The sequence below is a fragment of the Stegodyphus dumicola genome, chromosome 4 (assembly GCF_044657685.1).
Source record: "Stegodyphus dumicola isolate Sdum_Otavi_A_Nest chromosome 4, ASM4465768v1".
NCBI classification, from domain to species: Eukaryota; Metazoa; Arthropoda; class Arachnida; order Araneae; family Eresidae; genus Stegodyphus; species Stegodyphus dumicola.
The window spans coordinates 94,444,866-94,733,223 of NC_140771.1; the positions used below are offsets into that span (position 1 = coordinate 94,444,866).

A 288,358-nucleotide genomic window follows, 5' to 3' on the forward strand; every position below is an offset into this window, starting at 1 on the left:
GATGCTCTGCTCTCTGTTTTTACAATAATTCGGCGAATGATGCACTTGTCGGATACAACGATTCAACGCATTCGAAACGCAAGCTGATGAAAGAGTTATGGGCTGAGATTGATATGCCATGACGTAAGATTTTTGTTAATTACTATAAAAATAGCAAATAAGAAAAACATTCTCACGAAACAGCATGGCAACAGATCATTCAGTATTTTAGAAAGACCAACATAATTTTGAAACTTCGTTACTGCACATTTGTCAAATTAACTCTGTATAACAGTCATTGCTGTTGAATAAACAGTAAACGCTGTGATTGCAGTTAATGGATACTGTTATCAAATTACCGAAATCCTACCATTTTGTACACGGAAACATTGAAAATATTTCGCTTATTATGATCAACGGTTCATGTGATCAAAATAGTAAAGAATACATTTTTTAAACTGAAGTAAAGCCGCTGAATAAGGTAAAAATAAATTATGAAAATTAGCGACTAACAGATAAATGTTTCCAAATATGGAATTATGTCACAGCAGCTTGGTTTCTATTTCAATCAGCCATTGAAACTTAATTAAAAAAAGATTCTGAATAATTCTATTGATTTTGAGAGCGATCAGACACACATCCCTCTTTTTCAAGAAAAAAGACACATTTACTGCAGAATTCTTATCCCCCTAAACTTTTCCTTACTTCTAAAAAAAAAATCTATGAAAACGTCTACTAAGGTTGCTTTATTTTGACTAACTTCTAGTTTTACATTGGCATGTTGTCTTTCAACGAGGGATACTCCTCAAGTATTAAGCTCAGGAGTTCCGCATAGCTCAAATAATTTCCAGAAACCTTCCGAACAGTACATAAACAAATTTTTATTATTTCCTAGCTAAAAGGCTACGAAAGTATCTATTTATACACTACCCGACTTTGAAAATGCAACACCAGAAGGAGTGGCTAGTAAGTGATGAAACTCGCCAAACAGAGAGAGACTGCAGAGAAAAATAAATTATGCATAATACAGAGCGAGAACAGTGTCGGCTCAATGGGTTATAGGACCACCTTGAACGGCGATACACGAAAATCACGTTTCGGTACAGAGTCAGAGATACTACGGATGGTGCCTTAAGAAATGGCTCTCCATTCCCTGTCAACCATTTGCCACTGTTAGTCTTTTGAACGCGGCAATGGCAGCGTCTGCAAATGGAGTCCAATCACATCCCAAATGTGTTCGATAGGTGAGAAAGTAGGAGAGAACAGTGGCCAGGGAAGCATCTGTACATATTGCAGACCACGTTAACTAATGCGAAAAGTGTGTGGTCGGGCGTTATCCTGCTGATTCAGGACAGAGGGCACTCCCTGAAGGTAGGGAAATGTCACCAGCCGCAGCACATCATCCAAGTATCTTCGAGCCGTCATGGTGCCCTGAATGCGAACTAGAGGTGACCTGGAATCGTACGCAATTGCGCCCCAAATCATGATGCCTTGTTGTCGCGTCGCGCTGTGGGGCATTTCACAACTGCTGCGGAATTGGACCTGTCTCCACATCGACACCACACTCCTAGACGGCAAATATCACTAGAGAAACAGAAGTGTGACTCGTTTGAGAACACGATCCTGTGCCTGACTTCATCGTCCATATCGCTCGAGCCCGGCACTCGACACGTGTTGGTGACAATCTGGCTGCACCAGCACCCCTCTAACTTGCCACATTGCCATGTTCGAACCATCATCACCAACTAGTACACTGAGGACGCGTCCAGGTGTGTGTCAGTTGAGATTTGCCGTATGGTCCAACCAGCCTTACTCAGTCTGATCACCCTGCCTCTCATAAAAAATCTTGTCTTCTCGAACTGATTCCGTTGAAAACGGCCTGGCATTCTCTGCTATTACACACGTCCTCTGAGACAAGAATAAATTTTCTACAATGATTTCCCTAGCATAAATAACGGCACGAAAATTGAACATTCTGCAGGGTTCTTCCCTTATAGCTCTTCAACGTGCGCTGGAGAGCTGCGCATTTCGCAACATTCGCATAACTCGGTGACTTGCATCTACCCTAAAACTTGCATAGATTTCGGGTCACTTTTTCTTGATGTTGAATGCTCAATGTCGGGTAGTGTATGTTTCTAGTTATATTTATATTAAATTAGTTAAATTCCACTGCTGTTTTGAAGGATATGTTTTTCACTGTTTAATGTTATCATTCGGTTAACTTTATCTTAACAGCTGTTGACAAACGTGATTGCATTAAGCGGCGCCTACTGTAACTACAAATGATTTTGAAGCATACAGCCTCAAAGAACGTTTTATATAAAATACTTAAATAATTGTAAACAAGAAGTTGGTACTAATTGTTACTATAAAATTTCAAAGTCATATAATGAGGGAATTAAGAAGACAAACAATTGCCTTCACTAATCTAGTCAATAGAGTTCTCATGAGCCTAGTAATAAATTTAGATTCAAGACATTATATGTGTATATATATAGACATTCAGCAAGTCATGCTCATTAAGAAGAGTTTATTCGCTTTTCTTCTTTGTTATTAGAAACGTCAAGCTTATTTATAACACATTGTAAATTTTTTCTCTCTCCATAAAGCTTGCCTTCGTGGTTTAACTGGAAAGTTCGTCCTGCTAGCATCGAAAATTCTGAAATTCGAGTCCTGGTGGCATATTTCACAAGAGCACATCTGTGTAGCCAACGAGAGAGTGGCTTCTAGGTTGGACCAATGGACATCCATTTATATTTCTGTCATGTCAACATAACCTTTTGCGTGCTTAAAGATTTAAGCAAGATGGTTGAAAATATTTTGCCACGCAATTTTCTGTACAAAATATTTAAAGCATCGCCCATTTTTCATGAAAATTTTCATTGCGAAATTAGATCAAATATAAGCAATTGTGAGGATTTCACTACCTGGTTGAAAGAATTTGAAATCAGTACAAACACATGTTGGATACTCCTAAAAATTATCCATGTGATATATTACTTAATAAGTTGTAAATAAAATGAAATATGTGAAGAAAGAAATATGTGATAAACATCTGAGCCCAAATGTTATCTTTAGATAAAACTATGCATATGAGAAAAATATTTACACCAATTATATACGTAAATAGAGGTCAGCACATTTTATTCAAATCTCTGTATGAAAACGATGTTCTATAATAATAGCCAATGCAGAATTTTATTCAAAGTGACCAATACTAATTTGCATTCGTATATATTTATTGTGATAAATTTCATATTTAATAGTTGTTACTCTTAAATGCACTGTCTAAACAAGAAATACTTATCAAATAGAATGAATTTATCTTATCCACAACGAATATATTCAATTTATTCACATATAACTTCTAGTGTTAATAATGGATATAATCAGATCATACACAATTTGTATTCTGAATCTTATAATTTAAAATTCAAAAGAATGCAAGCCCTGAAATAAGAAAACACTATATTCATTGTAACACTTCCAGTCCTTCTCAGCTCAATTAATACTCAGCTCAATAATACATTTGAATTCTCTTAATCCACAGGTGTTAGTAAATCTGTAATACTCGAGACTAATTGCAGCTTGAAACATTTTCTCGATGTAAAGAGCGATGATATGCCGTGAAATTCAATCCAAATATTAATGCGTGATAAAAATAGCGAAAGTGAAATGTCAGCGATTTATTAAACTCAGAAAATGAAAGCACTACGAGATTTTCTACTATATATTTGTAACTGCGAAACAAATGTAAATTAAAATATACGTTCACATGCACGAAAATTTAGTGTCCCAAATTAGCTCAATAGAATCTCATTGATCCATTTTCCAAACCCCTCCCTCAGTAGCTACACTGATGTACACTTGTGAAATATGCGTCCCGGCGAGGGCATAGCTAGTTCTGTTTTTCCACAGCTTCAGAAAATTCTGAATAGCTGTACAAGTGGCATCCGAACTAACGGTGGACAATAATTCGTCACCACCAAGGTTGGCGATTTGGCTCGGCTTCTCAAATCTCCCTTTAAATGGAAGAGAATTTAAGGATTTTCTCCCATCTTACCGCCTGCCGCCGAGATGTAAATTGGAAAGCATGTCCAGCTAGCAATCAGGAGGTTCGAGGTTCGAGTCTTGGCGAGAGCATTACACATTTCTGACATCTTTTGCTTTGAAATAATATTAATAGACTCTACAACACAAAGTATTCATGCGACCCGCCATTCACACACAGAACACCAAACTTAGTTACGCAAAGAGTGTGAATAAAAAAAACAGATACATTTAGATGGGAAATATTTGTATATCAGTATCTTTTAAGGTAAACAAGAAGGAAATTTGATGACTAAAGTTGAAATGAAGTTGTAAATGGCTACAGTTTTAACTTCACTTTCATTGCATTATTAGCTATTTTTATAGCAGTACATTGAGCTTTGCCAATGTTTTCCTCTCGTTTAACTTTGTGTGACGTTAGAAAACCGAGTGAGTAAATTAGGAACTGTGAAAATGCTGTCATGACAGGTAATAATACAATGAAAGTGGGCATTAAAATTCCTGCCATTAAATGTATCTTTTCCTTTGTGTGCGTGTACCCATGTACGTATAACTAAGTTTGGTGTTCTCTGTGTGAATGGGTGGGTCTCATAAATACTTTATCTTGTTACTAACTATCATTATAATAATATGTAAAAATACACCCCCCCTCTCCCATTTTTGATATTGTTCATTCACTCGGCTCTCAAACTTCAAGTGTCCAGAGTGAGAATGTTAAACGAAATGAAAACGTAGCACTTTGGGCGACAAGCTTCTTCAAAACATCCTATTCTTTTGAAGAAAAATATGAAGAAAAATTCATTTTACTCAATTGTAACATTTTTTCAGTTCAATAATTAATTACGATACATATTTTTTAAGAAAACTAACTAATTCTTATTTTCCTTTTAGAGACCAACATTCAGATGATAAGGCTATTGTTATTTTGCATAACCAATTATTTTATGATTTAGATTTTTACTGTCACTTCTCTCCGTTTCCTCACCAGAATTCGAATTATATTGAGCATTAAGCCGAGGTGATTAGATTGTAAAACAGAGCGTGTTTCTGACGGTATGCACGTACCTTACATTTCTCCCAGCTATGATAGCCTGAATTACTCGACTTTACATTGTTGCTGACGCATATTTGAATACGAGTTAGATTTGTGAGCCAATTTCGAGTTAAACTCAATTGTGTAGACTTTGACTAATTAAATTTTACTTTGTAGAAAACAAATTTTACTTTGTTTTAATTTGTGTAGACTTTGACTAATTAAATTAAATTGTACTTAAATTTTAAATTAATTGTTACTTTAAGTTATCTCGCTATAAGTGCTGGCCGAGTTTCTCAAGTATGAGACGAGCTCTTCTGTTAAAATAGGCTCTCTTGTTAGCCTGCAGACCATAGTGATAATTTGCTTAATGTCTATTAGAAGTTTGCTACTACTTTACGCTTAAGATAATCAAGGTCTATAAGATAAAAAGATGATGCCCTTCAGGTACGAAAGGTTATTTTTAGTTCAGAACTTAGACATAAATCTTCAAACTATGCAAGGAAACTGCAGGATGAAATTTTCTATAAGAAATTTTTCGTCTAACAGAAATTTGTACAGCAATCTTTACATATTATTATGTGTTTTATATTTATTTAGCTATTTTTAGTAGAATTTATAATTAAAATTGTTTTATATTCCCGTGTAATGCAGCACGAGACTATTTAAAGAGAAAGCTACGCTGAAAAAATTAAAATACAGGAGCACGTGCATTTAACATTTTAATAGATATCTCGTAATTGTACTCTTTTGCTATCCAGAAAAATCGAGAATATAGAAAATACCAGAATGCTCTCGTGCATGATTAAAAAGCTTATAAAAGCTGGAGGAAAACATTTCAGTTCAGTTGTTTGCTTAGTTCTTGTTGATTGTAGCGAATTCGCGGTGATAGCTTTTTCTGTTTTGAATTGAGTTCTATTTAACGTTTTAGTAGTTTAAAATATAAGTACTGTGAGATATTGGAATATTGTACGAACACCTCTAAGGAAATTTCAGCATTTTGTTTTATTTCTTGGGATAAGAATAAATGTTATTAATTTTTTATCAACTTGTGCATTCAATTTATTACGAATCCGTACTCACGCAACAATATTTAAAGTTATTGGCACTGTATTTGGTGTCTATGCTGTTGCATTCAGTGGGAACTGAAATTAAGATCACTGCTGCTACAGAGAATTTAGGTTTACGGCTATGATAAAGCATATGAGAACTATCTGCCAAAGGAAATAAATGTCTTCGTGATATCTAAGGGAAACTAAACTGCAATAACGTTGCACGTGTGGAAAACTAAGAAACCGAAGCATGCTCGTTCGCTTGGGTTTGAACCTGGATCGAACTAGCAATGTTTATCAGTTTTGATCGCACAGCCACTGGAAGCTACTTTTACAAATGCATAAATAAAGAGCTGACAACATGTGCCCGAAAACTACCACTACTAATATGATCTTAAACTTCCTTGCCGATTCTCTCAATCATATACACTGGTCAAATAAATTAAGAGAATTTGCATATTTTATCGAATTGCATGAAAAGAACTGAACTGAAGGAAAAACCACCGCTTCTAGATAAAAATGCAAATCTTGTACGGCAAATACGTAAGCGTACACGTATGCGTAGACGGAGCCAGCAGGAAAACAGGCTTTATAAGCGCGTGAAGGGTAAGACGAATTGCATTCGGTAGCACACACCGGTGAATTTCTTGGTGTCTTCCGCAGTGGGACGGTGCTTCTGGACACCTGGGTACTAGGCTAAAATCCTTACCCCGTGTACAACTTTAATTATCTTTTCGAACATTAAAATAACCGGTCAAAGGTATAGAGAAGTTTCTTTAATTATTATTATTATGTTTATATATATATATTTCTATTATTAAATATTTTCATAACTTTTTCTTTTTTTTATGTAAGGTTAATTGTAAGTAATGGCATCTCGAATCCATGCTAACAAACATAAGAGATTAAAGGAAATATTACACAATTGTTATACAAGCAAAGTTACAAAAACAATAAAAAGTTTCGGCAGAAGTACAGAGGCATAGGTTGCAGTATAAAATAAATTATAACATAAGCACAAAAAATAATCAGTAGCAAAGCACAAACAAAAGCAGATATTAGTAACAGAGTTACATGATCCAGGGGTTGAGGATGGCCAAAGGACGGTTAATGTTAGCAAGAACATTGGGATTGTAGTTGGCAATTTTAATAACAGAGTTGTTAATGGTTTTCTGTTTGGCATGAAATTTATTGGCAATTTTATAGTAATGGGATCTAAGTTGGCAGATCCTTAGCTCTTCGTGAATGCGTTGATTTCTAATGTACCATTGTGCATTTGTAATTTGTCTCATTGTGCTATTTTGAGCAGTTTGCAATCTTTTTCTAATTACTAATTTAATTACTAATTTAATTATTAGTAATTACTAATTTCTAATTACTAATAATTTATTATTAAACTATTAGAGTATGCCCATACAGGGCAAGTATAACAAAGTAATGGTCGCAATATGGATTTATAAATGATTCTTGGTGTCTTCTTGCCGCAATCGGTTATATTCACATCAGAACAGTAAAAATGAGTAACCACCAACGTTTATATGATGAAATTAAGTGACGAATTGTGGGGAGGCTAGAGGCAGGCCAGTCGCAAGTCTAGATATGCAGAGAGTTTACTTTAACGCCCAGTGTCGTGTGTAACCTATGGAAACAGTTCCAGGATACTGGAACCATCGAGAAAAAGCCTGGATAAGGTCGTCCAAGACCACGAGGGCCAGAGAAGATCGCTATTTGTCCATTTTAGCGAGGAGTAACAGAGGAGCTACAGCTTCTCAGCTCTTTTGGGACTTGTATGCAGCCACAGGAACCCGTGTAACAAGGGTGACTGTTTCCGAAAGACTGAATGAGAGAGGATTGTTTGCCAGAAGACCGGTTGTTTGCATCCCGCTCACGTCTACGGTCAGGAGAGTCCGATTAGCATGGTGCAGGTAGCATAATGATTGGAGTACGGAGCAATGGGCGACCGTTCGGTTCACCGATGAGTCAGCAGCTCAGCACCAGTGGCAATGGACTCTACCGAACAAAGCAGGAAGACCTATGAATATTACCATAAAGTTTCGCTCGATCGTCTCGAGTCATCCCCACAAATAACGAGATTTGTGACGGGGCACGGGCCTTTCCCCTCCTATTACTATGAGAGAGAAATTGCAAATACCGAAAGTTGTGTCTGTGGAGGCATTGGTAAACCAGACCATTACTTGACGCAATGCCCTCTAACCGCACAGTGGCATGTGCAGCTTCCGGAACAGGCAAACAGCCAGCATTTCGCATCAAAATATGCAAGACAATGCAGAAACTGGAGGAATTGGGAACAGATTTGTGCAGTGTGAAATATTCCCTGTCAATCTCTCTTCTCTCTCTTTTTTTTTTCTGTATATATTATGAAACATGTATGTATTACGGCCCAATGTATATATTATGAACATGTATGTATTATGGCCAATGAAAATTATTATGAACTATGTATGTATTATGTAACAGGCTCAATATATTATGAACTATGTAAGCAAGTATGAACTATGTAAGCAACTATGAACTATGTAAGCATGTATATGTATGAACTATGTAAGCAAGTATTATGAAAGATCTATGTATTATAAACTACTTGTATATAAGCATGTACTATGAACTATGTAACTATGCAAGCATATATTATGAACTATGTAACTATAAGCATATGTTATGAACTATGTAAGCATGTATACAGGACCAATGTATGCTCTTATAGGCCCCATGAGGTGTTGCCCCGGATAGTTGCGGAACCTGGACTAGACCCGAATAGTCTTAGTAAGCCGCATGGGTGTCCAGATTCTGCTCTCAACTCAACTCAACTCACGGATGAGTCCCGTTTTAGCCTAAACACCGATTCTCGCCGTACTTTCATATAGAGAGAGCCAGAGGCCCCCTACCTACCATTCAATGTCCGCGAAATCAACAATTATGGCGATGGCGGTGTAATGGTCTGGACTAACATCATGTTGGATGGCCGCATACCTCTCAACGTCTTTGACAGAGCCTCTGTAACTGGTGTGAGATATAGGGATGAGGTCTTGGAGCCCTATGTTCGCCTTTTCCGAGCCCCGAGTTCATCTTACAGGACAATAACGCCACATAGAGCTCTTCTGGTCGACGAATTTCTTGAGAGTGAGGATATTCGCCGGGTGGATTGGCCAGCCAGGTCTCCAAACCTCAACCCTGTAGAGCATGTCTGGGACACTCTGGGGAGGGCAATTGCAATTCGCAACACCCCTCCGAGAACCATCTAGGAACTGAAAACAGCGTTTCTGAATGAGTGGGATCAATTACCAGGCACTGATAAACTGCCTTATTTCCAGTATGGCATCACATGCGAGGCCTATATGGCTGTAAGAGGGCACCACACCCTCTATTAACCCATCTCTTTTGTGTCTTCTGAAACCGCTGTTTCAGACTCCCATGAGTGTGACACACAAACATTTGTGTCTATTACAACTATTGAATGCTTATTTTGTTTGTTATAAATCAACCTATGTTCATAAATTTTATTAAAATCTGTCCAGTAGTTCTGGAGATCGTAGATCAAATATGCAAATTCTCTTAATTTATTTCGCCAGTGCAGTATGCAATTTTAGAAAATGATTGTAAAATGTGGTCGAATTCAAATTTTCTCATGTTGAATATGTTCTACTATAAAATATATAATTATCTTCCACAAATTATGGTAGAAAGTAATTATAAATTTTATAATAGGAATTAATTTACAGCCATATACTTTGCCCTATGATCTTTCTACGTCTTTTCATTAAACAGTTTTGAAAAAATAAAGCCAGTGTAGCTTTTTTGACACTACACTTTATTTATTCGTATGTATGCGGGTAAAATTTGCAGTAAAATTACCTTTATAATTCTAATTAGGTCATATACAGGAACATTTAAGTAGGATGTTCGCAAAGTGCAGCTTCAGACTTGGGTTTATATTTCAAATATTTCAAACGCAAGGTTTCTTAAAATAAGGCACAGAATTTATTGAAAACATTCTCAAAGCATTTGTTACTGAGGTTTTCGGAAAAATTTAACTTTTGTGTGGTCTCCATACAGTAAAAATGGTAATTAGTAAAATATTCATAATGGCTTTAAATTAGCTAAAAGGTATGGAAAATTCGCACTAAAGTAACCTCTTATAAACAGTTTCAGGACAAACCAAAAAACATCTAATAATGAACCAGTAGCCGAGTGCTTAAATCCCCTGAATACTGGGAATTTGACTTGTATTCATTCCCAAACGAAATATTTCGCTGAAAAGTTGGTTTTCGTGGTTTGCTCATGGTTAACGTGAACCTATGGCTAACATGAACCCATGGATAATGCGCCAGTTTTTGTACCACGAAGGTATCCCTATCCTAAGCAGATAACCCTCGTGCGGTTTGCTTTATTTATATAACTATAGGCATTTAATAATGAAGCTGTTTTATCCCATATTGAAACATTAATTTCCAAAACGATAATTTTTTTATAGCTGCTCTCTCAGTTGCTTTTCAAAATGTCTTGAATTCGATCGGTGACTGGTAAAGAAAGGGATTTATATCAATGTATTTGCTTTTAAATATCTTAATGAATTTAATACGGTGTAAAAGAATTGTTGAATTCAAAACAAGCTGCACTATAAAAGACAAGTAATCTTTGAATTAAAAAAAAGTAATTTTAATGAATATTTTACGAATTGGAATTGTTATTTTATGAAGACAATATAAAAAATTATATTATTGAATCTTCAATATTCCGAATGTTCAGACTTAAGGAAATAAGAGTAAATATTAAATTTCTATCATAGAATCAGATGAAGTTTTGGAAGGAAATCTTAAAATATTAATCTTTGGAAACGATACACAAAAGGTTTGCCTGCTACATGTTTACAGTAACTTCCATATTCAAGGTATGAAATTTGATTTCAATTTAAGTTTTCGATATCAGCCTTACAGTTCTAATAACAATAAAAGTATTAATGATCGCAAAAATACTGTAGCACCTTGTTTTTTTTTTTTTTTTTTTTTTTTTTTTTTAACTTCATTCACAGCTCATTTAAAGAAATATTTTGCTCCCTTAAATTAGTAACAAATCAGTTTGCAGCCAGTTTTGGTCAACGATATGTTTTGAAATATTTTGTTGTCAAAAGTTGTGTTTTACAGAATATTCTATGCACAATCAAATGTAGGTATTCTTAAGTAAAGCTGTTTTTTTTAATATGAGTAACAGAAGATGTTGTTTCAACAATTAATTCTTATCGCGTATGAAGTTTCACTAGGCGCTTTTTGAACTTCACAGCATGTCATTGATACTCTGTATCAAATGACATCACAGAAATTCCTCCATCTTATCTTTCGGAGAAAATATTGAAGTCTTTTAGAAATATATTGCTCAAATTTAAATTTCTTTATTAGCCGGGAATATTGATGCAATTAATAAATTAATATGATAATTTGTAACTTTCAAGCTATATATATATATAATATAAAGCTTCTTATATGTTTCAAAATATTTGAGGTATCTAGAGTGAAATTTGAGGCATCTAGACTTAAATCTTATTTACAGGAAGTTTATTTTTAAAACGATTGTGTAATTCTGAAGCTATAGATAGTGTTTATGCACTTTTAGAATATTCGGGGTCGTTTAATTAATGTTTAAAATTTAAAGAATATTTTTTTATGTTCTTTTGTTAAATGCCCTTTTTCTCAACTATAAATCTGCATCGTTATTTCCATGATAAAAATTTCGTAAAATTTCCAGGGGTAATGATTTTCTTTCCTCTTCTACTACTTTCCACAGCCCATCAATTGTGGTGGATCTGTGCTTAGAAAGAGTTCTTTTCAAGAGATCAAACGCTCAATAGTCAATAGGTGAAACGTTTCCACAGGAATACTTTGGAAAGTTATCTATGCAATACCTGTATCAGTTTTCATTTTTCAAAGAATGCAGTGGTACTTTTTAAAGTGTGACTTATTGCTTTGTCTTGATGAAGTTTCAATGAATGTCATTTTGATAAAGAAATAGAATTATTTTCTGTAAATATCAGAAATAAAGCTTTCTCTTGGTAGTACGTAGAGTAGATTTTGACTTTTCCCCTCTCTCTTCTTATTATTGCCAATTAAATCATGCTTAATCCTTTCTGGAATTTTTTCGAGGAAATAAGTGTTTAAGATTTACTTCGTAATTTTTAATATAGATATTTTGAGATTTTATGCATTTTTGGCTTCTTGCGAAGTGAGAACTGAATTAATTGAATGAGAAATACTCAATTGTCTGTGAAAAACTGTTTATTTTTTGTTTTGTTTGCTTAATTTCTTTTATACATCATTCTAGCTTTATTATAGTATTTGAATAGAACATGTGGGAACGATAGATAATTCTATTCTTTAATGATATAAATTTTGTGCATTATGAGTTATAATATGAACGAAATGTAATACTGTTAAGTGAAGCTAGCGCCAGAGTGTCGCTATGGTAAACAAATACTAGAGTGAATTTTAAAGAATGCATTTATTCTATTGTGGTTTATGGGCTGTCGGCGAAGTAGATTTAGTTCAATCCAATAAGTTTAAATGAAATGCAAGAAAAAATGCGTATAATTTAATTTTCCGTACAAGGAATTCATGCGGCGTACACATCAGATTTTGTTTAATTTAAGAGAATGCTTCGGCTGTCATAAACTCCTTATTGAACTTTCATTGCGTTGACGGAACAAGTTTGTACACGTTTTTCTTTTTATTTTTGATAATAAATTCTTTTAATGATTCTTTTATTGCAGTCACTTAGGTAGACCCATGATTCATCAAGGGTCAAAATGTCCATTTATTCTCCTGCCAAATAGTTTTCATATAGGGTTCTACAAATTGTTCTGCTCCATTCCACATGCCTCTACGAAATTACATTATGCTCTTTAGCAAGTTTAAAATCTGGGTCTATTATTTTATTTATTGTTGCTACAGATGTGTTTAAAGACTTTGCAATTGATTTCTGCATCGGCGGTTTTTTTTTTTTTTTTTTTTTTTTTTTTGTTTTGTTTTGTTTGTCACCATCGATATAGCTTTAGAAACGTTAGAGAGTTCACATATCTTTTTTCGGTATTCGTTTGAAGTTTTCATTCCATGTACAAGTAATGATTGACGGTTTTTGTCTTTGGAATTAATAATGTTGCTTTTTTCCCCTTAGAAATTTTAATATCATGTATTTCACAACGGTTTTTGATGGATTCATATATGTAGTGCTTGTTTACGTCTTACTAACTTACTTATAATCGCAACCTGTCGGCGGAGGTCATGCCGAACCTTCCCTTCTAAACTGTGTAACTTTATGCTTGCCTAATACACGAACCAAACAATCATACCCAAGCAAACACGAATTGGCATTCATTTCATGATTTAGCTGAGTCAACTGCACATTCACTTTTTCTAATTATTTATTTATGACTTCAGGCCTGTGAATTAGCAACAAAAACTATAAGAACACGTGAGATAAAAGTTGCAAGGTTTAGAAAGTCCTCCACTAAGGCATCCTTTCTTTTATACAGATAACCCTCGCGTGCTTTGCTGTAATTACATAAACGAAACCAATCAAGTTACAGAAAAGTAGAAGTGAAGATATTCTCTTAGATATTCTTATTAGAATGAAAGTTTCTCTTATAGAAATAATATTGTGACAGTAGTATTGTGTGTAGTTTATCAAGGACTGATTTTAGTTTTTTATATTATTACTGGAATTACCTTCGGCAATTAAATTATTTGCGTATTTTTTCCTTCTCGATTTTCGGACGATAAATTAACATAAAAGGGGAAGAATATACTAGAAAATAGGGTAATATACTCTATACGAAGCGTAGAGTTTAAATTTAAATATTTTGTGATACTGCTGTTGAATTGGACTTTATATGTTTTAAGTGCGAAGAACATGATATTTAATAAATGAAGGTAAGACATAAAACGTTAAGAAACGCCCTTTTGGGCGTAATGTATAATCTGAAAGCTTTCTTCCTCTTTTTAATAAAATGATATTCTGCTTCCCATTTTACTTTGATCACTTGGAATAAAATATTTGGAATATGAACCTGAAATTTTTAAGATCACTCAGATCATGTTAAAATGAATTCATGTTCACCAAAATAATACCTAACGTTTCGATGCAAAACATTAAATATTGATCCAGATGAAAATCAACTAAGTTATCAAAAACTGCGTCTGATCTCAAAATTCCGAAAGAGATGTTTATGCATTACACTTGACTGCAGAATTCTTGTTTCAAGAGTGTATAAAAACATGAAACAAATGTACGAAAGTTTCACTCAAACGTTTATTTCGCCACATAATTATCTTGTTATCATTCAAAAATTTGCTTAACGAATGGATTGCGAGGCGTAATCACTCGATTTTTCAAGAGTGAAGAAAGAAAAATATAAACAAGTTGTCTCATTATGAATGAGATGCGTTTCTTTAAGAGATATTTAAATCTGATTTCCATGCAGTACAGATATCTGAAGGACAAATGCAATAATAACATGGGAATAATAACATTAATAATACCTCTGCTTTTTAATAAGAAAAACAGAAAAAAATAAATCTGAAGGGATTTATATTTTGACGTCGCACTAGAGGGTTTGTTAAGGCCTTTTATATTTTCACTGAACTCGTGGTTTACTAACCTGCTCTTGGACTCACTCCCGCTAACACAATTTTTTTTTATCTTCTAAAATTTAAACCTCGCTTTCTTTGCACTTAGCCACATAATATTTAACAATAAAACTACAAAATTTCTAAATCCAGTGTATTTTTAAAATTTTCGATAGAGGGTTAAGTGTTCGCATACATTTTCTAATTTTTTTCAGTCTTTCTCTTCATCCTAGCAATTCAATTCCTTTAGTAAGATGACCTAAACAAAAAAAATTTTTTAATATAATTAACTTTTTATTTTTTTTAAATTTATTCATTAAATATCGCTTTCTTCCCACGTCATATAAAATATATTAAAACTATAGAATCTCCTATAGACTGTTCAGTGTTGCCATATATTTTTCATATTAACTGTATTATTTCGTTAAAAATATTATATGGCAGTAATATTTGGTGGCCACATCCTTTTATCTGTGTTGCCTTACATTTTTTTTTACATTCCCCATACTATTGCTTTAAAAATAATACATAGTGATAATATTTGGTGACAACATCCATTTATTTGAAAAGTGATACGGACAGAAAAATGAGCATCGAGACTAAATATACCTCTGGTACTAATAACTTACCGATGCCACAACCTGTTCCTTTAATTCAAACAAATAGAACATTTAAAAGACTTAGAAAAGTTGTAGAGACATTAGGTATTTTTTGGAAGCAGGCAAGATGAACAATTAGCAACGCTTTCGCCGGGAATCGAACCACGGACCTCTGGAATACCGTCCCAGCGTGCAGAACCACTGCACCACAAAAGCACGCTAGGAAGGTGGAAGAAATACCTTATATACTCCCCCTTTTAAAGGGCGACTGGAGATTTTAGGGGACCCAATCGCCAAATCCTGGATGAGGAGAATCATCATCCAATACCCTTATAGTTCGGGCGCCACTGTAGAGACATTAGGTTTTTTTTTTTTTTTTTTTTTAAAGCAGGCAAGATGAAAAATTAGCAACGCCTTCGCCGGGAATCGAACCACGGATTTTTGGAATACCGGCCCAGTGCGCAGAACCACTACACCACGAAGGCATGCTAGGAAGACGGGAGAAATACCTTATAAAATAGCACTATAAATATAGAAAAATTATTTTTTGGGGTTAAATAGTGCAAAAGATTATAATCATATATCATATCAACTTGTAGAAAAAAATTAGGCTTTTCCGAGTAAGAAATGTGAAAAAAATGTGTTCTGTCACTAAGATCACATCATGTGATGATAGTATTATGACTACAGAAAGTGAGATATAGCTGTTAGGAAGTCAGTACTTCACACCAGGATGATCACTATTAGTACACTCATAGTAGATCTGGAATGTTTCATAAATTTTTAGTGTTCTAATATACTCATCATCAGATTTAGTACTACCTCCTTTTCAAACATGTTAAAACAACATTAGAGAATATGAATTTAACACCTCGCCTTGAGTGCAGTGAATGGCATTTGACAAATCAAACTGGTTTTTAACTGTACTATAAACTTTCTTCAGTAGGACATAATTTTTCTTCCTAACGCTAGCCTTACCAGATTGAAGTTAATTTTAATTAGATTACTACTTTTGACTAAGCATGTCTTTGTCTTCTAATTTCCATAGCTGGAAATATAATCAAGATTACAATAAAATATTTTATGAAATCTTTAGGTATTACAAACAACACCAACTGAAAAGATGAATCCAGGCGACAGTGAGCAGTGTTTAGGTATATAAAGTATATATCTAGGAACAAAAGTCTGTAATTTTTTTCTGACATATGTTAGAGAAATTAATGTTTCTTAAACGAGAGTGAATTTTCAGGAGGAGAAATTAAACAACACTCTAATATGGAACATTTGTCTATTTGTGCTGTGTTGAATTCTTAATAATGGATCTTCACAAATAGATTTCAAAAATTCTCTAGCTACTTTAAAATTCCTGTAGCAAAACTGTTTGGAATAAATTCTAAAATGCGCAAATTACACTGTTTGAAGAAAATAGCGATAAACATTTTACAGAGAATGTCATCTGTTGATGATTGCATAACTAAAATTGTGTTATTTGCATGTTTTGTCAGTTCAGTCATATTCTTCCATCAGACAAGAGCTTAAATGATTCCGTGATCACATGTAAGGATTTTTTAACTGTAATATTTAATTCACTGATACCAGTTGGTAGTGCATTATAACATGAAAATCATTTCATTCCAAAACCTAAAATTCCGCAATGCTGCATTTTCGTTATTATTACAATTCAAACATTTTTCATGTGCATCCCTAAGATAATTTATTTTTTTTTTAAGTTACGTAACCATGATGTTAAATAATTCAAGTATACAAAAGCAGAAAAGAAAGGTTATCTCTTGAATCGGGCACGGATAATCTTGAGAGATTTGGGGGTCTAATTGCATGTAAAACGTCTCACTGACAAGCTTTTTATCGGAAGTCGTAATTCAAAATAAAAACTTGAATAATGTACCAATAATTTCAAAATAATTTGTGATCTTGTGGCTGGCTCGAATCGTAAAGCGGTTGTTTCCAGTGAATCCAAAGATGATGTAACGGAATTCGGAAACATCATAGCTTCAGCGTTCTTTGAAAGTCTCCGAAATGTGCGAATATTCGAATTTTCTTATGTTCAAGTACCATGAGTATAGCATAAGTGGAGACAAATCGTGATAGTGATAACAGTGTATTATACCACCTTCCAAGTCAAGGTTAAGATGATAGAGAACTCAGTGATACCTAAGTGACATTGCACAGATTAAATTTAGTATCAGAAATATTGATTTTCTGAAGCAAATGCAGTCCCACTACAATTTCTAAGACCACGTCGCAAGGTTTTGTATTTAACATGAGTTCATGATTATCGAATTCGTATGCTAACTGATTAGAATTAAGTAGTCCAAAACAGATGAGTCGAAATTCTAGCTGTATTGATAACAGGAAGAACCCGCGGCTAGAAGAAACTCCAACAGCCGTGTTGATTACCTTAAAACAGTTATTCGCTAATATGCTCAGAAAAATTATGATGGTTTAGATACTGCAAGAGTTATTTTAGCTGAAAAATGATGTTTTTTACGGTTTATCACATCTTTAATTAGTATCTGTAAGTGATGCCTTTTACGAAAAACACTTTCGTTCTTTTACGCATAAGAAAATAAGTAATTCCAAAAGACATTCAGCATAAATATTATCCTTATGTATCCAGCATAAATCTGCAGCGTCCAGATATGGCTAAATGAGCTGATTTTAAGAGCTATAAAAATCGGCCTCATTGAAAGAACATCAAATCTATCGAACATTTTTAGAAGACTAGCGAAATCTATTATCCACTGGATGATCCATTACTAATCAAATCCGTGCAGTTATAGAAGGGAATTCAACAGCAATGTACCCGTTAGATATCGCAAAAAAAAATTTCTAGAATTTAAAGGGTCAAAGACCGGGCCTACAGATGCAATAATTTTTTCAGGAATTTTGGTTTTGAATGTCAACAAGGTGATGGTCTGCACAGATTAATGTGGATATAAAACAAAGCGCGATATTGTTACTACCCTTAGTTCCAAAATTTTCATAATACGTACTGAAAAATACTTAGAGGGAAGACAAGAAATTTTAAAATATTTGTAAATAAAAAAAACCAATGGCATAGGAGTACCTAAGCAGAAAATTTCAAAGCGAAATTAAATATGAAAAAAATGAAGGAACCACTTTATCCCATTTAATAATTCGTCTGATGCAGTTAGTTTCCTTAAGTTCTTGAGAAACATGGCAACAGTTATCTGATTCACGAGTCAACGATTGCTGACTAAGATTTCCAAGCAAGAATCGATTGCAATAATCAGAGGTGGTGATAAGAAAATCTTGATAATCTTGACATCACTTTAGAATTAGGGCCACCTAGATGACACCTATTAATCCATCTCCTCCTTAATTTCTTATCAGAATATCATAAACACGTGACCTTCATGATTTTAATGCTTGAAAAATATCCTGATATAAGTTTTTATGAAAACCCAATCTCTAAATTCTTAACACATATCTGTTTTCGCAACTAGCTTTTCTTAAAAATGCAGGGTAAACATTTTATTTAAGCTATTGTAAATATTGCACATGCTCATTCTTTATTTCTTAGTTAATAATGTTGAAGATCATTTTCAAAATGCGAAATGAATTTAAATTCTTAGCCGTAACCACAATACCTCTCTGTTGCTGAACATGTTTTCGAATACAGTCACAAATACCGTCAGATTGAATTTTTAGTTCGTTTTAACACATCCGTTAAGAAAAATGGTTAAATTCACAAAAATTTATTATTTTATGTTATTAAAAATTATTAGTATTGCGCACCTATGGAAAGACGTGAATAATAATTCTAATTTAAAAAGCAAATTCATATTACAGTTCCATTATAATTACACATGCGCACTTATTAAACATATCTTCTTCCTTTCCAATTTTATTCTACGTTAACAGTTATAGACGATACAGTACTTAATTTGAATACGATGATTTAAACTTTCCTTCTAAATACACTTCTCAGCAAATACATATTTTAATTATGATTGATTATTTTATATAAATTGATAAAACCATATAAATTGACCAAAAAGGAATCACAATAAAATATGGTATTTGGTTGTTATCCCGTTAACTGTGAAAGTTGGCTGCTGGCTGAGATGGAGTTGCGTCAGTCGTTCTTGCGATATTCGTAAGGAACTAATGCCCACCGGCGGCAAAATGGTAAAGACGCTAAACACTGGTAGTCTGAACACTGAGAATCCCAGCGAACAGGCTGGGTGCATGGCAGGATTACGTGGATTTTCCGCATGTTTAATGTTTCCTTTAATATGTTCTCTACGAAGACATCCCATAGCAGATAGTCCTCGAGTTGCTTTGTCTTGATCAATTAACCTAACCTACCCTAACCTGAAGGAAATGTTGCCTCTTTATTTAACAAACAATCAGTATTCGATCATCTTCGTTTTTGAGCTTCGTAAAAATGATTTTCGTACTATTTAGTCAGGCTCTCTGATTTTAGCGGAAGATGTGTTTAAAGCGATATGAGTATAAACTTCTCATTAGTAATTGTTCCAATCTACTGCTGTTTTGTCGGCTATATTCAGTGACTATATGGGATAATAGGGGCTTTGTTTCATAGTAGGATCCCATAACACTAAAAATAACCCACTGTTTACTGTTCTGTAGAAAGCAGATCGCAAATTTTGATCCTTTTTTTTTTTTTCAAAATGCAAGAACAAAATATAGTAATAACAGTTAATACAGAACCTTCTTCATAAAAACACAGGTTGGCTTACCGAGAACCAGTCGGACGTATAAATCAAACGAAACGCGCAGTTGTTATAAGTTTATTGGTACGTCCCCGTTTATCAATAACAGGCGCTGAATCACGCTATTTGGCGACAGTTTTATTGTCGACGGTTTAGTACTTAAGTATCCAAAATATTAATCAATTTGCTTTCAGTTTTTACTCAGTTCTATATTCTTATGTTGTGCGATGCATACTGTGTGAAAAGCATGCCATATTTTCACCCAAAAAGTAAAACCTGCTCACCCTAGATTCTCACGTTTACATAGATAAAAACTTACTAATGATACGCACCGCTGCTTTAGCATCTGTAGATACGGAGAATTCTGTTATATGCGCTGCCTTTATTCAATTTCTTCATCAGATAAAAATTCTTCAGTGATGATGAGTCATTTTTAATTTTTACCTAAACATCTCTGTTATTTGGATCATTGCATGCAACAACATCATCCTCATATCGGTAGAGAAACTCCATGTCATAATTCCGAAAATGTTCAAATCTCGTTTTCCTAACAGTCATTTCGCGATAAGTAAATATATGTTACTTCCATCACTTTTTTTAATGTCTTTTACTAGCTGAAAATTACCATCAGACCGAAAGCAGTTTCGAATGGTGGTTTCTATAACAATTAGCAAAGACTTTGCTTGCATCAAAAAACGACATTTCATAACCCAAATCTTCATTATGTCCCTTCAAAATAAGCTGCTTTCTGTACCTGATTACTTCAAATACCTAATTACTGTTTAGTCCATGTACCTCATGAAAGCAATTGTGTTCGGAAGCAAGAAAACAACTAATTTTAAATTTTCGACATCTATGTATATAATGTAGTTATTAATCAGAAGTATGTAATGCTCCAATTTTCGGCTGAAATTTCTTCCACTATCTCCTTTAAATAATTCTGGTAATATATACGCCTTACAGTCGATTTTATAGGAAACAAAGTTTTTCATATTTTTTTTAAGATCTTGCCTTTTATAGTTCTACAGTCATGAGATGACTATAGTCCATTAGTTATGGTAGATGCAAGAGCTGTCATTTGCATTTTTCATAGATTTCTTCAGTACGCATTTTGCTTTTAATATTTGGTTCGGTGTCAACTTTTTAAACAGAACATATCGGCTTTGGAAATGGTTTTTTTCTTTAAATTTGACAAAAAATCATCCTAAACATTTTTTACCACATCGTAACACAAGGTGTTGAAATATTCCTTACTTCTCCAAGAAGTTTTCCTAGAAAAATTTTGTTTCTCGTGTTAGAACTGCCCAACCATCCACTCGTGAGAACGAAAGGGCAGTCTTTCCAAATACGTTCTATAGCGAAAAAAAAAAAATCGACGCACCAAGAAGGACACATCCGATTGCTTTGAAATTTCGTATGCATAAATTTTTTGACCAAATATGCAAATGATTTGGTGTCCAATGAATTTATGAATGTTAAATTTGGTGTCCAATAAATGAATGGTGCAATCTCCAGCGCATCGGAGCCGGACATCCAGCAGATGTGTGTATGGAGCTTTTCTTGAACTGCTGTAACTCTAAAATAAATCATTAAATTGTTCTTAAATTTTAATCATTTTCCATTACGTACATAATATTCCCTATACACCAATTTTTGTCTCTATCGGATAACTCCTTCTTGGTGTGTCGAATTTTTTTATAGAGTGTATATGGAAAATTCACCGTACTCAAAGAGTTATCCAGAACAGAGGCTTCCGTGAATGATAAACCAATTCTGAAATACATTTTAACATCCTGCTCTTCAACCCTGGTCAACATTTTCTCCAGCCCGTATTTTTTTTCGCAAGCAGAAATTATCAAGACGAAATTTTTTCCACATGGTAACTTCTGCAGATTTGAATAAATTACATTCCCGACAAATATAAGCTTGGTAAATTTTCTATTGCATTGCGATTTAGGATACCTGACTGAAAAAATGCATTCCCGCAGGATTCGAGCTCATTACGAGCAACAGCCAGAGTTTGAAAGAGGTCGTATCATTGGATTGAAAGAGGCGGGTGGGTCAAATTGAAGAATTGCTCGTCATATGAGTCGAAGCAATGCGGCGATAGAAGATGCTGGCAAGAATGGGTGGACTATGGCAGATTTCAGCGTCATGATGATAGCAGTCGACCTAGGGCTATAGCAGATCGGAAGAACAGAGTGATTGATAGATCAGCTGTCACAGCGTCTGATTCACCGCTATCAACCGTCAGACGTGCGACTTGCACATAAGTGTCCACCATGACCACTCACAGACGGTTGATAGAGTAAAATCTACACTCGTACTGAGCGTTACGCCACCTGCCACTCACGCCTGCACACTGTCGAGAGTGGTGCTTGACTCGATCAGGTTCGAATGATGCTGACTGAGGACGTATAGTCTTTAGCGACGAATCCCGCTTCCAAATGTGTCGTGAAGATCATCGAAGACGTGTCTGGAGACCAGAGCAGCGTGCTGATCCTGCTTTCACTATTACACGCCATACAGGCTCTCAACCAGGAGTTATTGTCTGGGATGCCATTTTTCTAGATAGCCGGATCCGTTTGGTCGTCATTAGAGGCACACGTACAACACAGTGGTACGTCGATGACATTCTGAGACCTGTTTTGCAACCGTTCCTTTTGCAGTACTCTGGCGCTTTATCTTTCAGCAAGATAATTACAGACCACGTACGGTAAGTGTTGCTATGAACTGCCTTACAGCTTTTCAAACACTTCCTTGGCCAGCCAGATCTCTCTCCCATCGAGCATGTCTGGGATATGATTGGAAGGGGACTGCATCTACAAGAGAATGTTGATGACTTAGCCCGACAATTGGAGCAAATTTGGCAAGAAACACCGTAGGAGACTATCCGGGAGCTTTATAAGTCTATGCCACGCCGTGTGGCAGTTTGCATCCAGGCTAGAGGTGGATCAACACTTGATTGAGCTTGTTATTTTGTAACTATGTAACTCTAAAATAAATCATTAAATTGTTCTTAAATTTTAATCATTTTCCATTACGTACATAATATTCCCTATCCACCAATTTTTTCTCTATCGGATAACTCCTTCTTGGTGTGTCGAAATTTTTTATAGAGTGTATATGGAAAATTCACCGTACTCAAAGACTTATCCAGAACAGAGGCTTCCGTGAATGATAAACCAATTCTGAAATACTTTTTAACATCCTGCTGTTCAACCCTGGTCAACATTTTCTCCAGCCCGTATTTTTTTTCGCAAGCAGAAATTATCAAGACGTAATTTTTTCCACATGGTAACTTCTGCAGATTTGAATAAATTACATTCCCGACAAATATAAGCTTGGTAAATTTTGGCTACATCAAATCTGTGTTTTTCTCCTAATGCTTACTCTCTCTTCAGTATAGAATGTTTTACATTTACAGTTCAATATATGATTGAAATTTTTGGCATAATAACTTTTTCACTCTGTAAAATTGTGATTAAAAAACACACTATCTGTCTGCAAAGTATGTAAAGTAAGACTTATACGTCACTGACTTTTCTGGTCAGTTGTGAAAGAATTTTTCCTTGAGGTCTAAACCTTATGGAGATGCAATCAATAAAATTCAAAAAATATACATTCGACTTGGCTGTTATATATTCTACATTTGTCATTCACCGGTAAACAACACAAAATGCAAGGAAGAGCTATCAATCTCATTGAAACTAGAATGATTATCTTTGGTTTCCGTTCCAAAATTCAGTTGTTTATATGGATATCGAAAAGAATTCCGTTATTTTAAACACTTGATGCCCGTTATTGAAAACGAATGTATTTCCTTGTATGCCTTCAGGAATGTTTTTTCGAATATGTATTGTTATATTCAAGCCACATGCAAAATTTAAAAGAATTTAATGTTTGCTTTCAAGACATTGAAAATATGATTATGCCAGTATGGCTTATGGAGTAGCTGAACTGAGATATACCTCATCTTCATCATATTATCATCCAAAAGAGAGTTGCATTGACCGAGAATGTTCAAACGTAAGTATTATTCAAAACACATGGGTACGCTAAGTTTCGGAATTTAAAAGTATGCGCAGTATAATCTTCTTTAAATGAAGTTTTTTTTTTTTTTTTTTTTTTTGATGCAACAGGTTATATCTTATCTTTACAAGCCTACTCTCTAATGTGTTTTATCGTCTTGTAAAGATCCCATTTTTAATAACCGGTGATTATTCAGCGAGAAATAACGCTTTCCTAAACGTAGAGAGAATAAGTGCTAATTTCTGTGTGCTGTTTAAAGTCATATTTGAAAATGCCTGCAAAATCCACTTACTCAGAAATCTTTTCCGTAAATTTTAAATTCCGATGAAAAAATGAATGGGTTAACTGGACCTGCTTTGATTAACATAGTTTATTATTAAGAAATAGATTAAAGAGATCAGTACGCATAAGAAAAAAACACATTATATATGCGATAAAATGATGTTGTTATTACTGGATAAATGGCAAATAAGAATGAATACGGCATCATTTGGGGAATCCTTTTTACCCCGAGAAAACTGATTACCATTATTATACCTAGTTCTATTCTTCCAAAACAATTTTTATAAGCTCAAATATTTTTTTAAGAATGATAGTGATAAAAGAAGCATGATATCAAAGTTTACGCTTCTTCTAAAATCTTGCTTGCAAATTTAAATGCACTTATAAATTTTAAAAATGTGTTATAAATGCAAACATTTTAATGCTTTTATTTTCTACATTTTTAATAAAGTTCTTCCTTGCGTTATATCTTATCAATATTTTTCAGATAATCATTTCACTTGTCATTTTCCACGGTCACATCTTTGAAAAATTCAAACAAGACAACAAAAATAAGGTTCTCAAATTCGACGTTAGCTTTAATTTTTTATGGCTGTAAGAAGCATTAGCAAAGCTTTAAATTATTTAGCTTGTGACATCATTTTGGGAAGCGGGAAGGAAAAAAAGCATCCGCGCACTACATAGAAATTAACGCATGGTCGCGCAAGTGAAACATTACTGTCACCTTCTTTTTTATAGTTTATAACTTGAATTTACATAAAAATGTGTATACTAAAAAGGAATAAACCCACTCTTCAACTGCATCAATTAAGAAAGAAAAACTGGAAACAGAAAACTGGTTCGATGAGTATTTTTTAGATCGGTTTAATTTACTAGTTAAAGTAAATGTTTTCAGCGATTAAAGTGTTACTCTATAATCATTATTATTTAAAAAATAGAAATAAATGAAAAGTCAAATATGAATGAATGATATATCAAATTGAATTTTTCCAGTTTGAAAATTTGCTGTTTAAAAGAAAACAGTATTCGAAAAATTCCAAAAATCATTGTTTCTCTTCCTCACCTTCGCAGACCCTGTTGCTATTTTTATGGCCCGATTTCGCTAGATTCACATTGTCGGTCTGTACTTAAACTAGCAAACAATACTTCATATTGTAGAATCGATATTTACTGTCTAGGAATATGATGTCTGTAAACTTACTTCTTAGGTGGCTGTCTAAGGGCTAATAAACTAGTCCGATTTATGGAAAACTCGATAATTTAATGAAACATGAATAGTTGCTACAAACTACAAAATGATTACATGCGTAGAAGGATGAATTTACATAGATGATATTTACAGATGAAGAGTATCTACCGTCTTTTACATGTAAACATCTTTCAGTCGCATCATCGTCTTAATGGCGGAATCGTCTGACTTCTATCATCGGAAAAGTAAAAGATTTATTTTCACAGCTTGTCGCGTCATCCGATTATAATGAATGATGCCATCCCACAATATTGAAACTTCATACTGAATGGCCGCTGAGACCAATCAGTTAAGTCTTGTCGAGCATAAACGAAGCATGCTTAAAAAAAGTTTAATTTCTTCATCTGACTTTTCCCCGGAACTTCTACGACTTAAGAAAGTATCTGCTTCATAAACAGGTACCTTAAACTGCCTTGTCTTGAACCGATGCTGCCGAGCATGTGTTTCTAGCCAAGATCATCACATTCTGTATTGACAGAGAATACAGCGTAAAATAAATAGCCTTTTTGCCATAAAAATGTTCTGGTTTCTGTTTTCGCCTATTATTTAATTTGTAGAGTCTTTGAGAATTTTCAGTGTCAGGAAACTTAAGAAATCCGCAATGCCCTCGTCCGGACTTCTCGAATACGCGTCGAGCGTGCCTCCAGTTACTCCACGAATACAAACGAAAAGGAGGGAGAAAATACCTTGTATACTTACCCTTTCAAAGGGCGACTGAAAATTAGTTGATCCATTTGTCAAATCCTGGTAGTGACGAATTATCGACGTGCTGGTGACGAATAAAACGTTTGACGGCTTATCGTCCCCCACCTGTTAGTTCGAGCGCTACTAGCAGAGTTTGTAGAAATGTTTCAGTATCAGGAAACTGAAGAAATCCGCAAATGCCCTCGCCAGGATTCAAACTTCGGACCTCCCAAATACACGTCGAAAACGTGCTTCCAGTTACACCTGGAAGGCATGCGGAAAGGAGGGAGAAGACACCTTATTAATTATTTATTGATATTTTTCTTTTAAAATCTCCAAGTTTGTGTCTTTTATTGTAGTCCATAATCTATGAAAGCGTAGATAAATTTGAATAGATACTTTCTTTTACATTTCATTTTTACACTTTGTTGTTTCACTTTTAGATATAAGTATTTGCGTATTTGTAAAGAGAAAAAATAAGCAATATGTAAATACTCGGGTAACTGATCAGTATCCCCTACCACATACTTTTACTATGAAAATATCGCATCTGTCACACAAAATTTCAGCTTACAAAAATTAATATACCTTAAGATGAAAAATAACACATATCTCGTTCCAAAATTAACATACTCATATTAATTTGTAAGTTTACTATTTTTGACATTCAATAGCTCACTAATTAAGCTGGTAAAACAGATCTTTAAACCTTCATTTACAGACTTTAAATTAATTGGTCATTATTCAAAATACTCTAATCATTTAGTAGTTTACATATATAAAATAAATAATTTTCATTTAAGTAATTTGAAGAGATAGAGAGGTAGACAAATTTGAAAATCACTCACAGATTTTCCGGAATATATAATCTTGAGTGAAGTGTCCAATTTTCCTAGTTACGGAGGAAATCTATTTCCTTGAGCCAACACTTTGATTACAGTTTAACTAACACTCTCGAGCTCAAGTCCATTCTGTACAAGAATATCTGGAAATGGGATGAAGTCCTTTTTGTAAACTAACTGCCAGATCAGGGAAAAGTTCGTTCTTCAGGAACATATTTCTGTGGGGAACGTCTATATGTCAGGAAACACAGGTGCCGGATAGTAATAACAAGTGCTTCTACCTGGGAATGTTTATGTGTCTGGAACCTCAGGTGCCAGATACTAATGACAATACTTATGTTTGAAACTTCCAAGTGTCAGACATATTCACTTCAGGAATGTCAGATTTTCAGTTTTCGGTGAAGTTATCTGGAGATTCGGGTGAAGAGGGAAAATCTGTAGTAAATTGTTCTTTACATTTATTACAAAATTTTTAATCATCTCGCAGAAAAAATGCCTCTCCTGAAGAAAAGAAAGCGCAGCTCAAACCCTCTTGCTCAAGCAGCCCGCAGCACGGCAAATCGGTCATAGGGCAAACGCCGCTCGAACCTCACATCGCGGCTGCTCAAATTCACTCTATATCAGACTCCAAGGAAAAAACCACAACCGGAGCCCGCTGGAGCAAGACTCGCAAGGGGTCAAGCCCCCACTCTTTTCTCCTCTTACTCTTAGCTTGAAAATCAGAATCAGCATGAAACCTAGCCTGGTGCAAGCACCCAGGAAATCTCGGTTTACCTCACCAAGAAACGCCTCAAAATCACTATTGGCTCAAACAACACTAAAATTAAAAATTTAACCAATCTTAAGGAAACTTGGACTCCCTCTAGCCAACTAGAAAAAAGGTAACAAATAGCCTCTAAAATTCTCAGAAATTCAGAACTTTCTACAATATAACAGACCCTTTCTTTCCTACGCAACAGAAAAATGCTTCCAACCTATAACTCTGTTAAAAAAATCGCCGCCCCTTAGAACTATTCGCCTCTGAACGAGCAAAACACGTGTTTTCAACCCCCGAGAAAAGAGGAAAATGCAGCTGGGCAGTCTGACCCCTAACCTCCAAAAGAAGCCCACTCGTGAGAAACGGAAATACACCCGCGCCCTTTTAACTGTAACACATATTCTGCCAAACTTAAAAGAGCTTTGCCGTAAAGTTTTGAAGCTTAAAAAATACTAAATACTAAACATTAATTTTTAAATAACCACAATACAAATTCATTAAACACAGTAAAATAATACGTAAAAATTATACGCAACAAAAAATACATAAGAATTTTCCATAACATACTTCACGTAAAGGGGCGGCGGCAAGCCGATGCAATCAGTGCTGTTGCATAGCACGGCAAAGTTTTTAGAATTTAGAGAAGTTATCAGCAGCAAAGTTTAAGAACGGCAAAGTTTTTAGAATTTGGTGCAGGCACTATAGGCAACAGAAATTAGGAGCAGTTTTAGAATGGGGGATGCAAGGCAGCAAAATTTAGGACCCTAAGAGGTTTCATCAGGCGGCAAAAGTGCTTAGCGTCGGCTCTGTTCATGCACTAGTGTGACTAGCACTACGTTAATAAAGACTACAGTCACTAGCATCATGCTCAATAATTTGATAAAGAAAATCCTGCTAAATTCTGGGAATTCTCTCAGCAAATAATTGCAACTAGCCCATTTAGATAATTTATTCTGCTAATATCTGAAGCAATGTTTACTAGCACTAGAATCAACAATTTACATAAATATTTTACTTATCAGACACAATCCCCGAGCTGCAGTGGACACTAATTTCCAGCATCTTTTTTCCCATCAATGTATAATAAAGCATGATAGCTGTCCAACTCATACTGTTTCTATCTTTTAATAGTTTAAACGAATTATGAGGTACGAACTTCCTGAAAATCTTCTACTTGATACGTGGAGAACATTTGATTTTACAGTATATCAAGCATTCAGGTATTCTGTTTGATATATCAAGTAACAAACTTGATAGTATTTGATACATGGAGAATGTTTGATAACATAATTAACAAATGAGTTAATATGATATTTCAATACAATAAAGCCTTTCCACATTGCAGTCGGGCAGTGATGTAGTATGCAGACTACTTACTGGAGGGATTCTCAAAGGGTGAGCTACAAAGTTGTGTAACTTGCCACAAGAAAAATAAAAATACTTTTAATATTAGAGGAATATACAAAAAAAATTGGCATATTTAACAATATGGTTTATTAACATTAGAGGAGCACTTGTGTTGCAAATAATGCGTAGAAAGATCCTTAAATTTTTCATTCTTTTACGCCACTTTTATATTTTAACCGTTTAATAAGATTGTTTACTTTTGTACAACTACAAAAAAGCTACCGCAATTTTTGGTGAAGTTTCTCTCGTCTATTTTTAACGTGAGTCAACACAAAAATTATCCCTAATCGTAGAATAAGCTATCAATTATCTGCTTATAACAATGGTTGTTCCCTTCAAGTTCCTTCCTAACCTTCCGTAAAACGTTGTTAAATGCTTTCGGCAAATTGCACTAGGTCTTCCGATTTTACCGGAAGCTCTGTTTCGAAAACTATAACTATAAACTTCTCGTAGGTTAGTTGCTTCAATCTATCACTGTTTTGTCGGCCCCATCCAGCTGTTCTTTCCCTATCCAACAGATGTTAGTTATCTCGATCAGCTGTAAATGAACCAGAGTGTGCACTCACAAATGTGATTTTACAGCTCTTGAATTCATTTTTTTTTAAGCGAGGGGGGAAAATATAGCAGTAGCAAGTAATTTATATCCTTGTGATAAAAAAAAATAACTTACCGAGAATCAATCGAGCCAACAAAAGCATAGTTGTTATGAGTGTGTTGTGGCATAGCGTTTATTCGTAATTGAGCTAAAATTTCGCTGCCTGGCTACAGTTTCATGTGTACGTACCGAAATTAATATCAATTTTTATGTATAACAGTTGTTGTTGTTATTGTCTTGTCTATGAATTTCATGTAAGAATGGTTGCCAGAGGCTCAAGGACTTCTAGTTCCACCCCAATTTTGAGGCAGAACACCCCGGGGGATGGTCCGAGGGTCTCCTACTTCTCTCCCCTGCCATCAAACCACACGAGAGGACTTACATCTCGTCATAGATTTAGAGTGTCCCCATGCCACAGAAATACTAAACCCAGGCACTTCGGTACCGCAGTAGACTTCCCTAACCACTATACCGTCTGGGCGGCATTTATTACAGTCTTTAATACAATAAGAATAAGGAATATGAAATATGTACATGATATATATGTATATAAAGTGAAACGAAATAAACGTTCCGTCAACAATTTATTTAAATTATAAACATAATTCATTAGAACTTATTTAATAGATACATTATCATATTTTATATAAATGTGCAAGCAGTTTATTTAAAATAGCAGCATTTAAACATACCAGAAAATTATATTGATTATTGTATTTAATACATTTTTTTAAGAATTTATTTTTAAAAAATCTGATGCGGGCACCACATGACTTCCTGGTACGGAATATTAGATTCGTATGGACTATTAATATTCTACGAACTATTCTTTCAAAGCAACTAATCAATCTGAAATCAAAGTAAGAAACTGAACAAGTTTGGTTCAGAAAACTAGTAAGATTTTTTTCAAATCGTGGTGAGCAGCAAAGACAGAAAACCGACCTCCTTTAACATGCTGTGGGTGCGGAAAGTCTAGGTGTCCAGACTGTAACCCCCAAAGACTTCAAATTCAGTTAATTTTGGCACTAAAATTTCAATCCTGTTTATCTTACACGGACTGCTGTATTCCGAATTAGTATTGGAGTTGTTCCCAGTACTACCATCACCGACAGTGGTACTAGTCATTTAATCCCAAATGAATCTATCATATTCTGCAGCAACAAGGTGTACTATTTAAGAAGACGACCCTACAGGTGTCTCGCTGAAGGTTTGGTATCTGATAGTGAGATACTTCGCGCCAAACAAAGTATTCTTCTTGAAGGCAAAATTCCGCTGCTCTTTTTTGCCCGAAGTCAAAAATAACTTCACTCTACTAGGAATCGATTTTCTTCAAAAAGCTAAAATTGCGTTAAATCTTGATGAAAATAAGAGGAACTTTCCTGATGAACCTCGAAGAAAATATAGCTTTATTAAACCCTATTAGCCCAAAGGACTGGAAGAAACCATAGTTGCTGTAAACAATTGCTAACTACAAGGAAATATATGACAACAGTTTAACAACATCCCTAACAGCTTGAAATTGATGTATTGCTTAACAAATATCAGATTAATTTAGAAGTCAAACAACAAAAATCAGCGTTATATTTTCAAATTTTCACAGGACTAGTTTCGATGGTTTTACCGAACCCTCATCCTCAGCTGCAAAAGCGCAAATGAAATGTTCGGTAAAACCATCGAAACTAGTCCTGTGAAAATTTGAAAATATAACGCTGATTTTTGTTGTATGACTTCTAAATTAATATTTGTTCGGCGTGTTATTGTATATTAATTAAATATCAGATTATCTTCAAAGTAGGAGGCGTAGCTCAGTCGATAGAGCAGAAGACTCTTAAACTCGGGGTCATGAGCACTATTTTGGAACCGCTCATCTATAAAAACACACTTCGGCTAGCTTTTAAAGTATTTATTAACAGAACGCAAGTACAGTTACTAAGAAAATATACATCAAAACAGAACATACATCAAAACGGAATACCTAACATTGAGCATTAAATTTTCAGTCAAGGGTTATTAATATTGGTGAACCTATCTTCACTGCAGCTGGAGGTCGTGATTGTAAGTTGTCTAAATGGCATTGGATGAATAGTTCTGCTACTTCCAAATAGTTTTGTTACACTAACACTAAAACATAAACTTACATCAACCTAAACATTTGAATATGATGAATCGATAACAGAACTCGCCGAATAATATGCAATTGCAGGGGCAAACTGTTCATGATATTATTAAGCAAGAAAATTGTTGTGGACACCACATGACTTCCTTGTACGGCCTATTAAGTTATAAACATTTTTTTTACTGCGCTTCCTTTAAACTTATTTCCTCGTATTATTCTAACACAGTTAGTTGATCCTTCAAGGTAAGTTGAAAATTAAAATCTGCAAACTTTAAAGTTAAATGTCCCGGTCAATTTTTGTCGAGGTCAAACTTCTTGCATTTTTATTTTATTTTTTTTTCCATAACGAATATAAAAACTTTCCTATATACACGTATAAAAACCCGCAGACTGCATTAAAAGTTATATCTCATTATTTGCCCAAAAATGTTTTTTAGTTTAACATTGCCAAAACATGAATATTTTCATCATTTAAAACACTTCTGTAACTGGAAATATATGATTGCTACAAACGACTGCAAAAATAAAGGTTGGGTAAGGATTTTCAAGCTTGAAAAAGAGATTAGGAGTGCCTATATATATATGTAAATTTTGGTATTGCCGATTACAATAAAAAAGGGAGGTGCGCAACTAGCAGTCCATATACAAAATTTCAACTTTCTGCGGCTAATTATTTTTGAGTTATGCTAGATATGTACGTACAGACGTAACGAAAAATTCCATTTTGAATCCATTTTACAAATCGAATCCATTTCCATTTTGAATCCATTTCTCTTTTTAATTTTTATGCGTTTTGGAAAACGAAGCCCTTTATTTTGGCCGATACGTACAAATGTCATGCCAAAAATTCGTCCAAATGTATTCAGGAACGATAAAAATAAATATATTTTTGTTGAAATATGACATCCATAATTTTTACGATTACAATACGCCCTTTACTTAGCACAAGAAGGTAAAAATACTGAGTGAAAATGCTTTGACATGGGAAAAGATAATGTTGAAAGCAGAGGCGGGTTAAGCGGCTCGCAAACCTGGCGGCCGCCAGGGACCCCCGAGCTTCGAAGTGCCCCGTGAGGACACGGTCATCTGGAAATAAAGCTTTTCTAATTAAAAAACAAATATCACTTAAAATTTTTTACTATAATTAGCTCAATAAAATAATGTATTCATTAGTCCATTTTACTTAAGAAAAAACAAATCATAAAAGAACTGACACTTTAAATTTTGTCACGTTCTAGTTTTTTATTTTTCCTGTTCTTAGAAATTGTATATTGAAACATACCGAAAACGACTACACCTGTAGTTCCCAGCAATTTTGCGCTGTCGTACAGAGGATTGCCTCATAGAAAATGATCACCATTGATGTTCTTATTTGTTCATTTTCCAAGAAGTGCTGGTTAGTTTCAGATACTTTCAGGCAGTGGAAGCTGTGAAAAGTTTCTAAGTTTGACAGACGATCTGTTGCTGACAACTGTGGATGAGTCATTAAGCTTCAAAGGACTTCTTGATTTTCTAACTAAATTTACCGGTATTATGCACAAAAGTCGTCAACGCTTGTTATAAAATCAAACCTCTGCCATACGCCTCTAACATTTTAAGCAATGCTTGCTCTCTTTAGTATTCAGGTTGACTTCTTCAATGGAGTTTCAGTTTGCTTTGTTAATGTTTATACGAGAAAAAATCACTCCTATTCTTCATTTGTTAAACTTGTAAGTATAAGAATTTATAATGATATTTGAATAATATAATGTTACTTATAATGTAATAATATAATATCATATATGTTTTGTTTTACAATAATGTTCGCGATTTAGATGGCATTTCAGTTTTATTACAATTTAAAAATTTACCATATTATGAAGGTTTATTAGAATTTTAAAATTACAATATTTTGATTGAAAGTAAATGTTCTCAAATTTAAACATTCTTTTAATTTAGTTTCATTTAATAATACTAGAAATTTTTTTCTGGTACTTATATTTTAATTTTGGATAAAATCCGATGTGGAATAAAACAATGAAACTTCCGGGGGAAGAAAAGTAACTGTAGTGGGGGCCACATCTTTATTTAAAAAAACGTGCAGATATGAGAGAATACCATAATAATTTGGAACACAGCTCTACAGAAAATCAATGTATGCTACCAACAAATCCCTACAATCAACTCAATGCAACCTAGTTAAAAGAGTTGATTTGTTAAAATCTTTGCAAAATTTTATTGCAGGATTCCATCATAAACTTTTGGACGTAGAAAAATAAGCAACTTCTATAACATCTTTGACATTTGAAGAGCGGAATCTCAGGCCACAAAAGGGAAAAAGAAATTATGAGAGTATTGAAGAATCTAAATCACTTTCAGAGCGCGATTTTGTTTTTAATTCTTTTAATGTTATTTGTGACTATATAATAACGGAACTTGCTCAAAGAAATGAAGTATTTTAAAATAAAATAGAAAATTTTAAAACATTCTTTAATTTAAATTTGTCGAATTTAGAACAAAATGTTCGTATAGAAAAATTAAAAGAGATTTATAAAAATGATATAAGTGTTATAGTAGAATTTGATGATGAAGTACAAAGAAAGCTTATTTTCAAAAGAAGATGAAGACAAATTTATTTCTGACACAGAAGTATATCATGCTGCCCGAGAAATGTCATCAACTTTTCCTAATGTAGATATTACTTTGAAAATTTTTTTGACCATTCCAGTTTCCAGCATCATGAGAAAGATCTTCCTCTATTTTAAAAAGCGTAAAAAACTATTTGAGAAGTAGGATGTCAGAAGAAAGTTTAAACAGTACGGCTATATTATATATGGAACAAGAAGTGTTAAACAATATGGCTACCTCGAAAATAATTAATGAATTTACTAGAACGAAATCAAAGGAAAAATTGACTAAACTTTCTGCTTAATAGTTATTTAATTTAATAAATAAATATTTTATAATTTTAAAATACTTCAGAAAATGTTGTAGCTATTTTATGTTTTACTTTTCTTTCCCATGGAATATTTAATTTTTTGATATAATTCTAATTTTTATGTATTTTAGTCTTTGTATGCAGTATTTTAGTCTTGAATAAATATACTAATATTTAGACTTGAAAATATTACCCATAATTTTATTAAGATATTAATAATATTAAGAAATAATGTGTATTTAATTATTTATTATACCTCAGCACTAATTGCGAACTTATATTTCAATCATATACGTAAGCAAATACTTTTTAGGGGACCCAAAAACATTTTGCCGCCAGGGGCCCCCATCTGGTTTAACCAGCTCCTGGCTGAAAGTATTTTTATCTGGTTCACTTAATACTTAGCGTTGTAACCCCGTTTTACTAACATTTTTAACCCCCCCCCCTCCGTGTGCACAATCATTACTCAAATTTTTGCAATATACCACACATACAGAAATAGGATAATTTTCATATATTGTCAAATGAATCCATAACTTGAAAAAGAGTCTAGGTATCTGGTTACAGCGATATTATTACCGCTGTAAATAGTAATGAATTCCAATGACCAGTAATTAATGTAACTAGTAATGAATTACAATGACCAGTAATTAATGCAGCCAGTAATGAATTACAATGACCAGTAATTAATGTAACCAGTAATGAATTACAATGAACAGATGTTTCGAACTAACACTTCATAAACATTACTCATATTATCATACTGTTCATCTTCACGCTAGCTACTTAATTTTTGACATTTAACTGAAACTTTTTGCACAGAAAGAGATAAATGCACAGCATTCAAAATTTGCGAAGCAATAAATAATGAAACACAATAAGGAATAAACGAACTATTTGTCAACCACTTCATTATTTCAAATTTACAAGGAGAGACCCCTAGCAGCAGAAGGCCGTTTCTTGTTCAACTTTTGTAGTATACGCGTAAAGCTTTATAGTGTTTATTTCATCTGTGTCCAGTAGGAGTTGCTTAATGTGATCACGGTTAACATTATCACTACTTTCTATCCTGACCTTTCGTAGGACTAACTTGAGTAGTATTATTTAACGTTAGGCACTCTTATGGTATGTATTTGCGAGAGCCGTACATCGGGTAAAATACCCATTAATCACGGCATACAGAAGGAAAGTTGAAGGTTTCTAAACCTTCTTACATAGTGCTGCCATCTAGTGCACGGTTAAACCACTAAAGTACATAGCAGAAGATACAGTGACAAGTGAAATAAGTCTGCGAAACACTGAAAAAGATAGGTATACTCTAATATTATGGATAGTTTCAAATTATGCAACAAATTCACCACAATTCAATTAAGCATAACAATCCCCCCACACGCAAAAAATAATGTACTGACTAGTCTTTCATCTAGTCTTCCTATCTACTAAATTCTTCGTTCCAAAGTACCTCCACTGTCATTTTATGGGCATCAGACATATATTTAAGAATAAACGTGCTTATGACTATTATGTCTATGACAATTCAGTGATGATGTAACAAGAATGAATAATGATTTGGGTCCTTCTAAAATGGGCGGGGGGGATTTTTCCCAACGGAGAATTGCATAGTTTCAGGTGAGAGGAATGCGGTTAGTTTTGTTTTGTTTTTTTATTTATTTACCTGTTCATTTATGAATATAAAATTAGTTTATGAATATAAAATTCCACTTTTTTAATAAAGTTTCGGTATTTATCAACATTTTCTATACTTCTTCTTGCTTTATTTATGAAACACATTAAGAAATAGTCTAAATTTAAATACAGATATATATATATGTGTGTGTGTGTGTGTGTGTGTGTAAAATGTAAAAAATACGATGACTCTACGCGAACAGGCAACCTCTAATTAACTTTCCGGAATTTCAGGATCTTCTCCCTAGATCAGTACTTTCGAGAACATTCTGGCATGTTATGTAATCGCTACTATACGTAGAGTTTGCGTCATTTTTCTTCAGACTGCTGCCTGCCAATCGCTGCTATAAGACCTTGCGCTGCTCTGTACTTCTTCTTCTCTTTGTTAAAATAGTTATGACGTCGAAAGCTTAAATTTAACCTTATTTTAATTTAAATCATTATTGGATATGTAATTTTAGAGAATAGAAAAGAACAGGGATCTGCCATTTTAAGTGAATAAAAATATGGAGTTTTCAAAAGTAAAATTCTGCTGTGTCTTCAATTCAGCTGCTTTCCACTTTGCAACAACAATACCCGGACTCTCATATAACCAGATTGCTAACCATCATCATTTCCAATGCACATCTACAGCAAATATCACAGCTAATTAATATATATATCATATATATATATATAAGCATAAAAAAAAAGTGCAACAACGCACTTCAAAATTACTCCTAAGAGATGGACTCACAGAAATCTAACTAGCGTGATACTAAACTGATAAGGCCAAAAGGCTTACTAGAGTGACCACGAAATAACAACGAAACGTGCGCTAGGCTAGAGAAACACGCTCTGAATAAATTGAGATAATCACACTTTTAAATAGCACTTCACTTAAACATCCTGGCGAGGGCATGTGAGGGGAGGTTTGAGAAGTTGAGAACAGGAAAACTTAAAATAAATTTGTAATGCAAATTAAGAAAAACCCTACAACATGTTTAAGTTTACAAGAAACTAACACTAAAGAACCAATGATATCTAAAGAAATAGTAGATTGAAAGTATTGGGAACAGATTTCTTTAAATCCAAGGAAGAGATTATCTAATAGTTATAGATTATTTTAGCCCCTCACATTTTCTCGCAGGATGTAAATTTAAAGTTAAATGAAGTGCGCTTAAACGGGCGAATCTCTGAGTTTTCGCTAGCCAGCGCACATTTCGTTGCTATTTCGCTGTTACGCTAATAAGCTTCTTGGCCATTCCGGATTATCATCACGCCTGTTAGGTTTTGTGAGTCAACCTGTTAGGCATATTTTAACGTGCTAATCCAGCACTACTTTATTTTAGATTTTGATTTGAATTATTCTACGTTTTAGTTTCAACACAAGTTGACGGTACTATTGTAAAGCACGAAGACCGTGCTTTTCTGTTAATTATTTGAATTAAGTAAAGGGTTAATTTTCCCCCTTCTTTTGTGCTGGTAATTTATTCACGCTTACGCGAAAGTTCGCCAGGTTCATTGTAGGATCTTATTTAGTTTATATGGATTAACAGAGACAGATCTTACAGTCCACAATATAGTTGCAAAAAATTTAAAGAATTTGCAAGGAGATGGAATTTTGAAACCAGAACATCAAGTCCAAATTACACACAATCTAATGGAATGGTTGAAAGATATATTAAAACTGTCAAGCGAATGTTAGAAAAAGCTGTAGTTGACAACAAAGATCCATATTTAATATTACTTGAATATCGTAACTCGCCTATTTCAGATGAAAGTAAGTCACCTTCATAATTAATGTTTGGAAGAAAAGTAAATGGATTGACGCCTATAAAAGAGAATTTCATCCAAACTAAACGATATGAAGACCATAAAAAACATTTACTGAAAAGACAAATCTTACAAAAAAAGCTATTATGATAGGAATGCAAAACCATTAAAACCACTGAAAATAAGAGATCATGTGTTATATAAAAGAGAAAGGGAAAAAACTAAATGAAAATGGGAAAATTATAGAAGAAGCAGAAAGACAACGTTCATACAGGATTATAAAAACAGATGGAAGAATTGTAGAAAGAAACCGAAGAGACATTCTTAAAGGAATTAATCAGAAAGAGTTTGCAATGAAAAACAACAGTGAAAATGAAAGTCATGAAGATGTCGATGAACCCGAAATACCTGTGATTAGTAGGAGCACTTCAAATTTAGATGTGACTGTAAGTTCTTCAAAACCTAACAGAAGTGTTGTGCCAACGTATTTGCCGTACGTGGAGACCCGTGTCGCTGGAAAGGAGGGACCTGATAGTTGAGGGGCGAGGTACTGTCCCCAACACTCTGCTTTGGCCTCTGCTTCAGCTAAACGGGAGGCACCTTAGTCGTCCACACGGGTGTCAATTGGTTGGTCACTAGTCCTTGTGTCAGTGGCTTGGGGAATAAGCTTTCGGAAAAGCCGACTGTGGGACCTCAGTTTACGTATACGTCTGGCTAGCCCTAACACAGGAATCTGTGTTCCCTTGTTGCTCTCCGTGGTGGACGGGCCGTCGGAACCGAATCTTTTCTCTTTCAATCTTAAAAATCTTTTCATCTTAAAAAAAAACTGACTCAAATGAAACCAACCAAGATATAGAAATTATTGAGAAATCTATTAGCAAGAAAATCCGTACCGATACAAATGCCAAAGAAACTACTGATTGTTGTGTTTCTAATGCCTCTGGAGAATCGCAAAAGATGTCTCCTTTCCTGGAAAGCAAACACCTGGTAAGTATTCATTCATGCATGGGTGAGCCAAGGAAAATAAAGCGTCTCCGTTCTGGAGACCTACTTATTGATACCGTTTCGGCCACCCAGTCTGCTCCACTTTTGCATCAAACCAAACTTGGACAAGTACCTATAACTGTTTCAACGCACAAAACAATTGAGCCATAGTCCAGTCTAGAGCGAACAAGCGCTCTGTAAATGAGAAGCATTGAGCAACGCTCTGCACCCCAGGAGGTGTTCGCCAACACTTATAAAATATTTAGTGTTTTTAAACACTTCTTTCTCAGGTTTAAAATATGAGAAAGGAAAGTCAATTTTCGGTCGAACGTCACTTCTAAAAATTTTACTTCAGGCGCAACTAAATAATTGTACCATTCAGATATATCTCAGGCTCAGGATGGAGACGTCGCTTCCTGCACGCACAAAGTTTTCTGTTTCGAAAATGTAAATCCTTGTTTGTCTGGCCATTCTTGGATCTTATTCAGAGCCATCTGCAATTGCCTCTCACCGTATCTCATGTCTGGCCCTCGACAGCTAATCTGTAAATCACCAACATAAAGAGATCCCAAGATGGTGGGAGGAAGTTCTTTTAATACAGAGTTTATTTTTAAACTGAACAGGGTTTCACTAAGCACACAGCCTTGAGGCACACCCTCTTCCTGTTGAAAAACATCCGACAAAACAGAGCCAATCCTTACTTGAAATGTTCTAGCGTTCAAGAAATTCTGAATGAAAATTGGTAAGTTGCCGCTCAAGCCACTTTCGCGAAGATCCCGAAGTATACCGTATCTCCATGCCTTATCATAAGCTTTCTCAATGTCAAAGAATACCGAGACAAGGTGACTTCTTACAAAAGCTTTTAAAATGGATGTTTCTAAGAGGAGCATGTTATCTACGGTTGTTCTCCACTTTCGAAAACCGCTTTGATAAGGCGAAATAATATTATTCTTTTCCAAGAAGTAGACTAGGCGGCTGTTTACCATTTTTTTTTTCAAACAGTTTGCATACGCAACTCGTAAGGACAATTGGCCAGTAGTTGGAAGAATTCCTTGGATCTTTCCCTGGATTAGCAATAGGAATTATAACAGCTCTCCTCCATGCACAGGGAAAAGTACGCTCCTTCCACACTCTATTATAAAGAGTGAGAAGGGCATTCAGTGACTTGGAGGACAGATGCTTTAGCATTTCGTAATTCACGCCATCAAGACCCGGAGAAGACCTATGCGTCTGCAACAAAACTTTCCTTAATTCAAGCATAGTAAAGTCTCTATTGTAAGGCTCAGATTTGGAAGAGTTGAATGCGATGGGATTTATTTCAGAATGCTGCTTGATAGAGAGAAATGCAGGTGAATAGTTTCTGCTGGAAGAAACGGCAACAAATGTCTCACCAATAGTATTCGCAATTTCTTCTATGGAGCTAATCACTCGGCCATCTTTTTCCAAAAAGGAAAGAGAGTGGTCTTTATATATTCTGCATGCTTTTCGAACTCTTTCCCAAACCCGCTTACTAGGCGTAGAGAATGTTATTGACGACACATATGAAATCTAAGAATTCCTTTAGCTCTGCATTCTTAGTTTTCGTGCATTTGCTTTGACTCTTTTAAATGTATAAGGTTTCGCATAATAGGATATCTACGAAAAATTCCCCATGCTTTTTTCTGTTTTTTCAGTACTTCATGGCAGACGCGATTCCACCATGGTTTCGAATATTTTAGTACTTTTCCTGATGTTCTAGGAATGGAAAGTATAGCTGCCTGAATGATAGAATTAGTAACAGCTTCAACAGTGTCATTGATATGCACATCTACCATTTTATCTGTGAGCTATGCAACGGAAGAGAAGAGTTCCCAGTCTGCCCTATCGCGTATGAACCGAGAGGATCTCGACATGTGGTTTGCTCCTCTTCGTGCTAGAGATACTAAAATGGGATATTCATCGCTGTTGTAAAGATCATTTCCCACACTAAAAGTGCAAAATGACAACAGAGATGGTGAACAGATGGCAAGGTCGATAGCGTGGAATGTCCTTGAAGGCTCATGGAAGTAAGTATCCTGCCCATTATTCAGAGACAAAGGCAACAAAAATCTTCAATCATTCGCTCAATTTTACTTACCAAGAGCGGACTATGGCCGTTAAAATCCCCTATTATGATAAAGGGCTCAGGCAGCTGCTGTATGAGGTCACTTAAATGCTGTTGATCAACGTGCTCATTTAGAGGCAAGTAAAGAGAAACGACTGAAACCACAATATGAAAATTTACCCGCATAGCGACAACTTGGAGGGATGTTGTCAAAGGAAGTATATCTGATGGATAGTCAAGTGAGGTGAGGAGACCTACACCTCCACTGGCACGTTCACATGCAAGATTGTCTTTCCTGACAAACGAAAACCTCAGAAGTTTTGCTTCTTGTTCCGGTTTCAAGTTTGTTTCCTGTATCGCCAAGCACACAGGGGGATGAGCATTGACTACACTTTTGATGTCAGCAAAATTTCAGTGGAATCAGCGACAGTTCCATGAGACCAGGGTGGCTATTATGATTTATGTTTGTTTTTCCTGTGCTGCTTTTTTGTTTTTCGTGGAAGTAGATGCTTGGGAACATCTACCCCCTCTTCTACTTCCATACTATCTGAATGTAAAGATTCAGATAGCATATCTTCAAATGAACTATCACTATTGCTTCTATTTTTGGTTACTATTTTTTGGAGGCAAATTTTGGGGTTTGCTCTGGATTGCTATTTCTCTTATTTTGTACGACATGAGTTCGAGTTTCCTTTTTCTGGCTTGCAATCTGCTGGGTTTTATTTGGTGGAGTCTGTGCATTTATCAAAGTTTGAGTGGCAATGGTACGGGGTGCTTTAACAGTACTAGCATATGATATATTTGGTTGAAGTTGTGAGCATTGAAACAGCATTCTGGCTTCTTCATAGAAGATGTTTCTGGTGACTTTTGCCGTCTGTACTTCCTTTTCTGTTTTCCATTTTGGACAGGAACGAGAAAATGCTGGATGATCGCCCTTGCAATTTACACACAATGCCGCTGCGGTGCAATTATCATCAGTATCGTGACCAACTGATGAGCATCGAACACAAGTCAGGCTGCCACGACAGGATGTTTTAGAGTGACCAAACCGCTAGCATTGGAAGCATCGCATTGGGTTGGGAATATATGGTTTTACGGGACAGTTCAGATACCCAGCATTTATATTCTTTGGCAGGTCAAGCGATTTGAAGGTCAGGATCACGTGTTTTGTGTCAATCAACTGACCTTCCTTACGAATCTTGATCCGCTTAGCAGCACAAAGCTTTTGGTCAGCTAACTCTGAAACGAACTCTTCTTCTGAAACGAACATAACGTCGATTTCCGAGATCACGCCTCTACAGAAGGTTTAGTATTTTTCCTGTTTTAGTATGTTTCTAAGAGGAGCATGTTATCTACGTTTGTTCTCCACTTTCGAAAACCGCTTTGATAAGGCGAAATAATATTATTCTTTTTCAAGAAGTAGACTAGGCGGCTGTTGCTTCTAAATAGGAATAATTAGTATTTTTCCTGTTTAGTATGTTTCTAAGAGGAGCATGTTATCTACGGTTGTTCTCCACTTTCGAAAACCGCTTTGATAAGGCGAAATAATATTATTCTTTTCCAAGAAGTAGACTAGGCGGCTGTTGCGAAATAATATTATTCTTTTCCAAGAAGTAGACTATCACTATTGCTTCTATTTTTGGAGGCAAATTTTGGGGTTTGCTCTGGATTGCTATTTCTTTTATTTTGTACGACATGAGTTCGAGTTTCCTTTTTCTGGCTTGCAATCTGCTGGGTTTTATTTGGTGGAGTCTGTGCATTTATCAAAGTTTGAGTGGCAATGGTACGGGGTGCTTTAACAGTACTAGCATATGATATATTTGGTTGAAGTTGTGAGCATTGAACCGGCATTCTGGCTTCTTCATAGAAGATGTTTCTGGTGACTTTTGCCGTCTGTACTTCCTTTTCTGTTTTCCATTTTGGACAGGAACGAAGAACTTCCTCCCACCATCTTGGGATCTCTTTATGTTGGTGATTTACAGATTAGCTGTCGAGGGCCAGACATGAGATACGTAGAGAGGCAATTGCAGATGGCTCTGAATAAGATCCAAGAATGGCCAAACAAACAAGGATTTACATTTTCGAAACAGAAAACTTTGTGCGTGCAGGAAGCGACGTCTCCATCCTGAGCCTGAGATATATCTGAATGTTACAATTATTCTAGTTGCGCCTGAAGTAAAATTTTTAGGAGTGACGTTCGACCGAAAATTGACTTTCCTTTCTCATATTTTAAACCTGAGAAAGAAGTGTTTAAAAAGACTAAATATTTTATAAGTGTTGGCGAACACCTCCTGGGGTGCAGAGCGTTGCTCAATGCTTTTCATTTACAGAACACTTGTTCGCTCTAGACTGAACTATGGCTCAATTGTTTACGGATCCGCTCGATCATCAGTATTTTGAAAACTAGATCCTGTTCACCATTAAGCTCTGCGGATTTGTTCAGGAGCTTTCAAGAATTTTCCTGTCCAGAGCCTGTATGTTGACTCTAACGAACCATCACTTTATCTGAGGCGTGAGCAATTGTCCCTTTTGCAATATTTTAATATTCTATCGCAACCTGAACATCCTAATAAGCTGTGCTTACTCGATAATGTGTGTAACACTTAATTTGAAACACGTCCATCCTGTGTTCCTACCTTTCCTTTAAGAGTTCGCCCTGTCATTGAGGAACTTTCTCTCTGATATACGCCCCCAAGCAGAACAGAACTTTAAAATCCCACCTTGGGAAGATGCACGAATTCAGTTTCTTGATGTTTTCAAGCATCACCTGAAGGCAAGCACCAACGAGATCATTTACAGACAACTCTTCACTGAGCACAGGCAAAAATATAACAGTTACCCGATATATACAGATGGATCCAAGTCAAGTGATCATGTCGGGATGGCATTTGTATCTGAAGATTACATAGAGGGCAGCTGCTTGCACCATGCTTTCTCAGTCCTAATATCTAAACTAACTGCAATATATTATGGTCTTTTGTACATCTCAAAGCTCTGCCACAAAAAGTTCATAGTTTAACCAGACTCATATAGTGCTCTTAAATCGTTGGAAGCTTTTCCCAACACTCAGAATTCTGTGGTAGTGGATGTTATCAAGATTCATATAAACTTAACGATTCGAGGATATGAAGTCCTGTACTGCTGGCTTCCTAGGCATGCGGGAATAAAGGGAAATGAGCTTGCAGATATCGCAGCAAAATCTGCTGTTGAACTGTCCAGTCGCCTTATCCCTTTTAGAGACATCTGGTGTGTCATCAAATGGAAGATCCGAAAAAAATGGCAGCAAATTTGGGACGTTCAGCTTCACAAGTTAAAAAATGTAAAGCCTAGAATTGAGCATTGGGATTTTGCTGGAAATCGTGAGGAGGAAGTTCTTTTGACTCACCTCAGAATTGGTCATACTAGAGTGACGCATAACTATCTTCTGGAAGGTGAAAATGAGCCTATTTGTTTGAATTGTAATGTTTGTGTATCTGTCCGTCATATTTTAATTGAGTTTCTATGTTTCAATAGTCTTCGTCAGAAATATTTTAATAGCTGTGACTTACCTCTCGACCGTTTAATTGGAAGAGAGGTCAATTATAATTTATTTTATTATTTAAAAGAGGCTGGCTTTTATTACCTAATGTAATTTGTTTTGACAATTGTGTCTTGGATTTTAATGTGTGCTTTCACCTTGTTTTTATGTAACTTCATCCTCTGGATTGGGTACATTTGTCCACTTGTTTTTATTTATTGTATTTTAATTTCATCAATTGTAATTATACCATCTCGTGTTTGGCGCGTTATAATCATCTTTGGTTTTGCGCCAATAACCTCTCACTCACTCACTATTCATTTGGATAAAAGGGTTATTTTCGATAATAACAATAGCAATGTCAAATGGCTGAAAAGAAATTTGCTATTATATACTGAAAAAATAAAAAGGCACCCTCAGTTAAAATAAAATATTCTAAATTGTAATGCTAAAAACCAAGTTAAGATGTTAGGAACTTTTGCAGAATGCCCATCTAGAATCCTCATGAATGGCTAGATCAAATTCTTTTTCTTACATTGCTAATTCTAGCAGGGTTGCTTTAATGCCTTCATTATTTGAGGATCAAACTCCAGATTTATGGCTAATTGGAATGAAGGTCTCTATTGTATCATAATCTTGTACTGATTTCTAACGTTTGTCAGTTGTAAGGGTTAGGATATTATTTCATCATAAATGACTGCAACATGAAGACTTATGTGCTCATTTAATAAAGAAAATATTTTAAATGCAACTGTGCATTTATTTTACTGGATTGCTTAAGAAGCTTACAAGAGACATTTTCTTCAAGTGGTTATACTTTTTATTTTGCCAGGAGACCAAATCCAACTTACTGAAAACACCAAGTATCTCAGAAGTTTCTTCTGAGGTGTTTAAAAAAGTTGTATATATTTTTGAATAAATACAGCTGAGATGTGAATAATAAGGAAGACAACAAAACATCAAAAAGTGGTAAAAAGATTTAATACAATTTCATCTCACACAAATTCTGTATTGTTTGCTCCTGCATATATAACTTCAGACTCCAATCATCAGCCCACCATATCAAATGTGATACAGGAGTGAAGTGTCACTAGCATCTACCATAGAATATTTCATACACTAAAAATGGAACATCATAATTTAGATTTCAGAAATACATAAATGATGCTAGAAAGATGTGAAACATAACTGAAGGAAATGTCTTATGGTCTAACTTTGTTGTTATACTATTTAGTATTTTTCTATGAATGTAAAATGTGCAATGCTAATTAGTGTACTGTTTCAGAGTTAAAAACAGTTTTACACTGTGGCTTTAAGTGTGGCAACAGAGTAAAATTTGTATGTCTCTTATGAATATTTTAGTTTTCTGCTTAGAAATAACTTAAATGTACTTAATATAATCATTGTTACTAATATTGCACTTTGTCTTAATTTTTATTTTAATTTGTAAATATCAGGATTTTCAATTTATATATAAATTTTAATAATATATACATACACACATTATTTGTATGTGTGAGATGTTGCAGTTTTGGTGGAAGTTGAAACCAAATGAGTAGCAGTTGTGATAGGGATGGAAATAGCAGATAGCTTGAAACTGTTATCTACATGGAATAATGGAATTGCAGACAAACATGCTAAGTTCAACACATAATTTATTAATTTATTAGGACATATCTTTGATTAATACAACACTGGGGTTGCTATAAAAGCCCCACCATTTCTATATATGCAGCTTACATTTCGAACAGTTGAAACACACAGCTAAGGAAGAGACATGGCTTTCCTAGGCATAAGCAAACAGCTAAAGAGAATAAGAACCAGCAAGTTCTTTGGCACAAGGCAGCTGAACTCCTCTACTTGAAAATTCTCGGTCTGAGTTCTAAATGACGACCTGATAAAAGCTAACAGCAATGCGAAGAAAAGAAATGTAGCATCAATGCAGATGTGAAGAGGGTTGTATTTATACTTAGATCAGAAAGTTAAAGATCTTTTGCCAATTAAGTGTTTTTCCTGTTTTATATTTTACATAATCCCCTTCAAGGGAAAAAAAGAGCCTAGTAACAAAGAACACTTTTTAAAGATAAAGTGTAATAGCAGCAACGAATTCTTAAGAGTCCCATTAAATTCAGTATTTCAATTCAAAATTCTTTTTTTAAGAGTCCACATAATCCTAATTCTTCAGGAGAAGATTTTTGTTCTTACAGAGTATCACAAATAAAAGCTTTTCACACAAAGCAGTTGAAATATTTATACTCGGGAATTCTTCGAGTTCTAAATGATGATTGGATTAAAGCTCACAGCAATTCCGATCTCTGCATGGAAAGAAATGCTGTGTTAAAGCAGCTGTGAACGGGGTTGTATTTATATTTAGATCAGAAATCGAAAGATCTATATTCAATTAAGTGTCTTTCATGTTTTACATTTTACATATAATAAAAATACACACAAATGTTGTTAAATAGAATTCATTGCTAACATATCAGCTTTAAAATTAATAGAATCTTTCTTATATTTTATATCAAAATAATACAGAGATAATTTTAAAGGCCATCGAAATAAATCAATCTGTAGGGCCTTTTATAAAGACAAACTAAAACAGCATGACCAGTATATACAGTAAAATGATTTCCATGCAAATAGTAACAAATCTTTTGTAGAGCACCTTCAACTGCTAGATATTCCAATTCAGTAATTGCATTTAAGCATTTTTTTTCTTTTTGAAAAACTATAATGTTATGCAAATATTAACTACTGCTAATAAACCACCTCCAATCCATTACAGCTATCTGTCTAATCTATTACAACTCAAATTGTGTCGTCCAGTAATAAAATTAACTGAATTTATGGCTATGTGTGTCTGCAAAACCATCATCTAGCCCCTATGCTGCCCTGTAATTATACTTTATAAAAGAGATGGGGAAAAAATGCTAAAATTTGATCACATATTGATTATAGTAAACTTAAACGAACTCATTAAAATGGATTCGAAATCTATACCTGGAATAGATGTAGTACTAGACCAATTAACACATGCAAAAGCATTTTCTACATTAGATCTAGCATCTGGATATTGGCACATAAAATTACATGTAAAAATTAACGAAAAATAAGAATTTACAACCAGTTTTGATCTTTATGAATTCAACAGACTGCCTTTTGGGGGAAAAATTTCCCAGCTGTTTTAAAAAGTTCTGATCACAAATTTTAAATAAATATCAAATTCAGCTTGTTTTAAATTATTTTGATAACATCATAATATTTTCCAAGAATTTTGTGAATATTAATTTTACGAATTTACACATAAAATGACTCAACAACCACATACACATACAAAAATGTGTTTGTAAACTTATGTGGAATCCATTAAAATGGGGAATGACATTTTTAAAATCATTTTACAAGTCACAATCAAAACCAAGCAGAGAGCTCTGAATTGTGTTGAAACTTGGACAAAGAGAATTCACTTCCGAAACAAAATTATTGTAAAATAAACGACATTATTTCACTGAAAATTTAGGCTCACTGAGTTGGAAAATATATGGCTAATTTTATTATTAAATCAAGAATGTTCTAATAGCTCAGTTTTTACGTTTTCAACAATCGTGAATTTGGTGCTCTACTTATTTGTTTTCAGAGAAACTTCAACCATCCCACCAAATATTATATCCCACATTTCAAATTTAACATGTTTTCCCATTGTGATAACACCAAACATGATATAATTAAAACTGTGCAGTTAACAAGCACTGCAACAAATAAGAGTTTTTACCATATATTCTTAATTTTCTAGACCAGGAGTAAAGTTTTTTGGAGATTCTGACTCCAATGCTCAATAAAAATATACTAAGGGCCTTGCTCTGTAACAAAAATAAATCAAAGACAGCACAGAGAATTTAATTAAGAAATTTTCATTTTCCCTTGCATCTGCACGGTGCTGAAGAAGTGAAAAGTCAGACACTATTTAATCTCAAGCTATAGAAGCTGTGTGTCATTATGATGCGTCTATCTGTGAGGTTATCGATGTGATTGTATCCATTGTTTCCTCCAGCATAGTGTGGCAATGTGCTACATGGAATCCAAATATGGAATGTAGCTGTCAAATACAGGAACAGGAGTCCTTTAGAGTCCTAGACAGTATCAACTATGAAGTAATGCATTGACTAGTAGTCAAGTGCTTGAATACTTAATTTAATCCAAAGTAGACATGAAGTAATACAACAATTATCACTGTAAGTTTACACTAAATCAAGTTATCACCCTGTTATCTATCTTAAGTTTTTTTCTCACATGTCATAGGCTGACATGCGCTGTTCATCCCATCTATTAAAGTAAGTTTGAGGTTTGGTTTGATTTATTCGATTACAGCTAAAGGCCAGTTTACATCTGTCAAAGCAGCTCGTAGCGAGCCGCTCGTCCGGGCGTTTCGAACCGAGTGAACGGACCTGTACTCTGATAGATTGTTTACACCAATCAGAGTGGACTGACAACTCGCCTCCGTTTGTTTACGAAATGGATACCAACGTCGCAGCTGCAGGAAAGAACATGCATTGAACATACATACATAGATGTTCTTTGGCTGCAGTGCTTGAAGTCTGCGAAGCAGTTTCAAACGAATTAATTTCTCTCTTGGGAGGGAAAAAAAAAAGAAAAGGAAATTGGTACGTGACTGGGTAGCTTGCCGCGATGAATTAGGAGTATCAAATGAACTATTAAATGAATTTCGGACGAGAATGTCCAAAGTTACAAAAATGTTATTGCATATCAGATACAAGAATTTAAAAGAAACTCAGTTTGAGAGAAGTTATTTAGTCAACTGTAGTTACTGAAATTCAAATTAACAAAGTTTTTATACAACTGTTTATTTACACCTAATTAATCATTTACAAAATAATGTAAAAGTAATAATGTGTTTTATTATTTATTAATAGAAAGAATATATTTAATAATGGTTAAATATAGTGATTATACTTTACTTTTAAAATGCTAAAACGGATAGTTTAAGAAGATTAGAATTCATCTAGCATAATTTGTATAAACCTTAATACACCTTCAGTACTTGCACTCACACATTCAAGCTGAACATGTTTCACATCCAAGCTGAATTGTAACGAATTATAGCGCAGAATGTTTTTATACAAAGCAAGAAATTTAAATATCCCCAATAAAACAGATCTACATATCTTTTTCATAATCCCATTTTTATTTTTATAGTTTATAATATCATATTTATTGCATCCTCATGTAGGGATGCTTGTAGAAAAATGAATATAAGCTCACATAATTATAGAAGTAAAACACTTTAAAATGCATATGCATTAAAAAATGCCATGGTTTAGCAATCGCTTAATCTCGGCATTATAGAACTCACTGTCACAACGTCCCTGCGAACGCTGCTTGGAGTAACTGCCTGGAGAGATTTTTCAACAGGTTCAAAGTAGAAACGGAAGCGCTGACTCATCTCCCCTACGTTTCTACTCTATCGAAGTGAGCGTTTACATTGTCAAAGTAATCATAAGGAGCGACTCGCTCCAAGCCACTCTGACAGGTGTAAACTGATCTTAAGTACTCAAGGGCTATCTGCCTAAGGGGAGGGATGCCTTCGTGTGCAAGGGAAACTGGCTTGAGTATATGCTACTCATGGGCAAAAACTCAAAAATGCTCATGCAGCCCTTTCGCAGGATTCAAACCTTGGACAAAATCAGTGAATTTACCGGTTCGCCCAAGTAAGTTCAATGAAAGCACCCATTAAAAATTATGTTTCAATTACATCCCCTATGCTCCTTTGGTTGGCTATTACATTTTAACTCTCAACACTCCAAAAACAATAATTCATTACTGACAAAAGTATAAGCTAAATTACCATTGCATTTAATGAAAACTGCATTTTGCGTTTATGTTTTAAACCAAAATATATTAAGAAAAGATGAAGTTAAATATTTTAATGTAGGAATCAAGCATTTTTTTTAAATACACCTGTATTTAGTTTGATAGATATCAACAGTTCCAAAAAGTATATTCATGATGTTTGTCTGACAGTTTTTTTTTTTTTTTTTCTTCTTCTTCTTTTTTCTTTTGTTGATAACACTTCTTGAAAGGGGGAAAAAAAGACTCAGAAAAATACCAGCTTCCAAAAGTGTTGCCATGAATGTAGAATATTCATGAAGCACTAGAAAATTTTCTTAAAAAGGTACACTTATAAAATTTAATTAAAACAAATTTTTTTTCTACTGAATATTCAGCTTCTGTGCATTCTATTTGCAATTGCATTTGGATGTTTATTCAAGTGACAATGGAGTGGCAAATACCGCTTCTTGAAATCGAATATCCAGTTATGAATAAAATCTAAATTAATGCTGCATACTTTTTGCTCATCACATGAAATGCCCAGAGTAAATTCCATTTTCCCGTTAATGCAAGACTCCCATTTTCAATTTAAGTTCAAATGTTGTCATTCTTTGAAACATCATTTAGTAATTGCTAGGGCCTTAAAACTATGTGTTCAATTGATTTAAGCAAGTGCCCATAATTATTAAAATCATCCAATTAAAATTTTCAAAATTCAAGATCATTTTCCTCATTTCTCAGTTATACTTGAAATTTGTTGTATCACCACGTTCTCAGGACCAGATGCCCATATTACAACCCCTTACCCCATATTACAAAATTGCATGCTTTTTTCCGTTCTATAACTAAAAATCTTTAGAAAGAAATGTTTCACATTTGACAACAAAATTCATACAGATACAATGACAACACTTTGCATGCTTTTCCAAAATGACTTCCGCCATGTGTTTCTAATCATTCTTTCTGTAAAGATGGCATTTAAAGTTACTTTTCCATAGCCCAAAAATTAAATAATATCCCTCTGAAGAAAACTGCACATGCTTACATATTTAAAAACAGTAATAAATGATAGATAATGAATCAGAAATAAGCCTTCAAAGAGATTATGATGTTCTCAAAAATGTTCAAGTTTTTGCAGCAATATTAACAGTATTATGAACATGTATTTTACGTAAAATTCAATATGGTATAATTATAACACTCGGGTGGAAAAAATTAAGGGAACAACTATAAAAACTCATGTACACTGAATGATTTTGAAAATAAAAACTTGGCAGTTGTACATTTTTACCATGACTTATTTTTAAATGCAGAACTGCCTATTTCTAAAAAAAAAAAAAAAAAAGGAAATGTAGTGCACAGTGAAACACAAAAGAGTTGATACTACAACTTATTAGAAATACATAGAAAAAATTAATAAGGTTTGTAGTCATCCATGGCCGAAATACCAGCTTTACAGTAATTTTCCATGCTGTATATTAGATTCAAAAGAAGTTCCTGACATAACAAAGTGTATTCATGATGAATAAACAGTGCCTTAAAGCTGCTGGAGGTTACTAGACAGGAGCTGCAGTGATGCAAATCAGTTTTTCTTACTGTGTTTCACACATGTTCTATGGGATTCAAATCTAGGAAATATGTAGGTTTCTCCATCCACCAAATTCCTTCCCCCCCCAAGTCAATTGGTCACTAGAGCAGCATAGTGGGGATAAGTATTATTGTAAATTCGGAAAAAGTAGCTAACAACTGCACTAAAAAACATAGCATACATACGAAAAACCTCATCTCTGAATATTTCAGATTTCATGATAGCACTGTTAAAAATGCGTATCTTAACGAGATCAATCAAAAGTATGTCTGCTCATACCATGATTCTAGGACCTTTTACACAAGTTCTTTCATGGATTTTTTCAGGCTTATATAGCATGTTTTGCTACATCTAGACTGTAACAATTTTGGAATCAAGCACTAAACAAAAGCAAGAATCATCAGCAAAGAGAACTCAGCTCAAGTCTGTGGACTCCAATCATGATGATCTCGGCAACTGGGTTCATTTTGCAGCCATCGTTAGTGGGACATAAATACCAGGTTTATTTGTGTACAGTCTTCTTTTATGCAGCCTGACACTTGCAATATATTTGGATAGTGAAGTTCCTGCAGCAGCAGTGAACTCCCTAGCAATCTGGGTTGGCTTAAGTTCTCTAATTCTTTTAGCAAATGTTGCCAAATATAGTCCTGAAAATCAACTGTGGCACATTTCCGACCTTGATCTGACTATCTGTATGCATCAAAAGCATCTTTACACCATTTTCAGATTCTTGACATGATGTTTCTGGCTTAATTTAGGGCTTTACCGAACTGTATCAGTGTCTGTCATGTTTCATTCTCCCAATCACATACTATGTCTCGCAATCCGTCAAATACCTTCTCAACCCCACACTCCACCTTTCACAGACGAAAATGTTATCCAGCTACGCATGCAATCCTTGAAATTAGAATCTGAAGCATCCCTTTGCAGTCCCTTCCACATGTGTCAAAAGAGCACGTAAAAATGTTTTACAAAAATAAATACTTGATAACACTGAGCTACCAACCATTTTTCATTGGACTTCAAATTAATATAAAGAGCCTTTTTATAGCTGTTCGTTAAATGTTTTCCATTTATGTATTTAAATTCTCATAATGCACACCACATATTATTAAAAAATATAAAAATTCATTTGAAAGAAATTTTAATATCATAAAATTGTATAAAAGGCAAAAATTTAATACATCTAGAGTTTCAACATTTGTTCTTTTCTCAAAAGGAAAACAATATGCATTAAAAGACATGACAAATTTAAATTTCAAAGCATTCATTTGGATACAATTTTCAGAAAGAATACTTTCATTGCAAATACAACAGACAAATTATAATCAACTAACACAAATTTCACAGAATTGGAAAGAACAATAAGCACCAGGTCAAAATGCATTTTGACATCAAATTATTCTACAAAGAAACATACACTAACATAAATATCATTATATGATTATTGATGAATTCAGTTTTTGGACCTAATAATATTTCAAACAAATTCAGCTTGATAAACCACTTTGATGATGATGGAACAGTCAAAATCAATATTTAATTATTTGCAGTTCAAGGAATCAAAACTGTAAAAAGAACAAAAGTTAATAAAAAATTTACATGTATTTAAAACAAACAAAATATATTTAATATATTAAAAACAAAATTTCATCAAAAAATATTTAAAATATAAAAAATTAATAAAAAGCTATCATCATCTTTAATATTAAAAATAATTAATATTTTACTTTCAGAACAGTAAAAAGTAATTTTTTTTAATTCACATTCCCAGGCTCTTTTTCCTCACAAGAGATTGTCATATTTTTGTAGAAGTATTTATGGCCAATTGTAGGAATATTTATGGCCCATCTACATGAGGAGATGTATCTCTGTTACAGATTTAAGTCTCCCTCGAAGACATGTCTTCTGACAGCATTCTATCCATACAGGGAAATCTTGTACTGCCATTATTGTTTTAGGCATGTCATTTCCATATGCAATTTTATGGCTATCACCAAATATGGGTTTAGTGACAATGTATCTTATCATGCACAATGATCACAACTCTAGTGCAGGTGTTACAGACATACATATATCTGATGCACCAGATGTTTTTACTGCTTTTACTTTTGCTGTCTGTGTATACACACAGACAGGCAGCAAAATTAAATGTAAAAGTGTATGATAATTTTTTCATCCCCAATGACTATTATGTGAAAAAAAAATTTTATTTTCTGGACTTAGCTCTCTACATTCATATAAAGTGTTGATTAGATTTGCGGTAAAATTGGATGAATGAGGTATTTTACAGGAAGCCAATACTAGTCTTTAAATGATATTTGGAAGTGATATTTTACTTGAACGCAATAATAGTTTTTAATGAAAACTATATATTTTTAATAAAAACTATATTGAAATATAACAAAAATTTTCTTTTTTAGTATTCAATATTTTTATATCAATGGGAATGACATATTAGACTTGGCTAAAATAGACAAGCTAAAAATGAGACTTTACTTGAAGCTCTGAAAAGAAGTTCGTAAAAAAAATATACATTATCAGATGATCCAAAACTCAAATTTGATATTTAAAATAGGTATGTGATTGAAAACAACATTTATAAGCATTAAATACATAGCTGGCCATTAAAATTGGAATGTAATGAAGGAAAGCAAATACAAAAAAGAAAATTATTGCATATAAACAGTATGGCTTGAAGACAAAATGATTAAATTTGTAAGCATTTTAGAGGTTTACAAGGGTGTGAAATTAGCAGAAACAGCTGCTATCCCTGGCAGCTAAAACGGTCCCTTACCCCATTAGGCATCAAACTGAATTTGGATGACAGAAATGGGTAATTCATTCCATAATGCTTCAAGTCTTATGTCACACTTCCTCAACTGTATTAGCTGGAGAGGGGTGATGGGCCATTCTCTCGGCAACCCATGGCCAGATGTTTTCAATGAGTGACAGATCTGGAGACCGTGCAGGCCAGGGCAGCAATCGAATAACCTGTGTATCGCGGGAGGTATTATCTTGTTGGAACATGGAGTTTGGAGACCTCGAAGATAGGGCACAAGCACTGGATATAAGATATCAGAAATGTGCCCCTCTGCATTCAAATTACAGTCGATCCAAACTAGAGATGTGTGTGTTGTACACCCAATGGCTGCTCAAACCATCACACCAGGTGCAGGACCCCTATGTCGATATCAAATTCAAGCAGGTGACATGCATCTCCTCGGACACTTCAGACACGTATACAGCCATTACGTAGAACTGGGACTCATTTGAAAAGGTGGTATTATGCAACTCCTGCACCCAGCTTTGTCGTTTGACACAGTAGAGTCCCCGTCTCTCTTTATGCTACATTGTCATGGGAAGGCGAAGCAATGGTCACCCTGCTGATAGTCCACGCTGCTGCAAACATCGATAGACCTTACGAGTTGATAATGGGCGTGGTGCAAACACGCCCATTTCCTCACTAATGGTCTGACTAATGGTTTCCTGACTCTGGTCATACAGTTTTGCAGGGCTGATTTCACAATATGTCTGTCCTCTCTGGTGTTAGTCATGCGAGGGTGTTGAGATCCTACATGCCATTCAGTATGACCCTCAACAATCCATTGATTCCATATTCGCATGACAGTGGTTGTACGTCGAACAGTGCGACCAGCGATATCATAGAACGATAATCTACAGTTTCGATAGGCAATGATCCTACCTCTATTGAATTTTGAAACTTGCTGTTAAGTATTTTCTCTTCTTAATTCGAGGCATAACATGAGCAAACTCCAACCTTACAAAGCACTTTCCGAATGAGAAATCCTACCCCAGAACAGATAGTTTTTTTTAAAAAAATTTTGTTGCGATAGAACAAAAAGCAGCAAAATGTGTCTTAGGGAGAATGGAGGTGGAAGCAGAGTGTGCAATTGTTCAATATGGCAGCTTATTAAAAGACAGTTTCGATTCTTAAAAGTTTTTTAGCTAAATTCCAAATCAGCTATGCCATTAGTATTATGTGCCATATGTATGGATTGATCTAGAAATGAATAGAACGGAGATATACTCAAACTAAAATTAAGCACTAATGGGCTATTGTTAATTTAAATTATAATATATATTTACATATTTTTAATCTTCTCTTACATATTCCTTCCCTTGAGAAGAAGAAAAAGAGAAAAAGTGTAAAAACAGAAGCAAATTAGAAAAAAATACAAATCATAATATTTTGACTTGCATAACTATTTAAACAGGGTTCATAGCCACATTTCAGTTAAAAAAATAAGCACCTATAAGCACTTTTCAAGCACATTTTAAGAAAAAAAATAAGCACCTGTCTAATTACATTATACACAACTGCATAACTTTAAAAATTAGATTCGTAATTTAAAATATGAGAAATGCAGTATTTATTAAGAGAGAATAAGCATTACCTCAACCATGGAAAATAATTACTTTTTTTTTTAATTTTAAATAACAGTTCAATTTGCAGAACTAGTTTACAATGAGAGAAAAAAAAACTATGCAGAACTAAACTATACTACAAGATTTAATGATGAAATTTCAGTTCAAAATAGAGGAAATAAATAATAAGGCATATTTATTCTATTCGCTTGGAACTTAATAATAAATACAATTTATTTTTCCACTCATATTGATATTTAACTAATTTAAATCTGAATTCTGAACATTTCCTAAATTTTCATTGTATATCAGTTTTCCCTTAACAGATATTGCAAGCAAAGTAATTTAAGTAAAAAAGAGGAACATTTCTGAAATCGGAAGACAGAAATTTGCTTCATGCAGTCATCCTTTAACAGTAAAAGCTTAACTACCTGCATACTTGAAAATTGGCGAATATTCGGACAGTCGAGTGTAATTTGTAAAAGAGGAGCGGAGGGATAGACTGCAGCCGTTCTTCGTATTTTTCCGCTAAATAAATGCTTTTTACATTTCGATATGTGCATCAAATAAAAACAAACCAACGGAACAGAAAAATATTCTGCTTAGCAAGCACAGTAAAACTATTTTAAGTGTTCATAAACAAATTTCAGACCGAACATCAAAATTATTTATCTCTGCACAATATCGCAAACGTTATTGCGCAATATGTGCACCGTAATTCTTCCCTACATGATATTATGCAATCGGATTCAACAGCTGTTGGTATTGGGAGAATAAAGAACTAAATAAAGGAAAAGAAAGACTTACCAATCTGGGGTGTTTTTCATTCTAATTTTCAACAGACTGCGTTAAATTTCCGGAATAGAATCATTCTTCGCTTGGGTTGGTAGACCGCAGAACTTTTAGTCCTATCCTATTGGAAAGTGATGAAAAAAAAAAAAAAAAGAGGTCCGTTGTTTGTTTTGCAGCGAACTGTAACAGTTTCAATTTTCGAGATTTTGCAGAGAAAGGGGAGAACCTCCCAACCTTCGTACTGTATAATGTGTTGGCCAAAAAAATTAAATTATTTTCACTATTCGATTACTTTCCTTTTATTTAAGCCATTCCAAATATTATTAATTAGAAAGCTGAGTTAAAACACAACAATTTTTGGAAGCTTACTATATTTCAGCAGTTACTGCAACTATGTTATTATAAACATTCATACATATGCTCATAATATAAGCATAACGATCATAATAAACACGAATATGAACTGACCAAGCGGAACGAGAATGCAAATTATTAAGATCTTGATAGAAATTCAAATGTGTGTAATATTTGGGTGGGAGTGAAAGAATACCGAATGTATTGGAATTTTCTACTGCTTTCGCAATTCTTTGACCAACAGAAGACGGGCACCTGTCTGTACTCTCCGCGCACACCAAAGGTTATGTTAATACAGAGAAAGGGGGAAAAGCTATTTCCAGGAGAATGATTCACCATCTGACGTTCCATATTAGGAAGAAAAGTTGTTTATTTAGTTTCGGCTTTGGTACGGGAAAAAATTGCGCGTTCATTAAAAAAAAAAGCACTAAAAGCAAAAAGTAAGCACTAAAAACAAAGGCTTTAAAGAAAAAGTAAAAACCTATAAGGGCCTTTATATTTTATTTTCAAATATAAGGACTTATAAGGACCGCTACGAACCCTGTTAAAGAACTGCAAAATATAAACTTTGATAATGTTTTAGAATCGTACTAAATTTTCCAGTTAAAAAGTCTGTTTTTTAAAGTCCATATAATCCAAATTCAGAGCAATTTTAACCATTTGACTGCTACGCGGCGCAAAAGCACTGCGTTCATTTGTCTCGAAAACCGCGACGCAGCGCCTCAGTGTGTCTTTGTTGCTCCGTGGGTGTGAATGTATGTAGTCTGACCTCACACATACTTTGTAACATGAGTGCATTCTAAAATAACTAACTGTGTCGCGGTTTTTGAGACAAAGGAACGCAGCGCTTTTCCGCTGTGTAGCAGTCTAAAACTTTCAAACTGAACTCGAAATTTAATTTACTAAGTATATCATATTTTGTTCTAATATTTCTAAATTACATTTTTATGTGTTTTTATACATTGAGATATGAGAAAGTTCATGAACCAAACAAGAAGGGCATAATGAAAACCTAAAAGCTATGTTCTTGAAGCCATTCATTTGCTTTCTTATACATACTCTACAAAATTTCTCTTCTTTTGCTAATGGCCTAATGCTCTTTCTCAAACAGTTTTTCTATTGCCAAGCCTTTTTCTCCTTGAAGGGGGGAATATGTAAGATATAAAATATAAGACACAAGTACAACAAATTTACTAACTTTAGCAATAGTCCTTTTAATTTCTATTAAGTACATCCCTTTTAAAAATTCGTACTGCACCATTTATGTCATCATTTTATCTGCAATGCTGTGAGCTTATATCCAATCAACACACAATGCTGAAACAAAGGAACTGAGCTTATAAATACTTCAGCTGCTTTATATGCACTTCCTTTTCCCATTACTGTTGTTTTGCCACATAATTAATCACTAGGCAGTTTAATCTATCATCTAAAAATGTAATTTGTTTTATATAATATTGTAGATGCAGATTGCACGCATTGCATTATGCTAATCAAGAGGCTATTTCTTAACAGATTAGTCGCCAAATAATAAAGAAATGTTGTTATCCAGCTACCTGTAGTTTTCTTCTAAATTGCATCTAGTTGAGATGCCATCAACATGTTCGACACTTTTATCACCACTCTAACCATGACTAGAGTTTATTGGGGTCTTTTCTCATCATATACCATCAAAAATATCATACATATATATATTATTTCAAATTTAATTCGTTTAAATTTATACATATATATATATATATATATATATGTTACTATTCTGCTCAGAAAATAGTATTCAGAATACAATAATTCATTACAACTATGAATTTTACATTATCAGTATCATTTAATTTGGTTATATTAAGTCATAAATATATTTTTTCCCTCTTTGTCTGATAAAGTATTCAATACATTAAAATAGACATCAAGCAATTATTGTGCAAAAGAATGATCATTTTGTTTCTGTAATCTGATTGTGGCCATACTATATAACCACAGTTGATTGTGCCCTGTTCTGTCAGTTTATTATTAAATCTATTAAAAAAGATCAAAGCAATTAATAAACACTCTCAAATAAATTACCTAAATTATTAATTAATTTTAGAGTACGTTAAAAATATTTTGTTTCCACCACTTTTGCACAGACGCCTATCCAATCTCAATTTGGATTATTACTGCTCTTGATGTAGTAATGGAAGAAACACTGGAACTAGTATGGTAAGAATTTTACTACCATATAGATGTAGCTCATGGGGAACAGACTGAATGATAGAATTGTAAGAAGTAAATTACATCCAACAGGGAGGGAAATCCAAGACTAGTATTTATATTGCAAGGAAAATTGCAAAATTTCATGCAACCATAGATATATTAATGCTAACAGATGAAGAACATTAATATCTCCAAGAAAATATTTTTGATTCCAAAAACAGACATGAGAATGGCAAGAAGTTCTTTGATATGTGCTTAATTTGAAGTTTATACTGCAGTTGGGAATCATTATTTCGAATTATTTATTGCACATAAAACAATGAAATCTGGTTTTATTTTTCATTTTGATAGTTTCCTTCAAGCTGAAATTTTGCATCACTTACAGTCATACCCACCATTTTTAAAAAGAACACAGAATAACTTCTGATAAGTATTTATCACAAGCAAGAGTTTCAGTAATGATAGTTTGAGAATTTACAATAAGTATTAATGATATTTTACACCTTTTCTCCCCATTCCGAGCCAAATATTTAAAGTAAATATTATGCTGGCTCTCTTAAAATTGGAAATTGATGTGCACGTAAGCAGTAATAGAGTTAGTTTTCTTCTTTCCTCCAAGGTATTCATGAGATAACAGCCAACCCTACATGCAGGTACAATACATGTCCTTCAGTACATGTATATGGTATGCACACAGATTTGTGTACTTTCTGTTAACTACACAATATCTACTGGTGCCGCCTAGCAGGTATAGTGGTTAGCGTCACTGACTGCTTTGCGAAGGGCCTGGGTTTAAACCCTGGACAAGGCATCAATGTTTGTAAATGTATAGTGTCAGTATGGCATAGCTGCACTCTAAATATGTAGTGAGCCGAAAGGGTAAAAGTATATTTAAGGGTACCCCTTGGCAAAACTTGGCGGTACATGAATACCAAGTTTGTGCAATTTTTTGACTTTTTATTTTGGTTTGTGTAGCGGCGATTTTTGGACTTTATCCATGTACAAATCGACCTATTTTCACTTAAAAAACATCAGAGAACTGCACAAACTAGGCTATGTGCACTACCTTTGTCCATGTACACATCGAACTATATTCACTTAAAAAGTCAAAGGAGCAGCCAACAAAAAAATATATATATATATATAATCTCAATAAACTAAATTTCAAATCAAACAATGAAATAACGTAAAAGAAATGAAATTCATCTTTTCACTACACAAAGGAACTAATCACTTAACTCATTTACAAAATAACACGTCTTCAGTCAAACAAAGTTCCTTAACAGCATCCAAAAACTTCCTAAAATTATCTGAACTAGAATCTGTACACTGGCATCGCCACATAAATTCACAAAATAAGAGTAAAAAATATCCTCCGTAATGACATTCGACAGTACGCATCTCTGACATTCGACCATACGCATTTCCTTCCTACAAACAGGACACCTAATAATGACTACTAAGTAAACCTTCACACACCAGTCAAGTAATGTTCTTTTCCCCTTTCTTTCCAAATCGTACAGAAACTTCAAATTAATCTTACAACATTCAGCCATTTTACTGTCTAAACCAGAAAATAAACAATATACAGTCAAAAGTCGTTAATTCGGACACCCATAATCCGGACCTCAAAGCTAAAAACTTTCTGCGCATGCGCCGCGTTGGCACACGCGCACAGGCGTTTTACGCGTGCGCGTAAGACCTTGACTACTGCGCATATGCGTGTGCGCAAGTGCAGAATACGTTTTGCCTGCGCGTTTAATGTATAACGGACGGCGTAAGCTAAAATTATCTAATTATCTATTTCAGTTAAGGTTAATGATTGCGTTGTTCCTTAATCTTCGATTTGGATCCCGCTTATTATTTTTTGAAGACTGTAAGAGCAATTTTATAAAAGTAAACTTGAACTTTCGATTATGTCAAATAGAATTTCCGATGCTGGAACTTCCAAAGGATCTACAAAACGAAAGTATGTTTTGATGTCCAACAAACAAAAAGTGGAATTACTGCAAAAAATGGATAAAGACATGAAGAATGCGACAGAGAGGTTAGTGAAAACGAAAAAATTTCGATTGACAAGTTAATCGGTATTCTCTGCACAGCAATTAACGAGACTTGAACAGCGGAACTTTGTAACTGAACAAGAAATTATGTCTTTTTATAGAATTAAAGAGAAAGTATTATCACATAAAATGAAGCAACTTAAACAACTTACATTGAGAGAAATGTTTAATAAAGTAAACAAATAAATATTAAGCTTTTTTTCTTTTTGTAAATTTTGATATCCTTTAGATCATAATTGTTCTTTATTTCATAAATTACGGTTTCATATTTTTAATTTTAGAATTTCTGCATGCCATCTTACGAGATTTAAACTGATGATCTATAATCCGGAATCGCCGAAGTCCCGACAAGTCCGGATTAATGACTTTTGACTGTACTTCCTAACCAACACACACACCACAAGCCCTTACGAATTTACCGCAATCATGCAACCAATTACATCGTTATAGGGTTTCCATAACATTCAAATACTCAGGCTACCATAAATGAAACAACAACTTTGTGATAATACAAGGGGTACCCTTCTCTCTACTCTAACTGCTGAATGTCCTCTTAAGTCGTTTGGTGGAAGAGGAAAGGGGTGGGAGACCCTTGGACCCATCCCCCCGGAGTGCTCTTCAGCAAAATTGAGGATGGAACTGAGCCAAACTGCACTGTCACCTGTTAAGTGCTCAAGGCTGTTGCCAACGGCAAACATAATCTAGCGCTCCTTGCCACAAGAAATTTCATGGGCTTGGATTCTATGCATTCAAATATTTTGAATTGCCAATTTTAATTTGGGGCACTAAATTAAAATAAAAAAATAACAAATGATGTTGTTATGCAAACAATCTGCTTAATTAAAAATAAATTATATAAATAATAAAATAATTCATAATTTTTCTGGAGGAGGGACCACAATTTTTTTTTTTTTTTTTTCAATAGTATTCTTCAGTCTTTTAGTAAAATGCTTTAAATATATTTCACATACTTCAATTCATTCAGGAAATCAAAATATTCTTCTAATTTAGGCTAAAATAATTAATACAATGCTTTAAGATTGCTTAATGAGAATCTTATAACCTCACTCAGAAAAGATTATTTTTACACAATCTTTAACCATATTGAGTAAAAATAATCTTTTCATACAGATTACAATTCATATAGATTAAGCATCAATTTATGAATCAACACAAATACTAGTTCAGAAAAGAAAAATTTTTAAAAAGTGTACATACTCGTTTCAAAAATTCCTCAGCACAAATCCTAGCTCTGGCATTTAACGCTAACTTCATTTCACTTATTTCTTTGTCTATTTCTTCCATGAAATGTATTACAAAATCAACTAATTTATGTTTATACATCTGTTCTGTGTGGAAATTTGTTATGAGAAAAGATATATCATAACCCTGAAAGAAAAGATCAATATAATTTCATTGAAATCTTGAACAAAGGATGAAGTTTATATGCAAAAAAGTATCAATACATACATCCACAGGTTTTCGCCGCAAAACAATGAAATTTTCAGCTCTCATCATCATAAACCTCATAAACTTATGACAAAGTATTTTTTCAATTTCATCAGCTTGTTTGACAGCTATACTAATCCTTAATGAATTTATAGAACCTTCAATTAAAACTTTCTCTTTTTCGTTTCGACTGATGACAACAGGTGTAAGTAATAATTCCTTACCACTCCTAAAATATATATATAAAAATATTAGCATTACATTATTAAAAAAACTAATACAGAAAAGATTCATTTGTAATGAATAACTAAATTAAATATAATTAAGGTAAAATAACATGCCATGAATAACATTTAGAAGTCCAACAAAAATCGGCGTTATATTTGCAAATTCTCGCAGGACTAGTTTCAATTGTTTTACTGAACCATCATTCTCAACTGCCAAAGTGTGAATGAGCGAGATAAAATAAGAATGGTAGTACAGTAGTTAAGCTACTCGCGCCATCTATTGATGAAACAAAAAAACTAAAACAATCTCCTTAACCCTTTATGACACACCTAAATATTTCCTTCTGTATGCACAGAAATATTGAATGAAAAACGATTTATAGGTTACTCTGAACCTTCTTTATTTATAGTAGATTGCAGCCCAAGACAAATTAGTTCATATATTTTAGCCATGTTTAGTTTTTAAAGACCCTCATTTTTCAAAGAAATCTTCCAGATTTTTTTTAAGGTATAAAAGGAATTGTTTGAAAAGAAATTTCTATGTTATTTTCTTGTCTGTATCCTAATCTCCTTATTCTATACTAGTTTTAAATTTTTACCTCAAAATCTTGACCAAAATCAACAGCGAACATCAGGTGTGCCCAGAGTAAGCTCACTGAGAGACTAGGACAAGAACAAAAAATGTATCTTTGTTTCTCTGCAGCTCATCGGTCAGGTCATTTATAACAGAAAAGGTGGGTCCACATCTGTATTTCATTTCCTGTTTTTGTCTTTCTTCTTTTCATTTTCGGAGGAGAAGTTTGTTTATCAACTAAGAAATTGTTGGGTGATTTCTGAAGGTCAGGAGTAATTTTATGAGTTAGCTGTTTGGTTTTTTACTAGAGCAGTTCTGTTTTTCTCTTTCGCTTTCGTTCAAAGAAGTTTTGTTAGTGTTATGTTTCATAGTTTTGAGTTGTAGACATTTGTTTATAATTTCAAATTGGAGATATAATATTAGTTTATTTTTCAGATTTTTAATTATTTTCCAAATGGATTGGAGAGGGCTGACTATCTCTGAAGCATTCAGTGCTACATGAATTGCTAAACTGCTTTTAGGTAGTGAATCCGATATGGATCCCGGTACATGTGCGAAACATGCAATATTAGGTTAAACTTTTTCAAAGGTAGTGTCACTTTCTACAAAAAGGTCCTATTATGAAAACAAAAAAAAAAAAAAAAAAAAAAAAAAAAAAAAAAAAAAAAAAAAGACGAAAGTGTAAACATGAAATGTAAATATCAAATAAAAGTCACTTTTTTTCCATTCATATGCATGTAATCATCATATAACCAAAGAAGAGCTTTTCTAAGGACGCGTAGAGCAGCAGGCCACTCCATGGCACACCCTGGGTAATGCTAAATCTGCTACGGTATTTAGTGGTTTATTTTTTTTTTTATCATAGGCAAAATCTCTTACTCTTTTATGCACTTCCCAGCAATGCCTGCTTCAGCACACTTTTCGAAGCTCTATTCATTTAGTCTGCCCATTTCGGACACTACCACAGAATTAAAACGATAAGTGCTACCTTCACAAAATTTTACCCTGTGTACTCCTCTAGGCCTAATTAGACTGCCTACCTTTTTTTTTTTTTTTTTGGTCAAAATTCCAACTTTAAAAGGTTGTACTGGAAAGGGTTAAAGGCTGAAGGTAAAGTTGAATTGGAATTAGGATCGTTTACTTGAACAGAAAGATGTTTTTTAATATGAAATGCCTCTAGAAAATCTAATTCACCAATGGAAGTTGCTTTTTTGAATAATTTTGACTGCATAAAAATAGAAAGTGTGATTTTTGGACCAACAATACTGGGCAACAGAACACTTCTGTGTTTCCTTTTTCCTAACATATGCCTCATGTTTTTTAACATGAAATTTTAAGGCTCACTTAGTTTGACCAATGTAAACTAAACCACACTGGCAAAGAATCCTGTAAATACCCAAGGAATTCATATCCGGAATGGAGTCGTTATGTGTAGAACTTGGAATTTTATTGATAAGAGAATAAATGACCTGGAAGTTAAATTTTTGTAAAATACATGCAGTTTTATAGCTAATTGATGGAAAGAAAGGAATAACATAATTCTTATAATTTCCTAAAATAAGAGTGTACCTTTTGGTGCGACGAGATGAGAATTTTTTAACTGCTTGTGTAATAATGTTGGGTGAAAAAGACCCTGTCAACAGATACTGCTTTTAAATAATTTAGTTCTTGATCAAGAGCCAATTCGGAGGAGCAAACTTGAACTACACGGAAAACAAAGCTAACTTTTGTTTAGTCGGATGACATGATTTCAAGTGTGAAGAACGGCAAATCAATGAAGGTTTACAGTAAACTGTAGAACTGCAGTTGGATGTATTATTTGTGAACAAAATGTCAAGGAATAGAAGGGAATTGCATTTCTGAAGTTCAAAAGTGAACTGAATAGCAGTCTGTTCAGAATCTTTCTGTTCTAGTTAATGACCCTAATCCAATCCATCTTTACCTTCAGCATTTAAGAAAATTATGTTTTAGTTTTCTTGTTTCATCAACAGATGATGCCAGTAGCTTCACTCCTGTCCTGCAATTCTTATCTTACCTTTTCACTATATCTTATCTCATTCATTTGCACAGCTGCCAAATGGAAGATGAATGCCAAATGGCAGCTGAGGATAAACCAGTCATGTGAAAATTTGCAAATAAAACACTAATTTTTGTTGGACTTCTAAGTTAAATTAAATATATCAGTACAAAATTTGAAACCATTCCTGCAGATTTCAATTTTGTTATTTAAAAACATCTTCAATTTTCTATACATTATCTGGTACTTTTCCATTATGCACATGTCATGCATTTTGGCATGACATATATATCATATATTGCATATATATATATTGTATATTATATTGCATATATATATTGTATATTATATTGCATATTATATCATTATCAGACAGTTATCTTTTTTCTCCCACTCCTTTTCTGTGTATACATGGAACATGGCAACCTGTTTTAAGTTTAAAAAAAAAAAAAAAATCAGAATATTGCATAAACTTGGAAAAAGTGATTATCACAATTACCTAAGAACAGCTGGTAAACTTCTTTCTTGCTACTCTCCCATGTGCACATTGAACTGTTTTAATTTAAAATAATATCAGAGACTTGCACTAATTCAGAAAAATCTATTATCACAATCATCTAAGAACAGCAGATAAAAAACAAGTGGAATTCTGCCCTAGTGTAATGCATACATTTGTAATCATTTGCCGTTTGTCATAAGAATACTTTCTTGTAAAATTCTGGGCTGCCTACTTTGATGACATAACATGTTGCCCAGCAATTCTCTTAAGGGTTGGACAGAAAAGTATCATCTGATGTTCAGTGTGCAAAATGCCAAAGCTGTGCAATCTTCTGACAATTTTCAAGCAAAAACGGCTATGCACATAAGATGGCTATGCACATACAAAACAACAGTAATGTATCAAATATTATGTATAATGTTTCATGTAATATTCCAAAATTTTAAATTTACATTCTATTGATGGTAAATTGTATTTTTGATAACCATATTTGTATTTTACACTATGTTTTCTATTTTTATTTTTTTAAACATTGATAATGTTTTTTTCTGTTATCAGGACCAAATTCAGAAATGTATGTATGTATTTATGTTTGTATATATATATGACGTAGACACATATATTTCTGAATACGGTCCCAATAACAGTAAAGTACCTAAATATCACAGTTTTACAACCTTTTTTGAAAAACATTGAACTTGCCTTTTATAAGTAACTTTAAACCAATTTTAAGAAATATAACAATCATACCTAAGGTGCATTATTTTAATATGTCTGAGAACCATGCTGTTAACTAACTAAACTGCTAACATCATACACACAGTGAGAGATAATTGTTTTTGATGTGTTTGATATCAGATGCCTTATAAAATTATATTTCTCTTAAAGGGCAACTATTCTAAGAATGACCTTGTTAACATCTGAAGAATGAATACCAAATTCTTGTAGTGTCCTTTGACACTCTTAGTTCTTGTTATTTTGTAATAAATTAAAGGTATTCTTCTATTCTCCTTTGACACTTTTGATTCTTGTTATTCTGCAATAGATTAATTCTCTGACTGGCAAGTCAAAAATACAACCACGTATAACAGGACAAACGCTATCTCAAATAATACAAATATGAATTCCATACCACATCTAATATTAGCAGGAAGTTTCCTCCATCATTTCTTAAGCATTAACACTAAATAATATTTTTAAAAGGTTTACTTGATTATGAAAAATAAATTAAAAACACTACCTCACTTCTACTTCTGGCTTATTATGTCTTTCCACAACCTGAGAAGAAAAATTTTCCAAACACATAGCAGCATTGAGTGTATGTCTCACCGCAGTGAGATATGGTCTTAAAGTTGCAGACTATAAATGGAAAAGAAAAGGTATAGGTTATACATACATATTACCTATATTAAAATATAATTTACAACTTACTATGTCAAAAGTACATTCATATATGTGTGCATTTTGAATGAAATATGAGAAAATACGTATTCATATACAATATGCGCATAACCAACGAACCCTTGTTGCAATTAAAATATGGTTATATTCAGCATTTTTCACCAAAATTATATTAATTCATTTACAAATTCCGAAATCTTACCATCGCAACACCTCTTATACTTCCGCTCCTAAAGTTTACTATTTCATTATGTTGCCAAATATTTAATAAAACTTTTCCCATTTGAAAATTCCCTAAATCAACTTTTTTAGGGAAAAGCCCAATCATTTTCGCATTTTAAAAAAGAAAAACATTCCGGTGATATAATATTTTGCTGAAAACGTAGGTGAAAAGATGAAGCTCCTAATTAATGAACAGTTAAAATGAGTGAAAGCAAAATTCTGCCATTTTAGAAAATGAGATTTTATTTTTGTTCAATAAAAATTCAGATTTCTCATATATCATGACGGAGATAATCATATTTTATTCATTCAACAAATGAAGCCTGACTCAATTTTGATTTTCTGTTGATAGATAGTTCTTTCAATTTGGGTTATAGTATCACAAGATTTTGGATATTTTGACCGTGAATTTATTTTGCCCCTTTGCCCATTTTCTTCAGTCAAGAGGAGTAAAATGAAATTTCTTTAATTAATTAATTTCTTTAATCTCTTTAATTAAGATGACATATCTGAAGGCGGAAGCCCTCTCTGCACAAAAATGGTGCGTTTATTTATTTAACAAGAAGGTTTCTATTCCTCATTATTGAAGATAATCATGTTTGGCAAATTGTTATTCAGAAGCCAACAACAACCTGACTTCATATTTAGTATACATGCATGACTTTATATATAAGCAGACTATCCATGCCTACCAGACTAGCACAAAACGCTGGTAAATGTCCCATTTACATTAGAGTGTTACGCACACACGCATCTTTCGAATCTGATATTCAATAAAAAAGGAGAAGAAAATTGCAGCTTCAGAAGAGATAATATGGTCAGCGAGTACGAAGTCTACTATATACACAAAGCAAAAATACAAAAAGCTTATAATCAAAATTTACATTTCAAATTAACCCGGCAGCTTCCAGTCGCATTTTCTACAATCTTTAATCAGCGAGCGGCAACTAATCCCGTAGCTTAAAAATTTCTGCTGGCATCTCCATATTCAGATATTGTTCGGAGAACAGCCAAAAAACAAATAAATAAAAATCGTGTTGCCACACATCTTGCAAAATACAAATGGGAAATATAATCATAAATTAAAAGTTATTTGCAACATACCCCACGCGTTATGCACAGGATCCGACTTATGCCCAGGGGCCTGTTCTCAGGTGCGGCACCTGAGCCCTTAGCTCTAAAACGACAGTCAGAGACTTAAACGGCAGCTACCCAGCTAACGGAAAAATTTCCGACCCTTCGATCTCTGTAATGATCGAGACGATGACACCAGACTCGCTCTTTGTCGAGTAGATCACAAAAAACGACCCTTACTTCCATCTTGACGGTGTCCAGATTTGGACCCTAAGGCTAACGCTCCTACATACCTAGAGGAGCCTTACCTAAGGCTGGATGAATAGCCATGGAAAGTAAACTCTGTGCATACTTTTTCTCCCTTCAGTTTGACGTAGCCACTCTTGCTTTGGGGAAATTTGCCTTAGACTGTCCTAAGACTTAATATAAATTAATGTTTATAACTGGTGGACATACGTTCTGAGTATCAAGAGATGTATAAGGTGTATATATCATACTATGAAATCATTTCAAAATAAATTTAAAATAGATTTTAATTGCTTCACATTTTGCGGAAGTAAAGCGTGAAAAATATGCGTATTGATCAATACGTGAGCAACTTGAGCGATTCCTTTCTAACAGTTGGCTACAGTTTAATGGACGGAAGTAAGGTCACGTGATTTAAATTTCGTTAGCGAAGTCTTTAATGGCGCCAACGTTATGATCCGAACGTTCTAAAATGTGTATCCCTATCATGTGTTATTAAGCATCAGTGTTAAAAAGATCATCTAAATTGATAATAATAATCACTTAAACTGTCTTCATACTTTTCGCTTCGATAATGATGTGATCGGGATGTTAATCCTGTATCTTGTTCAAACAAATATGGAGGCGCCCTCTTTACAGAAGATCCAGGAAAGCGTTGCAGAGTTTGTACGTTTCATCCGACATATTTACTATAATTATTATTTCGGGTTTCACATTTCCTATACAGTTAACAGTAAATGATGTTCTTAATTTATAAAATTTCTCATATCTGTGGTTATTAAACATTAATATTGGTAAATGAAACAAGGAAACACTGACCTCTCATTATTTCTGTACGTGAACTTTACTCGTATAACATCAGTTGCTAAATAACGATTTGTTCATCATACTGAATGAATATGTCATCTGCTACTACATAGTTTCTGTGTGATTGTACTTATAAACAGTAGTATTATTTAATAAACAGTATGTTTTCTTTTTCTAGTTAAGCACATCTATCAGTCATAATTTACTGCTTTTTGAAACGATAATTTTTTTTCTTTTAATAGATATTCATATTAAGATTCCTGAAGTGTCTATAAATACAGATCACAATGAAGAGACCTCCACCAAGCTCCGATTTTGAAGGAGGTAATCATTTGAATATTTTCTTATTTCTCTTAGCCCATTTTATTTTCTCACGAAGTCGGATTGTTTCTCATATTTTAATGCAATTAACTGAAAGAAAAGATTATAATGCTCTGTAAAACTTACTTATTCATTGCATAATACAAAACTTCCTGTCAAAAATTTTTACCTTTTTTTTATATTCTCTTTATATTAACTGATGTGTATTATAGTTGTCAATAAAGACATTACAATATAAATGAGGAGTTAACAATATATATGCTTATCAGTAATATGTAAGCTATAAGCTGAAGAAAGTTATACATAAGATTTAAACATATCAAGAGTAGTAGTATTTATTCATACTGCTGATTGCTGTAAGAGAACATTATTCATATGATACTGTTGTTTAGAAATAACATTCTTTTAATTTGAATGGCTGTGATATGTAGAAAATTGCATTGGATTACTCCATATTGATGAATGCACTGCACTATTATCTATTAATTGTATTCTTAAGTATTAAGAAGCAAGATCAAGACTAATGGCTTAGTGGCCAAAATGTGACATTTGTTTAAATAAAACATAGGATTACTCCTGGTATGGTTTAGTGTTAGTAGAAATTTCTGCATATAGTTCAAGAAGTATACTAAAGCAATTGGGGGGTGATGAGTTTTAGAAGTTTACCGTCACTTTTTTTTCTATGAAGCATTTCAAAAAACTTTGTATGGCTTAGTGGCCAAATATGTGACATTTGTTTAAATAAAACATAGGATTACTCCTGGTATGGTTTAGTGTTAGTAGAAATTTCTGCATATAGTTCAAGAAGTATACTAAAGCAATTGGGGGTGATCAGTTTTAGAAGTTTACCGTCACTTTTTTTTTTTCTATGAAGCATTTCAAAAAAATTTGTATTATGAATTAATTTTAGGTCCTCCATATCTGTTTCAAATTTCTTTCAGAATCTGAAAACTGAAACTCCACTTTTTTCTCTAAATATTTGTACATTATATTTAAAATAATTATTATTGTCATTTAGTTAGATGTCAAAATATACTGAATGCAGATCATATTGGCTCCTTGTCCCTTTCGCTAATTTTAGGTTTCTAATAACTAAAACTAAGGCAGCTTTTAAAAGTGTATTACAATTGATTAAATAATAAATGTCCACTAAAATTAACAGTAAAACTGGATATTACGGGTCAGTTTGAAAACTCGCGAATTTGCCAAATGAATTATTTTTGCGCATTTTAGAAAATTCCTAACTCATTAAATTGCCATATTAGATGGTTGCAATTTTGAGTGAATCCTGCGCTGATCTTTAGAATATGGTAACTGGTAGTTTGGCGACATTTTGGAGGCAATAAAAGTTACTACCTGGGACTTTGGTAATAATGTGAGCAGTACTCAGTTCCGATTACGCATTATTTTGTGTGAGGGAAATGAGAGATCATGGGATATGTCATGTGATATTAATGGACGAATTACGGTTCTTTAATCGGAAAAGGGGGGAATTTGGAAAAATATCTGTGGCTGTATATTATTTTGTATTAAGCTTCATTGTGTGTTGTGTGAAGTAGGGTTGAATAATTTGGGGATTGTATGGCGCTGTCTAAAGTGAATTCTAGATTTTTAAGATTCTAGATTACACCATGTAAGCAAGATTCTGAAGAAGATTAGGTAAGTTAGTATTTTTAATTATTTGAGGATATTATGGTTGATCTTTACAATATGGTAACTGGTAGTTTGGCGACATTTTGGAGGCGATAAAGGTTACTACCTGGGACTTTGGTAATAATGTGAGCAGTACTCAGTTCCGATTACGTATTATTTTGTGTGAGGGAAATGAGAGATCATGGAATATGTCATGTAATATTAATGGACGAATTACGGTTCTTTAATCGGAAAAGGGGGGGAAATCGGGAAAAAATCTGGAAATTTTGTATTTGGCTTTATTCTGTGTTGTGTGAAACAGTGTTCGTGAATTTTTGGATCCCATGGCCGTAACTAAAGTGAATTCGAAATGGGTATTTATGTATGTATTAATTTAATGTATGTGCTCATTTATATTTTAAGTAGTGTTTTTGAATTTAATTATATTTTAATTAAATGATAGTTATTTTGTGAATTTTATGTTTGTAGGAATTTGGTATACGTTTAAGTTGAAGTAAACGTGCATGGAAATAATTTAAATATTTGATACTAAGTATTTGTAATGCTTGCGGTATGAATTCGTTGGTGACGTGTATAATGTAATAGATGATTTAGAGGTAAAAGTTTTTGAATATTTTATTTATTTTATATGTGGAAATGTTCATATTTGGAAAGGGTAAATACTTTTTCGCGATCAGGTAATTTCATATATGTTCTTTTTACCGGGTTTAAAGATTGAGAAAATTGTCATGTATTTTCGTGAAATTTTTCTAATTTATGAGAAAAAAAGCAGTGTACATGGATATAGTGAAGAGTGTGCGCAATGCCATTTTTGTGCAATTCTGGGATGTTTTTTTAAGTAAAAATAAGTCGGCATGTACATGGTTTATGTGTATGTGTTATTTTGAAAAACGCGTAAGGAGTATGGTATTGTGCACTTTTTCCCAATTTTGCAGTGAATATTTGTCATGATTAAGCAGTTTTGTTAGATAAAATTTCTAACATAAGTGTAATTCGGCTAGTAGATTGTTGGAAGAAGTGTTCAGTAGATAAAAAGAAAAGAAACATGTCTTTACTTCGTGAAGACAAAATGGCGGCAAGAAAAAAATAGACGGTTGCTGTAGGAGAGTTGGTCGCCAAATTTTCGCCAAAAAAACGCCAAGTTACCATAATGTAAAGATCAACCGATATTATTTTTATACATTGTTCTAAATGTAAGGTGGAAGTAAAGTAATTTGGTATTATTGGGAAAATTGTTATTAGCAATGATTTAGTTTAAAGTAATTAGGATTGTAAGCTAATTTTTATTAATTTAATGTGTGTGCTTATTTATATTTTAAGTAGTGTTTTTGAATTTAATTATATTTTAATTAAATGATAGTTATTTTGTGAATTTTATGTTTGTAGGAATTTTGTATACGTTTTAGTTGAAGTAAACGTGCATGGAAATAATTTAAATATTTGACACTAAGTATTTGTAATGTTTGCGGTATGAATTCGTTGGTGACGTTTATAATATAATAGATAATTTAGAGGTAAAGTTTTTGGATATTTTATTTATTTTATACGTGGAAATGTTCATATTTGGAAAGGGTATATACTTTTTCGTTATTAGGTAATTTCATATATGTTCTTTTTAACGGGTTTAAAGATTCAGAAAATTGTCATGCATTTTCGTGAAATTTTTCTAATTTATGAGAAAAAAGCAGTGTACATGGATATGGTGAAGAGTGTGCGCAATGCCATTTTTGTGCAATTCTGGGATTTTTTTTTAAGTAAAAATAAGTTGACGTGTACATGGTTTAGTGATATTTTAATTAAATGATAGTTATTTTGTGAATTTTATGTTTGTAGGAATTTGGTGTACGTTTTAGTTGAAGTAAACGTGCATGGAAATAATTTAAATATTTGACACTAAGTATTTGTAATGCTTGCGGTATGAATTCGTTGGTGACGTTTATAATATAATAGATGATTTAGAGGTAAAAGTTTTTGGATATTTTATTTATTTTATATGTGGAAATGTTCATATTTGGAAAGGGTATATACTTTTTCGCGATCAGGTAATTTCATATATGTTCTTTTTACTGGGTTTAAAAATTCAGAAAATTGTCATGTATTTTCGTGAAATTTTTCTAATTTATGAGAAAAAAGCAGTGTACATGGATATCGTGAAGAGTGTGCGCAATGCCATTTTTGTGTAATTCTGGGATTTTTTTTAAGTAAAAATAAGTCAACGTGTACATGGTTTATGTGTATGTGTTATTTTGAAAAACGCGTAAGGAGTATGGTATTGTGCACTTTTTCCCAATTTTGCAATTAATATTTGTCACGATTAAGCAGTTTTGTTAGATAAAATTTATAGTATAAGTGTAATTCGGCTAGTAGATTGTTGGAAGAAGTGTTGAGTAGATAAAAAGAAGAGAAACATGTCTTTACTTCGTGAAGACAAAATGGCGACGGGAAAAAAAAATAGAGGGTTGCTGTAGGAGAGTTGGTCGCCAAATTTTCGCCAAAAAATCGCCAAGTTACCATAATCTAAAGATCAACCGAATCCTGTAAACATGCAAAGAATTCATATCTAAAACAGAAGTTCGAAAGAAACATTGAAAAGTATTTGAAAGTTAATAACTGTGTATTTTATGAGATCAACAATACAGTACAAAGTCCGAGATCCAGACATCCAATATGATCTAAAATCCGGATCTCAAAGCCACCAACAACCTTTTTTTTTTTTTTTTTTTTTTTTTTTTTTTTTTTTTGTATGCTTTAAGCATGCATGCACATTTTATTTTTCTCCCAATTATGGGGAGTTCCGATTCTTAAATTCACTTCGGCACTAAATAAAATACCTCATTATTCAAGAAACAATCATTTTAGCATAAATTTGTATGATCAGTAATTTAACTCCATAGTTGGGTATCTGCTTGGCATACATCTCAAATTGAAACATTATCATTGATTTTACACTATTACTATTTTATATTCCTACCACCAATCTGGTGAATCATTATTATATTTTGCTTTCATCACAGCATGTTTATCAACACATGATAACTTGAGTAATGACTCATGCAGAAATGCCTAACTAATTTTTTATATAGCAAATATTACTGAATAAAAAAAATAGCAAAAGGTATGGTAACCTTTTGTGTTAACATTATGCTTAGCGATGATTACAGATTTTAGTTAATTTCACTAAGACATGCTTTCCATATGGTAAAAACATTTTGTTAATGATACTCGTAGATAAAATGATTTTATTCACATACACTCAAAACTGGCATCAGAGCTCATATGGCCGCACTGGGTGGGGGATTCTAGAAAAGACAAAATTTTTGGAATTTACAGAAGCACCTGGTAACAAAATTAAGGGATGACAAACGTTTTAAAATTTAGGGAAAGCACTGGGACCCAAAATTTAGGGGCGGCAAAAATTTAGAACTTGGGGAGACACTTGTTAGCAACATTTAGGACAATCAGAGACTGCATCAGGTGGTAAAATATCTAGTGCCAGCCATCTATAAGACTTAAGTATATGTGGGAATTTATAGATTCAGGACTCAGATAAGCCTTAATCCTGTGCAAGAAATAGACATAAGTGTAATAAATAACTAAAATATTACTATTCGGGCTTAATTGTCTTAATGTGCAATGTGAGCAAGACAAAATTTAGTGAAACAACTTGTTTTTCGTTGCCAGTCTCATGATAGCTGATACTCTCAGTTGGTATTGAAGCTGCTGCACTATATGCAGATAAATTTATTGAAGTCACTAACAGTGAAAAGTTATCTCAACAAATTTACAACGCTGATAAAACTGGTCTTTTCTGGCAATATGTACGATGAAATACTTTGGCAAACTCTACAGGAAAAAGGGCTCCAACTAATGTCAAAGATTCTGAAGCAAAATTAACAATTTTAGCATGCGCAAATGCTGCAGGAATGCACAAGTATAAATTTTTCGTAAACAGAAAAAATGCACAACATTGAGCATTTAAAGAGGTAAAAATTTTCCCCATTATGTATTGCACAAATAAAAGAGCAGGGATGACAAAATTGTTAATGAATGATTGATTTGAAAATCAATTCATATATGAGGCTCGACGACATTTGAATTTGGTTGGTTTATCTGATGACGCAAAAATTATTATGATTGTAGAAAACTGTACGGCTCGTACTTCACTTCAAGTTTTAATGAAAGATAATGTATCCATCCATCCACATTATTCTTTCCTCCAAATTTTATGTCCTTCATTCAGCCTATAGATATTGGAATAGAGCGGGAGCTGAAATTCAAATATAAAGTAGTATTTTTAAAATCCATATTAAATTTTTAGAATAATGGCAATTCAAGATTTTTTCAAATATTTTTACATAAAATCTGCTGTGAGGAGCATCGCAAGATCGTTGGAGGTTGTGTCCCCATGTACTTTAAAAAAAGCATTGCATAAATTATGACCATTGACCATATTTCATAGTGAGACTGATGAAGATGATAAATGCGAGTTTGAAGGTTTTTGAATATCACATACCAAAGACGAAATTTTCCAATTAATGGATTTTGTAAAGAAATGTGGAGAAGCAGTAATAAATAAAGATGATATAACAGAAGTTTATCATTGCAATAACAATGCCCCAGTCATCAATGTATTAATGGATGACAAAATCTGTAGTATGGTTCTAGCTCTGGAAAATACCTCTACCAACAGTGAAGAAAGTGACAGAGGTTATTGAAAATGAAACAAATTTGATTGTTTATTTAGTCGAAATTCTCGATGCAGCTATTACAGGACTTGAACAATGAGACTGTAACTGAACAAGAAATCATTGAACAATGAGACTTCATAACTGAACAAGAAATCATGTCTGTTTCTAGAATTAAACAGAAAGTATTAGTACAAAAATTAAAGCAACTTATGTCGAACATTTTTTTAATAAAGTAAACAAATATATATTGAGCCTTTTTTTGTAAATTTGACCCCTTTAGATTATAAATGTCTCATTATTTCAAAAATCAAGATTTCATTTTTTAAATTTCTACATTCCGTCATACTAGATTTAAACTGATGGTCTAATATCCGGAAAAATCCCAAATCCAGAATCGCCAAATTTCCGGACTTTTGTACCAGATATATGGGTCATTCTAAAAAAGAGGTTATTTTTAGATGTCAGTTTTTAAATTTAAAAATAATTAAATATTTTTTAAATAATTCCTATATAGTTCTTAATACATTCCAACCTATGGCTGAGATCGCTGACAAATATTTTTCAAAGAAAAAATTATTTATGTTTTCATTGCCCACGGAATTGACACACAATGGAATGTTGTTGAAATTTAGGATTCAAATATTAAACTAAGCATCTTTTAACATCACTTTCAGTGTAACCAAACATAATTCACATTGTAGAGTTTTAAGAAATAAATATTACAGTAGAGTTTAAATACAGAATAGATATTTAAATGGAAAATGGACACTGAAAAAAAAAAAAAAAAAAAAAATCTTTTTAAAACAGTTACTCCAATTTATTAAAAACTTTAAAATCCAAGTCTTTCAAAGAATTACGTATGTCAGCGGGTAAGCACAGGGTCATTTAACACTTGTTTGATATCTCTAGAGTAAACCCAAGATAAGTCTCTCTGAGAAGATGGAAATGAAAAGGTTTTGTTTGCATTTTTAGACATAAAGTCACCATGATACATTTTGGGCTAATCTTTGGAATATGGTAACACGTAGCTTGGCGACATTTTGGTAAGGTTATAAAGGTTACTAGCTAGGACTTTAGCAGTGTACATGGATAAAGTCAAGAGTGTGCGCCATTTTTGTGCAATTCTGGGATGTTTTTTTAAGTAAAAATAGGTCGACATGTACATGGATGATATCGTGTATGTGCAATTCTTAAAATCGCGGCAAGCAGTGGGCGATTCTGCACTTTGTCCCAATTTCGCACCTAATCTTCATCACGATTAAGCACTTTTGTTCCATAAAAGTTCTAGCATAAGCATAATTTGGCTAGCAGATTGTTGGAAAAAAAAATGCTGATTAAAAAAAAATGCCTTTACTTTAGAAAAACAAAATGGCGTCCAAACAAAAACTAGCAGGTTGCTGTAGCAGGGTTGGTCTCCAAAAGATCGCCCTTATTAACCACATTTTGATTCCACCCTGTTGACAGTCATCTGCTTCCAAAAACATCCTTTTCCTTCCTGTGAATTCTGCAACCACATGTGTATTTATTAATTTTTTTATAATTTAATTTAAAATCAGTTTATAGAAAATTTTTAATTTGGAAATCTGGGAATTTTTTGACAATATTTCTTTAAAAATATACATTGATCAAATTCATTAAAATAATGCTAATATATTTAAATTGTATTCAAGAAATAATATTAAAATGAAACATTTTTATTTTTTGCTATCATATTATAGACTTTACTTTCCATTTTGGTGACTTCTTATTACCGTATTTTGAATCTGAAAAATAAACAAGGTAAAATATGCATACAGTGGCTCCCTAAAGTGTTCATACACTTATTTTCATTGAAATAGGGCACTATCCATTAATTAAAAGTAAACTTTCTGAATGAAATTTTAATAATAAGATCTATAATCTATTCGTAACAAAATTACGTGAAATAATTTTAAAATATAGCAAAACTTTATTTTTAAGAAATTAATAATAAAAAAAGACAAACATTTTATCTCACAAAAGTCTTCGTACACTGAAATAATTTTGGATAAAATCAAAATTATAATTATCATTTGCTGCTTTTTTTAATTTTTTTATTGTGGTGGCATTTAAAATATCATTTGCTTTAATTTTCTATTGTTTACTTCATAATCTATTTATTATTGAAAACTGGGTCGCAGTCGTAAAGAAATTACAAACAGCATTTAAAAATTGATAATTTTTCACCATAGTAGTGGTAAATCAATTCGAAAATTGCTAAATTAATTAATTTATCCCATTCTAGTGCAGATGTGATAAAATGCTTTAAAGAAGAAAATTGGAATGAAAACGAGGTAAGAAAAGATCAACTGAGAAAGTTAACTAAACGTGATAAGAGATTTATTATTAGAAAATTTGTGAAAAAAACACATTTGAGTGCTGTAAAAGTTTCTGCAGAATTTAATGCAAAGTTTTCTACTTCAATTTCACCTGAAATTGTTCGACAAGTTCTCAGAGAAGCTGGATTCCATGGGCGTTCTGCCCGTAAAAATTTTTTTGTTAGTGAGAAAAACAGAATGCTTAGGCTTTCATTTGCAAAATCAATAATAAATACACCCAAAATGTACTGGAATAATGTCTTGTTTGTTGTTGAATGTTTTGCTGACGAAAGCAAATTAAAAATTTTTGGTTCCGGTGGTCGAATAACTGTATGGAGAAGAAAAAATGAGGAACTTCATTCTAAGAACTTAGTTGGAACAGTTAAGCATGGCAGCATCAGGACTAGGTAATTTGGTATTTATTGATGGCATAATGAATCATTCTCTTTATTTAAATATTTTAAGAGACAATTTAAAATTATCAGCCCATAATTTGGGTATTGGAAACAGTTAATTTTTAATCATGATAACTATCCTAATCATACGGCTTTCAACGTTCACCTGTGGTGTTTCTATAGTTGTCCACAGGTTTTGAAAACACCACCTCATTCGTCAGATTTAAACCCCATAGAACACATTTGGAAAGAGCTGGAGGTTAGAGTACGAAAACACGACATCAAAACGAAAAGCAAACTCAAAACGGTCATGATGGAAGAATGGATGAGCATTGATATAGAAATTACAAAAAAAAAAAAAAAAAAAAAAAAAAAAAAAAAAAAAAACTAGTTAAATCTATTTCTAGATGTTTAAAAGCTGTTGTGGATGCTAAAGGATATCCTACTAAATGTTAATTTGATGAAAAATGAAAGTATTTACTAATATGTCAAAATTTTTTTTGAAGTATACGAAGACTTTTGTGAGATAAAATTTTTGTCATTTTTTTATATTAATTTCTTAAAAATAAAGTTTCACTATGTTAAAAAAATATTCCATGTAATTTTTTTACGAATAGATTATATATTTTATTATTAAAATCTCATTCAGATAGTTTACATTTAATTAATGGATAGAGCCCTATTTCAACGAAAATCATAAGTTTACGAACACTTTTGGGAGCCACTGTATATTGCACTTTACAACAATTTACAAAACAACTCTTAGCAAAAGCAAAATAGCTATGTAATTAATTAAAAATGCCTTCGTTTTAATTTTTCCATGGTAAGCGTTTTTTTTCCATGTGACTATCTCAATGTGCATCAGTTTTCTCAATAAAATTAATTGTAGTCTTTTTTCCTCTAAATTTTTCTTTTCTCCAACATGGCTTTTTGCTGTTACTGAATTGGTAGGGGTAATTTTTTTTAGGATTTTAGACATTGCAACTTGGAAAGATTAGAAGGAATTGAAGGCAAGATTTATAGACCATGAATCTAGAAGATTCCAGGAAAATATCTTCATGTTATTAACACATAATGGATGTATTTTACAGAAAGTTTATGGTGAACTTTTACTTTTTGGAGAATTTTTGGAAGAACAATGAAAACATAATATTTGAATGTTTTACTTCTGATACTAGAAGTCTTTTTCTTAACATGTTTATCTTCCCTTTGTTTTCTATACTTTTCTCTAGACACAAGCGTGGAAAATAACAAAAATGCTTCTTATCGTATTACAGTCAAAAGTCTTTAATCCGGACTCGTCGGGACTTCGGCGATTCCGGATTATCGGTTTTTCCGGATTATAGATCATCAATTTAAATCTGGTGAGATGGCATGCAGAAATTATAAAATTAAAAATATGAAACCATAATTTATGAAATAAAGAGCAATTAAATTTACAAAAAAAAAGCTTAATATTTATTTGTTTACTTTATTAAACATTTCTTTCAACGCGCGCATGCGTAAAGCATACATTACGCATAGTCGAAATTAGAAAATTGCAACCAGAAAACTATTTGATGTGTATTCGTGATATTTATAATGACGAGGAATTTGATTTAAATCATATCAAAGACGGAGCACATCGAGATGAAATACTACATGTAGTAAAGAATTATAAGCCAAATAGATAAAAAACATCTGCCCTGAAGATAAGGATAGTGCTGACAGATCAAGTTCCAGTCTCCCCCGCAGAGCAGCGTGAAATTGATAAACAGATTTCGGAATGGTTAGAAAAAAAAGGATATGCCTTTATCCATTTTTTGCAGCAATTCCACTTTGTGTTTGATGGACTTCAAAACATGCTTTCGCTTTCTAGATCCTTTGGCAGCTCCAGAATCGAAAATTCTTTTTGACATAATTGAATGTTCAAGCTTACTTTTATAAAATTGCTCTAACAGTCTGCAAAAAATAATAAGCCGGATCCAATTCAAAGATTAAGGAACAATGCAATCAGCAACTTTAACTGAAATATATAATTAGATAATTTTAGCTTAGCTTATACCGTTCGTTATACATTAAACGCACATGCGTAAACACATATGCACATGCATAAAGGTATTATGTGCATGTGTAAATGCATATGCACATGCGTAAATGCATGCACAGAAAGTTTGTAGCTTTGAGGTCCAGATTAAAGACTTTTGACTGTACATGGATAGGTATTTTATAGAAAGGAATTTTTCTGTTAAAGAAATAAAATGCTGGCAATTTAAAAGATTCATCTTGTATGTCTCAATGCATCATCAGTGGTGTAGATAAAGGGCCAAATTGTTATTACAAAATTTTAGAATGAAATGTTTTTCATTTTTGGCATACAGGAGGGGGTGCAAAATCTTCAGTTCTCCACTTGTGCTGAAAACCTTATCTATGGCTCTGCACATCATGCACAGGGCTGGTGCTACGCATTTTCTGACCTGATGCAATCTCTGTATATCCTAAATTCTGCTACAACGTATGTGTAACTGGCCCTTATCCTATATCATTCTGAATGTTCATATTACTAAAGAAATAAAATTAGCATCTTTTTGTATACATTCTAAATGCATATGATTTTTTAGAATAACAGAAATCTGTAATTAAATCCAAAAATTCTAAAATGAAGAGAAAACATATTAAAGAAAGAAACCGAATACATAAAGAGAAAGAAAATTATTCTTAAAAGATATGTATAGTTATTATTATGTAAATTAATCAGTTGGGTATAATTTCAGTTTTTGCTATAACTTTCCCTTTTCTTTTCCTCACCAGAAGGATTGTAAAGCAGTGTGTGTTTCTGGCTTTGTCTCGCATGCTCCATTAGTTCCTGCCAGCTCTGATAATTTGCAGTTATTCATCTTTGCATTATCGCTGCTAATATTTGAATTACGCGGTAACTATGTTACTACGAGTTTGTTACCACATGTTACTGAGCCAGCTTAGGTTAAAATTAAATTGTTCAGTCTTTGACTACTAGTCCACATTTTTAGTTTGAACTTGATTATTCCTGTTTAATTGGATTACCATAAGCTGTAGTTAATTTTGCCAGCACAAGACATGACTTTATATTCTAAGGTCTTTTGAGATAAGAGGTTTATTTAAACATTTATCTGACTTAGTAGTTACTTTCAGACATAGTGATAATTTGCTTCACTTCTGTCAGAGGTTTTGGACTATTTAACTTTTATTAGATCAAGTAAAACCTCAGGTACATAGTCGAGAGATTGACAAGTTAGGAGATAAATCACGCAGAAACTAGTCGGAATATTGGTTTGCTTATTGAAAGAAATTTCTAATTGTTAGAAAAGATGCTTAAAGAGAAGGAAATGAATGTAAATTAGCCAGAATATCTGGAAAGCTTTCGAATTAAAAAGATGCATATATATTTTGTTGAGTATTGTTGTCACAAAATGTAAATGTTTTGTAGCTTTTAATGTATGTGATGTAATCTTAACATCCTTTAAGAATCAGTGTTATAAATTACATGTAATTTATAATGAATATAAATATTTTTAAAAGATAAATGTAATTGTGGCCATGTAAATCTATAATGACTAAGAGTATCTAACTAGCTAATTTAATTATTTGTAACGAACTGGTCAGACTTGAAAAGTTATCTCTGCATATTAAAGTGATTTATTCTCTTTCATTAATCTTTACCATGATTACAAGATACAGCACAAAAATGTAAAACTTACTTCTTTGCATCTAGTGAGACTAAAAATAATACAAAACAACTTATCGCCTCTGATGCTTTAATGGCTTATTGAAACCATAAAATATATTAATTGGGTTACAACCCAGGAACTCTGCACGAAGTTTTGACACTAACTGCATTAGACAGGCAGAGCACAAACTTAACTTTCAAAACTTGCTGACTGTCCCTATATTAGGCTTTCTGGTTAGCAGGCCTCTCTCTAGGCAAGCAGCAGTGGTGGCAATAGCAGCAGCAGTAATGAATCATGCTGATTATGATTTTACTTCACATTTTAACCTATGTCGTTTGACATACAATCTACCTGCTATACACTGAACCTCTAAACTGAGCAAGTACGGGACAAAATGAGACGTAAAAGAAAAATCAACATAAAACTTAACTGTTAGTAAAACGTAAATAAAATATCACTAGTTTTCTTTCAAATATGTTCAACTATTTTAAGGGTAAAATATTTAATGCTACCTGATAAATTATATAAAGTTGATTTTATTCTCAAATTTGTTTTATAATTATGTTTAATAATAATGCTTTCTACTTGTGGATCTATTTTATTCTTAGGATGGTATCACAGAAGTGAAGTTCAGGCATAACTAATATCTTTAATTAAATTTATTCAGTTTTCATTTGTTGATGGGTCCTTAAAAATACTTAATTTCCATATGCAGAAATTTGTATGAACCCTGGACCCCTCCAAAAAAAATATTATTAGAAGTTTTAAAGTTGTTCCAATGACACAATTATTGATCGCTCCGAGATAAATGTTATTCCTTAAATTAAGATAAAGCAGAATGATGAAAGACTATATTCCTTGATTAAACATTAGAATATTAAATTATAGTATTCAGATGCCAGAGAGATCATAATGGATTATGAAGATGCAAATACAGTTACTATTTAAAAAATAAAAACTTTCTTTCAAACTGCGGCGCGCAATGAATTGGAAGTTGATCTGTCAGCACTATCCTTATCTTCAGGGCAGATGTTTTTATTTTATTTGGCTTATAATTAATTCCTTACTAAATGTAGTATTTCATCTCAATGTACTCCGTCTTTGACATGATTTAAATCAAATTCCTCGTCATTATAATTTGTTTCCGATAGTGAAGAAAGTGACGCTGAGGTTATTGAAAACGAAAAAATTTCAATTGACAAATTAGTCGGTATTCTTGACAGAGCAATTATAGGACTTGAACAGCGGAACTTTGTAACTGAAGAAGAAATTATGTTTGTTTATAGAATTAAAGAGAAAGTATTATCAGATAAAACGAAGTAACTTAAACAACTTACATTGAAAGAAATGTTTAATAAAGTAAACAAATAAATATTAAGCTTTTTTTTTTTTGTAAATTTTGATACTCTTTAGATCATAATTGTTCTTTATTTCATAAAAATTATGGTTTCATATTTTTCTTTTTATAATTTCTGCATGCCATCTTACCAGATTTAAACTGATGATCCAAAACCGGAAAAATCGATAATCCGAAGTCCCGACGAGTCCGGATTAATGACTTTTGACTGTAATTATCAATACTGATATTTATGTACATTCTTGGAAATGTTGGTCACTTTTACAGGTGGTTGCATGAGAAGTTTCACTGCATTTTCTTGCTTGTTTTTCGTGTTTAAGTGAATTTTTATATTGAAATATGTCCAGAAATTGGGCCATTCTTATTTTGGCCAGTTTTCTGCTTAAATTATGTACAGTATATTTACTAATTGGAAAATTCATTTCATTCAAAATCATGAGGTTGTTGTAAAAATGCAGGTGCTTTTTGCAAATGACACATGCCAGTATTTTCATTCCTTTCGCAAATAAAATCGCCTTACTATCCAACTTTCCACTTTTTCTATGAATTACTATTACATAATTAAGAATAAATTACATTATGACTATTGATTTAGAAGTATTTTCTAATGAAAAATGGCCTGTATTTATTTCAATACGAAGAAAACCACAAAAAATTATGCAGCCAGTTCAATCACCAGGAACAGGAAAAACACCATTTTAATCCGAAACTATACCACTCCATGTATCAAATTTTTTCATAACATTTATACACTTGTTAATGTAACTTTATTTCTCATCTGACAAACTATGACATTTTCTGAAATTTCTTAAATATGAAAGTTATTTTTTTCTTCATTAATTTTTGCAAATGAAGTAAATGTTCTAGTATTTAAAAAGGCGATAATTAAGTTTCTTGAAATGAACAACACACCAGTCATCGAGGGGATAGCAACACTGGTAATGTTGAACAATGGTAAGTCTTGTTTTTAATCTGGCACAAGATTACATAAAATTCATTTGAATTTCTGTTTGACTTAGAATGTCATCTTATAAAGCTTAATAAAATGGTGCTTTAGTGTTTGCTTAAGCTAAATAAAATGTTGATTTAAAATTCCATATTCTAGCAAATGCATAATAGCTAAAATTACTGAAATATTTTTATTAGGTTTATGTTGTAATTATTTATCTTTGTATTATTGCTTTTAATTTTACAAGTCTAGACAAGTTATTATACATAAAATCACAGATCCTAATTGCCTAAAAGCTGAGTTTTAATTAATGTGATGGCTGTGCTGTTATAAAATGTTGATTTAAAATTCCATATTGCAGCAAATGCACAATAGCTAAAATTACTGAAATATTTTTATTAGGTTTATGTTGTAATTATTTATCTTTGTATTATTGCTTTTAATTTTACAAGTCTAGACAAGTTATTATACATAAAATCACAGATCCTAATTGCCTAAAAGCTCAGTTTTAATTAATGTGATGGCTGTGCTTCATGTATTGACACATTTTTTTAAAAATATTTCGCATAAAACTGCTTCCACATTCATAAATTTTCAGCATGTTTCCTGTTTTTCATTGTAAGCTATTGACTTGACCAAAGCCTGCTTCTATTCAATAAGAAGAGAGAAATGTCAGTTATGTTGCTTTAGCAACAATTTTAATTTCGGATATTTCTCTTAGGATATTCTCTTCTAATTTGGGATTTTCTGTCTTGTAAATTCCAAAACTTAGCATACCAATGTGATTTGAATTAGATGGCTTATTTGTATTAAGCTTTCTATCAATAAAAATCATTTATCAGTTTTAATAATTTATTTTTGTAATCAGTGATTGTCAGTGCGAATTCGGTTATCAACCGCTTGATCATCAAAGACCCATTTAAAATTTCATAGACCCTGTTCAAACCTCCTGATTTAATCTGGTTATCTAAAATTCAGTATAGCCAAAGTGCCGACTATTCCAGAAATTGATTATGGGAAATTTGTGATGAATTTTTGATTTTTTTAGAAACTTTTTATAAGAACAGTGAAAACAAAGTTATTTGAATTTTCTGCTTTTTATCCGAGAAGTCTCTCTCTTAACATGTTTATCTTCCCTGTATTTTCTAATCTTGTCACATGGACAGGCATCTTAGAAAGGAATTTTTTTATTAATAAAGAAAAGATTAATCTTGTACTGTACACAGGGCATTTTGCCACCTGGTGCAGTTTCTATGGGTCCCAAATTGTGTTTTCCAGTGTCTGTCCTAAATTCTAAAATTTTACAAGTCTAGACAAGTTATTATACATAAAATCACAGATCCTAATTGCCTAAAAGCTCAGTTTTAATTAATGTGATGGCTGTGCTTCATGTATTGACACATTTTTTTAAAAATATTTCGCATAAAACTGCTTCCACATTCATAAATTTTCAGCATGTTTCCTGTTTTTCATTGTAAGCTATTGACTTGACCAAAGCCTGCTTCTATTCAATAAGAAGAGAGAAATGTCAGTTATGTTGCTTTAGCAACAATTTTAATTTCGGATATTTCTCTTAGGATATTCTCTTCTAATTTGGGATTTTCTGTCTTGTAAATTCCAAAACTTAGCATACCAATGTGATTTGAATTAGATGGCTTATTTGTATTAAGCTTTCTATCAATAAAAATGATTTATCAGTTTTAATAATTTATTTTTGTAATCAGTGATTGTCAGTGCGAATTCGGTTATCAACCGCTTGATCATCAAAGACCCATTTAAAATTTCATAGACCCTGTTCAAACCTCCTGATTTAATCTGGTTATCTAAAATTCAGTATAGCCAAAGTGCCGACTATTCCAGAAATTGATTATGGGAAATTTGTGATGAATTTTTGATTTTTTTAGAAACTTTTTATAAGAACAGTGAAAACAAAGTTATTTGAATTTTCTGCTTTTTATCCGAGAAGTCTCTCTCTTAACATGTTTATCTTCCCTGTATTTTCTAATCTTGTCACATGGACAGGCATCTTAGAAAGGAATTTTTTTATTAATAAAGAAAAGATTAATCTTGTACTGTACACAGGGCATTTTGCCACCTGGTGCAGTTTCTATGGGTCCCAAATTGTGTTTTCCAGTGTCTGTCCTAAATTCTAAAATTTTACAAGTCTAGACAAGTTATTATACATAAAATCACAGATCCTAATTGCCTAAAAGCTCAGTTTTAATTAATGTGATGGCTGTGCTTCATGTATTGACACATTTTTTTAAAAATATTTCGCATAAAACTGCTTCCACATTCATAAATTTTCAGCATGTTTCCTGTTTTTCATTGTAAGCTATTGACTTGACCAAAGCCTGCTTCTATTCAATAAGAAGAGAGAAATGTCAGTTATGTTGCTTTAGCAACAATTTTAATTTCGGATATTTCTCTTAGGATATTCTCTTCTAATTTGGGATTTTCTGTCTTGTAAATTCCAAAACTTAGCATACCAATGTGATTTGAATTAGATGGCTTTGCCATCCTTAAATTTAAATTTATTTAATTATTTAAAATTATTATTTATTTAAAAATATTTTTAAAATGAATTTTGCCATCCTTAAATTTTGTTGCTTATTTCTTCACCAACTTTTAAAATTCTGCCACATTGGCTCTGGCCATGATCTGGTATTGCTTCATATATATTCTCGTTCATATTATTAAAAAAATAAATTAACATCTGTACATTCTAAATGCAGTTCTCTAAAAATTTCCTGCCATTTAGCTTTGCGATTTTTAACTGCTAATTTATTATGTTACATATTTTTCATTTTGAGAGTCATCTTAAATTAGTAGGTTATAGTTATTGCTTAGCTTAAAATTGCATCACATGTTCAGCTGAAATCTGCACTTTAGAATCAGATTGCAACTTTTATGTATTAAAAACATTTTTAATTTTTGCAGTTATTTGCATTCTGTATTGTTGGGCAAAATGACAAATTTTTGCAGAAATGTAATGGTTTCTTCTTTCATGAACTGGTAAATTCCATACTCTTAGCAGGATTCGTTTTGAAAACAAAAATATACTCAATGTGAAAAGAAATGCTAATCAGGAAAATGACATTTGAATTTCAAATTGGAAATAAACGGATGTCTGCTACACACTTGCCTGCATTGCCATGCAAATATTTTTGATGACATCTTGAATTGTTATATAATTATTTAAACTATATACTGTGTTAAATTAGAAGTGAAACAACAAAAATCAGCATAATATTTGCAAATTTTCACAGCACTAGTTTCAATGGGTTTACCGAACCATCATCCTTCACTTCTAATTTAATGCTTGTTTGGCATGTTATTTTATCTTAATTATATACTGTATTGCTTTGTAAGTACTTTTTCGCGACTTTTCAGTGATGGTGTGGATAATCAGAAAGTACTTTTTTTATACACCCTGTATAATACTGATAAATAAGTATTAATACTAGGTTGCATAAAAAAATCCACCCTGTCTTCACATATTATTTTTTAAACATGTACTACAGCAGGTTTTCTTAAACTTTCTTCATTCGCGATCCCTTTTTATCACTGAGATTTTTTTGTGACTCCAGGACCCCATAAAAGTAACAGATGAAATGACAGCATCATGTGAAAAGCAAGGAAAATGAACGTTTATATTATAAAAAGAATACGTCGAAACTTTTTTTTTCTTTTTCTGTATTGTCTTATCTTCATCTATTTTCAGATGCATTGTGTAAAAATATTTGGTAATTGTAAAAGTATTATAATAAGTTAAAGAAATATCAAGACTGCTAAAATTTTCGGCTACTCCTCCTGCTTCAGGTCCCGCGACCCCCAGTTTAAGAAACTCTGTACTACAATAATATATATTTGAAAAGTGTACCTGTAAGCAATCCAAATTGAGTTTAATTAAAGATTAGATTGAACTTCAGTTTTAAAAGAGGAAGTCAGTTGATTTTTTATGCAAAACCAGTAGCATTCTAAGTTTGAAATTTGCCCAATTTTAAATCATGGGGAAACATGCTTCATGTCGTAAAAAGCAATTATAAATCACCTCTGTTCATTTTCTAATTTCTGTATTATTAAATTAGCTGTGACAATTTTTAATTAATATTGTATCATTTTGATTTAAAATATAAAATTTGAGGTACTATTCGGTTTCGAGGGCCGTAAAAAATCGTCAAACTATTGTTGATGCCAAAGCTGCCAAAAATAATTGCGGTAAGAAAGGAAGTATAATAGTAAATAACTATCTAAGATTGATGTTTTAATTTAGAATGAAAGGTTAATTTTATATAATACTTTTTTATTATTATAATTTATATAAAAAAGGCTAAACATGACTGAATGGAAGCAAAAGAGTAAATAACTATTTCAGATCATTATTATAATTTATTTATAATTTATATAAAAATTGCTAAACATAACTGAATGAATGTCTGCATCGCTATTTCGCTACCGACTTATCGCCAAAGCATAATTTCATCTCGTTGGTTGTTCAAACGTAATTCTCTATGATGAATGATGCCTTTTCTTTGAAAATATTCTCGTTAAAGTACAGAATCGCCCACTTATTTGTTTGCCGCTTTTTACAAGGCTAAAAACAATTGGATTTTTGTCAATTTTCTTTGACATTTCAAGTGAAAATAGGTCGATGTGTACATGGATAAAGTCAAGGGAATGCACAATGCCATTTTTGTGCAATTCTGGGATGTTTTTTATAAGTGAAAATAGGTTGATGTGTACATGGATACCGAGTATGTGCAATTCTTAAAAACGCGTCAAACAGTGGATGATTCTGCACTTTGCCCAAAATTCTGTTGCCGACTTTTCGTCATGGGCAATTCCCAAATTGTTAAATCCATAGGATATTAAAAAGGATTTAAAATCAAAAAAAGGATTTAAAAATTAAACTAGTATTTCAATGGCGTCTTAAGAAATATAGAACTATATAAACTCATGCAATCTGAAATCAGCGGGTATGCTAGATTTGGCGCGCTGTTAAATGGGCGCGTTTGCTAGATTTGGCGCTTTTGCGCATATATTTTCGCTGCAATTTTTTACGGTCCTCAAAACAGAATAGTACCAAATTTGATTATTAATATTACATTATCTTTAGTTACGTATCAAAAATACTCTTTTTTATGTATGTTTAATTTTCTAGCTTCATCTGGTTCAAAAAGAAGACGGCGCTTTAGTACTAGTGATGACGATGATGCATTGAGTAAGTACTTTTTTAAGAGAACTGTTTTAGAAAAATATATTTCTAACATTTGTATAGATACAGTCAAAAGTCTTTAATCCAGACCTCAAAGCTACAAACTTTACGTTTACTCATGCGCATTTAATGTATAACGGACGGTATAAGCTAAGCTAAAATTATCTAATTATCTATTTCAGTTAATGTTGCAGATTGCTTTGTTCCTAAATCTTCGAATTAGATCCGGCTTATTACTTTTTGAAGACTGTTAGAGCAATTTTATAAAAGTAAGCTTGAACTTTCAATTATGTCAAAAAGAATTTTCGATTCTGGAGCTGCCAAAGGATCTAGAAAGCGAAAGCATGTTTTGAAGTCCATCAAACACAAAGTGGAATTGCTGCAAAAAATGGATAAAGGCATATCCTTTTTTTCTCTAATCATTCCAAAATCTGTTTATCAATTTCACGCTGCTCTGCGGTGGGTTGGGTGTGGAAACGCAATGAATTGGAAGTTGATCTGTCAGCACTATCCTTATCTTCAGGGCAGATGTTTTATTTTATTCGGTTTATAAGTCCTTACTAAATGTAGTATTTCATCTCGATGTACTCTTTGATATGATTTAAATCAAATTCCTCGTCATTATAAATATCACGAATACACATCAAATAGTTGTCCGGTTGCAATTTTCTAATTTTGACTATGCGTAATGTATGCTTAAATGATGTTTAATAAAGTAAACAAATAAATATTAAGCTTTTTTTTTTTGTAAATTTTGATACCCTTTAAATCATAATTGCTCTTGATTTCATAAATTACGGTTTCATGTTTTTAATTTTATAATTTCTGCATGCCATCTTACCAGATTTAAACTGATGATCTATAATCCGGAAAAACTGATAATCTGGAATCGCCGAAGTTCCGACATGTCTGTATTAAAGACTTTTGACAGTACTTTCTTTCTAATTATCTGCACCCCCCTCTCTGAAAAGTTGCAAACTCATTACTGATTAATTTTTTGCTAATCTGATAGGTTAAAGACACAGCCATTTTGAAAATAACACACACTAAGAATTCTATAAAAGAGCAATAAATCAATAAAATTTAAATATCCTTAATAAACACTTATTCTAGAAATGAATTTAGAAGTTTATTTCTCATTAGTATGTGGTCGTATGTCATTATGATGCAAAATACTTAGTTACTAAGTTTTAAAATGCTAAATGCTTCATTGAATTGAGTTCCTTTGGAAATTAGAACTTAGAAATCTATTAAAAATGACTGGATTGTATAAAGTCATGTCTTAAAAGCTCTATTAATCCTTTGATACATGGCACTATCTACTACTAGTTAACAGATTTTGTAAAGTCCTTTTTTTTTATGAACAATTTATGAACTATGTTGATTAATATGATTTAGAAGATCAGTATTAGAGGCTTCATTAATTATCTATAATCTTATTATATTTATCTGAAAATCATTTTGATAAATAATGAGGCAAAATAGGAATAAAACATGAATGATAATGATAAAAAATGTTGCTTATGTAACTATAATTTTGATATGTTGAGAGAAAGTGTTTACAAGTGTTATATATAGAATTTGATTAAAAAAAAGTGCCAACAATCTTATCTTTTTAATAGTCTTTAAGTTGATGTTTTAGTGATTGTTTGTTTTAATTTAAATTCAAATAGTTTTTGGATGGATGAATTATACGTTCACTCTTATTTTTTGAGTGAGGATATAAAAAAGAACCCTTGCAAGGATAAGTTTTTTAGCTATTTTGTTTATGTGTATCAAATAAAAAAATTTGTATTACAGGATCACCATCAAACCCTGGTTTTTCTGATGCTCCTCCTCTTCACAAAATCTATAATAGTTCATGTCGTAAAGAAAGGCCAGATGAAGTAAGATTTTATAAAATAATCTATCCTTTGTATACTTTATTTAGTGACTTTAATTTTGTGTGTGTGTGCATATATATATATATATGTACTATAAGAATAAATTGAATTTAATTTAAAAAATTAAATTTAAATACATATTTAATTAAATATTCTTTGCACCATTACTGCAAGGAATGGAATTTAAATTTAAACAAATTTAAATTTAATTTTTAACAAATACATATAAAAGTAAATTTAAATTCTAAAAAAAGGAAAAAAGCCAAAATAATTTTAAAAAAAATGTGCAAACATGTAAAAGATTTAATTCTCGAACTAATCTACAATATCATTTAAATTCAGAAGCATAAGCAAATCAAGTGCAAATTCAATCCATGAAAATAAATTTACTAATTTAATAAATTAAAATTAAATTAAACATTTTTTTTTAAAAAAATGCATATGTGAATGACCGTTGAGTAGGCAGGAGACAGACAAGTAATATTCATGTAAAAATTCATAATTTGATTAATAAACCATTTTTGGTCTGTATTTGCATTTTCAACTGTAGTGTTTAAATTTGGTGTTAGAAATGTAGAATTGATTCCTTCTTTATTTAAAATTAAGATCATTAATTTTTCTCGAAATCTTGACAATTTTTTTTTTTTCCATCTCCTTCAATTCTTTTCATTGAATTGTGAAACAGTGGTGCTTTTGTTTGGAGAATTGAAGCCAAAGTTGGGCTTATTCATTTAAAAAGAAGCAATTGAAAAATGTATAATTTTAATGGATTAAACAATTATTAAAACTATCTGACACTTATCACATAAAAAGTATGCGCAATTTTAACTCTCTGAGCACCATGACCGGCTTCATCCGGTCATGAGATTTTTTGTCACTTGTTATATATTAGCTTATAATTTAAGATATTTTGCTTTCTTACTTTCATTAATAATATAAATGCCATCTTGATGAATGTAAGTTTATGAAAATAAAGACTAAAATAGGTAAATATACATATTTAGGTAATAAAGGCTTTTCAAATACTGGTCTTCATGACATCTAAAAACCCAGGCCACTCAGAGGGTTAAAGAATTAAACAACTGTAACACTTTTCCAACTGTGGGTGGTAACACTAGCCATTTTGTTTTGAATATCCCTAATAGTCATTTATATTTTGCTCCTGAGTCAGCACAATTTTTCTAATTTCCTTCACATTTTCTAATCGAACCATGTAAATATAAATTGAGTGTAAATTTTGCCCGTTATTCCTTCAGTATCTATAGGAAGCAAATCTGATACAGTTTGAACTTCATTATGGATTATGAATGCTGCACAGCCTGCTTCAATTATCAGGTGATTCAATTGATTATTCAATTTGGAAAATGCATTATTAATTCTTTCTTTGTTAACATCTCCAAAATTTGAATTAATTTGGTCTGTATCATATTCCACCAACATATTTGTGAAGTTGTTTGAATCCAACATACCAATAATGGACTTGGTGATTATTTCCGATGTTTTTCCTGGAAGAGTGATTAAGTCTGGAATTTAAATTTGATCACCTTCTTTGTGATCAAAACAGTTAATAAAGATGGGAAAGAACTTTAAATCTGGGAGGTTTGAAGTATCTATGTAAATGGTTATAAAGTGAGCGTTTCCTAATTTGATTTTCAGAGTGGAGATCTCAAAGAGTTCTTTCCCCATTTAAACTATTTTTTAACCTCAGTTTTTTAATGTGCACAGCAAATTGTTTTTTCAAAAACTATTTTGATTAATTTTGATGTACAACTTCTAAATTTAAGTGATTGATTGTGCATGAACTGTGTGAAATGAAAATATTGCTTTGGGCAGTGCAAGCTGCTGTTCTCCTCATCAAATAAGTTTTTGTAGAAATATTGATAACAGTATCAAAAGATGTTGCTTGATTTGCCTTCTTATGTTTTGGGAACCGATTGTGTGGTGTATTGTCATATCACCTTAAGTAATTGGAAATGTTGAATTGCACGAAATGCAATAATTATAAGAATCTATTTTTTTCACTGTATAAAAGGAAATTCTTTTGCCATGTCATTATTAAATTTACAATTTCTTTTATTGCCTGCCATAGGGAAGTATTCTGAAAAGAATTAAATTTAGAAAATTTTAATAATTGTACTGAAAAAATTAAACTATTTATACTTTAACAGTAGAAAATATGTTTTGTTTTTCTAACCCATAAAAAATTAGCAGTAGTACTCAACTTAGTTGATGATATATTGGAAATTTTGAATTGCACGAAATGCAATAAATATCTAAATCAGTTTTTGTCCACTTTATAAAAGGAAATTCTTTTGCCATGTCATTATTAAATTTACAATTTCTTTTATTGCCTGCCATAGGAAAGTATTCTGAAAAGAATTAAATTTAGAAAATTTTAATAATTTTACTGAAAAATTAAACTATTTATACTTTAACAGTAGAAAATATGTTTTGTTTTTCTAACCCATAAAAAAATTAGCAGTAGTACTGACTTAGTTGATGATATATATATATACCATATTTGACGGCATATAAGACGCACCCTTATTTAGACGGCCACACACAAGGAAAAAAAGATTCAATAGCGTGGTTTCTTTTAGTTCTCACGTTTCGTAAAGGCCAAATAAAGAATTATTGAATGAAATTACCTTTACGTATAAGACACAGGTAAATTTTTTGAGACCAAATTTAGGAAAAAAATGTGCGTCTTATATGCTGTCAAATACGGTATTTGGAAGTCGTATCAGTTGAAGAATCGATTTGCTTTTATTGGGAGTCTGGCTATGTGATTGGTCTTTGATGTCGGGTGGCATGGAAGGCAGATGTCAGGTAAATGGATGTATGCAGTCCGAAAGCTCATGAGAGAATGAAGGTTTATCACATCTACAAGCACTGTCAACTGCACGTTGGGGGGGGGATTCTCAGAAGTTTTGTTTTCTGGATATCTGATTGGTTAACTTCAGCAAAAACCAGTTCTTCAGAGAAATCGTACGAGGGACAAAGCCTCAAGCGAAATATTTTCAATTCACTTTCAAAAAGTTCTGCATAGCTAGCCAGGACACAGGTTTCAACAAAACAATTCTGGCTAGGAACTTTTCGTTGGAAGGCTAGGAACAATTCGTTGTACAAGAAGGAGCCCATTTCTCAGGAAATTTTCTTTTAGCCTTATGTGTCATAAGCAGTGATAATCCCGTTAGCCTCCCATGCCGTTCATCAGGTTCTTTAGACTGCAATTTCTGACCATGTCGATACAGACATACAGTGGTGGCCAAAATTGTGGACACTTTTGGAAATTATGTTTTTGAACTTTGTATGCTTATAGAAAATGTTACGTTTCACAAAATGCAAACTTGTATATATCATTTTAAAGAGAATTTATTACTGAATTCAATACAAAACACAAAATTCAATTATTTGCAATACAAAAAAAGTTAAACGATAATAGTTATCGATAGACATTCGATAGTGATGATTGCAGTGAGTTATCAGTACTTAGTAGGGTACCCGTTATTTTTTATTACACCTTCACATCGACGTTTCATTGAGCTGACAAGAGTTTTAAGCTCTTCTTTCGTTGTTACATGATGCCAGGAAACAATTATAGCCTCAATTAGTTTTCTTTTATTTGATGGGCACCTCCTTCCGACAAGAGTTTTCAAACGGTGCCACAAATTTTCGATAGGATTGAGGTCAGGACTGTTTCCTGGCCATGACAACAATTTAATGCTCTTTGTACGAAACCACTCTTTCGATATTTTTGCCGTGTGGCAAGGAGCAGAATCCTGCTGAAAAATAAATGAAGCATTGTTGGGAAAGAGATTTCTGATGGAAGGTAGAAGTTTTGGTTCTAGAATAGTGTCAATGTATTTTCTGGCATTCAGTGTCCCATCGATGACATGAAGGCGACCAATACCATCTGCTGACATGCATGACCAAATCATAACACTAATTGGGTTTGTCACAGTTGCTTGAATGCAGTCAGGATGTAGCTCTTCTCCTATTCTACGTCTTGCATATTTTCACCCATCACTACCGAATAACGATATCTTAGTTTCATCACTCCATATAACTTGTGACCATTGATCATCTGTCCAATTAATGTGTTCCTTTGCCCACTGTAGTCTTTTTTCGTTGCTGAAAATTAAGATAAGGCTTTTTTGTGGAATTCTACCTCTCAGTCCAACATCTGTTACACCAGCATCATTCAGATCACTTCTGATGGCCGTTGATGACATTTTTCTATCTTGGAGACATACTCTTTTTATTCTTCTGTCATCAATAGATGTGGTGCACCATTTTTGGCCTTTTCCTTCTTTGTTTTTTATTGAATTTGTCTCCTGATATCGTAAACAAAACTTTCGGACTCCAAATGTAGTCACTGAACCACCCACCTGTCTTGCAATTTCAGCATAGGAAAGACCACTTTCTCGTAACACAATAATATTACATCTCTTTCTAGGTGTCTAATCTACTCTTTTATTTGATGTCATTGCTTCTTGACTAAATATTAAAAATTTTTACAAAAATTCATACTTGTAATTGCAGTGTATAAGAAACAGGTCTTCCTTCTACAGAACAAAGCAAAATAATGAATTGTTTCAAGTGTAAACATGATGTCAGCTTCTACTGGCAGTTACTAACATTTGATTGGTTCTGAGAACAAGAACAGTGATTGGCCAGAAAGCTAGACATTACAAACCACTTCATAACTGTTTTTTTTATTTATATTAAAGTACATATAACTTTTTTTTTGCATTGCAAATAATTGAATTTTGTGTTTTGTATTGAATTCAGTAATAAATTCTCTTTAAAATGATATATACAAGTTTGCATTTTGTGAAACGTAACATTTTCTATAAGCATACAAAGTTCAAAAACATAAAAATTTCCAAAAGTGTCCACAATTTTGGCCACCACTGTATATCATGTTGCCAGTGCAGATGTAGGACTATATATAATAGGGGGACCGGAAAGTAATGTCATTTCTGCGCATGTCGACAACAACATGCTAAGGGCAGAAGTGGAAGCAAATCCATGTCAAACACTCTTAAGCAACCTTGTTGACTATCCAAGAACATTTAAAGCAGAATGGAAAAATAAGCAAAGCAGGTGTTGAGACCCCCTATAATCTGTCCGAAAAGAATAAAGCCAACCTATCCATCACATGTAACGTATTACTTCAACGGCACCATACAGAACTGTTTTTTGATCGTTTGATTAGTGGAGACAAAAAAACAAGTCCTATATGATAATCCAAAACTTAAAAGGCAATTTTATTAGGGGTTACAAAGGGTTTACAACCCGAAAAGGCTCTTCTGGGTGTTTGATAGAGTATTCGCGGAATTGTTCATTTTGAATTGCTGAAACCTCGACAAACTGTTAATGCAGACCTTTATTGTGAACAATTGGATGGAGTGAACCTATCTTTAATTGAAAAATATCAATTGTCAACAGAAAAGGCGTCATTCTGCGACACGACAGTGCAAGACCGCACTGTGCAAGATGAACACTGGAAAAAATTAATGAATTTGGGGTGGGAGGTACTGCCATACTCGGCCGATATCGCAGCACTGGATTTCCATTTCTTCGGATCCCTACAACATTTTCTTAGTGGCAGAAAATTTGAAAATTTAGATGATGTCCAAAATGTCTTCTCGAGATATTTTACTCAAAAACCAATTGATTTTTATCGGTCCGAGGATGAAAATCTGCAGAATAGAGATAGTAAAGAGATGTTGATAACGAGGGTGGTTATATTATTGATTAAAATTAAAAACTTGTTAAAAAAGTATTCATTTGAATTTAATGTAAGAAAGCGACATTACTTTACAGTCTCCCTATTAATAAGAGATATACTAGCTAAGCTCAATGTGTTATCATTGGCACACGGGTGATGCTCAGCAGCAGTGGGGGTTGGTAGAAAAGTTCCATGCTGTCCTCGCACCGAGGGCACATTGACATAGTGATAACATCATTGGTGGTATCCTCTTACATAAAAACATGCTTCACATGGAAAGCCTAATGCTTTGAAAGTAATACAATCCATATGTGGAATCCCCATGTGCACCTGTAGAAACTAAATTAATTTTGACAAATCTTGAATTTTTACAAAGTAAATTCTGGGCACATATCCGTGTGTAGCACAGAGCTGGATCTGGCAGTGCAATCGAAAATCTTGGGCAAATTAACACCCGTTTATGCCTTAAAAATGTGTTTTTAATATCTTCTATTTAACCATAAAGTGAACATATTTGAAACGCTGAAGAGTAAGAGATTAAGTAAATAACCCCTGTCGGTCGATGCTCGGAATATATTAATGAAACTGTAAAACTATTTTGACGCCTCTTGTGCTTATGATTTAGTTCTAATACAGCATTAGTGACTTGCCATCAACTCTAATTATTTCGTGTGACTGCTGTCATTCTTGCTTGAAGCTGCATATGGGAAGTCTTGTATGTATCTAGAACATTTGTTAGTTTTCAACAAGGAAGCATTTGGTTTTGACAAAAAAAAAGAAAATGTTTTAATGAGTGTATACAGGGATTGCATATAACTCCAGTGCCTTTTAAATTTGGTGCTTGTTTTATTATCGGAATGTTTCTTAAAACAACATTTTCATAATGTTTGAATAGTTTATATGTAATATTTTGAATAGGTAATAGAAGAAACATACATGGATAAATTTAGCATTTTCTTTATATTCTCAAGGCCCTCGAGTCCTTTTCTATAATCAGACAAACCGGACCTTTAGCGTGTTGACAAAAGCAAAGTGTCATGTATTCCAAGTACAAACTTTTGCAGTTTACTCATTGGTTATTAAAAGGTTTGATATTGGGTATCTCAGTTTCAGTTTGCTAATTATCTGAAAACTGCAACTGTTATGTCAAGAATGGAAAGGGAAAATGTGTTAAGAGATTTAAGAGACTATTGCAAATTAAACTTAGTATTTTGATTTACCTATCCCCCCTCCTCTCAAAAAGAAAACGTCTTAGCAATAGAAAACACTGTTTAAAGAAAAAGCATTAAAGCACTAGCAAATTAGGACTTTAAAAAATATAAATCATGAAATTTTGAATTTATATATTTGTATGAATTTATTTGTTTATATGAATATTTTAACATAAATTTTTTAGCATAATATGTTTGAAAATAAGGGCTATTTTTAGAGTTTTATTGAAATTGAGTCCAATTTAGAAAAAGTTCTTATTTTTGCAAAGTCATGATGGTTCTTTAGGAAAGGGCTTTTCTAAATTTTCATGCAAAATACTATAAGTGTGTACTTGCTCATTACTTATATTGATACATTATATAAAATATAACACAATTTATAGCACTCACTTTCATATTTCTAAAGCATTACCAGTGTGATAAAGTTCTAAATCTGATTGAAGTATTTATCAGTAAAGGGACATTCAAAGTATTGTTAAGTAGTTGGCAGGGAATATAAACATTAATATCAATATTTAACAAATTAGCTTTTAGCCATTTATAGCATCTAGATGGAAAAACTACTTACCTTCAAAGCAAATGCTTTGAAATCATAAGCAGTTATGCTGAAGGACAAACACATTGTATTTTGCAAATTTCTGTAAATTTGTTTGCTTTGTTTCAAAACAATCCCTGTCGGTAATTTCTGCCATCTTTTAAAATGACTGAATCAAGCTACATCTCAGTGGTTTTCTTTCATAGTGATCTTTCATGATTGTATTTTGGATTTGTTTTTCAGTTAAGTTTCATCTCTTTAAATATTGGTTTTCAAGTAATTAACTACTAACCAGTTATCATATTTCTGAAATATAAGCTACTGGCCTCTAAATATCTAGACTACTGAGACCAGACGCAGCCCATTTAGATGATCAAAAAATCTGAATAATTTTTTTCCCTTTCTCTGTAGGTAAGATACATATATTTGCAATGCGAACAAGAAACCATATAACCATAAGTAATAACATCGTATCATAATAACACTTAAGAAACCATAAGTGTTATTGTAATTATAACAAAAAATATGGCTGAGAAATAATAAAATTATTTTTAAAATGAAATTTAAAACATATTTTCCATTAAAATAGTCAAACAAATCAGAAAGACTTTTCTGAATACAAATACATTGCAGGAAATACAACTGTTAATCTGAAAAGTTTTTTGAGATTTAAAAAATACTTTGGAAGCACACTCAAGAGACATACATCGCTAACTGCATTGTGCGCTCTTGAACATAACAGTCAGCCGACATTGTACCTTAGTGGCATAGGAGAGTGAACTTTCAGCACAATGATAATGAAATTAAAATAATTTGAAATTTAATTTTAACAAAAGGTGAGGTCATAAAAAGTCTCTAGAAGAAAGTTTCCACAATATTTTTGATAATTTAAACAGTTTTGTTGAACCTTTAGAGTTCAAATTGACAATTAAGAATTCACTATATTTTTAGTTTGCTCTAAACATTTATTTTTTGACTAAACCAAAGTAATGAACTACATGATTTGTTGGTCTTATAACTAAGCTCAAAGTTTTAATTTTACTGGAATAAAAATAAGTACTTTTTTCCGTCACTGTTCATGTTCCATTAATATATTTGCCAAACTTTTTAATTTGTTCTTATTTGTTATATATATTAATCTGAATTAATTTAATAGATCCTCAGAGATATGTAGTGTACTATTTCATCTTTTTATTCTATTTAAATTATGCTTGCCAAAATAAATAAATTAATATCAAGCTTGATTTTATTTGATCTAGAAAGAACAATAAATATGTGTGCGGTTAAACTTTAAATGTCTGAAATGTTTGCTTTTTATTGCTTAGACTGTCCTCCTTTTTATAAAGAACTTTTGGAACAAATAAATAAATAAATAAAATAAAAATAAGTAAATATTTAAAAAAAAAAAAAAAAAAAATCTGAACGGTTTCAGATTTTAAATTACGCCCAAAAGGCTGCTTTTTTTTTTTTTGTGTGTGTGTGTGTTACTTTTATTTATTAAATATCATGTTCTTCGCACTTAAACTACAAAATTCAGCTCAAGAGCAGCATTGCAAAATAATTTTAAAATGAGCATATCTTTAGAATTTCGGATACATAGTCTCATGGGCTGGAGATAGAAATGTTTTTTTGCCTTCCATATAGTTAGTGTTGTCATTGCTCAGTTTGAAATCATTTAATTTGTTAATAAAAAATTCGTTAATGTTTAAGAAAATCTGAAATGGATAACAAAACAAATTCCAAACTTCAAATTTCGGCTTCCAGATGCCCATATTTGCAGGAGGATTACGTTATTCAAAATTTGATGGCCCTAAGATACCATTGTTATGCAAGAAACATACATACATTTACGCAGATTCTTCATTATTTAATTTCTTTAAATAGAATACAGCATGATAATATTTGGTCGCAACAATTTGAAAAGTGAAACAATGCTTTTAGTGAATCGACACAAAATGCCAAAACAAAATTAATAGCCTTTTTGGGCAAATTGCCCCCTTGGTCTAAAAATTAATATCACTACTGTCTTCCTTGTGCTGTAATTGTTTTAGTTCTAAAATTTGAAATATTATATTTAGTAAGTATTAATAGTAGAAGTACTTAAATAGAATTCAGTATCACATATCAAAATAATTGAATTGGAATGTAGGATGTAATTTAGCATCTTGTAGCCTTAACTAATGACATTTCTAAAACAAATAAAAAAATTAAAGTTTTTTTGAGTTAAACATTTGGAATATTCAAGATTCGAGTTCATTAGAATTCCTGATTAATTAATTAATTTGATTAACCATCACTATGTTAGAATAGGTTGTAATATTTATTTGATGAAGTAGTTATTGAAAAATATATGCTAGGTATTGTATGTACTATGTATCTTTACTCTAATGTCTTTTGTCATGTGTGTTTAAAGTTATTTTTCATCACTTTTAGTTATTTCGAAAGGATTTAATAAGCGCTATGAAACTACCAGACAATGAACAGTTAGATGAATCAGAATTTTGGGATGTTAGTGATTCTTGGAAACAGGAGTGGGAAAGAGGAGTGCAAGTTCCTGTGAATTCAAAAAATGTACCTAATCCAGAAGTCAGGTAAATTATTCTTTCCAGTCTTCTGATTTTGAAATTTTAATTTACTTTTTAAGTGAAATCTTTTAAAATTTTGTACTTCTACAGGGAACAGTCTGATTTTTCTTTGTATGCTTCCAAATTTATTTTTTAAATAGTAAAAATCAAAAAGCAAAATGTAAACCCTTTTGTGACCATGAGCTAATTAAAATTACTTATTTCAAGTTAGTTAAATTTAAATACCTGCTTACAGTGTTGTTTATGAGGCTAGGTATAACTTGTTTCTAATTAGTATCATATCCATGTTTTAACAGAAATCAGAAACTAATGAGCGTAAACTGAGCGAAATTTTAAAATCAACCAGCAGACGATAAACATGCACTATTTAAAAAAATGTTCTATTTATTTAGTTTTTAAAAAACTGTATATATATATTATATAGGACTCGTGTAATAGTAGTGTCACCTACTGTCATAATGATTGTTAACATAAATATAACTATACATTTAGGGTTTAAATATTGCCAAAGACTTGTGTTAATTAATTATTTGTATATGCCAATTTGCTATTTCTTCTTGAACAATAAAAGAAAGCCCATTAGATAAGTGCCCTGGCAAAATTAAGAGTTCTGAGTACTAAAGTTTTAAAAAGGATTATACAGTACAAAGTCTGAGATCAGAACTCGATGATTCTGGATTAGGGATTTTTCTGGACATTACATCATTAGTTTAATTGACATGTAGAAGTCAACAGATTTCACCGTCCGTAGTTGACTGTGGCTTTATCATTGCAATAAAAATCTTCTGTTATATCATCAGTTATTACCATTTCTCTGCATTTCTTCACAAATTCTAGTAATTAGAAAATTTTGCATTTTGTTTGCGATATTTCAAAACCTTCCAATTCATATAGCATAACAATCATCCATTATACGGGGGGATGTGTCACAAGATTGGTGACTAAAGACATAAACTACTAAATTTTGTTTTGCTTCTATAACACACTGATGAAGTTAAGAATCAATTCTTAAATTCTGTTGCACCAGCAGTGGTGCTGGACCAGGGCTAATCTTAGTAACAAATCAGTTATTCTCAGTTGAAACAACTGTAAATGTAATCTTTTCGCCTGGGAGTATCATTTACAGAATCTACCTTTTGCACTTAGAAAAGAATATCTTTTAAATTTCTCCTCGTCAGCATGCAACATTTCGCAGCACAATTAGCGAAATTTAAAATCATCAGTGCTGTAAGCTAAATTTGTAACTGAAATGTCAGCATAAAAGGTTATCATAATCTTTGGTATTCAGTAATTAATATTTTTAAAAAATTGTTTAGACATTGCTGTGCGAGTCATTTCTCAGGATGCTGTAGTTTGATAGTTATGGGGTGATGAAAGCAGAATATATTCTGGGGAAAAAAAAAAAAAAAAAAGCCTTGTGATCCAGATTTTAGATCTATGCAGATAATGGACGTAATATTATGATGATCATACTATGTGCTATTAAGTTTCTCCTTTAAAGTTTTTGAAATTATATGTTTTAGACTGAAAATTAGCCTGATTAATTTAAAACAGTTTTTCAAGTAATTCAGTGCTTGTATATGCATTTTCTTTGGCATTTTGTCTAACAGGCATAACATTGTTTAGTCATGGTTTTTTCTCTCTTGTAGTTTCTGTATTTTTTAAAGTAATTTTAAAATCTTTAGTATTACACATTTTTTTCCCTTTTATGCTTTTTTTGTTTGAATGTAATTTATCCATGATACTAAACTCTAGATTCATAAATATATGATATGTATTATGCAATACAGAGTCTGAGATTTAGAATCCTTGGGACTTAATGGATTTCGGAAAGTTCTGAATTTTAATATATTTCAATTTGATATCAGTTAAAGTTTTGTATAATGACATGCATAAATTATAAAGTAAAGAAACGAAGTAGTATTTATGAAATAATGAAGTATTTGTGACCTTAAGGGAATCAAAATTTACAAAAAAGTTCAGTATTTATTTATTTCATAAATATTTGTTAGTGTAAATTGTTTAAGCTGTTTTATTTATTTTTGTTAATACTTTCTCTTTAATTTTATAGATCAACGTAATTTCTTATTTAGTTACAAAGCTTCATTTTTTAAGGTTTGTAATAACCATGTCAGGAATTCTTACTAAACTTTTAATTAAATCCTTTCATTTTCAACAACTTCTTTATGACTTCTGTGTTGGTAGTGATATTTTCTGGATTTAAAACCATGCTGCAGATTTCATCATTTCTTAGTTGATTGATTATGGGAGCTTTATCATCAAATGGAAAAATTTCTGTTACATTGCTTCTCCATATTCTTCACAAATTCCGTTAATTGGAAATTTTTGCCTTATGCTGCTTATGTCCTCAAACCTCCAGATTTACAGCTATCATCATTAATTAAAATACCCAGTTAATTTCATAACTTTCTCTAGAGATAACAAGTTCATATCCATTAATACACAACCTTACAAATACTAGAGAAGAAATATTCATGCATATCAATCGTTCTCTTCCCCTTATAATGAATTCCATTAGTTTAAATTATTTTCTTGGCACCTTCAAATAAGCAAAACATTTATCAATAATCATCCATAATAAGTAGCTAGTACATATATTACATGTGTTGTATTTTTATTTCCTAAAATGATTAATAGTACCCTATGTAAATAAATTTCCTTGCTTCTAAGAGCTATACAGTTCAAACAAACGGAGTGACTGGACACACCACTGAATAAATAACAAAAATAATACGTATAATATTTATTATTAAATATATTTATTACTTTTTGTATTATCATAACTGCCTAGGCTACCTTTAGCTAGGCTACAAAGGGGTGCATCGGAAGGGAAAACACATGCAAGACAAGCTGGCCCCAGATCCTTTTTGATCTTGATAATTTACTGACCAAACTGATTTTTGTCTCTCTCACAAGCTTCAAAGAAATATTGTTTTCTCTATTCTTTGAAATTCTACAGGCTGCAATATAAAACATAAAATTATGCTTGATCAACTGGATTAATTTTCTCATTTTTCTATTTTAAGTCTCCCCAAATAAATAAAAACACAACAAGTGCTGCAAAGACTGTCATCTTGACACCTACAAAGTGAGTCACCCCAAATGTATGTATGGAAATTTGACACCTGCTGACTTTTGAAAGCAACACAGAGATAAGGTCACACCTACCCTTTTAATTGCAGTCTGAAAGAATTCACTCCCCTCCATTAAAAAAAAAAAAAAAAAAAAAAATCCATTTATCCATCAACTGTGAATTTCCAGATTGAAAGTGAAGCACAGCCACCAATTATTTCTTTTTTTCATGTACAGTAAATGGAGCTTCCTGTGGCAATGGAAACTTTAAACTGCTCTTTCCCATTGTAAACCCTATTCACAACCCACCAAGAGAATCTGTTTGGGGAACACTGTTAACTTAGCCTCTACTTCCATCCAAATGTTCCAAAAAACACTTATTGCTTCTTCATGAGAAAATCTAAATATCAAAAGTAAATTCAACTAAAGCTTTTAACTCCCAAAAATAAATTTCCATTACACTGATCACAAACAAGTTCAGTTAAATAAAAATCTTAACAGGAGGTAATTAAATATGTAAGCACAATAAAAATTTTGCTGTATAACAGTTAGGTGGTGTATAAATTTTGTGAGGAATAAAAACAGGTATAATATTGTTATTTCATTTGCAATTATTACTTTTAATGTTATTCTTTTTACTTACACAGTGTATTTTGCTGTCTGTTGGTACTATCATAGATTGAAGTTTCCAAATGATATACCAGAAAACTAAGGGGGGGGGAATATGTGAATAAATATGGTAATTCTTATACTTTTATTTTAACTTCTGTCAGAGCTTTACTTTAAAATAATATTTATCCATCCTAATGTTACCTGAAAATAATTAGCTTGAAACTCAATTTTATGATTAGAATTCACAGCAAACCTTATTTATACTTATTGGAATAAATTTTAAGTGTTGAATATTTGTAGCTCTTATCTAAATTACTTTTAAATAATTTTTGTATTCTTGAATAAATAGGACTTGGATTTATTCATATTTTACAGCAGCTTCTTTTATATTATTCTGTACATGATACAGTAATTATATTTTGTCCTGATGTAATCTGATATTATGTAAATGAAATGAAATCACATTTTCATTGAAAATTAATGTTTTTTTTTTTTTTTTTTTTTTTTTTTCAATCTTAACAGAATATTGAGAGATAAAAAGTCTGCTGGTTTTAAATTGTAAGTATAAACATAAAAAGTATGTGAAATATTTTTTTTCCCCTACTATTTGTAAGAAAGGTGGTGTAATATATAAAAGAATGTTTCTTTTCTGCTAATAATAACCTTATGCGTGGAATCCATTTTGTTATTTATAGTTTTTTTTTTTTTTAATTTAAGGAATTTCATTTAGGTATGTAGAATTATATGGACATGCACTTTTATGAAATTTAATTTTGAGGATTCTGCCATGGTTGTGTATCACTTAAATTGCGAGATACATTTCTGACCTATCCATGGTGACTTATGTAAAAAATATTTAAAGTTTTGCATAATGTGTATCTTCTAAATGGATACCATATTTAGAAGAGCTGTAAGGAAGAAAAACAAATTGTGTTTGTTTTTCTAATAGTTTAGAGAAAGTAGATGATAATTAATATATTGTTGAAATTCACAGCTTAATACTTATTTGTGTGCGAGTAAAGTTTCAGCATGATAGTAAATTCACCCTTTTTTGTTCTCATTCTTGAATGGGATGTGACTGCTTGAAGTTTTTGCAGTTTTCCTTATGTATGAAAAAGTACTAGTCAATTATTATCACCTGTAAATACTAATAAAGACAATACTTCTTCAAATAATCCTAGTATGTTTTGACATAATTCATTAATGCAGTTGAATCCTTTTTATGTGAATTGTTAGTTGTTTGAATACTGCTTGATAGATTCATGTATGAGGCTTTTTGAGTGTATGCTTTAAAAAAAAAAAAAAAAAAAAAAAAACCTCTAAAAATTACATCATGTAAAAATAAAAGTATTATTATGTTAAATATTTAAATTGTGTCGCTCACAGTGCCAAAAGGAACAGTTTACAAATATATATTTTTGTGGTGACATCTTCATTTTAATCTTTGTCCTAAAGATATAGGTAGAAGTGTACGGAATACCAGAAATTCACCATTGGTCGTACATGCATAGTTCCTTAGCACTAATTATGCAGTTCTGCCCCAATTTAAAGAGAATGCTTGGGGGGGGCAGTGGTCCATAGGTCTCCTGTTTCTGTTCTCCTACCGTCTTCTCAAGAAGACTTTGACTTGCCATGTATTTTGAGTGCCCCATTGCTGCACAGACATTATATGCTTAAAAATAGCTGTGCCTTTTTTTTCTTGTCTTCAAACCTGGGCCCATTGGTATAGCAGTCAGTGTCACTAACCACTATACTGGCTTAATGGCTGTTGATCAGTACAGTTGAATTCCAATAATTCACATGCTTTGGGACTAAGGAGATTGCAGATTACATGCTATATCTAAGTGACTTAGTTTACATCCCTCTTTCTGTTTTTTTTTACATAATGTTTGGATTATTTGCATGTAACAACTGATCAGAATATAGTTATACCTTTAAAATCATGTAAGATTTATTGAATGTAAAATTATTATACTTTTTTAATATATACTAAGAAAATGATAAATAAGTAGATTTTTTCAGAGAAGTAAAGAACTCTTTTGTAAAAAAAAAAAAAAGACAAAATATTTTAAATTAAAAAAATAAAAAAGAAATATATGCCTGGATTAATTTTCAAAGTGATTTTAAATGACATGAAAAGGTAAACACATAAATATGTACTTTGCAACCTCCCCCAACAGTATGGTTTTAGCTAAATTGAATCCATAAGTTAATTCTGCCATTACATTCCTTGCATTTCTAATGGGACATTACTAGCAACTTATAAAAAGTGATAGAACTGAAATTTTAGATATATTAAAAGAAAATTTCTATGTTAGATAGTCCTTTATTACAATGCTTTCCATTTTTACTACCAAATTTCCTTAATTGCTGTTTTAAAAAAAATATTATTATTCATGTATTCATAGCCTATGCAGACAAGCTTGTTTGCTGTGCAAGATGCCGCATGAACTAAAAATGAATTTTTTAAAATCAAAAATCATCGCTTAAAGAAAGGATTTATCTAAAACAAAATATCTACCAAGATTCACAGTCTGTTTATAATAAAAGTAATGCTGAATTACTTCAATAATAGTAAGGTTGCCAACTTTCCTAATTTCCGACCAATATTCTGCCAACTTGATTTACAACATATTTCTTTTGACTTTTTCTTATTCTTAAAATTTATTATGATTTTATGTAACTTGGCTTAATACTTTGTAATTTTCACCACCAAAAAAAAAAAGGGGGGGGGGTGTCTGAAAGCATTTGATTTTTCTCTAGCTTACAGATAAAAGAGAAACAAACTAGTTTCATCATTGAGAAATTATGACATGGTTCTGCTTTGTGAGTGAGAGCACGCATCCAAAAATGTCGTACTTCAGTTCTCCAATGATCGTCAAGTGCCACTGTGTCATCGGGCTTATAGGCAATGAGCACACAACAACATCGAGGTTATTGTTACGTTCATCTTGTCGTTGAGCGGTGTGAATACACATGCTTTCGAGAAATAGTTTAAGAAATTACAATGTTTTGTTGTAGTTATGTCTGGGAAAAAGGTAAAATACTCATGTACTTTATAAAAATTCTACACAGATGACTTTCCTTCTATTATTTCCTCAAGGAAATGTAATACATTTGCGATATGTACCATTTGTCATTGCAATTTTTAGATTTTGTGTGGTGGAAGAGCTGATGTTCTCATACATATGTGTACACAAAAACACAAGGTCAACATGAGCTCTATTGGGCGGATGGGGACAATGAAAAATTTAATTTGTCTGTGGAAACAAAGGACCACAAAGTTATTAAAGGAGAATGCCTGCTCTCTGCCTTTCCACTGGAGCACAACCTGCCATTGAATCATGCTGCAGCTTTATTTATAAAAATGTTTCCCATTGGCGAAATCACTAAGAAATACTCAAGTGCAAGGACCAAAACAGCTGCATTTGTTAAAGAATTGGGTATAAAAAATAAATTCTCAGTTATTGATTGCATTAAAGAGATGGAAGAAATAATACCGATTCAAAACTGTATCTAGTTGTTGCTTTTTTTTTTTTTTTTTAAATCCAGTGTCTACAGAAATTGTGTGTATTTTATTTTATGTCTCCACTTTAAAAAGACATTTGATGGCTTTAATATAGCACAGCTTATTATTAAAACTTTAAAAGAAAATGCAATTCCTCTGGATAATTGCATAGAACTTGGTGCTGATAATGCACCAGTAATGGTAGGCTTGAACACTTGTTGCAGGCTTCTTAAAAAAGGAAAATTCAGATTTGTAAATTATGAGGTGCACCTGTCACCTCTTAAATTTGGCTGCTGAAAAAGGGCCAATAAGTGTGAATCAATCGTTGATATTTATTATTATCTTGATATGAGTTCTAAAAGGAAGGAAAAATTGAAACAATTCCAACAGCTGCATAATACTGAAGAAAAAATTGAAACATGTACGTACATGCTGCCTCGACCAATGGAACCCAAATTCTTGCATTTTTTAGAGAAAGAGGTAAATGCTTCTAGAGTTAAGATAAAAGGCTATATTGAAAGTTATAAAATACCTAAAGAAAATGGAGATGTAGTTACTACTTCCACTGCAAAAAATAGATTTGAGGAAAAGAAAAAGTAATTTCTACACCAATAAGCAATTTAATTGACAGTTTTCAAAATAATACTACAAAATATAAGTGTAAAAGCTAATACAGATTTCTCTCAAAATAAAAAAAAATTGCTCAACAAGAAAAACATTTTCCAGTTACCTTAAATTTATCTTGTGAAGAACAAATATTTATGTTTTTGTTGTCAGACACTTTTTCCTTTTTTTATACAATTCATTTAGCTATCAATTGCTGTTCTTAACACACTTTTACAAAGCAGAATTCCATTAATTCAAGTTTTGCAATCAATGATTTATGATCTATTTAAAGACATTTTATCAAATTTTGTTAAAACCCATCTTTGTTTTGTCTTCTAATTCTTTATATGATGTGATTTATGGTGAAATAGAAAAATCAGAAGTTAATAATTTGTAATTAGGGCGTACAACTAACAAAGTAGTGGAAGAACTTTCAGAAGAAGACAAATAGAAGTTTTATTTCCATGTTAGAAGCTACTTCTGCCGATTATGTGGATGCATACTACATAAATTTCCAGTCAGCGCTGAAGTGATTTTAGATTATTAAGCTGTACATGTTTCTGCTTTAACAAATGCATCTTTTTGTGATATATTTTTAATAGATTTCCAGTTTTACTTCATTTAGGCATGAAAGACTATGATATTGCTACTGATTGCAGTCATAATTTTGCAGTTTATAATTTGAAAACCTGCATAAAGTTGTAAAATCAACTAGGATTGACACCTGTTTTAAATTTTAATTGGAAAACTGAAAGGTACTGATAGAATTTTATAGTGAACTGTCTAGAATAATGTTGGCCATTCTGACAATTCCCCATAGTAATGTAGGGTTCGAGAGGATTTTCAGTGTTGTTGCGAAAACAAAGTCTAAATTTAGACCCAATATTATTAATGACACATTAGAAAAACTTTTATTAGCAAAATTAGTGCTACATGGCAAATGTTATAAACAAAATTATGAAGTTTTTTTCTTTGAAAGCCAAATCTGCCACTGTTCCTAGCATTTGTATGAAAACTGATTAAAGTGTTATTATTTATTTATTGTTAAGAGATGTAAATACTGTCAAAAGTCTTTAATCCAAACTCGTCGGGACTTCGGCGATTCTGGATTATCGGTTTTTCCAGATTATAGATCATCAATTTAAATCTGGTAAGATGGCATGCAGAAATTATAAAATTAAAAGTATGAAACAGTAATTTATGAAATAAAGAGCAATTATGATCTAAAGGGTATCAAAATTTACAAAAAAAATCTTAATATTTATTTGTTTACTTTATTAAACATTTCTTTCAACACACGCATACGTTACGTATAGCCAAAATTAGAAAATTGCGACCAGAAAACTATTCTATGTGTATTCGTGATATTTACAATGACGAGGAATTTGATTTAAATCATATCAAAGAGAGTACATCGAGATGAAATACTACATTTAGTTAGGAGTTATAAGCCGAATAAAATAAAAACATCTGCCCTGAAGATAAGGATAGTGCTGACAGATCAACTTCCAGTTCATTGCGCGCCGCAACGTTTTCCCCCACCCTCGCAGAGCAGCGTGAAATTGATAAACAGATTTCGGAATGGTTAATAAAACAAAGGCCATGCCTTTATCCATTTTTTGCAGCAATTCCACTTTCTGTTTGATGGATATCGAAACATGCTTTTGCTTTGTAGATATTTTGGCAGCTCCAGAACCGTAAATTCTTTTTGACATTGTAGGGTTTATATTTATTTTAACTAACATTTATTTTAAGTTTAAACTATCTTTCCTGTCAAGCCTTACTTTCCCTTGGAACTGCCAATGCCAGAATATGTAAATTTTAGTAGAACGCGCAAGGATTCAAATTATCAGCGGAAGTATTATGATTTAAATAGAGAGGAAACGAGTTCGGTGTGTGATATTCTTACTTCACGAGCGCGGAGGTAGTTAGCGCGAAATTGAAGAACCCCGCGTTTCGGCCTATGTGCTTGGCGGGAAGTAGTGTTAATCGTTCAAGTGAGCTTCAAGTCTGCTGAATTAGCAGCAGTATTGTAAAACGCGGTGAGTTAGTTATTTTAGAGAGCCTCGTAGTTAGAGTCTAGTCTTTAGTTTCTTTTCAGGTTATTATTTTTATTTGACTGCCGAGTTGGCACAGTCTGTGAGCGTAAAGAGCACGCAATTGTAATTTATTACGTTGAATAGAAAGGGACTTAAACCCTTCACAAGACTCTATCTTTTATACAGTTTTCACAGTCACCCCTTGGTTGCGTGCAAGTTGGAGGCGCGCAACGTTACATTGGCGCCCGAACACTCATCGAACTGAAATGGCCGAAAATTGGATGGAAGCCGCTGGGCAACATCAAGAAATGACAAGTCAGTTGGAAGGATTTGGATACCTGGTCCAGACTTTGAGAGCGTCAATCAAGCCAAATGTCCATTTCGACGGAAAAAATTCGGTGGCGGTATTTCTAGAAGGTCTAGAAAACCACTTTCAGCTCTACCCTGTTCCCGAAAGACAAAAAGTTGCCATCGCCACATCAGCACTAAGAGGACAGGCCGCGCTATGGTGGAAAAACATAGGCAAATTTTTATTAGGGGAATTTGGAAGCCAGACATATACATTTGAAAATTTCAAAAAATCGTTAGTAAAGGCCTTCCCCATAGTGAAAGATCGCGCACGGCTGGAAGCGGAGCTATATAGTTTCTATCAACGGGATACAGCAGAATTGACGGACTTTATTCTACGAAAAATCGAGCTAACGGATATGCTGTACGGAAAGAAACCCGATGCGGAGATAATTGAAATAATATTACCAAGATTGTTACCCGCTGTTCAAGACTACTTTGAAATTAGAAACCCAAGCACATTGCACGAACTCTTCGAATTGGCGGTGAAGTTTCAAAATCGCAGAATAGCAGAAAAAGCGAGAGGGGAAACATATTCTCAAAGTACCCAAAGGAAATCTTCAAAGGAGGAAACCAGAAATGGAAATCGCTCTTATGGGGGAAAAAGCTATCAAGCTAACGCATCGAAACTCGAAGGTCAAGGCCCAAAAAGAAAATTTGAAAATAAACATCCGCGTACCCAGAAGACACAGATTGAAAGGAAAGCTTTAAACGAGTAGAGGGGCCTGTGAAAGGGAGGGTCCAGACCCCGGAAGTTTTAAAAAAACCCTCAAATAGACATTTAAATACGGTTATCGTAAAAAACTCACAGCTACCAATTATACAAGTCCTGGTTGGCGATGTACCAGTAGAAGCCCTCATAGATACAGGAGCAGAAGGAAATTTTATGAGTGAAAATTTCTTCAAAAAGAATTTTTATAGGGTACGATTATTTAAAACCAAAAATACGGAAATTATAGTGGCGCAAGGGAAAACATGTCACTGCATCGGGAAATTATCATTAAACTTACAGGTAAAAGAGGAAAGTCTCAAAGTATTAATTTTTGTGGTGAAAGATCTGCAACATTCTCTTATTTTAGGTATGGAGTTTTTAAGGGCCGCGAGGGCCAAATTAAATTTTCAAGATAGTTCTGTGGTGTTGGAGATGGACCAGAGGGTGGTGGAACCTGTGGAGACACCGCAATTGGACCTTAGCCATCTGAATGACCATGAAAGTAAAGCAATACAGCAAGTGGTGAGTACTTTTTCTCATTTGTTTTCAGAAAAACCAGGAAACTGCCAAATAGTAACGCATAAGATTCAATTAAATGCCGAAAAACCTTGTAGGACTAAACCTTATCGCTACGACAAACAAAAAGACGTAATCATCAAGGAACATATTCAGGAGATGTTAAAGAATAAAATAATAACGCCCATAAATAGTGAGTACGCGAGTCCAGTCGTACTATGTAGGAAAATAACGAGTTTCCTCCTTCGGATAAAAGGGCTTGGAGGTTTGCTATTAATTACAGAAAACTAAATAGTATTACCAAATTTCCAGTTTACCCTTTGCCGGTTATAGACGAGATCATTAGACAGATCAAATCGACAAGATAGATGTCTACTTTGGACTTAACGTCTGGCTACTATCAAATAGCTATGAGACCCGAAGATATACATAAAACTGCGTTTATAACAAAATCGGGCACTTATGCATTTTTACGCATGCCTTTTGGGTTGTGTGGGGCCCCATCAACATTCCAGAGAGCTATGGACATTGTTCTAAAGCCTGTCCTAGGAAAATCAACTTTAATTTATCTAGATGATATAATTATAACGAGTAGTACGTTGGAACAACACATTAAAGATCTAGAAGAAGTTTTTAAATTATTAAAAGAGGCCGGTCTTACAATTAACGCCTCAAAATGCAAGTTCGCAACTAAGGAACTTAAATATCTCGGTTATAAAATTTCGCAAAAGGGTATAGAAACGCAAGATTCAAAAATAAAAGCTATTAAGAATTTCCCACTGCCCAACACCGCCAAGAAACTTTCTTCCTTCCTTGGGTTATGTTCTTACTATCGATCTTTCATAAAAGATTTCGCTAATATTGTTGAACCACTCTTAGTAATCAAAAGAAAAAGGGCTAAATTTACGTGGACAGCGGAAGCTAACACAGCTTTTGAAAGATTAAAAGAAGCGCTTATTAATGCCCCTGTTTTAAAATTCCCGGAGGGGGACGAAAACCTGGAAATTGCAGCAGATGCGTCAGACTATGCGGTGGGTGCGGTTCTTATGCAAAATAACCATCCGCTGGCATTTTTTAGTAAAACATTGAATCAGACACAAAGGAATTATACTGCTACAGAAAGAGAAACATTAGCCGTATTAATGGCTGTACACAAATTTCGAGTTTATTTCGGCAAATCGCCAGTAACAGTCTTTTCGGATCATGCGGCTGTTGGTAGACTTTACTCGGGGAAAAACCTAACGCCCAGGTTAATAAGATGGGCTTTAAAACTCCAAGAATATAATACCACAATAAAATATAAACCAGGTAAGGAAAACAATGTAGCTGACGCACTTTCTCGTATAAAACTGGACGATGAAGGAAATGAACTTAAATGCGCTGTGTTGACTTAAAAAATTTTAGATTCTAGAGACACGGTTATTACTGAACTGAAAGCTGATCCTGAATTTGGAAATATCTATGCTTATTTGAAAGACCCCGAAAGCTTCGAGCACACAGATATCGATGCGATAAGAAATAGAGTAAAAAAACTATGAAATAATAGATAATTTATTATTTTATATGAAAACAACAAACGAAAATCTTGAGTATAAGCCAGTCATCCCAGCCTCGCTTCGATTAAGCATTTTGAAGGAGTTGCACGAAGCAAAAACAGCGGGCCACCTAGGGGTCAGAAAGACTTTAAAAAGGGTACGCGAGGCGGTATATTTCCTGCAATTATACAAAATAGTAACGGCGTATGTCAGGTCCTTCAATCAATGTCAGTTAATAAATGATATTAATTACAGCCCGGCCGGGTACTTAAATAGCATTCGCGCTACATTTCCGAATGAAATTTTAGGCATAGATCTCCTTGGTCCCTTCCCCCAGAGCGAGTTAAATAAAAATCGTTTTCTTTTAGTAATAGTAGATCATTTTTCAAAATGGACAGAAATTGTTCCACTTAAACGCGCGTCAGCCAAAACAGTCGCAGATGCATTCTTACACAGATACATTTTAAAATACGGTGCACCGATAAAAGTCATTAGCGATAACGGAAAACAATTCATTAGTCAAATATTTGAAAACATATGCAATGGACTTGGCATACGCCATATCAAAATGGTTCCGTATAAACCACAAGCTAACATAGCAGAAAGAGTTAATAAAAATATAGTAAAAATAATTCGCAGTTATGTGAGCACACATCACAAGCGCTGGGATGGCTACATAAATGATGAATTAGCTTATGCTTTAAGAACGGCACATCATGATACTACGGGAAAAACTCCAGCAGAATTATTCTTAGGCCGAAAATTAATTACGCCTTTAGATAAATTATTCTTTGTGCAGCAAAGAGAGCAGGAGTTTAAACAAAAAGATGTGCAAAAGCTAATTGATCAGGCGCTTAAAACCTCGGATACGGCACGAAATAGGCAGAAAATATATTATGATAGAAAACGCCGTGAAGCAGATTTTAAAGTTGGGGATAAAGTATTGAAGCAGAAATTTTCTTTATCAAGTGCCCCAGACAATTTTACGGCAAAGCTAGCTTCAAAGTTTGAAGGCCCCTATGTAATTCAGGAAATCAAAGGAGTAGTGTTATATCTTAAGAACGAGAGAGGGGAAATCTGTAAAGCAAGTCCCGACCAGGTGAAAAAATACTATAATCCAAATGATTTTGAAATCCTTAAAAGTTTCTTACAGGACTCAAGTCTAAATGAAATAGAAGGTCCAGAGACAACAACTATTCCACCACCCAAGAAACAGAGAACTGAAGAGAGACCTAGCACTTCTACAACCCAGACGTCGGTATCAAAAAGAAAAAATAATTTTCAAACCCGGGCGTTTAAGAAAAACAAAAATACAGATGCACCGGATAAAGAAATCGTGGTAAAGAGAAAAACACCACCTACAAAGGATTGCAGGAAAAATTATACATCAAGGAGAACGCGCACACGGCCACAGAGTCAGGTGCCAGCAAGGCCGCCGTTCCGGAAACTGAAACGCCAACAGGAGGCACAGAAATACGAGGAACAGAAGAAATTCAAGAAGGACTCCAGACCGGAGGACGTCAAGACCAGCCGTCCCAGGGAAAAACGGAAATGCCAACAACCAGACGATTACTCCGCCAAGAGGCCAGCAGTAGAAGACGCAAAAGAAAAAGTGTGGACGGTACTCGGAGGGCAATAAGGAGAAGATTGACATCCATGAAACTTCTAACTTGGGAACAATTTTGCCAAAAACGAATGACGGAGTTTCAAGCATCGAAAACTCAAAGATAAGTTAAAACCTTCTATAAAATTTTTTTTCTCTTTTGTTCCGAAATGTTATGCATAAGTACGAAGTTCTATGTTTTGACGAAAGTCAATATGTCTCGGTTGAGACTTAGTTTTGTTTTACTTTATTTAGCTAAGGCAAAAGTATTATTTTCTTTAAATGTAAAAGCTAAAAACAAGCATTTTCTGTTGGTCGAAAGACTAATTCTGTTATGTTAAAGCCAAAATTTGGCCGAAGATAAAAATAACTTCGTATTCTTGTATTAATAAGAAATTTAGTTTCAGTGTCGCCAGCTTGGCGAAGATTGAGTAAAGTAAAAATTTATTTTCTCTTATTCATTTTATGGTAAATTGTAAAAATTATATGTATTAAAATTTTGTAAATGTACCTAAATACTTGAATGTTATGTAAAAGTAGAATTTAGTCTAGAAGCATAAGATTGTAGATGCTAAAAGTGAATGCTTAAAAGCAATGAAGCCAAAATTTAAGTATTAAATTGTAGATAAAGTCATGCTTTAGAGCGAAAGCCTGCGTGTTTAAAGATGAATGAGGGGGAATTTAGAATGAATGTGTTTTGTAGGGTTCTCCACCTACATTTGAATTTTTAAGACTATTAAAGTAGCTCATTGAGTTGTAGAATGTCGAGTAAGGTGTGTCTATTTGGTCGTTGAATTCTAACAAATCATAGTGGTTAGGGGAAGTGTTGTAAGACTAAAACACGAATATTCCCGTTTGACACCACACACGGTGGAGAGCCAGGGTAAAGTTAAATTAATGCTTGAAAAATTGAATGAATGTGAAGTAAGCAATAACTAAGAAAAACGAATCGTTTAAAAACAAAAATTTATTGTGTCAAGAAAGTGTAAATTATAATGTATTTAGAAAGATACTGATACTTATTCCTTCCAGATGCTGGAAGGAAAGACCAAGATTGATTGATGAAGTCCAGGAAAAGTTGCTGTAAGAAGAGAGCTTTATAACGATCAACAGAATTTAGTATACAATTTGTTACATAAGATTTTTTTTGTGTAAACGAGATTCTCGCCAGTTAGTTCAGAATTAGAGAAACTTACAACAGGTCGTTTGTAGGACCTGCTTCCAAGTTTTCCAAATTCTGGCAGCGGCAAATGTAGGGTTTATATTTATTTTAACTAACATTTATTTTAAGTTTAAACTATCTTTCCTGTCAAGCCTTACTTTCCCCTGGAACTGCCAATGCCAGAATATGTAAATTTTAGTAGAACGCGCAAGGATTCAAATTATCAGCGGAAGTATTATGATTTAAATAGAGAGGAAACGAGTTTGGTGTGTGATATTCTTACTTCACGAGTGCGGAGGTAGTTAGCAAGAAATTGAAGAACCCCGCGTTTCGGCCTATGTGCTTGGCGGGAAGTAGTGTTAATCGTTCAAGTGAGCTTCAAGTCTGCTGAATTAGCAGCGGTATTGTAAAATGCGGTGAGTTAGTTATTTTAGAGAGCCTCGTAGTTAGAGTCTGGTCTTTAGTTTCTTTTCAGGTTATTATTTTTATTTGACTGCCTAGTTGGCACAGTCTGTGAGCGTCAAGAGCACGCAATTGTAATTTATTACGTTGAATAAAAAGGGACTTAAACCCTTCACAAGACTCTATCTTTTATACAGTTTTCACAGTCACCCCTTGGTTGCGTGCAAGTTGGAGGCGCGCAACGTTACAACATAATCAAAAGTTCAAGCTTACTTTTATAAAATTGCTCGAACAGTCTGCAAAAAATAATAAGCCGGATCCAATTCGAAGATTGAGGAACAACGCAATCTGCAGCATTAACTGAAATAGATAATTTTAGCTTTGCTTATACTGTCCGTAATACATTAAACACGCATGCGTAAAGGTATTATGCAAATGCACATGCGTTTACGCATGCGCAGAAAGTTTGTAGCTTTGAGGTCCGAATTATAGATTATTCCGGATTATGGACATCCAGATTAACGACTTTTGACTGTAATAAAAATATTTTTTGACATTTAAGTATTTCTGTACTATTTGCAGTTAAGAATTAGTAACTGAACTTTCAGATATTAATTAGTAACTATTTATAATTTCATTTATTATTAAAAATATATATAATTAAAAAAATATATTTATTGTTGAGAAAACTTCTGATTTTTGAGTGTCATATGTTGGGATGTACGTAATAGGAAAAAGTTTCTTTTAAAATCAAAACATGTTAAAAGTGTAATGTATTTTTGCGGAAAGTTTATTTTGATATTTATATGAGAAAAAAGTTACTGCACTGAATTTTCTAGCTATCAAACATTTGTTTATATCCTCCCTCCCCCAAAAAAAAAGAGCATTAATTTACAAGAAATAACAGCAAATGAGAAAATTATATATTTGCAAATTATCGGAATTCTACTGCATTATATTTTCAGTTCATATTATGAATAATACTCTTGCTGAGTGCATTAAGTATACAGGGCTTGTACGGTCCTTAAAAGTACTTAAAAGTCCTTAGGTTTTTATGGAAATGATTTTTAGTCCTTAAAAGACCATAATTTCAGCCAAAATTGGCGGAAGCTTCTTTAATTTTACTCATGTGACATTTCTTTTCTGTTTTTTTATTACTGCCATCATGACATTTTTTGACTAGCATTTTAGAGAAATGTTTCTTGGTGATGCATTGACAAACGTGTTTGGTGCGTTAAAAGTGACATTTCTTTCCATTTTGGTGAATTAGAAATATTTTGATTCTGAAAAATAAACAAGATAAAAAATGCTATAAAACATAGTTTCTGAAACACTTCTTAGAGAAAAAAATGCTTTTTTTAAAAAAAATATTTTTTCATGTTAAGTTTTTTTCTGCGTAAATGTTTTAGTATATTTTAATGTGTATTAATTTTCTTAGGAAAATTCATTTTACCTTTCTCTTTTATTTATTTATTTATTTTCAGAAATCTTCTTCCTTTTTACTCTTACAGAGTTGGTAGGGATAATTTTTCTTTTGCATTTTAGACCTCGTACCTCAGAAGGACTAAAGTACAAGATTTATAGATTATTATTTTAGAGGCAAGACCTACAATTTCAGAAAAATGTGACAAAATGAAAAGTGTCTTATTATTATCTGGTTATTAACACATAATGTATGTGTTTTATAGAAAATTTGGGATGAATTACTTGGGAATTTTTGAAAGAACAGTAAAAAGAAAATTATTGAATTTTCTCCTTTTGATCCCAGAAATCTTTCTCTTAATATGCTTATCTTCCCTTTATTTTCTCACTAGAAATAAGCATTAAAGAAAATAAAGAAATTGAAAAGAAGTGAATTAAAATCATATATGTCTTATTGCATCATACATATGTGAGTGCCTACTATTAATTTTAAAAATATTGCCCTAAATTTTGTTGCTCAGTTCTCCACTACATTCTAAAAATTCTGCCAGCATGGCTCCAGCACTGGTCTTGACCTTATTTCGCTTATATTTATTTTTAATACTTGTATTATTAAAGAAATAAAATTGGGAGTTTCTTCTACATATTCTAAGTAGTTCTGTAAAATAGCAGAATTCTTTAAATAAATCTGAAAATTCTAAAATGAATAGAAAATTCACTGAAAAAGAAATTAGTTTTATAAAGAGAGAGCAAATTTTTCTTCGAAGGTATATTTTTGAAATGTTAACAAGTTAAGAGATAACATTGATTGGGGACTTAGGATGATTGACTTGGGAACATTGATTTGTTTATTGAAACAAATAAACTTAGAAAAGATGCTAAAGAGTAGGAAATCGATGTAAATTAGCTAAAACATCCTGGAAATTTTTAAGTTAAAAACATAAACGTTTTGTTGCTTCTTGCTGCAAAGTATAAATTTTTATAGCTTTTAATATATAAAAATTTTAAAATCAATATCATGAACTACAACTGCTGTAAAATGTACTTGGTGTTTTTTTAAAGGACATTTTTCAGAAATTAAAAAAAAAAAAAAAAAATTGTAACCATGTAAATCTATTGTGACTAAGTATCTAACTACGTAATTTAATTATTTGTTAAGTAACTATTATCCTTTAGAAGTTATCTGTACAGGTTAAGATGAATTATCCTTTCTTAATCCTTATGGTATATGCAAAATACAACACAAAAATGTAAAAATAACATAATTATTCCTTACAGCTAATGAGACTTAAAATAATACAAAACAACCTATCATCTCTGGTCCTTCAGTAGCTTTTTTTAGCTTTATATTAAATTCTGTATATAAACTGGGTTACAATTTCAGCAGATCTACACAAAGCTATGGGTCAGTCAAAGTGCAACTAACGTTCAACACTTGCCAACCATATCAGTGTCAGGAATTCACGTCTGTTATGATAAGTGGCTCTCTCTCTGACTGTATGCAAGCAATTATGATCTAAAGGGTATCAAAATTTACAAAAAGAAAAGGCTTAATATTTATTTGTTTACTTTATTAAACATTTCTTTCAATGTAAGTTGTTTAAGTTGCTTCATTTCATGTGATAATACTTTCTCTTTAATTCTATTAAACAGATATAACTTCTTGTTTAGTTACAAAGTTCCGCTGTTCAAGTCCTATAATTGCTGTGTCGAGAATACCGACTAATTTGTCAATCGAAATTTTTTCGTTTTCAATAACCTCTGTCACTTTCTTCACTATCGGAAGCGAATTATAATGACGAGGAACTTGTTTTAAATCATATCAAAGACGGAGTACATCGAGATGAAATATTACATTTAGTAAGGAATTATAAGCCAAATAAAATAAAAACATCTGCCCTGAAGATAAGGATAGTGCTGACAAATCAACTTCCAATTCATTGCGCGCCGCGGCCCCCCTTTACATATTAGCAAATATATATCGGAAATTCTATTTGATATAATTGAAAGTTCAAGCTTACTTTTATAAAATTGCTCTAACAGTCTGCAAAAAAATAATAAGCCGGGTCCGGATTATAGATCATTCCGGATTATGGGTGTCCGAATTAACGACATTTGACTGTATATAATACTATATAAAAGAATAGCTTCTTTGCTCTCAGTGGTTAAATGGATAGAACCACCAAATACTCTTAGTACATTGCTAGTTTGATTCTTGTAATATGAAAGGATTTAGCCTAGAGGAGATTTCGAAATTTTGCTCATATATTACAGAAATGTAAACTTACTTTCTATAGAACATTTTATACAAAGGCATCCTTACATAAAAGAATTTAAAACAATGGCTAAAATTGTCAGTGAAGCTAGGAAAATTGGTGATTAATTGTTATAAAGTACATAAAAAAGCTATTTATTTACTTAAAGACGCATGTTTTAAGCAAAACTAAGAACATTTATGTACTAGTGTGCTAAAAATCACAAAATTATCTGCACGTTATACTTACTGTGCAGAAAATGACAAAATTATACAGCTATTTAATAGTAATCTGTGTACTTATTAAACAGATAACTATGTAGTTATTAAATAGATATATTTTTGTATATTAGTGATGCAGAAAATCACAAAACCACATACATAATTTGACCTTTTACCTTTGTCTCTACAAATAACCTAATCTAAATTTTGCTATTGTATTTAGAAAAGCTTGGATCCCTGATGTAAAAATAATAAAGCAGTGATAAGAATGTGGTCTGTCATATTTATCATAGTTCATATCATCATTTGTCATAGTTAATATATTGCTCAAAAATTCTAGTTTATATTAAATTTTTAAAAAAAGTTATCAAAATAACTTTTTCCTATCTTTGTGTGCATTTTGCATCTAAAATTTCAAGACATGGGAGTTACTATTGCTTGTATGATTGAAAGAAGCCATGCACATCTATAAATTTGTGTTACAATATTTGATATTCCACTAAAATTAAAATTTTCCCTCTCTTTTGAAACTTGAGTGTACTTCTGATCACTGGAACATAAGCAACTCTGAAAGTAGTGCAGTGTTACAAATTTTGTATGCAATGTAATTTTAGTAAAACTGTGTGTAAATTGGTGTACCTCTTGTATAAGTAGTACAAAAAGCCGCAGAATGTGAAGCATTGCAAGAAAAATATGGGTGCAGGGGGAAGTTCATTTAACATTGAGGTAAAAGGCTATATCGCCAATTCGCGAGATAGTGCCAAGATGCCGATGGTTTGGGCAACTAACCAAATTTGATTAGAAGTGGCAATTTGGTCCAAGCTTAATTGCATTTTGGTCCAATTCCTGTGTAATTTATTTGGCTCTATGTAATTCTTAACTCGTGTATGCCTTTCAGCAATTATGAGAAATCAAAGCTACTCGAAATTTCCTTTTGTATGGGGGAAGACTGGAAAGAGCATCAGTTTTCAATTTAGCTCAGAATATTGAGAGTTCAGAGTACTGAGAGAGCACTGTGCAAGCTTTCGCTTTTTGATGTACTTTGCATTTCCTTGTGTTCAATATTCTGAATAGTTTGAAGTGGTAACAGTACTGTTCTGTTATCAGGACTGGGTTCTAAAATGTATGTATGTATATATGTATTCCTACACATACATACATTTCTGAATCTGGTCCTGCCAACAGAATAGTACCTTAGTAACTACTGATTGTGCTCTGGCATGCGTAAAAGTACAGTGTACTTTTGTGTATAACTACTTTTGTATGAAAAGTTTCAGAATTGTGACATATTTCTGGAACATAAATTTCATCAAGTTTCATTGGCTTTGTGTGCATTCAATCCATTAATAACCTGCATGCACATAATAACAGTAAATGCTAGTTACATTTGTCTATCAGAGTAAGTTTACTGTCTTCAATTAAATTTACATTAATTCATCTAAAGTTCAAATTAAGGTGGGAGTAAGTTATTAATATTTTTCAATCAGATGGGTAAATTTTATGGCTAAATGTAAATGAACAGGGTTGCCACACTAGCTGGAAAACCGGAAAAAGTTAGGGAATTCGAAAATTGACCAAAAAATTCAGGGAATTTAAATATTTTAGTCAAAATTTGGAAAAGTCGGGGAATTTCATGCGGGAATCCCTAAAAAAATGCGAGTTTTGCGCCAACATTGGGAACGATCTTTTTCTTGGCGAATTATATATTGCGTGAGCGTTATTCAGCCAGCTGGCATAGAGCCAATTTTCGCAGTTCCAATTAGATTGTCTTTCAGAAAGGCAAAGCAAGTCTCCAGTAACCTCAAGAATTGAAAGTCGCGCATGTGCAGTGCATGTTGAACTAAGAAAATACATATTCTTGTATAAAACAAAATCGGTTTAATCCTAGTATACGGTGCCATGGAGGTTAGAATTGCCTGCATGTATTCTAGTCTAACCTCCATGTACAGTACACGGATTTTGGCACCAAAATGAGCAGTAAACGGGTTGTTTTGGTGTCGGCGACAGTTTTAAAAATAATTCCAATGCCATAGCGTATACTAGGATTTTACCGCAAAATCATTTAAACTTTTTTTCATAAGTGCTTTAGTTGTCATTTTGCAGTAAAATAAAATAAAAAAAATGTTTTTCATATCATTTAATGTTGCTTCTTCTCTCTAAATTTATTTATTATTAGTAGATAATACTTTAAAATTTCAGGAAATTTTCTCTGGCATAATCCTGAAAATAATTCTAGCTGTTTGATGACATACCATCATGAAATTTAATGCTCATATTTTTTGCTTATGTATGCTGCTAAATAAATATAAAATACCTGAATTTGTTTTAAAATATCATTAAATAGATTTCTTTTGTTTTTCTGAAAAAAAAAAAAAAAAAAAAAAAAATTAATCCAGATTGAGCAGATTCTAATCTCAATCTTCAGTGGAGAAAATTCATATTGTAGTTATAATAGGATTTGGGGATTATATGTTATAAGTCATATGTAATTGGCAAATTTTTGTGTTTTCAAGTGGTACGATAATTAATTTACTTCTTAGAACAGCTGGTATGCATTATGCAGATAGACTGGAATTTTCTTAAAACACACCTGGAAAAGTCAGTGAATTTCATTCTCTTGTTTGAGTGGCAACCCTGAATGAATTAAATTATAAAATATTATGATAATAATGAAGAAGCCCTAAATTTCTGTTCTATTAATATTAATTTACTTAATAAAAAACCTGTCTCATTATTAAAGACAGTGGGGAAAAATGTCAACTTTTTATGCAAGACTTTATAGAGTCATTAGAATTTTTTTAAGCCAGGAGACATGAAAAATGAGCAATGCCCTCACCGGGACTCGAACCTTCACCTTTTGAATATGCGCTGAGCATGCTACCACACCACAAAGGTATATGGAAAGAAGGGGCAAAATACCCTTTATATTCCCCCTTTTAAAGGGCAGCTTGGGATCCCAATCACCAAATCTTGATGGTGACGAATTATTATCCATTACCTTTTAGTTTTCCACTGTAGAATAATTAGGATTTTTTGAAGCCAGGAGATGTGAAAAATAAGCAAGGCCCTCGCTGGGACTCGAACCTGGACCTGTTGAATATGTCGAGAACATTTAACTGGCCTTATTTCAAAATCTGCTCTTGTTTCATCAACAAGTTTCCCTGCACTTCTGGTAGATTTAGGTTTTAAAAATTTTGTCACTACAAATTGTTTGCTTTTGCTTTGCAAATCTTTATAAATTTCTTGATAGGTGTATAAGTAATTTTGTAGATTTTTTTTTAAATATTTGTGCTCTCTCTGGCAGAGAATCATTCTCTAAAAAACTAAGATTACATTTGTTTTGGCATGTCCAAACATCTTTCTATACCTTTCAGAGTGAAGTTTTTGATTTTTTTCGTTGAAAAGTCTTTCAGAATTATCTTCAGTTGGTAATATTTTGGATATAAATGTTACCAAATTTGATTCGTTTATTTCATTTTCTGTAACTAATTCTAGAATATCATCAACAGTTATTTCAATGAATCCATCGTCACACCAGGAAGGTATATGGAAAGGAGAAAGAAAATACCCTATGACTTGAAATTTTTAGTTAAATAAGATAAATATTTTTTAGCTAAATATTTATTTTTTTGTACCAATAGATATGTGATATACGCACAGGATAATGTTGTACAGCTATAATGCAAATTCTTGTCTAACAAAAACCATGTCCTCTACATGCGTCTACAAATGTTTGTATATTAAGAAAAGTTATTTTAGGCAATTGAAAGTATTATTTACCTTGCTTAATTAGCTTAATCTTGAGAAAATGTAGAAATATTTTCTATTTTTTCTCAAGATTAAGCTCTCATACTCTAATTTTTTTTTTTTTTTAATTTTTTATTTCAGAAATGTGAATAATGAAATAGTTGTAAATACTAAGCTGAAATTAAAAAAGCCTAATAATGCATGGCATAGCTATTCCTCGCGAAGAACTTAAAAGGGGAAGTGTATGATGAAATTCTAAGGTAAAAATAATCTGTAGACTATGTTGACATATTAGCATTTAACTTCCCAAAATAGTGTTAAAATTTGTTTTCTGCAGCAGTTCTTCATATAAAGTTTAGAATGAACAACACGGGCATTTCGAGGGTTTGGAATGGACAGATTTCAGGGTCGAGCAGTGCAAAAGGATTAACCAGCGAAATTTAATGGTCTTTCCAACTTTTGAGCTATCTGCACATATGAGGACTAGAATTGGGCTATCCTTGGGCTCATATAGGCATCTTCATGCCTATATGGATGACAAAACACAAATTGAGTAATTGAACAGTTAGGTTTTTAGGCAACTTTCCCTTGAAAAGATCTGTCACCTGCCTGCTTAACAATTATTCACTTTATGAAAATTAATATAATATTAAAAAATTCTTTAAAACTTTTAGATTAAATTTTTGCATTATTAAATATTTTTTCATGTTTTTAGATACTTGCACATAATTTATTGTTTCGTGCGTACGGGTTCGTAGTGGATTGAAAGCACAAGTCAATAAAAAGTTAATAAAATTTATTCTTATCACAACAAATAAAACAAAATGCTGAAATTTCCTCAGAGATATTCGTTCAATATCGCAATGTCTCACAGTAGTTATATTTTAAACTACTAAAACGTTCACTAGAACTCAATTCAAAACAGAGAAAGCTGAACCGATTTCATTGTGAATTTGCTACAGTCAACAAGAACTAAGTAAACAACTGAATTGAGATGTTTTAATCTGGCTTTTATAAGATTTTTAATCATGCACGAGAATATTCTGGTATTTTATCAATTTTTCTGGATAGCAAAAGAGTGCAATTATGAGATATCTATTTATTAAAATGTTAAATGCGTGTGCTTCTGTATTTTAATTTTTCCTGCATAGCTTTCTTTTCAAAATCTTGCACTGTATTCCACCGGAATACAAAACAATTTTAATTACAAATTCTATTAAAAATAGCTAAGTAAATACAAAAAACATAACATCACATATGCTTTCTGAATTTGAATGATATTGCAAATTAGTTTGCAACAATAATTAATCTTTTATTTATATACAATTAAATTTTCATAATTTAAAATTTAAATTAGCTTTATATGTATGAGAGAATATTTGTTAAATTGAAATTATATATATATATGTATTCTGTGCATGAAATTTACTGCTTTGGTACTTCAGTTATTTTTTCTTTCTGTTTACTCTCATGCACATTTCCCCTCTCTATTATACAGTGCGATGCATGTTAGTTTTTTTATAATGCCATCTATTATTAAGTTTATTAATAAAGGGTTGATAGTTATGTGCCTGTACTTCATGTATGCTCCTAATGAATTTATTAAATTGATATACACAGACAAAAGTCTTTAATCCGGACTCGTCGGGACTTCGGCGATTCCGGATTATCGATTTTTCCGGATTATAGATCATCAGTTTAAATCTGGTAAGATGGCATGCAGAAATTATAAAACTAAAAATATGAAACCGTAATTTATAAAATAATGAGCAATTATGATCTAAAGGGTATCCAAATTTACCAAAAAAGAAGCCTAATATTTATTTGTTTACTTTATTAAACATTTCTTTTAACGCGCAGATGCGTAAAGCATACCTTACTTATAGCCGAAATTAGAAAATTGCAACCAGAAAACTATGTGATTTGTATTCGTGATATTTATAATGACAAGGAATTTGATTTAAATCATATCAAAGACGGAGTACATCGAAATTAAATACTACATTTAGTAAGGAATTATAAGCCGACTAAAATAAAAACATCTGCCCTGAAGATAACGATAGTGTTGACAGATCAACTTCCAGTTCATTGCGCGCCGCGACGTGCCCCCCCCCGCGCAGAGCAGCGTGAAATTGATAAACAGATTTCGGAACGGTTAGATAAACAAAGGATATGCTTTTATTCATTTTTTGTAGCAATTCGTTTTTTGTTTGATGGACATCGAAACATACTTTCGTTTTCTAGATCCTTTGGGAGCTCCAGCATCGGAAATTCTATTTGACATAATCGAAAGTTCAAGCTTACTTTTAGAAAATTGCTCTTACAGTCTGCAAAAAATAATAAGCCGGATCCAATTTGAAGATTAAGGAACAACGCAATTATCAACATTAACTGAAATAGATAATTTTAGCTTATACCGTCCGTCATACATTAAACGCGCACGCGAAAACGTATTCTGCACTTGCGCAGATGCATATGCGCAGTCGTAAATGTCTTGCGCACACGAGTAAAACGCCTATGCGCATGCGTCAATGCGGCGCATGCGCAGAAAGATTTTAGCTTTGAGATTATAGATCATTCCGGATTACGGGTGTCCGAATTAACGACTTTTGACTGTATATGCTTTTCCTGCTCTTGTTGTAATTGCCTATGCTTCAGTAGTTGATTTTAAAGTGAATTCAAATTATTTAAATTTAGTATGTCTTAGTAAATTTATTGATAAGAACTATTAAAAATTTGCTACAAGTATAAGTTTTTATTGTTATACTAAAATATTTACTGTGTTTGCTAAAGGATGTTGTAAGATATAGCTTCGAGGTCGTGTATTTCTATATGAAACATACAGTATTGAATAAAGCAAATATTTCTTAATATTTCAGATCTTAATAATACTAGTTTTATATTTTACTCACTGGTTCTCCCACTCCCCATTTTAAATGCAAGTATGTTTGTTTATGAGATTTTTATTTTTATTTTTATTTTTTCCCACAGACCAAAAAGGCTTATGAGGACAACTGAAGATAGCTTCTTTTCTCCCGAGTTTCATGTTTTGACAGATACTGCAGCTAAAGCTGAAAGTGTGTGCAAATATGATATGGATGATTTGGACAGTCAGTGGCTGAGGATATATAATGAAAAACGAGAAGATCTAGGTACTTTTAAAAGTTGATTTAAGAATTAAATGCAATTTTTATATTTATTTTATATTTTATTGGGAGATTTAAGAAAGAGGTGAATTCCGTAATGTAAAACTTTTTCTTGAGATCACAAGAGATTTAATGAATGAAACTGGTCCTTTTAATTAGAAGTTTTTTTTAAGATTATTTAAGCAAATCATATTAATATAAAAACATATGTGAACAAAAAATACAGTAGAATCCTTTTTAACCAACAGCAACAAGACGTCACTAGATAAGAAAGTTTTCAGAATAATTGAGTATATATTTCTAAACATTACCTATTCATGTTTTATTGTGTTGTCCATAGAAATTTCAGCCCGCAAAGTCTGTCGATCACGTGTCTAAATTTTGTCATCATCTTGAGAGAATGTGACAGAAACAGAATTGTTTATATCCACTCAAATGTGGCCTGCTCTTTACTGTTACTAGCCTTCTCTGAACAGTTAACACAATTTCAAGGTATTGATTGACCTTGGGGTGCTGTATGTATTTTAAAACCAAGAAAATTTTCTTCATCTACAAACTTGATTACAGGCCACAGTTTATACCATCAGCGACATGTTTTTTGTGTGTATCCATGCAAGAGACATAGCAAATCTGGCATTTTTCATTATTTCTGAAAATAATAGACATAATGTTCAAAGTTCATGCAACAGTGCATAAAAAGGCTTTGTAATTCATCTTCATATTCTAGATAATTTCTTGGGCCATTGGTTAGATAAAGCTTGTTACATTGAAGAGCAGAAGAATACTGTAAATGTTTTCCACATTTAAATCTTCATATTGTTGGCCTATAATATATCTTTTTCCCTCATAGGCCTAAGTTCAAGATTTAAAAGCTGTCATTATTTTGATATAACTAGTTAATTTGGTGCCATTTACAAGAGATTTTATTATATCATGTAAAGCAAGAATTATCCTCTTGTATTAAAATTAATTGTTTAATGCATGTTTGCAATTAAAACTTTTGGTAAATTTTCCTTAATGTTTCAGGTTTGCCTCTTATTGATGAAGAAACATTGGAATTAATTTTAGAGGATTTTGAAACACAGGTATAACTATTTTCTTTTTTAGCTGTATATATGTAATAATCATTTTTTTTTTTACAATAATTAGCAGTATTTTAGTCTTACTGTACTTTTCAAGAATACAGCAGCTAAAAGTACTATTTCATATAGATTCCTGTTGTACCTAAATTTTGGGTCTCAGTGCTTTCCCTAAATACTAAGCATTTTGTCATCCCTTAATTTTGTTGCTCCCTGCTTCTCTTCAGTTCCAAAAATTTTGTATTCCCTAAGTTCTGCCGCCTAGTGTGGCCATACGAGCTCTGGTGCCGATTCTGGGTTTATGGGAGTAAGAAATCAGTTATTCTTAATTCAGATAACCATTAAATATAATGGTTTTGGACTATAAGTATCATTAACAAAATCAATATTTAGCACATGGAAAGAAATCCTCATCAACATTTCTTAGTGCATTTAACTTAAATCATCGCCAAGCGCAATGTCAACATTAAAGATTGCCATACACTTTGTTATTCAATTACTAATATATATATATATAATTTTTAGGCATCACTGCATGAATCATTACTCAAGTAGTCATGTGTTGATAAACATGTTGTGATAAAAGCAAAATATAATAAGCAATGATTCGCCAGGTTGTTGTCAGGGATATAAAATATTAGTAGGTGTAAAATCAATGAAGTTTCTATGTAGAAGGTTTCAGTTTGAAATGAATGCCAAGCAGGCCAAATTCTTAATCACACAATCAGAACTCTCCACATGTTTTATTACGGAAGGGAGAAAAATTAAATGTCCATGCGCAATGAGTTCAAACCTTTAAAAAAATGTTGGGAGTGACTTTGAGGTCTGGATGTCGGACTCTGCACTGTATTAGGTAATAGAGAATGTGGTTTGCATGTCCTTTGTGATGATTTAAGAGCTAGGCATTGAGCTACTGACTGGAATCTAAGTGCATTATGTAAAGGCAGGCATAGATTATCTAAAGATAGACCAGCTCGTTGAGTAGATTGTCTTGCCTTCACTAATTATATGATGTTTTTACTAAAATTTTGTGAAGTAAAATGGTGTGAAAACATATTTGTTCCTAAGAGAGCTATTGATACCTTTCCTCATGTAAAAAAATATGTAGAATCATACACACTGCCAAAGACCGTGTCAGTTGAAGGAATGAGAGAAGCATCTTTTAACGATGAGCTTTTGGGGGGGGGGATGTAGATAATGGGAGATTTACATCCATTTCTAAAATCTCTTCATACAGCTGAGCACATGTGCCCTTTTTTATATACAACTTTCCATGGTATGCTAAATCAGCATCTCTCAAAATATGTCAAAAGAGGCAAAAAACCCTAAAAATTGATATTCTGGGTCAAATCAATTATTGTAATGTTGCAGATGTTATTGTGGGTATTTCTCCTGGTGCAAGTTTATCTAAAAATGGTGTGTTTGATCTAAAGAAAAAGGAATTCGGAAATCAGTGCAACCTTTTTGGTTAAGCATAAAACGTTGTTGGAAGAAGCCCATTTAAATACACTGATAAGCCAGAACATTATAACCATCCCCACATTTTTCAATGAATTCGTCTGGATGACATGGAAAGCACATGATTAAGTGGGAATGGTATTTATCTGCTGCTTGGAGATGGTAAGGAATCTTTTTCTGCACTTTTGCAAATGATGGAAAAGGCTGCTGGCCTAAGCAAATGTGACAGAGGGTACATATAATGGCCCAAACACTCGGAATGAGTATCTCTGAAATCTCTGCACGAGTAGGAAGTTGTGCACGATCTGCTGCTGTTTGTATTTATGCAAAATGGATGAAACCAGCAGTAGATGCCAAGATATTGAACGTCCATGCATTATCAAAGAAAAAGGATGTTGGAAACTCCTCGTGATACAGCAAAATTGGCGCCAGACAGTAACTCGGCTAACAGCTCAGTACAAAGCAGCCGCAAGTGTTTTAGCGGACACTGTTGGATATGGGACTGTGCAGCAGAAATCTCCCTCATGTGCCTCTGTTGACCAAGTGTTATTATCAACTGTGGCAACAGTGGACGTGGGATCATCGAGACTGGACCATGGATAAGTGGAAGAAGGTTGCATGGTCGGATGAATCCTGATTTCTCATTCATCACGTGGGTGGTCATATCAGGGTATTGCCATCTTCCAGGTGAATAGTTGCCTCCCCCCGGTATAGAAAATCATACCCTTAGTTGTGGCAGACCTTGAAAGTTGTGAAGTATCTGAACTTAATTGCGGATCACTTGCACCCTTACATGGCATCTATCTTCCCAGCTGGAAATAGAATCTTCCAGCAGGACAATGCCCCATATCACAAGGCTTGAATTGTGTTGGAGTTGTTTGAGGAGCATAAGGATGAACTCCAATTAATGTTCTGGCCATCTAACGCGCTGGATCTTAACCCGATTGAGCATATATGGAATGTCTTGGAGCAGCAGGTCAGAGCTCAGACACCACCATGTCAGAATATCTTGACTTTGTGTGACGCTGCTTAGACATTCGGTACAACCAATGTTCAGTCATTTACCAAGAACTTGTGGCATCCATGCCAGTTGTTTTGGGGCCAAAGGTCATTCATTATTGAGTAGGTAGTCATAATGTTTTGCCTTTTCGTTGTATATCTTAGTCAAATACATTTCATCATTAAATCCTAAGCTCATTTTGTCTAATGAAATTTTATAAGAGAAAAGGATGAAGAAGTTACTGTGTGAAAATGAATGATAAATTATGCATCCTCAAATAAAGCAAAAGTGCAGTTTAAAACATTATTATTCAAAAGTTAAGATGTTTGAAAGAAAATTTTGCAGTGTCACATGATCACTTTTTAAGGATTTGATTAATAATTCGGATTTTGAAGAATTTTGGAGTGTCTTAAAACTAGTTCTAATTTTATCGCATGACAGTGCTACAATAGAAAGTAATTTCTGAGTTAATAATGATATTGTTGTGTTTTTCTTTTCTGATACCAGTTGTTACGTTATTTTCTTTCTTCACGTTCGTATGGGGTTCATGTGGATTTGGAGTGAATAACGACAACACTTGATGAAGTAGCGAAACACACTTTATTTAGCAAATATTAATCAGGACAGCTCCAAAGTCACATTTTCCAGTTCTCGAAGATCTACTATAAACAGGCTGAAACTCAGCGACACAGCTTTCACACTATCAGGCAATAACGGTGGAGACAGCTTCACTGCAAAGTATCAGAGTACAGCTCCCGACTCTGTTTGGTCGTTGTTTTAACTCCACGTACTCTTGAGACTCTCCACGCTACAACTCGCGATGCACTCGACGATACACTAAGAGACTCTTTGATGCACTCAGATGACCCACTCGGCACTTGTTGGCCGGCTGTCAACTCGATTGTCTCCGCATGGACTAACTAGATGAGACACATGTATCTCGCACTCGACAAGGCAGTCTGACTGCGGTCCACCAGGGTTTATATAGCTTTCGGCTTGTGTTCGAGAGCATTCTTTGCTAAACCGGTAAAAATTCGTTCCAGAAGGTTCTCTATCCGTCCATGGCATATCGCCAATTCTTTGCCAAATGGGCAATTTCTCTGCAACCCTGGCTTTCCTTGCCATTTATGGCAACCCTAAACCTGCTTTCCGAGGAAACCATCTTATCGCACCTGTACATTTCATAACACTACCCCCTTCCAAGGACTGCATGTCCCAATGAGATATATACTGGTAGAGAGCGTATTGCAACCTCCAACTGGTTCTAACATTAGTGCCACGTGACTGCTGGTCGAATTCCGAAAGTCCGGAAATACTTTACATTCATTTCTAAGGGACGAAAGTCGCCCGCTCTGCTTGGTCACATAAAATTTAAGAAAAAATAATTATCCGCTGCAGCGCCTATGGATGTAGAGAAAGTTTTGTAAAAGGAGGACCTGTAACCTTTCATAGCTAAGTTAAAACTGCATGATTTATTATTTTATTTCCAGTATTTTTGTCATTTTACTATCTCTGTTTAATTGGTTGAAAAGTTTCGGCCCTATTGTATAAGAAAATTGCCGCTGTATATGACATTTTCAGCATGTATTAATAGCATCAAAATGTATTAAATACTGTGACATTATTTACTGGAATCACCTTTTACAAATAATTGAATTTTATGTTCTTTTTCCGTGTACTCCATTGAAATAGAAAGCTGCGCCAAGTGGCGCTAACCTTTTTTTGCCAAGTCGTACGCGTTTTGGTTTCGTAAACAAGTACTGCCTGCGATAAAAAAAAAAAAAAAAAAAAAAAAAAAGTTATTATTATTAAATTATTGAGATAAGATTGTGCAATATATTTACTTTGTTCAAAAAACGAAAAAAAAAAATCGCACCTGTACATTTCATAACACTACCCCCTTCCAAGGACTGCATGTCCCAATGAGATATATACTGGTAGAGAGCGTATTGCAACCTCCAACTGGTTCTAACATTAGTGCCACGTGACTGCTGGTCGAATTCCGAAAGTCCGGAAATACTTTACATTCATTTCTAAGGGACGAAAGTCGCCCGCTCTGCTTGGTCACATAAAATTTAAGAAAAAATAATTATCCGCTGCAGCGCCTATGGATGTAGAGAAAGTTTTGTAAAAGGAGGACCTGTAACCTTTCATAGCTAAGTTAAAACTGCATGATTTATTATTTTATTTCCAGTATTTTTGTCATTTTACTATCTCTGTTTAATTGGTTGAAAAGTTTCGGCCCTATTGTATAAGAAAATTGCCGCTGTATATGACATTTTCAGCATGTATTAATAGCATCAAAATGTATTAAATACTGTGACATTATTTACTGGAATCACCTTTTACAAATAATTGAATTTTATGTTCTTTTTCCGTGTACTCCATTGAAATAGAAAGCTGCGCCAAGTGGCGCTAACCTTTTTTTGCCAAGTCGTACGCGTTTTGGTTTCGTAAACAAGTACTGCCTGCGATAAAAAAAAAAAAAAAAAAAAAAGTTATTATTATTAAATTATTGAGATAAGATTGTGCAATATATTTACTTTGTTCAAAAAACGAAAAAAAAAAAATTTAAAATCTATAAATGAGCGAAAAATTTGTATACTAGTGTATCTTAGCTAATAATGCATGAATAAATCCTAATTTTTTAAAATTTAAGCTAATGCATAAGAATGATCTGGTAAAGCAGGAATAAAATGGCAATGAATTCAAACTTACCAAACATAAGTATAAGGAATAAAATGGTATTAACTCCGTAATGTCAACAGATTTCCTATACTTGTTGCTTTCATAGTAATATTTGTTTCATTTAAAATTTTTTAAAAACCTTTTCCTTTAAAACTATTTTTTAGCAACATAAATATATTATAACTATAGAATTTTCTTTAATTTATAATGAGGATTAAGTGTGTATTAAGATTTTTAGTAGGAGTTAAATAAAAAAAAAAAAGAAAGAAAGAAAGAAAGAAACCTTGAAAACAGGCCTTAACTTTTTGTTGCATACAAACAGTATATATATATATTAACAAACATATATTTGTGCATGTATTTTAACAAACATGTGCATTGCATGCAATGAATTGGAAGTTGATCTGTCAGCACTATCCTTATCTTCAGGGCAGATGTTTTTATTTTATTTGGCTTATAATTACTTACTAAATGTAGTATTTCATCTCGATGTACTCCGTCTTTGATATGATTTAAATCAAATTCCTCGTCATTATAATTCGCTTCCGATAGTGAAGAAAGTGACGCAGAGGTTATTGAAAACGAAAAAATTTCGATTGACAAAATTATTCAGTATTCTCGACACAGCAATTGATACCTATTAGATCATAATTGTTCTTTATTTCATAAATTACGGTTTCATATTTTTAATTTTATAATTTCTGCATGCCATCTTACCAGATTTAAAGTGATGATCTATAATTTGGAATCGGCGAAGTCCCGACGAGTCCGGATTAACGACATTTGACTGTATACTACTTTGTATGAAAACCAAACTTTTAAATATGAGCAAAACGTGCTTTTCAAATGAAAAGCTTTATTTCTTCATTAGATGCAAGTTGGATCCTTTGCAGCTGGTGAAGAACGAAAGCTTTTTGTTCAAAATGTGTCCTGCTCGCTTTTAAAATTTTGGTGTTCATACAAAGTAGTATATTTTTGTTTTACTTAATTTTTGAGTGTTTATATGTAATTAAATCCACTTATGTTATAGTAAATACTATATTTAAATGCACATTTTCGTAATGTGTTTATTTAATTAGGATACAGGAATAAAATAGAAGATGTATTGTCATGTTTGAATTTATAATTCGGAAAGAAAATTTTACTTTGGAAATGTACATTTTACAGCTAATCTGCAAAATATGAAATCTTACTAAATTTAATGTATAGCAGCATACAGTTAAGGCAGTAGCTTCCAAGTTTGCATGAAATTATTTTCTGGACATTGCTAAGTTTATAACCACTTCAATATACAAGTAACTGAATAAAATGGGCATTTACAATCAGTGAAAGATCTTTTTAAAAATAAAAAAATTATTTACTGTCGTAAATTTCCAGAATGCAAGTACTATTGGTAGCACTGAAAGGTCAAAGGTAAATGAAATTGTTCCAAAAACTATTTCTGACTTTAAATTAAGTAAAATTATGTTTACTTAAGTATAAGAAAATAAAATATCTTTTTGTAATAAGATTTCAGTATAATTTATCTTTTTGTATCATAAACTATATTATAAATTTGGACAGTAATAGTTTATAGTTCCAGCTGAAAGTCAACAGTCTGTAAGTATATATTTCATCAATTGCATAAATACATATATTACAATGTGATTTTCTTTTTCTCTTTAGGATGCAATGCAATAAAAATAAAAGAATTTTTTACCTTCTCAAATATAACAGTAGTGCAATTAATTTTTAAATGTTATTCAAAATTAAAGTTTCCTTCTGAATTTTTTATTATTTATTTAAAATTTTCTTCCTAAAATTATTTAATCTAAACATCTTAAGCACCGGTGCAAATAATTTAATGCGATTATTGAAAATATAGATAAAATATTCAGGAAAAAAGGGGTTAAGTTATGTCTAAAAATAATTCGAGGTCGTTGTCTGTCGACTGCCAGCAGATGGAAATAAAAACACTACCTGCCATATCAAAAGCACACCAAACTGGTGATGAACAGCCTAAGCTATCACTTCCCAAAAGTGCCAAGACCATAAGTCACGTGGTATATGTTGGAGATGGCCTAGCAGACGAATTCCCTGTGGGTGAGCTGTCTACCTGTTATATCATGTCATTGGCATGTCCTGGGCAGTACAACCCTTGGTCAGAAGCCAAATTCGATACAAACAAAAGGTAATAAAACATACAGATAACATAATTAAAGAAACAAATATTTACACCATGTACAAGTTATATACACAAATTAAACACATAACAATTTTAAATTATACAAATTAAAGTTCAGAAAGAATTTCAGTCTCAGTCTTTTCATTAAAATATATCGGGGTCAAATACTTTTCCACTGCAGTTCTCAAATGTATTCCTGTTTTGCATATCACAGTCTGAAGATTCGGTCCTTTCAGACTTGTCATCCACAGGAAGATCTGAAACAGTTTGTTCACTACTCTGTAGTTTGTTCGCATCATGTGTACAGTTCTCCTCGGTATTTTCAGCAGCTGGTACATGTTCATTTGCCTCCATTTCCTGGGAACCAGCTCCAAATTCTGCATCAGAATCATGAACAGAGCCCGATACTTTACAAACACAAGTATCTGGTTTAGAATCAAGTCCATGTCTGCAAAACCTGCACTTTGAGGCACACACCCAGTTTGCGAAGTGGGTGAATTTTCTTCCAGTACTGGAGTGTACTGCTTAAGCTGTACATCAGCTTTTCCCAACTCTGCATCACATGCACTTTCAGATGGCTCAACACTTGCTGCCTGCGACTTCGTAACTTAACTATCAGTTTCGACGAACTGAACAGTCCCATTTTCAATTTTTTCTACATCTACTTCAGGCACATGAGAATCAAAATCTTCCTTCCCGTTTTTTATTTCTTCATGTTTTCGTTCTTTTTCTTTAATCCCGTTAGATGCTTCATCGATCATTTCTGGATTTTTCTCTGACACCCCACTAGCTACTTCCTTCATTTCTTCATCCTCTGATTCTTCAAATGTCACTTCTTTAATTTCGGCATCTTCTTTTATGGTTCCAGTTTCTTCTACGAGCTCCACTTTCAGCTGTGAGAGTTGCTCTCGCACCTTTTCTTGGCCGACTTTCATCTCAGCTGTCATCTCTTCATATCCAGCTTTTACCTCATCATATCCAGCTTTTATCTCAGATAGTCTGGCTTTCATTTCAGCCTTCATCTCTTCATATCCGGCTTTTATCTCGGCTCTCATCTCTTCCTGTCTGGCTTTCATCTGAGCCCTCATATCGGCTAAGAAGTCCATCAAAGTCATTGTTTCCTCTGCAGGTGGGTCACTGACATTCACTTGTAAATCCCACTTCTGGCACCAGTTGTTGCGTTTTTCTTTTCTGACACCAGTTGTTACATTATTTTCTTCCTTCACGTTTGTGTGGATTTGGAGTGATTAATGACGACACTTGACGAAGTAGCGAAACTTACTTTATTTAGCCAATATTAATCAGGAAAGCTCTAAAGTCACTTTTTACAGTTCTCGAAGATCTGCTATAAACATGCTGAAACTCAGCGATACAGCCTTCACATTATCAGGCAATAACGGTGGAGACAGCTTCACTGCAAAGCATTAGAGTACAGCTCCCAACTCTGCTTGGTTGTTCTCGGAACTCCACGTACTCTTGAGACTCTTCACGCTACAACTCGCAATGCACTCGACGACACACAGAGCACAGGCTCCCGACTCTTAGGTTCAGTCGTTCCCAGAGCTTAACACACTCTCTCGATGATGCACTAACCGCGATACACTAAGAGCCTCTTCGATGCACTCGACGATTCACTTGGCACTTGCTGGTCAGCTGTTAACTCGATCGTCTCCACACAGACTAACTAGATGAGACACACCCATCTCGCACTCGACGAGGCAGTCTGACTGCAGACCAGCAGGGTTTATATAGCTTACGGCTTGTGCTCGAGAACATTCTGGGCTAAACCAGTAAGAATTCGTTCCAGAAGGTTCTCCATCCTTCCACAGGATATTGCCAATTTGTCGCCAAATGGGCAATTTCTCAGCAACCCTGCCTTCCCTCGCCATTTTATGGCAACTTTAAATCTGCTTTGCGGGGAAGCCATCATACCGTGCCTGTACATTTCGTAACAATATGTTGGTAGAATATCTTCAGGAAAATTCTTTAATAGCAGTACGAATTGTTTATGATGTCGTAAAAGTAAATGGAGGTGTTACAAATATTAACATAATTCCAGATGTGTTACAATATGCCAGATCTACTCATGGTACATATGTTTAAACACTCAAATACAAAAGACTGTGTGATGATAAAGCAATATTATTGGACCAAAAAAAAATTGAGTACAGATATTTCTTCAGTTAATGTGCAAATCGCAGATTCAAAACGTCATCTATTTTTGCATTGATGTTTTTATTAGTATTTTTCTGTTAGTATTTTGATGTATTCTTAATGTCTTTTTTTTCCCACATCAGAAATATACTTTTCTTATTTTGTCTTCAATTCTATACAGATATTAAATTTGATTTATATTATATGCATTTATGTTAAATTTTTTTTTCATCAAAAGTCTGATGACTTCTTAAAAACAACCCAGACAATTTAGAAACTGTCCTTATATTGCAGGTGATTATTTGGCAATTATATATTATTTAATAAGGTATATAACTGTTCCCCCATTGCCATTTTGTAAACTATAATCTATGTTCTAGAATTTATTTGTAGCACTTTGTAAAATAGTTAAGCTATGTCATCCATGATATCATAATTTTTACACAATTGAATGTGAAAAAAACCCAGTGTCTGAAAGTTCATTTCTGATTTTGTTTATTACTTAGATGGAATGTATTGTATTTGTTTACTTTTGTAAATGTGTGTTTTTGCTTATAAAATAAATTTTTAAGTCATGCTTTTAACTAATGATATTTCTGCTGAATTTTTATCATAAATATCTTTCTTGTTAATGGCTATAAATATTTAAGATGCATTAACAATCACTCCTGGTATTATATTCCTTTTTAATGTAATTAATATAGGAATTTATTTGTACTTAACTATTTTGTGGCACAATTGATAGCTGAAGAGATAGTGACTTACTCTGCAAATAAAGCAAGTTTTCTAGTTTGGCAAAAACTTAATTTGAAAGTTATTGAGGAGAACAACTCATGTTATGGATCTAATAGTAATGCTTTCAATACTCAAAAATAAGTTTTTTTTTTTTTTTTTTTTTTTTTTTTTTAAATCAAAGTTGTATATAATTGGTAAGCTTTTGTGTTTTCAAATGGTACGATAATTAATTTACCCTCAGCACTGCCAATGTGTCTAGACCAGATTTTTTAAAAAATATTCTTGAAAAAGTCTGGGAATTTCTTTCCCCTGTTTGCGTGGCAGCCCTGTTAATCATTTTCATCATTTATTGCTAGTATATAATTTAATTAATTATAATAAAGTAATTTGTTTTGTTTTTGGAACATTTTCATCTAACTAAATGTTTCAAAAGTTAATCATTAATTTTCAATATCTTTTTAAGCAAATGTTAGTAAAATTTTTTTTTTTAAGATACTTATTATCTATAATATGAATTTCATTTTAAAATGTATTTACAGTGCTCCAATCGTTTCCAAGATGCATTGAAAACAGAAAAAGGTCTTGGTATAGAATATGATGAAGATGTGATATGTGACGTATGCAGATCAGTAAGTTCTTCTTTTTCTTTTCCTTTTTTTGGGGGGGATGAACTTTATCAACTTCCATGGAATGTTTTTATTGCATACTATACATTGCTGATTTTTCTAATTTTAATTTGGCCAAACTTAAATATGAGTACTTAATTAGTCTATCAGTAAGTTTGGTACTGGGGCAGTGATAACTTGCGAATGTGTTTAGTTGTTACAGTGAGAAATAATGAACCTCAGAGAAAAAAATTATTTAATGTTTACTGTTACTTTTTAATCTTATGCTTAGTCATGTGTTGTTAGCTTCAACATGTTATGTTATTTAATTGTTATTATTTTGTGCATTTGTTATTTTAACATTCAGGTTGCCATGCACATAAAACAGTAACTTTTAAAGCATTTTTAGACTTGATAATGCTCCTAAGTTTGCGCGGGAGACTCTTGATTTCCGACCGTTCTTCCCCCAACCTAGTTTACAACTTATTTCTCCCGACTTTTTCTTATTATGGTGTGTGCGTTATGGCTTGGTTGTTAATCTTCAAAGACATGACTCCACATAGCTAAAACACAACTTTATTAACATACCCATTCATTAATACTATAATTCATTAATATTAATTAATAATTCATTAATATGTTAACACAACTCTTCATTAAAACAGAAAACTTCTACACAAATATTCGAACATCCTTGCACTCAAGCTAAGGGCAATGTTTGTGAGTTCGCTGTTTGCACTGGCAGTTATTACGAAAACAGCATGACATCATCTGGTGGCACTCACAGCCGAGCATAATATAATACTGCCACATAGTATCCCCCCACCCAGTGACACAGTCACGACGCAAAAGGGATTGATTGCAAAATTCCAGTTTAAGATATACACATTTGAATAAAAGTTATATTTTAAAATGTTCATGCAAAAATAAGAAATACAAAATATATGAATAGTAATATACAAGTAGTAATATACTTAAATTCTAATTGAACTGTATAACTATAAGAATATATAATAACTGTATAATAATAGAATGGACATAATAATTAAACAAAAATAATGAAAGGATAAATCTGTAAGAATTTTATATAACTTCTAAACATATGCAAAGGAAATTAATCAAGTATTTATATACTGTAACTTTTGCAGGAGACCACAAGAGAAAAATTTTTCAATTATATTACAGTGATCAGTTTTTTGGAAAAATGAACATGACGTCCACTGCGAGTAATTACTTGTTTTGGAGCAATTTTTGAGTCTTTTTGGTGTGGAATCTGAGGAATTATATGCTGGTTTTAAGCAATCAATTGAAACTGTAATGTTTTTGTTATTTACCTCAATAATAAAATTTTTGTCCATTTGTTTACCAACGGCATGGATTAGCTGTGTAAGGTGGAATTAGAGGAGGTTTAACAGAATCAGTACGCAGAAATACATGAGAACAGGTCTGAAGTGTGGGTGTACATAAATTGATGGTTGAACATGCTTAGAGGTTGGAATTGGTCTAACTGAATGCATGACTGATCGAAGCTGTGACACATAAGATTCAGAAGGAAGTACGAAATTAGTATCATTGAGCATATCTGAAGGTAATCAGTGTGGTACCATAAACAAGTTTCCCACAAGTAGTATTTATTTATATCTTTCTTAATGGCAGATCTGATACTTAACAGAATTATAGGCAGAATTTCAGTCCATTTTAGATTGTTATGAGCCATTATTGCACATTTAAGTTGCCTATGAAATCTTTGAATAAGCCCACTAGACTGAGGATGATAAGCAGTTCTAATTCGATGTATGCCCAAAAGTGAGAATCAAAATTTCGGCCTTGATCTGTTGATACAGTGCAGCCAAATCTGGCTATCCTGTTATCAACTAATATTTTACAAGTATTCTTAGCTGACATATCGGCAGTAGGTATGACTTCTGGGCATCTGGTGAACCTGTCAATAATTGTCATGCAATAGCAGTTCTTCAGACGGTAGAAGAGGACCTATAAAATCAGTATGGATATGTGCAAATCTTGCATCAGGCATATGAAAGGTACCCAAAAGTGATTTTGAATGTCTATGAATTTTGGAACATTGACATTGAAGGCAAGATTGAACAGCAGTTTTAATAAATTTCTTCATATTAGGCCAAAAAATCACTTAATAATTTGTTTTCTTCAGGCTGAAATATCGGTATGAGAAAAGTGAATCTGCTAAAAAATATTAGAGCAAAAAGATTCAGGAGTGAACGGATGAGGTATATTTGTATCCATATTGCAGTAAAGAGTAACATCCTCCAAAAGAAAATAGTGTTTCTCTAGTTTAAAAACTGGTGAAGAGTGAGGTTAAGAATTTTGAATTTCCAATTCCTGAAGTTGTGCTTCGGATAACTTTTTATAATCAATGTGTTGATTATCAGATACTGCATCTATCTAGCCTGGATAAGGCATCAGCAACGATATTGTCACGACCTTTGATGCATCATATGTCAGTGGAAAATTGGCCAATAAAGTCAAGATGATGAATTTGCCTTGGAGAACACTTTTCGGGCTTTTGCTTAAAAGCATATGTTAAGAACTTTTGATCTGTGTAGATTGTAAAAACCCTGCCTTCAAGCATGTGCCGGAATTTCCTAACCAACAAAGTATATATAGTCAATAGTTCTCGATCATAAGTTGACCATTTCCTTTGACCTTTGCTGAGTTTAATGGATAGAAATGTGTAATGTGTTCCCAAACTGAGTTATGCAATTGCATTAATGAGCTACCAACAGCAACATCCAATGCATGAGTACAAAGTTTCAATGTAGCACCAAGAACTGGGTGTCTGAGAAGCATTTCCTCAGCAATTGCCTTTTTTGCATTGGCAAATGCTTTATCAGCTTTGTTGTCCCCTTCGAGAGGGCATTCTTTTATTTTGCTTCGTTGTGAATGTTTCTTTGTATTAACGTTGCGTTCCAATAACCTATTCAAGGGAGCTAAAACATGCGAAGCTCATGTGACAAAACGTCTGTAAAAGTTAAATATGCTGAGAAATTTCCTTAACTGAGTCAAGATGTGTGGTTTAGGAAAATTTTGAATGGCCTAGACTCTCTCGGGTAAAGGTTTTAAACCCTGTTCAGATATGTAAAAATAATTAACTCCAAAGACGTTAAACCAAAATTGCATTTAGATACATTCATTTTTAACCAATAATTACTTAATCTTTCAAAAAGAGCTTTCAAGTATATCAGACGCTCAGTTTCATCCTTTCACGCAATCAATATATCGTCAAGAAAAGCAAATATGCCTGGCAGCTCACGAGTTATTTCATCAAAAAAGTGTTGAAAGGTTGCAGCTGCGTTGCATAGCCCAAATTGCATTCTTGTGCTATCATAAAGGCCGAAAAAAGTGGCAATAACCATGTATATCATACGGATTAGTTGGAATTTGATGATAGGCTTTTACCAAGTCTTTCGAGAAACTACCTTAGCTTAATGCAACTCTGCTGCAAAATCACAAATGTTGCAGATAGGATACTTATCTGTCACTGTCTGAGTGTTTAACCGTAAAAAGTCTCCCACTGGTCTCCATTCATTTGGCCTTTCTTTGACACCACATGAAGAGAAAGGGATAAATAGTTTTGGAGGGTCACATGTAGCCTAAATTGATTATTTTTTAAATTTCATTCTTAGCAATTTTTAATCTATCTGGGGCTAATCTTCTAGTCTTATATGAAACAGGAGAACCAATAGTTTCAACGAAATGCATAGTATTATGCTTAACAGTCTCATTGAGATCAGGAAGTTTCGACAGGGAAGGATAGTTAGACAGTAATTTGTCATATACACTTTACAATAATTGCTTAATAGAATACAAATTTGTGTTAATTTTTAAATGAGTTTTTAAATCAACAAGCTTTTTTTCCTTAAATCAGGTAGTAAATCAAAGTAATGCAAAAAATCAGATCCAATAATATTCATTCACACTTTACATAAAAAACAAAATTTAAATTGAGCTTCACTTTCTGTTATAGTGGTTTTTTTAAACACTGCGTGATCGCCGTAGAGGCAATACCTCCGCACGCAATTTGCAGACCTCATCCAGTAGAGAATCCAATTTAGAATTATTAGATGCATTGACAGATACAGGTGAAGAAACTATGCTTACCTGAGCATAACTTCCAATATTCTATCAGCAATGCGGGCAGCTTCCGAAGAATCGAACGGCTCAACTGATGCAAGGATAGATTAAATATTTGATGGCGTTTGCTCAGTAAATAACTCTAGTAACAATGAGTTGGATATATCTTGTTTTTCAGCACTCCATTTCATGACACAAAGCAATTCGGAAGGTTTTTCTGTCTCCAAGCTGCTCACCGGTGAGTAATTTCTGGATTTCATTGGTACTGCGTTCCCCACAATGATCCATAATAGCAGCTTTCAGGTCTTTGTAAGAAGAATATGTGCATTCCCAAAGTATGATATCTTGAACCTCAGAAGCACTCTCTGGTGGTAAATGAGTGATGCATTAGTTAAATTTTGTCTTGGGATCCGTAACAGGCTTGGGTGTGGTTAAAGCAAAACACAATGCCGATTAAATTTGTATTTTCACGGCTGCTGTTTCCTTCATGGCAGTGGCTGCAGGGAAGAACACGAAAAGTCCTGGAACCAAGCTTCTGGAGCTTCATGCATTTAGGCAGGTCACCATTCTATGTTGTGTGGATTATGGCCTTGTTGTTAATCTTCAAAGACGTAACTCCACATTGCTAAAATACAATTTATTAACACACCTAACCATTAATACAACTATATATTAAAATAAAAAAATTCTACACAAATATTCAAACAGCCTTCCACTCGAGCTAAGGGCAATAAGGCAATAAGTGGGTGAGTTCGCTGGTCGTGCTGGCAGTTATTATGAAAACAACATGACGTCATCTGGCGACGTGCACAGCCGAACATAATCTGCCACATTCTTAAAATTTCTCACAAGTTTTACGTAGCTTGGTTAAATACTTTGTTATTTGCACACACAAAAAAAGTTATTTTGGGGCATCTGAAAGCACTTGGCTTTCCTCTAGATTACATTAAAAAAAACCAAAGTAGTTTTCGTCAGTGAGAAATTACAGCATGCTTCTGCTTTGGGAATGAGAGCACAACTTTCCGAAAATGTTGTGTTCCAATTCTCCAATGAGCGTCAAGTGCCACTGCGCTTGATCTGGCATATAATTACAAATGAGCACAAAGCAAAATCGAGGTTGTTGTTTTGCTCATCTTTTCACTGAGCGGTGTAAGTTTCTGTTATAGCGGTTTTTTGAAACACTGTGTGATCGTCGTAGAGACAAAACCTCAGCACGCAATTCGCAGGCCTCATTGAGTAGGGAATCCAATTTAGAATTATTAGATGGACAGATACAGGTGAAGAAACTGTGCTTATCTGAGCAGGTGTAACTTCCAATATTCTATCAGCAATGCCGGCAGCTTCTGAAGAATCGAACGGTTCAACTGACGTGAGGGTAGATTAAACATTTGTACAAGAAGATTTGTTGACAAACATAAAACGAGTCATTTCCGGATTTTATTGGTACCGCTTTCCCCACAATGATCCGTAATGGCAGCTTTCAAGTCTTCGTAGGAAGAATCTGTGTTTTCCCGAAGTATGATATCTTGAACCGCAGAAGCACTCTGTGGTGGTAAATGAGTGACGAAAAGTTAAATTTCGTCTTGGGATCTGTAACAGGAGGACCAATAGTTTCAGCGAAATGCATGATACTATGCTTAACAGTTTCATTAAGATCAGGAAGTTTCGACAGTGAAGGATAGTTAAGCAGTAATTTATCATATACACTATTTGCAATAGCTGCTTAATAGAATACAAATGTGTGTTAATTATACTGCAATTAATTTTTAAATGAGTTTTTAAATCAACAAGCTTTTTGTTCCTTAAATCACGTAGTAAATCAAAATAATGTAAAAAATCAGATCCAATGATATTCGTTGACACTTTACACACATGAAAATCAAAATTAAAATTATGACGAAGGCCGAAGTCAAGACTTGATGATTTTTCTCCTTAAACCGGAATAGGAGTACCACTGGCAGCAGAAAACATCATAATAGTTGTCTGATGCATTTCGTCTTTGGTTGCTCAGAGGAGACTGACATCGTGTGATATGGCATATAATTAGCAAATGAGCACAAAGCAAAGTCGAGGTTGTTGTTTAGTTCATCTTGTCGCTGAGCAGTATGAGTACACTTTCGGTCGTGAAATAGTTTAAGAAATCGCCGTCTTTTGTTTTAGTTATGTCTAGAAAAAAGTAAAATACTCATGTACAAAAATAATAGACAAGTGACTTTCCTTCTATTATTTTCTCAAGGAGATGTGTAATACATTTGCAATGTGTACTGTGTGTCAGTGCATTTCTTTGATTTTGCACAGTGGAAGGGCCGATGTTCTCAAACATGTGCGTACATAAAAACTAGGAAACAAATGTTTAAAAAATTATTAATGCAGAATGCCTGCTCTCTACGTTTTGACTGGAGCACAACCTGCCACTGAATGCATCGGATCATGCTACGGCTTTATTTTAAAAAATGTATCCTGATAGCCAGATCGCTAAGAAATACCCAAGTGCAAGGAACAAAAGTATGCAGGTATTAAAGAAATGGGTATGAAAAATAAAATATTCAGTTATTGATTGCATTAAAACAGTTCCATTCTGTCTTTCTACAGATGGAAGCTGTAATACTGATTCAACACTGCATCCAATTGATGTTTCTTTTTTTTTAATCCGATGCTAAATATTGAGTGTAGATTATTATTTGTTCCCATTGTAGAAGGACATGCGACAGGCACAGCTAATTATAAAAACTTTTAAGTACATTATGTAGCACAGCTAATGAATAAAACTTTTTTTTAAAAATGCATTTCCTGTGGATAATTGTGGTGTTTAGCAGCAATTCTCTGCAGGAATAAACACCACAGGTCACCACAATTATCCACAGGTCTAACTAAAACAAAAGACCGCAACTTTGTGCTGATAATGCATGATAGTGGTAGGCTTGCAGATTGGTTTTACAGGCATCTGTAAAAAGGAAAATTCAGATCTGTAAATTATGAGGTGCACATGTCACTGCTTAAATTTATCAGTTGAAAAACACCAATAAGTGTGGATGAATCATTGTTGATATTTATTCTTATCTTGACAGGAGTTCCAAAAGGAACGAAAAATTCAAGCAATTCCAACAGATGCATAATACTGAAATAAGAAAAATTTTAAATGTGTGTACATATTGGCTATCTTTAAAGAAATGTTTATCTAGAATCCTGACCAATGGAACCTGCTTCTTGCATTGTTTAAGGAAGAAATAAATGCTTCTAGAGTTAAGATAAAAAGTTATAAAATACCTAAAGTGGAGATGTAATTATTATTTCTGCTGTTAAAAGTAGGTTTAAGAAAAGTAATTTCTGCACCAGTGAACAATTTAATTGGTAGTTCCCAAAATAATGCTACAAAATGTAAGTGCAAAGCTGATACTGAAAATTAAAAAAGAAAAAAAATCTGAAAGGTTCCTGATTTTAACTTAATGTTCAAAGGGGTGCTTTTTTTTTTTTTTTTTAACATTTTGTATGTTATCTTAATTTATTAAGTATCATGTTTTACCTACTCAAACTATAAAATTCAGTTTAACAGCAGTATCACAAAATAATTTATAATGAGCATATCTTTAGAATTTTCAATACAGAGTCTCGCATGCTGGAGATAAAAATGTTCCCCCCCCCAATCCATATAGTGTTGCCATTGCTTGCTTTGAAATCGTTGAGTTTGTTAATCAAAAATTCGGTGAAGTGTTTCAAAATATGAAATCAATAATAAAACAAATTTCAAATTCAAATTAAGGCTTCCACATGCCCATATTCTGTGGAAGATTACGTTATTGAAATTTGGATGGCTCTAGGTACTGTTGTTTTATTGCAGTGCGAGAAACATACATACATTCATGCAGGTTCTTCATTATTTAATTTCTTTAAATATAATACAGGGCAATAATATTTGGTGGCAACAATGTGAAAAGTGAAATAACACTTATCGTGAATTGACGCAAAATGCCAAAACAAAATTAACAGACCTTCTGGGTAATGCTCCTTTGGGCTGAAAATGCTCAACAAGAAAACATTTTCCAGTTACTGTAGTTTATCTTGTGAAGAACGAACATTTTTGTTTTTGTCTTTGGACCTTAACACAAAGCTTTTTGCTTTTTTATACAGTACATTTTGCCAAAATTTGATGTTCTTTATGGGGTTGATGGTTCTACAAAGCAGAATTCCATTAATTCATGTTTTGCAATCTATGATTTATAATGTGTTTAGAGACATTTTATCAAAGTTTGTAAAGACAGTGCTTCTAATTCGATAAATGATGTGATTTATGGTGAAATAGAAAATCAGAAGAAAGATGAAGATTTGTTAGGGGCTGCAGCTTACAAAGTAGTGGAACTTTGAGGGTAAGACAAAAATAAGTTTTAGTTCTACATTAGAAGCTACTTCTGTGGAACATGTAATTACATATTACATAAATTTTCAGTCAATGATAAAGTGATTTTACATGCTAAACTTGCAAATGTTTCTGTGCTAGAAAATGCATCTTTTTCCAATATAAGATAATTTTTTAATAGATTTCCAGTTTTACTTCATTTAGTCATGAAAGACAATAGTAATGATGTTGTAGCTGATAAATGGCACTCGCAATTTTGAAGTTTACGAATAGAAAACTTGTATAAAGTTATAAAACCAGCTAGGATTGACATCCATTGAAGTTTAATTGGAAAACTGAAGGGTAATGATGGAATTTTATAGTGAACTGTCTAGATTAATTTTGGCCATCCTGAGAATTTCCCACAGTAATGCAGACTGTGAGAGGATTTTCAGTATTGTTGCAAAAACAAAGACTAAATTTATATCTAATATTATTAGAAAAAATTTTATTAGCAGAAGCAGGCATATGTGACAGTTGCTACGAATAAATTATGAAGTTTCTTTTTTAATGAAAGCAAAATTCACCACTGTTCATAGCATTTGTACAAAAACTGATTAAAGTATTATTTTTCGTTAAAATAGTTTTTAAAACTATTTGCATCTTTTAACGAAAAAAAAAAAATGTATGTATGTTTCTCGCACTGCAATAAAACAACACTACCTAGAGCCATCCAAATTTCAATAACGTAATCTTTCACAGAATATGGGCATGTGGAAGCCTTAATTTGAATTTGAAATTTGTTTTATTATTGATTTCATATTTTGAAACACTTCACCGAATTTTTGATTAACAAACTCAACGATTTCAAAGCAAGCAATGGCAACACTATATGGATTGGGGGGGGGAACATTTTTATCTCCAGCATGCAAGACTCTGTATTTAAAAAGTTTTTTTTTTTTTTTTTTTTTTTTTTTTTTTTTTCCATGTAAGTATTTGTGTACTTTTTGCATTTAAGAATTAGTAACTGAACTTACAGTTATTAATTAGCAACTATTTAAAGTATTTCATTATTTAAAATTATTTTTATCATTGATAAAAATCTTCTGGTTTCTTATAAAAAATATCCTTAATTTTTAGTGTTGGAGGTTAGAAAGTATGCAACTAGACTATTTTATTTTGTTTTGTTTTGTACTGTTTTATTATGTATTAATGTTAACTTTCTATATTAGTTCATGGTGATTTTCCTATGATTACATTTCTTTTTTGGAGGGTGGTATCATTACTGCTTTGTGATGAATTATTGAGATCATTATGTGAAAAATTCCATTTATTTTCATTTTTAACTTCATTAAATACATGAAGACTTATTTGGATTATGTAGTATGTATTATTTACATGCATGTGGTGTGCTAATAAAAAATGTAAATTTCAGCCTGATTGTGAAGAAGGAAATGAAATGGTTTTCTGTGACTCCTGCAATATATGTGTTCACCAAGCATGTTATGGCATAATGGCAATCCCAGAAGGTAGCTGGATCTGTCGACCCTGTGCCTTAAATATCAAACCTCCATGCATCCTTTGTCCTAATACTGGAGGGGCAATGAAGAGTACGAGGTAACTATTTGATATGATGAGGTATAATAATCAGCTGACAGTTATATTTTTGAGTAGTGTAAAAGACTTATTATTAGTCATCAAAGTGGGTATTTTTCAAAGCAATTTTTATTGTATTAAGGTCGTACAGAATTGTATGACACAAATGCTGCCACAGAGCGGAATACAATTTATTAACAAAAAACGAATAGTATATCAATTAGAAATAATCCTCGCCCAAGTCAATACACTTCTGCCATCTGGCTGGGAGGTTCCGAAGGTCTTGTTAAACCAGTCTATGGGCATGTTGGTGCAGCACTTGCAGATGATTGCATATAGTTCGGCAGAAGATTCAACATGTTGGCACCTGACTAAGTCCTTCATCTTGTCAAGCAAGGTGTAGTCCGAGGGGCCAGATCGGGCGAGTACGGAGGTTGTCAACACAGAGCCAAATGCTGTGGGGACATGCTGCAACAGCACATGCCGTGCCTGTTTGCCCAGACGACGTTGTTGAATGTGCCATCGCAGCATTCTGGCAAACTCACGGTATCGGTCGCTGTTGATGATGCACCCAAGCTCCAGCCAGTCTATAAGAAGAATGCCCTTGCCATTTGCTTCTGCGTGTTCAACACCAGCCTAGGCTTCTCGGGATGGGGGGTTGATGCATGCGTCCACTCCACCCCATGGAGCTATTTTTTTTTTCGGTAGTGTCGTGCAAAAACTAAGTTTCGTCTCCCACGACCAGGTGGGTGAAGAAGTCATATGGATCGGCATCATGTAGTGCAAGAAGTTTTTTGCAGATGTCAACACGCTTCGCCTTTTGTTGTGGTGTGGGTGCATGAGGCACCCACTTTGCACACACATTTGTCATTTCCAAATCACCATGCACAAGCCCTGTCTCTTCCTGCATCTTGTTGAATGTTATGCGCCTGTTCGCCATGATTAAATCTGACACGCTTGATCTTTTTTCACCTAATAAAATCTGAGAATTGCACAGAATTGGCATCGCATGCAGTATTATTTTCCCATGTACATATGTTTTTGCTTGAAATCATCAGAGAGTTGCGCAACTGTGGCATAAATTCGATCATTTACAAAGTACATCTTCATTTCAGTATTATATCTTCTAACAGTGACGTTAGGCAAAATGCCATATTTCTGAAGAAATGCAAGGTTCTTGTCCCATCATTCGGCAAACTCCGCAGTTCCCTTACAGTTCCTTACAAGTAACAAAATTTACTCAAGTGCAACAAAATCAAGTGTTACTGAGAAAAATGGCCATAGAATATGAAGGTGGAAGTTCTGCGTGTGCGCAGAACTATTTTGGTGAACTATTTTGGCTGTTTTGGTGACAGTGCATTGCCTTATGAATACTTTTCAGGAAACACAGGTGGTCAAAAAGTATCATTTATTAAAATGGTGTTTTCAAATAGCTCAGATTTCTGCACAGTAGCACTCAACACATAAATGAGGTTTTTTTTTTTTTTTTTTTTTTTTTTTTTTTTTTTTTTTTTTTTTTTTTTACAGAGTATTGGTATTAATTTAGAAGTCAAACAACAAAAATGAGCATTATATTTTAAAATTTTCACAGGACTAGTTTCAATGGTTTGAAAATATAACACTGATTTTAGTTGTTTGACTTCTAAATTAATATTTGTTCGGTGTGTTATTGTCTCTTAAGAGTATTGGTATTTATTTAAATATTAATTAAGCTGATTATTTTAAATTTTATTTTGAAAGTTATTATTTTAATCTTGAATGGCAATATTTATTTTTAAATATGTGCTATTTTAGATTGTTATTATTGTCTAACCTTATTAGTATGTTGTTCTGAATCATTCTCTGTATTTTAATTATCCTGTTTATCGAGTTACTTTTACTAAATCTCGAGATAACCTTCTAATAAGATATAATTGTATTTTGATCTCAGGAAGCAGCAGTTCATATGTTTAGACATCAATGATCTGCTTTATGTCAGAGTAAAGTTATAAGATTTCTGGGTACATATGTTTAGAGCAGTAGTTGTCAACCTTTAGAACACCACGGGCCACTACATATATAATTTTATATTTCGCTGACCACTAATATGAATTGAAAAAAAAAAGTAAATACATTTTTACACTAATAATCAACAAACTACACGTATTTCGTTCACATTAAAAAATTACATGAAAATTACAAAAATCTTATCTTTTTGTAAAGAAAGCTTCACATTTCCATATCACTGAAAAGAAACTTCACGAAAAGCAAGAACAAACCGGCAAACGTAAAGCAATATCAATAAACTGACAGTGTTATGCCACCAATTTTTAATTATCATAAACATACTAATCATCGTTCAATAGCATATGTTTGTAATTCAAAAGGAAAGCGAATTCCAGTTCCAGCTATTATTGTAACAGCAGCATATCCATGGATGCTAATTCTCACTTTCAAATGTCACTAGATATACCTGCAAAAGTAGCTAAAATGTATAATCCATATTCTATAATAGGTTTGGTTACTCATCATTTTTTAAACTGAATCTTCATAAAAATATATATAATGTCCCAATTTTTCTGTGGACCATCAAACAGTTTTCATGGACCACCAGTAGTCCGTGACCCCTGGTTTAGAGGTTTTACTCATTTTTTTTTTTATTATTTTTGTCATTGAATTAATAGTTGAAATTAATATTTTAAGCTTTATTTTAAAAAATTAACAACTTCTTAGCTTTCCTAATTTAAATGTTTCTTCTTATAGCAAATTTACAAATATCTGAGAAAAATTAATTAGTAACAAAATTTAGTGCTGATGCACGTTATTTCCCTGCTACTTAATGAAACCAGTTTATTTATTTTTTGCAGATTCCTCAGGATATTTTAAGCATTTCTGCATTATAGCTCCTGAATGCATTAGTTCTTATCAATGTTAGTTCAGTTCAAGAAAATTTTTTCATTAAGTTTGCTTGAATAAATATGGATTTTAAAACCAGTTACAGAAAATATTGAATATACAAAATGTTTTTATGTTTATATTCCTCCATTTAGAGTTAATTTTTATTGAGCATTTAACTATAGTATGTCAATTTTTAATTATTTTATTAGTATTCGTTGGAGAATTACGAACTTCCTATGTAAAAAATTACTAATACAATATCGGTGTTGATGCAATGACAACTGTTACATGTTTAAAGTAATTTTTATGAATAAGTGTAATATTAGGTTATTATAATAGTAAGTTTGTAATTTCATCTTAATTGATTGTTTTATGAAACATAAATTTGGTGATTAAAAATGCATAAAAAATAACCATCATCCTACTTTATGGATTATAATTATTTGTTGTGTGGTATTTGCCTTTTAAAACCATTTCAAGGGACTTCATGAGTTACGTATGTAGCATCTAATGTCTATTATAAGTTATGAATGTATAAAAATTATGAAGAATATATTTTTTCCCTCTTTCCTTTCTTCTCTCCCCCTTTTCTTTGTGTGTGTTCTAAATCTTAATCTGTGGATTGTTCCACCATATCCTTAGCATGTGAAACATTTACACGCAGGTATCTACATTTATTCTATTGTAGTGTATAACGAAATAGTTATGCACTATATAGAAATTTATTGTTTAGATATTTTTTGCAATTAGCCTTCACCATGTGATACAGCCAGAGACTGAGCATCTGAGAGACTAACTTTTTTTGTTTGTTCCTTATTATTGTGGCCTCTGTTATTAAAAGAGTCACCATAGTCCTCTTATTAGTTAATTATGCCAAAGCAGCAACCCAGCTCAGAGCTTTTTGCATGACCAACAGCTCTAAAATCTGTTCCATATTCCACTTATAGTTATCTATTCCGAGAAGATCTCTAAGCCAAAGATCTGCTTTTTGTTTCATAATTTCATTAGAAACAAATAAATAAAGCATTTTTTAATATCAAAGGTAATAAACTCTTTCAGAAAAGTGAAAAAATGTAGCAAATTGTTAATTAAAATATCATTTGTAAATAAAGGTTCATTTTTTTAAATTTGATGTGAGCAATTAAAAATATATAAATAAAAATAAAACTAACCATACATTTTTATGACATAATTATTCATAAAAGTCCGTTAAATCAGAAAGCTAAAAGTAATCAAATAGCAGATGAGAGCTGTTTTGTAGATTTGTTTTTCAAAATTGTACATTGATTTTATGCACTATACACAGATTGACTTTCAGTACTGCAAGCATGACAGTTTTGTCATTTAGCATCTTTTATGTATTTAATAAAACATAAACGGGAACATAAAATCTGAGAGGTTGCTTATGAAGATGATTTGCAAACACAAACAGAGACTATTCTCAATCATTTATCATAAATAATTTCTTAAGAATCATAGAACCTTCACAGAAAGTAGATTAAAGGTATTTTGCTCGAATAGGTCAAAGGTAAGTGGTAAGGCATGCCCATTGATAAATTCATAAGCAAGTCAAAATCTATTGCTTTTATTTGTAAAATATATCAAGCATCACATTATTGGTTTTAAGGGTTGATCTTAAAAAATTGTATTCTGTTATGTAAAAAGCATACAGAGTTTTAAACTATTAATCGTCATAATATTTCCTATCTAAAGAATATATGATTAATTAAAACTTCATACTCTGTGTATTAACATTTTACTGTTATGGAACTTGTATTGTAAAAAATATAGGCCTAAAAGTGCAGTGTAATATTTAATGATATTTTGATATTCAGGCTTTCAATTTAAATAAATTACCCAAATAGAAACATATACAGATATATTTAATCTTTCAGAAAGCTTCGTTAATATACATAAAAGATCCCTCAATGTCTCTAAATTTGTGATGTCTTTAAATTCATTCCTTAATACCTGACAATTTTTTCATTATGAATGATCTTAAGAATTTTATAAGTTTTTGCATATTTTGTGTTGGAAATGAGCAAAATCACATGTGCAAAATCAGCCATGATTTTGCCATTCCCAGTGGGTACCACATTATATTAATTTTCTTTTTCTTTTATAAAACAGCAGTGGTGAAAAGTGGGCACATGTCAGCTGTGCATTATGGATTCCAGAAGTTAGCATTGGATGTCCTGAAAAAATGGAACCAATCATGAGAATTTCTCATATACCTGTAAGCTGCTTATGTTGTTAAATGACGTGATTGTTATATTATAGTCAGTACTTAGGTCTTCAAATTATTAATTCAGAAGTCAAAAAACAAAAATCAGCGTTATGTTTTCAAAATTTTCACAGGACTAGTTTCGATGATTTTACCGAACCACCATCCTCAGCTGCAAAACCGCAAATGAACAAGATAGGAAATAATGATTAGATAAGATAATAAAGCCTGGACAAGAATAAGCAACTGGCGCCATCTGTTGATGAAACCAGAACTAAAACATAATTTCTTTAAAGGCCGAAGGCAAAGATGGAGTGGAATTAGGATCGTTAACTAGAACAGAAAGATTTTTTTGAATGTGAAATACCTCTAGAAAATCCAGTTCTCCAATGGAAGATGTTTTTTGAATAATTTTGGCAGCAGAAAAATTGAAAAATTTAATTTACATTCACCAAATTAAGAGAGCCTTAAAATTCTGCGTCAAGGAACATGAGGCATTATGTTAGAAAAAAGGAAACACAGAAGTCTTCTGTTGCTCAACATTGTTGGTCCGAAAATCACACTTTCAATTTTTTTGCTGCCAAAATTATTCAAAAAACATCTTCCATTGGAGAACTGGATTTTCTAGAGGCATTTCACATTCAAACAAAAATCTTTCTGTTCTAGTTAATGATCCTAATTCCAATCCATCTTTGCGTTCGGCCTTTAAAGAAATTATGTTTTAGTTCTGGTTTCATCAACAGATGGCACCACTTGCTTATTCTTGTCCAGGCTTTCTAATCTTATCTAATCATTATTTCCTATCTTGTTCATTTGCGGTTTTGCAGCTGAGGATGGTAGTTCGGTAAAACCATCAAAACTAGTCCTGTGAAAATTTTGAAAATATAATGCTGATTTTTGTTGTTTGACTTCTGAATTAGAATTTGTTCGGCGTGTTATTGTTTTTTAATAATTTATTCAGTGATGTGCAGTACCATGTACTATAATCAAGAAAATTTTTGTTCATCAGGTAAACCAACTGAATTCAAATATTGCCGAGCCTCGGGTAGGAAATGATTTTCAAAGCAATCATTTATTAACACTTGTGTCATCCATGCTGTTTTGTTTGCACGATATAAAATGGAGGAAATCTTATTTCGTTTAAATGCTCAAGGTCTTGTATTTTTTTCCGATTACGAAAGGTTTACACTTGTGAATTTCTGCAGCATTTGCACATGCCAAAATTGTTAGTTTGGCTTTGGAATCTTTGACACTAGTTGGAGCTGTTTTGGTAGAGGTTGCCAAGGTATTTCACTGTACATATTGCTAGAAAGGCAAATTTCATCAGTGTTTTGAATTTGTTAAGATAATTTTTCACCATTAGTGAATACAATAAATTGTTCAGCAGCTTCAGTATCGGCCATCATCAGATTGGCGACTGAAGACAAGTTGTTACGCTAAATTTTGTCTTGCTCTCTATTGCGCACTGAGATAATTAAGCCTGAATTGTATTTTTTTAGTTATTTATTATACTTATGTCTGTTTCTTGCAGATGCTTATATGAGTCCTGAATAAATAAATTGCCACGTATACTTATGGCTAATCAAGAGCCTGCGCTTCACATCTCACTGCCTGATGCAGTCTCTGTGGCCCTCATTTCTGCTAACAACTGCCTCCCTTAAGTTCTAAATTTTTGTCGCCCCTAAATTTTGAGATCCAGTGCTTTTCCTAAATTCCAAAAAATTTTGTCTTCCCATAATTTTGCTACTCAGTGCTTCTTTAAATTCCAAAAATTTTGTCTTCCATAAATTCTGTTCACCAGTGTGGCCATATATGTCCTGGTGCCGGTTCTGGGTTTATGTGAATAACATATTTATTGTTCTTAATTCAAATAGCACTAAATGTAATCTTTTGACCTATGAGCATCATTAACAAAATCTATTTTTAGCATACAGAAAGAAGTTTTTGTTAAATTTTTCCTCGTCAACATCTCTTGGTGCATTTAACTTAAATCTGCAATCATCGCTAAGCGTAATGTCAACAAAAAAGTTTACCATACTCTATTTTATTCAATTAAAAATTGTGTATGCATCACTGCATGAGTCATTACACAAGTTGTCATGTGTTGAAAAGCATGCAGTGATGAAAGCCAAATATGATAAATAATGATTCACTATGTTGACTTCAGGGATATAAAATACTAGTTGGTGTAAAATGTGTTTGTTTGTGAATGATGTTTCTGTGTAGAATGTGTTTCGGTTTGAGAATTGTGCCAAGCAAATATGTAACTACGTGATACGCAGCAAATACGCAGGAGTGAAATTATTGATCACACAAATTTATTCTAAAATTATTGTTTCTTCAGTAACGAGGTATTTTATTTAGTGTCAAAGTGAATTAAGAATAGGGACTCTCCACATGTTTTATTATGAGGAAAAAAATCAAATGTGCGTGTGTAAAGCATAAAAAAATTTTAAAACGCTGTTGGTGGCTTTGAGATCCAGATTCTAGATCATTCCGGATATTGGACGTACAGATTTTGGACTTTGTACTTTATTTTTTATATGGGAATATTGATGAAGTGCATTGCAGGAAGCTGTTGTAGTATATTATATTGATAAAAGCAGTATATTTAAATTTTCAGAGATTTCTGTGCGTGATATTGTATAATGTACGATACTTAAAGATGGGTTTTTATTTATTTTTTTTTATAGCATAAATGTGCTTAATATGGGGCATTCAGATGGCAATGCATCTGGTGCTGTAATTTTAGAATATAATCATTTAAAAAAATGCTCCAGCTTTTATGAAAACAACTGTGATTTCAGTTGTTTTGATGTTTCATTACAGCACTGTGCTAATAGGTTTACATGTGGAGTAAAGATTAGACTTGCACGTGTTTGAATAAAGTCATTCAAAAGTGCACTGAGAGATTTAAGTATTCTGTGAGGTAGATTTTTTTCTTTATGTACTGGAGTTTTTGCATAACACACATGCACACGCACACACAAAAAAAAAGGGGTACGAATTGGAAAGAATCTTTGGGTTGTGCTCCATGCGATGTATATTAAGTATCAATTATATAAATTAAATGTCAGTTTCATTAAGGCAAACGTGCTGAAAGACTGCAAGGCGAGTACTATGATATATAGGTTAGTAGATTATATTCTGTGACAAATTTTAGAGTTACAGACAATATTACAAAAGTATGTTTCCTACTTGCTGATGGAATAACAATATTTTTTATTGGAATGGTTGGCTGCAACATGATTCAATATTTTCAGTTGAATCATCACATAAAATAAATTTTTCACCATATCATCCAACATATACAACAGAGTATATCCTTACTTCAAGAAAGCAAAAATTCTGGCAAATGCAGGGAAGGTCATGCATCTCCTTTTCTTTGACCCTTATGTTTCACTAGGGAAAACTAATCATTCTTAACTTTTGTAAAACCATGCAAATGGAAATGTTTCCATAAAATGTCTTTACTTTGCACTATTTAACATTGAATTTGGTGTCATGAACAAAATTGAACTATGCTGTTGAAGAATGTTTTAATGTTGAAGAGGGGTTAGAACATATCAATTGAATATGGCTAAAGATGCATTTAGTTGGAGAAATATGTTTACTGTATAAAATTTTTATTCGTTATGAAAAACAGTGTTGTTACTTTTTTATATTTGAATGTTGAAGAGGGGTTTAGCTAAAGATGAATTTAATTGGAGAAATATGTTTACCGTATAAAATTTGTACCCATTATGAAAAAAGGTATGGTTATTTTTTAAACGACCAACATAAATTTGATTAACTATAAAAAAAGAACCTTTGCCAAAACATTTTGTCTTTTACAGGCTAGTAGATGGGCACTTATATGCACCTTATGTAGAGAAAGAGTCGGTGCTTGCATTCAGTGTTCAGTAAGTGTTTTACTCTCTTTCTTGATCCTAAAATTACAGTGCAAGTTATTTAGCTGTTTATTGTCTAAACTGTCTCACATATTAAAAATGTATTTTAGGTAAAACAGTGTAAAGTTGCCTATCATGTGACTTGTGCATTCGAACATGGATTAGAAATGGAAATGAAAACCACACCAATTGATTCAAATGAAGAAGGTGTAAAAATGCAGGTTTGCTTGGTTTCTAATATATAAATGAATTTTTGTTCTTTTTGCTGTATAATACTAATGTTAAAATTTAAGTATGAATGCAATCAATTTTGTTCTGTAGTCTTATTGCTCCAAACACAGCAAGGCTGAAAATTCATTTGAAAGGGCTTCATCAGTAGCTAAATCTCCAAAAAAAAACAGAAAAAAGAAAGAAATGAAAAGTGAAAAGGATGCAGATGATGAAGTTGATGAACACAATGCACGCCTACAAAAGTAAGAGTGAATGAAAGTTATTTAATTAGTAGAAGAAAAATGCAGGAGTATTTTAATAATAATTAATTAATGGAAATAATCAGTAAAGTCCTTAAATGTAGATTTTCTTTTTTTACAGATTTTTTGGTGGAGGGATTTAAAGTTGAATTTTTTGCAGATTGCATGTTAGACCAAAAATAATGGATTTTTTATGATTGTGTACTGTCATTTTATGTAGTTATTTTACATTCTACTGTGCAATTTCCTCAGTAGTCCCTTCATATTAGGAATCAAAATTATGAATAAATAGAAAATTTTTTCAAAACATTTTTTGTTATAACTTATGTCAATGTGTTAAAATAGAAATTCAGATTAATTTCAAAGTCATGAACAGGAAACAGGGCATCTCAAATTTTTCTGTCAAGTTTAATTTTCTATGTAAATGCATTGATTATTAAAAGCATGCAGAATGTTTTTGCTTTCATAGAAAGAAACTTGCATCAGATTCTTGTGAGATGTATAGGTTTGTAAAATTATTATGATTGAATTTTATTCAGTTTTAATGTTAAATATTGTTTAATCTTATTCATTTGATTGCTGTATAAATGTTAACATTAGTTTCCTTTTTTTTCTTTTGTTTAACCTTCTTTTTTTCCCCTCCTGCCAGAATACGATCACTTGAAGCTCAATTTCATAGATATGTTAATGTAAAAGATACAGCAGAGTTACTTAATGTGGATCCTCAAGTTGTGGACTTCTTGTATTATTATTGGGTACTAAAGAGGAGGGTGAGTTTCAGATATGAACATAAACTAATTTTCTTTTGTGTTTTTTTTTTTTTTTTTTTTTTTTTTTTTTTTTGTTACTCATTGGTTGTCAGGCATTAGTTTTAATTTAATAAATTTGGTTGAAGAAATAAATTATTCTCCTTTTGAGGTCTAGTTTTTTGTTAATTTTGTATGTTAAAACAGTGGTAATTCTTTTCTGAGTTTAATTTCTTCCTTTAATGTTTAATTAACTCAATAAATTCATATTTTTGTAGCATGTCTTCTGTAAATAGATTAAATGTACTGTAAGTTAGTTTAAGTACTCTTAAGTAGTACAAAACCAAACTGTTAATTGTGGGCAAAACATTTGTGTTTGGATTTTGTTCTGAGGCCTTTAAATGTTGGCCTTTTTTAACGTTGTAAAGCAAAATGTTGATTTTTTTTATTAGTATTCCTAATTTGATTATTTTCCTACATTTATAAGTACCATGTATAATTTTGCAATTTGTAGCATTGCAGTTAAAGCACTTACTTGCAGTTGAATTCCAGTTTAAACCTCATCTGAAAAGATATATTTACACTCTTTTTCATATAAAATTTACAAATGTTTTAATACACACTGCCTTTCCCCCCATAAAATATGTTTGCATTTAGAGTTACAATCAGTGGCGCCTCGTAGCTAAAATTAGTGGGGGTGCTGTTTCAAAAAATTTAACCTTTGTTTTAAAATTGTGTAAAAGGAAACAAACATGTATAAAAAGAAAATTTATTTTGAAACTTCATGAAATCTTACAAGAAAAAAATTAAACACTTCTTAATTATTTTAACCTAAATTGTTACAGTTCAAATTTTATCTAGTCATTTTAAAATGAAATCCATTCTTCTTTTATTAATTTGCATGAAAAGATGAATAATTTTCTCCTTGATCTCTGGATGACAACTGAGGAAATTTTTCTTTATTGAAAGCAATGCAAGGGCATTTAGTCTTTCTGAATTCCTAGTGCTTCTTAAAAAAGTTTTCGTTTTCTTTCAATGTTGAAAAGCAGCGTTCTGCCTCTGATGTAGTCATGGGAACTCTCAAGAGAATTTGTGTCAGTTTCGTAATTTCACTAAGAACATCATCTAGATTATTTTCTAAGATAAATTTCAGGAACTAATTAATTTGCAGTATTCATGGATATCAGAGCTACAATAGTATACTTTTAGTTCAGTTTCAAGCTTTTCTTTGTCAATCTTTGGATATGCTTCAGTGTCAGTACTATTTCTTCTACAGGATGTTCATTCCTAAAACTAGCAAAGCATTTCTTGTTGTTAAACAATTTAGCAGGAAGAATATTTGTACATTATATCAATACATAGTATAAAGTTACATATTTCCTTAGCTTCTGCCATCAGTGTCTTTGAAAAATTATTACAGTACTTTGAGTTTCTTAATTTTAAAATAGCAGTTTTGAGATTTGTTATATATTCATTAACTTTAAACACACTAATTTCTCTGGATTGCATTTAGTTGTATACTATTTCAACATGAGGGATAATCTGATAAAAAATTGCTAACCGACACTTAAAATTATCATCATTTAGATATTTTAAAATTCCTGTCGCTTTTGCAATAGTTTGATGTGCATTTGATGTTGATTAAATTTCAGCAGGGCAATTATTTAAAAATTGCAAATTTCATGAACTCTGTTTATGGTCCGTATGGTGAAGTTCCACCTTGTGGGGGAATACCACACGCGCAGAGTAAAAAGAAATCACTTTTCCAACAACACGCCAGATTTTTTTCACTGCAAGAGCGACAGTGCTTTTCTTTCTCCCTTGGCTCACGTACTGCTTTCTGTGTGCGTATATGCAGAACAGCCAAACACTACGCCGCTGGAACTGGGAAGCGTGCAGTTCCAATCAAAGACTTTCGTATCTTTTTCACATACCGGGGGATGGCTATTGACATTTTAAGCTTAAGTATTATGTATCGTAAAAGTATAAAAAAGAATTAAAGTCTAAAAGGCACACTATATTAAATATTAAAAATAATAATAAGTGGAATAGGATGTGCTGCAGTTCCACAGTGCTTATTACAAGTCACCACTGGTTACAGTGGTGTGCGAGACTCCAGATTTTACTTCACATCTTTTTGTAAATCATGAAATATCTCTTTTTAATTCATTTGAATGTCAATTATCTTTTCCAAAAGCAGTTCTAGAAAAATTTTTAATCCTCTAGTATTAAAGGAAATTTTGATGACAAATTCTTGCAGATTTTATCTCCCTATGGATTTTTAGTATTTTTTCTAATTAAATATTTCATTTGAAGAGTTTTAATTTGTTATAAAAGGTCTGAGAGCTTTTTCCGAAAACTTAATTAATGTGCAAGATGGATGTGTATTTAATTTTATTTAAAATCTGTGTTACTAAATTTATCAATGTCATTATGTTTGAATTAATTAATAATTCTATTTTTATTGCTTTTAAAAGTATTTTTATAAACAAAAACGTATTTTCCGTAAATTAGAATTTCATCAGTATTAAAAAAAATACAAAATAACCTAAATAATAATGAATTTAAAATTACCCCAAAAGCATTGCTTAAGATGTGGAATAGTGAAATAAGTTGAACATTTCGCACCAAAATTTTATTGTACTACATTAATAAATTGATAATAAATGCATTATAAAGTGAACAGATTTGTTCATTAGGAGTGAGATTTTTCTGTAATCACATCACTGAATAAATCAAAGATTTCTTAGTTTTTAATATTTCAAGGTTGTTAGCTATGGAATAGTACATAAGACAACATTTCAGGTGGTATAAGTCTTGTTTAACCATATAAAATGTTATGAAAAATACGAGTGATTTGGACAAAAAAAAAAAAAAAATTCAGAGTTGTGAAAAATGTAATTAAAATAATATTTCTTACTAAAATATAAGTATATTTGCTCTTGATACATTGTCAAACATATGAATATATAGCTATAGAAAGATTATGTTACTGTGGTATCTTATGTCTTGCATTAAAAAACATATCAAAATATTTGTCAAGTTATATATTACAGTCCTTATGAGTAGATTATCTAGTTCTAACATAGCTGCTAATTCTCCTAGTTTTTCAGTACTTTCCTTAGTCTCCTAGCAGATACTGTATCTCCTGTTTTTAATTCTTAGCTTTTACTAAAAATGCACCCAGCATTAAATGAAATTTATCGAATTAATGAAATATAATTGTGCAAATTTCATTCCCCCCCTAGCCATAGTGATTTTGAGCATGATTTTTCATATTAATATCAACTTTTTAAAATTATTATACTGATCTTATTTCTTCTTGTATTCATTTATTTATTACTGAATTGTCTTAATCTGTTGCAGACATTTGTAGGACTTTTTATGAAGATTCAAGTCAAGATTAATCAATTCCTATTTGTATTTAATTTTGTATTACATAAATATACAGCACATTAAAAAGTTTATCCACACAGCAGTATGTACAATAATTATCAATTTTATATTCATTGTATTTAAAAAGCATTTTGATAAATAAAAACTTTGTTTCCCTATTCGGGATTTTCGTAGTGTTAAACTGTAAGAAAATTATGAAATGAAATTAACTGAAGAACATAAAGTTGAGTATAAGCATTAATATATTTTGCATTGACATTAATAATGTAATTTAAAGAAAATTTCTGTCAGTCTAAAGTTCTTTTCCAATGGCATCGTCTCACTACATAAAAAAAAGCTATTGGAAACTCCTGGCTTTTGTGTGAGTGAGCACTTCCCAACTTTCCATATTTCAAAATTGTCACCTATGATTTGAAAAGCAACAGTCAAGCAAGAATTTGCTTCACATAAACAAAAAGAACAACCTTAAGAAAAATTAAAGAAAATCATGAAAGTTGATTTATGAGTTTTTAAATTTACTATAAAACTTGGAAGAGTCATTATTTGTGGTTAGTGAATTTCCTAAGAGCATAAAAAAGTGACATTGATGAGGCATAAAAGAAAGCTTGTTTAAGCTTGTTCCTGTTTTATAAAATTGAGGCATCTAAATAGTGAATAGTAAAAAATCATTTCTTGCTTTAGAAAAAGGGTGATATAATTTCCTGTGTCAAAATTTCGTCAAATACTATCACAGAGAATTATAGTTCTGAAAACTTTTCAGGCATACATATTATTCAGCAATATGCTAATTGCCATATAAAAAGAGTGATATATATCAAGCAAATTAAGTTTGTTATAATTTTTGTAACAGAGAAAATATACTGTTTTATGCAAGGTACTTCCCAATTGGTAAAGTGGCTAGTGATGCTGATTTTTGTACCAATGGGCCTCGGTTTGTATTCCAGAAAATTCATGGGTCTTTGTAAGCACCACTTATTGTGTCTGTGTGGCAAGGAGACACTCAAAATACAAGGAGAGGTAAAAGTCCTCTCTGGAGTTTGTTGGTAGGGAAGAAGAGCGGTAGATTCTAAGACTGCTTTTCTCCAGGACGTTTCTTCATTAAAATTGGTATAATTGGGATGGCGCAACACAGTTTGTGATACGTACTGTACTTGTACGAACAATGATGAATTTTTGGTATCTTGCTCACTTGTACCTGTACCTGTATTATGGAAAGCAACTCAAAAGTAATGTTTCCAAAAGAAAATATATGTATGACTGTTGTAATGAAAATATATTTGAACTATTAATCATATGAATGAATGGCAAATGAATCAAGAATTCATTTGCCATTCATTCAGATATTGGATACTGTTGCTCTTTGTGATGTGACAGATATCTACACATTACAGCTGTGCCAGCACAATCTCATCTACTGAGTGAACCCTATTCTCTCCATTAACCGCTGTGCGATCTGTGAAAATGAGAGGTTGGGTGACTTAAAAGACCAAAACATCAGTGGTACGTCATTTTAATTAACATAGACAAGTCAGCTGTCTGGAAGATATTGGTTGAGGTAATTACATGGCAGAGCACTGTCTTGCTATGCAGCGAAGTTTAGAATTTCTTCTTTCAGTTGGAGCGAAAACCATCCAAACAATATGTCAAGATAAATAAACTCTGCTGCCAGTAATGCCATGAAAAAAGACCCAAACGCACTGAGTGGTTAAGGTGCAGAAAATGTTTGCCTTTGGCGAATTGTATTCATATTTCAGTGTTCATGCAGATTTTCTGCTCCCCAGATCTCAGGTTATGTGTGTTTGCTTTGCCATATATGGGAAACGGGGCTTCTTCACTGAATATGAGCCTGTCCTGTAAGGATTATCTTAATATACCTAGCAGTTAAACTTTGAGTTAAAATTTCTTTCCTATCCTTTCTTAATTTCAAGCTAACAACTTCTGGCCAGAACGCATTTTTAGAGTAGCGTTTGAATGCAAATGAGGAGAAGTATTTAACTGTGAAGTTCTACTGAGTTTGAGAGAGAGAACCAGTGATTCTGACTAGTGCACGTTTCCCTTTTTAGGCTACTCTCTCTTAAGCTATTGTTATGCTCAGCCGTACTTTAGGCCCTTGATAGCTTCGCTGTTATTTAGCGGTAAGGGGCCAGCTCTGTTAAAAACTTGATAGCTTCAGCTATATCTTTTTAGTTAAGATTAGTTAAGTTTAATTGCTTACTTTTTTTGAGTTCAAGCCCGAATGGAGGCTTTATTGTAAAACTCGAAGAAGGAGTTCTGTGAAATAAATTTTTAATAATAAAGGGTATTTAATCCTTCCCGAGTTTTATTTTCTGTCTCTCTAACTCAAGCGATTATTCACTTACCAGTTCTTAAGGTTCCTTAACTTTAGCTACAGATTAAAACATGTAGGAATCTTACAGTCCACAAAATCATCCCCTTCCTGTGCCTGCAAATTCTTGCAGAATATCCTCTATTTTAGTTTGTCACTTGTTTTTAGGGCTTGTACCTTGAAAAAATTTTAAGGCTGAACATTTATGTAATACACTGTTGCATTTAAGTTGTCTGCTGGTATTCTATGTTGACCTACTAAGGTTTGTAAATAAGTTGCACAAGTGTTCACCGTATCATTATTAATGGTTAGATATCTTGTGCTTTTCCCCATGCGTAAGCAGCCAGTCTCCTCAAATTATTTCACCCAGTTTGTAATATTATGCTAGTGTGAAGCTTCTCTGCAAATGTTTCTATGCAATGATGGTTTTGCATTTTTTAGCAACAGTTACCTTTCGCTTTTGCTGATATTTTGTTTTGCTTTGAACATCAGAGTCTTCAATGAGCATTTCAGAAATGAGTTTTTCACTATAGTGAAATAAAATTTGGAGTGTAACCTCTCATGTTGTATAGTACTTGTGAAATAATAATTCATTGCAACAATCACAAGTATATTTTATTATTGTACTATTAATTTTGAAGAACCTTATATTTACAATTTTTGACCATTATATCAGTTTTAATCTATCATGCAGTGGGTATAAGCAAATATAAAATATTTTATGTTGGCCAGAATTGTAACTAGTTCTACCATGACAACCTAGTCTGCTCCTTCTTTCTAAATTCTGGAAATCTATATAAGCATTTTAAAAAAATTGAGTTAATACAAACCTTTGCATTACAGTTTTGCATTGCTGTATTATTAAAATGCATTATATTACACATGTAAAAAAATAACACAGTTAAGATTTTAATTTGGTTAAAATGTTAAATTTTTATTTTAAAAGTGAGGAAGTAATATACATATTTATGTATTTTGTGGCTGGCACTAGCCATTTCAGGCTTTGGCCATGACTAAATCCTAAGCTGTGGTCATTTTATTATGGAGGCACCTAATAAATGTCCTATGAAGAGATAGACAGTCTGAGATGCCCTTCTCCGGGACTCAAACGTGGGCCCTTCGCTACGGCACTCATTAACCACTTTCCCGTCTGGGCAGCAGCAAACACTGAAAAAGAAAGAGAAAAATTTGTTTCCCATAAATGAAATTATTTCTAAAACATAGAAGTAATTAATTATACAGACTAATGCAGAGAAAATGTATGAATATTTGTCTGTTACTTAAAATTCTATTTGTTGCACAATCTGCTAATGAAAAATTCTCCCAAGTTCATGTGGCAGTGTCCAAGTTAATCGAATCTTTTTGCGTAGTGGCAGCTAACCTAATTAAAAGATCCTAGTGTTCTGGACATAGTGCTAGTAATACAAATGCTTCCTCTCAAAACTTAGATTTTGTGAAATCATTTCTTTTTATCATTAATTATTTTTAAGAATTAGTGAACTTGAAAAATAACAGTTTTGTTTCAAAAAGTGATTAAATTGATTTCTGCCATTGTATCACATTTAAGTTTTCAATAACTCACTAACACATATTTTGGCCATTTCTTGTAATTCTTTAGATTGTGTATTTTATGCCTATATACATAAAATGTGTTTCTTATATGATGTTTCATTCTTATATTCTAGGCAAAGTTTAACAAACCTCTTCTAATTGCAAAATGTGATGAAGCTAACCTTCTTATAAAGCAACATGAAAACTTGCTTTATTCTCGTCTTAAAATGTTCGTCCATCTACGTCAAGATTTAGAAAGAGTAAGTGATTTCAGAATACAAACACACACACACACATATATATATACACACTGAGGAAGTAAGTATTAAAAGAATTTCAGATCTAAGTAATCCAGTATATTAAACATCAATGTGTCTTTAATTTTTCTCTCTCAAAAATAAGCTTGAATTTGAGTGAAAACTTCTAGTAGCCCTTTGTTGTCTTGCTTCTCAAATCAAATTGAGACATGTGATTGCCATTTAAATAAATATGAGCATATTTTATTTTGCTATCATATGCAAAATGAAGCTTATTTATTCAAAGCTGTTTTAGACACATCAGATTAAGGGCCAGACTCCATGTTAATTGTAGTTAAATTATCTAATAATGTTCACTAGTTATTTCTTGTAGGAAATGTTTTACCTTATGTGTTTTTTCTGATTATTGCAAATGTAAATTTTAAATCCGTGTACATTTCAGTGCACTGAAGTCTGAATACATGAACTGAAATAAAAGTGTGTAAAGAAGACCCCCACTTTGCTCTTTAATGCAAGTATTATTAAACTCCAAATGCTGAACAACTAAATTTACTACTTTCATGTGGTGTTATAATCGACTATAACATAGGTTTTGTAAAGTGTACTTTTGTGTTAATAGTGGCAACTATAAAAATCTCTAGGCACAAATAGTACAGCATAATAAAAACTGCAAAGCAAAAAATGCATGAAAATAAGGAAAATAAAATGTAACAAAATTGCACTGACATTTATTTCTTCTATACTTTTTCTCACTTATATCTTTCCTGTAGTTTCTGTTGATATGGTTTCGGAAGAATTACCATTTTTTAACTAACCTTACATAAATTCTGCTAATTCAATTTAAGGTAATGTCAAATCACATACAGTATTCTTTTGTGGAAAGGCACTTTATCATACAATAGAGTATGTGAAAATTATAATGAGATGCAATTATCATTGATGAAGGAATTTGGCCATAGAGTGTTAGAAATCATGGGCAAAGGCATTCAGTTTAGAAATTAATTCTATGGTTGTTGGCTGCCATTTCTAAAAAATGTTGAGGTCTATTTGTTTTAGGACTCCAATGTATTGAATACTGTTAAAAATATGTGGAATAATTTCTAATTGGAATAGTTACATGAAATAGCTACTTGAAAAATGGCTACTTGACTACTGTGGTAGTTAATAACAGAGACAGTGGTTTTCTTTCCTATTGACTGCTGTAGTGTAAAAATGCTTTATAATGTTACATATGGAATCATATGCAGTAGTCTTTTATCTTTCCATATAGAAAGCGTGATGGACCTTTCTGTGAAAACCGTATTTTGTAGTCTTTGAAGATACTTGTATTTTTCTTTTAGTATTTTTGACAACCATAATTATTTCGCGTTATACCACAAACTGTAATTCTTCAATAACAGTTGTGGAATAGATACAATATTATAAAAAGTACCTTCGTATAAATATATATATATGCATCAGTACTTCTGTGATCTACTTCCAAAATTGTGCTAATATTATGATTATTAGAGAATATGGATTGTGTCCTAATAACCTCAATATAACATTTTTCCTCAGTAGGGTTTCTGTAAAATAGTATCTGCAAACACACCATTCTAAAAGATGTCATTGACTATTCAAATACTGGTGTGCTTTCATTACATATTTTGACCAGTTCTAGTTATGAAGAAATCTACACGGGTTTGTTGTTCAGTGTTCACAGTGAATTATGGAAAAATTCTGTTTCAGTGAAAATTTTAATGCAAGTTTTTGCCACATTCATAATCAAATCATTCATGTTGTGTCATCAAGCCACAGTTTTAAAGGCCAAGAAAATGTTATAAGAATTACATAGTTGGTGTTAATTTTTGTCTTTTTCCTGTATGTATTTTGAGATTGTGTGTATGGACACTTCCCAAAAGTCTTCTCACTAAAATTTCATGTAGCCTTAGATGTCCTGTTCATGGAATCATTACTTCATCGTGATAGTTTTTTTAAATATAAAGCTTTAAATTTTTAAATATGATTACCTAAAAGAAGTTAATTTTCTAAAGTCTGTTGCGAATTGCTGCAAATTATTTTTTGAGGTAAAAGTATGTAAATATTTCCCCAAGCTCTTTCTAGTCACAATTTTAGAAAAAATGGGCCTAATGTTGGCTGATGAGTCGGCCAGTAGTTTTTTTCTCTTTTGGTTTTCTCTAGGTTTGTCTTATCAGTGTAATTAAACTGAGGGATAAAAAAATTCACATCGCTGTGTGTTCATTCATGGTAAAGGTTTAGCAGAAGTTTTAATATTTTTTTTTCTTTTGAAGATGGCATAAATGTGTTTGAGAAGTAATCAGAAATCATTATGAAAAATTTATTTGTTGTTTCATATTTTCAATTCTTTAAAAAACTGTTGGTAGCCCTGTGCTCCTCTGAATTTTTATTCTTCTTCATATCTCATTTACTTTTTAAAAATTGAGGCAGTTTTGGGCTCCGAAAGTAAATAACAGTTTACTGTTGAAAAGTCTATACTGGAATTGTAAGTTAAACTGTTATTTTAAATGTCTGAATATATGTAGGTAGAAATCTTTTCATATTCTTATATTTTAAATTGAAATTACTAATTATCTGCAACTTTTCTCTGTATGTGACATGTTCTGCATTTGAACTGAATGGAACTGCTTGAACTGTAGTAATGTACTGATAGTGAGCTTTGTGTAAATCATCATCAAGATGTAATATATTTTGTAAACTGACTTGGTACTTGGTAGTTTGGAAAGGAAGATATTTTAGAAGAAACAGTATTTTCTTCTAAATTTTGATTCTGATTGCACCCATTCACTTAAACACTATGCAGATATTTAATGTTTTTATACATGGATATTTATTACCGTATATACCCGCGTATAAGTCGACCCCCCCCCCACTTCGACATAAAAAATTCGTAGAAAACAAGAAACCTGTGTATAAGTCGACCCCCCACTTCCGAAATCGATCGAGAAACTTTGAAAAAATTTTTTTAAGTACTACATTTATTCAAAATAATCTGAGGAAAAAAAGTAAATATACGATAAAAAATACCTTGGTAAATAAACAAAATCAAAATCCTTCAACGTCCGATTCATGGTCAGATTCGCCAAACATTTCATAGAACTCTTCTGTCGTCATTGGCTCGTCATCATACATATTTTCAGTCTCGAACTCTGTATTGTTACAATCACTACTAGAGCCTTCATCGTCATTTTCACTTTCAAAAACAGCATCACCTTCCGTGCCGTCTAGTTCGTTGCTAATACAACATTTTTTAAATGATTTTATAATCATTCCAGAGGGTATTTCGTTCCAAGCATCTTTAACCCACTGAGCAATTAATGTAATATCGGGCTTTTTAATGTTGCCTCCCTTTGTAAATGTTGGTCGACCGGAACTAATCCACTCTGCCCAATATTTTCTAACATTTACTTTGAAGGGCTTATTGAGGCAGACATTTAGGGGTTCAATGACGGATGTCAATCCTCCCGGAATTATGGCCACAGACATTTTTAGGTGTTTTGTCACTTCTTCAGAAAAGTGTCCACAAAAAGAATCGTATACTAAAAGAGAAGGTTTTTTGAAAGCTTCTCCCGGTCTTTTATCCCACACATTTTTAAGCCAATCGACTGTTCCGTCAGCATCCATTCATCCTTTTTCATGGGTGCGAACCAGCACACCTGATGGAAACACGGCGTTTTTCGGTAAAGTTTTTCTTTTAAAAATGATCAACGGACGAAGCTTACTGCCGTCAGCCAAGCACGAAAGAACGACCGTAAAATGGGTTTTTTCATGCCTGATCGTTTTTATCAAAATGCTTTTTCCCCCTTGCAGTCAATTGTTTTATTTTCTGGTAGATCGAAACACATGGGGGTTTCGTCCATATTCCCTATTTGGGCAAGTTCAAAAGAAGTCCTTTTTCTTACATCGATGATGTGTTTTTGAAGTTAAATAACCTTTGTTTCCAAATCAGATGGTAACTTTTGCACCAGTTTGGTGCATTGGTGTAAACACAAACCATGGCGATTCATAAATTTAGTGCACCAATGTGTTGATGCACGAAACGTGTTTGGAACACCATACTTTTCTTCTTTTGCAAGCTTGAATGAACAATAACTATTATAAAGACTTATACGTACGTAAAAACTATCTGCATTTCTCTTTTCTTGGCGTGTTTTTTTTTTTTTTTTTTTTTATATTTTTATTTAAAGAAAAAGAAATCCTCGTGCACCACAAAGTATCGCACAAGACTTACAAATCGTAAGTGAAAAAGGCAGAATAGTAAGTAATATCATCAGTTTTCAACAATACAATGAAATCATAACAAGGAAAAAAAAACACAAGTAAATACAAAAGTATAAAAATGTATAAAGAAATCATTAACAGTGTTTAAAATAAAAGTCAACAAAATCATTGAAAGCTCGGTAGGCCGAAATCGAGGATACAAAATCATAACATTTTGGCGGCCAATGAATTCCAATGAATTTCAATCTACATTTCAAAAGATTTCTTGCTTTATCAAGCAGTGGGCAATGAAAAAGCAGGTGAAAAACACTTTGCTCAACGCTAAGATTGCAATTACACAAATTGGAAGATATCAGCTTAAATCGTTCAAGATAAACATTAAACTTACCATGTCCAGACAAAAATTGCGTAACTTTAAAATTGAGCAACAAGTCCTTACTTTTCAGTCTTTCAAAAATAGTTGGGAAGAATGCTTTTGTAACAGATCCCTTATCAGAAGAGATATAATCACAGTTCCACCGCTCAATCATTTTAGCTTTGAATGTTTTTTTTAAATAAGATTTTGGAATATTTACATCAACGTTAATATCATTTTTAGTTGCATTCTTAGCAAGCCAATCAGCTCTCTCGTTTCCATAATTACCCGAATGACCACGGACAAATGTAAAAAACACTGAAATACCCCTCTTCTCCAGATCTCCGAGAGACTGCTGTATATTGACAATAATATCATTACATAAAGAGGTATTTTTAAGAGATTCCAGGGAAGAGAGTGAATCCGTACAGATTAAGTAGCTGGAACCACTTCCATTTTGGCTAATTATCCACTTGATTGCAAAATTAATACACAGAAGTTCAGAAATATATACAGTACATTCATTTCTAATGCGAAATTGGTGACACTCAATTTCAATATCATCTTCAAAAATAACATAAGCAAAACCAACTTTATCATCAATCCTACTACCATCCGTATACAGCACAAATGAGAATGAATTAACATCAGTGTCCGTACTATCCAGAATCTGTACTGGTTGTCTTACAGAAGGATGTGGTAGAACAGACAAGGGCAATAAACGACCAAAGTGAGAATTGGAGTAATTTGCAAGACTATTCTTATAATCTATAAAAGTCAGAATAAACAAATCCAGTGGTGGAAATCCGGCAAGAGAGAAAACAGCATTGTAACTAATAGTTCGGTAACCGCTTATAACTCGCAGCAAAATTCGTCTTTGAACTCGAAGCAGGCGTTTAGAGTTAATTTTCTTTTTTAGAGACAATCCCCAAGCTCTACATCCATATGAAATAAGGGGTACAATGCCTTGTTTATAAATAATTGTGCTAACATTCGATTTAACACCGAAACTATTACAAGCAATTCGATTCAGCCCACGCTGAAGTCTCTCACATTTATTAGAAATGTAGGAAATATGCTTTTTCCAGTTAAATTTGCTGTCCAAAAAAACACCTAGATATTTAATTTCATTCACCCTCTCAAGGGGATTGTCATTTAAAAGCAATTGATATCCTTCATAAGTAGTATTTTTTCTATCAATAAACATGGCCTTGGATTTTGCATGGTTAAACTTTAACTTAAAATCTATTGACCAATGATAAATGAAATCTATAACATCTTGGGCGAGACGAAAAGCTTTTTGCATTTCTTTTCCTTGAATACAAATCAACAAATCATCTGCAAAGGCAATGACTTCACAACTGAAGAGATCAGAAAGTTTCTGTAAGAGATCATTCATAATAATAATCCAAAGCTTGGGACCGGAAACAGAACCTTGTGGACAACCTCTTTGAGGTCGGCGAACACTTGAGGTACCACCCAAAGTAAGCTCGACCGTCCTGTCTTTCAGTAAATCAGAAACAACATTAAACACATTTTGAGGTATCTTTGTTTCTTTTAGTAAATTGAGAATAGCAGGCCACCATGCATTATCAAAAGCTCCTTCAATATCAAGAAAAATTAAAATAGTGTACAAACCTCTCATCTTACCCCTCTGTACAATGTTGCTAAGACGCAGAAGTGCATCCTCAGCACATTTTTGAGCAATGAAACCATATTGGTCAGCACTAAGAATATTTTCTTTATGTAGATGCCAAGTAATTCTGTTAGTAATTAGTTTTTCAAAACATTTACCTAAAGAAGAAAGAAGACAGATACACCTAAGATTATTCACATGTGGAACAGTGATACTTTGTTTCTTGGGTATCACAATAACAAGGGCATTCTTCCAAGTTCGTGGAAAAGCACCAAGATTCAAACATATATTAAATAATCTATGAAAAACTGCAGGAAAAAGACGATGGAAGTATCTTATGGTTTCATTGGGAATAGAGTCCGGGCCAGGAGACCTGCCAAGCCCTAAATTACGAATTACATCATCAACCTCGGCCTGCGAAAAAGGAGGATCAATCTGAGACGCATAACTACTGCGAGCAGATTCTTGGCGTGTTGGCGAAACTTTTTATTGCTCGATACTGATCGGTTGTTCGGGGGTTGAAAATGCTTTGGTTTAATCGAAACTTACTCTAGTTAAAGTATGAAACTCTGTGATTAGTTCGTCACATAATTTAACTCATGAAATTACTTCAAGTAAGTGACTTATTTGATAAGTTGTCCAATTTGAGTGCGGGAAGAAAACAACTGCATTATATAAAGAAATTTTTGAACTTCCGATTCTTTTGATTTTTTTATGGCCCCTCGTATAAGTCGACCCCCCCCACACACACACACTTCGAAGTCTTTTTTTGTCCAAAATGTCTCGACTTATACGCGGGTGTATACGGTAGATACTTTTAAATCACCTGTGTTGCTAAAATTGTTTTCATATCTAAAAATTTTGATTTCAAGTGTTTTTATTCATTAAAAATTTGTATTTTTATTAACAAACAGCAGCTGTAGTAATTGACTAAAATTACTCGGGGGAATTTTTTATTTCTAACATATTGAGAAAACTTTGAAAAATGGAAATTTTATTAGTTTTTATGTAATTCAAAGAGAAAAATGACAAGTTTAAATTTGCATTTTTAGGCTACCAAATAAGATTCTCCCCCTTCAAAGCAAGGATTATTTTTTTAAGGTGAAATGTGCTTAATAGATGTTTTGTTAATATCTGAAAATCATGTATTTTCAACTTCATTATCTGTGTTAAAATTTCAATTTAGTTTGGGAATTAGTTCAGATATATTGTGAAAAAGGGGAGAAAATTGAGAATGTTTCCTAATATTATTTTTCATTGCTTCCTTAGGTTATTTTGTGCTGTTTGCTGTGTTTACATTTCTACATTTTTCATGTACATTTGTATTTTAAACTTAATTATTTTGCAGTATTATTAATAAATTTTGTATATTTTATTAATTCTTGTGATTAATATTGTAGGTGAGAAACCTTTGTTACATGGTGAGCCGGAGAGAGAAGATTTTCCGTTCATATGTGCGGATAAAAAATGAAGTATTGGAAAAGCAAGTGGAAATTTTATCTAACAGTTCCTTCAAATTAACTGCTAAAGAAGTGGAAGAAGTAATGAAAGCCCGAGTTGGAGATTCTTTATATGATAAATTTTATTGTGTAGAACTCGAAGAAGATAAAAAAGAAGATATTGCTAATAAGTCCTCCACATCTGTGCAGAAAGCTCCAAATCCTTATGCTAAAAGTTATTCTAACAGCATATATACGCGGTCCAGAAGGCATACAACATCTCAGAGCATGACAGACAATTGCGATGATAGTTGTGATAATGAACATTTAGATATGCCTAAGCTTGTAAAGTGTAAATCAGAAGAAAATGTTAATACATTAGAAACTCAAACAAATAACAGTGAACAATCATTCACTCATTCACCATTTGTTATTAAAATTGCCCCCAAGCAGAATGAAAATGATATTAAACCAAACATTGAACCCATATCTGACCTTCCAATAGTTGAAGATATTAATGCTTCCCCTGACAAAGAAGCTCATGATATTTCATTTAAAAGTACTATAGAACCCCATGAAGCACAATTAAATCCTGAAAATGGTGCTAAAGTGAAAAAAATAGTTTCTAGTAATGAAGGATCAAATGATAAACATTCCCTTTGTCTTAGCGATAAAGAAAACATCAATGGACATACTCCTGTTAAATTGAAAAAAATTCGCGGCCAAGTAGAAGTGAGACATACAGAATTAAAAAGTGCAGTTCAGGAGTTTGCTAATCAGAAGTCAGAGTTATATGATGATGATAGCTCTCTTGGTGTAGCTAATGAAATTAGTAGTTCAGATGGAAAGAAAAATTTTAAGATTGATAAACGCAGTACACGTTATCAGATGAGGACTCGATATTATAGCACTGATAACATGGAAAGCCTAGAAACTCCATTTAAACCTACAGATACAACTGAAGCAGAAATTATGTCACCAAACCCAGATGATTCCACCACAAACTCTCCTTCAAACTGTAGTGATGCATTGTCTTTTTTAACTCAGGATTCTGAGAGAACTGAACAGGAGAAAGAGCCTATTGATAGTACTCCTGTTCCAATCCAGCGTAAAAGACGAGGGCGTCCGAGGAAAATATTACATCCTAATGAAACTTCTATTATGAATTTTTCAGTTATTAAAAATGAAGATGTGTTGGGTAATGAAAAGAATAGTTTATGTAGTGATATAATAGAGCTATCCAATTCAAATGAAAGTTCAGGGTTTAAAATGTCTCTTAGGCATAGTCGAGAGCACATTTCTGTAAAATCAGGTGAGCAGAAGCAGAAGAACAAAAGATCTGTTGTGGTCAAACTAGACCACTCAGATGCTGTACCACTTAAAGAAGCCAATAAAGATATTCTCAGTGAAACTGTAGGAGTTGAAAGTGAACATACTCGAAGCTCTTCTGAATGGGATAATGAAGGTACTTCTCCACCTAGGCATAATTCTGTTGAGCAGCCTGCTTCAACGCGAATAATAATTAGGTTACGGAAGGATCCTAATAGGGAATCATGGAAAAATGACTCATGTTCTTCCTCTGATGTCCCTGTTGCTTTTAGAATAGTCCGCAATGATTTGGATGTAAACTGTGAAGGTTCGATGTCTGAATTTCATTCTGTGATCAAGAACACTGACTCTCGACAGAACCAGACTTATTCAGTTAGGAATGATAGTGAAAACAAACATCGTTACTTAATGCGCGAAAGGTCTGTAACGCCCAGAAATATAAAATGCACATTTGGAAGAAGCTAGTGCTTCTGATTTCATATTTCTACTGTATATATACATACACACACACACACACACATATATATATATATTGAAATATTACATTAAAAGTCAGAAAGTCCTGTTGAAATTAGATGAAGATTTGTTGTGAAGCTGGAAATGACTGCACATTTTAATCTGTACAGTAATTTTTTTATCGTTGCTCTATAAAGAATGCAGTATTAGTTGATTAAAAGAATGCTACTGTTTTATAAAATAAATTAAAAACCATTTGTTAAATATATAAATATTGATATTCCAATTTTGAAAAAATGTTGAAATTAAAGATATTTTAACTTGGCTTCAACCTTCTTTTTTTTAAAAAAAAGAAAAAAATAGCTGTCTAGTCGAATGAAAGGAACTTATGCGAGTTCAAAGAATTTTAGTACCTGTTTTGCTGTTGTGCAAATAAAATATTTTTTTAATCTAATAATTTAAAGTGTATGTCTTAATGTTCATAAAATATTTGCTTATTTCATTTCCATAATGTTAATTTATAAATGGCTTTAAATATGTATTTGACATCAGGAATTAATTTTATTGCATAATTAACATGGCTTTATTGAAAAATAATTGTAACTACTGTAAACGTGTATTTATTTATAAGGCATTTTTTATGTATATTTTTCTCTGTTGCAGTAATGCAAACTGTGCAGCATGTTTTAGAGAATGAAAATATTTTAAGTAAATGTTTTAACCTGTTTTTAAGAGTTATGTTTTATTTATCTAAATGTTCCTTTTTCACAGGGCAAATGAATGAATTATAAATATAGCTAAGTTTTGCATGAATTTAAGGTATCATAAGTATATTCAATATTTCAGTTTTATGTTTTTTTCATATTGAATTATTTATTTATAAGGGCATAAGGAATAATTATGGAACTGTAAATCTACATAATTGTTGTGTGTTAGTCATTATAATATTTTATCATCATCATTAACATTATTAAACAAAATACTTTTATGTGATTTTCTGAAACCCGATTCAGTTACTTTTGTACAAAGAAGTATATTACCTTTAATTACAATTTTTTGAATTCTACTCTGTAATATATTCTTAGGTTTTCATTCTTAAAAACTGAAATAATAACTGATGAATACAATATGCATGCAAATGCAAAACAATACAATATGCATGCAAATACAAAATATCTGTTGCATATTTCAAAATAGTATACAGTCAAAAGTCGTTAATCCTAACTCGTCGGGACTTCGGCGATTCCGGATTATCGATTTTTCCGGATTACAGATCATCAGTTTAAATCTGGTAAGATGGCATGCAGAAATTACAAAATTAAAAATATGAAACCGTAATTTATGAAATAAAGAACAATTATGAACTAAAGGGTATCAAAATTTACAAAAAGAAAAAGCTTAATATTTATTTGTTTACTTTATTAAACATTTCTTTCAATGTAAGTTGCTTCGTTTCATGTGATAATACTTTCTCTTTAATTCTATTAAACAGACATAATTTCTTGTTTAGTTACAAAGTTCCGCTGTTCAAGTCCTATAAAAACTGTGTTGAGAATACCCACTAATTTGTCAATCGAAATGTTTTCGTTTTCAATAACCTCTGGGTCACTTTCTTCACTATGGGAAGTGAATTATAACGACAAGGAACTTGATTTAAATCATATCAAAGACAGAGTACATCGAGATGAAATACTAGACTTAGTAAGGAATTATAAGCCAAATAAAATAAAAACATCTGCTCTGAAGATAAGGATAGTGTTGACAGATCAACTTCCAATCCCTGGTGTGAAATTGATAAACAGATTTCGGATTTCAAAACATACTTTCGCTTTGTAGATACAAATTACATATTAGTAAATATATATCGGAAATTCTATTTGACATAATCGAAAGTTCAAGCTTACTTTCATGAAATTGCTCTAACAGTCTGCAAAAAATAATAAGCCGGATCCAATTCGAAGATTAAGGAACAACGCAATCTGCAACATTAACTGAATTTTTAGCTTAGCTTATCCGGTCCGTCACACATTAAACGCGCATGCGCACAAACATATTCGCAGACGTAAAGGTCTTACGTGCACTATTAAACGCCTGTGCGCATGCGTGAACGCGACGCATGCGCAGAAAGTTTGTAGCTTTGAGGTCCGGATTATGGGTGTCCGAATTAACGACTTTTGACTGTATATTGTTATTTAATTGATCTAATTCATATTTTAATCATCTAGTGAAGATGTAATAAACCATCTTATATGTCTCAATTCATTACATCATATTTTTGTGTGTTTTGTGTTTGTAAATTTATGCACTGTTACTAAATTCTATAAATGTATTTTGCATTTGATTATATATATGCATATATCTAGTTTTCAAATGGAATTTTAAGCCTAAGACTTTATACCATTGTTGTTTCTTAAATATAGTCTTGTATATAATTATTTACAGATGTTATCCTAATACGTAACATTTGTATGTAATTAAATGCAGTTAAATTTAAGTTCTGCCTAGTTCTTTTACAATAGATACTGGAATTTTAAAGCAAATTTTTCTTTATTTGGATTTAATTTCTACTAATTTATTATTATTTATTAAGATGCTAGTTTAGCTATATCATGGTGTAAGGAAATTGAAATTTTGTTATTATAATTTATTGATTTACTTATGTAAACTATATATATTAAAGAAAAAAATAGTGTCGGTTTAAAGTTAAATTTTAGTTAAATGAAATAGTAAACAGTTTTCAGGATGAATTGAGTATATGTAGTCCTCAATTAAGGCAAACATCCATTCTTGAGCAAAACTGTAAACTGAAACATTTCTGCACTGTGAAATGATTGAAATGTCCTGATATACATCCCCCCCCAAGTCCTTGATAAATAAGTAATACAGCAACATTGTATTCAAAATCCTAGATATATATATATATGTGTGTTAGAAATTTCAAATTAAAGTTATAAATTATTAAAGTTGTGCAGTATGCTGCAAATTTAATTAAATAATCAAGAGAGAATAATTGAATCAGGAAAAAGGTTAACATAATTGGAAGTATGCACAACAGAATTGAAACAGAAACAATTTAATAAAATATAATTAATATAACCTAATAAATGTTGAGTAAATCTGTATTGCATGTTTTGGTACATTTAAAATTAGAAATGTCCTAATGAAGCAAAGGTAAACAAATCTGAACCAGAATAAAGTCAGTTCTGTGATAAAACTTGGTTAAAATTATCATGTTTTCTGCATTCTTGGGGGGAGGGGAGTGCGATGAGATTTGTTATGTTTTTTCTTTCTGTCAAAATTTCATTATTCATCTTTATTTTATTATGAATGAACATCATAGAGTTGTATTTGATAAGAGACTCTTCCTGTTGTGGTTCCACTCATCAGTGAGTCTGGCCTTTGATAATGATTAAAGTGCCTGTTTCTCCTCTGACAAAGAATAAATTTGCATGAAAACAAAATTGCATATGCAGATATCAATATCCTAAAAATGAAGAAATTTAGAAACATTTCAATGAGTTTTATGAATGTTTCTTGCATTTACGAATTATTAATTTTTCATGGACAGATTTAAACTTATACATATAATTGCTAGACTAATCTCTTTATAATTTTTATTTGAAATTATGAATTGTGATTTAAGTATTAGGAACTGTATGTATAAAAATTAAAATATATTTTCTCAGTTTTGACTTGAAAATTAGCTGTAGAAACTGATGAAAATGAGACACGGTTACCACACTACATGGAAAACCTGGAAAAGTCAGATAATTTGAAAATTGACCCCCCCCCCACGCACACACACCAAAAAAAAAAAAAATTTTAAATAATTTAGTCGAAATCTGTAAAAGTCGGAATTTCATATGGCGATCCTAAGAGAATGTGCTTTTTGTGCAAACGTTTGCCACTTTCTTGGTGAATTATGTATGACATTAGCGTGATTTAGGCATTTGTCATAGAGCTAATTTTTGTAGCTCCAATCAGATTGTCTTTTGAAAGACAAAGCAAGTTTCCAGTAACCTTGAGAACCAAGAGACTCACACATGCAATGCATGTTGAACAAAAAATAAAAAAAATTAAATTAAATTTAAAAAAAAAAAAAATCTTCCTATTCTCGTATAAAATAAATTCAGTTTAATTCTGTCATATGGTAGACATGAGATTTGGCAACATCATAAGGAGCAGTACGCGGGTGATTTTGGTGTTGGCGACAATTTTCCAAATTGTGTCAAGGCCTCAGCGTATACTAGGATTGTACCACAAAATTGTTTAAACCTTATTTTTCTTTTTAATAAATGCCTTATTTGTCATTCTGCAGTAAGATAAAAAAAGTAGTAATCTGTCATCTTGGCTAACCAATTACTATGTTCACTAAAATATCATTGTAATTCAATTTTTAATCTTTAAGTAATTAACTTTATTTTAATGTTATTCATATTATTTAATGTTACTTCTTCCTTCCAGATTTATTTATTATTAGTTAATAATACTTTCAAATTTCAGGCAGTTTTCTCTGGCATACTCCTGAAACTAATTATAGCAGTATGATAATACAGTCAAAAGTCGTTAATCCGGACTCGTCGGGACTTCGGCGATTCCGGATTATAGATCATCAGTTTAAATCTCGTAAGATGGCATGCAGAAATTCTAAAATTAAAAATATGAAACCGTAATTTATGAAATAAAGAACAATTATGATCTAAAGGATATCAAAATTTACAAAAAGAAAAAAAGCTTAATATTTATTTGTTTACTTTATTAAACATTTCTCTCAATGTAAGTTGTTTAAGTTGCTTCATTTTATGTGATAATACTTTCTCTTTAATTCTATAAACAGACATTATTTCTTGTTGAGTTACGAAGTTCCGCTGTTCAAGTCCCGTAATTGCTGTGCCGAGAATACCGACTAACTTGTCAATCGAAATTTTTTCGTTTTCACTAACCTCTCTGTCATCTTCTTCATGTCTTTATCCATTTTTTGCAGCAATTGCACTTTTTGTTTGATGGACATCAAAACATACTTTCGTTTTGTAGATCGTTTGGGAGCTCCAGCATTGAAAATTCTATTTGATATAATCGAAAGTTCAAGTTTACTTTTATAGTATTGCTCTTACAGTCTGCAAAAGATAATAAGCCGGATCCAATTCGAAAATTAAGGAACAACACAATCATCAACATTAACTGAAATAGATAATTAGCTTATTCCGTCCGTTATACATAAAACGCGCACCCGAAAACGTATTCTGCACTTGCGCAGACGTAAAAGGTCTAAAGGCCCGTCCACACGAGTACGCTCGAAACGTAGCTGACGAACGTGCTTTTACATTACCAGCGTAAAAGCGTCCAAACGAGTACGCTTGCGAAGAGTGCGTTTAACCAATAGAATTATTTTGCGCAAAAATCACGTGACGCTGTAATATAGCGTCAACAGAGCTGTATCTTATTACTTCGCGTCTTTCTGTATGTTTGCGGCAAGTTGTCCAAATCAGATGATTTTTTTTAATAGCTGAAATTTTACTATTAAGTGCAATTATTAAGCAGAGGCAAAACCGCAAAAAATGGTAAGAATGGGTCCGAAAGATTTATTTATGTTCAAAGAGATTTTAGATGTTTTTTTTTACTGCCTCGTTTACGAAAGGAATATCTGGAATTATTAAATTCCTACTATTATCTCACACTCTCCCTATATCTTGTTCAAATTTTCAGTACATAAAATGCTTTTTATTCATCAAGTTCAAATACAATTTTTTAAACTTGTAGTGAATGACACTTGATGTTAATACAGCTTTTTCACATATTAAAATTTTTTAAATTTTTAATTTTAAAAAATTCTGTTTGTATTTTTATTTATTTATTTATTTATTTGTATTTTTTAAATTTTTCTTTGTGGACCTAAGTAGGAATTGACTTTTTTTTTTTTTTTTTTAATATTACTTGTTTTTTAATTACTTCAGGATGAGTATCTACCAGTTTGACAGACTTGCAGATTCTATATTGTATGAAAATTAGGATTTATAAAATTGGTTTGGAATACAGTATATAAAGAGAATTAAATTACTTAATTCTCTTTATATACACCATCCACCATATAATAAAACCAACTTCCTATTTTTTTAACTCTCCCTCCCTTGGCCTTTTGTTTTTCTTTTTATTTATTTTTCAATTTAGAATGAGGTTCAAACTTTGTACAGTTTATGAGAAATTATGTGCATGATAAAATATGCAAAAGTAAAAATAAAGAGAATTTATAGATGATATAAAGAGATGCAGATATATTATTATATAAGGATTTCTATTTGCAATGCACATTTTTAAACTAAATTTTAAAAAAATAATAATAATGAATAAAATAAGAAATGAAAACAATAATAATAGGTAAAATAAGAATATAATGATTCATGATTAAATATGAGAAAAACTACTGAATTTATGTATTAGCTACGGGTGAGATTCGAACTCGCAACCTTTCGCTCCACAAAGCAGCGCGCTGACCACTCAGCTATCTGTGATAGCAGTATTCGTGGACAATAATGTAAGAAGTAAAAGTCGCTGCAAAGGTAATTTAATTAAATTTCAATAAATGATTGCTGTATGACACAAGTTGTAACTTTTCTCCAGAATTTCGTGATTGTATTTTATTGAATACTCTTTCACAGTCAACTGCTTTATTTTAGAAGATGTTATATTGCTGAAGTTAGTTTTGGGTGTATTTAATATTGGGATATTTATAGAGCTTTTTATTACACATGATATAGCCAATATTTATAATAATTAAGGATAATTTTGTAAGGCAGAAATTTTGATTTCGTAGAAACTGTAATTTTTTTAGGTTCCTATTACTTACGGTGTTATAAATAGGTGAAGCATATATTGGTCGGATCATTGCTTTATAAATATACAGTTTTTCCCTTTAATGAGAATTTTAAATTTATACCAATATATATGGTTTGAGAAATCTGAAGATGGAGTGATTATTTTATTGCTGTATACACTTATGATATTTCTAAGCAAAAACTCATCTCTGTGTGGTTCTGACGCCATATTGAAACGGGTAAGCAAGAAGGTTTTCTGATTATGACACGTGATAAGAACTCGGTCGGCTATTGGACGAACGCGCGCGTCGCGGGCGAAAAAGCTGAACAGGAGCGTGCTCAGTTTTACGTCTTCTGCGTCATGCGAATTTACGCCGGCGTCAAAAAAGTTGCGTCAACTACGTCGGGAGCGTCCTCGTGTGGACGGGCCTTTACGCGCACACGTAAACGCCTGTGCGCGCGTGTCAACGCGGCGCATGCGCAGAAAGTTTTCAGCTTTTAGGTCCGGATTATAGATCATTCTGGATTATGGGTGTCCGAATTAACGACTTTTGACTGTATACCATCACAAAATTTAATGCAAATATTTTTTGCGTATGTATACTACTAAATAAATATAGAATACCTGAATTTATTTAAAAATATCAAATAGATTTCTTTCGTTTAGCTTCAAAATGTCTGCAAAAAAATTTTTTTTTATCCAGATTGGGCAGATTCTGATCTCTATCTTGATTGGGGAAAACAACTATTATAGTTATAATAGTAATGCTTTGGGGATTATCTTATGTCATAAGTTTTTGCATTTTCAAGTGGCACCATAATTAATTTACCTCTCAGCACGGCCAACACCCACTATGCGGATAGAGTGAAATTTTCTTAAAATACAGCTGGGAAAACCTGGAAAAATCAAGGAATTTTCTTCTTCTGTTTGACTGGCAACCCTGTTGAGAAGTACTTGTGCTTTATTAAATGTGAAAATATTCTCATTTTATTAAAAGATTTTTTTATAATTATCTGTCATATAGATATGGGATATCAATATATTATTTTTTGAAAATATATATCTCAAAAGTAAATTAATACATAAAGTTAATCTGAATATACAGCAGGTAAAATCTGAATGAAATTTTACCTGCTGTGTTGAAAAGCAGTACATGTTGATTTCAAGGAAACATGCCAGTGATCCTGAATGTCAATTTTGAAATGTGAAACTATGCTTCTTTTGGGTAATTTATCAGCTTAATTGACTACTGCAAACTGAACTTTTCATCAAAAATGTATAAAATATATAATTATTTCAGCACAATTAAAAAATAATATTGCTGGTAATGCAGCTGTAGTAAACTGTTGCATATTAACATTATATAAGGTGTGTGTACAGAATGTTAAATGATAGTAATTGAAATTAACTAAACATATTAAACCTCCTGAACAGACTCTGAACCAACAATTCATCAATGAAATCAATAATATAAAGCATGTTACCAATTATAGCAAGTGAAAAACTTAGATAATACTTAACTCCCAACGGTCCCAATTTTCTATAACAATTCCCAGTAGATCATGAAATATCATGGTATTTTATTCTTAACCTTCACAGAGAAAAACTTTTAAGAAAAGTGATTTCCAACAATAAATTAAATTTATTGAATTAAAGAAAATCAAGTCGCTCATATCTCCCCACCCCTAATTATTAATGTTAAAAGTATACCAATAGAAAGTAATAGTAATTTATAATGAGTAACTATAAAAGAGCTCAGTAGGAAAAATAAGTATGCAGTTCAATGGATAAAAATATTTTATAGCTGCAATAAAATTACAATGAAAATAGTAAAGTTTTTTTTTTTTTTTTTTTTTTTTTTTTTTTTACAGTCATTAGCAGTGGCCATTTCATTATGGAAGCACCTAGTAGGTGGCTACCATTGTTTCTTACGAAGGAGCGGGCAGTTACAACCATGCCTTCTCCAGGCTGATTGTAACTAATTAATTATCCAAACCCATCGCTATGGTAAACAGGGTCATTTACCAGTGGCATCTGGGTGGCAATAATACTAAAGTAGATATGCATAAATAATGAGTACAATAATTAATGAATACACAACAACAACCTAACTCCAGCATTTTTTGCTTTTAAGGTGATTTATACTATTTATGTCCCATAAAATTATGAATGATTCAAAAACTTCTGAAAATTGAATGCCTTTGACAACTGCTTTTGTTGTCTATGCTTGTAGCCATTAAATTTATTTTACAGGTTTTTCATTACTCTTGAAAAGTATTTCTTCCTAGTGTTATCAAATTTGGGCATAATAATATATATTGATGCATACCTAAAACTGCGGGCTGGGTCAAATTGACCCTAATTAATAAAAACCCATGTTGTAATGCTAAAAGTACGCTGTAATTATGTGGCAATGACATTTATTCATTTTTAACATTAAATTGTTCTAATAAGTGATAAAAAATTATAAGATATTACAGTATGGAATATTGTATATAGTTAGTAAAATATACAGACAACTTTAATAGAAATATTTAGTTTTTTACACAGTTCATGCACATTTTGGGCAACTTCTTTTTATATATTTTGTACACTTTTCACATATCAGTATTTTACAGTCAGAACAAGTATCTACAGTTTTGTTTCTACACTTGAAAGCTTGGCAATAAACCCTTTTTCGCATCTGCGCAGATTCTTCAGTAGTATCCGCTTTTATCTGTGTATCTGACTTGTACTTTCTTTTGTGAATATATGCACTACTTAATTCTTCAATGAGTTTTTGAAGATATTCTCTTCTCATAAGTTTTTTTTCCAGTAACTTCTTTGTATGAAATCCATCAATTAATTCCTGCAAGATCAAGAATATTGTAAAATACATGAACTGGCCACCTTCTTGATCCTAAATTCACAGAATATTTCCAAGCTATTTGGTTGACACCAAATTTTGTTGAGTTATAAAATGATATTGTGTCTGGAAGTTATTTGTGTGATTATTGTTGATATCAACTGTGAGATGAAGGGAGCTCAATAATAAGACATTTTTTATGTTTTTTTCCTGATAAACTGTCAAAGTTACATCCTCATGCTCCAGTAACAATATATCGTATAACGGCATAAATTCAGATACTTCTTTCCGATTTTGTTTCATAGTTCCAGTTAAACTAGTGTTCTTCATTTTTAACATTTGGGACAGATTTAGTGTAGTGAAAAAATTATCTGTAATGATAGTTCTTCCTTTACTTTCAAAAGGTTCTATCAAACACAAAACAAAGTATTCGGAGAGAGATATGTTTTCAGGATGCTCATCTTTACCTAAATATGGAAAACCATTGAGCTCATATTTATTATAAACATCAGTGGCAAGCCAGAAGATACCAAATTTATCTGGTTTACTTGCTATATATTGCGTGAAAGACATCTGGCTTTAGACGGAAACAGCTGTTCATCAATAGTTATATATATGGTCCTCGTTTATAGCAAGTTATCGAACTTTCAATAAATTTCTTCCAAACTTCAGAAATGAAACAGAATTTATCTGTTTTTAGGCATTCAGATCGTGTAGATTTTTTTGTCGAATTGCAGAAATTTCATAAGTTCTCTGAATCTATCTCTCGCCATAGTATCGCGGAAAAAAGGTGGGCACCAAACAACAGACCACAGACTATCAAGCTCTACATTATTTGCACCATATATACCTCGAGCATACAAAATTGATATAAAAGCATCTAGTTTGTCTAAAGTTGTTGGCGATTCATTTTTTTCTCAGTTGCCGGTGAGCTTCTTCCTTTGTACAATTTTTTATATGAAAAAACATAGGCTCATTTAGAAAGTAGCCTCCATGAACTAATTGCATAGCCATTTTCAATATTTCACTTAACTGGTTGGGCCACATTTTCTTTTCTTCCACACATACAATTTCCAGAGGGGATGCTTTCCCAACACGTTCCATCATTTGTAACAAAAGTTCCAGAGTTCATTTCATCTGGATTTGAATCTGATAACTTTTTATGTTTATTTACACATTGTTTTTTCCTCCCAGAAGTGGTTTTTCTGCTAGTACATTGTACAGGAAAAGTAGATATGGTATCTTCATCCAAGGAAATATTTTCTTCATCTGGAGGCACATATTCATCATCGCTGAAAACAATTTCTTCATCATTATCGTTTTCGGATCCATTTTCCGATAATTGTCGCATATATTGTCGAGGGCCTCACTAACTGTTAATTTGCTCATATTTCTTCCAGCCATTTTCACCTAAGATCAATTTATTGTCGCATGTAAACAAGGTGGCAAAAATCGAACAGGCAGGTACACTCAAACTATCTTCAAGGCAATGCGAACAACTACCATCTTTTTCCGAAAATAAGACACTGTCTTACTTTCTTTTTTGGTCCAAAATACACGCTAGGGCTTATTTTCGGGGGAGGGCAAAAATAAAAGTATATTTATATATTTTTATTTAATATTTATTTTACACAGAATACAGAAATTTAAATTTATTCAATTACAGTCATGTCATCTTCTTCTGGAACATCGTCATAAATAAAATTCTGAATTATATTCTGATTTTCTTCCAAATCCATTTCCTGTTGAATCATTGGTCCGAATCTCTCATGTCTTGCGAGATAGCTATCGTTAAATTAATACTTCTTGTCTAAGTAGCCTGTTCGCAGTGCATTGGAAACATCACTATCAGTTATTTTGTCCCATGAATTTTTTACCCATCAATCACCCCTTTTGATTTTCGACTAATTCTGTGGGGGTTGGAAAAAGGTCGCTGCGTCGTAAGTGTCTCGGGGGTTATGGTTCAGCCCAAATTTCACCCCGACGAGAGTCTGCCGACGCTAGCGAGTGACGATGCCTTTCATATGAATGTATCTCTCTCGGGGCAAACGGTGAACTGGTTAAGATAAATTCCAAGAATTAATTTGAAACGAACTGTAGAGGTAAACAATTAATTTCTCGGAATATTTTGTTTCAAACATTTCTCTGAAATACGAGTATTAGGAAAGCTAAACATATTATTACTTATACTTAATAAATCAACAGCATTTTTTAATGAATCCTTTTTGTCACATTATTTTAACTAGGGATTATTTTCGAGGAATGTCTTATTTTACAAAAAGTTCCGAAAATCACAATAGGGCTTATTTTCAGAAAAAGACGGTAGTTGTGCAATCATAAAGATGTGCACACATAGACTGCTGCATTGGCTATGGTAGTATTGCACCACATTCCATTCAGTAAGCCAAAACAAAAAACATCGGAGAGAAAACATTCCTTGAATATGCTAACCAGAGGCACTTTCCCATTCAGAATGATAATGGGAGGGGGCTCTGCAACACTGGCTACTACTGCTACAAAATTATCGGCTGCTCTTTTGCTATCAGTAACAATCTACTGATTTTGAAGTATTGTTCTGCTTACATCTGGGAAATGGAAAGAAGACTGAAAAAGCTTTTCCCAATCCAGGAAACGTTGAACTGCAAATTTAGTACTTGTGATTATAATGGGGTCAAAATGACCCGTTCTGTAGTTTTAGGTATAAGTATTAAAAACAAAAAAATTATAAGTTTTAACTTATCATATTTTCATAGATTATTATCGGTATAAAAATAGGAAAAGTCAAGAATTTTTTTTCAATTCTGTTAATAACGTTTTAAGAAAATCAGAAACAAAATTGCTTTGGGGTCAAAATGGCCCCATCTGCGGTTCTAGTGTTAATAATAAAATATTAAGAATGCTAATGAAAAATTTGTAGAAATGTTCTGGTAATTCCAAAAAAGTGGATTTTATGTAACTGGAGGTATCATACTGGCTGAATTTCTTGTATATATTGAATTTAACAAACATTTTATTCTGTGAGAAGATTTATAAAATAATTCCTGAATGCTTTTGCATTCTTTTAAGCTTTCAAATATTAATTTATGCTTTTTAAAGCCAATGCAAATGTTGAAATGATTTTGTTGATTTTAAAAAGAAGTTTTGTTTGAAGGAACTTTTATTCATTTTTATTTTCTGTGTTTTTAACCTTCTCAGCAGTTCAAGAATTTAGATATGTCATGAAAACCTTTATTTAAACAGCATTTGCTAAATTTGTGTAATTACTTATTTTAGGCTCTATTTTCAGGAATTTACATTGATTAAGATGATTTTTATATTATTAAAGAAAGTATTGCCAATTAACAAAAAATCTGATGATTGAATAAAGCCATAAGCTATTATATGCCAAGTGGTAAAAAAATCTGATGACTCAATAAAGCCGGTCATGGCGTTCAGAGGGTTAAAGGAAGATTTTATTTTTAGTTGCTCATTATATATGTACTTAATCACAATAAAATTTTGTCATATATATGTCTGTGTGTTTACATATGTTTCTGAATTTATTGCTGTAAAAAAAGGCAGATTTAGTAAGGGTTCAGCTTACTATTTGAATTTACTGTTTGTTATGGAATCATAAACTTAAGAATATAAATTTTTAATGGACATAGTAATGTAAGCGCATTTTCCCTCTTTGTTATAAAATTGCAAAAGGTAAAAAAAATTCAGTTTAAATTACTTTTCTGCATTAGCAAGCCACCTGGCTTGGTAAAATGACTTCTAAATTTTAATTACAATGCCCGGTTTTGATATTCAATCCTTGTCGTTTGCAGTTCATGCCGTCAGACTTATGAGTTTTGAAATTAATAAGAGAAATACATACCATTTCTCTATCGTGTGTTTTCACGTTTAGTTAATTCTGTGATATAACAGGGAAAGTACTTGTACCATTAATATATAGTCTCAACTGGGGGAAGGGAAGAATGCTGTCTTTTATTTAACTCTTTAAGTATTTAATTTAATTTATGAAGATAAAAAGAAAATACTTCAATTAAGTTTTCTCACCACTTTCTATACTTTTTGTTGTTTAATTTATAAAACACATTAAAAATAATCTAAATAAATGTATTTTTCAAGTTTCAGAAAGGAAGGGAGGACGATCTGTTAGTGAAGGGGGTGCATGAGGCGAAGCAGATTAAGAATTACTGTTTAGATAATAAGTATTTCTATAATTTAAAATTGGGTGTAATTCAACTTTATATTGGTATTAATTTTGGACAAGTGACTGTGTGCATTTCAGAAGCATCTGGTATGAATTTTTCTTATTCAAGGAGCAAAAACAATCCACTATAGATTCTGTTTTCCTGTAAGATTATGTAAGAATTTCTTGAAAAACTTTGAGCATTTCTTTAAAATGATATCCATTTTAGATTGATTTTATGACTCTAAAGTTGGCATGCTTAAAGTATTGTAATTATCACATTTATTCTCCAATTATTTATGCAGTATATAAAATTTAGTAAAATTTTTCATTATATTGTGTTTCATGTAAAATACATATAATGCTGCATTTGCTGAGGTTTATATTAGTTTTCAAAGCCAGCAATAACTTACAGCCTGTGCCATTTTCTCTTCTGAAAAACTGAAAAATCATGAAATTTAATTTTTGAATTTCTGTAACAGTAATCAAGTGCTGCTGAAAATGATTATTCGGAAAACCTATTTAGCTACAGTATAATTTTATTCAGATAGATGTTTGTAGTTATTTTAGATTTCATGAGTCTGTACAGCTAAATTTTTGTAATTTTTAAAATTGTAATATGGAAAGGCACTGAAGTTTATCTGGGTAATTTTTACTTAATTTGTAGAGTACTAAGGGCCTCTTATTTTTGTTGTTATTTATTATAGAAAAAGTGTCGTCACTTTGCATCTGTTAATTTGCATTTGTTTGTTAGTGCTTGCCTTACACAAGCTTATTAACTGGTTTATCCTACCAGACTTTTTTATGTGGTTGAATTAATTTCATTCATATTGTTAAAAATTTAAAAAGCAAAACAACTGTTATGTGCAATCTACTCTTAAATTGAGTGGTGGCTAAAATGTAACATAACTACAAAAACATACCTGCTATGATTTTAGTCTTTTGTATTGAAAGCAAGAATTGTAACACTTTGTTGAACACTGAAAAGAAATCTTTCCGTTCACATAAATTGTTTGTTAACTCATAAATTTAGGCAAAGTAGCAGCCTTGTATTAGCACAGATTTTAGTCAAGACTATCATCTATTTCAGATTTGGAGGACAAACAGGTATAGGTCTCTCTTCACCAAGAGCAAAGAAATTTGTAATGAAGGGACAGCTACAGTTATATTTGTACCCAAAAGGATTAAAGCAAATGAGAAGATAGCAGCATCTGTTGACAGAAATAGTTACATTTCAAATTTCAGTTTCAGAGACATTTTCCGTCACACACCCTTAAGTGGGAGATACTGCATTAAAATTCTGGATCATTTGATCTTTGTCAAGTTATTTGTTATTATTAAATTACCCTTATGTTCTCATTTAATGAATTTTCAATTGTTAATTTATCTAATCATTTAATTAATCATATATATCCTAGTATTCGAGATATGAAGATTTCATAGTCATATAGCCATCTCTGAGTATTTTTCTAGATGTGGACAGAATGCTTTTTTTTACATAAATGCGTTACATAATGCTTACATAAATGCTTTTTTTTCATAAAGCATTTATGTAATGTGTATGTTTCAAAATGCATTTTAATACTTTATTCTTCAGCAACCCACTGTAAAAGTTGGATTATTTTCTTTAAATTAAAGCTGTATTTATGCATATGCTATTTGTAAAATGTGTGGGACAAATTTGAAATTTTGTGTAAAAAAACTACCAAAATATACGAAATTATATTTATCATATTATTTAATTGATAATTAATCCATACTACCTAATTTGTCAAATGTAATAAAAAATTTAATTTGTGCATGTAATTGCTTTAGTTGCAGCAGTTTTGTTTAACAAAAGCCCCATTACAATTATTACTTTTTATGGGATATTTTACCATGTTATTTATTTTAATAATCTAAGTGTTCAGATAATTTAAAATTGTAATTATGAAAAACTTCTTTCTAAATAGAAAAAATAAGAAAGCAAAATACTTTACTCAGAGCAAGATAAATAATCTGGAGAGAAATCCCATAACCAGATAAAGTGACCATACTAGTCCAAGACTGAAGTAATTTTCAAATTTTTGTCTTTTGATATTATAGTATATTATAACATAAAAATAATCTGTTAAAATTTCACTTATTATTTAATAAAGCATAAATGTTCATCTTCCAATCACAATACTGAAGTATTGATTTTGAGGTGCTTTCTTGTATACATAAATGTACAATTTAATGAATAAAGTATCTAATAACTAAGGGGTAGAAAGATTTTTAAAGGGAAATTCACTTGTATTTTGCCATTCCGTCAAGCAAACATTGTTCGTAAATTGTTCGTTTTTTTTTCTGTTTTAGTAGTGTATTCTTAAAGAAATGAATTAATGAGAAGACATTGCAATAAATATTTTCTTATATTGCTTGCTTTAATTTTTAAAAAATATAGTTTCTTATATTGCTTGCATTAATTTTTAAAACTGATACCAAAAGCAGAGTAGATCATGATTTCAATGAAGAGCTCTCCCAATATATTTTACTCTGGTAAATCTCAAAATTGCACCAGATAAATATTTTTAATTGCTTTTATATTAATATTTAATTTATATTTTAATTTTTTATCTCTACTGCCACTTATTTAAGGCATTTAGTCACCTAGCCTGTTTTTAGCATAGAACAGCTGTAATGCAAGAAGTTTATTTTATTGTTGAGTGTAAATAGATTTCATTTGTATTTAAATAAATTTTTTGTTATTATATCTTAAGAAGTTTTACCAAAATTTTTGGACTATTATGCTACTATGCTCAAACTATCTATGAGATTTGGCTAGGAGTACTACTATGCAAATCTAAAAACTATAATTTATCTTCCACTATGCAAATTTAAAATGCGTTGGCTAGGATTACCAGTATGCAAATCTAAAACCTTTAAGATTTATTGATAGTTATTTAATATATTTAATTTGTATAAACATATACTCCATTTTTTAATGAATGTGAAGTTATCTCTGCTCTGGTATATTATGCATAACTTGTGGAGAATTATTGATTTTATTTAATCCTTAAATTGACCCATCTTCTGTATTTCTCTTTTGGAGAAATTATTTACTTTAATGATTTTCTTGCGAACCATTTCTTCTTTTGTTGAAATATATTCATGAGGATAAGAAATTAACTATCAAAAACAGTAACCTTTTTTTTAGAAACCTATTTGAGAGTCCCAGTTTTGAGTATGGTGTGTTGTGACCAAAAAATTACAGTAATCATGCCATTTGATATATTTCTCAAATGAAAACTGTAGACCTATAACCTTTAAAAAAATAATTTTGTGACACAAACTTTGTTTTTACATATTTTAAAATATAAAAATACTAAACAGTTTGGGCTTAGCCTTGGGAAACTGAATGATTGTATAATTTGCAACATTTTAAGCTTTCTGTATCTGATACATTCAGAGTTTGTCTGTGTATATGAAGTAACAAGAAATTTTTAATTTTTAACTAGTGCGTTCATTATTTTTTATTTATTTATTTATTTTTTTAATTTTTGAACATGAAAAAAAAAATAAATAAATAAATAAATAAAAAACTGAACTGACATTTTTGAACCAAATTATGAAATACTATTTGTAATTTGTTTTTATTGAATAATTTTGAGTATAGTGACAGATCATCAGACTGTTGTCATTTTTTGATGTTCTAGCTCAATGAAACATATTTGTGTGCTGCATTAAGTAGGGGGGCATAGGATTATTTGATAATGACAAAGCACTCGAGGACTATTTGTCTAAGGGGAGGAATGCCTTTGTGGAGGTTTTTTTTGTGGGAAACAGACTCGTATACACAACACACATAAAGAAAACCACAAAAACTTAACACTCAGCCAGCCCATTCACCAGAATTTGAACCCTGGGCCAAACTACTAGTGTTCAATGACCTTACTGCTCAGCCACTGGTGAGCGCATTAATTAATAAAAACTTTTCATTGCTTCATGAATGTTATATTTAATGTGTGTAAAATGTCCCCCCTTTTTTCATTGGGTGATTTTGAGATTTTACAGAAAAGCAGGTTTTTTTCCCTCTGCCAGTAATCCCTCCCTGTTTTGTGCTGGGAAGTTATTTAAGGTGATTTAATTCCTTTTCTTTTTACAGAAGCATATATTTCTAGTATTTGGTTAAAAGTATTACTTACGTTATTCCTGCATGAGACACTGGTTAGGTTATTCCAAATCGTGGCAAAGCAAATAAGGGCTGTCTGTTTGAGGAGAGAGATGCCTTTGTGAAGGATTTTCTGAAGTAAACAGGCTTTTATTTGTGTTATACTTAGAGAAAAATCATGAAACCATTCATGTAGCCAACTCATTTCTCTGCAATTGAATTTACATGAAATTCTCTGTATTCAGCAGCCTTAACCACTAAGCAACTGTTAGGGCTCACATATGACACTGGTTATTCTGTGTTGTATCTTTAACCACTGAGCACTTCTAACATCTCTTAAATAGAATCAAAAGAAAAAGGGGTGAAAGACGAGAGAGAGAGAGAGATTTTCTGAGATGTATCTGGATACTGCTGATGGTTTACTCCCAAAAGGCAAGTCTGCTAGATTTTATTAAAAGTATGTAGACAAAGGAAGAGGGCAGTTTTCAGTCAGTCTAAAATTTAATTTTTAGTGAAGAATTAACATTATAGTTCTTTTAGGTAGCTAGCCTTCATTTGTTTTTCTGTATTTAAATAAGCTATTTAAAGGAATCAAATCCAAATATGCCATATTGGATATATTTGGTTTGAATCTATTGCCCAATGATGTGCTGTTGGCTAAGTCAGGCATATTTAATATAGCTTTATTTTCTATAGTAGATTAGGAAAATTTTTAATTAAATTAATGTATGGTCCAAAAATTGTATGTTGCGTGCAGTTTTCATTAGTTTAACAACTATGTCTGTCAGAGTTTCTTTTGTTTCATCTGCTTTTGAATTCATGTTTAACTCCCTACTTTATCTTTATACTTTTTTCCACCATATTGTTCAATTTAAGCAATTAATTGTCGGTACTTTTGAATGAATTTTTCTTTGGATATTCAAATTTACTCATATATGTATTTTGTTTGATCTGGGAAGCATTGATTCTTAATATATACAGTATATCATTGAAAAGAATTGGTAAAGTTTTAATTCTTATTGCATTTTTAATTAATATAATTACTGATTGGGGATTGTCAGTTTAGTGTATATTTAATATGTGAATATAAATTTGGAATTAATATGTATTAAATTTTGCCTGTAATTATAAATATAAAATTATTTTTAAAATATTGACATTGTAATATCATGATTCCATCATATATTTAATAGCAGTTCTGTAATTATAATAATAATAATTATTATTGGTTTTATATAAGAGTATTTTAGATCAAGGTTAACACAAATTTTTATACCATTACTAATTCCTGTGTTCTTATTTTCTTTATTGGAAGGTGTGTGAATTCTGTATCAAATTAAAAACAAAAATTTAGTTTATTTTTATCATTTCTTAGCTTTTTTCCATATCATTATGTTGCTACCCAAATCTAGCATACAAGTTGTCCTTAATCGCAGGTGTTTTTTTTTTTTTTTTTTTTTTTTTTTAATATTAAAGCTGAGGTTTATATTTGACAAAATTTATGTAATAAGAAGTAATCTGAATCAAAAATGAAGTAACTGAATTAAATGTGGTGAGATTAATAATTTAAAAACAAATTATTGCTTATTGTATAATCACTGTGCCTGGTTTGTAATTATTTACAGTATTTGGTGATAATTTTAACAAGTGATAATAAAGTTCTTTCTTCGATCTCCCTGCGCATGCCTTTCTTTTTCTTTTATTTCTGCTTTTTGTGTATTTAGCTGGTATATGATTTGTTTTGAAAAATTATTGATTAAAATACATAAAAAATATTTTATAATAAAAAAACTGAAAATTTATATAAAATATTAAAGATTGCTGTCTAATAAGTGTTTCTCAAAGAATTAATATTTAATTTCTATCTTCTCAACTTTGGGAAGGGGGTATTCAAGAAATCATTATCTAGAAGGATTCTATTTAGCTTATGTCTGGAGAAAAGAAACTAATCCACTTATTGTATTCTGATTTTTAGTAAATACATTAATTTATAAGTGTGATCATCATTGGCTTTAACTAATTTTAGTTTGAGGAAATTTATACAGAAACTGCAATTCATCTATTGAAACTGCTGAAATGTATTAAATATAGTTCCCCAGGGTTAAAGAAAAATCTGTTTCAAATATTAAATTTTTCTCAATTTTTAATTTTTTTTTCAAATATTAAAATTTTACTTAATTTTTATAATAGTTTTGAATTGATGGTGGTGGAGATTCAAGTTAAAGATGTTAGAGTCAAATAGTTAAAGATGATTTATTAGAATATATGCGTTCACCTTTTACTTTGTCCTGCATAAGCGTATTCAATTTTCCTTCCGGTGTTTCTTTTTTTTTTTTTTTTCCATGTGAATTTGTCTTTATGAAAATATTTTCTCATTTAATATTGGTTATAACTGAAATAAAATTACTTGTAAAGGAATTCTACCAATTGTCTCTTTGTAATTAAATAGGCCATGCACACAGAAGCTGTTATGACCTGTGTATGTTATCATTTTTTTATTATTATTTTTTTAATCTTCTGACTAAATATATATACAAATTTATCCCTCCCTTCTCCTACAACAACCATATATTATACTGATATAGATTAATATCCTAAGATGATTTCTTAATTTTTTCTTTATTTGAAAAATCAGAATACTGTTTAGAAAAGCTTATTAAAGAAAACATGATACTAGTATTACATCATATGTAAGTTTGACATGTATAATGAAAGGTTTCCCGTATATACCTTAACTTGCAAAATTCTTTCTCTGGGTGTATGTGTAGAACATACTACATTCACTTATGTTCTTTCCCCCATTTTGACTGATTAAAAGAAATGTAGCAAAAGGAGGGATTTGAATTCCTAAAAAGATAAGTAAAATATTTTAAGCAATAATAAATACAGAATAATAGACAAGAAAAGTTTATTACATACATGTAATATTTTTTATATATTCAATAATTTAGAAAGTAATATTTCAGAATTTAGATTTGGCAGGTGCATGTATTAAATTTTTGTTACCTAAAAGCATAAGTAATATATTTAACAAAATTAAAATGATATATACTGTCTGCCATATATTTTATTTTAACTCGGTGTTTAATAAAATTGATTTTAGATCATCAGATTCATCCTTCTATGGCCAGGCGTGATATGAGAAAGTATCATTTTAAACATAACACACTTCTGTCTCTCTTTGAGTATTATATTAAATAGTATAGCATTATTAAGCAGTGCTGTATCAAAACTGACATCTACATATTAAATATTCCTAGGCTTGGGTTGAATTAATCTTCTTGTTTTTAAAACTGAAGTTATTAGTTATTTAGTTAGCTCATATTTTGGATAGAGCAAAGTCATTGGTTATATCTTTTCTAAATTAATTAACTCATAAATCTCTTTCATGTTGTTTTAAGTGAATAATACAGTTATACTCTGACCAATAGGCATTTTGTCATTCATATCTAGAGCATGTCAGACTTCTCAAGCCTGTATGCTTATTGGTGCTACTTTATTTAAAATTCATGATAATCTGCTATGTCATATTTATGTGCTAATCGCACAACATTTGTATTCAATGTTCTCTGGCAGTCATTATAATGTTACAGAATCATACGTAATTACTTGAGGTATTATCTTTCTGTCTAATCCCAGTTAACATGGAAAAATTATTTTTTTAGATTTGCTGTCCAAAAATTGAATATAAGTATTCCACATTTTGCAATCTATAGTTAAAATATTCCATCTCATTTATTAATTCAGCATCATTTTAGGTACTAAAAGCAAATTTTCTCATTGTCAAGACTGTCAGTCATCCCATCTTTAGTAATGGCTGTCTCATCTGGGTTTATGCTTTCCTGATTCATCAGAAATCCTAAGTTTGTTGAGTATTTAAGAATGAAAACTTTGAGAAATGTTTTATGAAAAGTCATAAAAAATTGAAAACACAGTATTCGAACTTCTTGGCAATGATTATAGTAGTATGTTTCTTAGAGGCTCAGGTGAATCTTTTGTACATTCCCTTTGATGTGTGACTGTGAAAGAAACAAGTGGTCTTCATATGCTTTCTTTGCATTTTTATATATTTGTTGTTAATATTATCCATGCTTGTAACATTTGCAGTATATATTATATTGAACTGAGATAGCATTATAAGTCTATCAGTTCAAAAGTAGATAATTTTGATTAACATTCTGCTAGTTATGATTTTAGCACTGATTACTTTATATGCTGATCCATGACTTTTGAATTTTTTTATTCTGTGAAAGCCTTTGAGTCATTACTCCAGTAACCACATTTTGATCTCAGTATTATCACCTGTGGAAGCATTCTCCAAATGGTACCCTCATGGCATCAAGTGGTCTCAGGCATTCTGAATATATATGAAATTTCCTTCATTTGAAATGGAGCTGGGCAAAGTACTAGCATTGATATGGTGCTGCCAATGATATCTTAATGCTTCTTGCCATGATAAAATGTTTGGACTTTTTCTGATTAGGTCAGACACATGAGGTAGACATTACACCAACATTTAGTGAAATTTTTGCAAATTTTTAACTATACTTTTTCAGCATTTACAGTGGACAAAAATTAACTTTTGCTGCTGTTTTCTGTAGGATTTTCTGCTTTCAAGTATTTAACTACTTCACTGTTTTTTCCAAAACAGGCTCAAGTGTAATCAGTAGTTTGAACCCTAATACAGCATATATGCATATATCATTTACACAATTATTTGGGTATTTAAGATGGCCATTGGACATTTTATATTTTTTTAATTATAAAAATTGCTCAAAGCTACTACTGAGGACATTTTTCAAATCGCCGAGTCTGTCTCAAGAGAAATGGTGAAGTAGTTAATGTGCATTGATATACTTCTGTTGTTTTTCGCATTTATCTTCAAGAAGACAAAAGTACTGAAAATTAGAAATAATTGAAGTTTAATTAGATTGAAGCCATGCAAATTCTTTCAGTTAAATAAATTCGAGTTACAGGCTATTTTTAATGTGGTTTAGCAGTAAAGGAAGTTTTGACAGAGAGTATATAAAGAAGAATTTTGAATGTTCAGAAAGTAACAAAAACATTTAATAATAAAGACAACATTGCTTCATGTTTGTGCAAAATAGTAATTTTTTATATTCCTGTACACTAAGTGGCATTTAATCGAGTGGATAAGGCTGCTGAAGAGTGATATTTTGACCTTGGGGGAAGTCCTAGCAAACAAGATGTTACATGAGCGTTTTCATGGCTTTTTCCATGTGTAAGTTATTTCCTCTTAGAAAATCTTCTAAGGAAACATCTCTCCCTTTAGGCTGATAACTTCTATATGCTTTTCCTGTTAAATGAAATGACAATAATACTTCCTAATAATGAAAGCTACTTAAGAGAAAGCAATTCATTTCTCATCTCACTCTCTTTTCTTGCTGTCTGAATTTTGATTAAATTCAAAAACTTGATTAAAAACTTATTAAACTTTGATTATTTGATTAAAACTTTGATTATTTTTTACCTATATATATATATATATTTAGATACATTTTGCTAATAAAGTTTTGACAAATTTCTTTAATGGTCTCTTCAAACAGTATCCTGGTTTGCTTTTACTCTCCATATATGAAGCTACAACAAGCAACCAGTAAAATACTTTTTGTTTGCAAAATGAATTAATCAGAATTGTGTATATTTTGACACTTCAGTTCCATACATTTGCTCTTTCCAAAATTCGTATCATTTCAAATTATTTTGTTCTGCTTTCTTATTACATGATTTATTTTTAAATAATTATTCTTTATTGGATATCAATATTTTTAAATACAAAAATGTTGAAATATTCCTTCCTTTTAAATTGTGTTCTTATTTCATTAATTAATTTTTTATGGATGTTAGTTTCTGCTATTTAATAACATTTCATTTAACACCCGAAACTTATTTTATGCCTAAATTGCAAAAGAATTGAGTTTATAAAGCACTTATTTTGGGGCAGAAGGAGAACGATTTTGGCTTCTAAGTGAATTGCATGTGCCATTATTATTGTTGCTTATTCCATATATCTTAAATAGTCTTGAAGAGATTCAATTTTTAAATTTTTTGAACATGTGAAGTTTTACAAAGCAATCCAAATAATATGACTGTAAATTGTGTTACAAAGTGCATATGCAAAATCAAATATATATCTTCAGGGAAAGGAGGAAATATTTTTTAAACTTATTTGAATAACCCTTATACTATTTTGATTAATATTTCGTGAAGTGTTAACTCATTAACAAAAAAGTATTTAAAAAAACAGAATTTTTCTGAAAATACTGCCTTTATTTGTACAATTATGAATTTTAAAACCTGCATTGTTTAAAGTAATCAGTTGATTAATTACATTTTATTTCTGTTAGGTTGTAACTAAAAATTAAATTAAAAAAGTATAAATGTTATGAGAATGTGTAAATACAAGTTTCTACCATTTTTATAAAAAATTGTCAGTTTAAATGTCTGTAAATATACAGGTTGTTTCATATTGAATGGAGAAAAAAGAAATCATCCTGTGAATTCTATAATTATTTTGATAAATCAGATTTACAATGAAACTATAGTTATCCAAGTTTCTATAGTTCTTATATGTATGTCCCTCCAGTGATACTGCAAATATTTCTGTGGTATTCCAATTCCTGCCATACTCATAATAGAATATCCTTTGTTAATCATTCGAACAATTCAGTTATCCGTTGCTTCAAGTCCTGGGGAAATGGAGGAACAAACACCTTAGTAAAACACCATAGGAAAGAATCACAAGGGATTAGATTTGGGGATCTTGTGTGTCAACAGGGCAGAGACATAGCGCTTAATCCAACACGGCCAATCCAGCAATCGGGTAGACTATCGTTCAGGTACTGACATATGTTTTTATGTCAATGTGGTGGAGCACTGTCTTGCTACAGAATGAAGCCAGAAATTGCTTTTTCTAACTGAAGGAACAGCCACTTATAGATATATATCTTGATAAATGCACTGGTTAATCAATGTTTCCACGAAAATAAAGGGATAAAAAACAATTGTTTGAAATGGTGCAGAAAATGTTCACCTTTGGAAAATCACGCTCATGTTCCATTATACCATGTGGGTTTGCTATGCTCCAAAATTGCAAATTGTGGCAATTAACTTTTTCAGAAGCAGAAAAAGTGTCTACACCCATAAACGTAAGTCTGTTCATTAAACCATCTACGTCCAGCTTATCTTGCAAATTCTCATTGAAAACTTTATGTAGCAGTTTGTCAGAAAGTTTTAGTGCCTGCACCATCTGAAGGGTGTATGGTCGGCACTGTAGACATATCCGTAACACACCCCACATAATTACATGAGGCAACGTTGAGTTTAGAACTCATCCAATGTGTTGATTTTGTGGGACTTTGTAAAAATGTTTCTTGAATTTGTTCAACCACTTCGGTTTTGGCTGCTATTCTTCCTGGGCTAGTTTTCTTAAAAAATAGCTTGTATCCTGAAGCTGTTTCACCCCACATTTGATGTTGTGATAGTGTGGTGATTCTTTACCAAATTTTGTGTGAAAATATCTTTGAATGGCAATAAATGATGATGTTTTGGTGTTCCAAAACACAGTTCACTTTCTCATGTATGAATGATGCATTTTGATTAACAGCACCTATAGTAGCGATTTCATAGCTGGAAGATTTTTTTGCTGGTGCCAGATAAACATACTTCAGTTTCAGAATTAACTTTTTTGGCTTAATAAATCAATTTCAGAACTTGTACTATACTGTTGTTTTTTGTCCCAATCAGTATGAAACATCTTCTATTTTTTGTATGTATGAGATTTCTTCATTTTGAAATGGATGTATATAAATTGACTTAGAAATGGATATAAATGAATTATTTAAACAGGTAAAATTTCATTGAAGAGGGACTACTATTTTACTATGTCATGTATATCAGCATCATTTGTTTTTAAATTTTAATTCTCTATTATATGACAGAAATTAGTTTCATTTGCAATTTAAAGTCAAAACTTATGTCTGTAAAATGATAGCATAAGTAATAGCTTAACTGCAAATCAAAATTACATCGTTTTACATTTTTTTCACCCATGTAATATTGAAAAATATTTATCATAGCTTAATATTTCTTTTCCTTTGAACACTGTTACATTTTAAAATTTCATAGAATATCATTCTTAGTAATTTGGTTCCTAGTTTAGGTATGCATTATTTGATTTTTATTTCAGTAGTTTATTTATTTTGTCTCTACAGAGTGAATGGATTTATGAACTTTATCCACGTATATGTTGTTTTGACATGATTTGTTGAATACTTCAAATATACATTTACTCTTCCACATGAGAATGATAAATAATAACTATAATAGAAGAAGAATAAATTTTGTTTTCTGAAGAGTTTCAACCAAGCACAAATTTGCCTTTTTTTTTTATACCAAACAAGTACTATAATTTAGTTTTTAATATGTTAATCATTCAGAATAATTTTCTGATTTCTTAAACTTGATCCATTGGAAATTTTTTATGAAGAATATATTTTTATTATACTTCATGCTGGATGTACTCTTACTACTACTTTTTTTTTCTTTGGAAGTGGATATTATATATATTTATTATGTTTTCATAATTAAAATTATTAAATTTTTAATAAAGAAAATGAATCTTAAAATCATAATTTAAAATTTAATACTTGCATTTCATTCATATCTATATCACTATAAATGTTTAAAATCTTTCGTAGAAATATTAAAAGAATTTACAGTTTCATTAAATATCAGTTCTGTTCTGTGTATTGTGATAAATGTGTCATGTTAACTAATGTTATTTTAATATTGTTTAGTTTGTTATACTAATTTATTAGATGTAGACTTTTTATAACTTTTGTGCTTTTAATAATCTATTAAAGCAGTTTTGATTTTTTTAATCAAAAGTATTTTAGCATTTATCAAAGTTGAATTACTATAGGCATTAAAAATGAAGTATATGACTTTCATCAGAAGTTCTAGAGGATATTCTTTGCAATTTCATACTTGTGTAATTAAGTAATATATTTGTTTTAAAAGCGCTGTGATTTTCTTTTTGAGTTATAGTTACGTTTCTTGTGTTTATGAGCAACAGCCCTGGTGGAAACATTTATTAACTTTTCTCATTGAAATATTAGTTTAGGTTCTTAAGCATTGTGTTCCTAAAGAATGTGTGTAAACAATGTGTTCATTAAAAGCTTATCTTTTATCTAGAGTTATATTGTCATAAATTAAATGAAAATATGTGTTGGTATTTATGTACTGATGCATGCATGCTGTGAATGATGTAATATCTTTTTTCAAGGTATTTTTCTATGTTTTTCATGTATATTCAGAAATTTATTAGAAAAATGTATAGAGAAAACGTATGGCTCTGCTTTATATTTTACTTAATTCTTGTATTTATTTATTGTAAAGTTCTTTGGAGCATGAAAACTTGTGTATTTTTTTGTTAAATGTATAAATTTTATTATTCATAATAAAATGTTTATATAAATACTTTTGACTTTTTTTTTTAAATTTCATTTCAAATTCATTAAATTTCTTTATTGGAAATAATATGTTGTGCAGAGAGGAAATTATAATTTAAAATCAGTAATAAATAAATTTTTGTAATGAATCATAATTCTCTGATTCTACACCATCAGTTATTCTAAGATGCAGGCTATGGTTTCGATAATTAACTGCAGAAAAACAGAGAGGCACAATTCAAAGAAATAGATGCAAAACCATAAAATATGTAATGTATGTTTTTAATAACCAATTTATGTTCATTGGAACAATAGCATTCATAGTTAAAATTAATCATGTAGAAAATTTATCCTTTGGAAATAATTCTGAATTTGTAAAAATGTACAATTTTAAAATCATGCAGATTTCAAGATGTGCTGCGTTTTTAATGAATTTTTTCAAAATTGATAAGAGTAATTGCAACTACACTGTCATCACAGAGTAGTTTTATAGAGTTTTATGCTTTTAATTAATTTTTTAAATGCTGAATAGAATACCAATCCATATTGATGTCCTTTAACTTCCATCTTATATTAATTCCTTTTGTTCTGTAAATATTCTTAGTTATTCTGCTCAGCAAGAGATTTTGTTAATTTTTAGATTATGCTAAGTAATTATTTAGATGAATTATTTATGCTATACAAGGGGTACAAGGAAGAATTATCAGAAGTGGTGGAAAGTAAAGTGTTATAAATGTTGATAAAATGAAAAATATTCTGAAAGGTGAAATTTATCAATGAATAAAACAAAACCGTTGTGAGGATTTATGATGTGACTCACTGGCTGTAACGTGCTTAAGCTATTATTGTGTGTCCTCTGGAGGATAAAATTAAAGGTTATATGAAACTCAGCAGTGTACTTCACAGTAGACAGTTCTCTTTTAGGAGCAATGTACTGCACTGAAGACCTAAGTATTATCAGTATTAGCCTTAATTAATAATTAAACTAATGCTGATAATTACCTTAAGAATCTTGTCTAGATCATTTTCATTTTCCACTAGTTGAGCTCTCCAGGTCTCTGTCCTGTGTAAGGGTGCATTCACATAAGTAATGTCTCAGGTTGCCTACTTTACCACAGGAGCACTGGTCCAAATCCCTAAGGCCCAACTTATGTAAATAGACCGGTATATGACAGTGTTCAGGATACGCTGAGAATAGCTTTCTGCAGCTCACTAGTATCATACTTTCCCACATCCATGAACCTTCTTCAACCAAATTAAGATTATGTAACACCTCAACTGTTTTTGTTAATATCATTCCGTGCTTATCTTACCGGACACCTGTAGTTAGCAATATGGCACTTTTATTTCAGTATGAGCTTTATAAATTCAAGTTCCTCAGAGATATGGCATTGTAAAGGAATACTTTGCTATGGCTTGCTTGTTGAATGTTTGCGAGGTTCATTTGTTTATTATTTAAATGCAGGTTATTTGTGACAAGCAGATAAATAAAACAGAATGAAAGTTCTGACCTTATTAATGGGTAATCCATCTTGATGTATGTAAGAGGCACAATTATAATTATTAGCATACAAAAAACATATATTAGGTATGAGAAGAAAAAATATTTTACGGTTGTACAAGCGTTGTCTGCTCTGCATGGCAGAACACATAATACTTAGGTGCAAAAGTCACTAAAACCAGGCTTCTGGGCGATAGCCGCATCCTGAGTGTAATCAATAGCAATTGCGTAACTTTTGCTAGCATAACATGACATAAAACAGTGTCCCTCCTATGGTGGGCACTTAATCGACCTGGGCTAGGCCATTACTAAGGCGAGAACTGGTAGTCATTTTATTGTGGAGGCACTTAATAGGTGGCCACCATTGCCTCCTATAAACATGGACTTTATAAGAAATAGACCAACCCAAATGGTTTTTCTCCCTCGTCTGACGTGTTCCCGGCTGTCACCTTGATGACATCCGGAGGAGTAGGGACGGTTTGCAGAAATTTAACAGTGGTGGCCTATTGCAGCACATATAATTGTCAAGAAAAAGCTGGTTGTAGTGCCTCATTTCACAGATTAGAATTTCTACATATTTTTATTTTTGAAACTGAGATTGATTTTTAACAATTTTGCATATTTATCAAGCATAATTAGCATTCCAAATCATTATAAAGCTATTGCATGCTTTCAGGGCTGGCTATTTTTTTTTTTTTTTTTTTTTTTTTTTTTTTTTTTCTTTCTTAGATTTTCCTATGCTGTAAGGAAATTTATAACTACTTCTTTTAGAAAATAATATTTTAAATCTGAACTAATAGAAAATTTCAAATAAGCAATTTCTCTTGCAAATTTAATGTTTTTTTTTTTTTTTTTTTTGTTTTTTTTTTTTGTTTTTGGTGTAAATCAGTAAAAAATACTAAAATATTTAAAAACGAATTTTTGAAAGTTTTGTTTAAAATTCCAAATTGTGCTGCTTTTTTAAAATTATAGATGAGTACAGTACAATTTCTATAAAGGAATTTTATTTCAATTATATTTCATAATACAGCATAGTGATAAACAGTTTTGACATCTTAATTTTTATACATTTAATTCTAATATTAAAATTGTATTTAACCGTAATAATTAATTTTGCTTGTATTTTATAGTGATTGTTTTTTAAATTTATTTTTTGTTCTGCATAATTTTTTTTTACTGTTAATTTAATTTATTAGCTCGAAGCGGTATTTTGCGCTGTTTCACTATAAATGCCCGTGTCTCCTTGCAAATTGTTGTTACCAAATATTATCGCTTTGTATTATATTTAAAGAAATTAAATAAAGAAGAATCTGCATGAATACATGTATGTTTCTCGCACTGTGACAAAAACGACGGTATCTAGAGCCATCAAATTTTGAATAATGTACACCCAAACATCTGGACGGCCAAATCTCGAATTTGTTTTAATCTATAACAAACTTAACGAATTCAAAGCGAGCAATCATAACACTGTACGGAAAGTAACATTTTTATCTCCAGCGCGAAAATTCTAAAGATACGCTGTTTTCAAATGTATGTGAAAAAAAAAAAAAAAAGATAAATTATAGAACGATATTCAATAAATATAGCGAAGAACACGATATTCAATAAATATAGGTAACACACAAAACGTTAAAAAAAGGTTCCTGTTGGGCATAATATAAAATCTGAGTGCTTCTAGATTTTATTTTATCTTTTTTTTTTCCTTCATTACACTCAGAAAATTCTATGCTTCGAATTTTATAAATTACTAAAATAAATAATCCACTTAATGTGAATAATTTAATGATCATATAATCAAATAAATAATCGTTTTGTAATGTTATTATAGTTTTGAAAATCACTGCCTGAAAATTTTCATTAAATTTTTTAAAAAATTATCAGATCTTGTTTAATTTTACCTTATTTATTTCAAAGCATCACGTACTATCAATCTTATTTAATTTTACATTATTTTTACGCAAAATTAAGTTCATAAATTTGTGCTGTTTTACCAAATTAAAGATGTTTGTACAAGAATTACGCGTGAAAAAAATGCGCGAAATGCAGTAAAAACTGCTTTAATGAGATATATTTAATCCTATTTGAAAAAAACTGTGACTTTCATAATCTCATCACTGTACAACGTATCACATTTAATAATTAAAAACAGTTATGTGATACAAACGCCATAGGTTTCAGTGTTAAAGTAAACCAGATCGTCCCTACTCTTTCTTGCGGACATGTCGGTAACGTGTGCCCCGACCACTAGTTTAGTCTATCTCTTATAAGGTCCATGCCTATAAAGGGACGGACAGCTGCAATCATGCCTTCTCCGGGATTCGAACCCGGACCCTTTTGTATCGCAGTCGACTTCTCTGACCACTGTACCATCTGGATGGCTGAGTGTGTTTGTTACCTCTGCGCTTAAGGTGCCTTGCAGAACGCGTAAGAATGAATCGTACAAGGAAATAAGTTTCTTTTTTATCCTGAATTGAGTCCAGTTCCAATTAGCGGGGGTGAGGGAAAGTAATGGCGAAGGTTACAGCTTTAATCGCTTTCATTTTCAATGGGTGTTGCTTCACAATCTCCCACTCGATGAGCTGTTCCCTCCAAAGCAAGGCCAATTCCTTTTAACAAAAGTTCTTGCTGTTATCTGGGCAAAGTTTTCATGAAAATGTCTGCATATATTATTTTGCTGTTGCAGTGTTGTAATTTAACAATTCCTTGATTTTGAAGATCACAGCGTAATGAAATTTTACATTGATGTGTTTGGCATAAATGTTCCCTTTTCCTTTTCTGGAAAGATTTATGCCGGCTATATTGTCCTCTAATACGATGTTAGCTTCCTGTTGAATGAAGCCTAAATTTTCCATCAGTTGGTCTTATCCATTGTAGCTCCTGGAAAGATTAAAGCTAGAGCGATGTATTCGGCTTCTGTCGAAGATAAGATCTGTAGAAGACACAATTTTGTTTATTGCTTGTCCATGGTACTGTACTGTTTCCTATTTGAAATAGATATCCAGATGTGGATTTTCTATCTGAGGTATTTCCTGCCCAATCAACATCGCTGTAAACTTTGGTGACTGGTGCACCATTAGGTTTTATATGTAATTAATTGCAGCTCTCAGATATCATGATTTTAATTACAACGTCGCAGTGCGATGTTGCGTTTTCTACTTTTCTGCTAAGTATTCCAACAGATTTTGCTATGTCGGATCTTGATACTGTTACTAAATACAGAAGTGCTCACGCTTCTTCCCTGTATCCCTGATTATCGGGGAAAATATCATCTTGTTAATCTTGGTTCTTCATAAAATTCGTAGACATGGGTGTATAACTTACTTTCTTAGCTTACTCTATGTCGAATTGTTCGATTATACTCCTGATCTTGTTAGCTGATGAAGTTTAGTTTCCATCTTTTTTCTTTCAGTTTCGATTCTTAGGTATGTAGCTACTATTTCGAATGTCGAAATATTATTTGAGAATTAATTCATTCAACTCCTTGATTTGATTCATGCTTGTCTCTCACAACTAATATGTCACCACCGTATATCCAGTTTCTAGCTGCCTGTTTTATTCCGTAGATAATCTTGTTGAATTTATTGGCTTTGTTTGCTTCTGAAGCAGAGATGTAACCTTCTGGTTGCTTCGTATATATTTCTTCTTTCGGGTCTCCATATAAACAATTTGTTTTTACGTCGAAATGGTTTACGTGCATGTTCTGTTGAGCTGGCCTTGCCAAGATAGCCCTTATTGTGGTATATTTTACAACTGGTCCAAATGTTTCATCGTAGTCATGCCATAATTTTTGACAATATCCTTTAGCTACTAAACGAGTTTATATATGATAATATTTCCTGAAACGTCAAATTGTGTTCTGCATATCCATTTATTTCTAATTGCTTTTTTTCAATTTGGAAGATCGACTAGTTCTCATGTTTTATTCTTCTTTCGTGATTCCCTTTCTTATGTCGTAGATTTTAACCCCAGTTTCTTTTCTTTAGTAGGAAAAGTTTGCAGTTCTTTAGGAATTTTAATTTCTTCGTTCTTTGAGATGTATGAAAATCTGTTTGGTGGGATTCCCTTAGTCATTCTCTGGGATTTTCTCACTAATAGGGAAGATTCTTTTATTTCAATTCCTTCCTCTGTTGTAGCATCGGGACATGATTGTCTGGATTTATTTTCTTTAAGAGGCCATTCTATTTCCTCATTCTGGTCATTTAATTGACGAAGTATTTCTTCCTTTTAGTTTCCATTGAATATTACAATTCTTCTGGTCACAACGTTGCTTGTATGTGGCACATAAATTCTATATCTGTTAGTACGATTACTGTATTCAACGAGAATTCCTCTTTCTGCTCTTTTAACTAGTTTACTTCTTTTCTGCTTTGGAATTAGGCAATAAGCTGTGTTGCCGAAAACTCTGATATGGTTTAAGTTGGGTTTTTTATTATTCCAGGGCTCATACGGTGTTTTTTTCAATTGACCTTTATGGTAGCCTATTTTGTAGATAGGAGGCTGTCATTACAGCTTCATCCAAAATTCTGTTTTGAGTCTTGAATCGAGTAGTATGCACCTTATCATTTCCATCAAGTATCAGTTTTTTCTTTCTGCTTTACCGTTCCGTTGCGCTGAATATGCTAGAGGTTTGATGTTTGATTCCCCTTTTCTTTAGATTTTCATCAATGGCTTTGTGTATTCTCCTCCATTGTCTGTTCTTAAGACTTTTGGCTTCTTTCCAAATTTGTTCTCTGTCATGGTTACAAATTGTTTTAACTTGCAAATATTTTGTAGCTAGCAAATAGATCGTTGTGTACCTGAAATGATCATCGGTGAATGTTATGAATTATTACTTTCCTCCTAGTGATGTTGTTCCAATCGATCCTCAAATGCTCGAAATGTATCAAGTCTAGAATTGATTTTGCTCTATAGTTGTTTAACCTGGGATACGACAATTAGACATTCTGCTCCTGATTCATCATTCGCATTCTTTTTCCTTTTTAGTTTGTGGGGCGATCCTTGTTCGGGTTCCCAGGTCATCATTCTTTAGCCTCTTGATTGCTTCATAAATTCTGTGTCCTAGTCTTCTATGCAAAAGATCTATGCTAATTTCACTCAGCTGCAATTTTGGCTTTTTTCCTTTGCAAATCAATTATGGCATATAAATTTCCTTCTGCTTATGGTTTTATTTTTCTTCTTTATTCTGCAAATACCTTCTTCAAATTTAATCCTTGTTCGTAAATCCTTTGTTCGTAATTTTTCCTACGGATATTAATCTTCCTTCTAGGTCAGGAATGCATAGAACGTTTATGGGTCTTTTTTCTATTTAGTTGTCTTCGTTGTCTGTACAGTATAAGTATCCTTCTCCGATGCATTCGGACTTCGTCTGAGAACTGTTAAAGACTGTTATTTCTTCAGTTTTGATTTTATCTAATTTCGTGAAAAAGTTTATCGATGAAGTGGTTTTTGAAGCAATTGACCAGTTTTTAGTTTTGAAATTTTCTTTCTCTGGAGACTTTAAACGTGTAATTCTTAGTCTTTTGAAGATTCTTAATTTTGTTTTCATCTTCGTGTTTATCTAGGTTTACAGCAACTTTAATTTTTTTGTTTATTTCCATAATTTCCTTTATTCGCTTGTTTTTCATTTTTGAAAAATGAATTTTTTCGTTTTTGTATTTTTCATTGTGGTTATTTAAGAATCCGCGTTCGTTTTCTAAAGTGCCCTGATTTTTTACAATAATTGCATCTTCGCTGACTGAAATGCTTAAAATTTATGTTAAAATTCGTTTTAAAAGCATCTCGTTGGGTGAGGCAGAAGGGGGGCGAGTAAGATGCCGCAAGCCTAGGAATTAGGCCAGAAAAGAAGACGCGCCGCAGACGGAGCTGTGCAAGGTAAAGCAATAATGAGTTTTTAAGATAAGATACTGTGAAAGTATACTACATGACAGAACGAGTTTGTAAGAATACAAACTCTCAAAGGCATACATTTGCAAATATAGAGTTACAGTGACAAAAATGCAGTTTGGAAGATCAGAAATTATATAGAAGTTTCGATGAAATAATAAGAAAAGTATTCATAAAAGCTATATACAATATGTACAACTATATACAGGAATGTTCTACTTTATGTAGGAAAGTTCAGATCTCTGGCTAGGTGGGCTGCCAGCGGTCGTAACTCTTTATCTTCCGGTAGTGGAATGTAGTCAAATACATGTAATTTTGTCATGTGAGGGCATGTAACTTTCTGGAAAAAGCTGGAGTTTAGGCGATGAAGATGCTCTATGACAGTTTCAATTTTCAAATCTTTGTGTAAAGTCTTATTAGATACAAAATAATGCGCATTCATGAAGGTGCGCAGCAACTTGTTCTGTGTAATTTGTAAATTAGATATGTCCCTGTCTTTAACTGATGCCCACGCAGGGGAAGCATACGTGAAGATTGGCAGTATAACAGAGATGTATAAGTGCCGTTTTCTTCTTAAGTCCAGTTTAGAGTGCTCGTTAATAAGTGGGTTGAGACTTTGAATGACTCCTAGTGTTTTTCCCCTGACATGAGTCAGGTGATCCTTCCAGGAAAATTTATCATTAATAATAACGCCAAGGTAATTCGCCTTGCGTACTCTAGGAACTTCTGTATTAAATAGTTTAAGCTTTTCCGTGATTTCAGTGGTAGAGTTCTTCTTTCGGATAATGAAAGTATATAAATATATAATATAATGAAATTATACTACATGACAGTAAAATTCATAATTTTCTCGTCCCAAAGGTCATTTCTGAGCTGAAGAATTGATTGCTTGATGTCACGATTCAGTCTATTAATTTCCGTTTTAGTACTCGGGTTCCATGTTCAATTCCTGGCTTTCCTTAATCTATTTCTTTCTCTGATTTTATCTTTGATGTGGGGGGAAAGTCTGCCAGATGTCTGTTTAATGGGAATGCTCTTGGTGGCAGTATGGACTGCATTAATGATACTATTAGTAAACAGGTGCACAGCTAAGTCTATGTCCTGCTTGGTTCTTAAAGCTGTGTTCAGGAAGGTACTATTACTTAAGATTAGATTATACTGCTTCCAGTCTGTGAACTTTTTCTCCTGTGTCATTTTGTCTTTTAGGATTCCAAGTGTGGCCATTACAGGTAAATGATCCGAGCTTAGATCATTAACAACTTCAAGATATACTGGAATTGAAGCGGAGGTAAGTAGTAGATCAAGAATGTCCCCTCTGTTCGGGTCGTGTGCCAGATAAGTGTATTCCTCAGGCGCAAAGAAATAAACAGGTTCATTGTTTATAAATTCAAAGAGTTGTTCTCCATTTGGGTTTGTTTTACGACAGTTCCATTCCTCATGTTTCGCATTAAAACCACCTGTTAATATAACAGGAAGATTTGTGAATAATATGTCTTTTAATAATTCAGCTTCTAAAGGGTATCTGGGTGGGTTATAGAAGGCTGTGAAATATGTGTTTCCATAACCTGGAAGAAACACGGAGACAGTGACATATTCTTGCCCATTATTTCTGTACTGCTTAATCATGCATGATTGGAGAGAGTTCTTTACGTATATCGCTACCCCACCACCACGGTGACTAAGTCTATCTGTGCGATAGCATCTGAAATTCATTATGTTAATACTAATAGAAGGATTTGCACGTGTCTCTGTTACCACAGCAATGTCAACATCATTGTTTTGAATAAAGTCGGTGAGTTCCAATAATTTTCCATGAATGCTACAAGCATTCCATATCATCACATTTAAAGGCGCTTTTCAATTCCTATTTTTCCCCATTGTTAGAAGATTTGGAGGGAATGTTTTCTTGACTTATTTGCGATAACTGTTTGACCTGTTGAGTAAGTTGGAAGTCTGCGCTTTTGATGACGGTCACCAATTCCGCCAGATCAGCGAAGACTTTTTTAGCCTCGGTGAGTTGTTCTTGATAGATTCCAGCTGAGAGAGCCTTAGCATAAGATTTATTTTCTACAACTCTGTTGCTGAAAACTTTCTCCTTGACTATTTTTGGTTTAGGGAATCTTTCGCATCCGCGAAAACTTGAGGTGTGTTCTTTTCCGCAGCATAATGGTACATCTGGTTTTCCTTTATCAGGACAATCTCTAGAGAAATGATCCTTAGCACATCGGACACATTTTGGAGAATACTTGCAGCCTTCCTGAGTATGATTAAAACCTTCACATCGGAAGCACTGCAAGGGCCCCTGACGTCCTTTATACTCTTGGATTTTAATTTTCATATCACAAAGAAATTGCTCATGATAAATCTTCTTTGAGTCTTCCGACTTAGGCAACGTGATAATGAACAAAGGTAGTTTTGTGACAATACCCTCCCTTCGGCGGGTCATCTGTTTAACATCCTCTACTTTGTAGTGTAATTCTACCAGGTCTCTTTTAATATCCTCAATTGGAGTTCTGTAAGTTAGTCCTCTCACTACAACTTTTAAGTTGCGCTCTTCTGGCAGTTTAAAGGAGTGATGTTCAACTCCTAGATCATTTAAGATTTTTACCATACCCCTGTAATCATCGGGGGATTCTGCAATAACTTTAATTCCATCTGGAATTTGCCGACCAAAAAATTTTAATTTATTTGTGAAAAACTTTACTAATTTCTCCCCAGTTCAAATCAGTCTCCCTGAGAGTAATGGGTGGGATTTTAGTACGAGATGAATTTACACTATTATTTGAGGTTTTAGCAATATTTGTAGTGTCGTTTTGAACACTATCTGCGTCATTTGTGTCCATATCATGATTATCTATATGAGTTTTGTTAATTTGCTCTGTGATTTTCGTAACTGAGCTATCTGTGCTTGATTGTGCATTTTTATCTGAAGCAGTGGTGACATTGGACGTGATAACTTGACTATCACTTATCTTTTGCTTTTTATACTGCAATCTGTGATTTATAGTCCTTACAGTTTGATCTCCTCTACGCCTGTTTTGTGTTTCGTCTTCTGAACTAGTTTCTTGATCAAGCGTTTTTTCATTATCTGAGTTTAAGTGTGAGAAATCATTAACCTTGATTGGGCTTCTGCCCCTATCATTATCCTCTAAAGTTTGACTCATTTCTAATATCCACTAAGGTATTAGTGTTTTCGTTAGTGTTTCCTTTTTCATGATTAATTTGCTCATTAAACACTTTCAAAATATCAACAAGACTATGCAAGAATGTGTAAAGTTTGCCTTCTGTGTCAGTGAATTCTCCATTTTGTTCTTTGACATGATCGAGCTCGCTAACCTGCGCTTTCACTGCACCTAGCACTGCATCCATCTTCGCATCGAAAATCAAAAACCAGCGCCCTGAACATAGGAGTCCAACACCCCGGAATTAGGCCCACTCAATGGTGTCCTAACAGGCGGATGTGTTGGCGAAAATTCCCGCAAAGGCCCCTGACAATCACCTGAAGCGAAAGCTTGGGGGTAACTATGCGGGAATAAGCAATCCAAAATCCAGACAAATCACTGAGTCTTAAAGTTAGAATAACCTGGAAAAGACGAAATTAATTACTTACTAAAAATGAATTTAATAAGCAATCATATCGGGAAAATCAATCACCAAAACCAGCAATTAATGGCATGTGATAAGACAATTATAGGCAATCGCGGCGAAACCCAAAGTAGGCTTAACCAGAAGCACGAGGCAATCCGCCTACCTCGTAATCGGACGTACACGAAAACCTGACTGAAGAGCGAAATAAGACGCGACCTTCACTCACCACGGTCCCCCTGCGAATGATGCGAGTGAGAGGCACCGCAATCAGCCAGTCAGCAAGAGGCGCATATCACCTGTTCTGTTTATGTCACATCTTCTGTCTCGCCACACAGCCTCTTTTGGCGGGTGCCGTTGTAGTAGAAAAACGTTACGCAATTCTCCCGGTACGAGTCTCATTCCTGTGTGCTTAATGAAATGTATTTTTATATCAAATGCTGTTTCATTCAATATATGGTGTCAAATCAACCAATATCACCTTAAATAGCAACCTCCTTTAATGGTAACCCTCTTCAATGGCGACTTTAAGACGTGAAATCTTTTACAGTAATGGAAACTTCTGGTTTTTATCCTTCTCGCTGACGCGTGTTCCACCTGAAGAAAATGGCTGAATCCTAAACTTCTGCCGTGGTGATTCTACATTTTAATCAAGCTGATTCATCTCTTTGTTTCATATGTTAGAATCAATGTTTCAATTAGCTACTCCTAAACCGATAACAAAGACAAAATTCAACTACGTCGTAGCTCACTTACCAGCTAACATTGCCACTGTTGTTCGTGATGTCATCATTCAGCCCGATAAAGTCAACCCATATGAGGATCTGAAGTAAAAAATTATCGAAAGATGTTCGGAATCAAAGACTCAAATTCGTCGGCTGCTAGCAGGCGAAAGCTTGAGAGATCGAAAACCTAGCGAACTTCTCCGCATAATGAAACGTAGCGCAAAGAATCACAATATAAACGACTCACTGTTATTTGAACTTTTTAATCAAGCGATGCCTGTTCCTGTCCAAACTACATTAGCTTTCATCTCTCCTATTACTTCGGATAAAGCTGCGGAAGTAACTGATAAAATTTTAACTATAAACAACACGAATATATTCAACATCGTCTCTAACAACGAATCTTCTTTGGCAAATGCCAGCTGTTCCTCTTTTGGCTGAACTTCGTGAAGAAATCGAAGCTCTTCGAAAAGAGGCGTCCGAACTTCGTCGTTCCAGGTGTTCATCTCGTACCAGTTTTTCTGGCCGCAAATGTTCGAAATCGCATGACAAAAATTTGTGCTAGTATCACCGGAAATTTAAGGATAGTGAAAAAAAAAAAAAAAAAGGTGTTTCGGCATGTTCCGACAAAGAAAATTTGAAGAAGGAAGAGTAGAGGCGACCGACTCTTCCCCCCTCATACATCGCGCCGCCTTATCATTACAGACCGATTGACAGGTAGGTGTTTTCTAATAGATTCAGGGAGTGATGCCAGTTTAATTGTTAGAAATAAATCTGAACTGAATGCACCAGTACTCCAAACTTTTCGTGCTGCAAATGGATCATCCATGATTGTTTATGGTCGAAAAACAATAACTGTTAATTTTAAGACGTAATTTTACTTTCTCTTTTCATTTTTGTAATGTTGCATGCTCAATCATACGTGCAGATTTTTTATATTACTTTAATTTATCTGATTTACGTAATAAGCATCTAATTGATTTAAGAACAAATTATAAAGTACCTGCCAAATGAAATACATGTAATTTTTTTTTTTTTTTTTGTAAAATCTTCTTGTGTTGATAATGTATTTTGTAAGTTATTGTTACAATATCCTGATATTACTTAATTACAGGATCTCAATCAACCTGTGAGGTCAACTGTTCCTCACACGCAAATGCCAACTGTGCATTATATAAATACTAAAGGTCCTCTAGTTGCTGCTTAACCTAGATGGTTAACTCCTGACCGTCTCGAAATTGCAAGAGCTGAGTTTCAGCATGATTCAATTGGGTCACATGAGACCTTCCAAAAGCCCCTATTCATCGCCTTTGCACATGGTTCCCAAGAAGGGGTCTGTTGAAAAGAGACCTCTTGGCGACTATCGATCTCTTAATGCACAGACTGTCAAAGAAAATTCCGTACATAGCTAATTTTACCTCAGAATTGCATGGTAAACAAATATTTAGTCACATTTATCTCATAAAAGCGTACCACCAAATTCCCATAAATCCGGAATAATGTACATAAACATGTACTCCCTTTGGTCTGTTTGAAAGTTTAAGAATGCAGTTTGGTCAATAATGCTTCTTCAACCTTTCAGCGGCTTATCTATGAGGTCACTAGAGATCTGCCTTTGGTTTACGCGTTTATTGATGATTTACTTGTAGCTTATAACAATGAACAAGAACATTTACAACATTTAAACCTGCTATTTTCTAAACTTCAGGAATATGGTTTGTGTATAAATGTCGAAAAATGCAAATTTGGTGAATCTACCATAGACTTCCTAGGATTTAAGTTATCGGGTGAAAGAATTGAACTCCTCCCTGGTTGTGTAAACTACATACCGGATTTTCCTCAGCCTCAGACACTCACACAATTACGCCGATTCTTCGGTTTATTTAATTTTTATAGACGCTGTGTTAGCACCCTTAGTCAAATTTCTTGAAGGCCATACTAATAAAAAGAGACATCCTCGTTCCAAAGTTTCTACTGAGCGATGAGATGACGAAGCAACACTCTCCTTCAAAGTACCTAAAGAAGCTATTGCTAAAGCAACCTTGTTACGGATCCTATGCCCGGTGCGCAATTAAGACTATGGGTCGATGCGTCTGATGTAGCTTTCGGCCGCTGCTCATGCAACTTGTTAAACAATAATAGGAACTTATAGCCTTCTATTCAGCTAAAATAAGCAAATCTCAAAGGAATTGGTTCACTTATGACTGTGAACTCTTAATGCTATGTATTCTTCAGTCAAAAAATTTAGGCATATGCTTGAAGGGAGAAATTTTGTCATTCATACTGATCAGAAACCCCTTAAATTTGGGTTCTCGCCAACCACGGCATTTGGATTTCTCCCAGTCTATCACTCATATTGAATATGCTATAGGCTCTGATAACATTGTCGCCGATGCACTATCCCGAATTGAGATCGATAATATTTCATCTACTGTGATCGATTTTCAAAAATTCTCAGCTGCACAATCAAGCGACGGGGAAGAACTTCCACAACTTTTAGCGTCTAATACCTACTCTTTAAAATTAAAGAGCAATTATTTCCTTCTCAAAGATATTCATCTGTATTGCGACATGTCAGAAAACATCCCCGTCCTTTTGTTCCTCATGAGATTAACAGTTTTCAAAACCTTACGTTTTCTTCTCTCATCCAGGTACCCCAACCTCCATGGATTTAATTCCTAAACGTTTTATATGGCCAGGCATGAGAAAAGAAATAAAATCTTTTGTGCGCAGCTGTGATCAGTGTCAACGAGCTAAAATCGTTAAACATACCAAATCTTCTATCAGCTTATTTGCTAAACCCGATGCTCGTTTTGCAAACATACGTATAGATTTTATAGGCTCTGTACCTCCATCTAAAGAAAAACAGTTTTGCATGACTATCATAGACCGGTTCACAAAATAGTCGGAAGTTATTCCAACAAGCGCTTGACTGCGGAAACAGCAGCTCGTGCCTTAGTACATGGCTGGATATCCAGATTTGGATGCCCAATTACAATTACCAGGGTTCGTACTGTCCTTAAGAGTTCTAAAACTCCTTAGATTTTTGGAATCGATTTTTGGTCCTTAAAAGTCCTTAATTTTGGCCGAAACCAGCAGAAGGGCCTTAATTTTAATCATCTGAAATTTTTGTCTATTTTTACGACTGCCATTTTGAGTGTGAATTAGCATTTTGGAGGAATATTTTCGGCGATTCACTGACGTATATGGGTATCAAAAGATACCCATGAGCCCCTTCAAAAGAAGGGGCTCATGGGCTCTTGTTTCTATTGCTAATATAAATGATGGAGTTTTTAAAGTAGCCAATCGAGAGCTCCTCCCTCAGTCAGAGGAACGACGCCGAAGGAGTAGGACGTATTCAAGACAGCAGCTCTTTGCTTATCACCTTAACTGCCGTACCACTCCCGCTTCTAGCCTTGATTATGGACTGCTTCAACTGCTTTTAGAATTAATTGCTTATCTTTGACGATAATTTTCTAGATTATGACCATTTGCCTAATTGCTTCAAACTTTGGACTATTATAATTGCAAGTCGTTCACTTCATAATTATGACCGTCTGCTCTGTCAAATAATTGCCATTGAAGAAAATCGCATGTGACTCAGATGTTATTCTCCCTCGGGTGAAGTGTGTATTCACCGTTTATTTTACTTACTAATCGATCACTGGCACTATTAAAACTGACAGGATTAAGACTCTTATGCAGTCAAGGCCTGCTTGCGATAGAAAACGATCCCATCCGAGTTCCTAAGCAAGAAGCATTTCGAAATTAATTTTTTCGGCTAAAGTGCAGAATCGTCCACTTATTTGGCGCTTTTTACGAGACTGATAAATGCGCCAAATGGTATCCAAGTCGATTTTGTCGTTCTGGAAGGCGAATTTCAGAGCATTTTCGCGCATGCCAGTATGTATTTTGAATTGAGAATTTCTTGTGAGCGTGAAATTCGGAGCATTTTCACGCGTGCTCAGTATGTATTTTAAAATTTAGAATTTCTGATTGGTGTAGACGATGGTAGAGGTGCAGTTATTTTAAACAGTAATTCGAGAACGTTTCGAGAATTCGTTACTTTTCGTTCTTCGGCTGAGCGGAGTGGATTACCCCTTTTCAGGTAAGTGAAAGTATTTTTCAATGTTTTGCAACGATTTTTAGTTTTTAAAATTATGTTTTTGTAAGGACTGGATTTTCATATTTTAAAATTTTTTGGAAGTGAAAGTATTAATTTTTCAGGGTTTTGCAAGGATTTTATGTTTTAAAACGATTTAAGTTTTTAAATTTATTAGGCCTTTTTTTGAAAGGATTTCCAGTTTTAAAAATTTCCCACTTATTTGTTTGGCGCTTTTTACAAGGGTAAGAAGAAGTGGATTTTTGACAATTTTCTTTGACTCTTTAAGTGAAAATAGGTTGATGTGTACATGGATAACGTCAAGACAGTGCGCAATGCCATTTTTGTGCAATTTTGGGATGTTTTTTTAAGTGAAAATAGGTCATGTGTACATGGATAACGTCAAAACAGTGCGCAATGCCATTTTTGGCAATTCTGGGATTTTTTTAAAGGAAAAACAGGTCGATGTGTGCATGGATACCGAGTTTGTGCAATTCTTAAAAACGCGTCAAGCAGTGGGGTATTCTGAACTTTTTTTTGGTGAATGTATTTTATTCTTCAGTGTTTTGTAACGATTTTAAGTTTTTGTAGCTTACTATGTTTTCTTATGTTTCTTTCATGTTTGTTATTAAAATTATTAAGCCGTTTTTTAAGGATTTTCAGTTTTCAAAATTTTGCTTCAACTTTTATTTTGTATTTATTTTAACTGTTCGCCATTGTCAATGTCGCGCCTTGCGTAGTGTCTGCTGGAGGGGTTGCAAATCCAGGAGACAAGACGCGAGAGCGCGCCATTTGAAAAACGCGCTAAGCAGTGGACGATTCTGCACTTTCACCATTTTTTCTAATAAAGAGCTCTTAAACAACTTTTCGTTTTTCGGGATGTGAATTCTTTTATTAAGTGGGGTTGATCTTTACATTATGGTAACTTGGCGTTTTTTGGCGAAAATTTGGCGACCAACTCTCCTACAGCAACCCTCTATTTTTTTTCCCGCCGCCATTTTGTCTTCCCGAAGTAAAGACATGTTTCTTTTCTTTTTATCTACTGAACACTTCTTCCAGCAATCTACTAGCCGAATTACACTTATGCTAGAAATTTTATCTAACAAAACTGCTTAATCATGACAAATATTCACTGCAAAATTGGGAAAAAGTGCACAATACCATACTCCTTACGCGTTTTTCAAAATAACACATACACATAAACCATGTACACACCGACTTATTTTTACTTAAAAAAACATCCCAGAATTGCACAAAAATGGCATTGCGCACACTCTTCACTATATCCATGTACACTGCTTTTTTTCTCATAAATTAGAAAAATTTCACGAAAATACATGACAATTTTCTCAATCTTTAAACCCGGTAAAAAGAACATATATGAAATTACCTGATCGCGAAAAAGTATTTACCCTTTCCAAATATGAACATTTCCACATATAAAATAAATAAAATATCCAAAAACTTTTACCTCTAAATCATCTATTACATTATACACGTCACCAACGAATTCATACCGCAAGCATTACAAACACTTAGTATCAAATATTTAAATTATTTCCATGCACGTTTACTTCAACTTAAACGTGTACCAAATTCCTACAAACATAAAATTCACAAAATAACTATCATTTAATTTATATCACTAAACCATGTACACGTCGACTTATTTTTACTTAAAAAAACATCCCAGAATTGCACAAAAATGGCATTGCGCACACTCTTCACTATATCCATGTACACTGCTTTTTTCTCATAAATTAGAAAAATTTCACGAAAATACATGACAATTTTCTCAATCTTTAAACCCGGTAAAAAGAACATATATAAATTACCTGATCGCGAAAAAGTAATGAACATTTTCACATATAAAATAAATAAAATATCCAAAAACTTTTACCTCTAAATCATCTATTACATTATACACGTCACCAACGAATTCATACCGCAAGCATTACAAATACTTAGTGTCAGATATTTAAATTATTTCCATGCACGTTTACTTCAACTAAAACGTATACCAAATTCCTACAAACATAAAATTCACAAAATAACTATCATTTAATTAAAATATAATTAAATTCAAAAACACTACTTAAAATATAAATGAGCACATACATTAAATTAATACATACATAAATACCCATTTCGAATTCACTTTAGTTACGGCCATGGGATCCAAAAATTCACGAACACTGTTTCACACAACACAGAATAAAGCCAAATACAAAATTTCCAGATTTTTTTTTCCGATTTCCCCCTTTTCCGATTAAAGAACCGTAATTCGTCCATTAATATCACATGACATATCCCATGATCTCTCATTTCCCTCACACAAAATAATGCGTAATCGGAACTGAGTACTGCTCACATTATTACCAAAGTGCCAGGTAGTAACCTTTATCGCCTTCAAAATGTCGCCAAACTACCAGTTACTATATTGTAAAGATCAACCTTAAGTGGTTCTAAATTTGGCGACTTATCAACATTTTGGCGATTTTAAGTTCAGTTTCTAAAGAAAATTTTAACTTCCGAGATCTGAGAATTTTTCGACGAATTTTTTAAAACATCGTAACATTGATAAATTTCATTAAAATAATGGTAATATATTGAAATTATATTTAAAAAATAGCATTAAAATAAAATATATTTTTCGCTGTCGTATTATAAAGTTTCATTTTGGCAACTTATACACTATTTTGAATCTGAAAAATAAACAAGGTATAATGCTATAAAGCACAACTCATGAAACAGCTCTTAGCAAAAGCAAAATTAGCTATGTAATTAATTAAAAATGCCTTATTTTTAGTTTTTTTCACAGTAAGAGTTTTTCCCCATGTAATTGTCTCGGAATATTCAAAATTCTCAGAATATACATCAGTTTTGTCTATAAAATTAATTTTACAATTTTTCCCTCCCTTTTTTTTTCAAACTATTTCTCCCCTTTTGCTGTTACAGAATTGATAGGGATAATTTTTGGTTAGGATTTTAGACATTGCAGCTTGGAAAGTTTAAAAGGAATTGAAGGCAAGATTTTTAGAGCCATGATTCTAGAAGATTCGAGAAATATGTGACTAAAGGAAAAATGTCTCCATGGTATCAACAGGTAATGGATGTATTTTACATAAAGTTTGCATTGCATTTCTTACTTTTTAGAGAACGTCTAGGAAAACAATGAGAACATAATATCTGAATGTTTTACTTCTGATACTAGAATCTTAACATGTTTATCTTCCCTTTAGTTTCTCTACTTTTCACTAAACACAAACATGGAAAATATCAAAAATGTTTCTAATCTTATCACATGGGCAGGCATTATAGAAAAGGATTTTTTATTAATAAAGAAATTTAAAATTTAAAATTTAAAAGATTCTTCTAATATGTCGTAATGTATCATTCACATAGCTGGCACTAGACATTTTCCCACCTGATGCAATTTCTGTGGATCCTAAATTCTTCTGCCTAATGCCTTTTTAAATTCTGCTTCCAATGCCTGCTCTAAATTCTAAAAGTTTTGCCATTTCTAGATTTTGTTGTTCGGTGTGAAACTAAATTCTAAAAATTCTGCCACGTCAGCTCTGTAACTGTCCTTTACCATATATATTTCATATTTCTTCTGAATGTTCGGCCCATTAGCGGCCGAGCGGTAAAGTCGCTGAACACTGGTAGTTCGGTCCGAGGTTCGAATCCCGCGAAGGGGCTGGCTGCATAGGTTATTTTTCGTGGTTTTCCCCATGCGTAACGTGTATACGAGCCAGTTTTCCTTAGAAAGTCCTCCACGAAGGCATCCCTCCCTTTAGGCAGATAGCCCTAGTGTGCTTTGCCATAATTAAATACACACACTTCTGAATGTTCATATTACTAAAATAAAATTAGCTGCTTTTTCTGTGCATTCTAAATGCATTTATTGTTTTTTAGACTAACAGAAATACTTAATTAAATACAAAAATTCTAAAATGAAAAGGAAACGTGTTGAAGAAAGAAACTAAATACATAAAGAAAATTATTCTTCAAAGATTATGTGAAGTTATTATGTAAATTACCCAATTGTTTACTATTTCAGCCTTTACTATAATTTCCCATTTCTATTTCCTCATATGATAGAGTTACTGAGCCAGATTAAATTAAAATTAAATTGTATAATCTTTGATCACTACTCCACATTTTTAGCTTGAATTTGACTGATCTTGTTTAATTACATCACCGCGAGCTGCAAGTGAATTTGTTAAAATAAGAACATGCCCTTATGTTCTAAGTTCTTTTTATAAATATATAAAAAAGAGCTTATTTAAACTTTTGTCTGACTTTGTAGTTACTTTAAGACAGCAATAATTTGCTTCACGTCTGTCGAGGGTAGGGTTTGGACTATTTAACTGTTACCAGATGAAGTGAACCCTCATAGGTACATTGTGGAGAGGTTGACAAGTTAGGAGATAAAGCACGTAGAAACTAGCGAGAGCATTGGTTTGCATATTGAGACAAATCTCTAATTGTTAGAAAAAGATGGTTGAAGAGAAGGAAATTGATATAAACTAACCAAAATGTCTGGGAAGGCTTTAAATTAAAATGGCGGATAAATATTTTGTTGAGTGTTGTTATAAAACATAAATGTTTTGTAGCTTTTAATGTGTAATTTATCCTAATATCGTTTAAGAATCAATGTCCTAAATTACATGTATTTTAAACAGTGAAATTTTATTAGATTTTGATTTTAATAGGGCTTTTTTAACAAATATTGTTTAAAAATAAAATTTAATAGGGCCCATGTGAATCCATAATGACTAAGGTTATTAAAATATCTAATTTAATTATTTATAACTAACTGCTTACCCTTAAAAATATCTATATATTAAAGCGAGTTATTGCCTTTCATTAATACTCACTGTGGTTGGTCACAAGATAAAATACAAAAATGTAAAAATTCAAGTAAAACTTATTCTTTGCATCTAGTCCTAGTGAGACTTAAAATGGTAGTAAACGAACAGCACGAAATTTAATCGAAGATTCCCTCCCCCTCTCTTATCTAAAAGACAAACTGCACGACTTTTTCCTATTCCCTCTTTCTAAGAAGAAGATTGAGTGGTACAAAAAGTCATTTATCGCCATTAATGGTTCATGTTATTGAGACTGCAAGCGTGTATTTTTTTTATCAATAGTGTAAAAAATTGTGCATACAAAACAAATATTAATTTAAAGTCTGGCGTCTGCTAAAGTAAAAATGAGTTTTTTTTTACACTCATTTTAAAGTTCTATGATGCTTAAAAGAATGATGAGCCAGATCCTTTTTATTAAACTAGCTAACCTTTTTATTAAACTATTACGTTTTTAATCCTCTGTAAGAATTAAAAACTTTCCAAGTTGTAGATTTTAGTCACTGATATATATATATATATATAAGTTTTGAATATTTAAATTGATAGGTTAATAACATACACAAAACTAATACATAATCAACCTATCAAATATCGGATTTGTAGCGCACCTTAAACAAGTTTATTGTCTTTATAAATATTAACAAATCGTCTTGGATAGCAGAACATTTTTAACTTTCAAATTCGACATTTTAGGTAAACAGGTTTAATTTAATTTAAACAATTCTCTTTACTAAATCTAAAAATTGGATTTCTTAAGTGGTTCTAAATTCATACTAATATTATTGCAATATATTGCCGTATTAAGCTTTCCATTTAAGTCATTGAAGTTTTTTTAAGGTTATTTAACTTTCTTACAAAGTCCATATTTTAATACTAGAAACGTTTAAATATTTACTCTGTTTTCTAGTTACTCTACCTGATGTACTTCCCCATACATTTAATTTCTAATACACATTTAATTAATAAATTGATAATTTTGAGCGTCTGCAAAATTTTCTTATCTAACAAAACAAAAAACAAAAAACAAAAAAAAAAAAAAAAAAAAAAAAACCGAACTTCCTTATATTCATGTCTTGGGATTTTCAGTTCCTTTTTTATCCATTCCCTTTTCACATATTGTTGCACTGTATTCAAGTTTTTATGTATGTAGAATGTATATAATTTAAATGATAATTTTTAAAAATTCTTGCATCATAACTTTAGTCAACAGAAGATATTTTCAACACCTTGGTAAAGCTTAAACTTCAGCATGCAGCTTATTTTCTAATTTAGTTTCAGGCTGAATTATTTGAAATGATCTGTTAACAAAGATATTCGCTAAATCACGCTAATAATATTTCTAACTGTTGTAATTTATAATATAACACGTTCATGGGATTTATAATAGAATTCATTTCTAATTTTTTCAGCAGTAGATATTGATAATTTTATACATTTAGATTTTACAATGATTTAGATTGCCATTGCTTTTTCACTGATGCTTTTATGCTACGTTCCTAATATTTCATAATGGCATGCAGATAAGTTTAACTCATTCACCAAACATGTAAATCTCTAATTCAGCCCACTTTTGTTCTTACGTGTGCTGCATCTTCTATTTTCTTTAATATATTGTTCAGCTTAATTTCAAAAGGTCTTATGATCAAGCGGAAAGGTCACTAAACATTGGTAGTTCGACCCGAGTTTTAATCCCAGAGATCCCCCAGCTCTTTATTTTTTTTGTACTTATTTACTGTGTAAAAATGATTCGTAAAAATTTCAGTTCATAAAGCAAAAATATTTTTTAAATTTATTCTTTAAAAATATTGCAAAAATTTTCACCTTTACCTTAGCATATCTTTTTACAAATCCTTCCAATAAGAAAAATAAGGAAAGAAATTAACCGTTTCGATGATTGATATCTCGGTCCAAATTATATGTAATCTTTTCTAAAAGCATAGAGTTTATACGGATATCAATAAATTAAGGATTATTTCTCCATCTAGTTTTCTTAACATGTTTATTCCAGAATTTTCTTTTCACACTGTAGCGCTTAACTTTATGAGTTTTCTATAATCATAATTCTTTGCATACCTTCTGACAAGTAGTTACACTGGTGTGCAAAAATTAAGGACGAGACGGTTTTTTCAATATAACTTTGTACAAAAGTTTTCCAAATCAACACATTTAATACCGTAAGATCCCCAATACGTAAGGACATGAGTAATGTAAGCAACACTTACTAAAAGAGAAATCAGAGGGATAAAAAGAAGCTTTATTGAAAAAGTAGCATGGAGCGCAATGCGACTAAAGGCCGAAACATCCCTGTTGATGGGTGTCCAGCAAGAAACATCCGGTCTTTAATAGGGGATATGATCTCCCCTGACTGCTAGGCAGGTTTCACAGCGTCTGCCCATGCTGAGAATGAGGGTGTCAATGAGTTGTTGAGGCATTGCTGCCCATTCGTCTTGCAGCGCCAATCGAAGCTCCGGAATCGTTACTGGTGGTAAGGTACGAGCTGCCAAGCGTCTGCCTAGAAAATCCCATACATGCTCGATGGGATTGAGATCCGGAGATCGTGCCGGCCAATCCATACGTTCAATATCCTCACTCTCTAAGAGCTGTTCGGCAGCTACTGTGCGATGACATGGTGCTATATCGTCCATGAAAAGGAACTGCGGACCCATAGCGCCTCTAATAAGACGCACATATGCAAGAAGAATCTCGTTACAATAACGGGTCCCGTTGACTGAACCTGCGTCGAAGATGTGAAGGTCTGTACGACTACCAAGCATGGTGCCTCCCCAAACGAGAACACCGCCACCTACATACCTGTCCTTTTCAATGATGTTCGAGGGATGATTGCGGCTTCCCCGCTCTCTCCAGATAAGTATGCGATGAGAATCGCTACTCAGACTGAATCTGCTCTCATCTGTAAAGAGTACTCGTCCCCATTCATTGTCTCTCCAATTCCGGTGTTCCCGGCACCACAGAGAACGTCTTCTCCGATGGGCAGGCGTTAGAGGTACACACCGTACAGGGCGTCGTGCAAACAAACCACCACCGTGCAGTCTTCTGGCCACGGTAAAACGCGATATCGGTCGTCCAGTCGCCTGTGTCGTGTGTCTAGCGATTTCTCCCGCTGTCTGCCGCCTGTTTCTTCTGTCCTGTAAGGCAATATACCGGTCATCTGCGGGTGTGGTTCCTCGTGAACGACCACTACTAAACCCCCGGATAGCTGTTCCTGTAGTTCGAAATTGTCTCCAAAGTCGTGAAACGAAGCTGTGAGCAATTCCGAACTCTGCAGCCACACTTGTCACACTGCGGCCTTCCTCCAACTTCCCAATGATTCGACCTCGGGTAAAAGCATCCAGATGTCGTCTAACAGATTGATTATTCGCCATTTCTCGCTGAGGCAGCAACTCGGTGTGATTTTAACTGCTATACGGCGTGCAATCTCTTTGCCAGAAATACTGATCTTACATCGACAACATGCTTTATACTACTCAGACACTCTCCCATTACGTCTACCTGCATATCTGCGCATGTGCTACCGTACATCACCTTACTTAATCTCCTGATTGGTCTTTCTGTCCGCTCTGCCTCTTCGTTCAGCTGATATGCTAATTTTTCGAATTCGTCCTTAATTTTTGCACACCAGTGTATATTTTTAACCACTGTGTTTTAATTCCTGTGGACTATCAGTATATTATTCAATTGTTTCACAAGTGCAGATATTTATTTTATACGGAAATCTACGTAAAATAGCAATTAAACTTCAGTTATGCGGAGCTCCTTATTGATTGCTTGTTTTAGATTGAATGAAATTAAGCTTAATGTTGCTGTTAATTAGCTTGTTATTTGTAAGAAATTTTATGTGGAAATATACCGTATTTGACGGCATATAAATAAGACGCACTTTTTTTTTCTAAATTTGGCCTCAAAAAAGTTACCTGCGTCTTATACGTGAAGGACACAGGTTAACTTTCAATACTGAATGCTAGTTTTAGCCCGGATAAAGGTCTAGACACGCATAACTTTTACATTTACCATAATTATTTTGCGCATGCATGAAATATCTGTCGCCAAAAAGCGCCAAAGCTCGAAGCTGATGTCGAAGTTCGAACAGGTTCGACGGTCGCATTACGTCTATGGAGCCTTTCCTTCTTTACATAGGCTTTCTTTGACTCAGCCGACACACGATCGGTATCGGTGTTACTATGTATAAACGTGTCGGTATCGGTGCTTAAAACTATTTGTTTTAAAAAAATACCCTGGAAAATATCACTATAGGAAACAAGAGATTAAGCTATACAATTCAATATAAACTAGGAATGTCAAACTACACCAAAGTGCATGGAAACAGAGCAGCAGCAAGGCATTTCAGTCCACCACCTAACGAAAAAATGATACGTACTTGGCGACTGCAGTAAGATCAACTGCAAACTGCTAAAAAAGAAAATCACAGCCTTCGATGTCCATCTCCATCTTGGCCTGAACTTGAAAATGCCGTAAAAATGTGGGTGATAGATAAGAAGAAATCTGGGAAAAGTGTTTCAACCAAAATGATAATCAATGAGGCCAAAGGATTTCCAGAAAAACATGGAAATCAGAACTTTTCAGGGTCTGAAGGCTGGTGCAAAAGGTTCATGAAAAGGCAAGGCTTATCAATGAGCACAAAAACAACTATTGCACAGAAAATGCCAGCAGATTATGAAGAAAAAAATACTAGCATTTCATAGGTTTCTTATAAATGCACGCAAGAAAACTTCTTTTGAGCTCGGTTAAATAGGAAATATGGATGAAATTCCACTCACATTTGATGTACACTGCTCAAAAAAAAAAAAAAAAAAAAAAGGGACAGTGCTATATCTCCCGTTCTGCTGGGCCGATTGACAAAATTCAAACTGCGTTTTTCATGTCTCGAAAGCACGACTTATGATATATATTAGATTTATATATATGTATATTAGATTTATATATAGCACTATTCTAACATTGGTATTTTGACACAAAATCGGACTTTTTCTGAAATAACATACCAATTATTTTCCCATATTTCGATTCTACGTCTCAAATTATGCCAGAATACCAAGTTTTGTAAAAATCGTACGAGTAGTTTTTAAAATATTAGCTCTCAAAATTTTAGCTCCTCAATGTTAATTGAATTTGGCAAATATTTATTAATATCTCTTTTTTTATTAAACTTTTTTGATTTTTTCTTTCACATTCCGAAATTTAGGTTCATTCCAAATAAAATTTATCCATTTTTTGTGTTTTATTTTTTAAATTTCTATTTTTAAATAATTTTTATAAATTTTTCGAAAAACATTTTGAATTATAACCTATAAAATTTTTACCATCATCTTAAAGTAGGTGTATTTTTAAGCATATCTGCAAAAAATTAGACTTTTTATTCAAAATTTTCTAAGATATACACGAATTTACATATTTTCGAGTTTTGAAATTTGGCATCTTTTTTTTGAGCGATGTGGTCTATGGATTTTGGTTACAGTGAATTGCCACAGCTATTTTTAACCTTAAATTTCAAGTAAGATTTTACGGAGAATTAATTATATAACATTTTTTCCCTCAATGAATCGTAATAAATATTTATTAATACTACATAAAAAGCTATTTTTTTAAAATTATAGATGATATTATTCAAATTTTTAACTATTTTTTTAAAATTTCTCTCTATCTTCCTTTTTTAAAAAAATAAGAGTAAGTTTTTACCTTCGGCGTTTTATCGTCTGCTACTTTACTTCGTTTAAATCGAATTGTCTAAAACTGAGAATTTTCGTTTGATATTTATTTGAATTTTATGACATTAACTGCATAATTTATTTCTAAACAAACTGTTGCTTTTGAAGTGGCTGAAAGAGCGGCTGATACTATCATCCACGTTTTTAAAGCACAGTATATTTTTATAGAAACATAATATTTAGAATAATCATTTTTATAAAAGTCAAATTATGATATAAACATACAGCCCTCTAGAGACTGAATTAATGGAAGTTCAATGGTTATGTAGAAATGATCTGCAGCTACTTAATGGCTGGATAAGTCAGCAGATTCTGTGGACAAGTAAGAATAATTCTATAAACACCACCCAACATTCAGGATTCAATTAACAACGAGGATACGATGTTTATTAAATGAATTTAAGAAATTTTAAAACATAAAAAACCAATTCATTTTTATCCTAAAATGTATTTTTGTGAGTACCGTATTTTCATTATATACGTAAAATTCTAATTTAGAATGTAATTGTCAAGAACTGAATCCTAATCATCAGTAATATAATAAGTAATTATTACGGTTATTAATAAATCCTTCTTATAAAGTAATTGCAAATATTTCAAAAGACTTTCTGTCTGAATGCAAATATTTTTTTATGCAAATATTTTAAATTTTATATTAATCAAGATTGCACACGATATTATTCATTTGCACTTCAATTCTTACCGTGAGTTCCAGTAGAAGTTACAAATAAATTATATTTAATTATGGATTGGATTATTTAATTATGGCAAAGCACACGAGGGCTATCTGCCTAAAGGGAGGGATGCCTTCGTGGAGGACTTTCTAAGGTAAACTGGCTCGTATACACGTGATACATGGGGAAAACCACGAAAACGCCGATGCGGCCAGCCCGTTCGCGAGATTCGAATCTCGGACCGAACTACAAATGATCAGCGTCTTTACCGCTCGGCCGCTGGTGGGCTATTTAATTAAGGAATGACCATCTAAGTTTAGAAACAGCGTACCGTAACAGCAATTCAATTATTGGCGCCGTAGCTTTCATGTTACTCCCGATTGGCAAGCTACATGATTTTTAATGAGTATTCGGGTTTTGCTAGTAACTTCACTTGGAAATCGCGCTTAAACTAGTTTAGTTGGTTATTTGAACATAGAAAACTCATGGGAGCTATTTGATTAAGATGCTTTCATAGAGAACCTTTGTAAAGAGAACCTAGAAAACTACGAAAACCAACCATGCAAAAGGCCTGGGTTAGACTTCGCAACAAACAATTAGTATTTAACAATCTCCAAATGCTAGGCAACTGGTGAGGCTCCAATTAAATCTCCAATTTAATATTTTATTTGTAAATATTTAAAATATTGTTGTATTCTTAGACACAAAAAGCAGAATTTATGTTTTGTTAACTTGTTAGTAAACTACCAAGCCGTAGTGCAAATGAATATTCAATTTCTTTTGCAATAATTGTATTCACTTAATATTCTTGGAATATGAGGTAAAGAAGGAACGTTCTCGGAAGATTAAAAAAGTGTTTAAATCCAGTGATATTACGTTTGTCTTACAAGCTTAGGATAAAAACGATTCTGCAATTGCTCGAGTAGTTGACTTGTAAATGGCTGTGAATTAAGCAGATGACTTAATTCACAGCCATTTACAAGATCTTACGTTTTCAGTCAGAAAACGTATTCCAAATGTTTTGTATTGCATGACAATGCATCTTTTCATTATTTAATAACCAATCGGAGGACCGCTTGTGCTCCGAAAATAAGTATGTGTACTCAATTGTCCTGCGTGTTCTTCAAATTTGTCTTCTTATGATTTTTTCCTCCCCAAAACTAAAGGCCTCTCAAAGGAAAGTTTTCTGACATTGAAGAGACAAAAGGAGTATGACATCTACTTTTAGAGGCATGTCAAAAACAGATCTCTACAAGCCTTCTCTTCCATTACATCTTGTGCATTCACACAAATAGTTGCATCAGCGTAAATTCTATAATCTATTTTTATTACACTCTGATTACTTTATTAACATAGAGTGAATATATACTAAACCTTTTACTTCAGCTTCAGTAATTCGGAATTTTTGGCGGAATTGTTGTCGGAACTAGGACTTAGAAGATAAGTCAAATTGAATATTTCGATAATTCAATAAATTCATGATCGAAGTTTCAATATTTTATTTTCGGAGGGAGGGGAAATTTTTTCAGTTTTGGTCTAATATCCTAAGTATATTTGCTTCGATTCTTTATTTTTTCCATAAAAGCGAAAATCTTACGCATGGTATACATATAACGCTTAGCTTCAAATTAAAATTTAATAATATACAGGGTGGTTATTATTAAAATTTCACTTTGAAACGGTCATAAAAGGAAAACTACTGGATCAAATGTTATCAAACTTTGTAACCGTGTAAAGGATGTCATGAGAATTTATTTTCCGCGGAAAAAAGAAAGTTGGAAACCTCACCACCAGGAGAAAATGGCGCTGTATGCAATATTGTTAAACGAAATATGGGTCGGAATCTAACTTAACCTTTTGTTACACGGGTTTAATATGTTGTATACCCTTAAGAAACTTTGAAGTAGGCAAATTACCCTTTAAAGGCGTTAAATTCGATAAAAGTCGAGTGCGCCATCCGTGTAAGTGAGAAATTCGTCCGTGAAAACCACGAATTAGCGATTAGAAAATGTGAGATCGCAAATCACTCGCACAAGTGCGTACAATCTGGAAATCGTTTTCTTACAGATCGCTAATTAGGAATTTTTGAAGTCTGAATTCGGCACTAAAACATGAAGATACTGATTCAAAACGCTTTTAATCGATTTGGGCCAAAGAAATCTCTCATGTTATCTATCTAGTTCCATTGCATTCTCCTACTGCATTCGACTGCATAGCAGTCATTCCACACCGTTTAGTGTTGAATGACAGCTAGTATTATAAGTGAACTATTTTTCTCTGAAGAGCAGTCGATAGCTGGACCATTGTGATTGCAGCTCACTTAATGTTAAAATGTTAAAATGTTTCGTGATACATGAACTGCAGTAACGTGGCATTTTAGATACTACGATTTTTATGCAGGGCTGGGCCCCACCTCACGTGTGTCGCACAGTTACTTAGGCAACATTTCACGAATGAACGTCTTATAGGCCAACACTTCCCCTCTTCCCACCAGACCTCAACCTCTGTGACTCTTGGCTATGGGGTTATCTCAAAAGCACTGTTTATGGTGATAATCTAAACAATTTGGCAGAAATGAAAAATGTGATACACTGACATGTCGTAACATTCCTCCTGATATGCTAAGAGCTGCTGTCGAGAATGCAGTAACAGGATTTAACTTACTTTCGGAAAATGCTGGACGCTACATTAAACCTGCTTTGTAACACGTTTCGGAAAATATTAAACGCATTTTAAACAGATGTTTTCGTGTCTTATTTCATTTAACAATATTGTATACAGCGCCATTTTCTCCCTGGTGGTAAGCTTTTGAACTTTTTTTTTTTTCCGCGGAAAATAAATTCCCATAACCTCTTTTACACGATTCCCAAGTTTTATAACATTTGGTCCGGTAGTTTTCCTTTTATGACCATTTCAAATTGGAACTTTAATTATAACCACTATGTAAATTAAACTTTAAAAGTTTGACAGTTTGGTTCAAGTCCCAGCTTTAAAAAATATATATATAAATATAATCTTTTATATTAATATTCTTAGAAAAAATGTTTTAAGAAGCTAATTTTTCCCTCGCGTTATAGATTGTATAAAAAAAAAAATACATGATCTTTAATATGGTTTAGATTGTTTCAGCCGATATAAGAATCGGGTTACTCGGTGGTGAAGAACTGCTGGACCGTTTTATTTCTTTGTCATTTAGAAAAAAATCTTTTAATTAAAATATTTATCCTTTGGACTTTGCTCTATACTTTGTTTACAGTTAAAATGTCTAGAAAATTAAAAGCTGTCTTCAGCTGAAACACAGTTGATGCAATTGATATTTTAAAAAATTGACAAGAATGCAAAATTTATGAAAATCTAGCAATCGAAAAATCTTAATTTTCTTGTGTGAGCACTTAAAATAACTGTAGAAGGAAGGAAGAAAATTAGGGAGAAAAGCAAGCAAAAATTTGCAGGGAAAATTTGGCTCTTAGACATACCAAGATGTTTCAAAGTTGGACGCTTTTGAATATACTTTCAGGTTACTTCAAAGAATTTAGGCGTTCAAAGAGAAAACACTTGGGCGTGTACACCAGCAAATACCATCAAATGAGCTTGTGTTATCAGAAAACACAAAAACGATATGATTGCAGATTAAAGTGAAGAGCGACTGGTTTTAAACTATATGGTTGTATAAATTTAAATTACGTTATAGAACATCATATCGTACCATAAATGGAGAATTCCATGATTTTCTCAGTCGAATTATTGGAAGATTCAGGAGTTTATCCAGCATTATATGTGGATGTCACCTAAAGGCGTTTTTTTTTCCTCCTGATGAAACAGCGGCCGAGCGGTAAAGTCGCTGAACTCTGGTAGTTCGGTCCGAGTTTCAAATCCCGCGAACGGGCTGGCTACATGGGCGTTTTCGTGGTTTTCCCCATGTGTAACGTGTATGCGAGCCAGTTTTCCTTAGAAAGTCCTCCACGAAGGCATCCCTCCCCTTAGGCAGATAGCCCTAGTGTGATTTGTCATAATTAAATAAACCAAAACCTCTTGATGAAACCAGTCTTTTCTTTCATCTCATACCTTCAAAATGTTTACCCTCTAAAGACGGATAAAGGCTCTGACCAAATATTGATGAAATGAATTGAATTGGATTATTAAGTTACGTCAAAGCAGGGTTATCTGCCTAAAAGGAAGGATGCCTTTGTGAAGAACTTTCAGAGGTAAACCAGCTGGCACACACGGTACACATGAGAAAATCCACGAAAACACCCATGCAACCAGCCCGTTTAAAGGGATTCGAACCCCGGAGTGAACTACCAGTGTTTAGCGACTTTACCGCTCGGCCGTTTGTGGGCCTTTATGAAATGGAAGGCGATAACTTTGTTTAAAATGATTGTCAGAAATATCAAGATATTTCCAAAAGTTGGATACTTTTTAATATACTTGCGGAATGCCTAAAGAAAAAGAGCAACAATAAAGTAGAATGCCTGAAGAAAAAGAGAAGAAAAAATAAATTTTTGGGTAAAATTTAGTATTTGTATTTTTTTTAAATTTAAAACTTTTTAATCTTATGATATTTGATTCTTACGATTTCAAAAATAAAATATTTGACTAAAATATGAATAACATTTAAGAAACCAAATGTAGGATAAAATTGTGTAAAGCAATGGGCACAGTGATAAAACTGTTTAAAGCAGTGTATGCAAGTCATCCTAAGTTAAAATGTCGGTTATACATCTATCTTATTTATATATATCTTTTCTGAACGGAACATTGAAAGGCGTGTTAACTATGCTTTACTGTATTTGCTCTTTTAATATATGCAATTTTCAAACGCATCGTAATCTGGGCTACAAAGTATTCCTCCGAAAGAAACGCAATTCAAATAAATAAAATCAAATTCTGGAAAATTTATTTAAAATGCTCAGTTCGAAGGAATAAATACAGTGTCTCACGAAAGTGATGGGACACTTGTGCTTTACAAAAGGAAACTGTAATAAAATAAATTAAAAAAAACATGTAAAAATTTTTTGTGGGTGTGTTTCATACTTAAATTTAGTAACAATTATTACATAACATACATTTTCTCAAAATATTAAAATAATAATTTAATAAAAATACAATTGTTTAGAACGGAGCAAAAAATGGCTCACATAAGTGATGGGACACCATTAGATACTACTACGTACTACAATAAAAATATTTTTTTTGGTTTTTATTTTTACTCAAAAGCAATTAGCAATAATTTATAAAATCGTCTGTAGTCTTTCTCTCCAGTTTGTTTTGGAATTTTTGTGTTTTTTAGCTCTGTGCAGCCATGAATGCTAAACGAAAAGAAACTTTGCCTGTAATTCGAAAATTAGTTATTAATTTGCATATTGAACGTGAAAAATCTATTAGAGAAGCTGCTGAAATAGTTAACATGAGTCATTCAACAGTTTTCAATATCATTAAACGATATAAAAAGAATCATATGATTCAGGATAAAAGAAGACCTGGCCGACCATCAAAGCTATCCAATGGAATAAAGCGAATTATTGTTCAAAATATTAAAAAAATCGAAGAATGAGTGCTCCTAAAGTTATGCTGATTTACAAGCATTATATGGAATAATTGTGAATCCTGAGACTATTAGAAGAGTAATTCGATCTGCTGGATATCATGGTAGAGCAGCCAGGAAAAAATTCTTCGTAAGTGAAAAGAATAGAAAACTCAGACTGACTTTCGCAAAATCCAACATAAATAAGAACTCTGATTACTGGAATGAAGTTATATTTGCTGATGAGAGTAAATTTAATATATTTGGTTCTGACGGTAGAATCTTGGTGTAGAGAAAACCCAGGAAAGAATTTTGCAAACAGAACTTGGTGCCAACAGTAAAACATGGTGGAGGAGGAGTTATGGTATGGGGGTGTATGTCGTCCGCTGGAGTTGGTAATCTTGTTTTTATTCACAGTATAATGGATCAGTACAAGTATATTGACAATTTAAATCAAAATTTGAAGTCTTCAGCACGAAAATTGACCCTTCATAACGATTTTAAATTCTACCAGAACAATGACCCCAAGCACACTGCTTTGAACGTTAGACTCTGGCTGCTGTATAACTGTCCTGAAATAATAAAAACACCACCACAATCTCCAGACTTAAATCCCATAGAGAATATTTGGCAAGAATTGAAATCAAGAATTCGCAAACACACCATTTCTTCAAACAACAATTAAAATCATTGCTTCAAGAAGAATGGGGTAAAATCACTCCAGAAATCACAAAAAAATTAGTCGAATCCATCCCAAGAAGATTAAATCACGTTTTAAAAGTAAAAGGAAATCCAACAAAATATTAAAACATTTTAAGAAGTAAAATTTTTGGATAAATATTTGATGGAAAAGTAAGTGTCCCATCACTTATGTGAGCCATTTTTTAGCTCCGTTCTAAACAATTGTATTTTTATTAAATTACTATTTTAATATTTTGAGAAAATGTATGTTATGTAATAATTGTTACTAAATTTAAGTATGAAACACACCCACAAAAAATTTTTACATGTTTTTTTTAATTTATTTTACTACAGTTTCCTTTCGTAAAGCACAAGTGTCCCATCACTTTTGTGAGACACTGTAGAAAATTTTAAAACAATTATCTGAAGAGACAATGCAACACAAACAATTAAAATAAAAGTATAAGAATTTAAAAATTACCTAAAATAATAACTATGACAAAAATATATATAAAGAAAACTATTTGAAAAAAATAAACGCTGCACCTTTATTTACGCAGTTTGAATAGGTAAATAGAAATTTTTAAAACAGTTATTCGAAAAAAACCATGCAACTTAAACAATTAAAATGAAATTCGAAAAAGAAAAAATTACTTAAAATAATAAGTTATAATTAAAAATACAATATAAAGAATATTATTTGGAAAAAAGGAATGATGGTGACTTTTTTTCCTCTCACGGGAAAGGAAACTAGGTTGCCATATATTAAGAAGTTCGCCAAGTGAACTAACTATTCTTGGCGCAAATTGACAAAATAGTGACAACATAAATTTAGGAATTTCTCCGTAAATTTTGCTCCAAATTTTACAAAATTTCATATTTAGGCGAAATTTGAGTCGTAGAATAGAAATATGTAAAAAAATTGGTATGTTATTTCAGAAAAAAGTCCGATTTTGTGTCAAAATACCTATGTTAGAATAGTGCTATATATAAATCTAATATATATCCTAAGTCGCGCTTTCGAGACATGAAGAACGCAGTTTGAATTTTGTCAATCGGCCCAGTAGATCGGGAAATATAGGACTGTCCCATTTTTTTTTTTTTTTCTTTTTCTTTTTGAGCAGTGTGCCATCCAACAAGACTGTGAGTATTCAAGGGTCTAAATCAATAACCATAAAAACCACAGGTCATGTAAAAACCCGATATACGGTAGTTCTAACATGTTGTGCTCATGGCACAAAACTACCGCCGTGTTTCATATTCAAAAGAAAACTCATCCGAAAGAAAAACTTCCAACGGGTGTAATTGTTCATGGTTCATCCGAAAGGCTGGATGGACGAAACTGGAATGAAATTGTGATTACAGAATGTATGGGCGAGGCGACCTGGTGGACTCTTAAGAAAACTCTCTCTTTTGGTTTTGAATCAGCTTAGCACACATAGAACTGAAACCATAAAGAATAAAGCGAGAGAATTAAAAACCCAGATAGCTGTCATTCCTAGTGGACTGACTATAGACAATTGCAGCCTTTAGATGTATCGGTGAATAAGCCATTTAAGGAAAAAGTGCGAGAACGATGGAACAAGTGGATAGGAGAGCCACATCACGTCCTCACACCCTCAGGTACTAGAATGAAGCGGCCCTCTATTTCACAAGTGTGCGAGTGAGTAAAAAGATCTTGGGAGAACGTAAAGGCTGAAGTAATTGTTAAGTCCTTTATGAAGTGTGGAATCAGTAATACTCTTAACGGAACAGAAGACGGCGCATTATTCAAAGAAGGTGGTACTAGCAATGACGGAAATAGTAGTGATGACGATATTCTCGTTTTCAATGATGATGATAGTGAAAAGGAATTTAATAGTTTTGAAAATGATTAAAGTCTTATTTCATGATAGACATCGTTTCCCTTGAATCTGTGTTTTTTGTTGTTTCTGCTTTATTTTGTATTATGTTTGATTGCTTGCCGTTCATTCATTTATTCATTATTGAAATTTACATATCATGTTCAAAATAGCTTGCCGTTTGTTAATTTTCCTTAATAAAAATATGTTTGGTAATTGCATTCAATAATTGTTTATTTGGCTTTTATAAAATGTGAGAACTAAAAGAAACCACATTTGAAGTTATTGTGGTACCGCGCTGTCGCGCGGACTATTGAAACTTTTTTCCTTGTGTGTGGCCTTCTAAATAAGGGTGCATATTATATGCCAGTGTGTCTTATATGCCGTCAAATACGGTATTTTAATCGCCAAAGAGGGCGTAAATCTTTCATGATGTATAATTCTTGTTCTTGGATCTGACTGCGCCAGTAGAATGTGTGTTAGACTTGAATAAACTAGGAAAGTTAGAAACCTGATTAGTAATGTTCATTTACCTTGGTGTTATGTGTGATTTGAATTAGTGTTTCTTGAAGCAGGATAACTTGAAATTCTTGACGGTTATTATAATATTTTATATTTTTTGGCGCCCAACTGTCGCGCACGAGCAGTTTTTTTTTTATTTAGAATGCAGTGTTTTTTCGTTTTATTGAAAAAATATTCCTCGGCACTGAACGTGACAGGATAAACGTTCAGAATACTTGTGAATGCTTTTCACCAGGAAAGTGAAATTAGGATTAAAACCATTTGAAGACTGCACAGGTAAGCGAATAAAATTATTTTGTTGTTATTATGGCGAAAACTACTAGAAAAATTATGAGACAAGCTATTTCTAAAATAACAAATGTTGTAGAACCTGAAATTAAAAAAGACATTAGGGACAAGAATATGGTAGAAGAAAATGAGTTTTTACTTACTTCTAAACGGTTTGCGTTGAAAGAAATTAATGAAAAAAATACTGGATTGTTTTAAAAGGGAGGAGTCTGAAATTGAGAAAGAATGTAATACTGTGTTACGGAAATATGTTACACAGTATTACAGAATACACAGTATTACAGAATACACAGTATTACAGAATGTAATACTGTGTTATCGGAAAAATCAACGTTTTGTTGATTTTTCCGATAACAATCCTATGTGTTATATCTGACTTCGAATCTAAAATTTTCTGAAGAACACAAAAACCTTGTCTAAAACTTAAAGGTTTATTTAACTGGAACTTCAACACGGATGAAAACTTAACATCACAAACGAAAACTTAACATCACAAACGAAAACTTAACATCACAAACTATTGAAAAACCTTTCTTTTGAAAAACATTAAAATTCCAAGGTGGATACGATATCAGCCAAAACAGCGTTCAATCCATGTTTTTTGTGACGCCAGTCAAGCAGCGTATGCGGCAGTAGTTTTTATTCGTGTAGAAGAACCTGAATCAGTTAAAGTCCAGTTGCTTCAGGCTAGGTCTAGAGTTTCCCCTTGTGGTAAAAAGGAAACTACTATTGTAAGATTAGAATTGTTAGCAGCAACTATAGCATCTCGTCTTGCTGCAGACGTTCTAAAAGACTTTAAGGCCAGAAGTATATTTTTCTGGACAGATTCAACTACTGTCCTTGCATGGATAAAAAGGAAAGAACAATGGGGGACATTTGTGGAAAATAGAGTACAGGAAATAAGGCTTTTGACACGTGTGGAGGATTGGAGGCATATACCTGGTCACCTTAACCCTGCAGATCTTCCAAGTAGAGGGTGTTCAGTTCGCCAACTCTCCCGGTCAAAATGGTGGGAGGGTCCGAGCTGGCTTTTAAAATCCCAAGAAAATTGGCCGAGTGCCGAATTTATAACTGATGAAGCGGAAATAGCCAGCGAGAAAAAAAAGGCAGTGGTTTCATCTCTAGTGTCTACTGAAAGGTTTAGTTTGAGTGAGCGATTTTCTAGCTATCGAAAAACAGTTAGAGTTGTTGGTTGGATTCAACGATTTTTCTTTAATTGCAGAAATAAGAAAAAAAGAAAGGTGAACTCACTGTTGATGAAATTGATTTTGCAGAAAAGGTTGTTATTCGCTTGATTCAATCGGAATCGTTTCAGGATATAGAAGACGCACGCTTACGAACTCTTAGTCCATTTTATGATGCGGGAATTCGAAGAATTAAAACTGGTGCGTTTCGAAGAGATGACACGTTAGAGTTTAGAACACCTATAATATTACCAGGAGAACATCCATTAGTTAGGAATTTAATTATGAAAGAACATAAAAAGAAAGGACATGCTGGTGTACAATATATACTGAATACCTTAAGGGAAAGGTTTTGGTTGTTATCTGGCAGAAGAACGGTGCGTTCTGTTTTGAGTAAATGCATTACTTGCAAGAGATATTCTGCTGCACCTCTTGACCACATATCAGCCCCACCGCCAATAGAGCGAGTAAATGATTCAGCAGTATTTCAAGTAACGGGTATAGACCTTTGTGGTCCTTTATTGTTGAGAAACAAAGAAAAGGCATGGATTTGTGTTTTTACATGCGCCGTTTATAGAGCGGTCCATTTGGAGTTGCTGACTTCTCTATCTACAGAAGTGTTTCTTCAGGCTTTTCATCGGTTCGTGTCACGAAGAGGTAAACCCACAACTGTGTACAGTGATAATGGAACTAATTTTGTAGGAGCTTCAAATGCATTTAAATTAATAGATTTTGAACAAATTAATCGGCAGGCAGCCAATGAGCGGATAACATGGAAATTTATTCCCCCTGGTGTTCCATGGTGGGGTGGTTGGTGGGAACGTCTGATCGGAATGATGAAGCAAGTCCTTAAAAAGGTTCTTAAACATGCTTGTTTAAATTATGAAGAAATGTACACGATACTGTGTGACTGTGAAGCGATTCTTAATGACCGACCGTTGACAGTAATTCCTTCCGATCCTGAATTTAAAGCTTTAACTCCTGCCGACTTTTTAAAAGAAATTAAAACTAGTAGTTTGCGGGATATTGTCTGCAAGGTAAGCGACGTTTTTATTTTTGAATTATGGAAGCTTTAAAATTAGCAAGAACTCAATATAGAAGACTATTCAGTAAAGCGTGTAATGAATTTGACAATGAAGAAACTAAATTTAATCTGGAAGGATGTTAAATATTTGCATAAGTCGCCTGTAGTAACGGCAACCGCCGGCAATAAAAGGAGGTGCTTTCCTTAGTGGCACCGCAGTTCCTTTTAGTTCGAGCCAGAATAGACCTGCCCGGGGAGAAGCCAGGGGATGAGAGATTCCGGTTTCCGCCCTGTTCCGGTTCCCGTCTTGTTGCGGATCCAGTCCTGTTCCGGTTCCCGTCTTGTTCCAGTCCAGTTCCGGTCCTGATCCAGTCCTATTCCAGTTCCAGCCGTGGCCGTTTAAGTCCAAAACACGTAGGAGCGGATGTCTGAATTCAGCGAAATGGAGATATACGCCGAAAGGGCTAGATGGATTCTGTCTTTTAAGGGAAAGTGTTCTTCACCGTGCCGGCATAGCTGTTACTTTAAAGCACTTTGAAGTTTTTCCACCCAAGATGTTAAGTTTTTGTTTGTGATGTTAAGTTTTCATCAGTGTTGAAGTTCCAGTTAAATAAACCTTTAAGTTTTAGACAAGGTTTTTGTGTTCTTCAGAAAATTTTAGATTAGAAGTCAGATAGGATTATCATCGAAAAATCAACATTTGGCGTCCGCGACAGGATGTTTGAAAACTTAACATCTCAAACGAAAACTTAACATCTTGGGTGGAAAACATTCAAAGTGCTTTAAAGTAACAGCTATGCCGGCACGGTGAAGAACACTTTCCCTTAAAAGACAGAATCAATCTAGCCTTTTCGGCGTATATCTCCATTTCGCTGAATTCAGACATCTGCTCCTACGTGTGTTGGACTTAAACGGCCAGGCTGGAACTGGAATAGGACTGGATCAGGACCGGAACAGGACTGGAACAAGACGGGAACCGGAACAGGACTGGATCCGCAACAAGACGGGAACCGGAATAGGGCGGAAACCGGAATCTCTCATCCCCTGGCTTCTCCCCGGGCAGGTCTATTCTGGCTCGAACTAAAAGGAACTGCGGTGCCACTAAGGAAAGCACCTCCTTTTATTGCCGGCGGTTGCCGTTACTACAGGCGACTTATGCAAATATTTAACATCCTTCCACCTAAGTGAAAAAAAAAGTGAACTTTCACATCAAAGTAAAGCAATGCCAAAGAGCCTTAATATACCAGTCTGTCCGGCGGAGTTACAGTTCCACCAGATCGTGTTACAGGCCTGACAGATTTATCATCTATGTTGAGTTTAATTTCAGACAAAGAATCTTGTTTTTCATTCTGCAGCTTCACGGGTACAGTCGGTCACAAAAGTATTCGAACACCGGTACCCTATCAGAAAATGACAAGATGGCGTTTTTTTTCTCTTTCTCTCTGTGTGTCGTGTTATTCCATCCTAGGTTTTCTTCTCCCCCCCATCTTGGAAAAAACTGGAAAAAATTGGTCACGATCTCTTTTTGAATGGGGAGATGCCATTTTGAGAAAAAGCTGACGACCCTATCTTGGAGAATGAACATATGAACATGACTGCTCTACACACCCTTTTACTCTCTCTCTCTTTGAATTGGGAAGCCATTTTGGGAAAAAGCAGACGATCCTATCTTGGAGAATGGAAATGAACGCCTCTCCCTCTCTCTTTGAAATGGGAAGCCATTTTGGGACCCTCTATTCTTGGGGAGGGAGAAAACTGAAGTCTGCATTTCGCTGTCTCTGAATGCGGAAAGCCCTTTTGGGAAAAGCGGACCCTCTTCTTTTGATCTTGGAGAACTGGAAATGAACGCTCTACACGATCTCTCTTTGAATTCAGAAGGTATTTTGGGACCTTCTAATGTTGGAAAACTGAAATGAACGCTCTACACCTTCTCTCTCTCTCTCTTTCTCTGAAATGGGTAGCCATTTGAAAACTCCCTAACTTTGGAAAAAACAGAAATGAACGCTCTACACCATCTCTCTTTGAAAATGGGGGAGGGGGTGTCATTTTGAGACCTCCCTCCTCTAAACTTGAAAAAAAAAACTGACATGAATGCTCTACACTTTCTCTCTTTGGACATGAGCAACCCTTTGGGGACCATCTCCTCTTGGTATATATATAAAAAAAAGAACTGAAGTGAAGGCTCTACACAATCTCTCTTGGAATGGGATCCATATTTCGGGAAACGTGGATCACCTCATGCTGGAAAACTGAAGTGAACCACCAAGATTGGACTCTATATAATATTTTTTTTTAATTGACATCATGACCCTCCTCCCATTTGTTATTAAAAAAATTGTTTTTTTTTGTTTTGGTTTTTATCCCATTTCCGATGTGATTTCAGAAATGCAATTCCATAACAGTTCAATTTCATTCGAGGTTAAATGATCTAAACAGTCTTTGACCCACCCATCCGTATGATTATTTTCTTCTCCTTCCTGTTGCACCAAATTTTGTATGTCCATATAATCATTCCATACGGGAAGGGCTGTATCCTCACAAGGCTGTCTTGAAACACTTGGAGTCTCTTTGGGATGAGTGGAGGGATCTAGGATGTCTGGACCCGGCTGCGATTCTACCTCCATAATTTCTGGACCCGTTGGAACTTGTTTACCCGGCTGCGATTCTACCTCCATGATTTCTGGACCCGTTGGAACTTGTGAACCCGGCTGTGATTCTGCCTCCATGATTTCTGGACCTGTTGGAACTTGTGGACCCGTCTGATATTCTACCTCTACGATGTCGGGACAGGATGGAGGAGAAGAAGAAGAAGAAGAGGATACTGGAAGAGGTTCTGTCTGTGAGGAGTCCGAAAGAGGTTGCCTGTTTGAACAAGTCGGGGAAGAAGAAGAAGAAGAAGAAGCTTCTGGATTCTGAAGCGGATCTTGCACGCCAGGTAGGTTCCGGTAAGTCGACCGTTTTTTAAGAGGTAATTTTTTTTCTTCCTCCTCATCTTCAATTGTGATGAAAGCAAAGCTGTCGAAAGCAAAGCTGTCGAAGAGGAGGCGGAAGAATCTCCCCAGGAGAACTCGTGCGACGATGAGGAGGAGGAGGATGAACTTTCTAATAATAATAATAAATGTCTAAGTTGGGATGCTTTAGAGACCCAAGAATATTGGTCTCAACCCTTATCTCACCTAGACCTGAAAGAGGATCCTCAAGTGTACTCTTTGTGGTCCTCTTCTAAAATTTGGTCTTGGAGAGAACCCTTGAATGTTCATGAATGAAATGGTATGTAAATCCCTAGAGAAAAAAGAATAGAAGAAAAAAGTTCTTTTTTTTTGTAATATGTTGATTTCTTTCCAATCCCATTTCTTTTCCATAACTCCAGCCCAATCGACGAGAAGAAGAAGAATTTTCCAAGTTACACAAGACGAATCTTCCACGTTACACAAGACGTAGAAAGATTTCACATGGATTTATAAATCACACGCTCCCACATGATATATGTATAGAGAGAAAAAGACCCTCTGTTCTCTAGCCAATACGTCAAGACTTCCCTAAACTAAGAGAGATCATGAGTACCGAGGAAACCTTAGCAGAGCAAGTGGAAAGACTTTCAAAGAGATTAGAAGAGTTAAGACGGGATAGATTTACAGTTCCGCCGACTAAAGAGGAAACTATCATCGATTTCAACAAACCGCTGTACTTTCATCCCCTACCCCAAAGAATGAGACGAGTGGACTCGCCGTTGAACAGTTCCAATGAGAAACAAAATGTCACTTATTTGAATAGTCAATTTCAACACATGAATATTTCATAAGTATTTTTTCCCTAAAGCGTAGGGAGATCGGATCAGTAGAGTTTCCCTTTTCATCGTCGAAAAAGATTGGGAGGAAAAATCTTTCTCAGCTCTCTCAGAAAAATTTTTCAGCCTTAAAAAAAAAAAAAAAAAAAAAAAAACTTTTTGTTAATTTTTATCATGTCTTAGACATGATAAAAATTAACTCTACCCCCCTTTTGTCTGGGAATGTTGTCTCACACTTTCTAAAAATAGACCATCACTCCTCCTTTCCTAAAGAATAGAATTCCAAGAATGGGATCTGGTCTATTTTTAGAAACGGTGAGACCCTATTCCCAGACAAAAGGCGGGTAGAGTTAATTTTTATCATGTCTAAAGTTCAGGGTCCATCCATCTTCTTATGTGAAACGGTGACCCTGACAAGATCGAGATAAACAAGTCCTGTGAGTTGTTTTGTAATCTTGACGCGATCCAAGAAAGACTTTTTATTATTTTTTTTTGAAATAGGCGGGGGTGGGGAGAGAAAATGTTCTCACGACCCTCAGATATCTTTTCATAAATATATTTTTATCAAAGTGTTTCTTTCATTCCGATCCTTTTAAGAGGTTGGAATGACCCTGACATTTAGATGGGGTCGCGATCCCGACAGATGTCGCGCGAGTATAAAAGTGTGTATCCTCCGCGAGATTTCTTCAGAGAACAGAAGAAGACGTGAACTGAGCTGGTAAGTCCCTTTGGCCCTATGAATATGGTTTAATCATAACTTCATTTAAAAAGACCTTTGAAACTTTGAAACTTCTTAACCCTTTGAAAAGAAAAATGTCTCTTTCAAGACGACGACTCTAAAACGTTTTATTATTTTTTTTCCCTTTCTAGATCTTCCCTGTTATACATATATACCTTTTCGATTCTCTTTTTTGCTCCTGTTTGTGGAAGACATCACCGTATTCATCGCCATGGCGTGTTCAGAAAACTTTATCGTGCTCGATCTAGAGGGTTTCCAGTCTTACAACCACAAGAAGGGTGAATTTACCTACGTTTTAAAAGAATTGGGCTATGCGACAAAAGATTTTTTGACCGTGGGATCGTTGACGTTTGCTCCTCCTCACCCCTTCCACCATCTGAATAAAAAAAACCAAAAGACGAATGCCTGGCTGACGAGAAACCGGCACGGACTTCGTTGGCACGAGGGTCATATTCCCTACAACCATTTAGGACGCATTCTCCAATCGCTCACTCACAGCTTCTCCACGATTTATGTGGTGGGATGCCAGAAAGCTAAATTCTTTGCTAAAGCCTTGGATTATCAAAAACCCGTGACGGAAATTTATGTGCCAGATGGAATCATTTGGAAGTATCGGGAAAAATGTGCCCGACATCATCAAAGGATGAAATATTTCCATTGTGCCGAAAACAAAGTGCGCAACTATCGATGGCATATTACGGAAGGAGATTTTCATATCAATCACGTCTATCCAGACGGAACGGAGAAAGAGGAGAGGATTCAGGAGGAAGCAGAAAATCCTCTGTAAGCTTTTGATAAGGCCTACGATCAGTTAGAGAAGGATCCGTCCCCAAAAGCGTACGATAACCTCATCCAGAAATGGGATAATCTGTCCTGTTTCCAAGTGATGGAACATCCGGATGAGCATACGCCTTTAAACTTGATGGGCTCTTCTACTTCGTCAACTTCCTCCAATAACTCGAGGAAGACGGAGGGTTGGGGAGACATACCTGAAAATATTCCCCATTACGATCCAGCAGCCTGTTGGGACGAACCTTCCAAAGAATCTCATGAGACCCCCAAAATATCTTCAGAGGATCCAAAGACAAAATCCACTGAGTGTTGGGACAATGAACGGACGACTCATGATCCAAAATCCACTAAGACTATGTCCACTGAGTGTTGGGACAATGAACAGACGACTCATGCTCCAAAATCTATTGAGACTATGTCCACTGAATGTAGGGACAATGAACGGACGACCCATGCTCCAAAATCGACTGAGACTATGTCCACTGAGTGTTGGGGCGATGAAACCGAAAAGACGACAGAGAATTGGAATGACCGTTCTCAAAAGTATTTGAATTGATATATACATAAACTCAGGAGAAAAAAAATAAAGAAAAGATTTTTAGAAATAAGTAGGGAAAGGTTCTCCGCTTTCCCTATATTTATGGAAATGGACTGAGAAGAGAGAGAGAGACGAATCAGGAGACCAAAAAAAAAAATGGGTCTTGGAAGGAATGAGTGCAAATGCATTCGATTCCTTCCGAGACCCATTTTTTTTGGGTCCCTCTCTCATCCAATCTTGGAAAAGAACTTTGTCCTATTTTTCTAGGTCCATTCAAAAAGAAATGAATCTATCCATAAATTTTCTTAAAAGAAAAAAAAACAAAAAGATCCATTACCTCTTGACGGTCCAAAGTCGAGAATCTTGGAAAAAGTTATCCACTCTCTCCATCCAGTCAAGCTTCTCTGTAGAAAATCTAGTAGGTGCATCTGCATTCTCGAACACCCGGCAGTTATTATTGGACGCGAAACGTCGAATGCTGAAATAGTTAACAGTGAGCCCATTCTTAAAGAAACGGGGATGTGTTATTCATCCAGTCGAGTGCGGAAAAATTTCTGAGAGCCGGAGAAAAATTTTTCTGGCTGAAAAAAAAAAATACCCCCCTTTTAGTCTGAAAATTGATGTCTTCAATTTTTCAAAAATTGAAGACATCAATTTTCAAATTTTCAGACTAAAATGGGGGGTAATTTATTTTTCAGAAACTTTTCCCAGCCGACTCGATGTGAATAAAACTTTACTTTTTTTTTAAGAATGTTATTTAATGGATCGATTTCAACCTATCGAGTTTCGCTTGAGTTCCGGCCGTGCAGTGGGCCGACCTGGATACAAGTTTTCCCCTTTTGGAATAGAATAAAACTTTGCTGTTTTTTAAGAATGTTATTTAATGGATCGATTTCAACCTATCGAGTTTCGCTTGAGTTTTAGATGTGAACAAAACTTTACTGTTTTTTAAGAATGTTATTTAATGGATCGATTTCAACCTATCCAGTTTCGCTTGAGTTCCGGCCGTGCTGTGGGCCCACCTGGATACAAGTTTTACCCTTTTGGAATAGAATTTCCGTCAAGGTAGGCTACTTTTCCTCTTTTTGCATTTTTCATGTCATTTCATTTGTATTACAATATACTGAAAACGGGCGTTCGAACTGATTTCTAGGCTATTTCTATACAAATGGAGCTCGATCCAAGAAAGAAATGATGTCTTTTTTTTTATTTTGTGGACTGCCAATTTGTATTGGAATATACTGAAAACGGGTGTTTGAGTCGGTTTTCAGTATATTTGAATACAAATAGAGCTCGATCCAAGAAAGAAATGATGTCTTTTTTTTTATTTTGTGGACTGCCAATTTTGTATTGGAATATACTGAAAACGGGTGTTTGAGTCGGTTTTCAGTATATTTCAATACAAATAGAGCTCGATCCAAGAAAGAAATGATGTCTTTTTTTTTATTCTGTGGACTGCCAATTTTGTATTGGAATATACTGAAAACGGGTGTTTGAGTCGGTTTTCAGTATATTTGAATACAAATAGAGCTCGATCCAAGAAAGAAATGATGTCTTTTTTTTTATTTTGTGGACTGCCAATTTTGTATTGGAATATACTGAAAACGGGTGTTTGAGTCGGTTTTCAGAATATTTCAATACAAATAGAGCTCGATCCAAGAAAGAAATGATGTCTTTTTTTTTATTTTGTGGACTGCCAATTTTGTATTGGAATATACTGAAAACGGGTGTTTGAGTCGGTTTTCAGTATATTTCAGTACAAATAGAGCTCGATCCAAGAAAGAAATGATGTCTTTTTTTTATTTTGTGGACTGCCAATTTTGTATTGGAATATACTGAAAACGGGTGTTTGAGTCGGTTTTCAGTATATTTCATTACAAATAGAGCTCGATCCAAGAAAGAAATGATGTCTTTTTTTATTTTGTAGACTGCCAATTTGTATTGGAATATACTGAAAACGGGTGTTTGAGTCGGTTTTCAGTATATTTCAGTACAAGTGGAGCTCGATCCAAGAAAAAAATGATGTCTTTTTTTTTATTTTGTGGACTGCCAATTTTGTATTGGAATATACTGAAAACGGGTGTTCACGTTGGTTTTCAGTATATTTCAATACAAATAGAGCTCGATCCAAGAAAAAAATGATGTCTTTTTTTTATTTTGTGGACTGCCAATTTTGTATTGGAATATACTGAAAACGGGTGTTTGAGTCGGTTTTCAGTATATTCCAATACAAGTGAAGCTCGATCCAAGAAAAAAATGATGTCTTTTTTTTATTTTGTGGACTGCCAATTTTGTATTGGAATATACTGAAACGGGTGTTTGAGTCGGTTTTCAGTATATTCCAATACAAGTGGAGCTCGATCCAAGAAAAAAATGATGTCTTTTTTTTATTTTGTGGACTGCCAATTTTGTATTGGAATATACTGAAAACGGGTGTTTGAGTCGGTTTTCAGTATATTTGAATACAAATAGAGCTCGATCCAAGAAAGAAATGATGTCTTTTTTTTTATTTTGTGGACTGCCAATTTTGTATTGGAATATACTGAAAACGGGTGTATGAGTCGGTTTTCAGTATATTTCCATACAAATAGAGCTCGATCCAAGAAAGAAATGATGTCTTTTTTTTATTTTGTGGACTGCCAATTTTGTATTGGAATATACTGAAAACGGGTGTTTGAGTCGGTTTTCAGTATATTTGAATACAAATAGAGCGCAATCCAAGAAAGAAATGATGTCTTTTTTTTATTTTGTGTACTGCCAATTTTGTATTGGAATATACTGAAAACGGGTGTTTGAGTCGGTTTTCAGTATATTTATACAAATAGAGCTCGATCCAAGAAAGAAATGATGTCTTTTTTTTTATTTTGCGGACTGCCAATTTTGTATTGGAATATACTGAAAACGGGTGTTTGAGTCGGTTTTCAGTATATTTCAATACAAATAGAGCTCGATCCAAGAAAAAAATGATGTCTTTTTTTTATTTTGTGGACTGCCAATTTTGTATTGGAATATACTGAAAACGGGTGTTTGAGTCGGTTTTCAGTATATTTCATTTCAAATAGAGCTCGATCCAAGAAAGAAATGATGTCTTTTTTTTTATTTTGTGGACTGCCAATTTTGTATTGGAATATACTGAAAACGGGTGTTTGAGTCGGTTTTCAGTATATTTCAATACAAATAGAGCTCGATACAAGAAAGAAATGATGTCTTTTTTTTTATTTTGTGGACTGCCAATTTTGTATTGGAATATACTGAAAACGGGTGTTTGAGTCGGTTTTCAGTATATTTCAATACAAATAGAGCTCGATCCAAGAAAGAAATGATGTCTTTTTTTTTATTCTGTGGACTGCCAATTTTGTATTGGAATATACTGAAAACGGGTGTTTGAGTCGGTTTTCAGTATATTTGAATACAAATAGAGCTCGATCCAAGAAAGAAATGATGTCTTTTTTTTTATTTTGTGGACTGCCAATTTTGTATTGGAATATACTGAAAACGGGTGTTTGAGTCGGTTTTCAGTATATTTCAATACAAATAGAGCTCGATCCAAGAAAGAAATGATGTCTTTTTTTTATTTTGTGGACTGCCAATTTTGTATTGGAATATACTGAAAACGGGTGTTTGAGTCGGTTTTCAGTATATTTCAGTACAAATAGAGCTCGATCCAAGAAAGAAATGATGTCTTTTTTTTTTATTTTGTGGACTGCCAATTTTGTATTGGAATATACTGAAAACGGGTGTTTGAGTCGGTTTTCAGTATATTTCATTACAAATAGAGCTCGATCCAAGAAAGAAATGATGTCTTTTTTTATTTTGTAGACTGCCAATTTGTATTGGAATATACTGAAAACGGGTGTTTGAGTCGGTTTTCAGTATATTTCAGTACAAGTGGAGCTCGATCCAAGAAAAAAATGATGTCTTTTTTTTTATTTTGTGGACTGCCAATTTTGTATTGGAATATACTGAAAACGGGTGTTCACGTTGGTTTTCAGTATATTTCAATACAAATAGAGCTCGATCCAAGAAAAAAATGATGTCTTTTTTTTATTTTGTGGACTGCCAATTTTGTATTGGAATATACTGAAAACGGGTGTTTGAGTCGGTTTTCAGTATATTCCAATACAAGTGAAGCTCGATCCAAGAAAAAAATGATGTCTTTTTTTTATTTTGTGGACTGCCAATTTTGTATTGGAATATACTGAAAACGGGTGTTTGAGTCGGTTTTCAGTATATTCCAATACAAGTGGAGTTCGATCCAAGAAAAAAATGATGTCTTTTTTTTTATTTTGTGGACTGCCAATTTTGTATTGGAATATACTGAAAACGGGTGTTTGAGTCGGTTTTCAGTATATTTGAATACAAATAGAGCTCGATCCAAGAAAGAAATGATGTCTTTTTTTTTATTTTGTGGACTGCCAATTTTGTATTGGAATATACTGAAAACGGGTGTTTGAGTCGGTTTTCAGTATATTTCCATACAAATAGAGCTCGATCCAAGAAAGAAATGATGTCTTTTTTTTTATTTTGTGGACTGCCAATTTTGTATTGGAATATACTGAAAACGGGTGTTTGAGTCGGTTTTCAGTATATTTGAATACAAATAGAGCTCGATCCAAGAAAGAAATGATGTCTTTTTTTTATTTTGTGGACTGCCAATTTTGTATTGGAATATACTGAAAACGGGTGTTTGAGTCGGTTTTCAGTATATTTCAATACAAATAGAGCTCGATCCAAGAAAGAAATGATGTCTTTTTTTTTATTTTGTGGACTGCCAATTTTGTATTGGAATATACTGAAAACGGGTGTTTGAGTCGGTTTTCAGTATATTTCAATACAAATAGAGCTCGATCCAAGAAAAAAATGATGTCTTTTTTTTATTTTGTGGACTGCCAATTTTGTATTGGAATATACTGAAAACGGGTGTTTGAGTCGGTTTTCAGTATATTTCATTACAAATAGAGCTCGATCCAAGAAAGAAATGATGTCTTTTTTTTATTTTGTGGACTGCCAATTTTGTATTGGAATATACTGAAAACGGGTGTTTGAGTCGGTTTTCTGTATATTTCAATACAAATAGAGCTCGATCCAAGAAAGAAATGATGTCTTTTTTTTATTTTGTGGACTGCCAATTTTGTTTTGGAATATACTGAAAACGGGTGTTTGAGTCGGTTTTCAGTATATTTCAATACAAATAGAGCTCGATCCAAGAAAGAAAAAATGTTTTTTTTTTATTTTGTGGACTGCCAATTTTGTATTGGAATATACTGAAAACGGGTGTTTGAGTCGGTTTTCAGTATATTTCATTACAAATAGAGCTCGATCCAAGAAAGAAATGATGTCTTTTTTTATTTTGTAGACTGCCAATTTGTATTGGAATATACTGAAATCGGGTGTTTGAGTCGGTTTTCAGTATATTTCAATACAAGTGGAGCTCGATCCAAGAAAAAAATGATGTCTTTTTTTTTATTTTGTGGACTGCCAATTTTGTATTGGAATATACTGAAAACGGGTGTTCACGTTGGTTTTCAGTATATTTCAATACAAATAGAGCTCGATCCAAGAAAAAAATGATGTCTTTTTTTATTTTGTGGACTGCCAATTTTGTATTGGAATATACTGAAAATGGGTGTTTGAGTCGGTTTTCAGTATATTCCAATACAAGTGAAGCTCGATCCAAGAAAAAATGATGTCTTTTTTTATTTTGTGGACTGCCAATTTTGTATTGGAGTATACTGAAAACGGGTGTTAGAGTCGGTTTTCAGTATATTCCAATACAAGTGGAGCTCGATCCAAGAAAAAAATGATGTCTTTTTTTTTATTTTGTGGACTGCCAATTTTGTATTGGAATATACTGAAAACGGGTGTTTGAGTCGGTTTTCAGTATATTTCAATACAAATAGAGCTCGATCCAAGAAAGAAATGATGTCTTTTTTTTATTTTGTGGACTGCCAATTTTGTATTGGAATATACTAAAAACGGGTGTTTGAGTCGGTTTTCAGTATATTTCATTACAAATAGAGCTCGATCCAAGAAAGAAATGATGTCTTTTTTTTATTTTGTGCACTGCCAATTTTGTATTGGAATATATTGAAAACGGGTGTTTGAGTCGGTTTTCAGTATATTTCAATACAAATAGAGCTCGATCCAAGAAAGAAATGATGTCTTTTTTTTTATTTTGTGGACTGCCAATTTTGTATTGGAATATACTGAAAACGGGTGTTTGAGTCGGTTTTCAGTATATTTCAATACAAATAGAGCTCGATCCAAGAAAGAAATGATGTCTTTTTTTTTATTTTGTGGACTGCCAATTTTGTATTGGAATATACTGAAAACGGGTGTTTGAGTCGGTTTTCAGTATATTTCATTACAAATAGAGCTCGATCCAAGAAAGAAATGATGTCTTTTTTTATTTTGTAGACTGCCAATTTGTATTGGAATATACTGAAAACGGGTGTTTGAGTCGGTTTTCAGTATATTTCAATACAAGTGGAGCTCGATCCAAGAAAAAAATGATGTCTTTTTTTTTATTTTGTGGACTGCCAAATTTGTATTGGAATATACTGAAAACGGGTGTTCACGTTGGTTTTCAGTATATTTCAATACAAATAGAGCTCGATCCAAGAAAAAAATGATGTCTTTTTTTTATTTTGTGGACTGCCAATTTTGTATTGGAATATACTGAAAATGGGTGTTTGAGTCGGTTTTCAGTATATTCCAATACAAGTGAAGCTCGATCCAAGAAAAAATGATGTCTTTTTTTTATTTTGTGGACTGCCAATTTTGTATTGGAATATACTGAAAACGGGTGTTTGAGTCGGTTTTCAGTATATTCCAATACAAGTGGAGCTCGGTCCAAGAAAAAAATGATGTCTTTTTTTTATTTTTGGACTGCCAATTTTGTATTGGAATATACTGAAAACGGGTGTTTGAGTCGGTTTTCAGTATATTTGAATACAAATAGAGCTCGATCCAAGAAAGAAATGATGTCTTTTTTTTATTTTGTGGACTGCCAATTTTGTATTGGAATATACTGAAAACGGGTGTTTGAGTCGGTTTTCAGTATATTTCAATACAAATAGAGCTCGATCCAAGAAAGAAATGATGTCTTTTTTTTTATTTTGTGGACTGCCAATTTTGTATTGGAATATACTGAAAACGGGTGTTTGAGTCGGTTTTCAGTATATTTGAATACAAATAGAGCTCGATCCAAGAAAGAAATGATGTCTTTTTTTTATTTTGTGGACTGCCAATTTTGTATTGGAATATACTGAAAACGGGTGTTTGAGTCGGTTTTCAGTATATTTCAATACAAATAGAGCTCGATCCAAGAAAGAAATGATGTCTTTTTTTTTATTTTGTGGACTGCCAATTTTGTATTGGAATATACTGAAAACGGGTGTTTGAGTCGGTTTTCAGTATATTTCAATACAAATAGAGCTCGATCCAAGAAAGAAATGATGTCTTTTTTTTTATTTTGTGGACTGCCAATTTTGTATTGGAATATACTGAAAACGGGTGTTTGAGTCGGTTTTCAGTATATTTCATTACAAATAGAGCTCGATCCAAGAAAAAATGATGTCTTTTTTTATTTTGTAGACTGCCAATTTGTATTGGAATATACTGAAAACGTGTGTTTGAGTCGGTTTTCAGTATATTTCAATACAAATGGAGCTCGATCCAAGAAAAAAATGATGTCTTTTTTTTTATTTTGTGGACTGCCAATTTTGTATTGGAATATACTGAAAACGGGTGTTCACGTTGGTTTTCAGTATATTTCAATACAAATAGAGCTCGATCCAAGAAAAAAATGATGTCTTTTTTTTATTTTGTGGACTGCCAATTTTGTATTGGAATATACTGAAAACGGGTGTTTGAGTCGGTTTTCAGTATATTCCAATACAAGTGGAGCTCGGTCCAAGAAAAAAATGATGTCTTTTTTTTTATTTTTGGACTGCCAATTTTGTATTGGAATATACTGAAAACGGGTGTTTGAGTCGGTTTTCAGTATATTTGAATACAAATAGAGCTCGATCCAAGAAAGAAATGATGTCTTTTTTTTATTTTGTGGACTGCCAATTTTGTATTGGAATATACTGAAAACGGGTGTTTGAGTCGGTTTTCAGTATATTTCAATACAAATAGAGCTCGATCCAAGAAAGAAATGATGTCTTTTTTTTTATTTTGTGGACTGCCAATTTTGTATTGGAATATACTGAAAACGGGTGTTTGAGTCGGTTTTCAGTATATTTGAATACAAATAGAGCTCGATCCAAGAAAGAAATGATGTCTTTTTTTTTATTTTGTGGACTGCCAATTTTGTATTGGAATATACTGAAAACGGGTGTTTGAGTCGGTTTTCAGTATATTTCAATACAAATAGAGCTCGATCCAAGAAAGAAATGATGTCTTTTTTTTATTTTGTGGACTGCCAATTTTGTATTGGAATATACTGAAAACGGGTGTTTGAGTCGGTTTTCAGTATATTTCAATACAAATAGAGCTCGATCCAAGAAAGAAATGATGTCTTTTTTTTTATTTTGTGGACTGCCAATTTTGTATTGGAATATACTGAAAACGGGTGTTTGAGTCGGTTTTCAGTATATTTCATTACAAATAGAGCTCGATCCAAGAAAAAATGATGTCTTTTTTTATTTTGTAGACTGCCAATTTGTATTGGAATATACTGAAAACGGGTGTTTGAGTCGGTTTTCAGTATATTTCAATACAAATGGAGCTCGATCCAAGAAAAAAATGATGTCTTTTTTTTTATTTTGTGGACTGCCAATTTTGTATTGGAATATACTGAAAACGGGTGTTCACGTTGGTTTTCAGTATATTTCAATACAAATAGAGCTCGATCCAAGAAAAAAATGATGTCTTTTTTTTATTTTGTGGACTGCCAATTTTGTATTGGAATATACTGAAAACGGGTGTTTGAGTCGGTTTTCAGTATATTCCAATACAAGTGAAGCTCGATACAAGAAAAAAATGATGTCTTTTTTTTATTTTGTGGACTGCCAATTTTGTATTGGAATATACTGAAAACGGGTGTTTGAGTCGGTTTTCAGTATATTCCAATACAAGTGGAGCTCGATCCAAGAAAAAAATGATGTCTTTTTTATTTTGTGGACTGCCAATTTTGTATTGGAATATACTGAAAACGGGTGTTTGAGTCGGTTTTCAGTATATTCCAATACATGTGGAGCTCGATCCAAGAAAAAAATGATGTCTTTTTTTTATTTTGTGGATTGCCAATTTTGTATTGGAATATACTGAAAACGGGTGTTTGAGTCGGTTTTCAGTATATTTCAATACAAGTGGAGCTGGATCCAAGAAAAGAATGCTGTCTTTTTTATGTTGTGGACTGCCAATTTGTATTGGAATATACTGAAAACGGGTGTTTGAGTCGGTTTTCAGTATATTTCAATACAAGTGGAGCTCGATCCAAGAAAAAAATTGTGTCTTTTTTTTTATTTTGTGGACTGCCAATTTTGTATTGGAATATACTGAAAACGGGTGTTCACGTTGGTATTCAGTATATTTCAATACAAATAGAGCTCGATCCAAGAAAAAAATGATGTCTTTTTTTTATTTTGTGGACTGCCACTTTTGTATTGGAATATACTGAAAACGGGCGTTCACGTCGGTTTTCAGTATATTTCAATACAAATGGAGCTGGATCCAAGAAAAAAATGATGTCTTTTTTTTATGTTGTGGACAGCCAATTTTGTATTAGAATATACTGAAAACGGGCGTTCACGTTGGTTTTCAGTATATTTCAATAGAAATGGAGCTGGATCCAAGAAAAAAATGATGTCTTTTTTTACTTTGTGGACAGCCAATTTTGTATTGGAATATACTGAAAACGGGTGTTCACGTTGGTTTTCAGTATATTCCAATACAAATAGAGCTCGATCCAAGAAAAAAATGATGTCTTTTTTATGTTGTGGACAATCAATTTTGTATTGGAATATACTGAAAACGGGCGTTCGAGTCCTTTTTCCGACTATTTCTACACACATTCCACTATATTAAAATGACGTCATGGTTGAGTCCAAACAGAGTCGTCCCCGGACAGAGTCGTCTCCGGACAAAGTCGTCCCCGGACAATTTTATACCGAATTTGTATAGAGATATACTTATAATGGGCTTGGAGGGGAGGGCGCTTTCTAGTATATTCCTATATACATTCGGTTGCATTCAGAAACAAAAAGAATGTCTTTTTGATATACAAAAAACTTTTTGTTAATTTTTATCATGTCTTCTAGACATGATAAAATTTAACTCATCCCCCTTTTGTCTGGGTATGTTGTCTCACCGTTTCTAAAAACAGACCAGAACCCAGTCTTTTCTTGGAATTCTATTCTTTAAAAGGATGAGTCATGGTCTATTTTTAGAAAGTGGGAGACAACATTCCCAGACAAAAGGGGGGTGAGTTAATTTTTATCATGTCTAGAAAACATGGTTAAAAATTAACAAAAAGTGTATTTTTTTTTTTTTTTTTTTTTTTTTTTACATCTCAGAATTTTTTTCTGAGCTCTGAAAAATTTTTCCTAGCCGATCCCATTTCGTGTTTCGACTTTCACTTTCAACTCTTCACTTTTCCTATCCACTGTCGTTGGAATTGTGTTCACTGGAGGCTATTTCTTTTTTTGCAATCTCGCTTTTAGTTTTCTCTGAGATTCTTTAGAAATGGCTATACAAATTTTACCATCTATATAGAGATGATGTCCAAACAAAGTCGTCCCCGGACCATCTTGATGACCGAATATGTATAGAAATAGTCTGAAAATGGGCTTGAGGGCCGGTTTCTGGACGATTCCTCTACAAATTCGGCCGCATCCAGAAAAACAAAAATACGTAATTTCTTTTTGGGTGGACATGAGATGATAAATTTCTTTTCTCTCTCTCCCAAGATTGGAGGAGAGAGTGGCCCAAACAAATGGGTCTTGGAAGGAATCGAATGCATTTTGAAATGCACTCATTCCTTCTAAGACCCATTTTTTTGGTCTCCTGATTCAACTCTCCAGTCTATGGAATAGGGAAAGCGGAGAACGTTTCCCCTTCCTTAAGCGACTGGAGACCATATCGCATCATCATCATCATCACCACCATCATCCTCTTTCTGATACTTTTCAACGAAGGCTTGATGTCTCTGGATGATTTTGGGGAGATGATGGATCCCGAATTGAGTGATGAAAAAGAGAGGACTCTTTTTCCTTTCTTGTTCGTCTTGCACAGTCTCTTGGAGGGTGATATACGTTTCCCCGTCCTCCTCAATTTTCGTCAGAGGTCTCATGAATATTTTACACATCCAAGGGAAGAGCGACTTGTTATGCAGGGATTTCGAAGCGACGAAGGCCGCTTCATTCGAAGTGAGGACAATCTGGTTCGGTTGACCCCATTCTTTGGAGTAGTTGTCCAAATCGCCTAGTCGAAGAAAATGGTGTCGATTAGGAAAAAAGACTTGGAGAACACTCGTCGTATGCGAGACGTTCGTAGGCAAGAGAGTCAAGATATCTTTGGCATTCCAGTACAGGAATCCTAGATCCACATACGCGTGCACGTAATAGTCATCGTTATATTCCAGTTTGAGCAGCATGGCTTTTGTATTTTTTTTCCGTTCTCAAGGCGAAACACTCGTCTGATATGAACAAGAGCTCGCTGGCGATCCGTTTATATAGACTCCTCAGAGAGAGAGAGCGAGAGAGAGAGGGGAGGAGGAACAAGGTTGATGAATTCTAAAATAAAAAAAAATGATAAAACATGAGTGTTTGTGAAGGTCATAGAGAGATGATTATAGAGTTGTTTTATTTCTTATTTTCTCAAAAGAAAAAACCAAAAGGGTCCCATTCCATACGACATGGCCTTTGAGAAGGTGACGGGATCATGTGTCTACAAAGTTGATAAACTTTAGAATAAAAAAAAAGCTTTCATCACGTAGCTCTCGAGAAGAAAATGACAGGGGTCTCTAGGAGAAGGTCATAGGTAGTATACAAAGGATGGTTGTTTTTTTTCTTTCTTTCCTCTCAATCCCATGACCTTTGAAAAGGTGACGGGGTGTCCTTTAGGAAAAGAATAGAAGGTCATAGAGAGAGAGAGATAGACAAAGTTGATTTTTTTTTCTAGAAGTCAACCGTCACGTCGCCCATCACGTGGTCTTCTCGTATATATAGAGAGGCGAGTGGAAGACAGACTCTATTTCCCAGAGAGAGAGACTGCTGTGCGTATCCATATTTCTACTCAAGATGATGATCCGCGTCTTATATAATGAGTTTGTGAGCATTCGCTGTTATGTGGATGACGGAAGATTGTTTTGGAACGCTACGGACATTTTGCCTCTGATTCATACTTCCAGTAAAAGAACCTGGGACATTCTCTCCGTGTTTTTCGACGAACACCACGTCTTCAGGAAAATAAAAGATCCTGAGAGTCTCGGCAGTTCTCAAGAGGGATATGTCCTCTCCAGCGAAGAAATGTTACATCTGGCCGAAAATAATCCTAAAAATAATCAGCTTCTGGCCTGGGTGTATAGCATTTTAACTCAGCCGCTGGTTCGAGTTGTACCCAATCAACCCGTTTACCGACTGCTCTATCCGGGGGAGAAATTTCCCTTCATCACCCTCTTTAATCTGCGAGTGCGCTACATACCGCCTCATCCAGGCATGACGGACTCTTCTACTTACCCTAAACAATATGCCAGCGCTTATTGCCAGACAGACCCCCGTCAAGAAAAGGTCGTCGAGACTCAAACGGATCCTCTGGTGGTCTCTTTAAATGTCACTAAAGTTATCACCTTCTAAAAAAACAACCACCACCACCCAAAAAAAATTTGCTCGTCCTCCAAATTTTTTTTTATCTTCTCGAAAGAAAAAAAAAAGAAACTTTTCCATCTAGCCTCTTTCTTTCAATCCCTCTTAAGAGAGAGAGGGAGGAGAGAAGAGAGTTCTGAGGAGGCAAAAGAAATGGGTCTGGAAGGAAACGCGTGCATTGCGAGAAAAAGAGGGTCCACTTTTCTTTTCTCAAAATGCACTCCTTTCCTTCCAGACCCATTTTTTTTTGATCACTTCTTCAAGCCAATCTTGGAAAGGGGGGGATACAATAAATTGTGCGTAAAGTCCATTTCGATCAAGACTGGATTTTGTTTTTGAAAAGAAAACATAATGTTATATATAGATAGCTAAATCTTTATCATGATATTCTTTAAGAATTTCTTAGCCATTTGTCAAAGAAGGGGACTATAATTGAAGAATTTAGGAATTTGGGAACATGTCACCCATGACAAATCTAAAATCTTGGAAGTGGATACTGGAAAGCCCCGCTCTGATTATAATTCTGAGTTCTAGCATGGGACATTTTTTAGATCAATAAGCTAAACTATTTTTCTAGTCTCATATTCTCTCGTGACTAGGGTTTCAGATTTGGGTAGAGAGAGACACTATTCTGAACAGAAACGTGGAATGCTTTTAGCTTTTATAGAAAAATGAAGAGTTGAAAGTGAAAGTCGAAAAACGAAATGGGATCGGTTAGGAAAAATTTCTCAGAGCTCAGAAAAAAATTATGAGATGTAAAAAAAAAAAAAACTTTTTGTTAGTTTTGATCATGTCTTCTAGACATGATAAAAATTAACTCACACCCCTTTTGTCTGGGAATGTTGTCTCCCACTTTCTAAAAATAGACCATGACTCATATTTTTAAAGAATAGAATTCCAAGAAAAGACTGGGTTCTGGTCTATTTTTAGAAACGGTGAGACAACATACCCAGACAAAAGGGGGGTGAGTTAATTTTTATCATGTCTAGAAGACATGATAAAAATTAACAAAAAGTTTTTTTTTTTACACATCTCAGAATTTTTTTCTGAGCTCTGAAAATATTTTGCCAGCCGATCTCATTTCGTTATCATTTTTTTTTATTTTAGAATTCATCTACCTTGTTCCTCCTCCCCTCTCTCTCTCTGAGGAGTCTATATAAACGGATCGCCAGCGAGCTCTTGTTCATATCAGACGAGTGTTTCGCCTTGAGAACGGAAAAAAAATACAAAAGCCATGCTGCTCAAACTGGAATATAACGATGACTATTACGTGCACGCGTATGTGGATCTAGGATTCCTGTACTGGAATGCCAAAGATATCTTGACTCTCTTGCCTACGAACGTCTCGCATACGACGAGTGTTCTCCAAGTCTTTTTTCCTAATCGACACCATTTTCTTCGACTAGGCGATTTGGACAACTACTCCAAAGAATGGGGTCAACCGAACCAGATTGTCCTCACTTCGAATGAAGAGGCCTTCGTCGCTTCGAAATCCCTGCATAACAAGTCGCTCTTCCCTTGGATGTGTAAAATATTCATGAGACCTCTGACGAAAATTGAGGAGGACGGGGAAACGTATATCACCCTCCGAGAGACTGTGCAAGACGAACAAGAAAGGAAAAAGAGTCCTCTCTTTTTCATCACTCAATTCGGGATCCATCATCTCCCCAAAATCATCCAGAGACATCAAGCCTTCGTTGAAAAGTATCAGAAAGAGGATGATGGTGATGATGATGATGATGATGCGATATGGTCTCCAGTCGCTTAAGGAAGGCGAAACGTTCTCCGCTTTCCCTATTCCATAGACTGGAGAGTTGAATCAGGAGACCAAAAGAATGGGTCTTGGAAGGAATGAGTGCATTTCAAAATGCATTCGATTCCTTCCAAGACCTATTTTTTTGGGCCACTCTCTCCTCCAATCTTGGGAGAGAGAGAAAAGAAATTTATCATCTCCTGTCCACCCAAAAAGAAATTATGTATTTTTGTTTTTCTGGATGCGGCCGAATTTGTAGAGGAATCGTCCAGAAACCGGCCCTCAAGCCCATTTTCAGACTATTTCTATACATATTCTGTCATCAAGATGGTCCGGGGACGACTTTGTTTGGACATCATCTCTATATAGATGGTAAAATTTGTACAGCCATTTCTAAAGAATCTCAGAGAAAACTCAAAGCGAGATTGCAAAAAAAGATAAAGCCTCCAGTGAACACAATTCCAACGACAGTGGATAGGAAAAGTGAAGAGTTGAAAGTGAAAGTCGAAAAACGAAATGGGATCGGCTAGGAAAAATTTTTCAGAGCTCAGAAAAAAATTCTGAGATGTAAAAAAAAAAAAAAAAAAAAATACACTTTTTGTTAATTTTTAACCATGTTTTCTAGACATGATAAAAATTAACTCACCCCCCTTTTGTCTGGGAATGTTGTCTCCCACTTTCTAAAAATAGACCATGACTCATCCTTTTAAAGAATAGAATTCCAAGAAAAGACTGGGTTCTGGTCTGTTTTTAGAAACGGTGAGACAACATACCCAGACAAAAGGGGGATGAGTTAAATTTTATCATGTCTAGAAGACATGATAAAAATTAACAAAAAGTTTTTTGTATATCAAAAAGACATTCTTTTTGTTTCTGAATGCAACCGAATGTATATAGGAATATACTAGAAAGCGCCCTCCCCTCCAAGCCCATTTTAAGTATATCTCTATACAAATTCGGTATAAAATTGTCCGGGGACGACTTTGTCCGGAGACGACTCTGTCCGGGGACGACACTGTTTGGACTCAACCATGACGTCATTTTAATATAGTGGAATGTGTGTAGAAATAGTCGGAAAAAGGACTCGAACGCCCGTATTCAGTATATTCCAATACAAAATTGATTGTCCACAACATAAAAAAAGACATCATTTTTTTCTTGGATAGAGCTCCATTTGTATTTGAATATACTGAAGACCGACTCGAACGCCCGTTTTCAGTATATTCCAATACAAAATAGGGCAGTCCACAACATAAAAAAAAGACATCATTTTTTTCTTGGATCCAGCTCCATTTGTATTGGAATATACTGAAAACCAACGTGAACGCCCGTTTTCAGTATATTCCAGTACAAAATTGGCTGTCCACAACATAAAAAAAAGACATCATTTTTTTCTTGGATCCAGCTCAATTTGTATTGAAATATACTGAAAACCAACGTGAACGCCCGTTTTCAGTATATTCCAATACAAAATTGGCTGTCCACAACATAAAAAAAAGACATCATTTTTGTCTTGGATCCAGCTCCATTTGTATTGAAATATACTGAAAACCGACGTGAATGCCCGTTTTCAGTATATTCCAAAACAAAATTGGTTGTCCACAAAATAAAAAAAGACATCATTTCATTCTTGGATCGAGCTCCATTTGTATTGAAATATACTGAAAACCGACCTGAACGCCCGTTTTCAGTATATTCCAATACAAAAAGGGCTGTCCACAAAATAAAAAAAAAGACATCATTTTTTTCTTGGATCGAGCTCCACTTGTATTGTAATATACTGAAAACCGACGTGAACGCCCGTTTTCAGTATATTCCAATACAAAATAGGGCAGTCCACAACATAAAAAAAGACATCATTTTTTTCTTGGATCCAGCTCCACTTGTATTGAAATATACTGAAAACCGACTCAAACAACCGTTTTCAGTATATTCCAATACAAAATTGGCAATCCACAAAATAAAAAAAAGACATCATTTTTTTCTTGGATCGAGCTCCACTTGTATTGGAATATACTGAAAACCGACTGAAACACCCATTTTCAGTATATTCCAATACAAAATTGGCAATCCACAAAATAAAAAAGACATCATTTTTTTCTTGGATCGAGCTCCACTTGTATTGGAATATACTGAAAACCGACTCAAACACCCGTTTTCAGTATATTCCAATACAAAATTGGCAGTCCACAAAATAAAAAAAAGACATAATTTTTTCTTGGATCGAGCTCTATTTGTATTGGAATATACTGAAAACCAACGTGAACACCCGTTTTCAGTATATTCCAATACAAAATTGGCAGTCCACAAAATAAAAAAAAAGACATCATTTTTTTCTTGGATCGAGCTCTATTTGTATTGAAATATACTGAAAACCAACGTGAACACACGTTTTCAGTATATTCCAATACAAAATTGGCAGTCCACAAAATAAAAAAAAAGACATCATTTTTCTCTTGGATCGAGCTCCACTTGTATTGAAATATACTGAAAACCGACTCAAACACCCGTTTTCAGTATATTCCAATACAAAATTAGCTGTCCACAACATAAAAAAAAGACATCATTTTTTCTTGGATCCAGCTCCATTTGTATTGAAATATACTGAAAACCAACGTGAACGCCCGTTTTCAGTATATTCCAATACAAAATTGGCTGTCCACAACATAAAAAAAAGACATCATTTTTGTCTTGGATCCAGCTCCATTTGTATTGAAATATACTGAAAACCGACGTGAATGCCCGTTTTCAGTATATTCCAAAACAAAATTGGTTGTCCACAAAATAAAAAAAGACATCATTTCATTCTTGGATCGAGCTCCATTTGTATTGAAATATACTGAAAACCGACCTGAACGCCCGTTTTCAGTATATTCCAATACAAAATTGGCTGTCCACAAAATAAAAAAATAGACAACATTTTTTTCTTGGATCGAGCTCCACTTGTATTGTAATATACTGAAAACCGACGTGAACGCCCGTTTTCAGTATATTCCAATACAAAATAGGGCAGTCCACAACATAAAAAAAAAGACATCATTTTTTTCTTGGATCCAGCTCCATTTGTATTGGAATATACTGAAAACCAACGTGAACGCCCGTTTTCAGTATATTCCAATACAAAATTGGCAGTCCACAAAATAAAGAAAAGACATAATTTTTTTCTTCGATCGAGCTCTATTTGTATTGGAATATACTGAAAACCAACGTGAACACCCGTTTTCAGTATATTCCAATACAAAATTGGCAGTCCACAAAATAAAAAAAAAGACATCATTTTTTTCTTGGATCGAGCTCTATTTGTATTGAAATATACTGAAAACCAACGTGAGCACACGTTTTCAGTATATTCCAATACAAAATTGGCAGTCCACAAAATAAAAAAAAAGACATCATTTTTCTCTTGGATCGAGCTCCACTTGTATTGAAATATACTGAAAACCGACTCAAACACCCGTTTTCAGTATATTCCAATACAAATTGGCAGTCCACAAAATAAAAACAAGACATCATTTCTTTCTTGGATCGAGCTCTATTTGTATTGAAATATACTGAAAACCGACTCAAACACCCGTTTTCAGTATATTCCAATACAAAATTGGCAGTCCACAAAATAAAAGAAAAGACATCATTTCTTTCTTGGATCGAGCTCTATTTGTATTGAAATATACTGAAAACCGACTCAAACACCGTTTTCAGTATATTCCAATACAAAATTGGCAGTCCACAAAATAAAAAAAAGACATCATTTCTTTCTTGGATCGAGCTCCATTTGTATTGAAATATACTGAAAACCGACTCAAAGACCCGTTTTCAGTATATTTCATAACAAATTGGCAGTCCAAAAAATAAAAAAAAGACATCATTTCTTTCTTGGATCGAGCTCCATTTGTATAGAAATAGCCTAGAAATCAGTTCGAACGCCCGTTCTCAGTATATTGTAATACAAATGAAATGACATGAAAAATGCAAAAAGAGGAAAAGTAGCCTACCTTGACGGAAATTCTATTCCAAAAGGGGAAAACTTGTATCCAGGTGGGCCCACAGCACGGCCGGAACTCAAGCGAAACTCGATAGGTTGAAATCGATCCATTAAATAACATTCTTAAAAAACAGTAAAGTTTTATTCACATCTAAAACTCAAGCGAAACTCGATAGGTTGAAATCGATCCATTAAATAACATTCTTAAAAAACAGTAAAGTTTTATTCTATTCCAAAAGGGGAAAACTTGTATCCAGGTGGGCCCACAGCACGGCCGGAACTCAAGCGAAACTCGATAGGTTGAAATCGATCCATTAAATAACATTCTTAAAAAAAAAGTAAAGTTTTATTCACATCGAGTCGGCTGGGAAAAGTTTCTGAAAAATAAATTACCCCCCTTTTTAGTCTGAAAATTTGAAAATTGATGTCTTCAATTTTTGAAAAATTGAAGACGTCAACTTTCAGACTAAAAGGGGGGTATTTTTTTTTTTTTTTTTTCAGCCAGAGAAATTTTTCTCCGGCTCTCAGAAATTTTTCCGCACTCGACTGGATGAATAAAACATCCCCGTTTCTTTAAGAATGGGCTCACTGTTAACTATTTCAGCATTCGACGTTTCGCGTCCAATAATAACTGCCGGGTGTTCGAGAATGCAGATGCACCTACTAGATTTTCTACGGAGAAGCTTGACTGGATGGAGAGAGTTGATAACTTTTTCCAAGATTCTCGACTTTGGACCGTCAAGAGGTAATGGATCTTTTTGTTTTTTTTCTTTTAAGAAAATTTATGGATAGATTCATTTCTTTTTGAATGGACCTAGAAAAATAGGACAAAGTTCTTTTCCAAGATTGGATGAGAGAGGGACCCAAAAAAAATGGGTCTCGGAAGGAATCGAATGCATTTGCACTCATTCCTTCCAAGACCCATTTTTTTTGGTCTCCTGATTCGTCTCTCTCTCTCTTCTCAGTCCATTTCCATAAATATAGGGAAAGCGGAGAACCTTTACCTACTTATTTCTAAAAATCTCTTCTTTATTTTTTTTTCTCCTGAGTTTATGTATATATTAATTCAAATACTTTTGAGAACGGTCATCCCAATTCTTTGTCGTCTTTTCGGTTTCATCGTCCCAACACTCAGTGGACATAGTCTCAGTCGATTTTGGAGCATGGGTCGTCCGTTCATTGTCCCAACATTCAGTGGACATAGTCTCAATAGATTTTGGAGCATGAGTCGTCTGTTCATTGTCCCAACACTCAGTGGACATAGTCTTAGTGGATTTTGGATCATGAGTCGTCCGTTCATTGTCCCAACACTCAGTGGATTTTGTCTTTGGATCCTCTGAAGATATTTTGGGGGTCTCATGAGATTCTTTGGAAGGTTCGTCCCAACAGGCTGCTGGATCGTAATGGGGAATATTTTCAGGTATGTCTCCCCAACCCTCCGTCTTCCTCGAGTTATTGGAGGAAGTTGACGAAGTAGAAGAGCCCATCAAGTTTAAAGGCGTATGCTCATCCGGATGTTCCATCACTTGGAAACAGGACAGATTATCCCATTTCTGGATGAGGTTATCGTACGCTTTTGGGGACGGATCCTTCTCTAACTGATCGTAGGCCTTATCAAAAGCTTGCAGAGGATTGTTTGCTTCCTCCTGAATCCTCTCATCTTTCTCCGTTCCGTCTGGATAGACGTGATTGATATGAAAATCTCCTTCCGTAATATGCATCGATAGTTGCGCACTTTGTTTTCGGCACAATGGAAATATTTCATCCTTTGATGATGTCGGGCACATTTTTCCCGATACTTCCAAATGATTCCATCTGGCACATAAATTTCCGTCACGGGTTTTTGATAATCCAAGGCTTTAGCAAAGAATTTAGCTTTCTGGCATCCCACCACATAAATCGTGGAGAAGCTGTGAGTGAGCGATTGGAGAATGCGTCCTAAATGGTTGTAGGGAATATGACCCTCGTGCCAACGAAGTCCGTGCCGGTTTCTCGTCAGCCAGGCATTCGTCTTTTGATTTTTTTCATTCAGATGGTGGAAGGGGTGAGGAGGAGCAAACGTCAACGATCCCACGGTCAAAAAATCTTTTGTCGCATAGCCCAATTCTTTTAAAACGTAGGTAAATTCACCCTTCTTGTGGTTGTAGGACTGGAAACCCTCTATATCGAGCACGATAAAGTTTTCTGAACACGCCATGGCGATGAATACGGTGATGTCTTCCACAAACAGGAGCAAAAAAGAGAATCGAAAAGGTATATATGTATAACAGGGAAGATCTAGAAAGGGAAAAAAATAATAAAACGTTTTAGAGTCGTCGTCTTGAAAGAGACATTTTTCTTTTCAAAGGGTTAAGAAGTTTCAAAGTTTCAAAGGTCTTTTTAAATGAAGTTATGATTAAACCATATTCATAGGACCAAAGGGACTTACCAGCTCAGTTCACGTCTTCTTCTGTTCTCTGAAGAAATCTCGCGGAGGATACACACTTTTATACTCGCGCGACATCTGTCGGGATCGCGACCCCATCTAAATGTCAGGGTCATTCCAACCTCTTAAAAGGATCGGAATGAAAGAAACACTTTGATAAAAAATATATTTATGAAAAGATATCTGAGGGTCGTGAGAACATTTTCTCTCCCCACCCCCGCCTATTTCAAAAAAAAAATAATAAAAAGTCTTTCTTGGATCGCGTAAAGATTACAAAACAACTCACAGGACTTGTTTATCTCGATCTTGTCAGGGTCACCGTTTCACATAAGAAGATGGATGGACCCTGAACTTTAGACATGATAAAAATTAACTCTACCCGCCTTTTGTCTGGGAATAGGGTCTCACCGTTTCTAAAAATAGACCAGATCCCATTCTTGGAATTCTATTCTTTAGGAAAGGAGGAGTGATGGTCTATTTTTAGAAAGTGTGAGACAACATTCCCAGACAAAAGGGGGGTAGAGTTAATTTTTATCATGTCTAAGACATGATAAAAATTAACAAAAAGTTTTTTTTTTTTTTTTTTTTTTTTTTTTTTTTTTTTTTTTTAAGGCTGAAAAATTTTTCTGAGAGAGCTGAGAAAGATTTTTCCTCCCAATCTTTTTCGACGATGAAAAGGGAAAAACTACTGATCCGATCTCCCTACGCTTTAGGGAAAAAATACTTATGAAATATTCATGTGTTGAAATTGACTATTCAAATAAGTGACATTTTGTTTCTCATTGGAACTGTTCAACGGCGAGTCCACTCGTCTCATTCTTTGGGGTAGGGGATGAAAGTACAGCGGTTTGTTGAAATCGATGATAGTTTCCTCTTTAGTCGGCGGAACTGTAAATCTATCCCGTCTTAACTCTTCTAATCTCTTTGAAAGTCTTTCCACTTGCTCTGCTAAGGTTTCCTCGGTACTCATGATCTCTCTTAGTTTAGGGAAGTCTTGACGTATTGGCTAGAGAAGAGAGGGTCTTTTTCTCTCTATACATATATCATGTGGGAGCGTGTGATTTATAAATCCATGTGAAATCTTTCTACGTCTTGTGTAACGTGTAAGATTCGTCTTGTGTAACTTGGAAAATTCTTCTTCTTCTCGTCGATTGGGCTGGAGTTATGGAAAAGAAATGGGATTGGAAAGAAATCAACATATTACAAAAAAAAGGAACTTTTTTTTTCTATTCTTTTTTCTCTAGGGATTTACATACCATTTCATTCATGAACATTCAAGGGTTCTTTCCAAGACCAAATTTTAGAAGAGGACCACAAAGAGTACACTTGAGGATCCTCTTTCAGGTCTAGGTGAGATAAGGGTTGAGACCAATATTCTTGGGTCTCTAAAGCATCCCAACTTAGACATTTATTATTATTATTAGAAAGTTCATCCTCCTCCTCCTCATCGTCGCACGAGTTCTCCTGGGGAGATTCTTCCGCCTCCTCTTCTTCAGCTTTGCTTTCGGAGGGGTAACAATGTAATTTCCGGAAAACGTAACTACCCTCCATCAAATGGTATCGAAAATTTCTCACCTTGTTCTCGGCACAATGAATCATCTTTTGGAAATTTTGGTGTCGCGTGCATTTCGACTTGTTCCGCCACTCGGTTTTCCCTGGGATGTAAAACTCGTAAACGGATCGCTGGCAGAGCTTGCTGAAAAATTCGGCTTTATCGTATCCATTGACGTAGATCACCTCCACATTTTCGGTCAGTATTTTCAGGATCGTAGGAAGATGCTCGTAGGAAAGACGACCCTCGGTCCATTGAAGGCCGTGTCGGTTATTTGTAGTCTGGTTGACCACAGCTTGATTGCGGGACGATAAGTCATCGTAATGGACAGGAGGGAGAAAAATCATGGATCCGCATAAGGTTAAATCGCAAGTGATGTAGCCCAGTTCTTTCAAGATGAAACATATATCTCCCGTCTTTGGATCATAACAGTGAAAGTATTCCATGTCCAGAACAATGTAGGAATCTTTGAGAGGTTTGGCACTCAAAATGTCCATCTTCTTCAATTGAGGAAAAGAAAACAAAATTCTCTCTCTCTCTCGCTGTGTGTCCTGAAGGAAAAAAAGGATAGCGTTCTCTCGCCGTCTCCTCTTTTATATATATAGAGAGAGAAGGTTGCACGTGACAGGTCGTATGAATTCTGGGAAAGGTCACATTCGTATATATATTTGTTTTTTGAATAATATCGTGCGTATCTCAATACACATCCATCATAATAATAATAAAGGTCACCTTGGAAAGAAAAAGAAATAAAAAACATGGAACTCGTGCTCGACTTTGAAGGTTTCTACGATTCTCAAGGAGCCTTTATTGTGAAAGAATTGGCTTACGTCACACTGGACGGTACTTCTCGAGGAGTATTTGTTTTTAAACCCCCGTTTCCATGGCAAATGCTCACCGAGAAAGAAAAACGAACCGCTGTGTGGGCAAGTGATTATTATCACGGCTTGTCGTGGAACGAAGGAGAAATTCCGTACAGTTATTTTCCATGGGTGTTAACGATGTTGACGGAACCTTTTTCCATGATTTGGGTGCGAGGAGAAATGAAACGGCGGTTTTTAGAGAAATGGTTGCAAAGATCCATTTATTACATTTCGGGATCGACGCAAGAGATTCTCAAATACAATGGGATCGAACACATGAATTGTCCTAACCATACAAAAGGTTTTTTCCATTGCGCTCTACAAAAAGCAGTTCGGTATCATTATTATTTAAAGACACAGAGAAGAAATTCGCAAGGTCGATCCTGCACAATTCAATCTTGACAGAACTCATTAAAAAATATACATATATCACGTTACTTCTTCAACAGCACAGATGGTTCTGAAGCGAAACTTGGAATTTTGAAATAATAGATCAGGGAGAAATCATTCTTAAAAACAAATGGTAAAGTCTCGAATCGGCTGGGAGAAAAAAATTTCTCAGAGGTGAGATAAAAATTCTCTAATGAATAAATAAAAAAAAAAAACTTTTTGTTAATTTTTATCATGTCTTAGACATGATAAAAATTAACGACCCTCTTTCCTTTTCGTCTGGGAATGTTGTCTCACTCTTTTGAAAAACAAATCGTGATTCATTCATGGAATGATTGCCATTAGAGAAAGGATGAGTCATGATCTATTTTTAGAAAGGGTGAGACATCCTTCCCAGACAAAAAGGGAGGGTCATTAATTTTTATCATGTCTAAAGACATGATAAAAATTAACCAAAAGTTTTTTTTTTTTTTTTTAATTCATTAGAGAATTTTTATCTCACCTCTGAGAATTTTTTTTTCTCCCAGCCGATTCGAGACTTTACCATTTGTTTTTAAGAATGATTTCTCCCTGATCTATTATTTCAAAATTCCAAGTTTCGCTTCAGAACCATCTGTGCTGTTGAAGAAGTAACGTGATATATGTATTTTTTTAATGAGTTCTGTCAAGATTGAATTGTGCAGGATCGACCTTGCGAATTTCTTCTCTGTGTCTTTAAATAATAATGATACCGAACTGCTTTTTGTAGAGCGCAATGGAAAAAACCTTTTGTATGGTTAGGACAATTCATGTGTTCGATCCCATTGTATTTGAGAATCTCTTGCGTCGATCCCGAAATGTAATAAATGGATCTGTGCAACCATTTCTCTAAAAACCGCCGTTTCATTTCTCCTCGCACCCAAATCATGGAAAAAGGTTCCGTCAACATCGTTAACACCCATGGAAAATAACTGTACGGAATTTCTCCTTCGTACCACGACAAGCCGTGATAATAATCACTTGCCCACACAGCGGTTCGTTTTTCTTTCTCGGTGAGCATTTGCCATGGAAACGGGGGTTTAAAAACAAATACTCCTCGAGAAGTACCGTCCAATGTGACGTAAGCCAATTCTTTCACAATAAAGGCTCCTTGAGAATCGTAGAAACCTTCAAAGTCGAGCACGAGTTCCATGTTTTTTATTTCTTTTTCTTTCCAAGGTGATTTTTATTATTATTATGATGGATGTGTATTGAGATACGCACGATGTTATTCAAAAAACAAATATATATACGAATGTGACCTTTCCCAGAATTCATACGACCTGTCACGTGCAACCTTCTCTCTCTATATATATAAAAGAGGAGACGGCGAGAGAACGCTATCCTTTTTTTCCTTCAGGACACACAACGAGAGAGAGAGAGAATTTTGTTTTCTTTTTTTCCTCAATTGAAGAAGATGGACATTTTGAGTGCCAAACCTCTCAAAGATTCCTACATTGTTCTGGACATGGAATACTTTCACTGTTATGATCCAAAGACGGGAGATATATGTTTCATCTTGAAAGAACTGGGCTACATCACTTGCGATTTAACCTTATGCGGATCCATGATTTTTCTCCCTCCTGTCCATTACGATGACTTATCGTCCCGCAATCAAGCTGTGGTCAACCAGACTACAAATAACCGACACGGCCTTCAATGGACCGAGGGTCGTCTTTCCTACGAGCATCTTCCTACGATCCTGAAAGTACTGACCGAAAATGTGGAGGTGATCTACGTCAATGGATACGATAATGCCGAATTTTTCAGCAAGCTCTGCCAGCGATCCGTTTACGAGTTTTACATCCCAGGGAAAACCGAGTGGCGGAACAAGTCGAAATGCACGCGACACCAATATTTCCAAAAGATGATTCATTGTGCCGAGAACAAGGTGAGAAATTTTCGATACCATTTGATGGAGGGTAGTTACGTTTTCCGGAAATTACATTGTTACCCCTCCGAAAGCAAAGCTGTCGAAGAGGAGGCGGAAGAATCTCCCCAGGAGAACTCGTGCGACGATGAGGAGGAGGAGGAGGAGGATGAACTTTCTAATAATAATAATAAATGTCTAAGTTGGGATGCTTTAGAGACCCAAGAATATTGGTCTCAACCCTTATCTCACCTAGACCTGAAAGAGGATCCTCAAGTGTACTCTTTGTGGTCCTCTTCTAAAATTTGGTCTTGGAGAGAACCCTTGAATGTTCATGAATGAAATGGTATGTGAAACCCTAGAGAAAAAAAAATAGAAAAAAAAAGTTCCTTTTTTTTGTAATATGTTGATTTCTTTCCAATCCCATTTCTTTTCCATAACTCCAGCCCAATCGACGAGAAGAAGAAGAATTTTCCAAGTTACACAAGACGAATCTTCCACGTTACACAAGACGTAGAAAGATTTCACATGGATTTATAAATCACACGCTCCCACATGATATATGTATAGAGAGAAAAAGACCCTCTGTTCTCTAGCCAATACGTCAAGACTTCCCTAAACTAAGAGAGATCATGAGTACCGAGGAAACCTTAGCAGAGCAAGTGGAAAGACTTTCAAAGAGATTAGAAGAGTTAAGACGGGATAGATTTACAGTTCCGCCGACTAAAGAGGAAACTATCATCGATTTCAACAAACCGCTGTACTTTCATCCCCTACCCCAAAGAATGAGACGAGTGGACTCGCCGTTGAACAGTTCCAATGAGAAACAAAATGTCACTTATTTGAATAGTCAATTTCAACACATGAATATTTCATAAGTATTTTTTCCCTAAAGCGTAGGGAGATCGGATCAGTAGTTTTTCCCTTTTCATCGTCGAAAAAGATTGGGAGGAAAAATCTTTCTCAGCTCTCTCAGAAAAATTTTTCAGCCTTAAAAAAAAAAAAAAAAAAAAAAAAAAAAAAAAAAAAAACAACTTTTTGTTAATTTTTATCATGTCTTAGACATGATAAAAATTAACTCTACCCCCCTTTTGTCTGGGAATGTTGTCTCACACTTTCTAAAAATAGACCATCACTCCTCCTTTCCTAAAGAATAGAATTCCAAGAATGGGATCTGGTCTATTTTTAGAAACGGTGAGACCCTATTCCCAGACAAAAGGCGGGTAGAGTTAATTTTTATCATGTCTAAAGTTCAGGGTCCATCCATCTTCTTTTTGAAATAGGCGGGGGTGGGGAGAGAAAATGTTCTCTCGACCCTCAGATATCTTTTCATAAATATATTTTTTATCAAAGTGTTTCTTTCATTCCGATCCTTTTAAGAGGTTGGAATGACCCTGACATTTAGATGGGATCGCGATCCCGACAGATGTCGCGCGAGTATAAAAGTGTGTATCCTCCGCGAGATTTCTTCAGAGAACAGAAGAAGACGTGAACTGAGCTGGTAAGTCCCTTTGGTCCTATGAATATGGTTTAATCATAACTTCACTTAAAAAGACCTTTGAAACTTTGAAACTTCTTAACCCTTTGAAAAGAAAAATGTCTCTTTCAAGACGACGACTCTAAAACGTTTTATTATTTTTTCTCCCCTTCTAGATCTTCCCTGTTATCGGGAAAAATGTGCCCGACATCATCAAAGGATGAAATATTTCCATTGTGCCGAAAACAAAGTGCGCAACTATCGATGGCATATTACGGAAGGAGATTTTCATATCAATCACGTCTATCCAGAGGGAACGGAGAAAGAGGAGAGGATTCAGGAGGAAGCAGACAATCCTCTGCAAGCTTTTGATAAGGCCTACGATCAGTTAGAGAAGGATCCGTCCCCAAAAACGTACGATAACCTCATCCAGAAATGGGATAATCTGTCCTGTTTCCAAGTGATGGAACATCCGGATGAGCATACGCCTTTAAACTTGATGGGCTCTTCTACTTCGTCAACTTCCTCCAATAACTCGAGGAAGACGGAGGGTTGGGGAGACATACCTGAAAATATTCCCCATTACGATCCAGCAGCCTGTTGGGACGAACCTTCCAAAGAATCTCATGAGACCCCCAAAATATCTTCAGAGGATCCAAAGACAAAATCCACTGAGTGTTGGGACAATGAACAGACGACTCATGCTCCAAAATCTATTGAGACTATGTCCACTGAATGTTGGGACAATGAACGGACGACCCATGCTCCAAAATCGATTGAGACTATGTCCACTGAGTGTTGGGGCGATGAAACCGAAAAGACGACAGAGAATTGGGATGACCGTTCTCAAAAGTATTTGAATTGATATATACATAAACTCAGGAGAAAAAAAAATAAAGAAAAGATTTTTAGAAATAAGTAGGGAAAGGTTCTCCGCTTTCCCTATATTTATGGAAATGGACTGAGAAGAGAGAGAGAGACGAATCAGGAGGCCAAAAAAAAAATGGGTCTTGGAAGAAATGAGTGCAAATGCATTCGATTCCTTCCGAGACCCATTTTTTTTGGGTCCCTCTCTCATCCAATCTTGGAAAAGAACTTTGTCCTATTTTTCTAGGTCCATTCAAAAAGAAATGAATCTATCCATAAATTTTCTTAAAAGAAAAAAAACAAAAAGATCCATTACCTCTTGACGGTCCAAAGTCGAGAATCTTGGAAAAAGATATCCACTCTCTCCATCCAGTCAAGCTTCTCTGTAGAAAATCTAGTAGGTGCATCTGCATTCTCGAACACCCGGCAGTTATTATTGGACGCGAAACGTCGAATGCTGAAATAGTTAACAGTGAGCCCATTCTTAAAGAAACGGGGATGTGTTATTCATCCAGTCGAGTGCGGAAAAATTTCTGAGAGCCGGAGAAAAATTTCTCTGGCTGAAAAAAAAAAAATACCCCCCTTTTAGTCTGAAAATTGATGTCTTCAATTTTTCAAAAATTGAAGACATCAATTTTCAAATTTTCAGACTAAAATGGGGGGTAATTTATTTTTCAGAAACTTTTCCCAGCCGACTCGATGTGAATAAAACTTTACTTTTTTTTTAAGAATGTTATTTAATGGATCGATTTCAACCTATCGAGTTTCGCTTGAGTTCCGGCCGTGCTGTGGGCCCACCTGGATACAAGTTTTCCCCTTTTGGAATAGAATAAAACTTTACTGTTTTTTAAGAATGTTATTTAATGGATCGATTTCAACCTATCGAGTTTCGCTTGAGTTTTAGATGTGAATGAAACTTTACTGTTTTTTAAGAATGTTATTTAATGGATCGATTTCAACCTATCGAGTTTCGCTTGAGTTCCGGCCGTGCTGTGGGCCCACCTGGATACAAGTTTTCCCCTTTTGGAATAGAATTTCCGTCAAGGTAGGCTACTTTTCCTCTTTTTGCATTTTTCATGTCATTTCATTTGTATTACAATATACTGAAAACGGGCGTTCGAACTGATTTCTAGGCTATTTCTATACAAATGGAGCTCGATCCAAGAAAGAAATGATGTCTTTTTTTTTATTTTGTGGACTGCCAATTTGTATTGGAATATACTGAAAACGGGTGTTTGAGTCGGTTTTCAGTATATTTGAATACAAATAGAGCTCGATCCAAGAAAGAAATGATGACTTTTTTTTATTTTGTGGACTGCCAATTTTTTATTGGAATATACTGAAAACGGGTGTTTGAGTCGGTTTTCAGTATATTTCATTACAAATAGAGCTCGATCCAAGAAAGAAATGATGTCTTTTTTTATTTTGTAGACTGCCAATTTGTATTGGAATATACTGAAAACGGGTGTTTGAGTCGGTTTTCAGTATATTTCAATACAAGTGGAGCTCGATCCAAGAAAAAAATGATATCTTTTTTTTTATTTTGTGGACTGCCAATTTTGTATTGGAATATACTGAAAACGGGTGTTCACGTTGGTTTTCAGTATATTTCAATACAAATAGAGCTCGATCCAAGAAAAAATGATGTCTTTTTTTTTATTTTGTGGACTGCCAATTTTGTATTGGAATATACTGAAAACGGGTGTTCACGTTGGTTTTCAGTATATTCCAATACAAATAGAGCTCGATCCAAGAAAAAATGATGTCTTTTTTTATTTTGTGGACTGCCAATTTTGTATTGGAATATACTGAAAACGGGTGTTTGAGTCGGTTTTCAGTATATTCCAATACAAGTGGAGCTCGATCCAAGAAAAAAATGATGTCTTTTTTTTATTTTGTGGATTGCCAATTTTGTATTGGAATATACTGAAAACGGGTGTTTTAGTCGGTTTTCAGTATATTTCAATACAAGTGGAGCTGGATCCAAGAAAAAATGATGTCTTTTTTTTTATTTTGTGGACTGCCAATTTTGTATTGGAATATACTGAAAACGGGTGTTCACGTTGGTTTTCAGTATATTACAATACAAGTGGAGCTGGATCCAAGAAAAAAATGATGTCTTTTTTTTATTTTGTGGACAGCCAATTTTGTATTGGAATATACTGAAAACGGGCGTTCACGTTGGTTTTCAGTATATTCCAATACAAATGGAGCTGGATCCAAGAAAAAAATGATGTCTTTTTTTTATGTTGTGGACTGCCCTATTCTGTATTGGAATATACTGAAAACGGGCGTTCACGTCGGTTTTCAGTATATTTCAATACAAATGGAGCTGGATCCAAGAAAAAAATGATGTCTTTTATTTATGTTGTGGACAGCCAATTTTGTATTGGAATATACTGAAAACGGGCGTTCACGTTGGTTTTCAGTATATTTCAATACAAATGGAGCTGGATCCAAGAAAAAAATGATGTCTTTTTTTTATGTTGTGGACAGCCAATTTTGTATTGGAATATACTGAAAACGGGCGTTCACGTTGGTTTTCAGTATATTTCAATACAAATGGAGCTGGATCCAAGAAAAAATGATATCTTTTTTTTATGTTGTGGACAGCCAATTTTGTATTGGAATATACTGAAAACGGGCGTTCACGTTGGTTTTCAGTATATTTCAATACAAATGGAGCTCGATCCAAGAAAAAAATGATGTCTTTTTTTTATTTTGTGGACTGTTAATTTTGTATTGGAATATACTGAAAACGGGTGTTCACGTTGATTTTCAGTATATTTCAATACAAATAGAGCTCGATCCAAGAAAAAAATGATGTCTTTTTTTTTATTTTGTGGACTGCCAATTTTGTATTGGAATATACTGAAAACGGGTGTTCACGTTGGTTTTCAGTATATTCCAATACAAATAGAGCTCGATCCAAGAAAAAAATGATGTCTTTTTTTTATTTTGTGGACTGCCAATTTTGTATTGGGATATACTGAAAACGGGAGTTTGAGTCGGTTTTCAGTATATTCCAATACAAGTGAAGCTCGATCCAAGAAAAAAATGATGTCTTTTTTTATTTTGTGGACTGCCAATTTTGTATTGGAATATACTGAAAACGGGTCTTTGAGTCGGTTTTCAGTATATTCGAATCAAGTGGAGCTCGATCCAAGAAAAAAATGATGTCTTTTTTTATTTTGTGGACTGCCAATTTTTTATTGGAATATACTGAAAACGGGTGTTTGAGTCGGTTTTCAGTATATTCCAATACAAGTGGAGCTCGATCCAAGAAAAAAATGATGTCTTTTTTTTATTTTGTGGATTGCCAATTTTGTATTGGAATATACTGAAAACGGGTGTTTGAGTCGGTTTTCAGTATATTTCAATACAAATGGAGCTGGATCCAAGAAAAAAATGATGTCTTTTTTTATGTTGTGGACAGCCAATTTTGTATTGGAATATACTGAAAACGGGCGTTCACGTTGGTTTTCAGTATATTACAATACAAGTGGAGCTGGATCCAAGAAAAAAATGATGTCTTTTTTTTTTTTGTGGACAGCCAATTTTGTATTGGAATATACTGAAAACGGGCGTTCACGTTGGTTTTCAGAATATTCCAATACAAATGGAGCTGGATCCAAGAAAAAAATGATGTCTTTTTTTATGTTGTGGACTGCCCTATTCTGTATTGGAATATACTGGAAACGGGCGTTCACGTCGGTTTTCAGTATATTACAATACAAGTGGAGCTCGATCCAAGAGAAAAATGATGTCTTTTTTTTATTTTGTGGACAGCCAATTTTGTATTGGAATATACTGAAAACGGGCGTTCACGTTGGTTTTCAGTATATTTCAATACAAATGGAGCTCGATCCAAGAAAAAAATGATGTCTTTTTTTTATTTTGTGGACTGTTAATTTTGTATTGGAATATACTGAAAACGGGTTTTCACGTTGATTTTCAGTATATTTCAATACAAATAGAGCTCGATCCAAGAAAAAAATGATGTCTTTTTTTATTTTGTGGACTGCCAATTTTTTATTGGAATATACTGAAAACGGGTGTTTGAGTCGGTTTTCAGTATATTCCAATACAAGTGGAGCTCGATCCAAGAAAGAAATGATGTCTTTTTTTTATTTTGTGGATTGCCAATTTTGTATTGGAATATACTGAAAACGGGTGTTTGAGTCGGTTTTCAGTATATTTCAATACAAATGGAGCTGGATCCAAGAAAAAATGATGTCTTTTTTTATGTTGTGGACAGCCAATTTTGTATTGGAATATACTGAAAACGGGCGTTCACGTTGGTTTTCAGTATATTACAATACAAGTGGAGCTGGATCCAAGAAAAAAATGATGTCTTTTTTTTATTTTGTGGACAGCCAATTTTGTATTGGAATATACTGAAAACGGGTGTTTGAGTCGGTTTTCAGTATATTCCAATACAAGTGAAGCTCGATCCAAGAAAAAAATGATGTCTTTTTTTATTTTGTGGACTGCCAATTTTGTATTGGAATATACTGAAAACGGGTGTTTGAGTCGGTTTTCAGTATATTCCAATACAAGTGGAGCTCGATCCAAGAAAAAAATGATGTCTTTTTTTATTTTGTGGATTGCCAATTTTGTATTGGAATATACTGAAAACGGGCGTTCACGTTGGTTTTCAGTATATTCCAATACAAATGGAGCTGGATCCAAGAAAAAAATGATGTCTTTTTTTTATGTTGTGGACTGGCCTATTCTGTATTGGAATATACTGAAAACGGGCGTTAACGTCGGTTTTCAGTATATTACAATACAAGTGGAGCTCGATCCAAGAGAAAAATGATGTCTTTTTTTTATTTTGTGGATAGCCAATTTTGTATTGGAATATACTGAAAACGGGTGTTCACGTCGGTTTTCAGTATATTTCAATACAAATGGAGCTCGATCCAAGAATGAAATGATGTCTTTTTTTCATTTTGTGGACAACCAATTTTGTATTGGAATATACTGAAAACGGGCATTCACGTCGGTTTTCAGTATATTTCAATACAAATGGAGCTGGATCCAAGAAAAAAATGATGTCTTTTTTTTATGTTGTGGACAGCCAATTTTGTATTGGAATATACTGAAAACGGGCGTTCACGTTGGTTTTCAGTATATTTCAATACAAATGGAGCTGGATCCAAGAAAAAAATGATGTCTTTTTTTTATGTTGTGGACAGCCAATTTTGTATTGGAATATACTGAAAACGGGCGTTCACGTTGGTTTTCAGTATATTACAATAGAAGTGGAGCTGGATCCAAGAAAAAAATGATGTCTTTTTTTTATGTTGTGGACAGCCAATTTTGTATTGGAATATACTGAAAACGGGCGTTCACGTTGGTTTTCAGTATATTACAATACAAGTGGAGCTGGATCCAAGAAAAAAATGATGTCTTTTTTTACTTTGTGGAAAGCCAATTTTCTATTGGAATATACTGAAAACGGGCGTTCACGTTGGTTTTCAGTATATTTCAATACAAATGGAGCTGGATCCAAGAAAAAATGATATCTTTTTTTATGTTGTGGACAGCCAATTTTGTATTGGAATATACTGAAAACGGGCGTTCACGTTGGTTTTCAGTATATTTCAATACAAATGGAGCTCGATCCAAGAAAAAAATGATGTCTTTTTTTTATTTTGTGGACTGTTAATTTTGTATTGGAATATACTGAAAACGGGTGTTCACGTTGATTTTCAGTATATTTCAATACAAATAGAGCTCGATCCAAGAAAAAAATGATGTCTTTTTTTTTATTTTGTGGACTGCCAATTTTGTATTGGAATATACTGAAAACGGGTGTTCACGTTGGTTTTCAGTATATTCCAGTACAAATAGAGCTCGATCCAAGAAAAAAATGATGTCTTTTTTTTATTTTGTGGACTGCCAATTTTGTATTGGAATATACTGAAAACGGGAGTTTGAGTCGGTTTTCAGTATATTCCAATACAAGTGAAGCTCGATCCAAGAAAAAAATGATGTCTTTTTTATTTTGTGGACTGCCAATTTTGTATTGGAATATACTGAAAACGGGTGTTTGAGTCGGTTTTCAGTATATTCCAATCAAGTGGAGCTCGATTCAAGAAAAAAATGATGTCTTTTTTTATTTTGTGGACTGCCAATTTTTTATTGGAATATACTGAAAACGGGTGTTTGAGTCGGTTTTCAGTATATTCCAATACAAGTGGAGCTCGATCCAAGAAAAAAATGATGTCTTTTTTTTATTTTGTGGATTGCCAATTTTGTATTGGAATATACTGAAAACGGGTGTTTGAGTCGGTTTTCAGTATATTTCAATACAAATGGAGCTGGATCCAAGAAAAAAATGATGTCTTTTTTTATGTTGTGGACAGCCAATTTTGTATTGGAATATACTGAAAACGGGCGTTTACGTTGGTTTTCAGTATATTACAATACAAGTGGAGCTGGATCCAAGAAAAAAATGATGTCTTTTTTTATTTTGTGGACAGCCAATTTTGTATTGGAATATACTGAAAACGGGCGTTCACGTTGGTTTTCAGAATATTCCAATACAAATGGAGCTGGATCCAAGAAAAAAATGATGTCTTTTTTTATGTTGTGGATTGCCAATTTTGTATTGGAATATACTGAAAACGGGTGTTTGAGTCGGTTTTCAGTATATTTCAATACAAATGGAGCTGGATCCAAGAAAAAAATGATGTCTTTTTTTATGTTGTGGACAGCCAATTTTGTATTGGAATATACTGAAAACGGGCGTTCACGTTGGTTTTCAGTATATTACAATACAAGTGGAGCTGGATCCAAGAAAAAAATGATGTCTTTTTTTTATTTTGTGGACAGCCAATTTTGTATTGGAATATACTGAAAACGGGTGTTTGAGTCGGTTTTCAGTATATTCCAATACAAGTGAAGCTCGATCCAAGAAAAAAATGATGTCTTTTTTTTATTTTGTGGACTGCCAATTTTGTATTGGAATATACTGAAAACGGGTGTTTGAGTCGGTTTTCAGTATATTCCAATACAAGTGGAGCTCGATCCAAGAAAAAAATGATGTCTTTTTTTATTTTGTGGATTGCCAATTTTGTATTGGAATATACTGAAAACGGGTGTTTTAGTCGGTTTTCAGTATATTTCAATACAAGTGGAGCTGGATCCAAGAAAAAAATGATGTCTTTTTTTTATTTTGTGGACTGCCAATTTTGTATTGGAATATACTGAAAACGGGTGTTCACGTTGGTTTTCAGTATATTACAATACAAGTGGAGCTGGATCCAAGAAAAAAATGATGTCTTTTTTTTATTTTGTGGACAGCCAATTTTGTATTGGAATTTACTGAAAACGGGCGTTCACGTTGGTTTTCAGTATATTCCAATACAAATGGAGCTGGATCCAAGAAAAAAATGATGTCTTTTTTTACTTTGTGGAAAGCCAATTTTCTATTGGAATATACTGAAAACGGGCGTTCACGTTGGTTTTCAGTATATTTCAATACAAATGGAGCTGGATCCAAGAAAAAATGATATCTTTTTTTTATGTTGTGGACAGCCAATTTTGTATTGGAATATACTGAAAACGGGCGTTCACGTTGGTTTTCAGTATATTTCAATACAAATGGAGCTCGATCCAAGAAAAAAATGATGTCTTTTTTTTATTTTGTGGATAGCCAATTTTGTATTGGAATATACTGAAAACGGGCGTTCACGTCGGTTTTCAGTATATTTCAATACAAATGGAGCTCGATCCAAGAATGAAATGATGTCTTTTTTTCATTTTGTGGACAACCAATTTTGTATTGGAATATACTGAAAACGGGCATTCACGTCGGTTTTCAGTATATTTCAATACAAATGGAGCTGGATCCAAGAAAAAAATGATGTCTTTTTTTATGTTGTGGACAGCCAATTTTGTATTGGAATATACTGAGAACGGGCGTTCACGTTGGTTTTCAGTATATTTCAATACAAATGGAGCTGGATCCAAGAAAAAAATGATGTCTTTTTTTTATGTTGTGGACAGCCAATTTTGTATTGGAATATACTGAAAACGGGCGTTCACGTTGGTTTTCAGTATATTACAATACAAATGGAGCTCGATCCAAGAAAAAAATGATGTCTTTTTTTTATTTTGTGGACTGTTAATTTTGTATTGGAATATACTGAAAACGGGTGTTCACGTTGATTTTCAGTATATTTCAATACAAATAGAGCTCGATCCAAGAAAAAAATGATGTCTTTTTTTTTATTTTGTGGACTGCCAATTTTGTATTGGAATATACTGAAAACGGGTGTTCACGTTGGTTTTCAGTATATTCCAATACAAATAGAGCTCGATCCAAGAAAAAAATGATGTCTTTTTTTTATTTTGTGGACTGCCAATTTTGTATTGGGATATACTGAAAACGGGAGTTTGAGTCGGTTTTCAGTATATTCCAATACAAGTGAAGCTCGATCCAAGAAAAAAATGATGTCTTTTTTTATTTTGTGGACTGCCAATTTTGTATTGGAATATACTGAAAACGGGTCTTTGAGTCGGTTTTCAGTATATTCGAATCAAGTGGAGCTCGATCCAAGAAAAAAATGATGTCTTTTTTTATTTTGTGGACTGCCAATTTTTTATTGGAATATACTGAAAACGGGTGTTTGAGTCGGTTTTCAGTATATTCCAATACAAGTGGAGCTCGATCCAAGAAAAAAATGATGTCTTTTTTTTATTTTGTGGATTGCCAATTTTGTATTGGAATATACTGAAAACGGGTGTTTGAGTCGGTTTTCAGTATATTTCAATACAAATGGAGCTGGATCCAAGAAAAAAATGATGTCTTTTTTTATGTTGTGGACAGCCAATTTTGTATTGGAATATACTGAAAACGGGCGTTCACGTTGGTTTTCAGTATATTACAATACAAGTGGAGCTGGATCCAAGAAAAAAATGATGTCTTTTTTTTTTTTGTGGACAGCCAATTTTGTATTGGAATATACTGAAAACGGGCGTTCACGTTGGTTTTCAGAATATTCCAATACAAATGGAGCTGGATCCAAGAAAAAAATGATGTCTTTTTTTATGTTGTGGACTGCCCTATTCTGTATTGGAATATACTGGAAACGGGCGTTCACGTCGGTTTTCAGTATATTACAATACAAGTGGAGCTCGATCCAAGAGAAAAATGATGTCTTTTTTTTATTTTGTGGACAGCCAATTTTGTATTGGAATATACTGAAAACGGGCGTTCACGTTGGTTTTCAGTATATTTCAATACAAATGGAGCTCGATCCAAGAAAAAAATGATGTCTTTTTTTTATTTTGTGGACTGTTAATTTTGTATTGGAATATACTGAAAACGGGTTTTCACGTTGATTTTCAGTATATTTCAATACAAATAGAGCTCGATCCAAGAAAAAAATGATGTCTTTTTTTATTTTGTGGACTGCCAATTTTTTATTGGAATATACTGAAAACGGGTGTTTGAGTCGGTTTTCAGTATATTCCAATACAAGTGGAGCTCGATCCAAGAAAGAAATGATGTCTTTTTTTTATTTTGTGGATTGCCAATTTTGTATTGGAATATACTGAAAACGGGTGTTTGAGT

The 288,358-nt window shown here is 33.1% G+C and overlaps 2 protein-coding genes across 4 annotated transcripts; one reads left to right on the top strand and one right to left on the bottom strand.

Annotated features, from left to right (window-relative positions):
- Positions 1 to 53,535: 53,535 nt before the first annotated feature.
- Positions 53,536 to 68,669, bottom strand: Arpc4 (Actin-related protein 2/3 complex, subunit 4). Of its 3 annotated transcripts, none has more exons than XM_085815231.1 (6): positions 68,569 to 68,669; positions 68,206 to 68,324; positions 63,670 to 63,877; positions 63,418 to 63,588; positions 57,605 to 57,710; positions 53,536 to 53,976 (listed from the first exon to the last, which is right to left on the bottom strand). In XM_085815231.1, exons 1-5 carry the CDS (start codon positions 68,647 to 68,649, stop codon positions 57,633 to 57,635), a joined length of 657 nt encoding a protein of 218 aa, XP_085671357.1. In that variant the 5' UTR covers positions 68,650 to 68,669; the 3' UTR covers positions 53,536 to 53,976; positions 57,605 to 57,632. The 3 variants fall into 3 exon arrangements, with proteins under 3 accessions (XP_085671357.1, XP_085671358.1, XP_035229814.2); XM_085815232.1 differs by having other exon boundaries at positions 68,487 to 68,578; XM_035373923.2 differs by lacking the exon at positions 57,605 to 57,710.
- Positions 68,670 to 70,300: 1,631 nt separating this feature from the next.
- On the top strand, positions 70,301 to 206,777 carry LOC118201770 (uncharacterized). Its single transcript, XM_085815233.1, has 17 exons — positions 70,301 to 70,574; positions 70,958 to 71,039; positions 91,265 to 91,324; positions 93,119 to 93,204; positions 103,118 to 103,275; positions 107,497 to 107,532; positions 130,042 to 130,202; positions 131,223 to 131,281; positions 142,014 to 142,103; positions 151,958 to 152,139; positions 157,126 to 157,231; positions 161,056 to 161,121; positions 161,220 to 161,330; positions 161,431 to 161,582; positions 162,229 to 162,349; positions 169,733 to 169,858; positions 177,486 to 206,777. Exons 2-17 carry the CDS (start codon positions 71,003 to 71,005, stop codon positions 179,316 to 179,318), a joined length of 3,384 nt encoding a protein of 1,127 aa, XP_085671359.1. The 5' UTR covers positions 70,301 to 70,574; positions 70,958 to 71,002; the 3' UTR covers positions 179,319 to 206,777.
- Positions 206,778 to 288,358: the final 81,581 nt, after the last annotated feature.

What these genes read in the sequence shown, in the direction of transcription:
- Arpc4 (XM_085815231.1), bottom strand. Translation starts at nt 68,649, where the DNA reads ATGGGAAAAGTTTTATTAAATATTTGGCAACATAATGAAATAGTAAAC. An exon ending in GTATAAGAGGTGTTGCGATG is followed by an intron (nt 68,325 to 68,568) that starts GTAAGATTTCGG and finishes TTCCATTTATAG; the next exon opens with TCTGCAACTTTAAGACCATA. An exon ending in AAGCCAGAAGTAGAAGTGAG is followed by an intron (nt 63,878 to 68,205) that starts GTAGTGTTTTTA and finishes TATATATTTTAG; the next exon opens with GAGTGGTAAGGAATTATTAC.
- LOC118201770 (XM_085815233.1), top strand. Translation starts at nt 71,003, where the DNA reads ATGAAGAGACCTCCACCAAGCTCCGATTTTGAAGGAG. An exon ending in AAGCTCCGATTTTGAAGGAG is followed by an intron (nt 71,040 to 91,264) that starts GTAATCATTTGA and finishes TTAATTTTCTAG; the next exon opens with CTTCATCTGGTTCAAAAAGA. An exon ending in TAGAGGATTTTGAAACACAG is followed by an intron (nt 131,282 to 142,013) that starts GTATAACTATTT and finishes ATGTATTTACAG; the next exon opens with TGCTCCAATCGTTTCCAAGA.